Raw genomic sequence first — 288358 nt, forward strand, 5'->3', positions numbered from 1 at the left:
CTTGTTCTATTAAATCAAAGTTTAACCTATTTTAATATTACAAAATGTAATTAATTTTATCTAACAATGAAGGATCTTAATCTTAAATGCTTTATCTGTTTTGATATAACAATATATGATTTATTTTGATCTTACAATATATGATGTATTTTGATCTAACAATGTTTTATCTTTTTCATATAACAATTTATATTCTATTTTGATCAAAGTGTACTCTGTTTTCATCAAAGTATATTCTGTTTTCATCAAAGTGTAGTTATTTTTGATGTAGCAAAATGTGATATATTTTTATTTAACAATGTATGGTCTATTTGATATAACAATGGCTGATATGTACCAATTTGTGATTTATTTTGATTTAGCAATGAATGATCTATTTTGAACTAATGATGTCTGATTTCATTTGATAAAATAAAGTGTGATCTACATCTACTGGTCTTTTAATACCGCTAAGCCGTTGCAACAGTTTCATTAGTTACATTTGGCTCTTTGATAGAGGAAATTATTATCTATTTAGAGGTAAATTAGAATTCTATATTACCCGGAATACATTGATTTATGTTGCTATTAATATTATTTCGGTTTACACTTTTACACACATTGCTGGTTATTGCTTAAAATTTATTCCAAACAAACAAACTTGCAAATATTTTCAACCTCCTTGAATGTCCAAATACAAAAGTTAGTTCAATTAATTGAAGCCAGCACACAAAATAATCTAACGTTCTAATACTGATGCTCACAGGACTAAATTCTGTCAATTTTGTAACAAATGTATTAAAACTATCAACAGGCAAAAGCCTCATATATCAACAATCTTCGTATGGAACATTTTGGAAACCCTTTGATATCAGAGTGAAGTATTGGTGGAATAGAGTATACTTGTTATAATATTTTTTTTAATTCGGATACCATCACTACTGTACATGGACAATGTTGTTTAAGAGGATTTTAAGCTTTTTCAAATCTCAGTCAACTATTGATGATTCAAACGCTGTCCTTTCAAATGTTGACTAGGAATATAATCACATTATTTCTTTTATCCGTATACTTGCTGCAGATGTTAAAATGCTATACTATTTCTTAACTGTTCTAAACCCATCGGCCATGAACTTGTGAATCCTCGATTACGAAAATCTGTTGATATTTTATACAGACCCTTATGCATAGTCTTCGACAACTCCCTAACATCTGGTGTCTTTCCAACATATTGGAAGGATGTTAATGCTACAAAAGTGCACACAAAGATGAAAATAATTAACTATAGACATATTTTTGATAATCTATTGTTGGAAACTGATGGAAAGATTCATTGTTAAATACGTCTACATTTTTCACGCTCACTCATCTCACCGCCAATCGGAATTAAGACAGCGATTCATCTGCCAATCAACTAATTGCTATCGCCGATGATATTAACATTGCTTTCGACAATAATGACGCAATACGTATTTTTGCAATGCTATCAAAGTCTTTGATCGCGTTTGTTGTAAGGGACTTTAAATTAAATTTTCAAGTTTAGGAATTCAGGGTTTACTTTTAAAATGGTTCGAAATTTTTCGTCATAATTGCAAACAAGATGTTATTATCAACGGATGATTTTCTAATTGGTCGAATATTAAGATCGGGGTTCCTAAAGATTCAACATTGAGTTCCCTTTTGTTTCTTTGATAAACAACATTATGAATGACATTTGACCTTATATCAAATTCATAACTTTATCTTCATCTTTTTTTGTCTTTTACAATTTCCCTATAATCTTTATTCTTATCATAGCATTTAGCATGAACCAAGGCTTTAATTTTCATCGATTAGTGGTGAGGCACTATGTTAGAAAAAGTTACATTGCAAAGATCAAAAGCTACATCTGATAGTTTCAACAATAGTGATAATAATTGGCTATTTAATTCGAGGCCACATTGTCTTATATGCTCTGGAGTAGATATATGTTCATTTAGCTGTATGTTAGTAAAGGAGTTCATAGATATCTTTCTGTGTGTTTATCTTTTCTATGTTAAGTGATATATATTGGTCTAGTTCTTATCCCATTACTTATGCACAAGACGCCGTAATAAAGAATATGGACAATATTATTATCGGTTGAATGATACAAATCCGGCATTCTGAAATCAGTAAATAAAAAACTGGATTGTTTTTTAACAGATTTTTAGATATCAGATTTAGTTGCAGATCGAGAGTTTTCAGATCATTGACCATGACTTTTTCTTTGTTACTAAGTGATTTTTGCTGATATGTGTATAACGTAAAAACTTTATATATAAACCTCAATCATGTCTACTGTGTTGCTGGCAACTTTTAAGTAGAGTCTTTAGTTTTTCCTTTTTAACTTAAGTTAAATGTTCACTTATTTTGTTTTGACTCAATTTGCAATAAACACTTCTTGTCATTCCGACAACACGATGTGTTTGTGTTTTCTGTATCATGTCGGATCTATAAAACATTAGTTGCCTGTATCAGAAATATCGAACGTGGCTTCATTTATGAAAGTTTATCAAGATAAATTGCAATCTCTTTTTAATTATATTTGCCAACTATCTCGCAGAGACAAGTTAATATTACACTTGACCTATTGCTAATAAATCCGATCTGTCTTGACGAGAAGTGACCTCATAACTGAAATCATTTCAAGATACTTTTTGTAATCTTTTCAAAGTCAAAAAACAATTGTTTGGCAATACCTCAGGGATACGCGGGTGTATTTCTGGATATTTCTGAAAACAGCCTAGATGAATTGTTGGTAGCGATGTACCAGTAAGGATAGATTTTCTTCACTGACATAACCATTAAAAGGTTCCATCTAATAACCCTTTAATCAAATCGATTGTACAATCATCAATAGTTGGTGCTAAATGCATGCAATAGTGATTTTCCTCTTTCAGTACAAAACAGAGATATCTTAACAAAACCTACTATAACACTATCCATCCCCATGTCTCACTAAAGGTGTGGAGATTCTTGCTCCATGTGTTTATACATACATAACAGAATTTAAGCAACACCTACATGTAATTGTAATTAAGGCATGATATGGTATATATTTCCATGTTTACAGTTAGATGGATATGAGTTCCTGTTTGTTATTGTGAAGAAATATAGTCCTTCAAGTACCTTCTGATCTAGCAATAAAAATGTTTATCTTTGACAATGCAATGGAGTCCATAATTTTATAATCGTCAAGTAGGTTACAGAAAAGAGCTATTGTTTATAATATAAAATAGTGTCAAAACATGATGAAAGGACACGCGTACTTACGCTAATATCCAAAAAAGTTCCGATTGCTTTCAAATTTGGCATAGTTGTCGAACAAAGTGTCACCTGTTGGTTAACTGTATGCAAATTATTAGGGGTCATACTATAGCGGTCAAATTGCTGCAGAAATAATAACGCTTTAAAATCAGCTTCTAAGTAATTATTCACGTCATGTAATTCTGCACAGGGCCAAAGGGAGGTAACTCAACCAAACTATTAGCCGACCATTACCCATACGCACTAAAGACTGAATAATTGAGATTGTGAGAATGCTTAAAATGTTTATATGTTATATTAGTTTCCTAGCGTCAATCCAGATTGTACAAAACACATACTATTTAATTGCACATATCAATAATTTATTGTTATATACAGTAGAGTCTAACAATTATTTAAAGTGCATAATACAGCTGTTTCGTCCTTCGTCAGGGGTGTTGTTCACTGAAGCCTAGGAGGTCACTTTTTTTTCTTTGGTGGTAAAATATATCAGTCCTAACGTCCTGGTGTTAGCTACATTTAGAATTGAATAGAAAGTTGGCAGTAACGACACTTTTTATTGGAGAAATATACTCCAAGTAAGACAGTAAAAGGGACAAAATCAACATACATAATACCGACATGTTAACAGAATCTGAACTAAAATAAAGATTTATGTGGAAGTTCCTGAATAGAAAAGATACAACGAAAATATTATCAGGTGTTCAGGAATAGTAAGCGCTTTCTGCTTCATGGACGATACTCGCCATTTTGTAAACGAATTCGCCTCAAGTACATTTCGTCCTCTGAAAATTATGTAAAAGGGTACGTATTACATATTTTGGTTCCTACTTTGAATTCGCCCTACTTTTTCAAAGACGCAAAGGGCTTAGATATAACAGGGGCAATCATTTCCCGGTACACAGTACCTGAAAGTGAAAAGGATTGATTTTGATTAGCTCTTATATAAAATCAGTCTTCTATGAGAATAAAGAGTGTAAACCCAAATCAGATGCGAAATTTGTTCCAACATGTACGTCAATAATATGTTGGAAAATGTTACCAGTGAACCCAACGGAGATATTTATTTGGAGTTTTTGCGTGATAGTTCCGTATCCTTGGAAACATTGACACTGCACACAAACTTTTGATGGAAACCGTATTTCTCTGTCTATCAGTTAAGAGCAAAAGTAACAGTTCTTTTATATGCATCTTTGCACGGCATACTTCATAACAGAGATTGTACAAAAGACACACAAGTGAAAAGCACCTTATACATGTTCAAGATATGTGCAAGATACATATGTAGGTTCCTAGAATACCTACGGATGGCATAAGCAATCGAGGGTCACTATCTGCAAGACTTATTTACTCGGAACAGCACAATTCCAGAAAAAATAGTTTTATGATTGAAACCTGTGCGAAGAAAGTAGCTTTATCATTATAATGCGAAAAGTGAACAAGAATCGATGAAACTGAATCATGTCATATCTCTAAATTCAAAGAAGAACAAAATCACCATCGTTTATGTCCCCATGTGCGTTAATATAATTAATAATTGCAAAAAAAAAAAAAAAAAAAATCAATTGAAACTTCATCTCGGATGCCAAGCCAATGTGTCACGTCAATCTGCTGTTGATTTCGTCATTCAAAGCAGGTCTTCATGTGGACAAAATCAAAGTAGAAACCACAGAACTTCCTATACAATATTATAACTATTGTTTTCCAGTAACGGTAGTAAATAACAAAATTTATGAACTCTTACATACTATTTAACACATCAGACTTTTTAACAATATCTCTCACCAGGCACTCTTAACAAGCTTGTATTTCTCCTTTTGACCTAGTTTCAACTCTTAACAAGAATATATATGCATACTAAGTAAATATGTGTAAAATGCATAATTAATATGATTATTGTGTTGGTTAAATGGGATGCTCATGACGAAATATACTATATACTAAAATATACTCCACACTAAATTGCGCCTATTTCTAAAAACAACAAATTAGCGTTTTTCAAAAAGTGCTTTAAAAGTATGTGGTCCTTTCAACAAACAAACAAATATCTGTATCAACAAAATACAAAGGAGGTTAAAGCAAACAGCAAAATTGAAAAGGATCGATCACTGTAGTTCACTGTTGTTTTACAAAGTGATAAATAATTACTTGTAACATATTACTTACTGTTGATCCTGTTTTACTCTGCAACCAACCTGTTACAGCCATGTGTGATGTGCAGCTGCCTGAACCAATACATCGATATTCTATTTACTGTTAAATGGATTTTACATGTTTTCATCATTTCGATTCTGTTATTCAGATTGTCAAAACCTAAATTTCCTTTGACTTATAATGTATTCCCTTCCACAATAGAGCAATACTGACAGAGGTTTCGATCAATATAACAATAGAATCTCATTATGAAGACTAACGGTAATGACACAAATACAAGCCTTTCCAAGTCGGAACTCATCTGAAACTTCTTTTAAACATAAGTAAAGGTACCAGGTGCAGATGTAAATCACGTGTTCAACTAACCACAGATTATGTGTCACTGAACGGACCGTGCTTTTATCACAGAATAAAGAGAAAAGAAGCGTAATGTACAACACAGGGTCGGTATTATTAGGAATTTTACTGTATTGACATTAAGCAGATATCATATAAAACTTTTCCTTCAATGAGACAATTTTTTAACGTTAATGAAATTCATTCTTGATATTTCACGTTTTATAAAGGATCTGCATGTTTATAAAGCACCTTGTAACTTTTATTTTATGGTCTTGTAGCATTGCTTTAATATCATCATGCATGGGTTACCCCTAAGCTATCTAGAATCAAATTACTCAAATGGTATAGGAATAATAAGAAAGTTGATTATACAACATCTGATCGTGACACGATATTTATCGACCGTAATTCTGCTTACTAAGCATTTCCAATGACGATTTAAAGAAAATCAATTTGAGTTATATGCACTATATCCTATAGAAATGTAGTTCATACACATTATAAATTAACTGTGAGAATCAATGTCAGTATTATATGTGGATGACAATTGAGTTATAACACAAAGACTGAATGTAGGCATAAGCTTGATTATATACCTATATTTGTCTTATGGGTAATTTCAAAAAGTTATGTACCATTACGGATAAATGGACATATTTGTTTTTGATTTGTATGAAAATTTCCATCCAAACTGATTTTTCGTTTTGTAAAAATAAACGTTAATGCAGTAGTCAGTCTTCTGTAGACTCTCAATGCCTCTCAAATCACCATATCCGGTATGGTCCAGGCGCTGCATTATCCAAAAAATAAGAGAATGGCTAACATGAAACTATTTGCTTTATTTCATACCACCTTGAATCATATTCCAGAAGATTGCTTGCCATTTTAGAATGTCAAATGGGCTTGTGTATACTTTACAAGTACATGCACAGGTTGTTGTTGGTGAGAAAGCAAACATGTTTTGTAAGATTTCGGAGTACATTAGTAATAAGTAGCGCTATTGATCTGTATATCCCTGTTTTGCTTTTCCAATATGACGGAAAGATGCCAAATCCATTCTAAATGTGCAATTTGGAATCTCCAACTCCCCATAAAGATTCGGACCAAATTTGGTTGATATCCAGCAAATATTTTAAAAGTGAAAGCCGTTGTAGGAATGTAGCAAAACTTCCCCTGTTTGACTCCACTCTAAATCTCTTGGGGTCAGCACAATGATCTATATGATTGTGAATCCCCACTACCTAGGGATATTACAAGTCAAATTTTGTTAAATTCCAACCTGTGGTTAAGAATAAGTCGTTTGAAGAAATTGTTGGCGATCACATATTTCAGTTGTTGACGTCTAGTGTCAAATATGGGACAATATTGTAATTACACAATTCCATCAAGTAAAACTGAAATAACCCAGTAAATGGTATTGCCTTGTTATTAATAAGTACAGTAAACCAGGTAATGTAAATACTTTGTACTATATAAATGTTACCCTAACTAACGTAAGTACCATGTAACAACACGGGTATGAACTAGCAACATTGTACAGGTAAATACATTGTAACAACACAAGTAAAAACTAGCAACATTACACAGGTACGTACATTGTAACAACACGGGTATGGACTAGCAACATTGTACAGGTACGTACATTGTAACAACACAGGTATGAACTAGTAACATTGTACAGGTAAGTACATTGTAACAACACAGGTATGAACTAGTAACATTGTACAGGTAAGTACATTGTAACAACACAGGTATGAACTAGCAACATTGTACAGGTAAGTACATTGTAATGATATTAATATCTACTCACTATAAGATACCTATCAACCCACCTTAAAATACTTATCTATCCTTATGCAATATCACATCTACCATATGTATTAATTTCGAAAAATAACTACCTTTGAGTCCAATAAAAATCGATATCTGAAGTCTTATATTTACAATTGTTCCCTTCGAATTAGAATGTCGATTTTTTTTTTCAATTATTTATTTAAACAATTTATCTATTGGATTGATAAACATGTAGATGTTAGTGATTTACAAAAATTTGATGTTTCCATAAAGTAAATACAATGAAATAATAGGTTTGATAAGATTTGATACCTAAAATAGATATATAATAAATCTTTTAAGAGTACATCACATCACTGATCATAATGAATTACACACATTAATTGACCTCCTGAACTTGAAATATATCCTGCTGGTTAATATCGTTACATGCACATTACAAACAAACCAATTAGAAAATGTGTCTACGTTAAAGCAGGTTTCGTCAAGTATGTAAAATATGTCTTATTTCTTCATCTAAAAATCCACTTTTATTTGCTTTATTTGATTATTCATCATAGACATTTGATCATTCAAATTTTCAACATGAGGAGGTTGTGCATTTATAAGAAATTGTTTAGGATATTTAAATTCTATTAATGCAAACTAATTTAACAAATATATCTTATGTATTATGCAGATGGTTTTTAGCTCACCGTTATAGGCCTGTAAATCATACCTGCATACCTACATATATTAATGTTATTTGTTATAATTTTGGTAATAATGAGAATCGTATTAAACATGGTTCAAAAGTCCTGTATAACATAATTAGGCGCCTATTTTGTATAAGTGAACACAATACAGTTTGATAATTTAAATGATAGGACGTATTTACTAAGCAATTTTAATTAAGATTAACTATAGTCTCTCATGACTGGATTTCGTCGCTCTGTTTTATGCTATGTTCTTACTCGTTAGTTATATGCATATGCGAAAGTTGAGACTTCCACAAAATCCGTATCTGTACTTATGGTCAACTGTTGTTCACGTAGAGTTGATTACGGTAGCCCCAGGACCACATCCTACAAGTGTGACCCCTTGTGTACTAGCTTGGCTGATAAAAGAGACCAAAGTACAAAAGATTAGATGATTTTACATCTTTAGGGAGATCAATATTTCATTGCGAGATGATTGTTCTATGCATGAAATATATTTTACGGATGATAGAATTTTATATGACATGCAGTCTATTGACAAGTAAATGTAGCAAGTTTTTTTTATCTTACATAGCTGTATGATTGTTATATACCCCGTATTCATCCCCATATTCGGAAATACTTAAACATATACCCAGGAAAATCCAAAGTACAACGCACAGTGTATGTATTTTAAAAATGCATTCATGATTTTTCTATGTTATCTTGTAAATGTTCTTGGACATTCGATAATGTTAAGCATGTATACATAACGGTATTTTATTATACAAGAAACACTGTTAGCGTCGCACATTGTGGGTACGTTAATCCCTATCCTGAAACATTTCTGATTAACTATCATGTATTACAATTGATCGGTGTATTGATTTTTGTCCAATCTGAGGGCTAATTTTGAAGTTTGTATTCCACAGAAAAAGCTTGGTACAGACAGTTGACAAATTTAATTGACATTGATACAAGAAACAACTTAGTGTCGCGCAGTGTGGTTACGCTGATCGCTATCACAAAACCTCTCTGTTTAACTATCCAGTATTACAATGGATCAATGTATTGATTTTTGTACATTCTGAAGGCTTATTTCTTATTTAGTTCAAGTATTCCACAGAAAATACTAAGAGCAGCCAGTTAAAAAACGTAATGGGAGTTGGTCGCATGTTTTCACAACGTTACTTACTAATGTGTCATGGTGTTGTACACTAGTATGAGAAAACATTAAGAAGACTATTGTGAGTGAAGATGCCTGACATCGTCAACATACTGAAACAAGTTGCTCTGTATTTTTACGTTGTTTGTGCCTCAGGTATGGTCATTAATTGATTAATAATTGTTTATCTCAGCTTTAACAGAACGATTTTTTTCGTTTCGAAACCATTTCTTGGCCGTTTGCTACGTGACTCTGATAACTGACGTAGGATTGTGAAAGAATGATAAAGATTTATGTGATTTGATATATTAAGATATTGTTGTTATCTTTACTACTATAAATGTGTGTTAAGCTGTTTTATACATATATTCAGTGATCACATTACCTTGTTGATTAATCGTGTGGAATATTTTCTTTACATTACCAATATTATTTTATTCAAGGATACAGCGATGCCGTTACCATAGGTCAACATTGGAAATTGGGACCTCCTGATGTCTGTAAAACAGCGCCAGACCAAAGTTTGATATACAACCTCAACACATTCAACGCTGAAAATTTGATACAATGTTTATCATACATGCAGCCGAAGGATGGCAGTCTACGAACAGTTTCGTACAATAGTAACACGAAAGAATGTATTGTAGTGGATGACCCTAACACCTTTCTCGGCAACACATACACAACGAAGGAGCGTGCAGATCGGCTTCCCGTTGCAGATAATGCAGGTACATTATGAAGTCTTCAGGCTTAATTGACAAATATTAGCATATTCATTAATCTGATTAATATCAAGCATCATGTTTTACACTCGTTAGCACTTAACAAAATCTCATTACAAAAGACTAATATTCAGATTTTTTTTTTATTTTGTCGGAATGTCTATAATCGACATATAAAGTCATTTATATGAAAATTCATTTTTACAAAATATGCTTCTCGATGTAGTAAATAATTTCCTTGCCTAAAACATTCAGCGTGTACTTAGCACATATACAGCCATCAGTTAGTTTACAACAAATCAAGAAAATACCAACATGTCAACATAATGATAATCCAAACTCAAATTTCATATAACTAGGGCAAAATATGAACAAAACGAGGAGTACAAGAAGTACAAGGACAATACAATCAGGTGTTCCGGTAGAGTAAGCGTCTTCTGCTTCATTGAAGACACCCTCCATGTAAACGTTGGTCAATCCAAGTATGTGTAATGTCAGGTTTTCAAATGAAAACAAGGTATACAACGGAACCAACAAGCAAACTAACGAGGACCAAACTTGTTCAGCTTCATATCGCACAAAGAAATTGAAATTGAATTGAAATCATCACGTTTGTCATACAGCTTGGTGGAATGCTGTCCATGTTGATTTCGTTGTAAGTAAAGGTCGAGTTAAGCATCTGATGTAGAAGATGTAGTGATATATAATGGACGTGGTCAATAAACGTCATCAATATATGAAAATGAAATTAAACGACTTGGTAAGGTCTTTGTGGCCTGTTTTGATATGTCTATAAGTATGAAAACAAAAGCAAGTCAGCCAACAGAGGGGCGCAGTTAGTTCCCATAGGTATGACTTTTTGGAAGAACTTACCACCAAATTCGACGAAGATGTTGTCAACCAGAAACTCCATATATTTCTTCTTTGATTTCGACGTATTTTTAACGAAATACTTTTCAACGTAGTTCACAACCGAATAGTTATATCTGGAAATCAAGACATATTTATGTACGTCTATGTTCAGGTCAATCCATTTCTTCAGTAAAACTACATCGGTTTACATGTCAGTATGTCTTTCCTGATAGCTTCTAGTTTCACGGTATTTTCGACAAACCCCTTGTAACTTCATATTTTTTTTGTTGCTGAACTGTGTTACGCACACTATAGAAATGTTCCATAGCAACATATATCGGGGTTTTACGAAACAAACGGTAACATTTCTGAAAATATCCTATACTAAGTTGGACGATTTTCTGATAGCTTGAAAATTCAAGAATGGTCACATTTCAGAAAATGTATTATGACGAAACAGGAAAAAGTTAAGATGAGACCAGAAATTACAACCAGAGTTTAATGTTACGATAAATCGCTCCAGAATTTTCAGAGATGTTCTTGTAATGTACGGTATGTAAAAAGTCTAATCTAATGATCTGGACGATCATTATTTATCGGTGAAATGCCTGACCAATGTTTCTGTAATTGACACTGAAGTCGGTTTGGTACATTTATATGTATACTTATCTGGAAATTTAGGATGAAAAGACTTCCTAGAGCAGTAAGTCTAACAGACCAGTGACCTATATATGTTACATTGATTTATTTATCAGAAGACTAAATAATGTAACACCTCAACCGTTTTAGATATACCTGGTTCTCATCGTAAACAGCACACTTTATATACCATTAAACAACATCGGCTGTAATGATGTGTTTTATCTTGCTTTTAGCATTCATTATGCATGCCTGGTAGGTTATGTATGTCCCTTTCAAACTATCAGCATATTCTTTACGGGATACTTTCAATTAAGTGTGAAGTAGTATAAGGTCGCCAAGCCTAATAGGTATAAGCTATATTTCAGCTTCTTGTGCTTGCGCGTACTTCTAAATAATGTTCGATCGCTAGTATGCACTCAATAGTTGGTCGTCAATGTGAATAATCACTGCAGTGATCATGAAGCGTGTAGAATTGTGTTTAGCTTGTACATAAAATTAAAAGGTGGTTGTCAAGGTCTTTCCTATGATAAAACCTCACGATATTATGCATTCTAGAGTGATTGGTTATCCGACATTTGTACAGATGACTTAGTCATCCTGACTACATTTTTTATGTTTGAATACGTAATGTAATTATACAATTAACAGAGGGCAAAAAAAAAAAAAAAAAAAAACAACTGCAAATCGAGTAAGCCAGAACACTTGACATTTGAGTTTCTATCTCGATTTTTAACCTTACTTGGTTCCAATTTTCATACTTGCAGTTATTTCAATTGTTTTATTGTATCTCAGAGATAAAATTTATCTATTGTACGTAATACTGTAACCCTCATGATGAGATTGTAGTGTTTGTTATGGAAACATGACTTGAAGAAACATTGACTGTGCCGTAACACTATTGAAATATCCTATTTTCCTGTTTATTTGCGGAGGTTGTGATAAAGGATCTTGTTTCTGAAATGGGAAAATGTTTTTTTTTTTTTTTTTTGTCTTTAAGCAAGTGTAACTGCAGTAACATCGATATCAAAATTCCCTCTTTGATAACCATTGATTATACTTTATTACAGTAAATTGTGACACGCAGTGGACGAAAGCGTTTGAGGTAGCAGCTGACGGTAATGTGTTGTTTGGTGATATTGCTTCCATCACAGCCGAAGTAAAGAAGGGCGTGGAACTACGAATACAGATAGTACCAGATTTTTTCTTAGAAGTTGACAACTTAGCCATCAAATCAGGTGTCATTTGCACGTCATCTGTGTTTGTTTTGTCAAAGTCTGCCTGGGACATGTTTGAAGCGAGCATGTTTTGGCGTTATACCATGGTCTGTAGTGATGGCAAGGTTTACCAGGGCCGAACGTACCTCGGTAAAAATCAAGACCTATCGCCTCTGCAATCGTCAGAACATTCAATTTGGTACACCAGGTATGTGTATGTCTAACGTTTTTTTTATTCAAAAAGCATTGCAACTTGCTTTCTGTCGCTTCATTAGCTATGTATGAAGCATTCGACTTTAAGAACAATGATTGAATTTCAAAGTATGGGATAACATATTTGTGTGGATACGTAATTCTTTTATGAAAATATCAAAATTTAAACCGTAAGGTGATTGTTTAAAGGATTTTATTCGAGTAAAAACAATTGTATCCGCATTTATATTCGATAAGGTGAAATATCATCAACACACGTCCAATATAATCTTAGCAAGACAGACTTAATTTGAATAATCATTCGACCAGAGGTATCTTATTCAAATTCCACTGTGTGTACATGAAATTCCAGTCTCAAATAAAACCTTTTTTCATTGAAAAGTTTTGAAATTCATTTACTACACTTTCCGTCACTTTTCATGATTTTTCCTATTTTTATTTCCCCAGACACGTAAATATGGTAGATGCACGCACAAATCCCGCATACTGCACTGACAGTACATTTCAACCTGTCTGTGGAAGTGTCGCTGACGTCATATCTGCCGCTGAACAAGGGATGGCCATACGGCTAGCTTATGACTTCGGTACGTCCTCTTTCTTTCTGAACACTGTATTCCGTCTGGAAGTGGAACCTCACATGTGCGGAGTAGTTGGACAGATTCCTTGGAAACTTGGTAGGAAAGCATCGACCGGTAGGTACTCTGTTCCCTATTACTGGTACATAGCCCTATTTGATACATTTGCAGTGCGTGCAGTTTCTCGGTGGTATGTCGGGGATCACTCTTTCGATTCGGAATCATCAGGAACGATTCCGAACATGTACTGGTTTGTTGAATCTTGTTGGAATTTGGTGTATAAGCACAACGCAAATGGCGATCCTCTTATTGGTTCCAAGAAATCATTGATTAATAGCATTTTGATTGGCCGAAGAGTGAGAATTGTCTTCGATTCTTATACCATAGAGGCTGAAAATGTTGTTATTAGCAATGGCAGCGTAACGGCGCAACTTTTGAGTCAGATTCACACACCGACGGCGAACACTTTTGTTTCTGGAGATCTTGACTGGAAATGGGTCAGAATATCTTCAGATGGAACGTATGCCGTTGACTTATACGAAATTGGGTCGTCGAACATGAAAGGACAGACCATTTCAACTATTCAAGCTGGATGGGTAGTTGACAACCGGAGTTGGCGTCTGATGCTTCGCACGGATTCAAATGGTAACGAAATCCTCGGATCCAAATCGAACTTAAAGCAAGCAGTCCAGGCAGGGTCGAGATTACGATGTGTAGTAAAGGTTCAAACCACAACCACTCTCGCAGTCACAGCAGACAACACAGAAATAAACAATGATGAACATATTGCAGTACAAGTTTTTCGTCTCATAGAATTTGAAGCTAATGGTGATCCACAGTTCATCCCTTTTTGGAAAATTTTGTTAATCACGACAAAGGGAGAGATGAAGGAAACCCGTTGGACTGTTGGGAAGCATGAACACAGAGGAGATATTGTCAGTCATGTGTCTGTAGACTGGTTTGTTGACTAAATCAGAGAGAATACCCGCATGTTTCTGACTCGGTGAAAGAAAATCTTCATGTGCATGTATACTGACATGTCACTGCTAACTATATAGGAATCAAAATAATTCTTCTTATCGCGGGGGACTATTGACTTCCTGGACAGAATAGCATCATTATTGCAAATTTGGAATGAGGATCTCTCTTTTCACTTGCAAAAGTTCTACAATGTTGGTTACCACACTGGAGGAAGATTTATTATGATTATTAAGAAACATACATATCTGGGTTTAGGGGGTAACTATTTGATCTGTGATATACAAACATTTTTCGGTTTAACGGGAGAAATTAGTGAGTTAAACAGGCGAATTTAGAATGAATTGTGAATTATATACGTTATTGTGCTTAACAGGAGACACTGATAAGACGTAAACATTTGGCTGGTCATAATCCGCTGTTTATATGTAGGCAAAGACTTATCAAGTGCAATTAAAATTTTAACAGAAGATGTACACTACAAAATGAAACGCCAACGGAATAGTTTTGCTTTTAAAGAAAAAACAACTACGGATACTTGCTGTAATTTGTTAATATTTTTATCTTGTTGATGTTTAAAATGCTGAAGAGGTCCATAATTACGCATGAAAATCAACACTTGCTATACCGCTATGTAAAAGAAGATTCTAATGCGATGAAGTATTCACGTTTTCCTCCTGTCATTTTTATTTTTAATTTGTGAAGATATTACTTTTCTTTGTTTTCGAGGTGATATCCAAACATCTATATCATGTTAATTTCTGGAATCGATACATCACCAGCTGTCATTACACGATAATCAGTGTTTTGATATGGTGACGTTGTAGCATGTGAGTACAGTTTCCAACAGCTGAAAAGAAGATCTATGGAAATCAAACAGGATGATAAAAAAGGAAATATTCAACAGTATATATTTATCTTCTTCTACATTCTCCTAGTATCAAATATGTAAAACCACTGATCTATGTATTAAAGCTGTACATTACAAGATGGCAGGCTTCCTCCCAGCCATTTTACTTTTTCGGTTGTCCTAGAATTGGTCATGCAAAACCTTGGAACCAGGAGAAGCCTGCAATATCTTTTGAGAAAGATCCATTTAGTACTCCAAGAAATTAAAAAACGATAACAGACTTCAGCTGTCATAATTTGACATCACCAGACCAATCCAAAACATGCACGTGCACAATTGATGCCTAAGAGACTACATCGAGGTCTTGGTCATAACACTAGAGTTGTTCAGGAACTGATTGGCGGTACACGGACGAAAGGAATGTTCAACCAAGAATAAGATGATAATATTTTGGGCTAACATGAAATGTGATAGCTGTAATTGAACTTTCTGAAGATCTGCCACCTACGGGAATTCAAACAGTATATCATTTTTATTGATTTTGTTTTCTAGTTGATATGAAGATGTCATGATTATCTTCGGACGAATGATATCATCGTGCAAGTGCAAAACATGTGGAATGATGGTGAAAATCCAAGAATAGATACAGAAACGATTTGATATCATGTAGCTGTGAATTCGCACAGTGTTTCATGATGTGCGATGTGTGCATAATTTCTGCACGATGTGCGTACAATAGGAATACTGAACGAAATAAGCTGTTGCACATTTGTGCGGACATTCTGTGGTTCTACCGCAATGACATAGATACTAAATAGATTTCTAAATATGTAAGAGTATAACCAAGCATATTTCAATATTTAGTCATTAATATATAGGTTGGACACCTGTAGATCTATCAGATACGAGCTGATAATTATATATAAACAGAGCTAGTAATTTTATATCGTTTTTTTTTTGTGACCAGCCTCAGTGTACAGACACATATTATATATATTATAGATGTAAACATAAGATGGGCGTCTCTTTGCGTCTCATCAATGAATCATAAAAAATATCATACCGCCAGAAAGAAAATAGTATTTTCATTACTTCTGAGTAACTCATTTTTCAATCATTTTATTAACGAGAAATCTATACTCGAGTAAATCTTAAGTGTTGTTTTTATTACTCGTGCGACTTAGCCGGTACGGATCCGAAGGTAAATTTGTTGCCCGAGGCACACCACTCGCCACTCTCTGCGATGTAAAACTACATACAAAACTAAAAACCATCACGGAAATACCAACATGGTAACTTTATCGTAATCCTAACTCAAATTTCATAAAACTAGGGCAAAATATGAACAAAAGAATGATTACACAGAGACTTCAATGAGAATTAGACCAGGTGTTCTTCTGCTTCATCGACGACAACCGCCATGTGCACCTTGGTCAATCCAAGTAAATAATGTCACGTTTTCAAATGAGAACAAGGTATACAACAATGGAACCAACAGGCGAACTAATGAGCACCAAATAAGTCCAGCTTCGTGTCACACAAAGAACTAGAACATTTCTCAATAAGATCACTATGGCTACCATAAAACTTCCCCATAATTTTCATCAACCTGCATCTTTTGAATCCTTGTGTTGCGAGTTTGTCACTCAGTTGACGACTTCTTGCACGGAAATGGACTTTAAATTACGGAGGAGGTCCGTATCCTTATCATTAATAGGCAATCTATGTGATTGTAATACCGAAGCATGATTATTTAGTATTTCGTCTTTTGAAAGATTGCATAATACAGGTTTGGTTCCCTTCGTTATCAAACAAGCCCAGTTCTTTTTGTGTACAGGAAATGTAATCATGTTTGCAGACAAGGATGAAATTATTGGGCGCCTTAGCTGCAGGCACAGTAACATATATGTCATGTCAATCTTCGAAGTGTGGATTTAGCATTAGGAGTAAAGAAAGCTGTTTCCTTTGTTTTGTTTTCATTTTCGATTTCAACTTGTAATTGTTTTACGAATGCGAGAACGAATGGACTCGGAAAGTGAAATCAACGCAGCATGATCTCCTTAAGCCCATTCTCTGGCATAGTTTCCAACAGAATCCAAAAGTATGTTGAAATTCACATTCCAATTTACGGATGGGGTTTCACGATATTTAGGACCCTTCTAGCGTACCTTTTTGAATAATGCTTTTTTGTAGTTGAAATGTTTGGATGCAATTGGCACAAGTAACTGTAGGAAATTACAGGAGTGTTTCTATTTTGAAAGTATGGTGAAATGTTAGTCTGAACAGACTTCTGATGTTAAATATTGCTGATATTTATAGCATCCTGTCCCTTATTCACAAATTCAAGTTTCATAAATTGACGAGTTGTCGGAGGATCGTGACCATCTGTACGGACAGGTAATTAATGCAGTGTCTAGTGTTATTTCGAAAACTGTTGTATTAAAAATGATTTATTTAATCACCGACCAAATATGATATTCAGTAATCGCTATTTAGTCATATCTACAATACTTTCCCGCATAATTTTCAATCTGTAATATTAACTAACCATTTTCACCAAACCTCACAAAATGTGAGATTCTATCGCAAAGTTGTGCGCACGATACAGTATAGTGTGCGCGGACGATGTGCGCACGAAGATGTTTGTTGTTTTTTATATGTACTATGTATGTTTTTCAGTATTTTCAATATGTTGGTTTGAGCAAAGAAATGATTGTTTTCGTTTCCACTGACACTAATACAATCATAATAGAGTATGTCTCTTTAGTTTATTTATTTATTATATCATTAATATTTTTAACTTCTTAATTGTTGCATACCTACGGAGCCCGTTAACTGACATGCTCCATACTTATTTTATTTCGTTTTTTCGAAATAATATTTCGTTAAAACGAATTATTATTTCGAAAAAAAACGAAATAATATTTCGAAAAAACGAATTAATATTTCTAATAAACGAAATAATATTTCGAAGAAACGAAATAAAATAAGTATGGAGCATGTCAGTTAACGGGCTCCGTAGCATACCATAAGTTCATAAACGGAGGATTTAACCTTCTAGTGCGTTCGATGTTCTATCATGCTTTTCTGTCATATTCCTTCTTTTGTAGGTATAGGTAAAACACTTGTGAGATACAACACTACTGTTATTGCATTTACTTATTTTTCATTTTTTGCCTTTTCGTCAATTTCGGGACGAACTGAATTAAAATTAAACAACCATGGGTTTTACTACCTAAATAATAGAATTAATATGCTATTCGATTATAAATATCATGCACTTTTTATGTTTGAGAATATTTGAGTTGTGCTGGAAATATAATTAAGATATAATTATTAAACTTAGCGGTGCGTTTCATTGGTTTTGAATTTTCAATTAATTGTTTACTTGAATATGATATATAAATTACATTATATACATTTACTTCTATCCAGACAACACAGTAAAACATCAGAACTAAGAAAATCCACAATATTAAGATATTTTATTGATTATATTTCCATGAGAGATACAAATATATATACTCTGAAATGACAATAAAAGAACTAGACAACAAGTTTGATCAAAAGACGATGTCCAATCATAAGCAATACTAATACCTAGGTCATCTTTTGATGTGAAGGACATCTTTTTAATGTTTTTAGGTCATTTTTTAATGCTTTTAGAACATGTTATGATGATGCTTTCAGGACATCTTATGATGTTTTCAGGACATCTTATGATGCTTTTTAGGACATCTTATGATGCTTTTTAGGACATCTTATGATGTTTTCTGGACATCTTATGATGCTTTCAGGACATCTTATGATGTTTTCAGGACATATTTTGATGCTTGGGTACATGTCCCTGTAAATTATTAAAAGCACGTCGTAGTAAAATGTCAACGTCTTCTGACCAAAAGGAGTAGATGACCAACTGATCAGTAGGAAAGAGTTTGTAGTTGGGAAAGATAACACAAAGACATAGTTACTTGATGCTTGAAACGCTATAACGGTTGTAAAAGTATATTATTGTAAATACGACATGAAGTTATGTACATCACTAACCAGAATATGAAATTCAAAGTGTTAATATACAATGTTTGTCTCATCGATTACAATACACTTTTTCGAAACTTCTATTTCAATGGTTTGCAACTTTCAATAGAATTCAGGATCACCCATCTAACAAAAACAGAACCAGGTTTATTTCTAAACAATGCATCACATAGCATGAGAAAACTTTTGATGCACTCAGTAAATCAGACCAAATATATTTTTCACGTGTCCCCATGTTAGAAACCGTTCTTCAGTTTCACTGACATTTCCTCTGTAATGAGTTAATGAAAGTGTACAGATACTTCTCTTTCCTGATCCTAAGCAGACCAAACTTTTTTTTATCAAAGTAGAAATAATTGTTGTAATGTAACACTATCTCGAAACTCATTTCTATGATTAAATTCAAAGAATGGTACTCTTTCATTTCATGGGGAATGGATTAAACAATTTCAAAAATTATCAAACTTTTAGAAATCCAAATGCAAAAATTAATGAGCTTTTGATTATTCCTGAAGTCTGAGCCTTGAACAGCCAAAAAAGAACAAAGCAAAGATATTGCCTTTAGATAACCTCTTGATGAACTAATCTTAAATTGTAAAGATATAGATTTGGGTGTTCAGACCAACAAAATCAATGTAGCCAGAACTTGTAAAGTAATTCTAGTAACTCCTACCACCTTAAAGGAATTTGCAAAATGTATAGTAAAATATATCTTGAGTTTCGAAACAGCAACTTTGTTTACTCAGACATCGTACATTCCATACATACTGTGCAAGTATAACAATACAATTAACAACTATTCCATAATATTATACATAAATATAGTAACACATACATAATGTATTTATATATATTTTATACACAAATCACTCAAAATCCTAAATACATAGGAAAACAATACCAGGAAAAATTCTGGTTTGGTAGTAGTAATGAAACATCAAAATATCGACATAAACAGATAGAAGACCACTGGAAACATTAACATGCATGGCCTCAATATGTTTGGCACAGAACAAAAATGACCAACCATATTCTTTCTATAATGGAGGCAGTCTTTCAACCTGAGGAGAACAGTTGTACAAGAATTGTGAAATCATATAACCTAATATTTATATGCCTTATTAATTTAGGGATAAGAAAAACTGTTAAAACTCAGAATCACCAATAGCTTGAAAATTTTGAAATATTTAATATTTTTATCTGTTAAGAATCCATAAAGGTCTAAGAAAAAATCCGTGATTGGAGTGAAAAAAACTGTTTTTGCTCAACTATAGAAATGAATTGTCTGAAGACAAAATAATGCCCGACATATCACACAACCAACTATATCAGCACTTGGCATTTGCCTCACTTTTAGTGACAAACAGAATCATTCCTGAGCAGAAAACAGATTTTCTCAATTTTACATGGCAGTCTTTCTTCTTTTACAATAATCAGCTTTGAAAAATTAATTTATATGAGAAGCATGAATATTTTGATTTTTTTTCTTTATCAGAAAATGAAGCCCCAGCGAAAAAGTTATGTCATGCTCTCGCAATATATGTATTTAACGGACATAAATCAAATTAATATGAACATTAATTTTTCTTCATATCATGACTTTTATTGACACTGCAACAAATCACGCTAAAAATACCATTATTTCTACATTGCTTTGTTTCTATTATCGAAAATAGAAACTCATACCTTAAAGTGAAAAAAGACAAATTGAAAAAAAAAACCCAAAAAATAAACTATATTGGCTTTATCAGCAATTCAAATGTACTAACAATTATTTAGAAATACAGCACAGAAGGGAAAAGTAATGTAATTGTGATCACAGGAAACAATCTATAGTTCACTAAGAAAAAATACTTGTGCTTTGTTCACCTCAATTTAAAATAAACCTCCTTTTATCGCAACTCTGATTGGAACAAGGAAATATTTGACATGACACGCCCTTTCTCAAGCAGAATTATTAAGCAAGACCACATGACAAATATCAGAGACATGTCTGTAACAACCATCACCAACGGCTTCTTACCAACTTACAATGTTAGTTAGCTGCATCTCTTAAATCGGAGAACAGTAGAAGTACACATGTACATACAAATACAGGTGAGACTCAACAGCTACTTGTGAAGGCAAAGAGAAAATACACCATATATCACATTTAGACATTTCACTGACTAGTATACAAATACTTTGTCATGAAATGGATATTTTTCACATCAAGTATGATAAGTATTTAGTAGACTTCTTGTATTGTGATAAAACTGTAGTTGAAGTGTTTGGTGATTAAGTCTAATATCTTATGTGCAGTATATATATCATGTTAAACAACACAAGCTTGAAACTGCTACTATTTTGTACACTTGATACCTTAATAGTCGTCAAACTACAATGGGGCCATGCAAACTACAATAATTCTTGCCCTTATGTGCTCTCTTTCGATAATTATCTAAACATGTACAGTTGAAGAGCTTAATTGTAACGAGTACAAATTCATGCAAAATAAAAAGTATCTGTTGATTAATTATACTAAACACGGTAAGTTTTTCTCCAATTAGAAATATCCTAACGATTTTTTAAGAATTATAAGACAAATATTAAGGTCATTTAAAAGCAATTACATATAATAGAAATGTGGTAATATTCTGTAAAAAACATACTGAACATTAATGCATTTATATAAACTTTCTCAGTTGTGTTACTAACGCTGGTTTTCATCGGAGTACACAAGAAAATCAATTTCATTGGTATGTAAATGTAACAATAAAATAAAAACTATTTTAATTTTATTGAATGCAACTAGCCAAATAGAATCCAGAATGTACAAGTCAGGGGAATTGCAAAATTTGTGAAAACATGATATCACAGATGAGTCCAATATTGACACCTATAAATAAATTTTACATACTTAAAATTCATAATCCATGAATTCCATAAACAGATAAATATTGTCAAAACAAATTTATTGAGTTAAAAGATTTTGTTTAATATATGACCAAGTATATGCAAACAATATTTTTCTTTTAAATTGTATGGTCCACTGGAAAAAGAATAACATAATCTTACTTATATCAAATTTGATTAAAACGTAAGTGATTGTGAGATATATACAATAAATGTAATATGATAATAAAAGTGCAATTTTGATGATTAAAATTTTTCCCTACATCCATCACATTTAAAATGACTAGCATATCCCCTCCAAAGAATAATGATATCATAAAAACAAATATATGTACATCATAAGATTGCTCGTTCAACATTTAATTTCCTGTTTTCCAAAATTAAAAATATTGGTGATGATGGAAAATCCAAAAGAGATAGATATTCATAATCTGAAATGGTATGTGATCTTTTATTCGTATCTTAAGTAGATAATGAAGATGAATATTATCATATCTAGTGCAGCTTCTTTGACCATTTTGTCAGTAAAGCCAGCAAAGCTCCATAACACAAACATTTAAAACTACATGATCATACTACTTTTGCAATGCTGTATTATATGACACAATAAGGTTATCCTTTTCCATTGTAGATATTACAAGGTAGCTTTCTGACTTGTCAGACTGGTTACCATTCTCCATTTGAACTTTCAGCAAATAAAATATATCCAACTAAAATATGGCAAGCTACTGGCTGATGTATTTAGCATATCAGGCCCCACTTGTATAAAACATCTCAACTTGAGATTTCCTCAAGCCTAGATTTTCCTCAGCTAATATCTTCTTGAAAATATCTTGTATGAAAATTCCTCAAGGAATTTCAGGACATCCTAGCCAATGACTTCCTCCTGTTCCTTGAGAAAATTTTATACAAGCCGTTTTTGATGAATATCAGCTGAGGAAAATCTCGACTTGAGGAAATCTCAAGTTGAGATGTTTTATACAAGTGAGGCCTGATAATGCACTTATTCTGACATTTGTAACTAAATAGGGAGATGAAGTCAATGTTGACTTATAAATAAAACCCATCTACACTTTTGGTTAGATATGTTAGTGGATGTTGTCACCACAAAAATTAGTTCCACATCTTAATAGAAACACAAACATACTCATAAGGAAATCAGTCCAGATGGACTAGATTTCACAATCCTTTTTTTTTTTTTTTTTAATGTGAATGGCAATAAGATTTACCAATTCCAAGGAAAAGAAAACATAAAAACAAACTGTGTTTTTATGCAAGATACATTTAAAATGGATTTGACACATCAGTGTAAACATTATATAACAATGTATCGTAGCATGAATGAAGATTTTTATGAGACACAAACATTAGTCTTACAAAACACATACTCATCACAGGTCAACATAACAGGGGTCATCTGAATCTCACAAAACAAAAAGGAACATAAATGACATTAACAGGACACAAATTGACAAATGTTTTCTTTGGCATCGACGAATTTCCACCTTAGTAATGATATAGCAGCATTAAGCAAAACTAATGTCCTACCATTACTTGTGCATCTTTAAATCCAAGGGTTTTGCTCTCAGTACAGATTTTTTGCTGCTCAAAAAATGTTGAGAAAAAGAATGTTTATAATAACTGTACATTTCAAGAACAGAACATTTGGGTTTTAAAAGTGAACACAAAGGTGACTTATGTTGTGTCAATCCAAAGTCATCATCAACATATTTGAAGACAAAAAAAAAAATAAATAAATCACCACTAGAGTAGTTTTCTTCATGAAAACTGAACTAAATGAAATTTGTTGAAAAGATGTTTGAAGTTTCCAGTGCGACGGCCCCGACCAATCTGACATCTACATGTAAGTATTAAGGAGATCACATATCACTGACATGCCATCGTCACTGAAATCAATGATATATTTAATATTGATTCTATGCAACTTTCGGTGGTCAGTAGACATTTCCTTATAAGGCTTGTCATTCCAGTATATTAAGGTGTTCAAGTAAAGCTTAATTAAGGCACCGTTCAAAACTTTCGTGGTACCACTGAAGTTATAATTGTGTTTATGACAATGAGGTTTCGTTACGACTTCTTCAATGAAACTACTTTACATCGATAATGTAAAATAATAAAATATCACTTTGAACCTATATTTCCGTTATACATCTATCATGATTAATAATTAAAGGGCGATCCAACACTCCTCATGTGGAACTTTGCGGTACGTCCTCGGGTAGATCCGTAGAGGATTAAATAAAGTTTCACATGGTGTATGTATCATAATTGTATTTTTGATCTTTGGTGAGAAGAAAATCAGACATCATGTGATTGTGATGATGAAATTATGAATGTGATATTCTTACAATCAACAACACATTACTTAAGGTACAGATCAGTTTTTGTGTCAATAACATCCATTATGAAACATCACAAATGAAAAAGGAAACGGTTAGGATGACTTTGTTGCTATTTTAACTGTGTATTAGACTTGGATGAAAAAACCAAGTTGATGACAATGAATTCTTAGCTCACAAAGATTTTGAAATGTTAATGAAATCACAGGTTATAACACAATACAAAATTTCAACACTTTGGAGTTGTGATAGAAAAATCTTACCCTAAAGAAGGAAATTTTGAAATCTCCAAACACAAGATGTGCATTATTTTTTAACTGACCCTGTTGGATTTTTCATCTGCATATTTTCTTAATTAGAGAATCAATACATCATTTTAAATGACATTACTGCATTGTGAATTGAATATTTCATAAATAGTTATGACAGGTAAATCCAATCATCCCAAACCCACCATTAGACAAAGACAATATACACGTACATTTGTAAACGTAGCAAGCCTGGATTCACCTGTCCTGCATTAGAAGAAATTGAGTCATCAAGGATGGATATGAAATCCTCAAAATAATCTTTGACCTTGATGAAATTCTCTTTAGTAAGACATCATGGATCTAACATTGGTGTCAGAATATGTGCGTAAATTTCAACTCTGGAAAAGTGGCACATGTAAAAGTCAGTTGTTGGCCCAGAATCAATACCAATCATGAAAGAATTTTTTTCTACAAAACATTGCTTTTTTCAAAAGTAATATCCCCACCACGGAGAGCTCCAATCTCCAGACTTCTTTTAAAAGAGAGAAAGCCTGACAACCATTTGATCAGTCATAATATTTTAGATATCAATTTGTTTTCTGGAACTTTATAATTTATTTCAAAACTGTCTTAAAATGCCAAAAATAACCTACATCCTTTGTATGACTTTTCTTTCATTCATTTGTAAGTCAGTCAGATGCCCATGTTCAAAAATGTAAGTTTTCCAAAACAATGAAAAAAGAGTATTGTTTTTTACAATGTAACTATAGCATGTGGTATTAAGCAAACCTGTTATTATAAAAACACTTTTATCATGTTAGTATGTCCCAAGTTGTAATATGGCTATGAGAGAAACCTAATGTAAACAAGACACACATCTCAATTCTAGTTTGATTTTCCAAATAAGGAGAGAATGATGAGGAACAAGTACACGACATCAATGTAAAGCTGCAGGGCGCCGTAAATGTACTCCTCTGGACTCAGTTCATGCTTGCGGCCTCCTACAATCATCTGCGTGTCATATACCAGGAACTGTAGAGATACAAAAAACTTTGTGAACAAGGAACTCTAAAGATAAAACTGACAGTCAAATGAAAAAAGATACTGAAAAGATGACCAGACCCACGGTCATTAGTGGTCATCTAGCTATAAGATATACAATATAACTGCAGTTTTAGTAGGACCAGTCGTCAAGGAGACAAAAGAATTCTCCAACAATTAAATATTTTCAATAAATAAATCATTTATTGGTTTCTGATTGATATTTATACATCATAACAAATCTCAGAGTGAGTTTCTAGAACTTACCACGCAGAAAATGAGAGCAGCCACACCAGCATAAACACAATGGAGAATCTGAAAAACACAACATTTTACATCAGGGACTATCCAGTTTATAGATGACTACATCCAGTCCTGGGGTATTGTAATGACACATTACCACAGAAGTTTCTCTAAAGTTTTGAAGCTAAACTGTAGCACAAGTTTAATAAATATTTATCTCATCTTGTTATGATCCACCTCAGGGAGCTGTGATTGGCTGAAGGTCCTGTTTCAATTATGACATCATTATTTAATATGGTATGAGATGTATCGTAATTTCACCAAAGAAAAAGGTACTCAACACTTGTATCATCCAATTAATCAAGATGTAATTTTCATGAATGCTTGAAAAAATATCTTAATAACATGTTAAACAGAATTTGTCATTTCCATTTCAAATGACAATTATCAAACTCTTTACAATTTCTTTTTATTCTAATTCATCAATTACTCACTGGTGATGTATAATGGCTCTGGATTCATTTAAGTATCAACAATTATAGTAATGTTCATCTATGAAGATAAACTATAAATAGACGGAATACATCAATGACTAATGTTAATCCATGTTTGACTTCTAGTGTTTAATATCCTATCCACATCTAGGACCATTTAAGGACGGCCTTCAGGTGTATGCCAGGTAAGTGCATGTGTTGAATTTGTGTCCTTTTGGGAGGTTGCGATATGGTCATATAAACATCTATGTGCCTTGTGATAGTATTAAACCAAATCAATTAGAGGCATGTCTACAACCCTGAGACACTGAATAGTACACTCACATAGCTGAATCCAATTGTTAAGTACACAATCAGCACAGACCAACCGAAAAAGAAGAGGACCATGACAAGAACAAACAACAGTCCATGGCACATGGTGAAGTCAACCTGTGGAAAAAACATTCAAAGTTAACATTTGTTAATGCTGGTACAAGTTACTTATCACTGATAAAGCATCACCAAATTTTACATCACACAGTGTTTCATCTTTTACAAGATTAATATCCATTAATTATGAGCCAGAATTCTGTGATACAAAATATTTGTTATGTCTGTTCCAATTGAATATATCTCCGAATCTTGTTTGCTAAACAGAAATCAATAAAATCAATTGAAAGGTCCTCTTAAAAGGATAAAACTTCCAAAGCACTCAATAATATTGTGTCCATATCAGAGAGGTGTTTTCACAAGCAAAAATCAATGTAACATATTTGTTTTGTTCATATCACAAAGTGAATAAAATAAGATTGAACAGATCAATGAAATGCATTTAATTTTCAAAAATTGCATAAGTGGTTTGTGTCCTGATCATGGCAGATGTAGTAAAGAAATCATTTAGCTCTAGTGCATGTTACATCTCAGACATTAAAACTACACTGTTTCTTGTCTTTTATTTATTCTTTTTTATTTATTTATTTATGAGTATGTTGGTACAGATATTTTACAAAATCATGTTAGAGGAACATTTCACAGATTGTTTTCTGTCTATTTAATGCAAGATGACCTATATATACACGAGTGGCTGTGATACAAGTTCAATGACATGTCCCAGACATTAGATGAATATGCAGGCCAACCATTGGAAATGTTGTTTGAAATGAAAGAATTCATCGGTAACAAATCTAATATTATGAGTCAGTAAATACTTGATAAATTTTACTGGAAAATGACAACTGAAGATCAATCACTGACAAAATATTGTGCAGTAGTTGGACAATTTGTAGCCATGGTTTATTTGATTGATTGATGCAGTATAACAGTGTCTTTTATCACATTCCAGTGAATTACTCTTAAATGTGACAGATATGTTTGATTTTTAGCTGCAATTAAAAAAAAAAAAAAAACAAAATATTCAATAAAGACAATTTTAGATTAACATATGGTGGGTAAGAGGTAAGTGGTGAATTGTGTTGATAGTTATTCCTTCTTAACGTACTCCCTCAAGATGTATGTATGACGTTACAACGTTACATTGTCTTACCTTGGTCTGAATAGCAAACAAGGAGACAGACAGGCAGACAAGAGCAGTAATTCCTGCTGCAATCAGCACACTGTATGTATCGTAAAAGCTGGAACATATAAAATTGTAGTATATACAGCAGACGTACACACCACACACTGTATGTGTCATAAAAACTGGAACACACAGCAAATTCAGAACAAAGAGTTGCATTAAATGTAATGTCAATGTAGATGTAGCAGAAGGCAATACAATATCAGCACTCGTTTTATAAGCAGCAACACAGCATATCAGTCATAGCTAGAAAAATGTGTACTTTTATCAAACAACCCTATTCACCCTATGTATTTCAAATTAATCATTCAGTCTACGTTTTTTCTGACACAGGCAGAATTTGTTTTACTAAAACTCACCTGGAGATAGTGCCGACCATGTAAGAAAACACCAACGTCTGAAAAATATTGCAGAACAGGGAACTGAAGAAAATTTCAGAGTTACTATAACAGTAATATTTACTGAACAAGAGATCCCAGAAGAATCTTGGCACCCACCTTTATTCAATCTTTATTTGTTTTTTAAAAGTTGGATCTTTTCTCTTCTTTTCTCTTTTTCCTCTGTTTTGATTTTTATCTATATCAAATTTGAAAATTTTCTATGAAATAGATATGATAATCATCAAATGCAAAATACAAGATGGTTGCTTTTGGCCATTTCATTTTTCTAATCATTCCAAAAACATATGAAATTGGAGAAAGATCCATTATATGATTCTCAAGCAGTAGTGATGAAAATCTTTCATTGTCCAAATCCAAGATGGCTGCATGGCAAAAGGGAACCTATGTATGAAATCTGAGAAAGGTCCTGCAAGTACTTTACAAGAAATAGTGATAACAAGAACTGTTCACTGACAGACAAACGACAAACCACCGATGAAAGGTGATTTGAATAGAATCACTTCTATCTCCAACAAGATAAACTGAACAAATCATTGTGCTAGATGTTCTTTTTTTAGCTTCATATAGGAACTAAGCTTTATTCATTATCAGATACCTCTGTCTTTATTGGCCTACTCTAAAAAATTTGCAAGAGTTACTGCCCCTAGCTCAAGATTGCTCCCACTGCTTACAAAATCAATGTATTCTCTACTCTTAGTTTAACAACATGTACTGCAGTTACCATTCACTTAAGATGCAAAAGTTTTAAAAAAGCATCATAAATTATATATTATGTAAACTTTTTCATTCTTAGTACACCTATGTTATAAACATCCAATGATAAATGACCAATTTTAAATTCTTCTGAGGATAATTTCCACTGAAGCTAACGTTCCTTTAAAATACTTTCCTAATGCTGAGGTCTAGAGTAATTTTTTAATTCAAGTAGACTTACAAACACACACAGGCAGATGTAGTTCCCCGGGGTCTTCCTCCGCACAGATGGAATACAAACCAGGACAAAGTATGTCACAATGAACGTGGCACTGTAAAATAATGTCAGATAAGTTCAAAAACAAATCCTAATGCCAACAAATGATCTAACACCTCTTGTTTGGCCTGTATAAACCCTTTAAGACAATCCAGGAGTGTGGTATTATTTTGTTTACATGCAATTTGATAAAAAGAAGCAGAACTACCTACTATCTCCTATTTCATATGCAAAATTATACATCCCATCTTAAAAATTATATGTTCTTTTAATAACAGGAAACTTTCATCTCCTCCTGACTTTAATTTGAAAAATAATAAAGTTCTGATAATGAGTAATTACAGTATATCATATTCATAGGAAATCAATCAATTTGCCAGGGTCGGCATTACATATTACCTCCCACTCAGAGTTAGGATTTTCAAAGCAGAATGAAATAGAAAAAAATATCTAATTCTGCTGTCTAAGAAACACCATGAGTGGGCTTGTTACAATAAATGTGAAACTTGCAGGATAAATATGGAAATCAACTCAATCAATATAGAGTTTGGGTTTCTATTGTGATTTCATACATCATTAATCATACATCTTACTATGCTGCATAGCATGAGTTTTAAACATGAATTACAGCAATGTGACTAAATAGACTGTACTTACTAGGATACATAGTAAAATATGCGACCGTCTCCTTGGACCCAATGGCTAATTTCATCTCTGAAAAAAATAATGTGGATCATTGAAATACAAAGTCAAAGAAAATTGCATCCAGGTTCACAATCACCACTGATTTAACAAACTCCAAGACTGTTGGAAAATCTTTCTATTACACCTCTCAATTCATAATACTGATTATAAGATCACAGATATTGGTATATCTGTCTAGAATTCCTTACTAACCAGTGTTTTACCTAAAATATCTTCATATATGCATAAATATTTGTCTGCTTATGCTTCATCAATCATGACCTGTCTTCCTTAAATGTATTTCTTCAATATGTAACTGTTGATCATCATCTGAGTTCCATTGTAATAAATACTGTAAACGATTAATGTATAGAAGTTGAATGCAAACAAAACTTAAAAATCATGATATACTTACACGAGTGAAAACAGTGCAGCACATCCAAATGTAAAGAGAAGCTGGACCATGAGGATCAGGTAAACCTTCAATAAATCATACATCTCAGCAAGATAGGGAATGTGTAGGATTTGTAAAAAATTTTAAAGAAAGATGTTCTACCTGGTTGATTTAAGTTTTGCTTGTAAACTAATTTTTGCATCAACTCTGAAAAAATTAACACATAGAGCAAATGACACTGAAATAGCTATATTAGCTTCAATTGTGACAAAGAATCTGTAAAACTATATTGATGTAGAACCGTTGTCCAACTGCCAACTCATTATTCCTCCCCCCCCCACTCAGTATCAGTATTATATAGGAGTATAAAAATGTCAACAGGATCTCAGTTTTTGGTTTCCTTTATGGACCTATATAAAGGATAGGGTCGAGGCGGCTGAAATACAAATGTATAGCACACTGCACCCCACATGCAGGGAACTGCCGAGGATGGTGCAGTCATCAAGTTCCATGAAGACACTTATGTATCATGTAAATGTGAAGTGTCTATCCATATATTTTACCTTTTTGATAAAACTGCGTCTGATGTTCTTGTCAGAGAATGATGACATATCTCCCATTGGAAATGAATCATTAGGTGTGGCAACACGGCTTGTGTTGGAATGTTCGGCAGTTTGACCGCTCCAGTTTACGGAGCTTGCTACTGGTTGAGTCTGTTGAGGGTTGTATGATTGATTTGGATAGCTAGATGCAGGAGCTGCCATTCCTTCTTGTCCATATCCACCACCTGAAAAATATTAACTTTTCACACTAGCCAAAAATAGTCATCCAAAACATAACAATATTATTTTGAGACATTCCTCACAATCTATGGGTTAAAGGAACCCAATTCACTGTGAACAGTTTTATATACGATACTGCATGGACAACATCAAATTAAGAAAAAAGTGTTTCAAAGAATGTCACAGGTACCAAACATCAGGCCAGATTAAGCAGGTGTGCAGTATTAATCTTTAGGTCTTACTAACAAGATTGCTCGAATTAGGACGTTGGCATCCTCGATATTCCTGGGGTTACAATAACCACTACTGCCTGCACCCCTGAACCATGTCATGGCAAAACTGAAGACACAAGTGAAGAAATTTAATTGGTTCCAGGGGAGAAAAACTGACCAGTCGCAGGCTGATACGCTCCTTTTGAAGATTACAAAGGAAAAATGACCATCTTCAAAACCATTACAATACACCGTTATGCGTCCTTAAGATTCTTGATTCATTGATGTACATTAAACGATCAAACTAGTCTTTTTGTCATGTCCACAAGGAGAATCAAGGATGGGAGATTGGATCATTGAAATTTAGTAGGAAACCATACAGTCTGGCAACACTGGTCCGATTTGGTGATAGAACACTGACCTGTTTTGGAGAAACTGACAAATGTATATACTGTTCTTATATAACTAATGTATCTTACTGAGACGGGATTCATCACAACAGCAAACTAAACAGTCAGAGCTATAATTAGATGTCACCATGCCAACTGATTAAATTCCACACAGATCAGGTATCTGATGTTTGTTACACTGCTACATAATCTGTTCGACTCACGTTTAGTAAAGGTAGTTGTCTATGGAATGTCCTGGCCATATGAATTTTGACTTCAAGCTAGTTATAACATTACATTAAGAGAGTATCACGTTAACTTTCTGTTTCTTTTAGATACCAAAACTTTACAATTTGCCCACTGATATGACTGAGACAACTGAATCCAGATGATAATAAGTTACTAGAGATCACTAGGCTCTTTGTCTCTTGTTAATAATATGAACATATTTCCATAAAGAAAAGAGAAAATGTACGTTCAGCAACATAAGTATATTTTTATCACACAATGTAATTAATTTTTAATCAGATGATGAAACCATTGAACTAATTATATTATACAGGTTGTAAAGACTTCTTTCCCGAACAGAGAAATAAGCATGTAAGGGACTGACTTAGAAAAATAAGAAATTTAGATCAGACAGGAAATAGAAATAGTAATTAGAGTGGCATCAGTTTAGAGAGATCATTATGTGGTCTCCAGGTTTAATTTAGTAATGATAGAAAGCTAAGGGCTTGTAGTGATTTGTCTAATAGAATTCATTTCTTGGTTGTATAAAGGTGTGCACACATGAGTTGTTATAGAAACCTTACTTTTGGATATCTGACCTAAACTAGTTTTTGTTGGTACTGTTATATATATATTTATAACAAGAAGATGGACAAAATTTCACAATCCTTCCAATGATGATTTATCTTCTTTAAATTGTCTTGTGACTCGGAGCATCTACCAATTATGTCGAGAGACTTTTCCAATAGTTAACTACCAATTACAAGTATATACATATAGTTATAACCACTGTAATTTGTGAACATGATGGGTTCAAGTTCTATTCACATGTAAAACTTCACTTGAATTGCTGAGTTCAACAATCACTAACATTATTTTATTATTTTGGTGAGAATTGTATCCTAGCTTGCATCCCCCTCCTTTACTCCCACCCTCCCCTCCAAAACACAAAAAAAGAAGAAGGAAAAAAACAACTGAATCATGTGTTTATGAGTTACTGAGTTTGAAAAGACATGTCCATTTCACGAATGTTTAATAATTTTGTTAATCTGTCAGGTTTATGATCAGATTTCTGAAATTGCCAAATGTCAAGGTTAAAATGAATGCCCTGTGAAATGTATAGACAGGAAGCATCACACACAGCGCATCACAAGGAAAGCTACATTCAGTATATATGATATGTATGATCACAACACATACCATATGTATAACCCCCTTGTTTGTTGTCTTGGTGGCCAGTTGCCATGTTATAGGATGGAGGAGGTGCTGAAGGATAGCTTGTCATGATGGCGTCTAATGATCTGTAATAAAAATAAAACAGTCTATTTATGATTAAAGTACATCAATACAACATTGTTTCTATCATGAGCAGGCAAACTCGCAGGAGCATGAGTAACCATGTACAAATTGACAAGTACACACACTTTTTTTTACTTCTGCCAATTCACCAGTTTCTTCCAGTCAAATATGGTCATTTCATTCTCTAGACCCTACTGGCTAACAATTTTATTACTTCACCATTTGACAGTGTGAAACAAAGGGCAGTAACTCTGGGACATTAGAATAGGTCATTTAGGAAGAAGGATTGTCACCTTATGGTAGTTTTGAAATGAAGAGTTTTGGATATGGGTGAGAAAATCCTGTCTAGTCACATTTGGGATGTACAGGTTGGTTGTTTTAATGGACTGAAATGTAAGCCAAGTCTGATTTCCGAGTCATCAGGAAAAACAAAACAATATAATAATGATGAACACATTCTACAATGACGACATCCCATAACTTTAATGATTACCACCATGTTTTACTACTGATCTTGTCACTAAATCACATAGAAGCATCCCGCATCATGTGACAACTATGCAAGCAAACTACACCTACCACTGCACTTGAGAAAGTCTTCCACTTGCGGTCATCAGTCACACACTATCTAAACAAATGACTATGATTACCAAGGCACCTTTTCCTTGTTCTACACCCCCAGTCAATGTTTCTGCCCTAGCTTTCATCTTGTACTCAAAACAACTGTTGCCCTCTCCTACTTTTTGAATCCTCTCAACCATAATCCTTATATCAATTAGAAGACCCCAATCACAAATTCACTTTCATTCTGTCATGTATGTATGATGTGTGACAGTCTGACTACAACACATCCAGGCCATTATGATACTCTATATGATTTTTCAAATACATAATTCAACTGTTATGTTCATAGTGTGAAGTTCCATAGTTTCGAAAACATTTAATCACTCTAATTTGACGGAACAAACATCTAACCCTTCTCAAATTTGACTTTCATTAAATTATAGGATATCATGGTTTTGTTTGTCAAGTAGCGTATAGTAACACTTTCAGTGTATGTGCCTATTTCTGTGTGTCATTTTCAGACTGTGTTAGTTGTATGGTACAACTCCCAAATAAAGACATTTTGAGTAAAAATTCCCCATGATCATTACCAGTGGCGGCAAGGTGACAAGGAAATAAAATACGAAGGTTGCCTGTCGAAGACAAAGCATGCAGGGTAATAAATATTTACCCATTAAACTTACTGTTAGGCCTACAATCTTGATTTCAAAATAATCCTAATTATAAAATAGAAGTTCAATGAACTAACGTAAAATACATGGGTTTGTAACGACGTACTAATGGGTGTGAGGTTATAACGATTTCGTAATATTGTCAATAATGTGCCCCTGTGATCGATGTAAACAAACGCTCCAAGGTATAAAAGACAGCACATGCCTTATATTTATATCAATATTATAAGACACAACGCGTCCATCTCTTATCTTGGCCGTTTTTTTATCATTATCTACTTCAAATACAATGTTCTGAGGTTAATACATCAACAAGATGAAGGTGTCAGGTCAGGATGGATTGTTTACGTAATAAGATTACAGGTTTCACATTTTCGGAATATTTTTTGCTTCGTGAAGATTTCAATAATGTTTTACGATTTTGTCTTTTCGACTATCTACAACTGGGGAGTACTTACTGGACTATTTAAGCGCCTAAAACACTGACAGAAACCCGGAAGCGAAAGTAGGTTTGTAGTTGGTATGCTCGAATTTCCGTCGCGTGAGAGATGTCAGCGCCATGAGATGTGCCAGGGCGCATGCGCGTTACTGTGGAAATTAAAGGGACAATATCTGTTCCGTACAGCCGTCTACCTGGGTCGCTTTGAAAGAAAAGTATTTTTTCCCCACTAACACGCGATGACTGTGTCGTTACATGGCGTGAATTAAAAATAAAGCAAATTGATAACCTTTATATATCATTTTAACGCAGCAATTATCCCGTTACTGAAAGCGCGTTAATTACTTTAACGTGCTAGTTTTTTTATATTGCTTTCATTTGGTAGCGGTATGTATACTATCTTATCTTACTACTTGTGTCTACTTTTTTCTCATTAACCAATTTATTATTATTATTTGTTTTCTTTTAACTTATTCTATGTTTACATACATTCTGGTAATTGTTATTATTGTTTTTCGGTATATTAGGAATTCTCGCCATTTCACCCAATCTTATGTTGCATGCTATGATACATCGTTCTTGGTCTATTTGCTTACTGTGTGTTAGTGTGCAGATCCCAATTTGCTTTTATTGTACATGCTGTAAAATATATCGATACTTTTTCTTGCTAAAAAGATGATACAGCTGTTTTTGTTTTCGTAATTTCACCAATAATACTTTCAGATACTTTCATCTTGCAGGATGTGATTTATCATATACATATATATTTACACATATTTTTCAAATATAAAGGCTGAATTCACAGTGTCCGTTGAAACATATTAAAATAACTTCAAACAACACATCTCATTGAATTTAACATGAAAGCTTCCATTTCCGAATCTTCACGATGTTTAATATTTCCATATAAAGATTCAGAGATGAAAAATGCTAATGTTTATTTCGACATGTTGTATGAAGTTATTTTAACATACAGTTCCCAAATACAAGATTATTCACCCATGCTTAATATTTCTCTTATATTTCCTTTTGTCATTAAATAATTCCTTGTTTCGTCAGATACATTGATGTTTCCTTTCTTTCTTCTCTTCATTTCTGCTCACACTATACTCTACATGGCCTAGAGGTTACGATAAGAGAGGTCGTATTTCTGCCCTAATTGGTTTGGCTAGGCATCAGTATAAGGGGATATTTCCCCTCATTACAAATCAAACCCCGATAACATACGTCCGCTCTCAGCCAAACTCACGTCACACCTCGTGACATGGACGCTTTCTTGATTGTGACAAATGTTCTTATCATTCAACTTTCCTTGTCTATAAGAGTCTTGGGTAAGTAACTTTTCTTTTATGATCGAAAAATCAAAATATTCGCATTCAATTTTAATGGATGTAAACGATTTTATGAAGAACCTGACATGTTAAGTAGCTATAGCGGTCTCGATCGTAGTATATTGTAAGGTATAGATATACAAACGATAGAGACATAGTGTCAACTATAACTTGTCTATTTTGTAAAGGAATGTAGTCCCTGGTTATATTATGTATTTAATCAAAATAAAAATTCCCCTGAAACATGTCGAAAGCATATCATCCACGTATACATGTATATATATATATACAATAAGTTTACTACAAATCACAGCCATAATACTGAGTTAATAGTACAAACACATAAACTCTGGTTGACAAAAGTGAATGAATAGATATTGATATCACAGAAATAAGACATTGTTGCGATAGAATAAGCGTTTAACATGGAAACGCAAGACCTATTTCAATCATAAGGACTGTATGGACATAACTCAAATAAAAAGAGGTAGCCTTCAAAGAGAGACCCTTAAAAGTGCGAGCTCCTCTCTGACAATCATTGCGTCATCGTCATCTGTATCGTGAATGCTGAATCAATGCATGTCTACTCGGTGGAACAAATCACTATTTCTTACGATGTAACATAATTATACTTACATGGTAAAAAAAACAGTCACGAACCATTCCATACGTACATTGCGTGACTTTATTTACATATGTTTTACCCTGAACATAGTAAAAGAGTTAAAATAACTTATCTAATAATAAACTATTGATGTTCACCAACTACTGGCACTTAAATTATATATCCGTTGTAAAGAAATTACAAAGTCATCACTACCAACGGGAGCGTAAGAAATAACGCCCAATTAAAAAAGGAGAAAAAACATCTGTTTTATACGCCCATGAATGCCAACTGAAAGCAGTTCATTTATGCTAACCATGTTTACAGCTTAGTGGATGATAAGGTCTAAGTAATGAACGTTATATAATGTACGTAAACACATAAGAGAAAGTGCTGAGTATTAGACGTGGAGAACAATCCTTTAAGTTACTCTTTATTTACTCATATTTACTAAACGAAAACTATTTCATACACCGTTATTCTACACCCTAGTCCAAAAATAGACGTGCTATATATTGAGAATAAATTATATAAATGCTCATTTAGTTGCCGGATTAGATAAAGACAAAACATAAGTTTAAATGCACATATTTAGTGTGCATTGTATGATAGGACGATGTTTGACGCGATGGAATTTCACCGCTCGCGACGCTTTAATGAGGTGCCTGTGAGCGTTGACGACATGTTTACAGTCTACAATGGGATGAATGCCAGCTAGCTTGTTGATATTTGCCTACCTCATTATGTCTTTAGAGAAGATGGTACCAAGTCTTTAAATTGCATACGCATATATTCCTTGAGTCGTATCCAAGAGAGAATTTCAAACAGAATAAACGGAATCATGGGTCAAACATTCAAACAAATTCTTCGAAAGACGTATAAATTCCTAGAATAAACCAAATTACTTACGCGTTTATCTTACCCAAACGAATGAAAATCTCTTAACAAGTTTTGTAACAGAATGATTATGGTTAGTAATTGTTTGGATAATGTAATTTGCTGGAATGCATGACTCTCTCTTCCAAGGGGAGTAGATGGTTATATTATTTTGTAAAAAAGTGCACTTGTAAAGGCTTTGTAAACAGAGGTGTATCTGTTTGAGATATGTAAGTGTCTTCATATAGGAATAATACGTATACCATTAAGACCTATATGTTATATCCGTCGCTATTTATAGACAAACAATTGAGAACGTAAGTGCTTTACCTTTTCTTTATCATTAATGTCTGTATTCAAAGATTCTAACACAACTGCAATATTTATATTTAAATAAAGATTTTGCTGTGTTTGTTGAAAGTATTTTTGAAATTTCACGATGTTAAGTTTATATAAATAGGTGTTATTTTATCGCAGTTATAAATGAAAAACGAATTATGTTTAGATACTTTTGAGCTGTTTTTTTTTCAAAGAAAGCCTTTCCATTATGAAAGTTTTCAGAAACATACTTCGGGTTGCTTTTACTTCAACATTTATGTCTGTAAATAGAGTTATAAAAACACATAGAATAACATACGTTTGGTTTCAACACAATTAAAAGCTATTTGCCATTAAGAGCTGTTATCATGCCAGGGTCGACTAGGAAAATTTACAAGCTGGTGGAGGAGGCAAGGACGTGGTCGGAGGCCAGGGACTTCTGCAAGGCACAAGATGGGGACCTCGGTGTAGTCACCGACTTCTACTCAAGTCCGGGGCGATACCTTGCGCACGCTCTTGAGTCCACCCCTGACCTCAAGGCCTGGGTTGCAGGAAAAGGACATGATGATGGATGGGATTGGTACGATAAGCAACGAAAGCAAGGTAAATTTTTCTTTTTTTTTTTTTTTGAGAGAGAGAGAGAGAGAGAGAGAGAGAGACTCTGTACACCAAAAGTGACGCACTTGCTTCCGTATCGCGTGCATTCAGAGAAAATTTTGTGAGTTAGAGATTCAAAGTACAAGTATTACTGATAATTGTATTTCATTATAGTCCATATTCATTGGTAATTTGGATACATCTATGTCATTGTCAGATCCACGTTCTGTCCGACAAATGCATTGCAATCGGAATGTTATCAAAACCAAATTAAATCATTAATGTAACCCAATGATGTCGGAAGTCAAATAGGTTGTTTAAAACGTATCTAAACTATAGCTTAATAGTATTAAACAGGAATCAAACATACAACGAGGATATACAATATAAATCAGCAGAAAATGTCAGGTAATTCTTTTGTTATCAGATTCAGCAAAACAAGAGTTCCAGATAGTTACATGTGATACAGAATAGCTCTGTATCGCACTTTCTGAGAGATGGTATAAATGTTGATAGACCTTTCCTGAATTTCAGCTGGATCGGTCACTCCAATGTCACAGCTTATCGCATACAGAGGCTGCGTTAAGCCCGAATTCATTATGGGTGGAGTGCGAATGAAGAATAATAATGCTATGGATTGCTTTAAAAAATGTGAATGGAAAGGTGCTATTGCCCTTAAGGTAAGTATAAACTTACAAACAACACAACATGTAAGATTGGTGTCAAAGGTCATAGCAAATCATATACAAGCTATTCAGAAAGTTGTGAATATCCTTTTTTGATATATCTCGACCTGACTTAGGAGTGAAATGATACTCGGTTGCATTTAACATGTGTTATACCTTCCTTAGAGTTGGTATTGTATTTGTGAATGGCGTCTGCGAAATATCACGGTGACCGAAACTGACTACTGTGACATCACGTGTCCTGGACGAGAGGGCGAAAGGTGCGGGGGCATCCATGGCGTCTCCCTGTACCAAATGAGTAAGTTTTGTTGGAATATTTGTGTTTTATCTGTTTCTAGAATAAATACATTTTGTTGTAACATCCGTGGTGTGTTTCATATGAATGTTCATGAAGTGAAATTTTTGTGAGGATAACCTTTTGTGGAGATAAAATATCCCAACACCATGTTAATACCTCCAACCAGGTGGATGAGGGTTGTGGATGCATGTGCAAACTATGAAATATTTCTGCACAATCTAGTGGATATATATAAAACAATGATTTTAGATTTAGTAAATTTGTTAGACTGTCTATAGGTGCTTGTGGGTGTCAAAATTGAGCTAGTTTAAGAACTGTATGAGCCATATGAGATGCATTGGGTTTGTAAGGAGAGCTGCGAGGTATGTTTTTCTACACCTGCTGGTACTCAAGTTGAATTCACAGTTCTAGTCTTGGAATGGACTATAAAGTAAATATTGCGAGAATTTGTGGAGTAGTGCAGTTACAAGAAAAAAGACTGAAATCTTGTAGAGTTTGCACTCACGTTATCACTGGTACAGTAGGGTATTTTTATATTCTGTGTTTCTATGACAGATTAAAGCAATTTAAACGTTGTAACTACATTTCCTATCAGAATTGATCTTAAATGTTGTTTGTGGAATCGCAGATTCACGTGCCGTGCTGTGGGGGCAGGACGAACCCTTAGCAGCCAGGGGCTGTGTTTACGTGAACAGACCTTATGAGGACGAACCTTGGAGCTGGCACGCCTCGCACTGTCACATGATCAGGCGTTTTCTTTGTAAATACGGTAAGGAGGCCAATTATGTAAAAAAAAAAAAAAAAAAAAATCTATTGTGTTCGTTTATTTCATCAATGTTGAATATTTCTCATATACATATATATGTGAATAATTTGAATTTTAAACATGGTAGGTTGCCCTCTATTATCGCAATCTAGTGCCGAGGTAAATTCTCTACATAAGGAAGCAACTCCTTCTAGCCATGAAGTTGGCCCTATCAATTTAAATGTCCCAATGCTGCAGTTTTTATGATGCTTATGTGAATGATTCAATGGCGTATAGGACAGGTTGAACTTAAATTTAATGTTGCCCTCTCATTTTTTTGCGGATCAATCAAAGTATTGGAACCGAAATTAGCTAAACGAGTTAAGAATTTATACATCCTCTGCATTACACGTATTATTGAATGTTGATGTTAATCTATGTCCTTTGACCCAGTTAACATACATTACGTCTAGATGTGCCATACTCCATAGCCTGTGCTCCAATCTCCTATTCCTCTAGTCTTCAGTCAGTATCAAACGAACTCCATTGCTATACCCTCTCTGTATACGTTGCCCTTCATCCATTGCTTTTATAGCCTTCATGTTTCATATTTAACTGTAAAACTTCATTCCACTAATCGTCATGTCCAGATTATTATAAACATAAGAGTTTAGCAGTATTCGTATTTTAACGCCTTTAGAACTGAACGTATTATACTACAATACAATTCCGCCTACTGCAGTTTCTGCATGCTGATTATGTATCAAATTTTGAGGACTCATCATTGCGCTTATTAACCCTAACAAGATGAAAATGCGCTAAAATTTGATTACGCTAAATTAAGTTCGTTTACAATAACGACATTCCATTCCACGGTTCCTCAGGTTCGATTAACCATACACCATTACTCTACTCCTCATGTCTAGATTCACCGTACTCTAGTCCTTTTGTCTAGATTAATTCTTCTCTATTTCGTACTCCATTCCCGTAATCCTCACGCCCATATTAAGTGTACTCAATTCCTCTTTCCCTATCACCAGATTAAGCGTACTCCATAGGTCAATTTCTCATGTCCAGATTAAGAGTACTCCATAGGTCTGTTTTTCCTGTCCAGATTAAGCGTACTCCATACGACTATTTCTCATGTCCATATTAAGCGTACTCCATTTCGCCTTTCCTCAAGTCCACTTTGACAATACACTTTGCCTTTATGTCTGGTAACCAGATAATGCGTACTCTTTTATTCCTTATATCTCATTGTCCAGATTGACAATGCTCCAGAATCCTCTTTCCCTAATGTCCAGATTGGCTGTGCTCCAATCCTCTATTTCTAATGTCCAGATTGACTTTGCTCCAATCCTCTATTCCTAATGTCCAGATTGGCTGTGCTCCAATCCTCTATTCCTAACATCCAGATTGACTTTGCTCCAATCCTCTTCCCCTAATGTCCAGATTGGATGTGCTCTAATCCTCTATTTCTAATGTCCAGATTGACTTTGCTCCAATCCTCTATTCCTAATGTCCAGATTGGCTGTGCTCCAATCCTCTATTCCTAACATCCAGATTGACTGTGCTCCAATCCTCTATTCCTAACATCCAGATTGACTGTGCTCCAATCCTCTATTCCTAACATCCAGTTTGACTGTGCTCCAATCATCTATTCCTAGTGTCCAGATTGGTTATGTTCCAATCCTCTATTCTTAATGCCTAGATTGGCAATGCCCCATCCTCTATTCCTAATGTCCAGATGGACTGTACTCCAATCCTCTATTCCTAATGTCCAGATGGACTGTACTCCAATCCTCTATTCCAAATGTCCAGATTGGCTGTGTTCCAATCCTCTGTCCCTAATGTCCAGATGAACTGTGCCCCAATCCTCTATTCCTAATGCCTAGATTGACAATGCTCCAGTTCTCTATTCCTAATGTCCAGATTGACAATGCTCCAATCCTCTATTCCTAATGTCCAGATTGACTGTGTTCCAATCCTCTATTCCTAATGTCCAGATTGACTGTGCTCCAATCCTCTGTCGCTAATGTCCAGATGGACTGTACTCCAATCCTCTATTCCAAATGTCCAGATTGGCTGTGTTCCAATCCTCTGTCCCTAATGTCCAGATGAACTGTGCCCCAATCCTCTATTCCTAATGCCTAGATTGACAATGCTCCAGTTCTCTATTCCTAACATCCAGATTGACTGTTCTCCAGTCCTCTATTCCTAACGTCCAGATTGACTGCGTTCCAATCCTCTATTCCAAATGTCCAGATTGACTGTGCTCCAATCCTCTATTCCTAATGTCCAGATTGACTATGCTCCAATCCTCTGTCGCTAATGTCCAGATGGACTGTACTCCAATCCTCTATTCCTAATGTCCAGATTGACTGTGCCCCAATCCTTTGTTCCTAATGTCCAGATTGACTGTGCTCCAATCCTCTATTCCTAACATCCAGATTGACTGTGCTCCAATCCTCTATTCCTAATGTCCAGATTGACTGTGCTCCAATCCTCTGTCGCTAATGTCCAGATGGACTGTACTCCAATCCTCTATTCCTAATGTCCAGATGGACTGTACTCCAATCCTCTATTCCAAATGTCCAGATTGACTGTGCTCCAAATTCTCTAATGTCCAGATGGACTGTACTCCAATCCTCTATTCCTAATGTCCAGATTGACTGTGCTCCAATCCTCTATTCCTAAATCCAGATTGACTGTGCTCCAATCCTCTATTCCTAATGTCCAGATGGACTGTACTCCAATCCTGTGTTCCAATCCAGATGGACCTCCAATCCTCTATTCCTAATGTCCAGATTGACTGTACTCCAATCCTCTATTCCTAAAGTCCAGATGGACTGTACTCCAATCCTCTATTCCAAATGTCCAGATTGACTGCGTTCCAATCCTCTATTCCTAATGTCCAGATTGACTGTGCTCCAATCCTCTTTTCCTAATGTCCAGATGGACTGTACTCCAACCCTCTATTCCAAATGTCCAGATGGACTATGCTTCAATCCTCTATTCCTAATGTCCAGATTGACTGTGCTCCAATCCTCTATTCCTAATGTCCAGATTGACTGTGCTCCAATCCTCTATTCCTAATGTCCAGACTGTGCTCCAATCCTCTATTCCTAATGTCCTGTGTACTCCAATCCTCTATTCCTAATGTCCAGATTGACAATGCTCCAATCCTCTATTCCTAATGCCCAGATGGACTATGCTCCAATCCTCTATTCCTAATGTCCAGATTGACAATGCCCCAATCCTCTATTCCTAACATCCAGATTGACTGTGCTCCAATCCTCTATTCCTAATGTCCAGATGGACTGTACTCCAATCCTCTTTTCCTAATGTCCAGATGGACTGTACTCCAATCCTCTATTCCAAATGTCCAGATTGACTGCGTTCCAATCCTCTGTCGCTAATGTCCAGATGGACTGTACTCCAATCCTCTATTCCTAATGTCCAGATGGACTGTACTCCAATCCTCTATTCCAAATGTCCAGATTGACTGTGCTCCAATCCTCTATTCCTAATGTCCAGATTAGCTGTGTTCCAATAATGTCCAGATGGACTGTACTCCAATCCTCTATTCCTAATGTCCAGATTGACTGTGCTCCAATCCTCTATTCCTAATGTCCAGATTAGCTGTGTTCCAATCCCCCTGTCCCTAATGTCCAGATTGACTGTGCCCCAATCCTCTATTCCTAATGTCCAGATTGACAATGCTCCAATCCTCTATTCCTAATGTCCAGATTGACTGTGTTCCAATCCTCTATTCCTAATGTCCAGATTGACTGTGTTCCAATCCTCTGTCGCTAATGTCCAGATGGACTGCACTCCAATCCTCTATTCCTAATGTCCAGATGGACTGTACTCCAATCCTCTATTCCAAATGTCCAGATTGACTGCGTTCCAATCCTCTATTCCTAATGTCCAGATTGACTGTGCTCCAATCCTCTATTCCTAACATCCAGATTGACTGTGCTCCAATCCTCTATTCCTAATGTCCAGATTAGCTGTGTTCCAATCCCCCTGTCCCTAATGTCCAGATGAACTGTGCCCCAATCCTCTATTCCTAATGTCCAGATTGACAATGCTCCAATCCTCTATTCCTAATGTCCAGATCTATTCCTAATGTCCAGATGGACTGTACTCCAATCCTCTATTCCAAATGTCCAGATTGACTGTGCTCCAATCCTCTATTCCTAATGTCCAGATTGACTGTGCTCCAATCCTCTGTCGCTAATGTCCAGATGGACTGTACTCCAATCCTCTATTCCTAATGTCCAGATGGACTGTACTCCAATCCTCTATTCCAAATGTCCAGATTGACTGTGCTCCAATCCTCTATTCCTAATGTCCAGATTGACTGTGCTCCAATCCTCTGTCGCTAATGTCCAGATGGACTGCACTCCAATCCTCTATTCCTAATGTCCAGATGGACTGTACTCCAATCCTCTATTCCAAATGTCCAGATTGACTGCCTTCCAATCCTCTATTCCTAATGTCCAGATTGACTGTGCTCCAATTCTCTGTCGCTAATGTCCAGATGGACTGTACTCCAATCCTCTATTCCTAATGTCCAGATGGACTGTACTCCAATCCTCTATTCCAAATGTCCAGATTGACTGTGCTCCAATCCTCTATTCCTAACATCCAGATTGACTGTGCTCCAATCCTCTATTCCTAATGTCCAGATTGACTGTGCTCCAATCCTCTGTCGCTAATGTCCAGATGGACTGCACTCCAATCCTCTATTCCTAATGTCCAGATGGACTGTACTCCAATCCTCTATTCCAAATGTCCAGATTGACTGCGTTCCAATCCTCTATTCCTAATGTCCAGATTGACTGTGCTCCAATTCTCTGTCGCTAATGTCCAGATGGACTGTACTCCAATCCTCTATTCCTAATGTCCAGATGGACTGTACTCCAATCCTCTATTCCAAATGTCCAGATTGACTGTGCTCCAATCCTCTATTCCTAACATCCAGATTGACTTTGCTCCAATCCTCTATTCCTAACATCCAGATTGACAATGCCCCAATCCTCTATTCCTAATGTCCAGATTGACAGTGCTCCAATCCTCTATTCCTAATGCATAGATTCATCAAAATGGTGTTTTACATTCTCGATGGCCTTGCTTATAATTGTTCATATAAATATTTTTTCATTGTTGTACTCTGTCAGACGACCACCATATCTGCGGTGTCTACCCATCTTGTGTTCGGCCCTCCACCAAACCGGCGACGTGGGAGGACGCTGTAGATGAATGTCAGCTTAACAATGGAACCATTGCAACAGTTGACGTCACACACATGCATGAGAGTGATGAAATCATCACAGTTCCACCTGGTCAGTTCTGGATCGGTCTTAGTAAGCAAGAAAGCTGGAAATGGACAAATGGTAAATACAAAAATGTACTGTGGTTTTAATTCGATGAACATGTCTAAATGCTTTTCTTTCTTTCATCATCTTTTATTCCGATTTGTCTATTTCATATGTGGTGTAATATTCGGCGTCATTGCTAAAAATAAAAGTCTTATATGTCCCATCTTAACTTGATCAGATGTATGCACAATTTATGATTTCCTTGCCATACCTTAAGTTGGAGGCGATGAGGGGCTGTTTGTCTTCATGACAATTGTATTACGTCACATTAACAAGTGACGTCATGTCAATAATTCAATAACGTCACGTCAACAATGCTAAATACTGAGACAACAATAACATTATATACAATGAGGAAAAGCTTAAAAGTTAAGAAAAAAGTAAGCTTTCACCTTGTCGGTGAGATAGGGGGGATATCAACATCAGGAAGCAAATTTTCACCTTAGGCATATATCTCCCGCGGATTAAAAACCCTCCGTCTATTATCACGTAATAGAAGGAAATATTATATCAATCATAATGCTGAACCTATGGTTGATCAATACAATTATTAAACAATGTTTTATGAAGATGAGGTCCAGTGCTGACACTTTTGGTTAATTGATTGATACCAAGAATAATTCCTCGTTATGATATTGTGTCATCGGAACTATGAAAACTTTATTCCACATTGTATTCCAGGGGTACCTATTCCGGCTACATACTTCCATGCCGACCGGTATGATAAATGCACGAGCGACACGTGCGTCGTGTTACAAAAGAAAGGCGACCTCAAACTGGCCGGAGATTTGTGTGATAATAGGAGACCTTTCATATGTCAATTCTGTAGGTGTTCTCTACGATTACGTTGCCTTCTATATCATGACATATAACAGTTTATGTAAAAGTAGCACTTTAGTAGAAGGGATTAATATTATTAATGATTAAATGACGAATAACTTAAGGATGTGTTCTAGCGGATTTTCCCGTATTTTCTCTTTCCCAAAAAATATTGTCCTTGATATTTTTCTCTGGAAATATTTATCAGATTTGTGAAGTAACTCGGCAGGAATATAAAATATCAATCGTTGTACGTAAACTATACAGATATAATCCACGTACTGATTGCACCATTCATCAATATATTCGCCCAAACTGTAAGCATGTGGAGAGCAATGGTAGATCAATCGCTCTACACGCTGTACTCTAAATAAATTTTAGTGTCGGTAGGTAGCAATACCCTAGAATCAATTTAATCGCTCAAAAGAAATAAGTAAGCCACAGTTCGACGCAATAGATCACCCAGTTGATACCCCAATATGAACATAAGTATGAGGTAAATGTAGTTTATATGTTACATAGAAACACGCGGGTAAAATCAATATCCCTAATGTATTTCCGTATTGTTCCCTTCTCCTTAACGTGTCGTCATTGTCACTGTAAATTTCCATTTGAATGAAAAAAGAAATTTCAATGTGTTGAATTGCATCAACGCCACGCCCTACTAAAAAGGACAAATTATTGAAGACGTTTGGAAAACGATTTCGTTTGCATCGGTTCAAATGTTACGTATTAAAACAATAGCATTCAAATTGAGATGATTACTTTTGGTTTTTAATAACGATTTTCGGCATGATGCTGTTGTTTTTGTTTACGTTAATGTTTGATGATAAATGGACCCACATTCGTATATACATATCCACATTTCTTCGATAAATCACTTATCTTTATTGATTTCATAGATGTGGAGCACCATTCACCGGTCAAGAACCCACCCTTTGATCAGAAAGATGACCCCTCTGTAGGGGTTAAAGGTCGGAAAAACAATACCTCAACTGGGGACCCGGATGTTGAATCCAGAGAGGAGATGTACAAAACCGGTAAATATTGTGATCTGTAACAGACTTTCTGTGTGAACAAGATTATGATAAATTTTATAGAGTGCCTCGATACTATGAGTGATATTTTCATTGGCTACCGTAATTAATACAGTGTTTATGGTGGTTTCTGTTTGAAAAAGATTATCTCGTTGAAACGAGGGATAAGTTTTATCCGAAAAAAGTATACGGTAAACGTAAGTTAAAATTGCGCTGAATGCTGTTAACTGATTACTTGCTGATAGATAATACCATTGGTGATATTATCCGTTTTGTTTCAGTGATGTACCTGGCGATCGGAGTGGCCTCTGGGATGGCTTTCGTCTTCTCTATCTGTATCATAGCCTATGTGGCTAGACGGTAAATCTTTCCTTCTATATCAACATTATTAACATTTAAAACTAAACATGTTTTGTTTTGTTTTTGAGGCAAAAAAAAAAATCTGATTTTCATGTGTAATTTGATTTGTTTTTTGAGAAAATCGAACCATTTAGTAAACAAATTATTATTTCTAATAGTCTATCAGCAGTCTCTATAATCTGCAGTCTCGAAGATTGTACAAAAGACACAAAATGTATTGCACCATTGAATACAAATTTGGATAAGATAAAGTAGAGGCAAACAATGAAGTAAACTTCATCATACAGATGTTAAGTACTGGTTTTTGTCTAAGTATATAATAATTTTTGATATCTTGTAATACGCGGATGTCCCACAGGGTTAAGCTTGAATACGTACTGATATACTAGTTGTAAGACAGTACAGTTTAGTGTATAAAACTTGAAAGAAAGTTATGTTTTATAAATATGTTCGATATAGTTAGTCACATTTGGTCCGATTTGGTCACATTTTACATGTCACAGTTTACATGCAATTGCTTCGATATTCAAGGGCCTGATCCCATTACCACGATTTTCGTGCTGTAAGTCATCAACTGACTACCAAACTAGTAATACAAGAGTTCTAAAGATGCAGTGTGATGAACATTATGGGGAAGTTTTGTAGTCGCCATAGTGATCTCATTGAGAAATATTCTATTCCTTTGTATGAAATGAGACTTTGCCTGATGATTTCTTTCTTGTATACCTTGTTCTCATTTGAGAACGTGACATTACTTCCTTGAATTGACCAAGGTTTACATGGCGGTTGTCGTCGATGCAGCAGAAGACTCATTCAGATCACCGGGTTGTCCCTCTTGTCCTTTTTCTGGAGTTTCCTTTTAAACATTTCTTTTGTTCATACTTCGCCCTATTTTTATTGAATTTGAGTTTGGATTATGATTATGTTAACATGTTGGTATTTGCTTGATGTTTCTTGACGGAATTACTTTACACGTACATTTTTCATTTGCTTTTCGGCTTCAAACATCGTTGTCATTGAATCTGATGCATCTTTGTTTATCAATTTATATACTAACATACTTTGGAGATATCATTCAATGTGTCTTATTTGGCGCGATGTAGAACATATACAATTTTAATAAGTAATATAAAACACCAATATGCACGACTGTATTACATACATATGTAATCAATGCATAAGTAATTCTGTTACTTTCTTGATTATCAATTTACAGTTGCAGGCAGCGTTCCAAATGGAAAGCAAGGGGAGGATTCCGACATCGCAGAGTCAACAACAATGGAGGATTTGTAAACGAATCAATGCACGGGTCCTCATCAGCTCCGCACAAACAGGAAACGGATGTAATTCTTTACGACATTCCTTGTGATTCTCAAGCGTCGTCGGAGTCGCCTTTTCGGCGGACGCAGCGAGTCCTTCGCGAAGAATCGTTACGGGAAACACCATATACACACACTCGAAGAGGATCTGACGGGTACCGCAGTCTGTCCTGGAAACGAGTCCCTAGCGGCTCTAGAAAGGAAAAGGATACCAAGCCCAGGGAGCGACAATTCAGTCGCCCTGAGATTCGATCGGTGTACACGGGACCAGAGACGGAGAGGTCGTTCATGGATGCCAGTTACATGATCCATCAGGTACAGGCACAATGTCACAACGATCGTCAGGTTCCACGCAGCGAGTATGTAGATATTGAAACCACCGCCAGACAGCGCACTCGCAGATTCTCCGACTTGGAGAACGATGATGCTATTCACTTGGCAGACACGTATAGTCAACCAGTTCGAAATAGGAGACCAAGCGACAACGGAGCGTTATCATCAATGGACACCAGTGATTTGTATGCTTGTGTACATAAAGTCATGTCAAATCGAGACTGATTTTATTCATATTAAAACCACCGCCAGGCAAAGTACCCACAGATTCTCTGGAGGACGATGATGATATCGACTCGGTACACACGTATAGTCAACCAGTTCTAAACAGGAGGCCAAGCGACAACAGAGCTGTGGCATTAATGGACACCAATAATCTGTGTGCTTGTGTACATAAAGTCATGTCAAATCGAGACTGATCTCATTGAGAAAAGGGCGTTGTTGTTGGCTTGATATGCAACACAATACATAGCTTTAATGAAGTCAACCAGCTCAAAAGAGTATCTTCTATATATGCTTGACGTTATCTTTTTCCTAGATTTAAGGTACACTGCAAGTTATACTTCCGGTTTTAATATCTATGGTGAAAATTGAAGTCATGGATAGGTTACCTCGCGGTAGCTTTCAGATCTCCAGATTGAAAAAAGAGCACAAAGAGTATGTAATGATGAAAATGATTTTATTTATTTTAGCTGGTCTGTCTGTATGCTCCCCGATAATCATCGGCGGGATTGTATAGTCTCTGACTTGTCCGTCCATCCTAAGACGATTTGCGGTGTACCAAATTAACGACCCGCAACCCCTTAATCACAGAAATTAGGATAATGAAACTTGATGTATACGTTTATCATACAAATACCACAACTCCTTCATTACCGAGTTATTGCCCTTTGTTAAAAATATCTTTTCTGGAGCATAACTTTGTTTACTGTGTTGTGTACCAAATTCAGGGCCTTCAACTCCTCAATTACATATTATTTGCCCTTTTTAAAAAATATCTTGTCCCGAGCATAACTTGCATGCATTTCAGGTTCGATAATAAAACTTGGTGTGTACATTGCTTATACAAAGACAATGTGCAGTATACCAATGGGGCAGGAGAGATGGTGGCTGGAGTTATTGCCCTTTGTTCAAATTTGTGTCAAAGGAAGTCATGCTTTATAAAGTTGGAATTCTTTATATAGCAAATCATCTCTTGTTTTTATCTAAACATATATATATATATATCAATTTCCTATCCTCACTATGACTACATTCGGTATACTTTTATTACAGTAGAAATATTTTCATCGAATTCCATTTACTATTGTTTGCGCAAATATTTGATTATCGCCTTTCGTAATACTGTACACATCTGTCTTCTCGTTTTGTGAGTTGATTTCCGGTTATTACCGGTACATGTACATTTACAATTTATCAATTTGACTTGTGACTTTATTGGGTGTCGTTTCTACCGTTTACTTTTATGACTTTAACAGTACTTTAAAAGTTGTTCAGTCTTGTATCAGTTACGGTCAGACATGATCCAGAAACAAACATTCGGCGCTTGGAACGGTGCAGAATCAAATCATTTATCAACGTTTTTCGGGATTTAAGAATACAAATGGAAATCTTTCCGCAGTTATTCCAGTTTTCCTTCGTCTGTAATTTGTCCATGGCTCTCGCCCGCGATGGTGGAAATGACATACACTATACACAACGATGTGATCATAATATATTGACAGGGTGATAGGATACACTGTTATATACCTTTCGCCAAAAGTTCTAGCTCACTGACAACGAAGTCCAGGTCTGATTCTTGGAGAGCTGGATTCGAAATAGCCACACGGAAAAAGTTTGGCAAGTCAAGTAAAGGTTGATAAGCTAGCATCATCGAACCTTTCTCCATCATCGCAGCCTTCAGTCTAGGAGCAACCTTTAACATTTTAAAAATTTACTTTCATTAGTGCCGAACAAGGTCTGCCTAATTTGAAGCTATTGTATAAACGATATTATCTATACGTCATAGTAACTTATTGTCTGATTTTTAGACTTGTAGACTGATATATTAAATTTGCTTGCTATAATTATTTTTTTATTATTATTGCTTCATTTGTTATTTCATTTTACTTCATTTTCGCCATCTTTTATTCATTTCGCATTTCGCAGCCACACCTTGCTGTACTTACACCTATTCTGTCAAAACTGTATTAAAATAAACAAATATTTATGGTTTACATTTTGATTCGTATTTGTGACTTTACTAGGCGTCACTTTTAGTGTTTAGTTGTATGACTTTAAAATTAATTAATACCTTTCCTAGTTCAGTCTTGTATTTGTCAGGATCTTCAACACAGGCTACGCTATCAGGTATGAACCAGAAGCAAACATTTGGCGCCTGGAACTGTGCGAATATATACAAAATTAAATTATTCATCATCATATTTCGGAATTCAAGAAAACAAATGTTTTATATTTTTCACGTCTTTCTCATTCTGTAATTTGTCAATGTAATAGCGGAAATGATATTCAGTATAGACATTTTAGTGTTCCTTAGTTTGAACGCATTTTGATACGAATGCATAGTTCAAATACAAAGGCGATCGTGCATATAGCTTTTGCGTTCAGGAGAAAATAACATTGAAAAATATTTTAATGTTACCTCGTTATTGACAAGTTTGAAATTTGGTCTTTCATGAATTTTGTTCATCAAATACTTGGCAAGCCTGAAGTTTTTGTCAATTTGACTCTCGAAACCCTTGTCACCCTGAAAGATATAAACAAATATTTACTGAGAGATGGTTTGTTGTTATTTAGACTAAAAGGATGTATACATGGATAAAAAATGTGATAGAATAAATATATTAAAGAACAGCTACCAAATTCGAAATTATTTAAATCTAATGGATACCTTTGCTCTCCACATCAGCCACAGTTTAAATACGTCGTTATGACGTCCACATTGTATTGTTTTATCGCCAGTATCATACGTGACGTCATAATGTTTGTCGTTCTGGTATAAGTAGGAAGCGCCTAGTGCATTCACATCATGGAGAATACCCTTAAAACAAAGAGAGAGAGAGAAAAAAGCAAAGTAACGTCAAATTATATTTAATCAACATTGTTATTTTCGCTATATGCTGCAGAGATTTTTCTTAATATAAGTAGTATGTTCCTATACGCTGAGAACAATGCTAATTGCCGAAGGAACAATTTGGTCTTCACATATCTAGTGATCTTTAAGGTATTGAGAATGTTAAATATGAACAAGCAAAGACATGGGTTCAAGAACAAGATGTGTTCATTAATAGGAGTTATCGTTCATTCCTATTCCACTTCGAAAACAAGTCGATCTCGAAAAAGGAGCCTTGCACGAAAATAAGTCGAGTCTTTATGGTTTTCCACTTGAGATGTCATATTCCTTAGATTATCTTGGTGAGTTAAGTAGATCATAATATCGCATTATGTAACAATTTCGAAAGCAATTGAATAAATGCATTATGTGATAATCGACAAATTGGAAGAAGTGAAAACATATGTTAACTGATAACTTTGTCTCCGTCACAAGACTGTTAACTGCCAAAGATTTGTCCTCATCCTCCTACACAATGTTGGACAAACGTTACATAACGTTCATACCTTCTGACGGAGAAGGATCGCCGAACACTGTAGCGGTACTCCCATCATCTTGTGTGGATTCCATGTCATAGAGTTAGCACTGGTAAGGAGACAATTTGTGAAATACTCCTGTAAGTCGTTAGTGAATAATTTTCTATCCCGACTCATCAGATTTAAGCATGAAAGTAGATTATCAATATTGTTCATTAACATCATATCAATTAGGATTTTGTACAACAATCCTTATCTTCATCTTATCAATAATACAGTAATAGTAATAACAGTAAAACGTACTTGTATGGTTGCCTGTCCTATAAGACAGCACATTATAATTATAAAACGCTGAAATGATGGATTTGCCATACTGATGTATTAAGGATACAAACGAATATATCAACGTTGAAATCTACTACAATATGAAAAGGATAAGCAGCACACGTTCATACATAAACAGTTCAATGTACATTTATATAACATGGAGAACAAATGTGAGGACTATTCATTTTCTTCATAACACTCTCATTGTACTTATATCTGAAGGTGCTGGTCAAATAAAACATGTTCGAGGTTACTGCATTAAATCGCCTGTCTCACTGACAAATGAACTGATTCATATATCTTAGATTGCCAAGCAAAAAGTAAATAATACAGCAATGAGTCGTTACTGTTACATTTAGCTAGAAATATTTGCAAACAAATATCATTGTCTCTCATCAACACAGATCAGTACATCAAAATCACTGAGATAGCATGTTAAATACAATAAAAACCAACTTACCTAGATACGCCTGCTAACAAGTGTCTGTGTCTTTCAGACAGTAATACAGATCCTCCCCAAGCACCCTATGAATGTATGACAGACAAAGAGAAAGAAAAAAACCCATTAAAATTCGTGCATTTGATAGTTATATCTAACGTGATTCCATTTCAAACAAAACAAATTTGCATGCACTTATGTTCTTTGTATTGTTATTTCTCAGGAAACATTTCTGTAATATGTGGTTTGTATTCAGCGTGAAGTCACCAAATTAATTAAACAAACCAAAAGTGTATAATGCCTTACATCAACATGAAGCCATATATTGTATTTCTTGCAAATAGCGGATATGTCGTTGACTGGATCAAATGCACCAAACACTGTAGTACCGCACGTGACGTTAACCATGAGAGGCACTTCACCTCTTGTCAGACTTAGGTCAATTCGCCTTGTCAGGTCCTCGGGCAGCATGCGTCCACTGCAACCAAGATCAAGTATGATTTCAAAATGTAATAACTGAAACATCGTTAACCTTGTCCCTATATTCCTTCGATATGTGCTTTGCTGATTTATTCTGTTTATTACTGGTTGCTACTAAATGAAAGAAATAATTCAGTAATTATTTTGCCATGAAAGGTTCGTACATTGTATTCGTGAAGCATTTTCATGGGATCAAAGCTTTCTTTTTCTTTGATTCACTTAAATCTTACCACGCAATTGGATAATATATGACAGAAACCGTGTTGATCCTCACATATCTAATGTTCCTTAAGTTATTGATAATATTAAACAAGCAAAGACATGGACTCAAGACCAAGATGTGTTCATTAACAAAAACTATCGATAAGTCCTGTTCCATGGACATCCTAAAAGTGTGAAAATAGACCGATCACGAAAACAAGCCTATCATGAAAATAAGCCGGTAGTTTCTTTCATAAAATATTTGCAATTTGCACTCTATTAAAGAAAATAAGCCGAGTCGTTTTTCGAGTCTTAAGGTTTTTCCATTTGCGATGTCAGCGGTGCAGACATATCCTTCCGATTTATCCAGGTGAGTTTAGTAGGTCATAATATCACATTGTGTAATATATAAGTAAGCAGTTTAGTAAATGCATTTGCTTAGAAAATAGACGTATTGAACAATTTTTAGCTTTTGTGCCAGGGTTTACATATACAGTATATTAGAGCTTACCTGCTGTCACAATCAACATACACGACAGCATCCGTTCCCAGGCCAAGTAAACTGGCAGATTTCTTCATCGAGAAATGACTCTATACACGAAGACGAAAACAAAAGCATTTGGTGAACTTTTCCAAGGATCTGGGTAACTAATGACACTAAATTGCTTTGTTATATATTTCTTCTGATATATTAGTCCTTATGATAAATCATTCCTCGTACTAAAGATATAAATGTTTTTTTGTTTTTTTTTCGTAATGCCATACATTTGTATCAGTTGTATGGTAACAGCAGTGCTTGCATCAGTTGTATGGTAACAGCAGTGCCTTTTTAAAAACCGAATTCTGCACGAATATGATATATATCGCCTATACGTTGCTTTGCGAAACTTTCGTCGGAGGGTAAGCTCTTTCTCATTTTCTTCAAATGCTTGCGTTTAAAGGTTACGGGTTATACAATTCCCTAGTTAACACTTACATGAGAAGATGTAAACACGACCATCTGTGACTGACCAGCAAAACCTTTCCTTTTAATGTCGGGAAACTTTGAATGTCGAGCAGCCAACATACCGTAAAAGTTAGAAATCGCTCCACCTAGCAAGCACAAAAAGTAATTTCATATGCAGTACTATCAACAATAAGGTTCACAGCTAAATGAACAAAAGATGACATGTAATTTTCAACAGCAAGCAGGTGTTGGTTTTCCTTTCCTTTTCCGTAAATGTACAATCATAATTGAGAAGACAAGCATTATTCACAGGAAATGAAATAATGTAGATAATCTCCTTTTATGATACAACTTTATGGCATTGTGTGTTATCTGTGGGATCCGATGCAGTCATGCATGTCCCAATAAGCAAGACAAAGTTATATGCCGTACAGGTACATTTACATACTATTTAATTAAGAGTACTTTTCTAATGACAAATTCATCGATGTATTTAACACCAATAATCGTAGCATACCTGGTGCAAAGGTTCCGTCACCATCTTTCCAACCAACAAAGCTGAGCATTTTGCGTAGTAGGACTTCTTCCATAAGTGTGAATACCGGAGCAACTTCGTAAGTAAACCTGATATATAACAAAATGATACTATTACATTTTGTATGTATTATCGTCCTTAAAATGTCTCTGTATATCAAAATAAACAAATATTTCATGACAAATGTAACAGAAAAAAGAATAATAAAAATCACCTTGTCCCCGCTCGGGTACGAACTAGCGACCCTTCAGTTTAGCCGAACGCTCGACTAAAGGGAAGTTCCCCCTAGCTGAAGCTTCTACAAAATGATGCACTGATTAATACTCACATATTAGTATTGGCAACTGCAGTGAGCCACTCGCCTGCTATACCAATCATATCCATGCCTGTAGAGAGCTGGTTAAGAAATCTTGGGTGGCCTTCAGGAAAAGTTGATTAGACAACAAATTATTCATTACGTCAACGACACATTCTGAGTAGCTCCATATCTAATGTTAGATGTGTTTAATATAACTATTTTTTCTTGATATCATTTGAATTTGATACATGAACCTTCCATGTCAGTGCCGTTGCAATCTGTTTGTAACAACATTGTGCAGTTTCTAAAAGACGTAATTTAAGTCATATCGACCTCTAATAAATAAATCAACATAATAAATCAAGACCATAACAATAGGGTATTATCCTTTTACACTTTGGTTGATGTATAACATAAATTACTTTGGAAACATACAGGTCATTCAGAAAAAATGCTTGAAAAACTGCTTCTGTAATAAATAAATCAATTTGCATATTGGGTATATTACATCTAATTCATAACTTGTTTAAGAAAAAAGTAATATTTTCTTTTGTTCAGTTTCTTAAAATTATTTCTGTTGCGTTTTAAAAGAATATTCTTTTATAAATTTTATACTTAATGGTAACTAATGCAAGATCCCAGGCATGTTTCACGTATTTGTTTGACACAAACTTTAAATGTACATTATACATAATTTGTGCACTCAAATGTAAGCGCAATATCATATTTGGCAAAATGGCGAAATGATGAATTAGCACATGAGTAATAAATGCTCTTTGTAAACAAAAGTGACAATATCCCTAATCCTATATATTAGCACGATGCTTTCATCATGAAAAGCGCTGACATTTACGGTACGTTGCAATACTACAATATATCTAATATTATTATTGTTTTATTTAAAGGTCAATCTGTGTGTGTTGACATATTGTGCTTGGTTTATTTATTTGTCAAAAAAACTTAGAGTCAGTTAACCTTTAATGTGAATCGGGCAACGCGTTTTCAAGTTGCAGAGCAATCAAAGCACACGTCACCTGTATGAAATCAGCGGCTACCCAGAATTTTGACATTTGACCGTGTGGCTTCTTAGAAAGGACACCTCCGATCAGTCCAGTGTGTTTACATTGTATTTCTACCAAGAATGCGTGTGACATGCCATTATAAAATTATATTTCCAGTTTTTATCTTTCAAAACCAAATGTCACTTGTAGGCAAATGTAACTAAAACATGTGTTTCACAACAATATAGGTAATTTATCATATGCATCCGTTTATTCTGATTTTGATATATCACAAAATTAGACATGAAAGAAAAGTATGGCAAATCCTAAACTCGGGTAAAATATGCTGATAGCTGGTAATACGCAATGTCATCGGAAAGACGTTTATGGAATTGCCAGTTCTTCCAAGATGATAATCAATTAAACCGATATTCTGTCCCTACACGTAATCTACTTTTCTATCTATCCATCCATATTTTACCATGCATATATATGTATGAATATGACAGATAAAATATATTTCAATAATTGTAAATATTGAAATTTGAAAATATCTATAACCAAGGACTTCGATATAAGCCCGAGTTAATTTTGAAAGCGGTAAAATTACTCGAGATGAAATTAAAGGAGTCAGAAAATAGTTTTGAATATGAGTTTTAACCAAGACATCAAGCCCAACAAGTTATTTAAGCTGAACATAAACATTTTTGTATAACGAAAGAAAGTGGTTTTAAAATGTCTAAATATGACCGATTTTATTAGGTCTTTTTACAAAAACAACAAAAACAAAACAAAAACAAAAAATAATTGTGCATTGTAAAAAGATTTACCTTTTACATCGAAGAGAAATATCCAATCTTAGACTCTAATGACATCTAAAAGTAAGTTTGTAGCACCTTCGTATACTGATGGTACAGATAGTCATAAAACTATACCTGTTCGTATGCAGTATTTCAGTGTTTCTTTACAATCACTCAGAATCTGCTCCAGATCTCGCCCATTCTCGTCCAACTCGATACAATGTTCCATTATCTCGTGAAGTTGGTGAGGATGGTGAAAGTCTAGAACCTTGTGTCTGCGACTCTCCGATAAAGAAACGTGATGTAATGAAATATCCAACAACTCCATGAAGAAGCGCCTCTTCAGTTTTGTCTTACCGTCTACTGTTAGCATGTCTAAAAATGAAAATGAAAGGAAAATAATTATTCAAAGTGACTTGTGCGATTTATAATTAACAAGTGAACTTCAAAGTCACGTTTGTTTGTGAAGTATATGAGTTAGATTACTACAACTTGTCTGGTAGTAAGTTCAGTGGCTATTATTGAGATAAGGGTTCAAGACAGTTAATAACCTTATGATATAAAAGAAAAACAATTTAAGTTGTCAAAAAAGGTCGTGATAAGCTGAAATAAATTACAGGAGAGTTCAATAGACCTTCATTTTCTGTAAACTTTTTGTACTTACAAACCACAGGTCGATTATTGTCGAAAAAACCCGCAAGTTTATGGCATTATTCATGACCTCTCACCTCACTATTTGCAGTCAAATACAGAGTAATCTGTCGTACTAACCAGAAGCAAAGCATCCTTCAAATTCTGTCCAATCAGGTGTGTTTGGGGTAAAATTCTTAGAAGTTGATATTTTCCTATCTTCTGCTAGAGCTGCGTTTTCTTCACTGTGTTGATGTGGATTGCCGTCACCACTGAGCTGTTGTGTGTTTTCACCTTTCTGATGATGTTGTTTATCTCCTTTAAGCTCTTTTGGTAGTTCACAAGTCCGCTGGTGGTCAAGAGAAAGAATTCTCTCTAGACTATCGGAGCGACATCTATCGCGGATTTTCTGGAAGAGCTCGAAGGCCATGATTTGTTGGTAGATCTTGAGTGTATTCAGTATGTATAGCTAGGCAAACCTACCAGTTAAGATGGAGGAAAATGAAAACGGCATAAGACGGTCTCACAAGCCAAAATATAGAGAATGAGTTTACTAACCACTATTTAAGTCATTCTAGTTTGCTAAATTTACTCAGTTGTGACATATGGTCTCAAATTGTATATGTAAATATTTAAAAAAAGTGCCTGAAATGCCTAATACAATCGATACATGGTCTCGTTGGTAAATGTCTATAGATATCTAATTTATAACTTATTTTGAAAATATTTTTTAACACTTGTAACCAAATCTGTTGTTGAATATTAAGGTCAAATCTAAGATTATATATTTATATTTCAGATTATCTAAAACGAGAAAAAATATGAATATACATTTGGTATTCTATCCGCCTTTAATAGAAACAAAAAACGCGTAACACGTGTTGACAATGGAAAACTTTAACGAAAGGACGAATAATATATTTAATGCAACATGTGTTTTAAAAAGGTAGTGTCCGATTGTGTAATATAACCCTTTACCTGGAACAGGATTTAAGAACCTTAAAAATTTAGAAAATTAAATCCAATACATGTAAAATGAAGGTAAAATGTCAACAAAACACAGACACTCAATGTGAATTAGACCAGATGATTCGGAAGAGCAAGCGTCTTCTTCATTGATAATACATGCAATGTAAATCTTTGTTAATTCTAGTAACTAAAGTCACGATCTCAAATGAGAACAAGGTTTACAACAACGGAACCAGCAGGCAAACTAACGAGCATCAAGCATGTGCAGCATTATATCGCACAAAGTAGTATATTTCTCAATGAGCCACATAATTTTCATCAATCTGCATTTTTTGAAACACCGTATTTGCAATTTGTTCGTAATTTGACTTCTTGCACAAAACAACGTGGTATTGGGAACAGACAATTGAATATCAAATCAATTTGGACATGTAAACACCATAGATTGGGGATGCAGTGATGTTGCTATCCAGATGGACAATTGAAATTATTTCGCTTATCATACAATTTGGTAGAAAGCTGTCTATGTTGGCTTCGATGTAGTAAAATATCAGGATAAACATCAGATGTACATGTAGAAGAGTCTGATAGGTATACAGGAGGGAGGTGGTTAAAAAGGTATATGAAAGTTAAATAAATCGACTTTACAAGATCTATGTGATATGTTTCGGTAAACTCGGCCTCGTTTGAAATTCATATCAAATATATTTGTACTACCATTGACCTTTTTTGGAAAGTGGAAAAATCGAATGATCTTACGGAAGAAATGTTTTAGAAAAGGATGCTGATTGGTCAAAAGGTCGCTGGAGCTGTTTAAATTCTATATACTATAAATTCCACTTCTTCAGTAAAATGTATCAAAATACCATATGAAATAACGTCTTCAAACAATGAACAAGTTATTGGACGCCTTATCTGAAGGCATAATAACGTGAAGTGTGGATTTAACACGAGACTAGCGGCACGCTGACTCGTGCTTTGTTTTCATTTTAGATTTCAAGCTGCAAATTCCTTGAGAATGATGGCTCGAATAAAATTAACCCACTCAGAAAGTTCACATTTTACTATTTTATATATATATTATAGTATTTACGGTATGTATGTAAATGACACGATATATGATAACAAATGTAATATTGCACGAAATTAAAATGAATATCATAGGAAGGTTAACAAATTCAAACACGGAACGCTCGCCAGTTTTTGTTTTTTAGTGTTAAAATTACGTATCTTGTTTCTAAAACATTGTTTCTGGTGCTTTTTATTTTAAGCTATATTGTATTTTCATCAAAACATTATTTTTTCTCCGACACTAGAACTCAGTATAGATTTCTTACCCTGTTACACGAAGACAAAACCTGATACAAATTATATGCAACCAAAAGTCACGCCAGGCAGACACCTTGATAAACAAACTATCATTTCTTTGAAAATTGAGTTGGGACTTTGCTACTCTAATGACACTTATAGGTATATAATCTGAAAGTAAATACTGGCTCTAGGTAACACCTGTTTCCACTTGTACACGCGATGTGCGGTTGTGGGATATGATACTTAATGCGAGTGTTGTATTGTAATGTATGTTAGGACGTATGCCAGCATTCGTAATGGGATATGATGACGAAAAATGATTTTTGGTGTAAACGGATAAACTAATGAAAGTGGATCTCGAAATTAAAATTGTTGGAAAATTAGTTCTAAAAAACTTTAAGTCTACCCTATGCTGATGTAATAAAATATCAGAGAGAAAGAAAAGGTATGCAACGTTGGTTAAAATATCTCACGTTACGCTTTAATCACCTACATTTTTCTCCTCTTTTCTCAATATTTTGATGTTTTAATAAACAATCATTTCTCAATCCTACGACATTCAATTTCGTTCGTTATATTAATCGACATAAATTCACCTAAACGCCAATGAACGACATTGCAATGATTCTTGTGGCTCGTTTTGATAAGGTCTTAAATCAATTCAGCCTCGTGTGAAAACAAACGTTGAGATTTTTGTCATATAAATTTGATGCAGAAGGAATTTAAAACATCTATACCCAACGTTCGAATGTAACTTTGAGTGTAAGAAACGAGCAAGAAAGGATATTTTTACGCAAATATATTACAACACTTAGGTCAAATCGAAAAAGTTTTTTTAAAGAGAGAAAGTGTTGAAATAGGAATCTTAAGATTTAGAAAACATTTGACAATATTTTAAAATGTTGTCTTAAAGTTCATAGCCATGTGTCAAATAAGCCCCAGAATTAAATCAAAGAGTGTTATCACATAGGTCACCGTATTACACGCGTATAGATTGTACAGCCAGAATAGTGAATACTATCTCATAATCTTTCACATTTCTTCAAAATAAAGCAGATAGATTATGATCTATTTTCAACCATTTAACTTTGATGAATGAACTTAATAAAATGCAAGATCAGTATTTTGAAAAACAAAATTAACTTATATTAATTTTACAACATCGCGAGGACACCTTGTGTTAAGCTTTGTTCTCAGACAGCAAAACTTAAATTATTACATATAAAAATCATTTTTATATCCCTCAAATAGAAACTATTTTCTAGTTGTTTCAATACAACGCAAACTTAAAGAAAAATAAATGGAAAACAACGCTGCCCATTATCAATAGTGTTACATGTGGGAATATAGTGATGTCCAATACGAGCAGTACTAGTGTGGAATAACGCTATTTTCCAATAAGAACTGAAGTATTGTACAAGAGTGTCTACTTACCTTAACACGCCAAGCTCTACTGTAAATGTGTCGAAGAAGACGGGGCAATCTTCGAAGACAAAAATGGAAATGTGCCTGCTCAGTTTGTCAATAAATGCCAACACCATTTGGAAATAACAAATCTATAAGCAATTTTGTCCACATAGAATTATGAGCACTTGTCAAAGGCAAATACTGAGGCTCTAGAATGGCATTGCTACCATGTATCTGGTCGAAAAATATCAAATACTGACAATAGTTTATATGTACAGCATATTTCATATTTTCTGAAACGCCTTAAATTTCGTTATGACAAATCTTCATATTCAAACAACTCAAGTGCACAAGCAAACCACATAATGAAGAGCAATTGAGCAATTTTTGAAAATATCGAAAACGTCACGTGTCCCCTGAGCAATTTATGCGTATGTTATGTTTCAGATTTGCAATGTTTTGATAAAAAGAACACGTAAACAAATTAATAAAGTATGAACTGATAGCTGGTCTATAACACTTTTTGTGAAATAGAACACTATCCCTGTGCACCCTCAGTAAGGTATTAGCAGTTACTCTTTATTGCTGTAAATAAATCAATTCATATTGACAAAATCGACGTAGAAAGCAGTTACAGAAAGCCAAAATGAACCGATTTCGGTGCGGAATTAATTCGTTTCGACCCTTTTCTGTCAACACGATAAACTTATTGCAATAATGAAGTTGGAACAGCTGTTCATGACGTCACGGAATCAAACGGAGGGGAACATTGAATGTAACTCTTCAATTGAGAGACGACATCAATGGTACTCCCACGCACTCAGGAATACTTGAAAGCAAACCCGTTACGATTAGGTTTGGTTGATCAACTGAGTAAAAAATAAAGCAAATTATCAATTCCCTTTTGAATGAAATAATTTGCAGATTTGAAGTTTCCTCTTGCAAGAACACCCTCGACAATACGATTGTCGTTTGGAACCATTGCATTCAACGTCTTATCTCTTGTTTGGCTTTGTGTGGGTAGCAATGTAGTATGGTTTATCAAGACCGACAGATCTTTTCTCTCCGTTTGTCAATATCCTCAGAACATTATCTGGACTTAAAACCAGTTGTACACATTCCACGGTTTTTAGACATGGCATCTTTTGGATTTGCACCATGTTGTGTTTTGTTTCCAATTTTGAATCCGTTACTTTCTATACTTAAGGCAAATCTGTACTTCCAAAGCATGTTAATAAACAAATAGCTTCTTTGTTGGGGTGCCTTGGTACAACCTCATCGATCTCCAGTTCATAATTTAGTTGTTAACTAATAGAAAGTCGCTCTTTATAACCATAACGAGTCCTAGAAGGACGAAACATCTGCATGATGTAGTTTAATTAATTGTTTTGTTCTATTGTATCTAACTCTAAATTTGTATAAAAAGGTGCTATTCATTTGAATGTCTATTGTACAATTTTCCCAAATATCCGTTATCTATATTGTGACTTTGATTCCGGTTTACTTTTATTGCTTATGTTGTCACCACACCCCAACCAACCCTTTATCTATACTGAAGTGCAACAATAAGTATACAATGCTGAGGACAGCTTTGATTGACTAACGTAGTTTGTATCTTGAAAAATTCAATAAATCGGCTAATGACATTCTATGATACAAGGAAATAACTCTGTGAATAATAATTCTGTTCATTTACTCATTCAATTCGTTTTTCCCTCTATTTTTACTCAACACACCCCAATATATTCTGTAAGATTTCTTTCGGCAAATTTAGATTTATTCCTATATCTATATTGTAATATGAGGTTGCAACACCTCAAACACCCCTATATTCTTATGGTAATTTTGATTTCTTACCAAGTTGCCACACTAGTACTCCTGTATATATATCTACATTGCAACAATGATTATGACCTAGTTTTAATTCACTTACTCTCCTTACTTGAGGTCCTAACTGATTTCTGCATCTTTCGCTGTGTCTAAACTGTGTATATAATGTATCAATATTCATTGTTTTCCATGTTATCTAGTCACTGGAAAGTTCTACAATGTTATCGCAAAATGTTGTTAATGAAATGTTCCTAATTAGTGATTAATCAAATGTAAACACAGATATACAGTTTGTAACTTACCGATCCAAGGAGACGATTGTGTTCGTTCACCAAAGAAATTATGCATCATGGAGCAAGTATTTCAAATTAAATGAAGTCGGCAATGTATAGCTCTTACTATCCTATTACAATATCTAAACCCGGATTATATATCACTTAATTACCACTTTGGTAATGCGTAACCTACTTTGTGTCAGAGAAATGGTCCAGTCGATTACAATGGATCCTTAATAGAGATGATACAAAAGAAGTTCAACTTGCTATATGTGCATTGTACATTGTAAGTGGAGGAGGATGTAAGCCTATAATGTGACTAATTTGTTACGTCAGGTAGAGCGTGCAACTGTAGGAAATATGACTCTCATACTGGTGTGACAAGAGCACTCTGGAGAAAATATCCACAAGGCAACCCTGCTTTTGAGAGGTAGCGAATAGCTCGGCAAGCCAGATGTCGTAACGTAAGGTCCTTAAACACAGCATTAAAATTTACGAGAAGAGGAATTTTTGAGAGGTTAACAGTAAATTCTACTTACGCTACTATGTAGTAATAAAAACGTAATCAATCTGTATACTCAAATGAACAAGATAGTAGAATTAAGAAATCTTGCACCATGTCAACACAGTCTATATCTAATAATACTAGGGCAAAATATGAACAAAGGGAAAATTTAGATGTACATAGAACTATCGAAAAAGTACAAGAAGGAAAACAAGCAACAAACCTGCATCTTTTGAAACCATGTGTTACGAGTTTGTTAATTGATAACTTCTTGCACTAAACCATACAAATGGGAACAGGCCCTTGAATATCGAATCAATTGCGATAAGTAATCATTGTTGGTTGATGCAGGTATATTGCTATCCATAAACAGAAGCTTCACAACAGGGAAATTGAATCATCACGCTTATACTATGCTGGTTTTGTAGTACATTTGTACGCACATTTATTTTATTGTGGTTGATATAAATTAAGAATTGATGTATGATAGGGATTATTTATTTTCTAAATATGTAAGAACACAACTAAGTATATTTCCTAATTAAGTCATTAATATATAGATTGGACACTTGTAGATATATCATACTGTATCTATTTGCTGAAAGTCTTTTCAGCCGCGAAAGTCGGAAAATTAAATTTTATGAAACGATGCTAGTGTGTTCGATGCTCGTAAATATGATTTTATTACAAAAATCTCTTTTGAGATTGTGATATATTATCGACTGGCGTACTGTAACGTTGCTAGTATCGATGAAACAGAGGGCGCTAAACCTTCCGGTACACCTCGGCCTTTTTATTCTCTTTGTCGATTCTGTGTTAAGACATGTTTATATGTTACGGTTTTTTTCTCATATACTTAATGGTTTTCCAGGTAGGCACATTCAGCTTCCTTTATAGCGTTTAAAGTTTAGTCACCGAGTAATCGCCAACTTTTTCACGATCGCTCATCAAGGTCTTCTTGGTTTTCGAAAACGACAAAATACCTTGCGATACGTATTCGACTTGTATATTGTTTATTAATTAAATTTAGCAGACCTTTATAAACACATCTTGTAGTGATGCAAACCCTGTTTTATGTGCTTACTTTTTACATGTCATATGAATTAATTTCAGTCTATGTATTTACCATTAATTACACATCACTAGATGCATATGCATAGCTGCATTTGCATGGGCCAAAACGCAAATTTCATGCGAAAGATTGAATTTCTGCTTGAAAACATTTTCGTAGAGTTCGGAGGAGCGGATTATTGACCTAATGATCAAAATAATCCATACTACTCTTTTGACTTACCAAGCTGAAACGATTGAAAATTTTTCGGAACAGGTTACAAGGATCGGGCGCTTATGGAAATTTTACATTTTAATGCAATACAGATCTTTTAAGAAATAAAATGATAAACCGTATTGATAGTTTAAGAACCTTAAACCATGGACGCTGAATTGTATTACAACAGAAACGTTTATCCTTTATTTAGTGACGACATTACATTGTGTTTAGGCAGTGCTTGATAACTCTTTTATATGACACCATCTATCACAAAACACAACTGAATTGCCAATGTCCATGATTACATTTCATTTACACATTCAATTGTTTATCATCATATCCATTGTCAATATATGAATTCCCTCTTATCTTCTTAATCCACACAATTACATCATTGTTTCTAGTACTTTCCATCATACTGTCACGTGATGTCATGTGACAATATAAGACAATCGTCATGACGTAAATTGTCTATAATCATGTGACTGGTTGTCTTCTTCATCACTGCGCCATGTTTGGATAATGCTCTCCTCGTCTTCTGACATCTCATACCTGATGGAATTGAAAAACACATACAACAATTTCAAGTAGTTTGATTATATATATATATATATATATCTACAAGTGGTGCATAGCTGCAGAGCTCATTCAAATTGCGCATAGGATGTGAATGTATCCATGCCCTACACCGTATTGGTGACATAATATATATATTGATATATTAAGAATCTATGAAAGTCAGGTTTTACCGAAAGTAAATTTTATAAAACCTAATTCCAATATTCTTCCAGACGTTTTGCGTTGACAAGTTAAATTTCAGAACAACATAATTCTGAAATCAGTTTTCACAATATTCGTTTTTCGGTTGCTTGTTCAACAATTGAAAATTCAGAATTTTCACTGATAATTAAAATATCAGCCTATTGCATTTTGATGAAGGATGGAAATTCTTTGAAAAAATTACATATTCGATGTCTATCAAACAATCAATAAACCTACCAGGCCTTGTCATTTTCTCTTGCTTCATCTGCATCCTACAGGTAGTAAATCAAAATATTAAAATAAAAACGTCAAATAAATATTTCAAGAAAAAAACTGTGAACGGAAGTAAAGATATTTTTAAAATCATACTATCACAACAGTAATGAAAACATGGTTGCTTATGAAATGTACAACTTTAAATAACACGGTCACTTACTGTTAACGACACCTCGTCCCAACGTTTTTCCTGTGTATCTGTCGATCGTCCGAACTCTCCTGTTGATCGTCCGTAACTGTCTAGAAACTCTGACGATGTAAGTTCGCTTGGTCCTTGAATATCCTCCTCACTAAACAGTTTAATTTTCGATCTCTGGCGATCTTTTATCTTACGGTTGCTAAGAGTATCTGGTTTGGTGACTTGCTGCCTATACCGATGGTGACTGATGCGCGGGTCGGGATTGTGTATGTAGGAAGGGTCGGGTCTGGCCCGGCCTCCAAGCCTCCGTCCACTTGCCGTCACGACAGTCTCGACCAAGTCACTTCGTTCAGTATTAAACCGCTTCATGGCTTGAAGGTGTTGGGCAAGGCGGTGTTCTCGAAGCACTTCTTCGGGCGCATCTTCGTTTTCTAAGTTCAACACAACGTTGTTAGAAAAAGTATCATCGTCATCATAATAGTCATCTTCCTCCTCATTTGCTCTCCTGTGACGCCACCTAGAGGCATTGCGTCGTGTGTCTTCCCACCAATCAGATTCAGAATCACTCGAATCTGCACTAAGAGTATCAGCACGTGAAGTCCAATCCGATGTCCGTTCCGTTCCGGTTATACCAGAAGTTAGCGTAATTGTGTTTGAACAAACTGACACTTGGTCGACTGGAGGAAACATTCGGTTTTGTAGTTGCCGTGAAGTGTATCTATTCGCGTACATAGGAGCATCACGCACAATGAGCTGTCCATCCGGATGTTGGTCTGGTGGACGATTAGTGGGTAACACACTAGAGAATTTCACTTCCTTTTCTCTAGGTTTCACTGTTTCTGCTGGAATAACCTTTGCCACATCATTTTTATCTGTAGGATCAACACTAACTCCCTTGTCCGGCGCACACATGGGTTCTTGCCGCTCTTTCTGAACGTCTATATTAATATTTTGACTTAACAAAACTGTGTTGATGATGCTGTCAATGTCACCGGGAATATTTTTACTTGAAGGCAGAATTTTCTGTACCTCTTCAGCGACCTTCGATCTGGAAATCATAAGTAAACAGAGAATAACAAAGATATTTAAAATTTTCCTTCGATAAACAAATACAGTATATTTTACATATTCCTAAATCAATGTTACTCACATGAAGGATTTTGAAGAAGGTTCGAGGCAAACACTCTCATTTTCCCCCTCCGATCGATCGGAGTCTACCGTCAACGTGGAGAAATCCTTCAGCACTTTGGACAAGAGATCGCTTGTACTAGCTAGGGGAGAGAACTCGAACAGGTCCTGTAATCTCTCTCCTTCTGCCCGGATATTGTCCAGCTGTGTCCTATAATCATGGAATATCAATAAAATATAAAGACTTGTATCACAACTCTGCGTTCGACAAGTACGAATTGTAATAATTACAGATATCACAAAACAATCCTAACAGAAACCTTTCGGATGGCATTCCACTGCAGTCATTGTGCTCAAGTAGGAATTACATTTTACATCACTTGTTATTGCGTCAAATACCAAATTGAATGGTATCCGCAGGTAGTTCATTTCATTTTATGAATTGGTGATCCCTTATAGTCACGTTTATCTGTGCATTTTATGCTGAAAATATTGTAGTCAATTTCAGTGGTGGAAGAAAGCAATGAGAAAATTAATGATAACAAGATATGTTTCAATATTAAGGACATGATAACTTGCCTTCTCTTTTGTACAGTTGCGTATATGTAACCCATTTATGTATTGTCAGGATATAGCTGAGTCAGCATACATTATTATCGGATAAGCACGAGGAAGCTATTACAGAAGTTTCATTTTCGTACCGGGTCGTACAAACAGTAGTAGAAACAGCTGTTTATGTTCCTATCGAAGTAGGACAGTTTGAAAGCAAGGCGAAAAAATCTCTGGAAATACGCTTGAATAAACACTATCATATATCATCAGAACAGCACATTTGAAAAATAGATCTGCCGAACAGAAAGAGAGACATATCAAAATAAACAAGTCTTCATCATGCTATGAGTGTATTTTACCTAAGTTGCGTTTTCTTATCGGATTCTATTCCGTCCAGCAGTACCTCCACCTTGCCATAGAGATTGGTTAGACTCTCGGTAATAGTCAACTGTGTTTCTGCACTGCTTTTCAACGTGTCCAAGACATTCTTCTGATGACAAACAAGACGCTGCTCTAGCTGCAAGGACACCAACGTTATCATAAACATTACAACTGGACACATGGTTGTCGGGTATTTTGTGTGGATTAATTTGTACGAAATAGGGACTTCCAACAAATCCGATATTATGTCTAGGAACGGGTTCAAATCATTACCATTATCGGTATTTTGTCACAATTGTTCAACAACAATATCTTTCATCACTAGGACATATATTTTTCTATAGATTACTTCAAATGTGCCCTAAGCTACGTTCCATTTCAATCAAAGAATCTGCATCAACAGTCAACAGTTTCCTAAGTAATGCACAGAGTATGAATCACAATTGTCATCTTTGAAGTAGGTATGATACACCAAACTATTTGTAGTTTCCACCGCAATAAAAGATAGAACTGCGCCTCACAAGACAAGACCTAAAGAGACTTAGTTGAACAAACCGTTTCCTGTAATTTTACATTCTTCCTACTTATTTCAGTGATGTATCATACATTCCAGAGAGCATTTTCATTATAAACATAAGTACAAATAATGTCCTGGGCACAGTGTTGAATAATTAGTATCTATGGCTGATAATACGAAGAATGGTTACCTGTTCAATGGCACTTTGAGTGGTCATCCTGTTGGATCGAAGTCTAAAACAGACAATAAGAAACATTGAATGAAATCATTGAAAGCACTGAAATTCAGAAAACAACATTGTAGTTTAATTGGCCCATCCTTTCCTGAAATTGCCCGACTTGGAGATTGTGGTCTAAACAACATTCCATTTTGTCGTGTGACTTATACCCACCTCTTCACTGCAAGACTGTCCGACGTATGATCTCGCAACAAACATTTACAACACTGGTGGAGTAGCAAGAAATGGTAACACGCCATCTGGTTGTGATGCACAGCAACATGTAAGGGGTGTAAACCTTCAGCATTCTCTGTCCAACCTGAGTAACCCTGCTCTATCATCACCTATCATCAATAGAAGATATCTTCTTTCAAATTTTGGTCAGTCCTCAAAACATACTTTAAACTTCATGTACGTATCTTAACGCTGAACAGTAATAGGGCGATACTGAGATTTCATTATAGTTTTAATAGGTCACAAGTCTTCTTTCGTTCATTGGTTTTTGTGTTCTTATTTGATATATGCCATAATTTCATTGAAAACAACACGCAAAAACAACCATGTTTTGTTTACAATTCACGGCGAGACTCTTAGAATAAGACCTGATTTGTCGGCAATATTTCACAAATTATCAATATTGTTGATTCGGCATCATGCATTAGAGACAACAACTTACGTGTAGACATGTCACGTGACCATGGGCCGCTGCGATGTGTGCTGCAGTATCTCCCCTGCTATTCTTAGGTAACATCAATTGGCCTTCCTTTTCCTTGGAAAGGAAGCCGAGCAATTTCTCGAGGCATCCACACTGTACGTGACAAAATAACAGCATCAATTAATATGTTGCATTATGTTAATAACGTCAACTTGCAAGTATCTTTCATTTAAGAGGCTTTGTCATTATCGATTCTATCATCATATTATCATAATACATAAATTAAGTACCATGCGTTTGCTTACCTCCCCTTTCTTTGCCGCTACTTCTAGCAGTTTGCTAACTGTTCCTGGAGGTGGCGCCTCTTCACCGTACTGTAGCTTTAACAGAGCGTTCATAGCCATCTCCTTTCCATACTTGCAAAACAAAACACGGCGAATCAAGTTAAACATTTCATACATTCATTTCAACACTTTAGGATCCTGCGGAAGGTGATTGGAATCGACGAGTTAAAATGATCGTCATAACAGGCTTTTTCTATCACTGTTACAAGATCTAGTAGTATACAAGAGCTCCTTTTCTGACAGTTCATAGAGACATCCATACAAAAAACCTATTATAACCTACCTGAACAGATACATCTAAGGAAGACAGCCGATCATAATTGAGGTCATATGTCAATTCTGGAAACCGGGTTCCGAGCTCGATTATTACTTTAGTTTTGTCAACCATTGCCGCCTTGTGAAGTAGAGTGTTTCCTTGGCCATCTCTAAGCTTCCTAAGTCTCTCCTCTGGCCATGACGTCAACGTCTGGATCTGCAGAGGTAAAAATTCATACAATTTATATCGAATTTGAAATAGTAATTTGAACTTTGTATAAAATGAAAGTTGAAAGGAACAGTTGTGTGTGAAACGTTTGTACGGCATGGATAATTTATTCCTTGTTGAAACCAGCATATCTGCTTACTGGATTTTTACGTAATCATCTTATAACTGTGACATCATTTTTAATTGGTTATTAAGCAAGGATGGCAATTTCTCAAAAAAACAAAAAAAAAAGACGAAAACAGAGAACATTTGAAGAGATCGGAAATCTGGCATTGTGTTTAAGTTAAAAGTATCGACTTCAACAACTAGTTCGATGTTACAATCTAAAACCATATTTTTTTTGATATATACAGGAATGCGCTTTCATTAAGATGCAATGAGACGACCACAGACTTTGTCAGATAACACAATAACGTTAACTACACCGTCAATTAACAGACTGACAGATGAGGTATACTTTCCAAACATAATCCTTACAATCTTATCTTCATCGTCCTCTGCGTCGATGATGGTGAACCAGTATTTTATCTCCTGTTGAGACGATGACTTTGACCTGCGGGACTCAACTGATCCCTTTAAGGATCCGACTGAAGATCCTCCTTTTATCTTTGGTAGGGGAGGTAATTTGCGAGGAGAGCTCTGAGTTCGTGTTACCTCCTCTCTGTTCGCCTTGACACCTACTGCTGTTTCGCCACCTTGAACCTCGTTTTGACTGTCTACGTTATGCACGTTCTTTTGTTGACCTTTGACTTTTGGTTTACGGTGGAAAAGGTTACCAAGTTTTGACTTCTTTGAGTCGCTCGATTTTGAATCGTCATCACTCAGTATGTGGTTGTCATGGATACCATTAGGTATGTGTTTCTTTTTTAGTTTATTAGGTCGTGGATGAGAATCTCTATAGTTAGAGTTCTGTAAAAAAAAATAACGACAATAAAGATATTACATTTGGACTCTTAACACACACGAAACACCAAAAGAATGAATACTGAAAGCGGGGAGTAACAAAGTGCATAAGATCAATGGGTCAACAGCGTGCACAACTAAAGAACATATGAATTTATGTAAAAAATAAACATGAAATTGTCATAGTAAACTGTTAATTTCTTACAACAGTGATTTGCATTGTGTGAACATCTTTTAACCAGCAGCGGCAAACGCAAAAAAGAAGATAAATATAGCATCATTCAAAAATACTTACAATTGAAGTAGGTGCGCCATTTAAGTTGTTGGCGGCGAAACACTCGGAAATACTATCATCGATTGGAAATTCTCGCACAAAATTCTCAAAATCCTTGTCAGTCACTAATGCGACATCTACAAAACTTTCATTACTCACTTCAGTCTTTTCAGAATCAGAGTAACGTTCATGCATAGACTGTATGGTGAGAATATCTGTAAAAATAAGTAAGGGCATGAGAGTATGAGAAAAAGAGGAGAACGAAATGTAGGGTGTTATAGGAGGAAGTGTAACACTCGTGGAAGGCAGTAGGCGGAAATATGTATTGGAAGTTAAGTGACCGTTATAATGTATATTGTTTTCCATATGTATTGATGATGTATTTATAACGTAAGCTGATGATGTTTGTAATGTGTGCTTACGATTTAAGTAATTAAATATATATTTTCGTCTGTACAGTAATGTAGTGATGAACGCTGTTTAAAGTCATACGTTCAAAGACCAGATACATTTTAGCTGAATATATATATATGTTTGGTACTTACCGAATAAAGCCTCTGGATTATCGTCCAAAGTGTCCACGTACGGGTCCATGGTCCCACAGGTGTGGGACTTGAGGAAGGCCTCAAAGCTTGTGTCAGGACTTAATGAGCTTCTGCTGCTGGACGACGTGTGCAGGAGGCTGTGGAAGATGATAATAGTGTTGGATAAACAATTATAGTAACACTGAACATGTATGGTATCGACATCAATTAAATAGATAATGAAATAGTTGTCAATTATATTTACTTTATATGGCTTTATATCTATAAAATATCCATTGTCAGAGTGCAGTTTATCAACATCCTAGTGTACTGAGGACGGGTAATCGTACTTAGTTAATCATTTTACTGACCGTTTTTGTGTGTGATATTGCCATTGTTTTTTCCTTTTTTTTTTTACTTTTTTTTTTTTGGTTTTTTTTTTTTGTTTGTTTTTTTTTTTACTTTTTTTTTTTTTTTTAGTTTTTTTTATTATCTTTTTATTATTATTATTATCATTTTTTTTTTTTAAATTATTTTTTTTTTAATTTTCTTTCTTTTTTTAACGTTATCTAATAATTCAGACTTGTTGGAGTGGAAGTAAACGATTATCTACAATAGTTAACTTTTTTCAACATATCGTATCATATTTCTAAATAACATTTTATAATCAATGGTTTTCAGAGCTTTTACGTTTCGCTGTGACATTATTTCATAATCGATGAGGGTTGAGATTGTTTACAAAATGTGTGTATTGTTATGGTTTTGCCATATCAGAAAGGTGTTCATATAAATCCCTACCTATATTGTGAGAATGCCATTATCATATTAATTCTCGAGGAACAGTGATAAATAGCTGTCCCCTTTGACAAAGTGTCTTGTATATACCGTAATATCAAACATTGAAAATCAATGCTGAGGTAGCGGCCCTAAGGTCGATGTTTGTTGAGGGACGAGCTATTCAACACTAGAACGCCCCGCGCGTATTGTTAATCCTGATGTCTTATTGTGAAAACGATATCGGAATGTTAAGAATTCAAATCAATGAAATAGATGACATAGAACGGTTTCATATAGGCGATATACATCTCGTCAGAATAGTATATGTACACCATACAGTCAACCGACTCGTATTAAAATTGATAAAATCACTTCAGAGACTGGTGTTATTATTTATTTACAATTTCTGGGGGGTTTTCTCATATGTTCGATACATCTTTAATGGTGCGTTTTAATGAGAATATAGGCGTGGAGGATACAGTCGAGACGGTGTGAATTGATTTTTATGGTTTACAATCTGTAGCCTGTGGCTATATAGCATACTAAAGTATTTCTAGACGATCTAGCATCAACTCAATATAATTCATCAAAGTGATTTGTTTCAGTAGTAAGTTTGAAGGGTGACTATTTCTTTGATCAAAGTACACGAAAACACACATAAATCAGATCTTACAGACAGACAAACATATACCGGCCTATTATAATCTATTAGTATTTTGGTTTTCTTTATGGATGTTATAGAACAGTTCACAATTACAAGGTGTTCAAAGCTGGGAAATAAGATAACCAATCCATTTATTCTTCAGGAACTTTGCTTAAAATATACTGATTTTTGAACTTTGTGTCAGTTAGGAAGAACTACCAGCCATAACATCGTATTTCGTCATATTTGGTACTGCATTGTCCGTACTCATTTAACATAAACAGCGGAGACAAAATAATTCTTCGTTTATAGAAACACATAGGTCAACAGAAACCGGACGTATCAACAGGCAGTCCAGGGAGAAAACCAAGAAACATATCTACTTAACAATGCTCTATGGATTGAACTGAAGTAATATACATCATAAATTCACTCTGGATATCCCGAAAAATCAACAACTTCATTTGTCCTTAAAGTTAAAGACCTCCGAATGTAGTTTGTCCTTCTTCCGCCGTAGAAACTATTTGATTCACCATGCTTTTCAAAAGATGTGCTCATCTTTTGACAAAATCTCAAACCTCTAGAACACTTTTGAAATTACAACCCTTATATATATAATATATAATACAAACAAAAAACAAAGTAACACACAAAACAGGTGTTCGCAATCGATATTATTAATAAGACTTTAGCATGACAGTGAAACAGTCGATTTTAGTCATTTCGTAGTGACAGAATGGCAGGGACAATAGCATACAGTTCAAGTCATACAAATCACGAATGCCAGCGCGGAATTTTTCCTGTTGACAAGAGTCTTTCAATAACACCCAGATCTCGACGCCCATGTCCTACAGCGTTCACTCACAACATATCTAAAGCTGTGTTACACCCCTACTTCAGACACGAGATAACATCTGAGGAAGTACTGTGGATTGTTCAGTGGAGAAATGAATAGGTTATCTACTCACAGTCACACAGTCAGTTACAGTCATATACCCAGAACAAATTATGTGATACTCATCCCTCTGCATATCGGCGTCATATCTTAAAATGAAAATGATTCATCGAAAAAGTATTTTTAAGGAAAAGAATGCAGTGTTCCCATGCACAGTATGACAGGTATTTTCTCAAATATTTTAAATTTTAGTAACATCGGAATATCTTTTAAACAATAAAACAAGTAATGTTAATTTGCAAGAAAAAATATATGTTTGTGAATACTAGAACCAACTTCTTCATTGAAAAAAAAAGATATTTATATGCCTAACAGGTGAACGAAAAAACAAAAAGCACATCTTTTTGTTCAAACTCATTAAAGAAAAATGAGTTTTTTCCCAAATTTCCATGAGGAACCTGTTTGGATTGCATTCTTTTTATGATTGAGTCTGTTCTCTCTAGGTGTAACCTACCTGTCTTTGAAATTGACTTATACAGAACATTAGTGTCCAAGCTCAAGAGAGTTTGTTTAAAAGATTTTTTTTATTTGATATGGAGCTTTATATACATGTCACATCAAATCAGTAGATAAGTTTTATTAATTCAATATTGAAATGAAAATATTTGTTTTAAAAAATTCTTTTTTCGATAATTCCTAATTTATTTATTTGGACAAAGTTATCTCTAAAAAGTTTATTTGTGAGGTTTAAGTCTTAACCAGCATCAGTGTGACAATTTCTACACATGTACTTACACATGTGGTTGGAATTTGGCGATATTCAACATTTAGCTCATTTTTTTTATTGTTGTGAAAAGATGCATTTTGACCTCTACATTTACGACAAAAAATGTCAATTTCAACTTCTTGGTAGCTCCTTAGGGGCCAGTTATATATATTTCACTGATAGTGGAGGGGCAATTTTCCCCGTTTGTGGGCCCTATGTCGTTTTTTTTAAATTGTTATCATTTCTGTTAAAATCATTCGAACTCTAATTGAGAAATTTCCGTCATATTTGTTGGCACCATGCCACGAAGGATCTGTGCATGGAATATAGTGTAGTTTTCTATGGAAACGTATTGGTATAACAACAGGTTTGGATTGCAGGTCCTTCTTAACGATATAACATTCGGAAAGAATTGTTCGAAAATCACATGAGTAAATAACAGCTTTTCGTACAAATTAATAATATGATACAGCATCGCCAAACAATCAACCGAACCAGACTTTGCAGCTTAATAAAACAAACCCAGAATAGAGAAGAGCTTATACTTAATATCTCAATATCGATCAGCCTTTTCAGCTTCAGTTTTGTACTGGAAGGTTGGTCGTAACATATCAGAATTGCTGAAATGTCAACACAACAAACTCCAATCGTTGAAATGTTGTTAATTTAGTTTAAACTAAAGACAATATAACTCTGATACTGCTTTAATGCACAGAATTCATTTTAACTGGTATTGAAATACAGCCAGGTGAACTCCGGTCGAAAATTAAAAGTTGGTCAAAAATTTCGTTGCGTATTCAATGATCCATGTGTTTTATGAAGAAATACACTAATGCCTTGATCAATCAAAAATAGAGAACTTGTACAGTTAAGGTTTAAAGCCTGGTCACTTTGTTAGCGGAATTAATTACAGTAACGTTAGCTCTCAATGTCAAAGATTGAAATAATATAGCGTTTGTTCCTTGTACTTAAAATAGATTTTTTAATGGGAATATAAAGTTGACATGCCAGGAAGGGTATATATCTCCTGTCATAGCATGAGGGGTACATATCTGTCATACCAGGAGGGGTACAAACCTCCTGTCACACTAGGAGGGTTACAAACCTTCTGTCAAACCAGGAGGGTACAGACGCCTCTTGTCATACCAGGAAGGGTACTTACCTTAAGTCTAACGGAGAGGGATATAACCCTGCAGTCATATAAGAATTGTAACAATTGCTGTTGTCATAAGGAGAGGGTAAAAACCTGCTGTTAAACTGGGAGGATATAAACCTGCTGTCATACGGGGAGGGTACCCATCTGCTGTCATAAAAGGAGGTGGTTACAAACCTCCTGTCATATGGAGAGGGAACAAATCTGCCGTCACATGGGGAAGGTACAAACCTGCTGTTACACGAGGAGAGCGCAAATCTGCAGTCATATGGATAAAGGTACTGACAAAGAATAATACAAACCTGCTATCCGTAGATTTTGTTATGTGCCTTTTGTATTTGGGTCCAAATCGTGCATATTCCTCGTTCTCCACCATGCACGTGTATCGAAGGTACCTCATTATAGATTGCATTTTAGTTCAATGTCGTGTACACAAATATCCAATGGTTTCTTTAAAATGCCATCAAAATCATGAGATACGGAGATAAAATATCTGGGATAAGAATCAAAGTAACTTCTAAGCCATCCTGGTAATACGTTTTCCGTCTTGTGTCAGTCCTCTCGGTTTGTCGGTATCATAAATAATGTATACATACGGATGGCTGCGTGTATATTACCCGTGTATACGGGGTACAGTGCTTCCTTTGTGTGACCTTGGTAATAGCTAAATTCATATTTTGTATTGTATAAATGTAACTAATCCAACGTTTTCTCATATAATAGCGTGACTGTTCTTATGATGAATTTATATCCACACTACATGGCAGCCATACTAGTACATAAACCGATGTCACTAACATAATTTACTGATGCGGCACAATTTCAATTAACAGTTCATCGCCAGTAAAAAACTGAAAGTAATGTCATGTTTGTAACCAATCACGTTTGTTCTTCATTTGCCTGTTAATGAGCCAGTCGACTAGAAGCTCTACGCCATGATCCAAATCAGTGTCAAACATTATACCAGTAACGCCCCCAAAATGTCCTCCTCCCCCAGTAGGTACATTGTGTCCAAGGCCTCGTGTCGCCGAGGTGACCTCTGAAGTGTTTGCTAACTAAGAGATTTTCAAACAAACACATCCACGTTGTAGAAGCTATGTGTCCACAGAAAACGAATTTTTATGCCGCTATCACATGTCAACAAGTGTGAATTAACAGCTTAATTCCCACGTCAAACATGTCCAGTGAACTCTCCTTTTCATCCCGATCGTCAAACTGTCATACAATGTAGCTGTAGATAGCCAGTTGAATAGAATGACGAGCTAAGAGTCAAACCGACTAGCAAACCGGACTAATCCTTACCGAGTAGTTAAATGACCACGAATTTCAATGTTCCCGTGTATGATGTTACTCGCAAAATGTTTTGTTGTCGAATTCGCACAAATACCTCATGATTCTACTATGATTTTGCAGGTTTATTATACCCGCAGGTCTCTATCCTCGCAGTAAATAGTCCGCGTATTTAATCCGCCTGTGTGAGAGTACAAACAAATCAAACCGAGTGTTGTCCTCGTCAAGTAGTCTTTTATATCTATCAAAATATCTCATAATCCAATATCACAAAGTGTATCATACTCTTTGCCACGACCCCAGGTCAAGCACGCCATTTAAATCCATAGTTATACTTCCGCTTGTGTTAGTACAAAATGGAGACCGTCTCCTAGATTTATATCTTGTCTGTCAAATGACGTAGTTACACCGATGAAGATGACGGTTAATATGACCTACCTACTGACACAATAAGGAAAGTTCACTGGATTTAATTGTTCGCAATTATCTGGGAGTGAAGATTTTATAATACGCCAGATTGAATTTCTTCAACACAGTATATGCATTTTATTTATAACACGCCTCAGAACGGCACGCTGTTCCGAACACGAAGATCGCTCTTAACTATATGTAGTCTTTATATTGAAAGTTAACTGTAGGTAAAAGATGAAATGCTCCTACCTATAGGGTTAATACATCATGTGTCCTTCCAGTCAAATTTTATACTTAATAATCAGCATACATCAATCATCCATCATTTTGAAATAGAGGGCAATGGATAACATAACCTTTGAACTTCTAGTTTAAGTATATAATACATATATACTAGTGAATGTCAAACAAGTGGAAAAGTTACAAGATTATAAAGAAAACCAAATCTTTTTCTAGATCGTGTTACAACGGCCCAAGGGACAAAAAGCACCCCGAGAGAAACCTGGCGGTGAATTTCGTAAATGGATACCCACCGCGTTACTGTACCCTTGCCATACCTAACTGTATATCTCAGTAGTGCATCTACACAGGTCCACAATGATGTCAATGGGAGTCTACTATAGAAAAAACACTGACCTTTGGCCTAACACATACCTTACACTCCGTTTCAGATGTTCGTGGGTTCAGATATCACATTTAAAGCTTTGACGTATTGTTGTCCCAAGCAACACGCTTTACTGGGTTTGACACGATAACAATATCGTGAAACTCACTAAAATCCATTAGAGAAAGCGAGTGAAAGTGTTGGACAAAGTCGTATTTTACTTAATAACACATAATGATTCGACACCAATATGGCATACTTAGGTATATAACGCTCCATTAGGTGACTGCTGAGGACACGAAAGGAAACTGCGAAGACTCGATTTGCGGGAACGGATATTCTCGCGTTCGTTCCGGGAAACCAACGTTTTGGAGCTCGAGAAATGAAATTCCAACTCAAAATTGTATGCATGATTCTCCTACATGCCGTTTGAAACAAGGAGAATAATGATAGAGAGTGATTTTATGGAGAATAAAAATACGGTGTCTTCATGACAACATTGCAATGCTTTTTTGTACGTGTTTTCAAGAAAGGAAAAAGGCGCACTGGTTAAAGTAATTTTTTACTCCACAAACATATTGACAAGTTTGTCATATTCATTTCAATTTTTCTTCGTGTAATCAAACAACTATACTGGTGCCGAGAGTAAATAAAAAGGAAATTGCAATGGTCTTATACCAGTAGACCTTGATCACGCCTCCATCTTCTAGTTTGATATCTAAACATTGAGAATCACAGTCACCTTACTAGCCTGGACTAATGGGAATTTCCCTTAAGGAAAACGGTATAGTGTCCGACTGGTTTTGAACCTCAGTCGAGGCGGAGTGTTTTTCTTTACTTCTGTCCATTGGAGATTTCTATCCACTTATAAAAAGGTATGACATAAGATTGTACAAAAGTCACACAAGTTAATAGCATCTTTAACTAAACATTTGAATTAGATATAGCACAGCCAAACAATGCATTTGATGAATTTTGGTTTCTACTGACGTCTTATCATTTACTGAGAGTTGATAGGATATACATATCAGAGATACTTGGGGTCGACTGTTTGGAAGCTGAAGTTGCAGATGTGTTTTTTTCAGTTCCACTGTAAAGCCAGCACTGGTAAAGTAATAGGAGGGGAGCCCGATAGCCCATTAAGTAACGCATATAACTAATGGTGAAAATCCGGGGTGTGTGGTTCGACCCTGAATTGGGACGGTTTGTGTTTCTTGGGTGAAGATCTGAGGTGTGTGGTTCGACTCTCAGCTGGGCCTGTGTGTCTTTCACAAGTAGCTGAGATCACGGACAGTCTCATGTTGGCGTGTCCTTGAGCATGGGGTTTAACCTAATTTTCTCTGGATAGCAAGCGACACGACTCCTACCTACTCCGCTGTTTTAGTGTAGTTAGGCGACAGGGCGGCGAGAACCCGGAAATAAGGAGACGGCAACTAGGATTCAAAGGGGTGGCAACCGGGAGTCAAAGGGGTGGCAACCGGAAGTCAACGGGCGGAAACAGGGAGGGAGTTAAGGCCTCTGGAATCAGGAATATGTTCCAAGTTTCACACCAATTATGAGACTGCCAACAATTCAAGAATTGTTACCGTCACTAAATTAGACCCCGAAATATACTTCCAGTTTACCCAGTTGTTCTTGTTTAATTTTCAGGATAATCAAAAGAACAAAGTACAGGTATCGGCATATTTTGTTAACGTGTCAACATCTTATTCATAGAACCAATAAAGATCTTTCAATGGTGGACACCCAATATCCATCATGGATCCTCTGTTTAATGGCGAGATAACCTTACAACCTTATATTCTGCAAACTATAATTTAGCTTGAACGCGAATTATTATTTAAATAAATCCAAGTATATATTCTTGTATCAATTAAGTAAAAAGCGGGATACTGTGTGCACCACACAGCACAGTTCGTGGTACGTTCATATAAGGGAGGTAACTCGTATCACGGTCTCTTAGTAAAGATTTAAGAGATGGTAGAGCGAAACTATTTCACCTTTATACTATTGTATCAGGGAATGAATATATAAAGATAGAAAGAGTGCAGCTGTTCTTGTCTATTTTGTAGGAAATTGGTCAAACTTTAGAGCTACGTTATGGCCGAACTTTTCCTGCGCAAGCGACAGACCTTTGCTGCTTAGAATTTCGTGTTTTGATATCCGCATGTTGAGGCACTGACTATCAAATTATATCTCCCTCACATACTATTAGCTACTACAACTTCTACATACCCAACTACCTCAAGATTTACTCTAACCTCTAACTAATCAAATTGGAAAGTTAATACTTATATTTATAACACTGATTCTTCAAAACTTTGTCATGTTAAATACCGATTCTATTAAAAACATTCAAAGTGATGATAACTAGTCTGTCTTGTACGAGTTACTTCCCTTGAAAATAAATGTAAAACCCGACTAATAAATACGAAGTGCCAAGCTGCAGTTTCGTCGTTATATTTGTATACGTAGAGTATATTGTGTACGCGTCAGACGATACAAATAAATGTGACAGCAATCTTAAAGTGCCCATTTTAGTGGTAATTTATGGATCCGATCTTTTGGAATGAGGGCACTTTAATCCCTTTAAATCTTTTGTTCTCAACAAGAGGAGTGTTGAATAGCTTTAAATGTGTCAAAGTATTGTACAGTACATTATATACCCTGAATCTACATACCCAACTACAAGGCCGCTATAAGACGGCAAACATTACATTTTCTTAAAGAAATGTATCTGTCGATGGCAATTTGTGTAGCCACATAGTTGTTACATAAACACTGTGCGTATACAATGACAATGGTTTTAACTGATAATTTGATTTTATTCAACAAAGAGACGCGCTTTTTTAATCAGCAATCCGTGAAAAACCCCTTTAGGCTTTGAATTTAGTTGTTTATGGTGTAAAATGCGAGTCACTCTGAAGGTTTCATGATTTGACATCACTAGCAAGTCGCGTGAGGTTTTAATTAAAACTGGTTTTATTTGATTTGTAATTTACCGTTAGGGAATACACACTACCTGTTAACAGTATATGTACTAAATATATACATGTATATGCCTCTTTTAATTATCATTCATCTCGTCACATCTATCAATCTCGTATAGTTTAAACCGTGTACGATTGTTGCGACAATGTCATATATGGAACGAACCGGTGTTTTTTTCTACAGCAGGTAAGAGAATCTCGAGGTCATATTCAGATTTTAAAAGGATTTTTTTTTCGTGCTAAACAGTCGCTAGTTCCAGCTGTAGTTCCCGCCGTGTCTGACCTGAATGATACAGACAATGAACACAGTTCTTTAATGTCGGACAGGGTATATAAATGTCACATTAAGCAGTAAGAATTGGTTTTAACTAAGTTTGCGTGCCATCTTCTTTCCAACAACTAATAAACACAACTACAGTATTCAATTGCAGTATGTAGTGACAAGTCACGTTAACACACGTACAGCTATTGTACATAACATAAATGCCAATAAAGAGTAGAAGTGAATATTAATTAGAGTTTGACAGGTTTTTGACGCATTCAAATTCTATTTCTATCTCACAGCCACTTGATAATTTGTTCACTCATTTTATTGTCTTCAAGTCCGAATTATTCACCGAAGCAAAAGTTACGCCTTTAGTATGCACCTGTGGATCAATAATCATATATATGAACTAGAATACATTGCTTAGCGTCATTAAACCGTGAACATGTAAAAGTATTAGTCATTAAAACTAAATAAACCGTGACGAAAGTTTACCTTAATGCGTTTCCTTGTAGCAATAATTGTAATTCATGAGCTAAAATGAAACAAATTCGTCTAAAAATAACCTGATACATCCCCTCTTACAGGTGGAGTCAAATCTAACACCTTCCGTCCCTCTTTATGTCCCTCCGTCCTTCATTATGACCAAAGTCTGAATTAGTTTAATACAATTTTACCCTATATGAATTTTCGAGAAAAGTTGAGCACACTTCTATTTAAATGACACGTCAAAGTTCTGTTCAGGTGTGCACCATAGAATTAAGAGATAAAATGTCTCCCTGTACTCACATTTTGCTGAGGTCGGATGAACTGTCACTGCTGACACTTGACATGGCGCCCTATATCACTGGACTATCGATTTGACGCTTAAATCCACTGTCAAATATCCGTATCACCGATGCTAGATTACATATATATCTACAGATATACACAGGACCTGTCCCGAGTTCCTTACCCGACAACACATTCCGGGTAAATACTCTACAAACATACTCTACTACACAACAGAAGATTGTGGTACACTAGAGTTATCTCCCATCGCTTGATCGATTACCTTCTCATCTTAACAAAGCGATTGTAGATCGAACTGATTGTCTATTGAAACGTATGATATAAAGATAACGTGTCTCACGGCATCTAAACCAAACAGCACTGGTCTTTCTAAATGAGCAGGGACGCGCCATACACAATGCTGATTGTTTAATATGATGAAAAATGTCGAAAGGAAATAACGAAAAAAGTAGGGACGATATCAACCTCAAAAAATGCAACAACAAACAGAAATCAAACATGTATCAAAAGAAAAGATATGCCTTCATTTTCAATACCAGGCTGTGGGCCGTAATGAATGTAAAATTGCGATGTCAGTATACATCCGGTTTGCATATACATTTTTTAAATTGATATATACAATCATTGAGGTATTTTGTAGTTACGTAAAATGTTTGTCATTTCTATATACCATACTCTCACACAGATCGATGTGTAAACCGAATCTCACACAGGTCGACGCGTATTCCGTACTTCACACAAGTCGGGGTGTATACCGTACCTCGCACAGGTCGACGCGTATACTGTATCTCACACAGGTCGACCTGTATCCCGTACCTCACACAGGTCGGCGTATATACCGTACCTCACACAGGTCGGCGTATATACCGTACCTCACACAGGTCAGCGTGAATACCGTACCTCACACACCTCGGCGTGAATACCGTACCTCACACAGGTCGACGTGTACACCGTACCTCACACAGGTCGACGCGTATACCGTACCTCACACAAGTCGGGGTGTATACCGTACCTCACACAGGTCGGCGTGTATACTGTACCTCACACAGGTCGGCGTGTATACTGTACCTCACACAGGTCAGTGTGTATACCGTACCTCGCACAGGGCGGCGTGTATACCGTACCTCGCACAGGTCGGCGTGAATACCGTACTATAAACAGGTCGATGTGAATACCGTACCTCACACAGTTCGGCGTGAATACCGTACCTAACACAGACCGGCGTGAATACCGTTCCTCACACAGGTCGGCGTATATACCGTACCTCACACAGGTCAGCGTGAATACCGTACCTCACACACCTCGGCGTGAATACCGTACCTCACACAGGTCAACGTGTACACCGTACCTCACACAGGTCGACGCGTATACCGTACCTCACACAAGTCGGGGTGTATACCGTACCTCACACAGGTCGACGTGTATACCGTACCTCAAACAGGTCGGCGTGTATACCGTACCTCACACAGGTCGACGTGTACACCGTACCTCACACAGGTCGACGCGTATACCGTACCTCACACAAGTCGGGGTGTATACCGTACCTCACACAGGTCGGCGTGTATACCGTACCTCACACAGTTCGGCGTGAATACCGTACCTAACACAGACCGGCGTGAATACCGTTCCTCACACAGGTCGGCGTGTATACCTCACACAGGTCGGCGTGAATACAGTACCTCACACAGGTCGGCGTGTATACCATACCTCACACAGGTAGGCGTGTATACCGTACCTTACACAGGTCGACATGTATACCGTACCTCACACAGGTCGACGTGTATACCGTACCTCAAACAGGTCGGCGTGTATACCGTACCTTACACAGGTCGACGTGTATACCGTACCTTACACAGGTCGACATGTATACCGTACCTCACACAGGTCGACGTGTATACCGTACCTCACACAGGTCGGCGTATATACCGTACCTCACACAGGTCGACGTGTATATCGTACCTCACACAGGTCGGCGTGAATACCGTACCTCACACAGGTCGGCGGGTATACCGTACTTCACACAGGTCGACGTGCATACTGAACCTCACACAGGTCGGCGTGTTTACCGTACCTCACACAGGTCGGCGTGTATACCGTACCTCACACAGGTCGGCGTGTATACCGTACCTCACACAGGTCGGCGTGTATACTGTACCTTACACAGATCGGCCTGAATACCGTACCTCACACAGGTCGGCGTGTATACCTTACCTCACACAGGTCGGCGTGAATACCGTACCTCACACAGGTCGGCATGTATACTGTACCTCACACAGGTCGACCTGTATGCCGTACCTCACACAGGTCGGCGTGTATACTGTACCTCACACAGGTCGGCGTGTATACTGTACCTCACACAGGTCGACGTGTATACCATACCTCACACAGGTCGACGTGTATACCGTACCTCACACAGGGCGGCGTGTATACCGTACCTCACAGAGGTCGACGTGTATACCGTACCTCACACAGGTCGGCGTGTATACTGTACCTCACACAGGTCGGCGTGAATACCGTACCTCACACAAGTCGGCCTGTATACTGTACTTCACACAGGTCGACGTGTATACCGTACCTCGCACAGGGCGGCGTGTATACCGTACCCCACACAGGTCGGCGTGTATACTGTACCTCACACAGGTCGGCGTGTATACCGTACCTCACACAGGTCGGCGTGTATACTGTACCTCACACAGGTCGGCGTGAATACCGTACCTCACACAGGTCGGCCTGTATACCGTACCTCACACAGGTCGACGTGTATACCGTACCTCGCACAGGGCGGCGTGTATACCGTACCTCACACAGGTCGGCGTGTATACTGTACCTCACACAGGTCGGCGTGTATACTGTACCTCACACAGGTCAGTGTGTATACCGTACCTCGCACAGGGCGGCGTGTATACCGTACCTCGCACAGGTCGGCGTGAATACCGTACTATAAACAGGTCGATGTGAATACCGTACCTCACACAGATCGGCGTGAATACTGTACCTCACACAGGTCGGCGTGTATACCGTACTCTCATAAAGGTCAACATTTATATTGTACCGTCACAATAGTTGACGTGTATAACGTACCTCACACAGGTTGAAGTGTACAAAACATTAAAATACAAGTGGACGCAAATACATTGTTAACTATACCCTCTCAAAAGTCAACGTATATCCTTTCACTCACATTGGTAGACATATATACCGTGTATTCATGTGAACGAGTATCCCGTACCATCATGAAGTCGACATGTTTACCATATTCATCTACAGGTCGATATGTCTAATGTTCTCTCGCGCAGATCGACGTACATAAATAAAATGTACCTTAATCTCGTACAGGTCGACGTGAATACCTTGACCTCGTTCAGGTTGGCGTATATAATGTATTCACACGCAGGTCGACGTGAACAACATATCAACACAAATGTCGACGTGTAAACCCTAATCTAACACAGGTCGACGTGTACACCGTGCCCTCACAAAGGTCGACGTGAATACCTTAACCTCATACAGATTGACGTGTATAATGTATTCACATACAGGTCGATGATTATACCGTTCTCTTACATAGGCCGACGTGTGTATAGTAAACATGTATACCGAGCGTGTAGGTGTATTAACAGACAAACAGGCCGACGTGACCATAACCTTGTTCAGGTCGGCGTAAATATCGTAACCTCGTATAGGCGGACGTGTACACCCTATTCACATGTCGACATGTACACCTTCTCGCACACAGGTCGACCTGCACACACATGCGAGGATATTACCAAACTAATACGTGTTACGTTTCCCACGTCCCTATGACGTGAGCGTGTAGCCAGAACACGTGTGTTGCTACGGGTATTACAATTTAGAGGGTAAGCTAAAGATACGTCGGATAGCTGCCGTTATAGACTGCGTCGTGATATTGGGTAAGTAACATACACATCACATACAGTAAAAGTTGTATCTCTAAATAGGCCACACAGTAGTTGTTCCATATTATTACACATCATGTAGATTTGGTGCACCGTACACCGGTCTCAGTATAAACAGAAAACACATGTATACCTGGCCACACATATACGCTGTCATTACAGAGTGATGTGTTGACATCTCGTCTGAATATAATTGTTTCAATATTTTGTACGATGTAGTGTAGGCTGTCTTACCTGGTAGTAGTCAGCGTGGTGAAGAGGGTTGTCTTGTCTCAGTCACAAACATGGCTACCTGTGTCCTTACCTTCTGTTTACAGTACCATCCATTACGTAGTCTGACAGAGGAAGTCACAGTATGGTAGAGGCCCGCCATGGGAAACCCGTAAGCTCAAACTGGGTTTAGTCGATAATTGACATACCCAGAATCAGGGCCCATTGTACATCGTAACAAAAGCTTACTATAGTATGTAGACCAGATCTATTATAAACATCGCCCGAGTCATTACTCACGGCGGCTGTGGCTAAACTAGTTCTTTTTTTACTGAAATACAGGTACATGTGCTTTATCCCTATTTGATGTTTTGTATCGTGATTTGAACGTAATGCTGTTCATTGTTATTGCATTGGACACGAACTTACATGCATATAAGGCATTTGTGTGCGTGCTGTACAGTACTATACACATTGCATTGTTGTCGTGCTTGAATATCTAAACCTCCCGAGGGACCCCAATAGAAATTTAATTCGTAAATTGAAATTGTCCACATCATTTATATTGAAGCGCCGATCGAGTTCCGGGTGGGTGACTTTGTGTGACTAATCTGGTCGATTGTCAGCGCTAATGTGTATAGAAGGGCATCGCTCCAATGAGCTTTAATTGTACAAGCGTTATAAGTAAATATAGATCACGCTGTTAGCTTAACTGTCTTATTGGTATTATATATTTAGCACTTGTATGCAAATTGCTTTCATTCTATTTCAATTTTACCACAACACAAGTCTTTGATGTGTTTCACATTCTTTTGCCGGTGAATGTGAAATTCTAGCGAAAAACATGTATGTAGTTTTGAGGTTATAAGGAGACGTAGTCACCGTTTGGAACCTCAGAGTTGACAACCCGACTGTTATGTTCTGCCGCCCGTCTTACAATACGGAACGTGTCTGAAAGTGATGAAGTACTACATGACAGCGAAAGTGTTTAGCTTTATAAATTAAGTTTTAGGGGTTTATCGTCCTCAGGGGTGAGGACAGGTGTCAGAAGGGACACCAAAATAAAACACAGAAAGAAACTAAAAGCACACAGAAAAGAATGAAAACATCGATCAAGACCCCAAGCGATGTAACAGGGACAGTAGATTTATTCTGATATCGTCAATATTTATTAATAGTTTGGAAAGATTTAGATTGGACTCGTAACATTCGTAAGATTCTTTACATATTAATTATCAATCTACTTAATTATTTGTATGATAAAATTGCCTTGCAGTTATTGATACCAGTACTCCAGAACTATGACTTTTTATAGGTATGAGTGTGACATGCGTGTAAAACACTTTGGCCGGGTTTTAACTAAACCATGTTACAGGTCCATGTGTGTCATTCTCTGCCCGATCGACTGTAATGCTCACAGTGAAACGAGGTTAAGTAAAGTTATACCTCTGTGTGATCAGAATGGCGTGCGTGCCTAAATAGCGCGCTCTAAAGAATCGATCATTTTTCTTTTTGAGAGCACACACGTACCTTAGCTTGTTTATGTACCCTGGAGTTTTCATAGCGTTTTGTTTTTCTTTTTCTTGTATGACAACATGATTTGATATATATATATATATATTCGAAAAACAATAAAAAAAATATAATCGCACGGCGACATGTCTTATGTCTGCAAATGACTGTTTGCGAGTTACCTCCCCTACAATATGAAGCACAAGGGTATTATGCTATATATATATGTTTACTGTCATAATGTTTGGTTCCCAATGAATATATTGAAAATCATTAGAAAATAACGTTTCATTATTGGCCTATTTGGGCCTTCAGTTATCGCTTTCTGTCCGTTTTTTACCTAGGGACTATTTTTTGTTGTTTGCAGGAACAGTTGTTTAATCTGTACTAAGTCAAGGGTCATCTCTTGAAACAGTCCTGGGGTAATATTAGTGTTTTTAAACGCGAAATATTAACAGGTCATAATGTATATCAGCAATTGAATTGATTAACCTTGTACTTTACAACAAAACATTTTATATGGATTGAACTACGAAAGCTGGTTGGGGACCCATTTTCGTGATTTATCTGGCGCCATAATGCACAAGATTTTTTTTGTGACGAATTTGAAAAAAAAAACAAAACAACAACAAACAAACAAAAAACAAAAAGCAAAAACAAAAACAAAACAAAACAAAACAAAAACAAACCCACGACATCTATAAACTACCAAGTCCTTAATCAAGATGTTATTTTGAAATAGTTTGTAACCGAAGAACACTTTAATATTACCTTTAGTATGTAACAGCTTCCGGGGAGATAGGCGGAATATGTACAGTACTTCTATTTGCCAAATATAAAACCTTGTTTCATTTGTCTTCAGTTATCAAAGGAAACTTACATGTATTTCTTTTCAGTAGACAATCATCTTGTTGTAACATGGGACATTTGTTCAGTTTTTTTTTTTTTTTTTTCTTTAGATTGAAAATCTTGACCTATATGAGTAAATAACATAGCATACTAATGCCTAGGATACTATATCAGGCACATTAAGTATCTGTTACATTAATGAAACTATATCGAGACCCTCCATTAGCAGATAATTTGTCGCGGACCTTGGCCACGCACCGAGGAAATACAACGATAATCTAGTGAAAAACACGAAATGCTAGTATGTATTTCATCTTAAAAGTGAGATATTCTCCTCTGTGTTGATAAGCTTTTGGTAAAAAATATTGATAAATATTCACGGCAAATTTAAATGACTTTTATTTATCACAAATAACGAAGCAGTTTATAATAACGATCTTAAATTAACGCTTTAAAGGAGAATATTACTTCTTTAACAAGAAAATCTGATGACGAATCCAAGAATTAAAGAAAAAATGAAAAATGTCTGATACATATATAAATTCCATCGTCGCCATGACCTTGACCTTGGACCACTGAAAAAACAGAGTAAAAAGTATATTCATACTTGATGTTAGTGTAGCAGTGTTGAAATTTGTAGAATAATACAAACAACACACTTTTGAAAGTTTTTCCGATTTATTATCCTAAGTGGATTTTCCCTGCAATTATACAACAGTACAATTCTATAAATGAGTTACATACAAATACCGCACTTATCCGGTACAATATTTATATACAAAATGTACAACTAGTCACGTTACATTTACATTAAACAATTGAAATAAGAATTCCTTAAAAATTTAATTTACATGAAACCGATAATATATGTATACTTGATATTTAAGATATTCATGCAAATTCTATCGTTTTAAATATATATATATATATATGCATACACAGTGAATACAATAAATAAATTATAAGGAATATTGGAAAATGAAAATAATCGTACCTATTTCTGGAACAGGGGCCATTAAGTAGGGAGCGAACTCTCGTTAGTACTGATGTGTCTATTCTGTTTAACAGATAAGTACATACTCTGACTCAACCAACCATCAATATCTTTTATGTGGCGAGGACAAAGAATAACATATGGGTCCCAAACCAGTAGATGTAATATTCCAGAGTTTCTGATATTGAACCGATCCGGATTTCTCTTCCCCGTACTAGCGTTCAGACCTAATTTTACGTTACTACTTTCCGCTGTGACTCGCTAGGTACACGTCTTTCACGTCAATATAGTTTGTGTATTATGTCAACAGCACTATAAACCTACCGTGGGAGCTACACGCAGGTAGGTCACATTACTATCATCACTCTGTAATAACGTTGGACGCAGCATTTTGTAGCTATGTTACATTCCCAATATTTTACAAAATGATATGGATGCTTATCTGCCTCAAACAGCTCGCTGCATCTATCGCAGACCTGGCAAGGTTTACATACGGAAGCCCATACCGGCCTGACGTATTTCGGTTCGAACAGTTTAACAAGAAAGATCCAATCGTGCTGAACCATGTAGTACAGGACTCCGTTTGTAGACTGACCTTGTGTCAGGCTATTCTTTTCTTAAATAATGTTATAGATGTGTCACATGCTCATTTTTATTACGAATTTGGCAATGTCATCTGCAGTGTGTCATTGACGAACTTGAATTCTAATGCATGTTTTATGTTAAAAGTTAACAATCACATAACAGAAATACACACATTTATGAACATTGATGTTACACATGTTCGCTGAATAAAAGCCACAAAATTTGTAAATAATCAATTCCTATTCCAGTCTATTTTTATAGGTATAATTCACTGTTAAACACCTCACTGAAGTAGTTTCTAAATCGACAATAGGCAATAGCCTTTTTGAGCAACTCTGTCATAGTTTTATTTATGACCACTGAATCGATAAAAAGGAGTGCAAACTGCGGTAATACAGAGAGATCCCACGGCAACTGGTTGTTTATGTGATATTTCTTTCACTCCAGTTATTTTTCAAAAGTTGTAATATGCAATAACACTATAACGGTATAATATTTTACAAATTACAACAAAATTATCAAGTTTATCGTTTTCAAAGCAGGTAGTGGATAGAAATTCATATAACGCGAACTACGTTTTGAACTTCCGTGTGTGTGTGTGTGTGTGTGTACACGTGTGCGTGTGTGTGTATATGTGTGTGTGAAGCGCCCTTACAGCCATATTATTCATTCATTCACAGTTTACAGAAGGAGTAGTGTGGTCAGAATTGTCGTTATGCTAAATGTGCCAATATAAAGAGTCCTTAAAAAAATGCAGATAAAATCAAATGTGTGTCAGCTGTCGCTCTCAGTGTGAGCGTTCGAAGTGATAACGTCAACGAGCATGGAGTTGACCCGGTCAAAGTTCAAAGGGTCAGCTAATCAAAATGTCTTGAAATTTTATTCCACGTATGGATTAAAAGTGTTCGATAAACAATTTTGGTGATTAATTGATGTCTTGAGAATTGCTAAATGCCCACATATTGTAGTACAAATATTGTTTAAACCGTACATATTTTAGGAAAATATGGCAAATAAATGATACAAATATGATAAGCTATTATGGACAGGTTTGAACCGTTTTTTTAGGTCATCTGAGACAAGGTCTCATGGTGACGTAATCTAATACCCTTCATCCGGCGTCGTGGGTCGTGCGTCCGTAAACAATTTAACTCTTTCGACTTCTTCTCAAAAACCCATGATCCATTTTGAAAGAAACTTTGCAGAAACTTCTCTGACCTAAAATGAACCAAAACCTGAGGGGCGGGTCAGAAGGAGTCAAATTAACTCAGATTTAAAAAAAAATTTTCTCAAGATCCAGACATGGTAGAATCAAATACTCTTCTTGAATGGAAACATCTTAAGGTGCTTTACCGAAATTGTTAATTTCATGGCCCCAGGGTCTCACATTTTCCCCCGGGGGGAAGGGGACAAGTTTACTATAGTTTATATAGGAAAACTATATTTTTGAGCTTAATTTATTTAATGAGCACACTCATTCATAGATCTAAATAAAGACATTTGTATACCAGATATCTCGTATCAAACATTTCATACATATCATATATTCCTAATTCCTGTTTTCAAATACACCGTGTGTTCATGTAAAACATATCAAACATTTCATGCACAACGCCATATATCTGTAATAGAAACATTCATAATTAAAGATTTAATATTTCATACACATCAGATCTGTTCACTGAAATATTCACCTCTATACACGATGTAAAGAAGTGTTTATACATGCATATAAATAGCTCTCACATTATCAATCAATTTATTATACACAAACAAATACTTAAATATGATGCATCAGATTTCAATCGATCCAAGATGTCAGTTAAGAACATTGAACATATAACTAGCCATAATAGTCACGTGTTGTGTTTATCTTTTTTAAAGAATGAGAATAGAGATAGACTGGTCATTACAAAGACAGACAAACACAAACAAATCACGTGCACACAGAGGCAAGAAATGTTAGATAGAGTAAGACGTACAGACAGACGAACATAAAGACATACAAGCACAAATACATTCACACAGGATCGAGTGTCGACAGATTAGAGAGAGACAGGCCTTTCAAAAGTATGAAATTAAATAAACAATTGCTTTATTGCAAACATTTGCTCTAAACCAACTATCAGAGTTTAAAGACCGTTAATAGCTAAGAATAGATATAGACAGAAATGACAGAAAACTAAACAATATAAGTCTAAATAAGTAAAAAAAAATTCTCCATTTTCTTCACTCTCTGTTGAAACTTTCAAAAGAAACATCACACTTAGCCGTTTTTATGTATTTTTATACATTGTGATGGTCTTATGATAAACTGATCAGATAATTTATGTTTTAAGTCTTATCAACAACACTACTCATTTAAACCTAGGTCAGATCCTTGTAAACGGCATTTTTAATGTAAATTTAGATAGCGTACTTGCACATGTAAGGTTATATTTATTGACGATCACGAAATTGTCCCATGTTTATTATGTCGTCCATTCCAATAAAAAAGGTAATTTCTTAATCACCATATCAAACAATGACGTGACATCGTTTACTTGAATTAAATTCAGTCGGAATTTTTATTAGACTTTATACCGACTCTTCTTTATCAGGGTGAAGTTTAGCCTACACAATTGATACATGCACATCGTGGACAGAAGGTATGATAACACGCTGATAATGAGTAGCAATAGTCACGTTGCTATATAACGTTTCTGACAACAGACTTTTGACATTTCAAAATGAACATGGTCACAATTTGGGACATTATTTCAAATTCTTGTTCTTTTTCAAGCAGACTTATATCTGGTTCCCATCAACGAACATATTTTTACATATTATATTTTCTAATCACATGCGTTCCTGTCAAAAGCTTTGCTTTTATCACGAAAAGCCATTCTCAAGTCAATTTAAGACTACTACCCTGAATACAGTAAGACCCTAAAATTCCGAAGTAGAAGAGAACTGATTTCAGAAGTGATATTGTATCTCGAAAAGTAAATAAACATATAATAAACGAGACCTTTTGAAATCAATATACAATAAGCATCTCGGATTTGTCTACAGCTGGACAGATCAACTCTTTCACCACTTATGGCCACGGATGTTCAGGTTTTCTTTTAACATAACCAACTGCCATCCGAACAAACAAACATGGTTTAAATGATATATAATTTATATAATTTGTTTTACAATTAATTATTTTACAAACAAACCCCTGTATTTTAACGGTGTTTTGTATGGTAAGAATTTGAACTAAGATTTATGTATCTGTGGAAATATATCTTACAATAATTTAACTATGAAAATGTAAAATACGATCAACATAGCACTAAACTTGTATATTTGTTGTGCCTTGTAACCTGAATCTGAACCTCATTTGATGTAGCTGAATGGCAATCACTGCCATTGTAAAATCTAGGACTTTTTCTAGCATTGCTTTGCTTGGCTTTTATTTTATATTGAAAACAGATATTGCCATTTAAGGTTGTACATGTAAGTGCTAGCTTCCTTTGTACTATTACGAAGCTGATGCCGACTTCATGGAGGTACCATAATAAAGTACAGGTATACAGTCGAAGGCGCCTCTCATACAGGACACCCTACCATGTAATATACTGTCAGTAGGAAAACCAGTAGTTACACTATCACAGTGCTGGTTTTTAATCAGGGACTGGAAACCAAAACTTTGAAAAAACATTCTGGCATGTCTCTGTCAGAGACAGAACTCAAAGCCTGTGCCAAAATTAAAGAAAACTAACTGTTTAGAATTTTGTCACCTTTTACCCTTATAAAATTAGGGACAGATAGTACAATTACAGGACAATATATAAAAATAAGGTGTTGCTACAAAGTGAAACAATATGATCAGTGTTCAAATGAGTTTCTGAAAAAAACAATGTAAATATCACAGAAAAATCAATTTATTTATGATATAAATGTGAGAACCAGAACGAATGATTTCACGCAGTATCAACATGCAGGTTGGTCAAAAACATTCATAGATGAATTCAGGAACATGTCATAATTCCAGAATGTTTGATGTCTTACCTAAATGTCTTTTAAATCTGCACCCTAGACGGAGATCAGGACATAAAAAACTTTGTAAACAAGACTGACGCTTAATATATAATGAAAAATAAAACATGGCTTGCCTGCGGGAACAAAATAAAAATTACTTTCCTCCCTGTCAATGGCAAGAATAACATTTTTCAGTTGGTTATTGCAGACTGGAATTTTGCATAATGTCTGACACTATGTACAGCACAACGTAAAATCAATTTCATTCATTATAATTTGTAGTAAATAAAGATGATAAACGGAAAATGTTTGGGGTGGAAATAGTGAAATATGGAATACTAAATATTTAAGTTATGAAAGCAGGTTTTCCCAAAAACAAATGTTTGTGTTTAGATATCAAACTGGCGGTTTGTGTGGTAGTGCAAACACTGTCCTTGTCAACACAGGTGTGTATGCTTTTGGTAACCTATTTCCTTATTCCACACAGAGGCTTAACACAGCGACTATATACGCTACGTCATGGAGTCACGAGACGCACTCATCTTCTTTGTCAACGGTAAAAAGGTAGGACATCCACGGGATTCACCTTGATCAAATGATACTATTGCAAAACAATCCTTGGTCATCTTTGTAGCCGTTTTGACAGCATGATAAAAAACCTCTTTTGACAAAACACAAATCAGTGAAATTTTTATCTTCAAGTAACAAAATATTAACACAGATGAATCATTCATCTCAAAGTGCTCAGTTGATGCATGACACATCTTCATGATCAAAGCTGTAAGTTTTTAACACCACGGCATTCCAAGGCCTTAGTTCCCGTAATATAGGTTATCCTAATTTCCATTTGTATGCGTTTTGTGTATTTATGTTTCTGACGCAATTCAAGAAATCTGTCCGATTTGCAACCACTTCTACCTAAAATTTTGTACCAGTATGTAGTATTTTCAGCTCCAGAAATCCAGTGTAACAGTTATTAAGCTATTTGAATACTTCGTAATTAGATATTTAGTAAGACATTGGTATGTTTGTTTTAAGTGATATCTCCCTTTGTTCCGGACCGATGTTAGATTTAACGGAACATATTAGTAATGGTATTATAATGTAAATGTCTTTATGTCCATGTAGCCTATATTTCCTACACTTGCGTTTTAGTTGGTTCCTCAATATAACGGGTTGTTGTATTTGTATTTATTATTTTGAATAAAGGGTTTAGTATTGGTATTAGGTGGACGTTTCTGGTACAATTCCGTTCACATGATAACTCGTAAATGCACGAGGAGCTTTCTGTAGCTGTATCAAGTGTCTGTAGTATGTAGTATCCATATATTAACTATGCATAATTCCTTTTGATTCAGGTTGAAGTGGGAAGCCCAAATCCGGAGACAACTTTGTTACAATATCTTCGCCAGACCTGTATCCTTACATCTGTACCGTTAAATCTCAATATAGTTATATGGTTCCATATTGCACAAAAACATATACCGGCTCTGGTAACATATTCCAGTTTGTATCAACAATCTTTATGGGTGATCGAATCTTTCGAAGTATGTTTCATAAAAATTGAAAATATGACCAATAAATCGTGGGTTAAACTTATTGTTTATTGTCATGGATGACATGGATTTGTTATTGGATGAAGTTTCTGTAAGTTGGTTTTCACCATCAATAAGACAACAGATCTAAGGCCCCAGACTGTGATGTGTATGTCCATTATAGATATATTTGAGATAATCACCGATTGTATAGTTGTATCACCGAATAACATTTTGGAGTGTATGAAATTAAAAGGCATCCTCCACATCGGAATGAAAACATGGCAAAAATAGGAATTAATCTTCTGAAAGATTGTACAAAAGACTCACAAGTGAATGTAATCATTTATTACAAATTTTAAAGTTAGATACAGTAGAGGCAAACAATGAAATCAACTGCATCAAACAGCTGTTTCGACATTCTAGGGAGTCGTCAGTCATATTAAGGCCTGAAGTAAAAGGCCAAGGAAGCGACTGGAGTAAATCCAAAATGATTGAAAAAATGTCAAAATCAAGGCGGGGAAGTGCACTAGCCCCATAATTTAATTATTTTCGTAATTTCTGCATATCGGATGATTTTAGAACAATGTTAGGTGCATATGTATATTCTGAACCCTGCCATGAATTTATATGTGGCATGCAGGCTACCCCAAACCTCAAGGACCATCAGTGTCCGCTACCCGCTATTGTACAAATATTGCACAACAGACACACGTGAATGGCAACTTTTAATACAAATTTAGAGTTTGATTCATTAGAGCCAAAAAATAATTAAACTGCATCATACAGTTGTTACGTCCTTCTAGGACTCGTCAGTGATGCTACATCATACCGTTGTTTCGTCCTTCTAGGACTCATCAGTGATGCTACATCATACCGTTGTTTTGTCCTTCTAGGACTCGTCAGTGATGCTACATCATACCGTTGTTTTGTCCTTCTAGGACTTGTCAGTGATGCTACATCATACAGCTGTTTCGTCCTTCTAGGACTCGTCAGTGATGCTACATCATACCGTTGTTTTGTCCTTCTAGGACTTGTCAGTGATGCTATCATAAGTTGTTACGACTCATCAGTTGCTACATCATATTCATTAGAGCCAAAAACATATATTAAATGCTACATCATTCTTGTTGTGCATCATACCAGTGATGCTACATCATATTGTTTTGTCCTTCTAGGACTCGTCAGTTATGCTAAGGGCTTTATTTTGAAACTTTTAATAGTACTAACGCTTAATTGTTATTATTAGTTTAGATATATCTGTATTAAGTTGTAAGACATAGATAATTCATTCTTGTTGTGTCATATCTATATGTATGATTGTCCTTATCGTCGTCACAGTATATCTTACAGGAACAAAATCAGCATGTGGTCAGGGTGCGTGCGGTGCATGCACCGTCATGATCTCCTCATATGACGTCACCAATAAATCGATAACGTAGGTAAAACAATCATTAATTTCAATAATTTCCATTATTATGGCCATTTCCAACTTTAAAAAGTCCAAAAACAAGCAGATTTTATCAGCCTTATTTGTATGGTGATTTTTTAGTTAGCGAATCGATCATATTGGTAATTTTGGTTAAGGACAGAGATGAAGGTAATCATTTGCGATTGTCTCAAAGTAGAGAATGTTAGAAATTGTTAAAAAATGTTAATCAACGATGACTCGATGTCGGAGGTTTGATTGCGGTGCTGTACTCCCGATTTATGTTATATTTTGTGGCAGCTGTCAGATCTAGTATCTTGTTGGATACCATGGGACAACATGGGAAGAACGATATTATTAGATTCATGTTGGGTACTGGATCTCTACTCCTGAGGCTGCATCGCTATAACAAGGGAGAAATTAGCGTATGCTGAGAATGTCAGTTGAACCTTTGACTGTCTCGAGACAAAGCTCGTTGGCGAAGGGAGTAAAGTTGCAGTTCACGGAAAAAGCTAGTGTTTCTAGCTGTGTCATCTTCTTGGCCACTCAATTGTAGCCCCTGTGCAAAGTAACAATGGCAGTGTCATAAATACAGAGTTTAATGACCAGTTCGTTTTTCTGTTTGATTATATGTGTATGCAACTTACCACTGCCACTTGAATTTTACCTACTGTATCTGTAGCTCATTGTTTGAACGATATAAATTGATAATTATAACATAATGCAAAGAGGGAAATGAAAGTCTACCAGCATGGTGTCATTTTTTTGCCTTCAGACATGTATCTGCAAACGCCTGTCTGGTGCCTTTGTGTTACCTTCACGGACGAGCAGTCACTACCGTGGAGGGCGTAGGCAGCTCCCAGACTGGACTGCATGGAGTACAGGTTAGTTTATACGCTTACTTTGCATTACGTAAGAAATAAAACAGAAGTTCGGTATAAAGAGCACTTGACTTGATCAACATGTCGAATTACTAGATACTCTCTGAAATTGGTATAGAGTTAAATGATATTATAAATGATTCCTATCATAACCATGGCAAGCTTGTTAGACTTATACATCAAAGTAAACAACAAACACAAAATCTGAATTGAAATATGGCCGTTTATTAAACGACGTATGTACATATACAACTAACAAAAATAGTACATATCTAAAACCTTTTTAGATAATCACTCAATTCAAGTTGTACATGTATAAAACTAAAGATTTAAGTCTAAGATGAGGGTATAAAAAACGCCCCACTATACAACCATCTTTTAAAATGTTGTAAATGTAGGGTTATAAAACCATCTTTTAAAGTATGGGACATCTCAAACAGTATGGGACATCCCAAACAGAAATTAAGTATCTGCTAGAACCCAAAAGCCAGCAGGCAAATAAACTCATAGTACAACGGATGATTGAAGGGGAGGTGGTGGGTAAAGAGATAAACTTTCAGCGTAGCTATTAAACAGCAAAACTAATAATTATGTAACATGTACAGACCTTGCTCATCCATCTTATCAGCAGCCTCTGACCTCTGAGTCCAGTGAACCTGTACTTATATAGTGAGCTAAAAATAGATACGAAACTGTGCTCCCTCAACCAATCACCTCCTCTCAATCTGTTTTATGTAATAATAATCATTTCCGTAACATTCTTATATAATTAATTTTAATTAAAAATAAAAATCTCTTGCGGAACATTCATAAATTACATTAAACAAAGTTTAATTTGTATTTATAAATGATTCCTATCATAACTATGGCAAGCTTGTTAGACTTATACATCAAAGTAAACAACAAACACAAAATCTGAATTGAAATATGGCCGTTTTATTAAACGACGTATGTACATATACAACTAACAAAAATAGTAAAATCTAAAACTTTTTAGATAATCACTCAATTCAAGTTGTAAATGTATAAAACTAAAGATTTAAGTCTAAGGTGGGGGTATGAAAAACGCCACAGAGATAAACTATCCATGGGTAATATAACCCAAGGATTTGTTTATCTCTCCCCATCCGCAGCCATGTAGAGTGCCAAATTAAGGATTATAACTGCATGAAAAGGAACATGCAAAGCGAAATACAAGCATAGCAGGTAAAACTGATATCATATATGGGTATAACAAGGAAAACGATTAAGACTAGAAACTCCCAACTTAATGCCCGAAGGCAGGAGTGTCACGCAATATAGGCATACACAGAACTTCAAGGCCAAAAGCCCACTGGTAAATGGAATGGCGTGTAAATGTACACGGCAGTATCATAACTAAGTAATGAATTAAATGTATGAAAATATATTTCACCAATGCAAATAACACAAAGCCAGTATCAAATCACTGTTGTGATATTATATAAACGATATCTGATAACTGGTTTGTAAGCATAACTACCATACATGGTTGAAACAAGATAAAATTCAAGAAAATATACACGACTTCCCGACCCAATGCCCGGAAGTAGTATCCTCAAACAATATATATACATAGAACGTTATGGCATATAGCACAAAAGTAATAGTTTGTAAAGCAACACAGCACAATATTGTCAGGAGTATGTATCCAAGTCTATGAGGAATTGTCCAGATGGTTACCTCCTTGACGTCATAATAGCTGATGAGACCCCACAATTGATATACATAATTCATGTGATAATCAAAAGGAAGAAAATTTTTTAGACCTATCGACCATAGGCCCATAGGCCCAATAAACACGACGACAAAAACAGCTTTAAAACAACATATTTGTACAATGTAATGTATAATGTCAATTATTGACCGGTAGACCCCATGACTAAAGGTCACACAGATGTTGCAGCAGGGTTACACTGACAGTATTTCTATAACATATCAAAAACAGTATTTCTATTACATATCAAAAATCGAAGGTAACCTTATATATCGTTTAAATGCCATAGACTGCCACCTTCCCATCTGCTGAATTTCATCATCTGGGATACCACGAGCTGCCGCAGAACTGGCAGCACCTATACGAAAGCTATGAGTCAAACGAAGATGCGAGAGTCCAGCCCAACATAGCGAATGTTTAAGGCAAGCACTAAAATAAGCATATGAAACAGCCTGCAGATTAGGAAAACAAAACAATGGTCCAGGATGCAGACCCCGTAACAGCAAATACTGCTGCATGGCAAAAACAGGACAACAATCACTAGGTTTTCGAGGGCAGACATGGCCAAAGTTATTGGTCTGATGTTATAGTGTGCTTTGAATGAATGGAACGTTAATTCCAAAGTACACAGGGCCCCTGACAAATTGGTGATAATCCTAATATCTTTAAACTGTAAGCAATTGCCAGCAGATCGGCTGTGTGTCATTTCACCTACACGCAAAAATGCATGAAAAGCTAACAGATACATGGCTTTCAGCAGATGGTATTGATAAGGTGATGAGGTGGTAAATTTTAAAGATGTCACAAGTTTCGCAAGGATCTCCGGCGTAATCGGCAGACGGCTGTCTACGTGCTAAGTACCACGCTGAATGGAATTTAATAATTTCTTCATCAGGAAGGATTGTGTGGGATCACGATAACCACAAATCTTATTTATGTAACCTATAGCTGCAACATATGTGGAAATAGTGGCGGATGCTAAGTGGTGGTCAAACAAATGTGCAATGAAAAATGCAAGTACAGGATATGAGGTTGGCAAGACTGGAGTACCCGAAAAAACTGAGGTAACAAAATGGCAAAGGAGAGAATATGCTCTCTCATAAACACGAGAAGTTTGCATTGATGTAGCTTTCACCAGCAACGAATGGATGGTACTAGTCAAACGTACATGAACTGGGGTGGAATGGAAGTTGGATGTGCCTCCATATGTGGGGCCAGTTGACGAAAGGAGTCCACCTGTAAACGAGACAGATGGTCACTTAAGGTATTGCACTTACCAGGTATATGTTGCGAAGTAAATAAAATATTCAGTTTTAATGCGGTCACTACAAAACGCCGAACTAGTCTCATGAGGTCTTTACTGGTTTGTTTGTTGATAATGTCTACCACAGCATGATTATCACAATGAAAGATGATACAGCGGTTCAAGAGGACTACAGCAAAAAATTCTTTAACAGTTATGTGGAAAGATTCCCATTCAGATGGCCATTTCCCATACATCCAGGCTGTTTGAAAAAATCCGCCAAAACCCACATTACTCGCATCAGTGTAAAACTGTAAATGTGCTGATGTTTCCCACTTATCAGATAAAAACATGGATGTGCCGTTAAAATAGTCCAAAAATAGTCCCCAAGCGGCTAAATCAGCCCGAGCCTCTTTGTTCAGCCTCCTGTGATGATGTGGTTTTGTTAAGCCACAAGTTAGATCAATCAATCGACGCAAAAAGGGCGACCTGGCAAAACAACCCTACAAGCAAAGTTAAGCAAGCCTATCATTTAGATAATGTCGATCTGACTTTATCCGCAGTCTTTCTATGATACATCCATGATTATCTTTGAATTCAAATAATATATAATGACCTTTCGCAAATTATACAAATCAATGAAAGAAAAATTATTCTTTTCAATCACAGAAAGGTATGATTGAGTCACAGGGTTTCCAGTGTGGATTCTGTACCCCCGGAATGGTAATGACGATGTACACGCTGTTAAGGAACAACCCTACTGCAGCAAAGGAACAGATGGAGAGAGTTCTTGAAGGTACCGAGCACCTCATATTGGATATATTCTGACATCCTACTCTAAGAGACATTTTTGATTGAAAAAGGGCTATATATATTTATATTATCGTCAAATGACAGTCAACTGGATAACAAAAAAACCAAAAAAAAAACAAAAAAAAAACAAAAAAAACACCAGCTTTGATAAATATGGTATAAAAAATGTCATACTTAGTTGTTGTCTTTGGTGATCACTATTTGTCACATTCCAAACTCTGCTTGCCCAAAATTCCAGGAGTTTGGTGTGAGGATTTAAGTATTGAGTGACGTTTATATTTGTTTGCCATAGGAAACTTATGTCGATGTACCGGCTACCGCCCTATAGTTGATGCATTCGTGGAGGCCAAAAAGGTAAGTATGCATAATTCTTTGTAATTTCTGCGCGTGTAAATGTTTTAATGCCATATGACTACCAAGGTCCGATATCTGACTGAAATTTATTTCGTTATATTTAATCGAATATTTGCCTCCTTGAATCACCTATATGAATTTAAAACACATCAACGTTTCTTTTTCGATAGACTCTTTACCATCACATATCCAATAAACCAAGAGTCTATTTAGAAAACTAGTTTCTCCTTTGTCCCTAAAAAGAAAGTCCGCAAGAAAATCAATATTTTAAATAATTCAAGATCATAACTTAAAATGCCTCTAACTAATTAGTGTATAGATTGTACAAAAGATATAGAAATCAATAGCGCCTTGCAATCCAAAATTATATACAGCTGTGCTAGATTATGAACTAAACTGCATCAACAGCTGTTTCTACGACTCATCATTGATCTGAATTAGTGGGTGCACTAGTGTATATATAGATTTTTCCAGGCCTTTACATATAATGCCGATTGTATATAAGTCCTGTTTGCATCATTAGCAACATGGTCAACTAACTGATAAGAATTTTGGTTTCAGAACTGTCCATGTGGACTAGGCCTGTGTCAACAAACAACAGAGACGCCAGTAAGCACTGTGGAATCTACTTACCAGAAAGATTCTTCTTCTCAAGATGTCATATTTCCACCGGAATTACAGGTAAAAACATAGATGTTTGGGGTGTGATGGTTGCTCAATCATTGCAAAACTGTAACAAGTAAAAATATTAAAATACTGTGTTTAAAACTAAAAAACATATCTATACAACAATTAGTTTTAATGAAAACTCGCCACATTAACTGTTGTCTAGACGCAACTGCAATATACTATAATATACAAGGTAGGCCTTTATGCCAATTAGTGCTATCACCTCATTGCAGCTCACAGAATCTTACCACACAAAGAATGTTGTCTTCAGTGGAGACCGCTATACCTGGTACCGCCCCACATCCCTGTCTGAAATACTGCGACTGAAGGCAGAACATCCAGACGCACCTGTGGTCATGGGCTGTAATAGTATAGGTAATATCATACGTATAAGTACCATATGATCACCATGAACTTATGACATCTTCAAAAATGAACTTCTTTTTGTATGCTGTAACAAATTCATGACAAAAGATATTCGTAGCAGAAAAGCATAATGATATTGTTACTCCAGATTTGTATTTTTAGATAATAAACACCACAGTTAAAGGTGTATGTCCCTAACACTATGTTGTTCTTTGTTTTACCGCTTGTATCAAGCTATGTTATTTATGAAATGTATTTCCCGATAAAGGACAGATATATTCAAATTTTAAGTGCGTGCGTGTGGCTTTTCTCGATCATTGCAGATGGATCAACAAATATGCATTCTGTTTGTCACGTGCCTGCTTCATACTAGAATTTAAAATAAGGTCGTTTTCGTAAACATTTTTTATTGTATGAGTATCTTTAACAATTACATTAGTCCCAAGTCTCAAACACACATAGTATACTTAAAAGCTTGTATTGTTACATGTTGCAGTATTTTTATCTTTTCATGTTCCTGTTTTTTATGGAACTTTATTATTCTTATCATCAAACTATGTGACGTCTTCCAGAACCCTCATATTTGCTGTAGGAGTGTTAAAGTGCGTAAAAAACATGTATATTGTATATTGTTCTGATGACAGGGTATCTGCTGCGGAAGGGAAAACTGACCTCTGATGTGATTATTTGTGGAACCAATGTTCGGGAGTTAGTTGTTGTTGAGACGACTACGTCTGGGATTCGAGTCGGAGCTGGGGTTACAATGGCTTCATTAGAGCACTCTCTGAATGAATTATTGGGCAAAACCAAAGGTGAATTATCTTGCTCGAGAACGATCGAAAAAAAAATTGTAAAATGTACCAGTAACTACCATTGGGATTACCAAAATGCCTGGGCCGGAACAAATGTACACTCGCTATATTTGCCTGTAAGAAATACTATTAAGATGTTGATATTTTGAAACATGTCGCAACTATAAATGTTCTTTATGTCTTATACTACGGTTATACTACGCCGTAAGGAATCTTTATATCAATTTGTGGGACAATGACAAAGTCCATGATTATATATGTGAACATGTTAGCTTAAAATGACATTGAATCCTACTTATTCAGTTCATGTTTTGACATAGATCCTGCAAACAGATGTATGAAAGCAGCCCTGGACGTTCTACGCTGGATAGGTGTGGACCAGATTCGGAACACGGCGGTAAGAAGTCCTCTGTAAACATGTACATTATTCATAACCATATATACTTATTTTGATATTCAAGAATAACTATTTTCGTAGATTCTGCTGTTATTTATGTATTTATTTATTTCTCTTTTCATTTTTTACGTCGGAAGTTTCCAAAGCATGTTTACAAATAAAAAGTATCGATGAACAAGAATTCAGAACCTCTTTTGTTTCCAGTATGAAAATATTAAACTGCCTTGTTTTATCATCGTTGGTCAAGAAATAATCATCGCTCATAATATTCACATTCTCACATATTTACTTACTACCTGGGTTCAAAAATCCAGGTTCGGATGGATTTTAGAGTAAAAAGAAAACGTTAATTTTGTCATGGAGTAAGTTTTAAGGAAATGATTATTTTCATATGAAAATTCCGTTATTCTTTGTGTGAGGGATTTCACTTACTGTCGGGTCGTTTGATTATGAACAATGTATATTATTATATTATTATGTTATTGTTAAAAATTAGTATAATTATCTTTGGACGATATAGTTTTGATAAAGACCTAAATTCATAGCCATTGCTAGTTTGAAGACAAATATATTTCTTCCTTTCAGACTATTGGGGGTCACGTGATGAGTCATGCGCCCAATCTGGATCTGCAGGCGTTCCTATTGGCTGCCGGAGCAGAGCTAAACTTCGTATCAGAAGGTTCCGAATTTTTTTACAACAACACTATCGATTAAAGCAATCTGTTTATTTTGAATATATCGGTTTACATCGTGCTTGGCGCTTGGAATACCTACATAATAAATTCAGAGACTGGATTCTTTTCGTCTTTCAATATTGTACTTGGATACGGCTACTGTATTTGTATAGTCAAAAATGTATATATAACTAATATTTTGCATTGTAGGAAAAGAAGTGCGTCTATGTAAGATGGATGGAGACTTCATCAGTAATGGATATGGTCACATTGGTGGAAGCGAAATCCTTGTCTCCATCTCTATACCATATACAAGCGATGTATGCAGTTTTCTCAAATCTTGTATTTATGTGATTCGTTTTTGATCTTTTATATCACTTTGTAATATAAGAAACAAACTCTCGTATCATAATGCGTTTACCTGACCATGGTTGATATCATGTGCCTCTAATGAAGCTCGCTTCAATATTTAGTGGGAAAGCACATTTATGCGTTATAGTACTTTCATTCCGCACCGACCATTTCACGCAAGAACAACCAAGGTGAATATGCCAACAGGATTTGATCAAAGCAATAATATCAAATAGCCTCATTTTCTGCATGATTTTTATTTTCAGAACGAGTTTATAGTTGGCATGAAGCAGCCTCACCGTCGCGGGTTCGACTATGGTATAGTTACATGCGGACTGTTTGTAGAACTGGACACTTCTCGAGAAGCTGTTCGGGGGATGCGACTAGCTTTCGGTGGCGTTGACAAGAAACCTGTTTTGGCACTATCAGCTGCTAAAAGTTCTATTGGAAAGTATGTTTGATCAAATTCAATATAGTACTAAAATTCGATGTTCGTGATCACCCTAACTCGGTACATAGGTTTGTATTAAACAAAGTATGATATTTTCCCTCTTTCTAATGCTGGTATAATTCAACTCGACAAATATATTTAATAAGGTCAATTATTTAATGTTTCTCACGACTGATTTCACACTGCATTCCGGAGAATAATGTCCAAAAATAGTCATATATGCATATTTGATTATTATAGTACCCATGTCATTCAGTCAGATTCCATCTTGCTGATGATTGCCGCACTTTGTTGTAATACATAATGTAAAAAAGAATTGTAAAACCGATGTACAAGAACTAGCTTTTAAAATCTAACAAAGATACATGACGATGATGGATGACGACGTAGGAAATTCCATTAAAGCTCGCTTAAGGTTTCTGATTTAATCTTATCTTTAGTATCGTTAATTTTATGTTGCTCTGAACATTCAATGTACGTCTTGTGTTTTATTAAACATACAGAACGTGGTCTGAAGATTTAGTCGCAGCGGTGTGTGGTGACCTGATAACGGAGCTTAACAACAGTCATTACGATAATTCCAAATTCAGGCTTACTCTCGCCTGCAGCTTTTTCTACAAGTTTTTCCTGTTTGTACAAGACCAGTTGAAGGTATGTAGAATTTCGTTGTATCCTTTCTATGCTTCATTCACACACCCTTAATTACTAAGGTTATTAACCGCGGCAAAGCAATACAAGTGTTTCCTGTTTGTTCAAGACCAATGGAAGGTATGAAGAATTTCGTTGTGTCCTATTCTATGTTTCATTCACACACCCTTGATTACTAAGGGTATTGAACGCGGCAAAACAATACTTTTGGAAGAATATCAAATGTAAGACAAGCAAACAAAACTGAAATACCGTTCGTATTAACGCATAACTCGGATCATCTTAATACGGTTGAAGTTGCAAAGTATTCTATAAATACATTGCATAAAAGCGGGAAAATGTGCCATCGCATTAAGCCATCGGACATTCTGCAAAGTAAAGAGCATCCCAACAACTTGAAGAGAATGTTTACCCGAGCTAAATGGGATGTCGGCGACCAACGCAACTATGTGGTTTCGAAGTGCAAAGATACCAGATGCGGGATATGTCGATACATAAAAGAGGTCCATTCGTTAATAGTGAAAACGGAAAAGTTATAAAACCTATCACTGACTTAAAATGTAAAAGCAGGAAGCTTTTTACTGCATTACCTGTCCGACTATATTGGACATCCGCGAAATGTCCTGTTCGATATTCCAGCAGATTCTCTCCCCAGAAACACAAAATATCCCGTTGGTATTTATTATCTGATTGCAAAATTACCAAATTTTGTCAGTTAATAACCTAAATGGAACACGAACAAGAATTAAATTACTTGTTTATTTATCAAATGGAATTTCATCTATGATATACTTGACTCTGTTTGCTTATATGTGTTAATTCATCTTAGTAATCAGAATTATCTGTTTGAATACTTTGTAATCATTACTTCACACCAGCATTTAACGTTTTTTCATATCGGATTTATATATATGCATATCGATATTCTGATTTCGAAGTCTCCTCCATTTTATTTTTCTGTAACTATTGAGGCTCCGATCTGTTCTGTAGTACATTTTTAGATAATCATTTGATAAATAATCATTCTTTTAGAATGTGAATTCGTCCAGCCAGTATAGTGTGACAGGGCTACCCTTAACAACTGTTTCCGGTACACAAGTTTACGACGTCCCAAGCGATGACGGTAACAGGATTGTATGGAAACCTGTGCCTAACGTCTCCTCCGAATACGTCACATCTGGAGAGGCACAGTTTGTGGACGACATACCTTCATTTCAAAGTACTTAACGCTTCCAACCGCTGCACGTGTATAATCTTGATTTATTTGTATAATCAATGAGATATAGAAACACTTAATATAATATAAAGTATAAAACTGCACATTTAGGATGAAATATCAATGAAGACGTATCATGAAAATTACGACTACAGTAGTTTCCTGTCATTAAGTGCGTTTGACAGGGCCTCTTTGAAATTTTAAATAACCTCTTTTTCTAAGGTTAAGTTTTAACTTGTGTCACAGGTGAACTCTGTGCTGTTCCTGTTACCAGTAAGCATGCACATGCTCGGATCATATCTGTTGACCCGACGCATGCGCTTGAACTCCCTGGGGTGGTGGACTATATCAATAGCTCTGACGTACCTGGTAGCAACAGATTCGGGGAAATAGTGCCAGACGGCACACTGTTTGCCGAAGATGAAGTAAGGAAACCGTATGAATTCATTACTAGATACGAATGAAAATTATTGCACTTTGATAAATGTAATATATTCAGGCGATAAAATTACTGGTAAGATGGTGCAGTAAAGAGGGAAGACATCTCTTATGTGGAAGTTTATGATGAAACTTGTTACTATTGTGACAATGAAATTTGATATTAGACTGATTCAGAGTGAATCTGTAATTCTGTTTGATGTTCGAAGTTATATTTTTTTCTCCCCTAATATTGAACACATGTACTTGAATGGACGTCTTCGGAAATGTCGATCATGATTCATTAATTCTGATTGTTGATTTTCCCAGGTGTTCTGTTGCGGCCAGGTGATCGGTGCAGTCTTAGCCGAGAGCCGAGCTGTGGGTGAGAAGGCGGCAGAACTGGTTATCGTCACGTACGAAAAGATGGATACTACCTTTACCATTGAGGTATCTAATAATGTTTGTAAATGATTTTATGCTTGAATATGACCCACTAGATACGTGGTAAGTTATTCTGCCCTGTCTCCAAATACTAACTGGTCAAATGCATACTCTTTCATTAAACCATACTATTGATGATGTTATTGTCACAATAATATTTCGGCCTTATTTCAACTTATGTTGCAAAACTTTCAATTATATCTTTTTGGAAGATATGTTCGGAAGTTGTCGACAATGAAAAGCGAGATTTTGATTATAAAGGAATAATTATGTTCTATGGAAGGACTTTCTGCTCAGGTTTAAAGATATTTTTTGGCTGATCATTCATTCCCCCAATCGTAGCTACCTGTAATTTATTTGTTTTAAGGATTGTGCAAAAGGCACATAACTAAATTACACGCTTTTAAAACAAATCTACTGCCGTTTGGCTGTCTGAACTGAGGGTATTCACACACAGTGATTTTGATAAGGTGCTTCAAATTAAATCGCTATACTTTTTTCTGTAATGATATAAGATAGTGTCCTCTTTTCGGTAATAAACATGAATTGCTTGTTATTCGATCCAACCTGCATTTCCTTTGACTCTTGACTGCTAATGAGAAGTTAAATATCATGGGGCATGTAAAACGCTAAATTACATATATGTTACTAAAATCTCTTTATTGTATTATTTTTTGTTCCTTTTATAACTTATCTTCTTAATGTATTCTACGTAATAACTATTGTTCAATATATTCTATTCTGTGTTTGCTAGTCTCATCATTATTGTTTTGTATTATCGGTCCAATCCAAACATTCTGAAGTATGACATGACATACAATAACAATTGTTTAGATAACAAGAAAAAGGAATATGGATAATACTAACTAAAAGTTTGACATTTAATATGAATATAAGCGTATCAACATAGCGGAATTTCCAACGTATGGCAAGACAAGTATTGCAGTATATGAACACCATCGTGGATAAAATTCATTTCACCACTTTGACATGTTTTCAGTGTCAGTAGGTGATTTTATCCACATGCGCGATTTGAATTTTTAAATGAAATCTGTGATAGCTTTTTCTGACTTTTGATATCTGTTTCCAAATGATAGTAGCATTAACCAGCAACTGTCATAAAGGGTTTTGCCAACAGTACAATATCCGTGATTCAAACACTCGATACGTGAGGTCCATATTTGGTTTACGTGGTTATTGTAGGAGGCAATTGAGAAGAATGAAATGTTTGATGGAGTACATAAGATTGATGTCGGTGATCTAGAGAGTATCCGAGGGACAGCCAGTCAATGTGTAGAGGGCACATGTTCTACAGGTGTACAGGAACACATGTACTTAGAAACTCAGTCCGCGCTTGCAGTACCAAAGCTGGAGCAACACGAACTGGAAGTATTTACATCCACACAGATTTTAACATCAACACAGGTCTGTGGAAATATCGTCAATTATATCTTTGATCCTCAAAAATACTTCCATCACTTGTTTACTTTTTCATGGTCCATTTTTTGTTAAATGAAAAAGTCGTCATCGATTGTTTTCTGTTATTAATATTTTAACAGTTATGTGGATAATACATGTTGGCGGAGTATATAGCATCTCACTGTTTAAGATCAGGAAATTAATGAAATTTCATTTACAAAACAGCACATCCTATCTCAATTCCTGAAAATACCTCGGAACAGATTAACGGTGAAGATAAAACGAGTCGGTAAGTTGACAATATACTGTTATATGTATATAAATATATTAAATGCATGACACAAGCTTAATCAATAACACTAATCAATCGCGAAACCAATTGGATAGGATGTACGAAATTGGCTTTCTATATTATTTATAGATTGAACATCCAAGAGTGTTGAATGACAACATTATAACATAAGAAGTACTGCCAGCGATGTTTTCTAGATTCATTTTAAGTCAATAAATATAGTATCGATTTTTGGATAGCAACATCGCTGCTTTCCCATCGTATGGTATTGAAATATCGAAGTTGATTCAATATTCACGAGTCCGTTCCAATTATCACGATTTTCGTGCAAGATGTCGTCAACTGATGGGCAATCTCTTAACGCAGTGTTTCAAAAGAAATTGATAAAAATTATGTTTTACGGTCGTCATAGTGACCTTATTGAGAATATACGATGTTTGATGCTCGTTATTTTGTCTGTTGGTTCTGCTGTTGTATATCATGCTCTCATTTGAGAATGTGACATGTAAATCTCTCCTGTTTTGCCGTAGTTTTATTGAATTTGAGTTTGGATTATGATTAAGTTGACATGTTGGTATGTTCTTGATTAATTTTGTGGACGTTAATTGTAACTGATTTAATATGGTTATGTAGGTGGAGGATTTGGTGGAAAACAGGGGGACGCTGTAGCTGTAGCCGGAATAGCAGCTGTCGGGGCATGGAAGTAGGTCTCTTAGGTCAATGAAATAACTTCAAATGGTTTGTCATTGTCAGATGAACTTCATTTCCCATTTCGATTCTAAGTACGTTGTGTTTTGTTTGAAGATTCTTTTAACAGGAACTTTGTTTAGTGCCATATATTTCATGCTGTTCAAAGCTTAAGTTGCAAAAACTGGAAATTTATGTTGTAATTGCAAACATTTTAGATATGTTTTCTATGAGTATATAATGTTATGTACATTGCCGAGATTTGTATTGCAGCACCGGCCATAATTTGTAAAGCTATATTCGTTATATCTTTAATGCGTGAGGACTTGCCAATTTATTTGTTTTAATTTGATAGATGTTACACATGCAAAATTCATTTTTCCTCTTGCATTATCACCGAAGTATATTTAGTTTGCCCTCACCCAACGACACTGAATGATCGGCACTAGCTAATTGGCATTGTAATATCAATGAACCTAAATTTGACATATTTCTGAGTATAAACAATAGAAATGTTTTCATGTGTTTTCAATGTTTAATATTTCAATTTTTACCCAAATCAGACTCAATAAAACTACTAAATGTGATCTGTTTCATTTACCAATGAATTTGACCAGATTAACGTTGCCAGTGCGTATGAATACAAATATTCGGTAAGGGGAGAAAACTCCTCAACTTCTACTAGACTGGCAATAGACCACAAGTATGGGATTTAAAAACATCAAAATAAAAACTTAACATTTAATAACTGTAGCTGTACGTTTCAAAAGATGTGAAGCGATTGAAGCCTGATATTTCTTGCTCTCAGCTTCGGTGCCTGTAAAAAAATGGCCGCTACCGCTTCGTTTACGAACAGGCGCACCAGTTCTAGACGATGATCCTCCGCGGGGAAAAATGCATACTGTCTTTGTTGCACACTTTTGTTTAAATTTTCATTAAGTTGTCGAAAAATATATTAAATTTTGTTCTTATTAAAGTTTCAATGGATATTAAGTGACAACGCTGAAATATATTTCAACCTGTCACAATAGTCTTCAAACGACGGATTATTTGCTTGTATGACGTCAGACGATATGATGACAAGAAACGAAAGTAGAGGATAAATTGCGTCAGTTCCCATGCTATAGAAAAAAGAAGCATGAATTGAAATATAAGGATTGAATCTTGCTTCGCAGTTCATTAAATTTGTCTCAAGACCAACTCAATTCATCATCCCATGAAATCGACATAAGCCAGATTCATTCCTGAAATGAATAAACTGTCTGTTTCTAGGACGAAACGACCAGTGCGATGCGTATGGGATAGGACAACAGATGTAAGGATCACCGGGAAGAGACACCCTTCGAAATCGGTGTACAAGGTAATTTAGACAAATAATTGGAAAGACACAACCTTCTAAAATCAGTGGTGTAGTCTGATAATTAGGAAGAGACCTTTCAATTAAGTATACGAGAAAAACAGAAAAAAAGTGAACAGACATCTTTCAAAATAATACACCAGGACACAAATCTCCTTACACTTAAATTTGTGAAGAAACATCCTTCGAAAACTTTTTACAATATAAACCAAGACATCTGATAATATACTTTGATGATTCACCAAAAAGTGGTAAAGTTTTCTTTTGCATTGTGCAGGGATAACCATTCCAAAGTAATTTATATATCCTCTTGTTTCACTGTTCTAACAGGTATACTTTAATGACGACGGCAAAATTCTGGGGTTGGACTTGAAGTTTTACATCAACGCAGGATACACTCAGGACTGCAGTCCTTATGTAACTAATCATAGATTACAACAAACTGTTTCATTCTTATTATACTAAAGCCATTTTTTTTATAAATGTTTGTGACGCTGTCATCTACGATTATAAGGATGTTTTTAAGATTTTTGAAATTCTGTTATATCATAAATGAGTAACAGAAGATTTAAATTTCTTAAATTTGAAATTTTTAAAATTATATTTACGTGCTTTTGTTCTCAGCATTTCCATGGATTAATTTTGCAGGTAGTAAAAATTGGCATGTGGTTCCTAAATGGCTGTTACAACATACAAAACATAAAGAGTGAAGGATACATGTGTAAAACAAATCTACCTTCAAATACGGCCTTCCGAGGCTTTGGAGCGCCACAGATGATGTTTGCTATAGAGTCTGTATTGCAGCATGTCGCTACACAACTCAAAATGGCACCTGAACAGGTAGCATATCATATGAAGATTGGGGCTGAGTATCTGACATGTTACTCAATATATTATCTGAACTTGTTACCAAAAACCAACACTGACTTTGTAACACGAAATAAATGCGTATTGTCCTAAACTTTTAACAAACAGGCATTATCGCAGCACAGATATTAAAATTAACCTCCAAACTGTCACCAGAATGTTTACATCGAATACATCACCAAAATATCAAATCTAAGTAAGACTTTTGATTATACTGATTTTTTTTTAATTTTCCGTAGGTGCGACAGATCAATATGGTGAAGCAGGGTGATATAACTGCCTCCCGACAGATCATGCCAGACAACAACATGCTCCGTTGTTGGACAGAGTGTCGGACTGACAGCCGGTATGACCAAAGACGACAGGAGATAGTAACATTTAACAGGTAAGAGTAACAAGGGAATAACAATGATATGTTTCTGACAGGAAGTCGGGTATTGCTTGCTTTATTGATGTAGTGTTGAATTGTAAAGGTTAAACTAGATTTGGTTTACAAATATGGCACCAAACTTAGCACTAATGCGTTTGCTTAGTGTTATGTGTATATATAGTTATCATCAACGTATAAACAAACTTAAAATCATATGTATTATTGCACCACAAGCCTTAACAGCTATAAATTCAGTTACACATATCTACCCTTTAATTTCAGTACTAACCGATGGAGAAAGCGAGGTATCGCTTTAATACCAATCATGTTCGGTATTGGATACGCCCCCCTTGTCGCAAACCAGGTGAGCCATCAACTTGTATACATTATGGTTACGATATGGTTCTGTCGCTGATGAGATGAAATTCATTGAATAAACACATGTCTCTTCCATTGTAAAACATGATTGATAAAGAGCTTTGTACGAGAAAAATTCTAATTTCGACTTCTTTAGGCACATACGTTGATACAGCTTGCATGTAAGAAGGCACCATCCCAATTATTGCAACTGATAGACTTAATTTTTAGATATTAATATTTTAAACTGACTTGATTTTTTCACAATTTTCCTTGTAATGGAGTGCGTTGAGATCAACATTGAAATCTCAAAGCTAGGAAGGAAAAACACATTAAAGATGTTTCAAATCGTATCCTATATTAAATACTGGCAATTCGTGTATGTTTTTTCCATCCAATTAAGTTTTTTCAGCTGAATGATATTTGGTATGTTTTCCAAAAAACAGTGCATTTTTTCTAACAAATACTGTACGTATTGAGAAATGAAGGGAAAAAGTCATAACTATCTCATGTTTCAGGCGGGAGCATTAGTATTGGTATACCTTGACGGGTCCGTCTTATTGACCCATGGTGGCGTGGAAATGGGTCAGGGTATTCACACCAAGATGATTCAGGTATATACTTTATCTATATCCCATCACATTATTGATACAGTGGAATTTCTCCAAACCGACCAAGCATGGGACATGAATGTATGGCCGTTTTAGGGAGGGTTCGGTTTGTAGAAGAGAAGCAAGTTGACCGGTACGGACTCGCAAATAATTGAACCGATACCATTTTGTACATTACCAATTCCGTTCGCTTTCAGCATTTCCGATGCACACGTTCAATTGAAACAGCAGAAAAAAACATAAAATATTTCGGAAAAGTGAAAAAATAGTGATACATGTATGCTTTATATGGCTGTAGTCGAACTTATGAATCTGCGCATTGCCCGGCGATCTCGGAAGTTCATACTGCCCGATGTAGACCCGGTCGGCTTCTCGGCTTGTCCGAATGTGTTACCAGCCATTTGATAAATATGTGTTTGTGTAGATCAGTATAATAACTTACAGTTGTTGGATCGCACAACGTTACACGATGTGCAGTGTCTGCATGATATGCGCACGATATATGCAAGATGTGCGTACAATAGGAAAATTGGACGAAATAAGATGTGATGATGTGCGCACGTTGTGTGGTTCTATTGCACAAATGTGCGCTTCTATCGTGGTTGATATACATATAAAAATGATTTATGAATAAGTGTGGGATAGGATTTATTTATTTTCTAAATTTGTTAGTATACATCAAAGTATATTTGCTAATTAAGCCATTAAGGTATAGGTTGGACACTTGCTGATAAATCAGATACACACTGAATAGTTAGATACGCTCGTAATTTTAAGTGCTTTGTTTACAAGGAGCCACACGTGACCTGTCTTAATGTATAAACACACATTATATATATGATATGGATACAGGTAAATTGTGTTGCTCGATGCACCACTACTATACACGATAAGATTAATAAATGCAGGTCCAGTGTTATTTTTCGAAAACTGCCGAATTAAAAACGACTTTCATAATCACCGATCAATTTCATTGTCCATGCGATCGCTTTTAAGTAATAACTTCACGAATTTCCGTTTAATTTTCAGTTCGTTATAACATCCAACCGTTTTTACCACACCACACAACTGTACGATCCTTTCGCACAATTGTGCGCACGATACTGTATCGTACATATGCCCGCACGATGTATGCACGATGTGCGCACGTGTTTGATGCATTGTGCGTTACCACAACTGTATCTTCTAAAATAACACTTGATTAATATTTCCGTTAAGTGTGCGTTGAAATAATTTTATTTAATCAACCACTATTTAGATGCGGAATTACAGCTTTCCTAATATACACCAGTAATTATTTTCACGTTCTCGCTTTTGTTGAACTGTGGCATTCGTTCGATATGGCTTCAATTGTCACTGCAGGTATCATCACATTATGTTTATCATAATCCTTCTGATCAAGGAAGGTATTGTGTACAAAGCCTACCCATGACAAGCGTATGCGCAGAATGCAAAGCTTATGCAACTTGTCACACGGGTATTGATTTCACGGTCTGCAGGTCTGAATTCAAGTCTTGATCGTTATGGAAAGGCTGATTATCAGAAGTGTTTTTCAGTACATTAAATCATTTCGGTCACAAAATCGGTTCAGTGATAGGAATTGGAAGGAATCGGTATTGGAATTGTTTTATCACTATAATAAAGATGACGTCATTCCGTACATTGCCATTTCGCTCGGTTTCGAGAGGTGATTGGTTTTGAAAAGGATCGGTTTGGGAAAGTTGCACTGTATAATTTGGCTGTTGTTTGAGTTCAGTAGATATTTCGTCAACATTTGTGTGTTAATGTATCATTTTCTAATTTAGGTCGCCTCTACTGAGCTGGACATACCACTGGAAAAGATTATCATCAGTGAAGTCAGCACATCAACTGTCCCAAACACAACGGAGTCCGGGGGTTCACAGGTGGCCGACCTTAACGCCGGGGCAGTCAGGGTAAATCAAGCGTTTACTGATCCCATCTAAGAGACACTGCCTTAAATATCATAAAGCATATACATACTAAACAAATTCAATACTTTTTCTCAACGGGTATCATTTCCGGTACCAAAGATCGCACTGAGACTAGGAAACTCGCAATTAAAGATGCCTTGACCATCGAAATTTGCCAATATACTTCCATGATAGATTTGTCTGTTTAGTCATCATTGGTGTATCAAGTAATGTAAGATGCATACTTTCTGTTTAGAACGCTTGTATCAAAATCCGAGACCGCCTTGAACCGTTCAGGAAAGCCAAACCTGAAGACACATGGGAAAATTGGGTGAGTCTTTGTGACATTATGTACAACTGGTGGTCGTTGAAGTAAAATATTTTCCTTCAGGTATTAATTTGTGACTTCTGGAATTGAAAACTGGCCAAACGTCAAACTGTTTTTAATTGACGATGATGTCGTTTTGAAACCTGCCATATTTTTATATGATTTACCTCTATTTCCCTGTCTGCGTTAGACATACCCATATGTGTTGTTACTCCTGTAGAGAGAATCATTCTCAAATAGATAGGCTTTTTTTTTTAAATTATCAACCAATTGTCTTCACTTAAGCGAAATGAAGCTTGATTTTTAATTTTGCTATACTGTATCGTATCATAAAGAATTAATGCCAGTTTCCGCCTTCTGGTGGCTATCACCGATCAGTCTTATTTTCGTGTATGTTTACCTTGAAGTTTGGTTGTCTTGATATAACATGAAATTAAGGTCAGGTTCAGGTTGGTGTTAAATGGGGAGTCGAATTCATAATTGGTCTCAGTTTAACAAAACTATATGATATTTTTTTAACCATTCTTCAAAATGTTGATGTATAATGCAATTTCAAATTTGTACAATCGATATATAGAATTAGTCCATAGTTGGACATAAGTCATGGTGATCCACGATAAAAATAAAACTTATCGAAGATAGCCACCAGAAGACCCAAACTGGCATTCATTCTTTGTATTGTAATTCAAATTATGTTGTCTTTTGTACAATATATCAAATGTTGTTTCAGGTAAATGCAGCTTATCAAGAGCGTGTTAGTCTCGCAGCTACAGGTATTTTCAAGTAAGTCATACGTTTACAAATGAAAACTGATTTTCTCCGTTTTTGTTTTGATTATGTTTTATACATTATATGATTTTTGCAACAGATGGGCAGTTTGCTTGCTTTGCTTGACATTATCTGTTTTTTTTCTTTCTGATACTTGTTGAATCGGTATTTGTATCTGATGTTTGAATGTGTTCATATATAGGTCCAGAGAAGAAGGTTATGATTTTGATACCAACACTGGAGTACACGCTAACTACTATACTTACGGTACAGCCTGTACTGAGGTCGAGATTGACTGTCTCACTGGCGAGCACCAGGTAGATATCAACTACCCTTCAGTTTCTTGTTTTAGAAAACCTGTCTGCCTTTTTTGTATACAATTTAAGTTAAAATCCTATAACTTAATAAATACAAAAATAAGGTGTTCTCTGTATTTCTCACTGTACTAGGTGCGACGTGTAGACATTGTAATGGACGTCGGAAAGAGTCTAAATCCTGCCATAGATGTAGGGCAGATCGAGGGAGGATTTGTCATGGTAAATCGCACTTATATATCTGACATAATGCCTTATTAGCAAGTTGACTTTTTCCTATTAATGTAAGTTTCGATGCATATTTAGTTCTATAAAGTGTTATTTCTATAAGAGCAAAGAAAATCTTTAGTTGTATATCATTCTTTAAAATCTTCGAATGTTGTTGAAGAACACGTATATGCGATTGGTGATTTATTTTTTGTGATGTCATATTTTATTGAATAAGGACGACTGTTAAACACAACTTTTGTGAATTGGTGATGATAAAACGAGTAAAGTTACCTGGGATTTGTTTGATGGCTAATGTTGTATTACAATTACTGTATTGACGTAGGGTTACGGGTTGATGACTATGGAAGAGATCAAACTAACAGCAGATGGTCGAATGAAAGCCTCTGGGCCACTGGAGTACAAAATACCATGTGTGAGGAATATTCCACGAGAGTTCAAGGTCAAACTCCTTCAGAATAGTGAAACTGTCAAAACTGTATATTCCTCTAAGGTAAGTCGGACATTTAAAGGCGTCTTGATAGTAATAGTGAATCTTAGTGAATCAACTTTAAATAGCATGAAGTGTCCTTATCGGGATGCGTGTTGTATTTACTAATACATGTATGTTCCTATCTTCTATAGGGGGTAGGCGAGCCACCTTTACTGCTCGCATCGTCAGTTTTCTTTGCACTTAAGGAGGCAGTACTGGCGGCGCGCGCGGACTTCGGGTTGACAGACGACTACCCATTGAAATGTCCAGCCACCACAGAAAGGATCCGAATGGCCTGTCAGGACAAGATTATAGACAGAGTAAGTGTCGATTTATCGTACAGGATAACGTAAATACAAACTGAACATCTTAACATCTTATAATAAATCTAAATATATTCAAGGGATTAAGAAACGCATGGTGACATTTTTTACAATATCTTGCGAACGCAGCTCTCTAGGTTACAGTGCCCATGGTCCTGTATTGAATGTTGCATTATTGGATTGCGTTACGATATCTTCCGAGGAAAGTACAAAACGGGGAAATCTCATGCACATAAGTGTTGGGACATTGAGTTACACTGCTCGTCATACCATTAGGTCGTCTTCACAGAGACACATTATTTTCCGACATTTTGATTAATTTGTGATAGAATTCGTGATAGGTCAGACCATTGCGATGTTTATGCAAAATAAAGGCAAATAAAGGTTGTCACACATTTCGGTGTACTTTTTTGCACCATTGAACGTATTCTTAGACGTCTAAGGGCGGGTTGCTGACAGACATAGGTCTGGGCGTCCGCGCGTGATTTCACAACGTCAGGACAGGTTTATACGTCTCGCGCCACTGCCACTGAATCTGTCCTTCACACTATAGGTATTCACAACCGTCCATCCATGCAAAACCTGAAATTAAACGATTGCGGGACGTTGGTCTGCGGGCACGTCACCCTTTTATCTGCCCCTTACCGGTGCTTGTCGCCAGCGTCGTATGACTTATGTGGCGGCACATGCCCCCAGAATATTCCAATGGAGGCATTGAGGCGGGTCTTGTTCACTGACGAGTTCCGGTTCACCCTGTTTCGAGCAGCCGTTCGACGTCGTGTATACTTACGTTGTGGAGAACGTGTTGCCGACTGTATGGTAGTAGAGATGGATAGGTTTAGGGGTGGATAAGTTATGACGTGGGAAGGAATCTCACATGGAGTTAAATTACCACTGGTATTGAAAGCGGGTAATTTAACTGCCGCTTGGTATTTAGATGAAATCCTTCGACCCCATGGTGTCCCATTATTGCAGAAACATAACCTCACATTCAAGCAGGATAATGCTCGGCCCCATGTAGCAATATCCACCCACTGGACTGGCCGCTATACAGCCCCGACCTATCCCCTATTGATCACTTGTGGGACCAGCTGGATAGACAGGTTCGACGACGCCAGCCTCCCCTGTCCCCTGAACAGCCCTCTTGGAAGAATGGGCCAACATTCCAATGAGTAGGATAAACTCACTCATGAATTCTATGCCTGTGAAGGACATACGCGGTATTGACTAGCCAGCTCCCACAATCGGTCCATTTCGATCTCAGATTACAGAATTCTCTTTCAATTCCCTTCAATTACTCCAAAATCGTTTACCAGATACAAATAGTTGATTTTGCAGTTTGCTCTGTATTGATTAATCTGCATTCTTACTTTAAAATATTGAACAGTCTTGCCTAGAATCATCTTCAAAGTCTACCCTGCGTTTCGTTATCCCTTGAGTATGCATAGTAGTATTGTGGTGGATTCGGTTAAAATGATTGTTTCAATCTGTTATTACCAGAGAAACTTTTTTTTAAAACTTTTACATTCGAATTATAAGCCCCTTTTAAAACTGTTATAGAAACTTTACATCATCTGAAAATGAACGAATTTGTCAATGCCACTGCTTAAAGATAGAAGATGAGGTGCAAAAACGGTCAAGGGAGAAACCGAATTTCATAAATATTCATAATTTCGTAGAAACTTATTTTTATGTTTTAAGCTTGCTCTATTAAATAATATTTATAAACATTCTCTCCAAACGTTATTTTCTTCTATGATTGACTCTTAAATTTAATGCAAATATTTTGTGCATGACTGGTGTATTTTCAACATTTCAATCTTTCAATAATCTGTATGCAAACTGGTATTCTCACATCATCATATCGTATCAGGAATGCAATATTCGACTTCGAGATAAGTTTGATTTGTTTTAGTATCAGAAGTGTCAAGGTGCTTTGAAGGCCAGGGTATTTCCTTCATTATATAGAAAATGCGTTCATGTTGTATATTTCTTGTTTATTGTAGTGCCAGCAAGCTGAAACGAAAACCAGTAGCAATCTTCTTGTTACCATTTGATGATGTACATCTGTCATGGAGCTTCACAATCATTCATTAATGATCGCAACAAGAAAACTGAATTATTTATATATCCTAGACCTCAGATCCTATCTCAGCCTTGTCACGTCAAGGAAGTGACCGAATGACTGCACATGTAATTGGACGCAATACCTCCATTAACCAAACTCCATTCGCATTGATAATGAAAGCGGTTTTGAAACCAAACACGAAGTATTCCTAATTCATGTATGCGTTATTATATTTTATGCATCGGTCAAACAAATGTACATCCTACTTAAATCAACACAATTGTAGGAAGGATGTGTAACAATAATTTTTCATTAATAATGTTTTGATGATTAAACCTGGAATTAAAATTTCAATCTAGAGTGTCTGATAAATGTCAGTTTAACCTTTGACATTTCCTACCAACAAATCGTTAAAAAGATGAATAAGAAATTATTGAAACGATCTCTCAAAGCTCACAGTTTAGCAAAGTTAAGTAAAAAAAAATGGCAACTGGGTAATATAATGTATGAAAATGTGGAGGTCACCGTACATCAAGCTGTTCCGTAGCCTGTAATGGAGAGGATTTGGACTTTGGTACAACTGAAACTGGAGAACAAAGTGGATACATATGTATCCTGAAAAATGATCTATGAAACGTGTTTGTTGAACTGGACACCTTAAGAAACGTTAACACCCACACAAATGATAATAGATGATCTGAAGAGTAAAGAAACAACGAACATTGCAAGGATGACAAAATGTGTGGATGTGTTTTCAATTGAAAAGAGCTAAATATTGATAATTGATATACTCTGTTATTTAAATAATTAGTTGTATTATGATTGCCACATGCATTTATATTAAATTGATTCTTTGATTGTTTCAATGTTTTAATTTTTGTTAATTATTTCCATTGCCTGTGTCATTTTGTAAATTTCATTCATTTAAAAACAAGTTCACTTGATTGAAATCTTGATAATTTCGCTAGCGATGTAAATACTGCCCCATGCCTAGGACACGTGACCCATCGGAAGGAACGGTAACTGCGTTATGCAATGTATACAGGTTTACAACGACCATGTATCATGGTAGGTTACGCAAAATATAATTATTTGAAGATATAAAATCTTGGTTCAACCTCGGTCTGCGTTGCTCCGACTTGGAACATGCCAATAGCCATTTCTCTTCTTTGGACAGACGTGGTATTGCGTTAATCTATACAGTTGAAATCCAAATGATTATTTCCAACTGATAAAGCGTTTTACAAAAATCAACTGAACAAACATCAAGTATGAAGAAGGAATATGTTTTGTTCTATGAGACAATCTTTGAATTTCACACCTGACTGAATTCCATCAACTGACACAACTAATCCAGAGATACCTACAAAAGACATCATTTACTGTAAAATAACTGTATAATCAAGCAACGTTTGGTTTATGACAAGGTAACTTGATCAAATGTTTTTGTATATAAGTACATATAGATAAGTTTTTTTATAACATCAACAATCTAAATTTTGGTCACTTCCTGGTATATTTTTTTCAAATGTCAGTTTAGATAACTCGACATGTACACGAGCAGCGATCATGTACACATAATATCATATTGACGGCCACAATTTTTTGTCATTTCTATTAACATCTACATTTAAATGAAATAATATCGTTGTTATTATTAGATCATATTATCACGTAATAGCTTTTTACCTCGAATTAGGTTGATCTTAGCCTTCAAATGATTAAATGCACATGGTGTATTGGAGGTCTAGGAAAGCGTTGTTACACGTGTTGAGAATATAAAATCACACAACTTTAATAACGCTTATTAGACTACATTTTTTAGTTTGATTGTGACGAATATGTATTTTCACACGAGAAGAAATTGGAAGTTGCTTCCAAAATCCTATCAATTTGGAACATGTTTGCCGTTAAGCATATTTGACCAAAGATGAGCACAATCGGATATGTGGTCAGAAGTGTTTGATAATTTTGGAAAATTATTCTTACCATCTTTAGAGTGATCAGGAGATGACGTGTCGCACATTATTATGAACACGATAGACGTTCTTTGCTGTCATCACAATATCTCAGTCAGCGATATAGAAAATGATTTTCCTATAAATGGCGTTTACACGTCACAGCTGGTTCAATTTTCTAGGGTTCAAAATCATTTCATCTCATTGCACGACATTTAATTATATGAGTTAGATTGCTCGTGAGTACTTCGCTGTTATAAACCTGGTTCCCATTTGTTAATGCCATATTAATTACTCTGATTGATCTTAATTTAGATTGCGGATATTGTTGATGAAGCATAGGACCAATACCCTTCCAGAACACATGGTTTTCTTTTTCTTGAACGGTTTCAAGAGGATTGTGTGTGTAAATGTTTCTATTTTTTCTATTCTGCCCTTGTTGAATTGATTGTGAGTTTGAATTCCTACTTGCTTAACATGTCACTACTCTCTTGTTGTTAGATTCTTTAAATTATATGATCGCCACCATAGCCAACCAAATGTCGCATGGTTAAATTTTGTGGACCAGTTCACGATTTTAGATGACATTCGGAACAGTTTTGTAATTTATAAAACATCATTTTGATGATTGAGCTACATTTGAGATTTCCACTTACATCGATCCGGATTTCTACTCATTGGATTAGGAATCACGTCTAATGTTAGATTTCATCGACTTTCTGCTCTACCTCACTCAGTGGTCATTATTCACTACTGTAGCTTGTGTCCTAAAACAACGCCACTATAGACTTACTATTAGAGTAACATAGGTCTTTCCTTTCCATAATGCTTTGCACGTAAGGCTCTTCTATGTGAGTCATCTTGGGAAGGCCAGAACCAGGTTACATATAGGTAAGGACAACCATCACTTTGAACTAATGCCATTCGAATCATATGTTAGCTATGCTACAATATCGATATTGTATAAATGATGGCAAAGTTAATGTGCCCTGATGACGACGGACTGTTACATCTATGGCAGGCATGCCAGATTACCCCATGCTGACCGGATATGTTTCGATTTCAACATTTAAATAAGGTAGATCCGATCTAATTGGGCTATGTAGTATCGACTTCGTTTGTAGACTGACAGTCTACCACGTTCTATTTTACATTACATCATGTTATAGTTGTATTACATTTCATATATGAATTTGAAAATATAGACTCAATATATGTAGTGTGGCCTTCAATACCTTGGATAGTTAACCAACCTTTGAATTACGATAAAGTAACTTGATAAACATATTTTTTAATATAAGTACATATAGATAAGTTTTTTTGATAACATCAACAATCTAAATTTAGGTCACTTCATGGTACATTTTTTTTTCAAATGTAAGTTTAGATAACCCGACTTGTTCACAAGCATCGATCATGTGCACATAAGATCACATTGACGGCCACAATTTTTGTCATTTCTTTTAACATCGTGCATTTAAATGAAATAATCTCGTTGTTATTATTAGATCATATTATCACGTAATAGCTTTTTACCTCGAATTAGGTTGATCTTAGCCTTCAAATGATTAAATGCACATGGTGTATTGGAGGTCTAGGAAAGCGTTGTTACACGTGTTGAGAATATAAAATCACACAACTTTAATAACGCTTATTAGACTACATTACTTAGTTTGGTTGTGACGAATATGTATTTTCACACGAGAAGAAATTGGAAGTTGCTTCCAAAATCCTATCAATTTGGAACATGTTTGCCGTTAAGCATATTTGACCAAAGATGAGCACAATCGGATATGTGGTCAGAAGTGTTTGATAATTTTGGAAAATTATTCTTACCATCTTTAGAGTGATCAGGAGATGACGTGTCGCACATTATTATGAACACGATAGACATCTACATCACTCGTTCTTTGCTGTCATCACAATATCTCAGTCAGCGATATAGAAAATGATTTTCCTATAAATGGCGTTTACACGTCACAGCTGGTTCAATTTTCAAGGGTTCAAAATCATTTCATCTCATTGCACGACATTTAATTATATGAGTTAGTTTGCTCGTGAGTACTTCGCTGTTATAAACCTGGTTCCCATTTGTTAATGCCATATTAATGACTCTGATTGATCTTAATTTAGATTGCGGATATTGTTGATGAAGCATAGGACCAATACCCTTCCAGAACACATGGTTTTATTTTTCTTGAACGGTTTCAAGAGAATTGCGTGTGTAAATGTTTCGATTTTTTCTATGTTTTGTCCTTGCTGAATTCATTGTGAGTTTGAATTCCTACATGCTTAACATGTCACTGCTCTCTTGTTGTTAGATTCTTTAGATTATGTAATGGCCACCATAGCCATTGGGTAGTCTCAACCAAATGTCGCATGGTTAAATTTTGTGGACCAGTTCACGATTTTAGACAACATTCGGAACGGTTTTGGAATTTACTGTGAAATTTTGAATTTCTTCACATCACCGAGATATGAGAGAGAGTATCAATATTCTTGATGTTATATAATGTCTTCGACAAGAAGTTATTTATATTTCAATAAAAGAGTGCATAGCCTGGGAATTATTTCAAATTATTGTTTTTTTCCAACTACACTTATACTTATACATCTACCAGCATACCTTGTTATCTATAAAACTCGTAACACAGGGGATCAAAAGATGCGGGTTAATGAAAATTATTGGAAAGTTTTATGGCCACCATAGTGATCTCATTGAGAAATATTCTGTTTCTTTATGTTATGATGCTGGACGTGTTTGGTGCTAGTTAAATTGACTTTTGATTCCGTTGTTGTATACATTGTTCTATTTTGTGAACGTGACATTACTTACTTGGATTGACCACGATTTGCATGGCGGATGAAAACGCTTACTCTTCCAGATCACCTGGTCTTCTTCTCCCTATATTTTCTATATTTTGAACAAGTTTTAAGGATTATGAGTTTGGATTATGATTATGTTGGTAATTTCTTGATGTTAACTGTGTTAACATTTTTTTTAAATTTTACTTTTCATTAGTAATCATCTCATATACAGGTTAAACATACAGCTAAGTAATGAATCTAACGGAATATCATGTAAGACGTATAACATCATTCGTATGTAAGATAAAGTTCTGTTCAAATAGCATGCACCTACTTGTACATAGGTACGTAGTATGGTCCCTTACAGGTAATACCAAGTAGTGAATAAAGATGGCTGAAAATAGTTTAAGCTGGGTCAAGCGCCATCTCTTCAACCTATTCAGGGTTTTTTTTATTGGTATTTTGAACTGAAACATTAAGGATCATAATGTGCATGTATAATTCATTTCAACTTTATTGGACTTTATTTATAAAACTTCATTTTGATGATTGAACTACATTTAAGATTTCCAGTTACATCGATCCGGATTTCTACTCATTGGATTAGGAATCACGTCTAATGTTAGATTTCATCGACTTTCCGCACTACCTCACTCAGTGGTCATTATTCACTACTGTAGCTTGTGTCCTAAAACAACGCCACTATAGACTTAATATTAGAGTAACATAGGTCTTTCCTTCCCATAATGCTTTGCACGTAAGGCTCTTCTATGTGAGTCATCTTCGGAAGGCCAGAACCAGGTTACTGTGACAGCTACATATAGGTAAGGACAACTTTAATATCATCACTTTGAAATAATGTCGTTCGAATCATATGCTAGCTTTGCTACAATATTGTATAAGATGATGACATAGTTTATGTGCCCTGATGAAGACGGACTGTTACATCTATGGCAGGCAAGCCAGATTGCCCCATGCTGGCCGGATGTATTTTGATTTCAACGATTACATAAGGGAGATCTGATCTAATTGGGCTTTATAGTGTCGACTTCGTTTGTAGACTGACAGTCTACCACTTTCTATTTTACCTTACTTTAAGTCATGTTATAGCTGTATTACATTTCATATATGAATTTGTATAATATCGACTCAATATATGTAGTGTGACCTTCATGACTTTGGATAGTTAACCAACGTTTGAATTACGATAAAGCAACTTGATAAACGTTTTTTTACTAGGTTAGTATTTACAGATACGATGAGATGGGTCAAAACCCTCTGTACCATCACCCCAACTATTTAGATAAGGTCACCGTCCTGTACGTTATATTTCATGTACATCAGCAGTGAACATGTTCACATAAGATCATATTGACGATCACAATTTTAATAGTTTTTAACATGCATTTAAATGAAGAGATCATCTGATTATTACCATATAACTATATCATATGATACCTTGAATTAGGTTGAATTTAGCCTTCAAAATGATAAAAAGCACCTGATGTGTTGGAAGTGTAGGAAAACTGATGTAGTATATTGAATCACACAACTTTAAAAATGCTTATTAGACTATACTATTTGGTTTGATTGTGACGAAAATGTATTTTCACAAGAAAAGAAATTGGAAGTAGCCTTTAAAATCATACACATTTGTTACATATTTACCGTTAAGCATCTTTGACGAAAGATGAGCTAATTAGTCATCAAGGACACGACAGACATCTACTGACATATTTTTTATTGTAAACACAACCTCTCACTAAACTCAATCAGCGATATAGAAAATTGATGTTCGTAAGTGCTTTTCGTAAACCTAGTTATCGTTTGTTAAAGGTTCATTAATTGCTCCTGATGTTGTTGATGAAGAGTAAGACGCTTACCCTTCTAGAGCACATGATTTTATGATACTTGTACGGTTTCAAGAGGAGTGCTTGTGTACAAGTCTTGTTTAATTGACTGGAGCTATGTACACTGTCTTCAGAACACTGACACTATGTACAACACTACATAAAAATAAAATTTATTCATAATCAGTTATAGTAAATATATATACATTAACTGCTTTGTTTTGAAAAATTAAAATATTTCAATTAAAGGACAATATACTGCTGTAGAAGCTTATTCATGAGTTTCGCTTTAAAAGCAGATTTTAACAAAATATCATTTGTCTTAAGATGTCTATAAGATGTTGACGCTTTCTGTGAAATACTGTCCTTAACAATTTGTCATTTAATAGAATTGGAAATCTTTATGGTATTTCTTCGCCTATCTTTTTCTTTACTACAGATGCTTAACTTGGCGACCATATGCGATACGCTATGGAGCCACGAGACACACTCATCTTCTTCGTCAACGGTAGGAAGGTAAGATACCCATGGATTCATCTGGATCAAGTGATATAATTTTAGGACAACCCTAGCTAAGCTTTGTAGTTGTTTTGACAGCTTAAAAAACTTCTATTGACAAAACACAGATTTTTTAGCTCCAGAAATCCAGTATAATGGTTGGATAACAGAATTTTCGTCTCCGTGACTCTTCCCGTGTTCGGGTATCCTGCGAACGTCAGTGTTCTGGCGACGTGAGGGGCGACCTGCATCATCCTCATTGTAGCTGTGATCATTTGATAATGCTAGTCTTAGAGGACAACTCCAGGAAGAGTTGGGGGCCTATCTATATTTGGTTTGTGTTAGGGTAATTTTGAAGTCCGTCTAAAATCTTAATCTTAAAAATAATTATATCGTCTGAGGCTACCCTAAGATCCCTCGATTGGCATTATCACGCCTACACTTTTTTACGGACAGTCTCAGAGGGATTCTGACAATTTCAGAAGATAGCCTAACTAGTGAATCAAGGGTGGATCTATGATTCCGCAAACCGCTTTAATTTTGACTTTTTATGTTACTGGTAATTAGATAGTGCTTTAATCGGTTATCTATTATTGTTTCTACGGTTTTACACAAGGGATTATTAAGGATATTGGTCTATATGATGCCGGATCTTCTTTATCCTTACCTTATTTCAGTATCGGAAAACAGCAGCCCTATTTCAAGATACTGGGTAACTTTCTATCTCCCACATAGTCCTAATTAAATCCAAAATAATGTGGTTTAAGTTAATGGGACCTTATTTTAGTACGGCATACGATAGTTTGTCTACACCGGGAGATGTAATTTTTTAGTTACGTGGGATTTTTTATCACATGTCTGCCCATCTACGTTTTATTCTTTTGGTTACTAAACATTCCTGTGGGTAATGTTTTCTATTTTAAGGTTTTCCTCAAGTTTATGGGATGCATTATGTTGCATCTATCTACGATTGTTTTTGTAGGTGTTGTTGTACATGTATCTACATTATGGTATGTTTATTCATATCGAAAATCCATTTACAGGGAATAGTCTTGTGTTTCTGATTGGTTTTTAAGTTAAATTTGACAAAAGTAGGGTAGTGATCTGATCCTAATATGCTTTTGCTAGTAGTCCATGTGATGAGGTTGGTAGCTATTTCCGGTGACGCTAATTTGAGATCTAGATGTGATGTTATTCCAGTTATCATATCGACCCTTGTTGCCAATTCAGGGTCGTTAAGCACAATTATGTCGTTATCTGATATCCAATGTTCAATAAGATTTCCTATTTTCTTTGTTTTATCACTACCCCATAATGTGCTTGATGCATTAAAGTCTCAAGATATAATGATATTTATTAATGATTTCTGTTATTTTCTCTTTGTCTGAATTTAACAATGTGATACTGGAGCTGATGTAGATATTAAAACGTGCTGTAACTTTGTCATCACTGTGAATTTCAGTACCTAAGAGTTCTATTTTGGGGGGTAATTCTGATATTTTTATTGTTTTATCTGCAATATCATTTTTAATATATACTGCTTAACCTGTAATTTTATTACCTAACGTCAGGAGCTCATGATAAACTTGTAGTTTAGGCATTTTCCTATTTTGGTTGAATTTAGTTTCCTGTATTTCAATTATGTCTATGTCTGTATGGTGTGTTAGAAGGTATTTTAAGTCTGTGAGATTAGATTTCAGACTGCGGGCATTCCAGCTGGGAAACAGACAGAGCATCCGCTGAGCTTTTGACTGTTCCGCCATTGTCTAAGTCTTAGTTATAAATGTTTTATGGTATCCTTTTACCTTTTTTCTTGTGAGATGTCCGTTATAAAAGGTTCTTTTTAGCTTTGCTGTGTGCTTGACTACTTCTTAGTATGTATGGTGATTTTGCATCTGTTTTTTTTAAGTTTTCATTGTCTTTTTTTGAGTGCCTTTGGTGTTCTGGGTGTGTCAGGTATATTGTTTTGTTCTATTTTCTTGATTGTATCAGGGGTTGTCTCCTCTTGTGTCATGTCTGATAGTCTTTGGGTGTTTTCTAAGCAGGAGGTGCTACTAGTTGTAGATAATGTTGGGAATGGTGGTATGCATCGAAGCTCTGTTTTCCTTAGTAGTTGTGTTTGTTGGGGTCTCTATGCGCACATCTTTTGTGTCTGTTTCATGTGTTGTATTTTCAACCTCGATGTCTTACCCTATACCTAGTTCTTGTTTTAGTGTGTTTTGGAATGTTTCAAATAAATGTATAGGGCTTTATTGTAAATTATCTAACTCTACAAATAGCTATCATAGTGTTTTAATGTATTGCATGGTTTTGTTGTTTTTGATAATTACGTAAATCCAATTCCAATTTATATATGTAGATAAAATTTAGGTTACAAACACTGGAGATGTATGGGTATATGGCTGGAATCCTCAGATCTGTAATCCTAAATATCACTCAGTGATATATATCCTGATAAATTAGATTATCAGAAATTTTGTTACACCGATATACAATAGCTTGAGAAGTAGGCTATGAAATGGGTCTTGACTCATAATCTCGGGTAAGCTGGTCTGAAGAGGCGTTCTGAGGAATCAATGTGTTGACGGCATGGGGGCCAGATCCACACTGATTCAGTATAACATTTTTAAGCGTTATATATACTATATTGATTCTGTGTTAGAAAAGACATTGCTATGTTTCTTTTAAGTGATTATCTACGTGTTATTGCTTCTGGACCATATTGGCATTATTTGTCTTTTAAACTTTTATATAGTAACTCAAGTGTCATTCGTATTAGGAGATTATTTGTTAAATGTACGAAATGCTTTCTGTAGCTACATCAAGTGTCTGTAGTATGCAGTACCCCTTATATCAATTGTCTATTATTGCTTTTGATGCAGGTCAAAGTGGAAAGTCCAAGTCCGGAGACAACCTTGTTACAATATCTCCGCAAGTCCTGTATCCTTACATATTTACCGTTGATCTCAATAATATATTTATCGTGTTCCAATTTGCATTAAAACCATATATCGGTACTGGTAACATATGACGTTTTGGATCAACAAATTTTAGGGGTTATTATTTCATTAAAATTGAAAATTTGACCTATAAACTGTGGTCGTATGTACTTCCTTTATGACATATATGTGAGGTAAACATCGATTGTAGAGTAGTATCACCGAACTAATATTTTGGCACGTATGAAATATAAAGACACTTCTGCACATCTGATGAATTAAAACATAGGAATTAATCCCCTAAAGTTTTTCAGTGGTATCTATACTTGATCATTATTAAAATTACTTAATCATGTATGTATTCAGGTTTAAGTAAAAGATTTATTTATGTATTATCATATCTAGAAGTATAATTGTCCTTATCGTCGTCACAGTATATCTTACGGGGACGAAATCAGCATGTGGTCAGGGTGCCTGCGGTGCGTGCACCATCATGATCTCCTCATACGACGTCACCAATAAAGCGATAACGTAAGTCAAAAGAAACACAAATTGCAACGGTTTTCGTTCTTATGGTATTTGTCAAGTTCATAAGTCAAAATAAGCATAGATTTCATCAGCCTTTGTTGGTATGATGATTGTTTAGTTAATGAATAAACCAGATTGATAGCGTTGATCACTGATGGAGTTGAAAGTCATCAGTGGCGATTTGCTCAAAGTTGAGAATATTAGACATCGTGTATTAAATTCCGAGGTTAAGCAACATTGAAAGCAGTCGTATGGGGAGGAGTGATCGCTGCGTTGTACTCCTAATGCATGTTATGTTTGGTGCCAGCGTTCAGACCTAGTATCTCGTTGGATACTTTGGGACAGCAGTGAAAGAACGATATTACTTGAGACATTTTGTATGCTGGTTCTCTACTCCTGACTCAGCACCATTGTAACAAGGTAGAATTTAAGTATGTTGTGAAGGCCACGTTAAACCAATGACAGTTCCGGAACTAAGCTCATCGGCCGTAGAGGGTAAAATGGGTTCATGGATTGTTGTTTTTCAAACTAGCATTTCTAGCTATGTCGTGTTAGTGTTCGAATGTCAGATTATGTCAAATGTGATCATCTGTTGGATGGATGACCTATCCAATGTAGGCGCTGTTTAAGTTACAATAGCAATATCATAAATACAAAATTTAATAACCAGAAATGTTATCTTATGTATGCAACGTGAACTTCACTCTGCCATTTGAATAGTCATATTTTAACTACTGGATCTGCAGTTCATTGTTTGAACTATACATTGATTACTACAAAATTAGGTGAATTGGTAGGAGGAAAAAGAAAGTCTACCAGTATGGTGTCATTTTCTTGCCTTCAGACATGTATCTGCAAACGCCTGCCTGGTGCCGTTGTGTTACCTTCACGGACGAGCAGTCACTACCGTGGAGGGCGTAGGCAGCTCCCGGACCGGAATGCATGCAATACAGGTTAGCATTTGCATTTCGTAAGAAATAAAAAGCATAAGCTCAGCAGTTTACAAAAATGTCGAATTCTGATATACGCTCTGAAATTTGTTTAGAATAAAATGTTATTAGATTATGTTTATTGAATTTTATCTTAAACATTTTTATTATGCAATCCTGATTCCTGGTTCTTGCAAATTATTCAAATCACTGAAAAATTCTTTTCAATCACAGAAAGGTATAATGGAATCACAAGGTTTCCAGTGTGGGTTCTGCACTCCCGGAATGGTAATGACAATGTACACACTGTTAAGAAACAACCCTAATGCAACACAAGAAGAGATGGAGAGAGTTCTTGAGGGTATAGTTCATCTTACATTAAATGTATTCTGACGTTCCACTCCTAGCGACAATTTGAATGTGACTCTTACGCTATTATATTGAATTTTATCGTATTACAACAAGTCTATAAAAAAGTTAGCTTTGACAAATATGTTACCAAAGATGGTACAGTCATTAATTGTCTTTGGTGAACACATATGTAAGATTCCTAACTCTGCTTGTTTCATTGATGACCCTTTATATTCATAGTGTCATTGGTCTTGTCACTGGTCTAAAGGTCCTAAGTATTGGGTGACGTGAATGATTTTATTTTCATAGGAAACTTGTGTCGATGTACCGGGTACCGCCCTATAGTTGATGCATTCAACGAGGCCATAAAGGTAAGTATGCACAGTTCTTCCGTACTCCTAGTGTGTTCAATTGTTTGTATAAACATTATTTCTATATTACCAATAAGGTTTAATTCGTAATGTTTAGCGTTAATTTGCATTTCAATCGATAATGGTTCCAGACACGAAACCAAAAGGCATCGCCATTTTTCAGTACACATCAATTAGTCTTGACCATTGTGTATCTGATTTTTATGTCTGTTTGGAGTGAAAATACTAGATATCGCAAGACTGCATGGTTTTAGCAGTATAATAAATGCTTCTGTTCAGAAGCAGAGGGCGCGTACGAATATCATCCTAATTGTGGAGTAGCACTTTAAACGCCTCTTAACATTGATTGTATATAGTGTACAAAAGTCAAATAAGTAAAAAGCACCTTGCAACACAAACGTAGAATTAGATACAGTAGTGTCAGATTATGGACTATACTATATCACACATCTGTTCTGTCCATCTAAGACTCGTCAATGAAGCTAAGGACAAAATTTTGAAACCTATGAGTGTCAAAGTCTAGATGAGGAAGTGCATTGCAGAATAGAAAGAGCTATGTTTTGTTGTTACCCTTACACATGTAACCGATTACACAAGTCCTGTTTGTGTATCATAAGCAATTTAGTTCTAATAACAGGTACTTTGAATTACAGAACTGTCCTTGTGTACTAGACCTGTGTCAACAAACGACAGAGACTTCAAGAAGCAATGTTGAATCTACAAACCAGAAAGTGCCCCCCTCTCAAGATGTCATATTTCCGCCGGAATTACAGGTAAAAACAGATTTTCGAAGTTTAAATTTTTTGAAACTATAAATGACAATTAAAAGTATTAAGATACCGTGTTTACCACCTTAAAATATCTATAAAACAAATAATTTGATTGAAAACTCTGCACTTTACCTATTGTTTAGACACAACTGCAGTATATTGTATGTCTGGATGACAAATAGTACTGTTGTTTAAATTTCAGCTGACAGAATCTTACCACACAAAGAATGTTGTCTTCAGTGGAGACCGCTATTCCTGGTACCGCCCCACATCCCTGTCGGAAATACTGCGACTGAAAGAAGAACATCCAGACGCTCCTGTGGTCATGGGGTGTAATAGTATTGGTAATTTCATAAGTGTCATGACAACTTCGAATGAAATCCATTATGATGAGACATCCGTAGCAGAAAAGCGTTATGATTTTGTAAATCCAATGTGTGTGTGTGTGTGTGTGTGTGTGTGTGTGTGTGTGTGTGTGTGTGTGTGTGTGTGTGTGTGTGTGTGTGTGTGTGTGTGTGTGTGTGTGTGTGTGTGGTGGGTGGGTGGGTGTGTGTGTGTGTGTGTGTGTGAGAGCGATTGTGTGTCTGTGTGAGGGTGTGTGCGAGGGTGTGTGTGTGTGCGCGCGCACGCTTCATGCTTATTAATGATGAGAGTTTCTATCTTTTACAATTACATTTACTTCTTAGATTTATAGTGAGGTTAAAACTTCTTATTGGTTGTGAAGCTACATATATTTTTTCATGCGTAATATCATTCCATATTGCATCGAAAAATTCAAGATTCACAGCATTTTTAGCTTTTCACTTTTCTGTTTTGATGAAATCTGATATTGCTAATTTTGATATGAATTATTACAGAACTTCATGTTTCGTTTACGAGTGTTAAGGTGCGTAAACATGTATTGTTCTGATGACAGGGAATCTGCTGCGGAAGGGGAAACTGACATCTCATGTGATTATTTGTGGAACTAATGTTCGGGAGTTAGTTGTTGTTGAGACGACTACGTCTGGGATTCGAGTCGGAGCCGGGGTTACTATGGCTTCATTAGAACGCTCATTCAAGGAATTATTGGGCAAAAGCAAAGGTGAAATAAGAAAATATAATGCATTTTGTATATCAGAACGAACAAAAAGCAAATGCTTTGAAAGTTGTAAACCGTACCTGGAACTACTATTTCATTAGTGACTGGGATTATCGAAGTCGATTAGTTCGCATATGTTGCAAATATATTTTTACACACAATAAGTAATAATTATATCAATTTCAGGACATTAATAAATTTCCTGTATATATATGAATATATGAACATAGTGCACTGCTGATTTAGTCCACGTTTTGACATAGATCCTTTAAACAGAAGTATGAAAGCAGCCTTGGACGTTCTACAATGGATAGGTGTGGACCAAATTCGGAACACAGCGGTAACTACTCTTCTATAAACATGTACAGCATTCAGAACCATATATACTTATTATTTTTATGAATAACTATCTTCGTGCAATGTGTTGTTATTTATTTATTACGATGTTTGTGAAGCATACCTTTGAAGTTTTCAAAACATACTCTACAAATAAAAACCTGTCGATGTACAAGACACTATTATCTTCAGTGTGGTTACATAAAATCTCCTAGTCCTATCATCGTTGGTGAACAAATGATCATCGCTCATAAAATTCACATTTACATACTCATACGAAAATCTTGGTTCAGAGGGATTGTAGAGAAAAACGAAAACGTTAATTTTGTCATGGAGTAAGTTTTAAGCAAATGATTAGTTACGTATGTAAATTGCATTAGTCTTTGTGTGAGGGATTTCACTTACTGTCGGGTCGTTTGATCCTGAACAATGTATTTTATAAGTATGTTATTATTAAAAAATAGTATAATTATCTTTGCGCAATATAGTTTAAATATAGACCTAAATTCATAACCATTAATAGTTTGAAGACAAATATATTTCTCCCTTCTAGACAATTGGAGGTCACGTGATGAGTCATGCACCCAATCTAGACCTGCAGGTGTTCCTATTGGCTGCAAGAGCGGAGCTGAACTTCTTATCACAAGGTTCAGAATATGTTAAGAACGACACGATTTACATATTGTTTTGAGCGTGGAATATCTACATAATTATTCAGAATTTCACATTGTGTTTCACAAATTGCACTAAGAGACGGATAAATGCATGTGTATATACTTAAAATTGTAAAGTATAACCAATATTTTGCGTTGCAGGAAAGGGAGTGCGTCAATGTAAAATGGATGGAGACTTTATTAACAATGGATATAGACTAGTTGATGGAAACGAAATTCTTGTCGCCATCACTATACCGTATACAAGCGAGGTACGTGGCATTCTTAAGTAATGTAATGATGTGATTCGTTCGTGATAGTTCAACGTCTTCGCTTATAATGAAGTTCGTGTCCATATTGGATGTAAAATGTCTTTTATACATTATACTTGTACGTGTTTATATCAGTTCGTTCATAACACATTATACCTTACAAGCAAGAACCACCAACATGAATATGCCTGCCTGATTTAATTAAAATTGTAATATTAAATAGTCTCATTTTTACCATGATTTTTTTCAGAACGAGTTTATAGTTGGCATGAAGCAGTCTCACCGTCGCGGGTTCGACTATGGTATAGTTACATGTGGACTGTTTGTAGAACTGGACACTTCTCGAGAAGATGTTCGGGGGATGCGACTGGCTTTCGGTGGCGTTGACAAGAAACCTGTTTTGGCACTCTCAACCGCTGCAAGTTCTATTGGAAAGTATGTTTTATGAAATTCTGTATTGGATCCAACTATATATAGTGCTAAAATTCGATGTGGTTGATTACCCTTTATACACAATAAAGTATGACGTTTCTCTTCCTTGTAATGTAGGAAACTGGAATAGCATTGTACCCGACCAATACATTTTATATGGTTACGCGTTATTGTTCCTTTATGTTAATTCATCAGTTAGTAGTGTATGCATATTTGATTATTTAGCTGACACTCGGTCAACTCCGTTCTGCTAAATAATTGTTCAGCCTTTAGTTATATGTTATAATGATATATAAAGAAATGTTAAAACGATGAAAAGGAAAATTGTACAAAAGTGATACATTTTTTAATCGAGCTAGATGGCGATAGATGGCGACGTTAGAAGCTGCATTAGGGATCGTTACTGGTTTTTACTTTAATATCATCTCTAGCATCGTTCATTTTATATTGCTCTGAACATTTAAACATACAGAACGTGGTCTGAAGAGTTAGTCACAGCGGTGTGTGGTAACCTGATAATGGAGCTAAACAACAGTCATCACGATAACTCCAACTTCAGGCTTACTCTTGCATGCAGCTTTTTCTTCAAATTTTTCCTGTTTGTTCAAGACCAATTGAAGGTATGAAGAATTTTTGATGTCGGAACATTTTGGGTTGCATTTTTCTGTTTGTCAATTTATTTTGTTTGTGCTATTTGTATTCTACGTGCTTGATCCATAATTTCAATCCAATCTTTATCCTGTATATAAACCACTTACTTAACACCACTCCAAAGATCGATGATTGAATTCTGTGAAATGCCGTCCTACCTACGTTAATTGTTATTAATCCTCACATTAAAAATTATAATCTAGTAGGTTAATGTTTCCACTACCATACTCGACTTAATGTGTGATGAACGTCCGGAAAATTCAGCTGGTCTTAAAGCACTATTTAGCCAATTGCCTGTCATTATTTTGATATCTAAATTATTTGTATGTTGCATCATGTCTTTTAAATTTCTAGGGTCCTTTAATTGAAATTGATATGGTTTTTTTATACATAGGCACACATGTAGTCAACTTTTTATATTGCTTTGCTCTATATTTTATGTGCTTGCTTCTATATTTATATAGGAATATTTACATGTGCCAGTTTATCCTTCAGAGAAGCTTCAAGTAAATATTATATGAATTTGGTTGTAAGGCCATTGATAAAATGAAAACGTATTAAGTAGTATTGAACATCAATTAGGATTGATTGCACAGAATTTTCTTCAATTTCAACATTGCAACAGATGCCTCAAATAATTTCATTTACGTATTATAAAATTCGAGGGGGGGGGGCTATTAGTTTAATCGCATCTTTTCAAGCTGGTTCCTTTGAAATCGTTTTACGTACCATTATGCATGTTAAGGACTTAATGGAACACGAACGAAACTTATATTTCTTGTTTATCTATCCAATGGAACTTTACCTCTGACATATTTTATTTTGTATTTTTATTTATTTAATTAATCTCAATTAACTGTCGAGAAAACATTGTCATCATTATTTCTATGCGCACATTTAACGTCTTACAATCTAACGATTTATATCTACTTATATTTTGATATGCTTATTTATATAAGAACCAGTTCTATTTGTCAAATGGCAAGTTTATTTCACAACACGTTTACAATTACCACAGTCATCTGTTAATAAAACAAAGATACAATTACTTTCAGGTAAACAATAGACATTATTGTGTACTTGAAACATAAAAATAAACAAAAACTGATATAACTGTAATGTACTTATCAGGCCATCGAGCTGTATAAATGATAGTGCATGCCCTAGTGACGATTAGACAACGTTCAGATCGAAAATGCGGATGTTGTAAATGATTCTATACGCGGAAACATTACTTGCGCAATCCGGAATAGTGACATTCTTCGGGCAAAGGGCGATAATCCTCTCCATAATAAAGTATCTACTACATTTTCTTTTCCAGCAACTATTGATTTTTTCAGTTCTGTTATACAGTATTGAATAATCATGTATTATATAACCTTATTCTTATTCAGAATGTTAATTCGTCCAGCCAGTATAGTGTGACAGGGCTACCCTTAACAACTGTTTCCGGTACACAAGTTTACGACGTCCCAAGCGATGGCGGCAACAGGATTGTATGGAAACCTGTGCCTAACGTTTCCTCCGAATACCTTGCGTCTGGAGAAGCACAGTTTGTGGACGACATACCTACATTTCAAAGTACAAAGATAAACTTATCAAAGACGAAGCAGTTGTAGAAGTATTTTAGTAAACTTGAATACAGTAGCATTCTAACAGTAATCAAATGCGTTTAACAGTTCTTCTTTGAAATTCTAAATAAGCTTTTTTTCTAAGGTTAAAATTTGACATATGCCACAGGTGAACTCTGTGCTGTTCCTGTCATCAGTAAGCAAGCACATGCTCGGATCACATCTGTTGACCCGACGCATGCGCTTGAACTCCCTGGTGTGGTGGACTATATCAATTACTCTGACGTACCTGGTAACAACAGATTCAAGGAAGCATTGTCAGACGGCACACTGTTTGCCGAAGATGAAGTAAGAAACTGTATGAATTCATTCTAAATACGAAATGCTTAATGAGTGTGCTTTGACAAATGAAATAGTTTCAGACGGTACAATTACTGTTAAGATGGTAGAGTGAAAAGGAATGACATCTCTTTTGAAGTCTCTGGCGTTGAATCTTCAGAAATCTGTTACTATTGTGACAATGAAAATTAGTATTAGATTGTGTAATTGTGTTGGTTGTTTCAAAGCTATGTTTTTTCTTCTCTCCCGGATATCGAACATATGTACTCGAATGAACGTCTTCGGAAATGTCGATCATGATGCATTTATTCTGCATTTTGATTTTCCCAGGTGTTCTGTTGCGGCCAGGTGATCGGTGCAGTCTTAGCCGAGAACCAAACTGTGGCTGAGAAGGCGGCTAAACTGGTTATCATTACGTACGAAAAGATGGATACAACATTTACCATTGAGGTATGTAAATAAAGTTTGTCAATGGTATTATGCGTGAATATGAGCCACCAGATAAATAGTAAGTTATCCAGCCATGTCTCCAAACACTAAGTAATCAAATGCGTACTCTTTCAATGAACCAAACTTTTCTGGAAGATGTGTTCGAAAGTCTTCGACAATGAAAAGCGGGATTCTAATCATAAAGGAATAATTATGTTCTATCAAATGACATCCTTCTCAGGTTTAGTGATGTCTTTAGACGGATCGGTCATTCATCCTTCCTTCGTAGCTACCTGTAATTTGACTGTTATAAGGACTGTGAAAAAGGCACATAAATGAACTAAACGCCTTTATACAAACAAATATACTGCCGTTCGGTCATCTGTACAGACGTTATTCCCACGATATGATTTAGATACTCCATATCAATTGATATACATTTTGCTATTATGATATGAAATAATGTCCTCATTTCGATAAAAAAATTTTTTTTTTTTTTTTTTTTTTTTTTTTTTTGCTATTCGATCCACTCTGCATTTCTGTTGACTCTAGACTGCTATTAAAAAGTTAAATATCATGCTCTTAGATATGAATAATAAAAAAAGCATTTAAAATTAAATTTAAAATTACATATTTGTTACCAAAATATCGTTATTGTATTACTTATGTTGTATTATGCTATATTTCATCTCTAACATTTCGTCAAATGGTATATTGCATGATAACTATTGTTCAATATATTATATTCTGCGTTTGTTATTATTTTGTATTATCTATCCAAAAGTTTGGCATTTAATATGAATATATGCATAAAAATATAATATATTTTTCAACGTTTGGCAAGACAAGTATTACAGTATATGAACACCACCGTGGAAATATTTTCAACAGCCAGTTAAAATTCATTTCACCATTTTGACAACAACCTGTTTTCACTGGGAATAAGTGATTTTATCCACGTGCGCGATTTGAAATTTGTAATGAAATGTATAATAACCATAAATCCTATAACTTTTCTGACGTTTAAGATATGTTTCCATATGATAGTGGCATTAACCAGCAACTGTCATAAAATATTTTGCCAACAGTACAATATGCGTGGTTCAAACACGTGATACGTGACGTACATATTTGTTTTACATGGTCATTGTAGGAGGCAATTGAGAAGAATGAAATGTTTGATGGAGCACATGAGATTGATGTCGGTGATCTAGAGAGTATCCGAGGGACAGCCAGTCAATGTGTAGAAGGCACATGTTCTACAGGTGTACAGGAACACATGTACTTAGAAACTCAGTCCGCGCTTGCAGTACCAAAGCTGGAGCAACACGAACTGGAAGTATTCACATCCACACAGATTTTAACGATAACACAGGTCTGTGGAAAGTTTTATGTTAAATGTAATTTTTGTATACATTTTTATGGATTATGTTCGTTGAATGAAACATATTTTATGCGTGGATTTTTTATGCTATGATTATTTTAACAGCCATCCATGTCTATTACATTGATAACATAACCCTGTTTATGATTATGAAATTTTTTTTATTTACAAAATAGCAAATACTTTCTCAGTTCCTGAGAATACCTCGGAACAGATTAACAGTGAAGGTGAAACGGGTCGGTAAGTGGATCATACACATTATAACGGTTTATTTTCTGTACATATATCTTTTTAAAGCATAAAAAAACAAATATCAAAATATTCTTCCGAGAAAGAATTGGATAGGATATGTGAAATTGGTTTTCTATAACATTGATAGAATGATAAGCAAAGGATATTGTAAGGATAGAGTGACATAACATTGAAATATTCGAGGAAGCAGTAGTAAGCTGTTATAAATTATCAATTTATTATTAGTCATTGGATAGAATACGATTGTTGTAAATGACTTGGTTGATTATGAAGGTGGAGGATTTGGTGGAAAACAGATGGACGCTGTGCCTGTAGCCGGAATAGCAGCTGTCGGAGCCTGGAAGTAGGTCCATTAGGTTATTGAAAAAAAAATTATTTGTCTGATAATATTTTTCACATTTATATACTAAGCACTTTTTTCTTTTTCTATATATTTTTAACCGGAATTTTGTTAACTGTCATATGAGTCTTACGCAGGTGAACAATAAATGTCAGGGTTGTTCATTTGAGGTGTTATCATTCAATAATCTATGTATTATAACTTGCATATTGTATTGTTTTAATTCGCTGTTGTCATCACGAAGAATGATAATTCTTATTTAGGATAAATTATTCCAAGCTTGGACTCGTACTTTCTTAGTGTATGTTCTTATATTTGCAAATTTATTTCTCCTGATTTAATCGAAGAATTTTTACCATTTGCCTTCATTAAGTGATGGAATCCTGACATACAAATATCATGGCAATAGCTAATTGGTGTCTTGTAATATTAGTGCGACTATATTTGACATCCTGTTCTGTGTTACAGCAGAAATGTGTCCGTGTGTTTCAATGTTTTATAAATAATCCGTTTGTGTAACTAGGACGAAACGACCAGTACGATGTATCTGGGACAGGGAAACAGATATGAAGATAACGGGGAAGAGACATCCTTCGAAAACGGTGTACATGGTACAGAATTAAAAAAATAACGGTGTATAAGGGAACTTAGTATGAGTATTGGGAAGAGACATCTAAAAATAGTATACGAGAAAACCCAGACAGATTAGGATAAAGTGACAGAAGATCCAGATTTAATTCTCTGAAAAAAAATCCATCGATTAAAATTTCTCAAGAAACAACCTCCGAAAACAGTGAACAAGGTTAACAAAAACAACTAATATAATGCTACAGAGATTTTCTAAAATAGTTTTTGCATTGTGCAGAGATAATCATTCCGAAGTTATTTTCATATCGTCCTTTTTCACTTTTCTTACAGGTATACTTTAATGACGACGGCAAAATTCTGGGGTTGGACTTGAAGTTTTACATCAACGCAGGATACACTCGGGATTGCAGCTCTTGTGTAAATAGTCTTAGATTAACTAAATGTGCCTTGTAGAAAAGTAACAAAAATCAGCTTGTTGTTTCATACATCAAGGTTTGTCTATTAAAAGTTTGATCAATTTCAGGCGGTAGATCATCCGTTGAGTGCAAGACAGTTTCTATTTGTTATGTAAATCATCATTCAGTTTGCCCATTTTGATTCCTTTAATTTCAAATTTCAGAAATATATTTACGATTCTCAACATACAAATGGGTTACTTTTGAAGGTATTGAAAGTTGGCATGTGGTACCTAAACGGCTGCTACAACATACAAAACATTAAGTGTCAAGGATACAAATGTAAAACCAATCTACCTTCAAATACGGCCTTCCGAGGCTTCGGAGCACCACAGGTGATGTTTGCTGTAGAGTCCATATTGCAACATGTCGCTACACAACTCAAAATGTCACATGAACAGGTAACATATCACCTGAAAATGTAACTTGAGTATGTGCCATGTTATCTGAACTTGTTATCCAAATCCCACACTAACTTTGCATAACGAGATACATGTGTACTTTAAACTTTTAATAATACTGCATTATCTCGGCACAATACTATAGTACTTTCTAGTTGCCACCAGACCATAAAATACAACATAAAAAGGTCGCATCTAAATATATATAATCATACAGCAAATGTACGCTTTCGAATAAATTGAAGTTATTTTCCGTAGGTGCGGCAGATAAATATCGTAAGACAAGGTGATGTTACCGCCTCACGACAGATCGTGCCAGATGACAACATGTTCCGTTGCTGGACAGAATGTCGAACCGACAGCCAATATGACCAGCGGCGACATGAAATAGTGACATTTAATAGGTGAGAGTGAAAAAAATAGAATTACAATATGTAAAATATAGGAAGTCATATATTGTTGGCGTTATTGACAGTATCAGTAATTTGTACAATCATGTTTAGTAGAAAAGGTTTAACAAGATTTTTAGCAAAGGCGATGCTGAACATTTCATGTACAGACTATATCTATTTGTTGTTTACGTGTAAACATACCATAAATCATACACTTGTGCATCATTGCAGAGATACATCAAAAGCCATAATAATGATAAATCTATGAACGTGAAATCCACCCTTTAATTTCAGTACTAACCGATGGAGAAAGCGAGGTATCGCTATAATACCTATCATGTTTGGTATTGGGTACGCCCCCCTTGTCGCAAACCAGGTGAGCCATCACAGTGTGTAAAGTACAGCCAAGGTCAGGATATGGCATTGTTGTTTACGAAGTAAAATTTAGTTGAAAAATAAGAATATCTCCCGTACTGTAAAACATTATTATCAGTTTTACATGAGAAATTTTAAAAACACTGATTTTTTGTTTGATGGACATGCGTATATGCAACATGCATATAGGAAGGTTCCCTTGCAATTTTTTCTTTCGGCTGAAAGATAAGATATTTATCAAAACCAGATGTCGACTTTGATTGTCTATACTGTAAATGATAATCTCATAATTATTTCATGTTTCAGGCGGGAGCATTAGTATTGGTATACCTTGACGGGTCCGTCTTACTGACCCATGGTGGCGTGGAAATGGGTCAGGGTATTCACACCAAAATGATTCAGGTTTGTACACTTCACGTCTAACCTGACACATTGTAGATATACGTTGGCTGATGTTTTAATGTTAGAGTTCAGTCGATATTTCGTCAACATTTTTATGTTAGTGTATCATTTTCGTTATCAAGGCGAACCTTTTTTTCTAATTTAGGTCGCCTCTACTGAGCTGGACATACCACTGGAAAAGATCATCATCAGTGAAGTCAGCACAGCAACTGTCCCCAACACAACGGAGTCCGGGGGTTCACAGGTGGCCGACCTTAACGCCGGGGCCGTCAGGGTAAATCAAGCGTTTTCTGATCTCATTTTTGACACTGCCTCAAAACTGCTAGACACATACATACTACAATTTCAATATCTTATGAGCGGGATCATTTCCTACCTCCGAAATATACCAATACTTGTTAAAGACTTATATCAATATATAACTGATCTTCAGAACGCATGTATTAAAATCCGAGACCGCCTGGAACCGTTCAGGAAAGTCAAACCAGAAGGTACTTGGGAAGATTGGGTGAGTCTTTGTGGCATTAACTGAGATAAAATATTTTCTTTTAGATATTAATTTGTGTCCTCTTGAATTCAAAACAATCCAAACATGTAGCTATTTTTGATATGATAGACAATGATCCGTTTCAAAACCTGCTATGTTTTTATCTGATTGACTTCTATTTCCCTGTCGGATGTTAGACATATCCTTGTGTGCTGTTAATCCTGAAGACAGAATCATTGTGATCTGATCGTTCTTTGATAGATGGAAAAATGAAAAGAAAAGGATGGAATCAATTGATAATGCTGCTATGGGAAGAAGCTGAATTTAGTATCTGACTACACTGTTTCTTATTGTAAAGGATGCTTGCCAATTTGAGCTTTCCGATGGCTACCATCGATGTTTTATTTTTGTAAAGAAATACCTTGGTGTTAGGCCGTCATAATATGACATGAAATTAAGGTCAGGTCAAAGACCAGTTCTAAACCTAGGATGGGAGGGGCAGCAAATTCATAATTAGTTGACAAAATTACTACATATCTTTCTAATTTTTCTTTGTAATTTAAAAGTAAAGTAAGTAATAAAGGATACATTTTTGACACAAAAAACATATACCTAAATTATACATTTTTGCGAAAGTAAATACTGATGTTGTCACAAAAAACATAATTATGAGGCAAAGTGCACATCACAAGTTTTATACCATGCATGATTTATGTATTTTTCTTTTGTATATTAATGAACAAAATATAGTTCATCTTTGATATAATTAAGCACATAAAAAACTGCCCTGGAATCCTAGACCTACTTTTCGACATTGGACTAGTTGTTTAAATCAGTTTCATCTTTTACGCTTTCAAATCCATACTCCCTAAATATTCATATAAAGAAATAAAATTTATCGGTGATACCAACCAGGAGGTCCAAATTTGCACACATCCTTTATAATGAAAGAGCACGTCGTGTTTTTTGTAAAATGCATTGAAATTTCAGGTAAATGCAGCCTATAATGAGCGTGTTAGTCTCGCAGCTACGGGTATTTTCAAGTAAGTTGTTTGTCTAAATCAAAACAAACAAATGACGCCTATGTTGGTAGCAATATTCATTTTTATGGTTTTTATTTATTATGAAGATTTTCAACAAATAAACAGTTTCTTTACTTTTACACTATTCTCATTTTTTAAGCAAACATACTTATCATATCGGTTTATATATAGTTTAAAATGTGTTCCTATATAGGTCCAGAGAAGAAGGTTTTGATTTTGATACCAACACTGGGGTACACGCTAACTACTATACTTACGGTACAGCCTGTACTGAGGTCGAGATTGACTGTCTCACTGGCGAGCACCAGGTAGATATCAACTACCCTTCAGTTTCCTGTTTTAAAGAACATATCTGACTTTTTGTATACAAATTGAGATTAAAATCCTATAGTTTAATAAACACAAAAATTAGATGTTCTCTGTATTTCTCACTATACTAGGTGCGACGTGTAGACATTGTAATGGACGTCGGAAAGAGTCTTAATCCTGCCATAGATGTAGGCCAGATCGAAGGAGGATTCGTCATGGTAAATCACACTCATCTGGGTGCTATATCTTCATTTATGTCAACATGTACTCACAGCCATTCGCACTTTCTGTCAAACATCTAATGCTGTCGTATTAGTACCATGTAAATACAACATCCCATGAAGATTCCGTTTTCCTTTGAAGTGCTATTTGTTTAAGTGGTTGAGACAAATCTCTGCATTCTAAAGCATTGTGTGAAATTTTCGACAAAAGTCAATGAAGAAATGTATAGGCGATCTTCTTTTTATTTCATTACTTTTTTAAGAGGAGGAATATGGAATAAGGATGACTGTTAAAACACAACTTTTGTACATTGGTAATGATAAAGCGAGTAAAGTTACCTGGGACTTGGTTGATGGATAATCTTGTATTACAATGACTGTATTGACGTAGGGTTACGGGTTGATGACTATGGAAGAGATACAACTTACAGCAGACGGTCGAATGAAAGCGTCTGGGCCACTGGAGTACAAAATACCATGTGTGAGAAATATTCCACGAGAGTTCAATATCAAACTTCTCCAGAATAGTGGAACTGTCAAAACTGTATATTCATCAAAGGTATGTTGGCCATGGTACCAGAATGGAAAACATAGCAAGACTTTTTGATCAAGACGTTGAATCAACATCAAATGACATGAAGCTTCCTCATCCAGATTCTTGTTGTATATACTAATATGTTCCTATCTTCTACAGGGAGTAGGCGAACCACCTCTTCTGCTTGCATCGTCAGTTTTCTTTGCGCTTAAGGAGGCAGTACTTGCGGCGCGCGCGGACGTCGGGTTGACAGACGACTACCCATTGAAGTGTCCGGCAACCACAGAAAGGATCCGAATGGCCTGTCAAGACAAGATTATAGACAGAGTAAGTGTCGATTTACCCTTTACATCTTACAATGAACTCTTCATACATATATTGTAGTAGTGTTGTAAAATTCTCATTTGAAAAATGAAACAAATAACACAATAATAATGTTGCCATCATCTGGATGTAAATGAATGTGTCACAGCTTGTAGCAAATACTTAAAGAGGTACAGAAAATGGTAAAGGGAGGGACCTAATATCATAACTCTTAATTTGTGCCATGAAATTATACTGGTAGGACCCTTCCATTCAAAACTTATGTTGTCTCTTTGTATAATTATTTTTTCATATTGTGTTTTATTGTAGTGCCAGCAAGTCGAAATGAAAGCCAGCAGCAATCCTCTTGTAACTATTTGAAGACGTACCCCTGCCCTCTGGCTTTAAATGGTTTTATGTTTTTTGGGTTTTTTTTGTTTTTGTTTTTAGTTTTTTTTTTACTTTCTTCAATAGTATTAATAACTGCGATAAGCAAGATAAATTATATATAAATTAGAAATCTGATTCTACCAAAACCTAGTCTCCTCTCGGAAGAGACTGGGCGATTAAACATGTAATAGGAATACTTCCAACCCCTTCCCCATTTGTAATGGAAGCTGTCGGGAAACCAAGCGCTATGTACATTTTATGTTTATCCCACTCATATCTATTGTATGTTTTATATCTGTCATATAGATGAACATCCTAATTGTAAAACAAAACACTTGCTTGAGGTCGGTGTGACAATATTTTAAACTTGTATCCTCAGTATAAATAACCCACAATTAAAAATACAATAGAGAGTGTCTGGTAAGTGACGGTAAAGTCACTGAAATTTCCTACCAACAAATTAATGAAAGTTTTTATAAGAAAGTATTTAAATTCAAATTTCTAAGCTCTACAGTTTGGCCCAGATAACTAACCTATAAGGAACATTATACGTAATGAAAGTACCAGAACCGTTCATAGATCAAATTTAGTGATGAAAATGGTAACTGGATAATATAATGCTTGAAAATATGGGGGTCACCGTACATCAAATTGAAGCGACGTCTGTCATTAAGAGGATTTGAACGTTTCTATAGTAGATAAAGGGAGACAAAGTTTTTACATGTGTGCCCTGAAAAGAAGAAGCTGAAAACACCTTAAGTAATGTAAATTCCAAATATTTAAACAGTAAAGAAACAATTTATATTTGGGACTTCAAGTGGTCAATCGTAAATTGTATAAGAAAACATTACCAGTGTGACTAAAAATGTTATGGTGATGCAAAATGATGTAAACATGTGGTCAGTGATAACAATTTGTCTCCACATTTTTTAATGGTCGCAGTCGTCAAAATGGCAAATGTCCGACTTTAGGTCTGAAGAATGCTTCGGATGCATCTCTTTCGTGGAACTACCGACTTTCATCAGCAGACTTGTCAAAACCAAACGATGTTGGCATTCAGTTTGAAAACTCCCTCCAACACATTTACTGAAATCAAAGCAAATATTGTATGATGATTATTAAAAAAAAACTGTTACAACACAGGTATGAAATTTGTCGACACGTCCGTCTGCCCAGTATCATTGGTTATACACGAAGGTCATCATGGCAAATTATTAATAGTCTGTCGTCGAGAAAAAGATAGCAGTGTTTGCGATAGATACATATATCTTTTACCTGCTGTGTGTTTTGTGCTTCCAAAAGTGCAGAAGATTGATAATCTTATTTTATGTACTGTACTTTAAGTACTCGATTGTACGAAAGCCTAGAAAGGTCAAATTTCGAAGGGAAAAAATACAAAATCGCGTTATTACGCGCATAAAAGCGTAATAACGCCTTTCAAAAGTCGTAATTACGCGAATAAAGTCGTAATAACGCCTTTCAAAAGCTTTTGATAGGCGTTATTACGACTTTATTCGCGTAATTACGACTTTTGAAAGGCATTATTACTACTGTTTTCGCGTTATTACGACTTTTGAAAGGCATTATTACTACTGTTTTCGCGTTATTACGACTTTTGAAAGGCATTATTACTACTGTTTTCGCGTTATTACGACTTTTGAAAGGCGTTATTACGCTTCTATTCGCGTAATAACGCGATTTTATATTTTTTCCTTTCGAAATTTGACTTTTCTCGGCTTTCGTACGATTGAATTATGATTGTTCCATGCATTTTTTTTATTAAATGGAATCCTCGATTGTTTCTATGAATTCGGTGTCTTTTTTTCATTATTTATATAGCAAACTTACGTATATGGCTTACCAGAATTGAAGCATGGCCAAGTACGTTCATGTGATATCAATATTCAACTGCAGATACGTGTATATGTGTAAAAACACATTCACGCAGCACGTGAAGGATTTGCTAAAAGCATACTCTAAAGAACACTCATTACTTGAATGACCTCCTCTTTAAGGAAATTCGTGAGATTAACAAACACTTCCATGTTTTATGTGTGACCATTACGTTATCAATTCTATAGTCACTGTACTGCATCTTCTTGTTTTCCATCACTCAAAAATTGACCAAAAGATATATACTTATAATGGTGTGTGTATCATATTTATGGTAATTGTAAAAAAAGATATACTCCTTTGTTACCTGGTGTGAATTTTGTAAATTGACGAGGTATATATTGGTCTGGTTTTTAAAACCATCAACACTCCCAACATTTAAAAGCATCGACACTCCCAACATTCAAAACCATCGACACTCCCAACATTCAAAACCATCGACACTCCCAACATTCAAAACCATCGACACTCCCAACATTCAAAACCATCGACACTCCCAACATTCAAAACCATCGACACTCCCAAAATAGGCTAGTTCCACTTTAGGAGTCTGTGCCGGCATGTTACGGTTCTGTTGCCTTGAGTTTGGCGGCTTCGTCCTGTAGTATTGTCTCTGTTTTATACGTCTGGATTAATTTCGCACGGATGTGTTTTAAGATCCTCTATTGAAATCTGTGTATGAGGAAATCTATGAGGTACTTTCTTAAATTTGTCAAGATTTGTCACGACACCAACTCTCCCAGTAACATCAAATCGTCTTATATAACTGTAATGATGATAAATACATTTATATCATCTTTTTTATTTTTCCTTTTTCCCGTTGGCAAGCTATATTGTACCTATCATGACATATCTTAGATCAATCTTATAGCTGTAGACACCTAGAGCAGGCTAATTTCACAATTTAATGACACGAGAGGTTGACGACTACTAATATACCTGCTCTTTGCGTGATTACAAAAAGTATTTGTGCCAGAATCTCACATATTTAGTAAAGACAATGAATGTCATAAACAGAAAACAGAAATGATTTCAAACCGCAGAGGTTAAATAGATATAAATAGGTATACCGAAGCTGTGAACAAAAATACGTCTTTGACGCTTGTACATATTAACAAGCTATACACCTTCGCAATGAATTCTGATGAAACTTGGCACAACATATCTAAACTTTGTCAATCATCATGAAGAATGCAGTAACTTAATAATGTATTTAGTCCAAATCCGTTTTCCAATTTTTCGGCATCAGTGCATACCTGTAAGACCTTCTGAGGGAAGGATTTAATTCCTTTCTGATGAAAAAATAAGTTCAGGAATCTGTAAGTTGATAGGCACTTGTGTAAGTTCAGAAAAGCTTAATATCTTGTTTATTTTTAGATGTACCAACTTTTAACATGTGAAAAAAGAACTTGACGAAACGTATAATCTTTGTGGCTGTTAGTTCGTGTTAGGCCTCTCTTAGAATTGAAGATTTCTTGTAATCCTTTTGCCTTTTAGTCATAACTAGGTTACATCTGCTCGCCATACCTGTTTAGAACAAGTATATCAGAGTGTTCTTTGTTAGTCAACGAAAAATAACTTTTCACAAGTAGAACACATTAGAACTGTCTTTGTACCTCCGTGACTGAAATTAGCTTTTCATGATGAATTGGCTATAACAAATATGTATATATTTTCAATGTTTGTATTTTTTTCTTCTCTGTGAGAGTACACCTATTGATCTAGACGTGGTGAGTCGGACCATTATGCGCCATTCACAACGTGATATGACATACCTTGGTTAATAAAACTGGACTCAGCAGACAATATCTACGTATCTATTAATGTTACGGCGATATACAAAGTATTACAAGATACTACCAACATATAAGTAGATCTAATATCATAATCCAAACTCAAATTTAAAAACAAACAAGGCAAAATATGAACAAACAAAAAAATATTTAGATAGAGACTCCTGACAAAGCACAAAGATAATGAGATCAAACGATATGACGGCATCTCCTGCTTTATAATTTTTGTCAGCTTGCGTCTCTAGAAAACCTGTGTTGTAAGTTTGTAAATACATAAACATAAAATTCGACCAAGCGTTTGCACAAGAATCTAAACTCTTTCAATAGATAAGAAATTCTAATCCCAGTGGTGGATGCTTATAAGTTTAATATAAGTCTTGATGATGAATGTCAAATATTACGGGGTACGAAACCCAGTCAAAATTGATTTTTTTTTTTTTTTATAAGTTATGGGTTGGAAATGAAACCATTCGTGTTTCATAAAAAAATAAAGGGGAGGGGGGGGGGGGTAAAAAATACCTTGATTAGCGCATGTCGGGTTTTTAATGTGAGAAACGGAAATGTTACTTGTACAGTGTTATAGTGACGTCACCACAGTGTAATTTATACTCTGCAAGCTTTATTAACTGAAACAACACGTGGAATATCATCTGAAAAGAGAATGAAATGTTCGTCAACGAGAGAACAAGATAATGCCCTTTATCTCCTCTCCTGAATTAGGTGCGCCGTCAACACTGATCGCCAGACGGGTACGAAATTAAAAAAAAACCAACGAATTATTATACATACAAGCTTTAACAAAATGAATAAGTCGCACAAGCGAGATAAGAAAATCGTTCGAATGAGTTATAAAAAACGGTACGAGTTTTTGTCTTCATAGTCGTTAGGGTTTTTTGCCTTGATGTTTTTTCGTTAAAACACAACATGAAAATGATATTATGTTAACAATTTTACTTATTCAATTCAATTACCTGCTATTATTTGAGTCCCTGATTTATTTATTTAGTCTCTAGCTTTACAGTGTCCCAATTGCTACTCGTGGGTGTATATATAATACGTCCCTATGATACTGTATCTTCCTTATGGTACATGTATGTTATGTACTGTGTGCATGGAAATCGTTTATGATATGGAAATTGTTTTTTTTTTTTTTAATATGGTTTTAAATACTTTTTATATATAAAAAAAATCATGATCTACTCCGACATTATCATTTTTACCTTCATAATTTGAATAACTATCCCAATTTGAAGTATTACTTACAAATTCCGGTCCGGATTTTGTCAGACTGTTTTTATATTAGTGTGAATCTAAATTGACCTTTGACCCTTTATGGCATGATACTTCGGCCGGGTTTGTAACTCTTCAGTGTTTAACTAGCGACATGGCAGAAAAACAGCGACTAAATGTAATCAAACGACACATCAAATCCGACACACGTGCACCTGCTCGGACAGACGAGACGCAGTTGTTCTGCGCAGACTGCAGTTCCTCAGATGACGCCAAAATTACGTTCCAGTCGGAGGCACCGACTATTCCGAAACGCCGGTAACGTGTTCAGGTGTTCGCTTCTCCATTGATGAGATATTGAAAGTGATTGACATAATCTGACAACAACGATAATATTTACTGTCCGTTCAAGCTTCATCTTTCGCGATTTTTATAACTTTTTATTTAAAATAGTTTTAAAGCACTTGCACTCAAATCTGGTTTGAAATTGATGGTTTATAGTCGATAAGGATTTTTGTTTGCGTAACACAAGATTAATATATAACTATAAGCAAGGATACTGTACTTATTTGTGATAATTATAAATATATATATATACTGTATTTACAGTTAGCTTCTTCTGTCAGATCACTGACTCTTTCCTCCAATTTTGTATATGAATTGGGCCTAAGTGATACAAATTGCCACGTATATATTTGCATTGACATCAAGAACTAAAACGATTATTGATGCTTGATTGAACATATTGCCTGTCCACCTTATTGTTACATATTTATGCTATAAAAAGGCCATGCTGAAAACTTTTTAATCAGTATTCTGGTCGAAGCTGATGCTACTCTAATTCCAATACCCTGTACCATGTAAGGGATATAAACAAAGACATACTTTTGAAAGAACCGAAAGTACCCGACATTTTTAATAACCTTTTATGTAAATGTCGTAAAACATATTGCGTCAAACAGCCACACTCTCGATGATAAGTACTTGAGTCTACAGGGAACAAACAACCAGATAGACACTTCATATTAAAGACTTCAACCTGTAGATGAATATTTCATAAACAAAAAGTAGGTAAGACAGCAGGAAAAGAAAAAAAAGATACCTTTTCTAATAGGTAACAACAATAAGTATATTCAAATCAAAAGGAAAATCTCTAAAGGTTCAAATGAATTTCAATACACATGTATCTAACCTAAGCAGAAAAAGCATCCAAACAACTTTACACACTTAAACATATAGGAAAACTCCGATACAGCAGACTAGGCAAACTCATTGTATATCATTCATTTATTCTTTTAAATTTGAATTTCTGCCCTCATACTTGGCACTTTCATGATAAAACAAATACACATTAAAAAAGATTGAAAATAGATCACGAAAGTGCACCAAAATTTATTCATATTGAACATAAAGATATAGGTGAAAATTTACTACCTCATAAAAAATGATCGTCATGCAAAATCGGGCAACTCAGAAAGTTTGCTATAGAAGTATTCATCATCACCAATAAACATACATAACATACCTACATGATCTTATGAACATCATAGAAAGTAAGCATAGGTAATATTTTGGCCATTTTATGGAATCTGTAATTATAGTCTTTTTAGGACATGGTTATGAAACTTATTCTGAGGGTATTTCATGTGCATGATCAATAGTCTAGAGAATTACTGAGAACAAATTTATATAAATATTTCTCTAACATCCAATTTCAGTAAGTATTACAACTGATCTCTGTTTTTGTTCACGATATGTTACAGACAAGAACTATTGAAGTGGAATGGTTGGGGCTACAAAGATTCAAAGTTCAACCTTAACAAGGACGGTCAAGTAGAGTTTAGTGGAGAAAGGTAATTCCATTATTTAAGTCATTATGTAACTTAAATGAAACAATATAGACATGATGTTCTAAGCTGATTGACTTGTATATGTGGTGTACCTTTGATGCTTTGATGATAAACAATTCCATTTATATAAATAATAAGCATGTACAATGAAGTATGTCAACAAACCAAATGATGCTCTGGTCTTGTGTTTAACCTTTGAATTGTCTATGCATTTTATTGCTATAAAAGAAAGATTACCAGTCTTAATTTCTGTAGAGGCAAGATGACAAAGTTGTTGCACTTGATAAGTAATATCTATGCTTAGTGAAATGGTTTGTTACCTAGCTGTTTTCTTATATCATAAAAGATACAGAAAACTGAAAAATAAAACGTTCATTCATATGATTATAAGTGGTGTACAGACCACTCTTGTATACTACAAATGAAGGAACAATCACATCTTAAGTCAGTGTTTACACAATGTATGATACTGTTATACCTGTCATGTCTGGGTGGTCAATATTTACTTATGTTATTGCTAGGTATCGACTTAGTGGACAGGTAATGCCACAGCTGCGAGATTGGATGATGGCCACAGTTGGCATCAGTCTGGACCATAAAACACCAGCTCAGGTAATTATAAGTTACAGACAGGACATGTATGTTCAAGTTCAAGTAGTCACATGCAGAGCAACTTCTCAGATACATCATCTGTAGGACAACTGCTCAGGTACATCATATGTAGGGTTACTGCTAAGATATATCAAATTCATGGTAACTGCTCAGATATATCACATACAGGGTAACTGTTTAGGATTATCACCTGTATGACAACTGCACAGGTGCATCACCTGTAAGACAACTGCTCAGCTACACTACCTGTAAGGAAGACAGATGTATCATAGATTACTTTTACAAGATGTATACCATTCACTAGCATTGTTTGAAAAATGAGTAGTAATTGAGGTATGTTGTCCAAAAAGAATGTGAATTTTTTTATTTTTTGTTTTTTGGTTTTTTTTTTACATATTATGATTCATTTTTACTTTTATATGATTATTGTTAGTTGATTTACGTGTATAAACGTAAATGTCAGTAATGGCAAATTTTGTTGGTGATTGCAGCCAGAACTTACAGCAAAAGACATTCCAGCACCAGTAAGGAATGAAGAGTTCATATCAGATCTTCGTAAGAAAGGAATAGCCTTCACAGATGACTGTCAGGACCGACTTTTCCGAGCTCATGGTAAATATGTTATATATCTATTCATGCCTTTTTTGTAAACTATAGTTGTTCATATACATATCAGTGAGGAGTACAAGATTATTTGCTTGAATATGGCAGAGATCAATCTACAATTTGATATTTATTACTTTTTTTTCAACTTTATTGCTAAAATCAGTGTTTCCCACAATGTAAAATTAAAATATTTTCAGAAATATTATGAGTCCCATCAGAATTCTATCACATGCAGGTTTATCACTGATATGGTAGCCATCTTTTTAAGATCAACAATGGAATGCTTTTGTCCCTTAAGACTGTAGTCCATTTGTTACGAAGAATTGAAACTTCCATGTTATTTTCTCAGAAGGGAGATAATCAAAACTTGTGGCTTATGGCAATTTGAAATATTTTTCATAAATAGAAGACCAAACCATCTTAGATTTTTAAAAAATTCCAAACATACCAATGCAATTAAAACAAGAGCTAATAATGTTTACTTACGCAAAATTGAAGTCCAGAGGTATCAAAATTTTGAATTTAAATGCTTGTCTGGTTAACCAAACACTTATAGCAATGTTGTCCACACATGATTTCATGATAAATCAAATGTTATCCAGATTCTGAATATAGCATACTTTTCTCAAAAAAAAAAAAAGAAACCAATTATCAATAAAAATATTTCTTACCAGTAAGTAAAAGAAAATTACATCAAGTTCTAAGAGCTGTAGTAATCCTTCATGCAAAACTCTAAATGATTTGACTCACTCTTAAATCATGTGTGGGTCACAGTCAAACCAGGCTTATGTCCAAGCCAAGGATCAGAATATATACATTGATATTTAAGATGCTATTTGATCTGTTTCAATAGTATGAAAATTGCAGCATTATGTAGTACTCTGTATCAGTATACTACCTGCATTATTGAAAATTTATCATGATGGTTTAAAGTGTTATATTCTAATGTACAGTTACTATGTGTATGTTTTCCAGCTCTGATCAATGTTTATAATCTCCAGACCACATAATATAACAGTATTTTGTCACTCATGTCATACCTTTTTAACCAAATGTGTAAACTGATTCTTTGCAGGTCATACATTACATGAAGTGTTTGTCCTTCGGGAAGGTACATTCAAACGCATTCCAGACCTTGTTGTGTGGCCTAGTAAGTAGACTGTATATCAAATAAAATATGTTTATTTTATTCTTGTACAGGAAGTTGTGATGATTTCAAAGTTTTATAGCCTGTAACTGAAGACTGGCACTATGTAATTTATTATTATATTTTATTTGTCTTCCTGTCACAAGCATGCTGAAGTGATTAATATGATTTTCCTCAATATTTTTTCTCAAATTTCAAATCATACACTAAGCCCATACTATTGAAAGCTATCATGAAATATAGAAATTATTGAAAATTTAAGGTATCTGTCAAGGTTTCCACTTAGGGTGTATCTTTTAAGGACAGTAATATCTAACTCTTACATTTTCTGTGTAGGTTCCCACAATGACTGTGTGAAAATCGTAAACTTGGCCTGTCAGCATAATGTTGTGTTGATCCCATTTGGTGGTAAGTTACTGGTTTATTATTACACATCAGAAAATTTTTTACTATTTTTAAAAAACTGATATTGTGACTTTTTTATATATCAAAACAGATATATTATTGTTTCACTGAGTTTTTCAATAAGGAGGAGTAAGTTTACAATTTTGATGGAAATTGCAGCATATTTCGATATCATTGATTCCATTGTATTCTTTTTTAGTTTTATATCATATTCTTATACATGTAAAGAACTGAGAAGTTAGCATGTTTTAGAAGTGCATGGCTTTTAACCAGAGTTCATGTTATCACACATACAGACACATAAAAGACATAGAGATGATGATATACACAGTGTATTACAGACTCTCATCACGTCATGCTTTTTCTGTATATGTATAAAAGTATGTATGAAAAAAAATCTATCACAACTTTTGAATTGTGGTTTGACTTCAAGGAGGCACCACTGTTTCTGGAGCTGTAGAATGTCCAGAGGGAGAGACTAGGATGATTGTGTCCTTGGATACCTCACAGATGGTAGGTTCACGTTGATAGTCAATCATAACAACAATTTACCTATATATCCTAGGGAATTATTATATTTCTTCTCTTACTGCAAGTATACCTCATACTAAGTCATAAGTATTACATGTACCTCCTTAAAGGACAATTAGTCTTCAAATCTCAACACTTCTCCTTTGTTGAACTGACACACGTTTTTTTTTTTTTTTTTTGTCTTAAGAATTTTTTTCTCTCTTTAATTTTTAATGTTTTAACTATTTTATCATTGATTTTTGTTATAGAACAAAATTTTGTGGGTTGATGAGAAGAACCTGATAGCCAAATGTGAGGCTGGCATCATTGGTCAGGACCTGGAACGTCGTGTAAGTCAACATTTGATTAACATTATCATAAAAAAATTCTTTCTTGATACAGTTAGCACACTTGGCCCATAGGGTCCAATAATTATAGGCTTTGCAGGGGCAACTTTAATCATTATCTGTCAATTTTTTTCTTTAAACAACTTCTTCTTTAAACAACTTCTTCTTTAGAACAATTTATTGTTATAGGATGATTTCACAAGTTCTGTAACATCCTTGTATGAATGTAGCTAGAAAATGTTTTGGGTCATAACACATATAGTAAAAACGTTCTTAGCAACATCTGATGACACACCAAAGACCTAAGATCATGGTATTTAATCATTAATTTTCTCGCAATGAATAAGTAAGTGTGTGTGAAAGGTCAAAAGGTTGGATTGCTCCAATAATTTTAGACATCAAAGTCGTGATATCTTTGTGAACTTCCTGTTATAAATTTCAAAATTGTTCAGGACATTTAATTTTGATCGATTTTAATGGCCAGTTACCATATACTGGTATGTAGAAAATCATATTAGCTTTGCATGCAGGTTCATTTTTTTTTAAGGCAAAATGGTAATTTTCCATAGTTCAGGGAATCCTTTAATAACTAGTTGATATTGTTTGACTGTGTACCTGTATATATACTAACATTGTGACATTGCTGCATTTCATATAAATAGTCAATATCAACTTTTCTACTAGCATTAGTAAGCTATCTTTAATGATTATCAAGTTACTGTTCTATAATAGATCTGTTTGTTTTGTTGACTTGTAGTTAGCCGAGAAAGGGTTCTGTACAGGTCATGAACCAGATTCCATGGAGTTCAGCTCCCTTGGGGGCTGGGTAGCCACTCGAGCTTCTGGCATGAAGAAGAACATTTATGGAAACATAGAGGACTTAGTAAGTATCCCAAATCTCCTGTGTATAGTTATGGACATTTCAAATACTATGTAGAGATGTAGTATAATTATAGAAACAGACATTTCCAAATACTATGTGGAGATGTAGTCTAGTTATAGAAACAGACATTTCCAAATACTATGTAGAGATGTAGTATAATTATAGAAACAGACATTTCCAAATACTATGTAGAGATGTAGTATAATTATAGAAACAGACATTTCCGAAAACTGTATTTTATGATATTTTATCAGAATGTAAATGGTTCATCCTGATATTAATGTGGATTGAATTCACCAATGCTTTGATGACTCAATTTGAGACACCTACTTCAATCTTTATCAACCAACTATCAATAATCATAGACATCATCTATGCACTGGTTTGGGTTGACAGGTTGTACACATCAAGTTTGTGACTCCTAAGGGTGTCATGGAGAAAAGTTGTCAGGTGCCTCGTATATCATCAGGTTTGGACATCCATCACTTCATAATGGGATCAGAAGGTGAGGATGAAGTTCTTATATGGTACAAACAGAAATAATTGATATGGGATAAAGACAGATATGATAGGTGTTGTGATGGGGACAACAAATTGTATTTGGTCTATTCTATATTCCTTAAAACTTTTTATTGAAAAAGATAACTCTTTGGCTGAATTATATATATATTATTAGTGAGCTGTGATATATAGGTGGTCCTTCAGTTTGAAAAAATTAATTATATTTTGATCATCAAATTTTGAATGTTTTTAGAAATTAAATCTGGATATAACACATGAATTAATTAATATCTTTGTTATCTTTCATACCCCAGTGTTGACAGCTATTACTTACGATGTACCTCAAAATCTGTAATTTTGCTACCTTAGTTGTTTTTGTGTTCTGTTACACAGGTACTCTAGGTTTAGTAACAGAGGTAGCTATCAAAGTGCGACCACTTCCAGACTGTAAAAAGTATGGGTCTATCGTGTTTCCAGAGTTTGAGAATGGAGTCGCATGTCTAAGAGAGGTCGCTAAACAGGTAGTGTACTACATAGTCATGTGTTACAGTACTACCAGAAGAAATGATAAAATCATTTCTATTTTTTCATATAAATTCTATAAAGACTAACAGTATAATTGGGGATACATTGTATTTTATATACGAAGTTTTTAAGGTGATTTTAAGGTAATCAAATAGTAGTTTAAGAGTCTTGATTATAACGACATTGTTTATTTTCTACACAGAGATGTGCCCCAGCCTCTATCAGACTCATGGACAATCAACAGTTCCAGTTTGGTTTGTGACTTGTATAAATTCTTCTTCTTTCTCAGTTTAAATGTCATTTATTTTCCCCTGATTTTGAAAACATATGAACTCTTTATACTTTCTTTCACGTCCAAACTGCAGTGTGATGTATAACAAATAAAGGGTTTTATCATAGCTTATCTATACTGATTTTACAATCATGAATAAATGTGGGATTTTTTTATAACCAAATGATTTGATGGAAACTAATTCATATGTTGACTGCCATTCAAAAGTATTCTCGTTACCATAGGCTCTGCACTCAAGCCCGAGAGTGGATCGATGCTGACAAGCTTTGTCGATGGAATCAAGAAATTTTACATTACTAAGCTGAAAGGATTTGATCCAAAGAAACTCAGTGTGGCCACTCTATTGTTTGAAGGTACCCAGCAGGTATGGTTAAAATAATGTTGATTTACTTTTAAAATCATTGATCAGCATATTAATTGCCAGTTCTGTCAAGCGGAAACTCTGTGCTTTAGACAGGAAGGTAGATAAGAATCCAGATAATTACTTCAGTGAACAAGATTTCTCAGACTCTGTGATATTAGATGCTGCTTTCATTTTTTTTTTCTACAATTGTATAAAGAATGGATATGAAGCTGATTATGTATGTTCGGTATTGTTGTATCTTTGCAGGAAGTGGCTGCACAAGAAAAGAAAGTCTATGAAATTGCTTCAAAATTTGGGTAAGTTTCATTTAGACACAATTTCATAGCATTTAAGAAAATTCTGCCAGTAAGCCACTCTGCATATCAAGATATAACATATATATGACACTGTGATTTCATAGTTAACTTTCAGAGACCTTTACTAAAAAAAAAATAGTGGAGTTTTAAATGGTTCACTATTTCAGTGAAATGACAGCAGATTTTCAAAATTCTATATTTCATAATACATTTCTTTCTATTCAAACCTCTGCAAGTACCACTGATTACAAGAAAAAACATGTACTTGTGATATAACCCTATGTTTATTGTCCATAAATACAGAATGTCGCCAAATAGAAGTGTTATGAGTCATATTCATCGGTTCCTATCTGAATATTCAATTTGACAAGTTTAGATCCGGTTAAGCATTTAGTTCTCCTATAGTTAAACATTGAGTTCTCTATAAAGGTTCCTGTAATAACATATACACCGGGGTAAGGGAAACCTTTCTTTTTGTATCACTTATGTACATACACTGTAAAACATCAGTTTTATAGTAAACAGCATGAGTCATTCCAGTCAATGGGATTTTCCAATTATTTTTAACATTAATATCCTTGACAAAAAATATCTAGAATAGAGGAATGAACTTTAATTGTGAATTACAATTGCTATGTTTCAGAGGTCTAGCAGCAGGAGCAGACAATGGAGAGCGTGGCTATATGTTGACATTTGTGATAGCGTACCTCAGAGTAAGAATACAATTCATTAATAACAACATTCTTTTTTTCACTTTTTGTAAAGTTACAGCTGTTTTGCTTTTTGATTTTTTCAGCAACTACTACATATTTAAGGGGTTATGTGACAATCAGTAATTAGAAGGTGACCTTATATAATTCAAATAAGAGAAACGTTTGGTGTATCGTATATATAAATTTTAAAACGCAATATTAACATGTCAACTAAAAAATTGGTGATTGTGATTTGAAATTTTAGTTGCCATGTTATATTCTGTTGTATATATATATATATATATATATATATATACAGGTCATTAAAGTAGTGCATACACTTGTTAAAGGCTGTTGTTAAGATTGAAGTGAGATCATGACCTTGGTTTAAAAAGATAAACCTTCATCACTTTACATGACGTATATGAAAGTGCCACAAAAAAAAAACAATTAAATAATGCTGCCTAAAACATCAAATTCAAACCTGAAATTGATTGTGAAATATAGAAAAGGGAAAGATTTACATGGAGTCCTATGAAGCTGTATAGGAAAACTTGTTCAAAGAATGCCCTCAGCTATATTGTCAACTCCTGACATGTAAATCTAGGTTCATCCAAGTATTTATATCCAAAAGGTGACAAAGCAACCTTCAGGCATTTTAGTCAGCATCATACATATTTCAAATTTATATTTTCATTGCTCAAGGAACACTGTTTGAACAAAATTGAATTAGAAAGACAGCAATATAAAACAACTTTTATTGCCTATAGATCTTCTATTTGCTTTTTCCCTGCTCCGTATTGTATTAGTGTTAGATGTTGGTGATGTTGATACAAACATTTTATTAACTTTAAAGTTTACTTTTAGTGTGTTTTGTTACATTTTTGTTTTGGCATTGAACATTGCCTTATACACTAAGGCAGCTCTGATGAAGATATCTTACAACTACATAATTTCCACAAATACTATGAGAATACCTGCTTTGTTTCAGGACCTAGGGTTTGAGTACTACATTGTTGCAGAATCGTTTGAAACATCAGTTCCATGGGACAGGTTTGTTGTTTTATTGGTTACATATTGATAAAAAGGAAATAAGAGTAATGCCCTTGTGGTACTGATGTTAATGCTAAAGATTTTTTATTACATTGATTGACATCTCTCTATAAATTATAGGTTACTGATACTGCTTTGACGTAAACTTTGTATCTGATTTTTCCTACTGTGATCAAAATGTATAATAACATGTAAATTGATATTGTAGATGTTTGGACCTGTGCAACAATGTTAAGGATCGACTAGAAAGAGAATGTAAAAAGCGAGCAATCCAGTTTCCTCCATATATCACCTGTCGAGTCACACAGACGTATGATGCTGGAGCCTGCGTCTACTTTTACTTCGGTTTTAATTACCGAGGTCTCTCTAACCCCGTACAGATATATGAAGATATTGAGGTAGGCATTGATTGTGTAATTAACATCTTAAATCAATATTTCTCTAAGTCAGATGATAAAATAAATTCAGCTATAAGAAACTACTGAAAAGATACTTCAGAAAATGACAATGTATACGGACAAAGTTGAAATCCTTCATTGTGTTTACAGAACTGTGCTAGAGAAGAAATCCTTGCCAATGGTGGAAGCATATCTCATCACCATGGAGGTATGTCAGAAGTATATGTTGCAGTAGTAAGGATTATGTATGGGGTGGTGGGAGGGGGGGAATAAAAAAAAATCTTGTAATAAAATTAGTTGTCACGGATTGTAACACTTTGGGAGGGGGTTAGTGGGGGTGATGTATGATTTAAATTTGTTACCATAGAAATGTGACAAATCGAAATGTGGTTTCTTGGCTAAGGGTTTTGGCAATGTTGAAATTTATTTCATAACTTGTTGTCATCAAGGAAATGTGACAGTTGTAGGCATAACACCTAAGAGTTGACTTACTGGTAAAGGTCAGGATAAGACATTTCCCTAATCTTAATATTTTTTTTATCATCCTTCTCATAGAAAACAGTATTTGGGGCTCCCTTGAGCAGAATGCCTGATACACGACCCTTGTGATATTGGCTGTTAAGAATAGGAAATTCAGAAATATAACTTACTGTATAAGATTTTAACACCATATTCTCAAACATTAATTTATGGGATACAATATTAAATATTAGTTGTTTGTTTTATGCAAGTTTCAGCAGACTGTGTAAAGTGAGAAAGAAATTTTGAGGATATCATCACGATAATGCAGATGCTTTTTTTTTTTTTTTATCAAATGAATCACAACTATTGTCAACTCTTCTGCTGAAAATGTTATTTTTGTTCCATGCAACACATTATTAATTGTCTCAGTGAGGTTGGATATCTTGTGTATGTCATCATACTTAGAAGAAAGCTCTCCCTGTACAGACAGTTTGTGCTTTGTTTCTTTGAAGATATTAAAGCTCGGTTCCTGTTTCTATTTTAGTCGGAAAGTTGCGGAAACGCTACCTGAAGCAGACAGTTGGGGAGATAGGCCTCGGGACAATGCGTGCTGTCAAGAATTTCATTGATCCGGACAATATCTTTGGTAGTAACAACCTGATGGTTGGAGAACCCAAGTTATAGAATACTGGTTTTATTAGGACATGGTACAATAAAGCATTTTTTTGGAACATTCAGCAAAATCAATAGAATAATATGATGTCACTTTGTCATCCCAATGAACATCATTCTGGCATCCCAATCGATGGTTTTTGTAAAGCCGGTAACTTTCAGGAGGAATTGTGGTACAGAACATCTTGTTATCAAATGCATTTCATTTCAGTTTTTCTGTAGAACATGTCATGTTGTGATAGAAATACAATTGTAATTTTACCTTTTTATTGAGAAATAATACACTCTATTTTCAGAGGAAGTTAATTGAACAAGATATGACAAGCACTGTGAGGCATATATTTATATATATATACACAGTAGCAATAATAGATTTGTTGTGAACTGATCAAAAATATTATGACAAAAATTATAAGGGGTTATAAAAATCACCTTAGTTATTGTTATTAACCAAAATTAGGAATATCATGTTTCACTCTGCCTGGTTTGACTGCTTGCAGATCCAAACCAAGGTTTTGTCTTTATTTTGTACAGAAAAAATGCTCGTAAATTAAGGAAGAAGAAAAAATGGAGTGCGAAACATTTGTGCTACGAAGCTTGTCACTTTGTCCTATAAATGGAACTCAAAGTTTTATTGTCTGTTAAGTTGATCCATGAAGAATTGGAATCGGTTTTCATTCAATACATTCTGTAAAATCTATTGATATCACATATATCTATAACTACTGATCAAAGTTCAACAAGGATAATCAATGACCATTCAGACTATAAATTTTGATTATTAATATAAGAAGCGAATGTGATTTTTTTTTTGAGTGAGTAGTCCGTTCACTGGTAGGAATTTTTCCCATTTCCCATACCCTCAACTATTTAAGTTTCATCCAGAAAATATAAATATATGTGACATGAGATAAATCAGTAGCTTCTTCACTAGGTCATTAAAGAGGATAGTACCTATAAGAATGCCCTTGAATTCTAGACCAATAGCATTTGTTTACGCTCTGATAATTGCCATTTAATTGATCATTGGGCAAGTAATTAAACAATTGATTTAACAGCATCACACAGTTTTGTGCAATATTGTTTAATCAAATAATGTTTTTAGTGAGACATTTATTTAAGTCCAGTGTTTAATACTGCAGAACTGTTAGTTACTTATACATATGTAGGTAGTACAGTAACCATGCATGATCAGGACTTATGTATTATCAACCAAGTCTAATATCATTAAAAATTGGGGTTAATTGGTAAGAATTGAACCAACCAATCCTTATATCATTAAAAATTAGGGTTAATTGGTAAGAATTGAACCAACCAATCCTTATATCATTAAAAATTAGGGTTAATTGGTAAGAATTGAACCAACCAAGCCTAATATCATTAAAAATTAGGGTTAATTGGTAAGAATTGAACCAACCAAGTCTAATATCATTAAAAATTGGGGTTAATTGGTAAGAATTGAACCAACCAAGTCTAATATCATTAAAAATTAGGGTTAATTGGTAAGAATTGAACCAACCAAGTCTAATATCATTAAAAATTGGGGTTAATTGGTAAGAATTGAACCAACCAATCCTTATATCATTAAAAATTAGGGTTAATTGGTAAGAATTGAACCAACCAATCCTTATATCATTAAAAATTAGGGTTAATTGGTAAGAATTGAACCACCCAAGCCTAATATCATTAAAAATTAGGGTTAATTGGTAAGAATTGAACCACCCAATCCTAATATCATTAAAAATTAGGGTTAATTGGTAAGAATTGAACCAACCAAGCCTAATATCATTAAAAATTAGGGTTAATTGGTAAGAATTGAACCACCCAATCCTTATATCATTAAAAATTAGGGTTAATTGGCAAGAATTGAACCACCCAAGCCTAATATCATTAAAAATTAGGGTTAATTGGTAAGAATTGAACCACCCAATCCTTATATCATTAAAAATTAGGGTTAACTGGTAAGAATTGAACCAACCAAGCCTAATATCATTAAAAATTAGGGTTAATTGGTAAGAATTTAACAAGAATTCTGTAATGTCTGAAATAAAGTTTAAACATAAACTGACGAGGTATAAGACATTAAAGTTGCCTCGAGTGGGTAGTTATATATTGGTTTATTTTTGAAGTAAATATTTTTATTTTCTAAGTAGTAGCATGTCCTGGTATTGTGGTAATTCACATGTATATATGATTAAATTATTTCTCAATGGCGTTGTTATATGTACCTTTTAATTATGTAATTTAAATTATTTAGACAGTTAATTTGTTGCCATAAAGTACAAGTGGAAACATTCCCTGGAATGATGTATTATCATATATTGCATAATATGATTATAATAACAATAAGTTAACCTACCAGGAAAATATACATGTATGTTTCAGTTTCACAAAACATGTACATTTAGATTATACTAGGATGTATTTTAATCATGGAGGACTGTAATTCATTGCTATCGATGTATTTCATTTTGAAAAGAATTTTGTCTTAAAAACCAGCCACTGCTAGCAAACCAGTCACCACTGTTGCAATTGTCAGCTGTTAATCTTGAAATCTAGTTTTGCTGTTGCAAATGTTGGCTGCTAGACTTGATAACCAGTCACCACTATTGCGATTGTCGGCTTTAAGTCTTAAAATCCAGTCAATGCTGTTGCAATGGTCGACTAACAGCCACTGTTGTTACCATTGTCAGCTGCTAGTCTTGAAAACAGCCACTGCTGATGCAATTGTAGACTTTAAGTCTTGAAAACCAGCATAGGCTGTTGAGATTGTCAGCTGTTAGACTAGGAAACCAGCCATCACAAATTGTTGCGACTTTCGACTGCTAGTGTTGAAAACAGCCACTGTTGTTGAGATTGACAGTCTTTAGTCTTAAAACCAAGCAACCAGTGTTGTGTTTGTCAGTTGTTAGTCAGTGGTGTGGAAATCACTTTCTTTTATTATTTGTCTCTGATGAAAGATAAAATGATGAACCAACATAGCTCTCAAGCTAGATCGGGATAACTTACAAGATATATCAACCATTTTTCAATTTTATGTGGTTGATGAAAAAAATTTAAGACAAGCTTTGTAAGAAAACAATTTCACTTCTTCAGTCCTAAGCCAAGATCAATATATAAAAATGTTTTGTCGTACAAATATGCTCAATCAATGACAAAACAATCATCCATTGATATCGTTGCTGTCAGATAATGAAACAATTTCAATTTTGTGACCAAGAAAGATGGTAATGGTAGGTGCTATTCATTTGTGCGTCTTTAGTACAAACTTCCTTATATGGCAGAACCGTGTGTCTTTAGTACAATCTTCCTTATATGGCAGAACCGTGTGTCTTTAGTACAATCTGCCTAATATGGCAGAACCTAAGTCACTCCTGGTACATTTGTGATACCTCATTTCCCTATCACAACCACAACACTGGAGGCATTGAAATTACTGATGTTATGTGCAATGCTTGATAGACAAGGTCTTTGTCTTAATAGAACTGTACTTGTTGTGATATGCAGTAGAAGGATAGGTTACTGTCAAGGTACGTCACCCGTATGTCGTTATGTGTGAAAGGTGATTGAGGGAATGGAGAATACTAGTTCCAGTGTGTTGTTTATGGCAAGTTGTGCCTTCCAATTAGTTGGAAGTTATGCACGGGTGTCTCTAAAAAGAAGTTTTCTCCTCGTTCCTGTCTATTCCATGCAGAATCTTGTTGTGACATAATTCATGTAGGACATGTTACTGAATGTTTGTATTTTGTGATTATTTGACAAAACACTAAATAATTAGATGTGTATTAATGATGCGTAATTTTGATCTTTCATTCTTGGAATTGTCTTAATCAAGTTATGTTGTTGATTGTCATTGATTTTTATGAGATGGTTGCCATATGTGTGTACATCAGGAATGTCACCATAAGCATCGCATTTTCACATACTTTTTGCGTATTTACTAAGCTTATTTTGCATTTTGTTGCACAGTTTCCTCATATATCAACAAGGTATTGTTGAAGAATTATTAAACACATGTATATCATTCTTTTCTTTCTATGAGATATTTCAATTATCGTTGTCGTGCAACATACTCCTGCCTAAGAATGAATCAGCTGAAAGTACCTATATGGCAGGGAATCAGTTCCCTTTGTTTTAAGACAGTATCAATGGGTATAAGTTTATTTCATTCAGTCACATTTTTCCCATACCATTAACATCAGTATAAAGAATTCAATACTTCTAGTCACTTTCCATGACAATAAATTTGAAATGAACAGCAAGCTTACATTTGAATATACAGATTCACATTTCCTTGTTTGGAAAATGGTAAAGAAGGTGTCTTGGTAAGATACAGGCAATACGTCTCGCAATGAAGCAACTGAACCATGATTAGGCTCTAGTACACGATATGGGAAATGATAATGTTAATTATATTTTTAATTTAGTTACAAATTAGTACATTGTTTAGAGTACTAGGTAAGCAATGTTATCCAAGTAGGGAATAAAACGTTCGATGCTATGAAGTGTATTTACAATTTATATTGTACAATTTTAGCTTTAACATCGACTGGCTAAAGTTTCAAGTGTTGCCTTGGTTTAGGTATAACCAGCAGCTTATCATTTAGAATTGCGTTAAAGGCACGATAAAGGTTACGAAAAAATCCACATACTTTCTTGACTCAAATGATATGACCAGTGATATCTATATATGATATATGTAGCACAGTGTTTACTTGTTTTTGGTAGTTTTGATGTATATCCTAATAATGACGATGATTTTTAAGTAATTTAAGACAAAGTCTCAGGGTGACCAAATGCATTACCCTTGTCCAGTGTTGTGTGTTGTGTAAACATTTAACATTTTCTACTTCTTCTGGAAAACTCCTGAACAGATTTCAATAAATTTTACAAAAACCTTCCAAGGCTAAAAGTTTACCAAAATTGTAAATTATATGGTCCCCAACACTCTGAGGTCAAAAAGGGTCAAATTAATTGAAATTTAAAAAACATTCTTCTCAAATCCCAGGTATGGTAAAATCAAATACTCCTTATGGATAGAAAGAATTTCAGAGGCTTAACCAAAATTCTTATGTTCCATGACCTCAGGGTCTCACATTTCCTCCTGGGGAGCGAGCAAAGTTTACTATAGCTTATAAAGCAAAATTACATTTTTGAGCATAATTTGTTTATTTTCTGTTAGAAATAGTTCAAGCTTGGTTAGAATTATCAGTATAAGCTGTCAGTTTATTGAAATGCACATACTGACCTCTGCTGACCCCAGGGGACTTATGGCTGAGGCCAAAAATGACTCAAATTGACAATTTCTAAGATGTTCTACTGTATATAAAAGGAAGATTTTATATATAAAAATTCAATTTTTGGGTTTAATTTCTTTTAATTCAAACTTAGTTAGAAGCCTTTACATCAGACAGCAGTTAATGTTATGCACGGTTTACATTTGCACAACGTGTACAATGTAGTTGAGTTACCTTACTTACAAAATCATTTCTATGACATGTTACAGAAAGCATTGTAACTCAGGTGAACAATAAGGCCCTGGAGTTTTTTGTTAACTATGTTACATAAACTTAGTTTGTGGTTACCTTTACTTTAAACTATGAATTTTGTAACTACTACAATCAATCTATATATATATTGTCTTGAAATCCATTTTTTCCTAGTAGTGGTATGGTTTATTTATGTTTGCTTTCATAACCACTTACCTTGATGATTTAGTTCGGGCATGGAACAAAAAGTGTGATCTAGGTGTTTAGAAATTAGATTTTATTTACTTTTTACTTTCATTTTTTTTATTTTAGAAAAAAAACTGAATTCGTAGCATACTGCACAAGGTTTTATTAGTTAAACTTTAGCCTAATGACTGTCCTACTAGCTTACTGTCTGTATACAAGTGCTAACTGACAGATAGGACAAGATTGTGGCATAAAGTACTCTTTATTTTTCAATATCCTGAATGTATACATTATGTATACCTTATTTTCAGTCAGAAAAATGCAATGATAAAATGTATACCTTAAAATAGTATGAAGTAGTGTGAAATAGTATGAAATCATCATTGATTTGAAATATTCAGTACTCCTATCACTAAGAAATGTGTGTATGTCCTCTCCGATACGAATGCATTTTTTTCTTCAGGAAAGTGTGTAGCAGACATTTTGACTTTTTTTTTTTTTTACATCTATTACCTATTAGTAGATTCGTTTTCCAACAGATTTATAATTAATGACATGTACAATGTATGTTTCAGACATGATTTATTGACAATAAATAGGCAGAATAAACTCACAGAATTTGACTTTTCACTGGTCCACGATTCTAAATAGTGTACCCATCTTACACAAGGTTGTTAGCTGGCGAAGTCTCCATCATATTCTTTAGGAATATTTAGCCTATAACCTGAGCCGTTTCGCTAGATCTGAAAAAGAAACTCAAATTATGGTTAAATGAAAAAGAAGTCCTTTGGCTGAGGTTGTATTTTAAAGATCTCTTGTTATTTCACTGGAAAATTGATAACAGAGACTGACATTTAATCAGGAAAGTCCTTTTCGGGAAACGTTTGTTTTACACAAGAGAACTAAATAGAAAGCAGAAACAACTAGGAATACAAACATCTCGGACATATGTAAAACGTATGTATGAGTTTTAAGCAAGTTGAATTAGGCAAGATTTAACCTAATCAAATATCTTCATCAAGCATGGAGTAAATTACATCATTGGTTTACACATCCCTCAAATTGAGACTTGGGTCAGTGACCTTCAAACTGCTATGAAATTCAACATTTCCAGAGATCGCCGATGCTCATAGAAAATTTCACTATATTCTTATCAAAATGTATTTGTCTTTTAATTCAATGATTGTCCGTCCGTAGCTTACATCACTGGCAATTGTTTGTTAAGTGCAGAAACAAGCCTATGGATTTGACAGAAGAAGTGATAAGACCATCAGTAGAGAAACGAATTGCTTTTTTATTCCTCATCTTCGGGGTGTGGGGAAGTGGCCATTACTCCGATGTTACACAATAAAATAGTTTACCAATTTCTCTAAAGTTACAGGGAATCTTCACTAGAAAGAAGTGCGAATCGAACGTTACTAGACAGTAAAGATGGACGCTAGCTTTAATTTGGACGAGGCGTTTGGAGGGAATGTTCACACGAATGGAGGCTTGCCGAACGCTACCAGACAATTGAGATAGACACGAGCGTCAGTTTGGGTTATGAGTAAAAATAACATGCGAGCTCTGAACCTGTTGATGAAGTTGTTCGTGATAATATAATGCTTGAGAATGGCTTACTGCTCTGCTCGGCAGATGAAGTGGTTCGGAAGGTTGCAGGGTTCATCGTTCCATTGGAAGTTGTGATGTCCGTATAAACATAGACAGTTTTCCAAACCGCCGTTGTAATTGTTGTTAGGCTCGCCGGGAAACCAGTCCGTGAAGGTAAATCTCTGACCAAGGTTCGCCCATTCCCAATTACCCTCTACATGTGTGTCTGTTCCACTGGTCAGGTAGCATACGCTATTTTTGTGTGGGTCTAAAACAAACGTATCTGGGATTCGCTCACAAAGTATTAGCATAAGAGTACTTGTATATTGTGTATGACGACGCAAATCACTATCAATCTAGTATGATCAAGTGTTGTTCGAAAGAATATGGGAGAATCGATACTGAATAACATGTTTTAGAACATTAACACTGCGGTGGTTAGAATCATATACTTATCAATGTTGTCAGCATATTTACGTTTCTATATTTGTATTATTTAAACCATCACAAATACCATACCGTTCTGATGAAGATGCATGAGTTCCGATTTCAGAAATTTGTTTTCTTCTTCATCAGTAATAGATATTAACTCGCTGTGGAATATTTGACAGTTGAACTGAAAAAAGTAGTACCATTCATTAAGAGCGATTTGGAGTCTTTGTAGTGATAAATCCGCCCAAAAAAGCAACAGTAGACATGTTTCGCTGAAGTTGACCACAGTTGTACCTCGTCATTAATGTGGGAGTAATGACCTTTGATGTTCATGTCACTAGTTTTGAAATGACGTAAAATTATTTTTAAAGTTATTTTCAGGTTAAAATGCGTTGTACAATATGCCTACTTTAGTTATACACAGATACTCAAACACTCACGTTCGCCTCAGCCCAATTGTCCACCTCCCTCGAGAGAAGATAACAGGATTCCCTGAAGGTTAGCCAGCCATCATGACAGGCACCAGCTGTGGCTGCTGTTGTCAGAAATACTTAATATGTAATGATTTTGCTTTGGTTTTTCTTATTTTTTTCCGTATCTATAATTCTCGTAATACTGATAACACGTCTACCTTGATGGTTTTTACTGTGCCATGAATATTGATTTGGAGTACATATTGGTAAAACGTCCTCTAAAAGATTTAATAAGAAACGACTGTATAACACTATCATTGCCGTGCTTAAAATACACACGCTGGACCTATTTGGTTACTAACCTGATACCAATGATAGAAGTAACAAGCATACACTGGTGGCAGACATATTCGTCCTTGACCTACGCTTATCTAAATATGTGACAAATAGATCGCTATTTCGCTAGAGCCGATCTTTGATAAGATATAGTTATACATAAGACAACGATTAGTAAATGTCAAACTGCATCTCCATACTGTTTATATGGATCTAGTATTGCCTTTGACAAATGCTGTGTAGCAATTTAGATTTAAACACCGTGCCAAGACATATCAATATTTCCCCGTCTGGTTTTCAGAATTGAATCACTTAAGCTATTTATAACATGCGACATCCTTTTCATCTGTCCCCGGAACTGTATTCATTTCTACTGTATACTACCATCTGATAACAATTCAATGCTTATATCTTCAGGTATAAACCTTTTACATTCTTCGTTTACCCGAATACTGACGTCAGCATGTCCAGTTCCTCGTGCCATAAAACATGGATGGGAAAGTGAACTGTGACAGATAACATAAGACGTGTATTCATGTTAGTCAAGCTTTGCAGTTTCCAACGTTTTATTTCAAATCAATCCTTTCTTGCCACCACATATTTTTGATCAACAATCTGTATTGTAATTTAAGGTACATTTAACATTCAGCAACTGACGTGTAACCAGTCTCATGATCGTAATAACAGTTGCACGACTGTTGTTTTGATCTTACTATTTTAATGGAGTGGTTAGAGATGGATTAAAATTTACCAAGGAGAGTAACCTGAATACCACTCTGAACACTGTAATCTATTTTCACCATTTAACATTGCGATTTTGGTACATAGCTCCCAGTTTCAGGTTCAGCCTCTGTTCTTATCACTTATTTCGGCGATTCTTAGACCAATCAGGATTGTCGCTGTCACCATATGACCGCAAAATAGCGCCGTAAATGAAATTGTCATGGTAACCATCAAGATAGGTTATAAAGGTCATTTGCAGTTTGACAACTCCGACAAGTCATATTTTTTCATGCTGATACGGATATATGTACAAGATCGCTTATATGTGCTCGTAGGACTAAAACAACCTTGGTTATCAGACTGCTACATTCCATCCGTGTTGTACAACCGATTCGTACAGTCACAAACCATAAAAGTTCAGTATCAAGTTAAAAAAAAAAAAAGTCATATTCCATCATTTGGTGAGCTGATTTGCCTAACAAAATTTTCTAAGATGTCGTTTCCGGCAACGAACACGCTCAGGATGTTTCGGTCATCACCTGTGAAAAAAACAAGTTGTTGAATTTTAAACAAATGCAGCATATTCAGTAAAATTGGGTAAAGTTATATTATAATCAGTTGTACATATTGTTAGGAAATGTTTACTACGGGTATGTGAAAAATATTTACCGAGAAATATAAATTTCTGAATGATGTCTTCCATGGTGTCCTCTCTAAAAACATCGATTGGTCCTCCGTCAACACATGGATCAACAAGTAGGGCGTCAAACGCCTTCCCGACCTCAAAGTTACCTATGTGATCTTCCATATCTAAAACTAGCAAAAAAGGACTACTTGAAAAAATTAAAAAAAAAAAAAAAAAAAAAAATTCATCACGACATGCATCGATTTCACAATCAACAATTGCCTTACAAAATCGTGAATATTAGCATGGCATTTATGCAAACTTGTAGAAGGTGTTAATCGATCGAGAACTGCGTAGGAAAACTACAATTCATTACGACGAAACCATTTGCTCCTCGCATTCCAATACTTTTACAAAAGACACAAGTGAAAAAGTAAATGTTGTTTGTAAAATATATAAGGTAAAGTTCATTGTTCACTTAACAGTGATTACCTTTGGCACCTCCTAAAGTTGCAAGTCGAAAAACGTCCTGATAATCAAGCGGCTTATAGTTAGGACCCTTATGCAAAGCGATCGTGTTTGAGGTAAAAATGGCCGTCCTCATTGCATCCAATATTGATGGACTGTAACCTCCAGAAATGTCTAGTAAAAGTTTTATAAACAAACAAGATAAAAGTGAAAGGTTATCCAGTGGAAAACGAAATCAGTTCTGAAGAATGAGGAATGTCGTCTTGTGATTTCATCTACCAACTGAACATCAACAATGATATGTGATGAAGTTCGGTGGTACCAAATGATAATACATTAATGATAAGCGACCGGACTTGCATTTTGAAAGAATATGCGGTCGATTACCTTTGTAAAGGTAATATTGTATATCTTTACATTAGAATTCATATCTGATATTAACGAACAAATGCGCTGATATCAAATGTGTCGATTGATAACGTCAAGATCTAACCACAAATATTCTTTATATTAAGGGTTAAGGGTTCAAGCCAGGCTGCTGCTTACGAAACATTGATACGAATCAAATACAAGACACCTTCCTTCATTTCAATTGTTTCAAAAAGATAGAAATGCCTCAAATATCCCCAAGGATTATTTCTAAATATTATTGGCTGTTAGGAGGGTTCCAACAAAACTGTACACATTTAGATGTGGATTAACAAGACAACATATGGATATCTGAAAGCTTAGTTGTATTACAAAACCTACCAGTGCCCAAACCAACACTTATATTGTCATCGAGACATGCCCTCACATCAAGCATACCGCTGCGTATTCTGTGAAAATAAAGCAGCGGCTGATCAGTTTTAGTATTTAATCAAAATGTTAAAATTGTAACGATTTCAAAAATGATTTAGGGGAAGAATAACGCCATTTTCAAGTAAGGAATTTTGAAAATGCACATTAACTTACGATATGTTGGAATTTGGACAGTGTGATATGCCACAGTTCCGCTCCCTGATTAGTTTGCGATCTTCTGGCGTCAGATATATCCCATGCGCGAGAACTGTCTGTTTAAGGTAAGTTTGGATGAATGTCAATTAGGAAACTAACCAAATTAATGTGAAACTTGCAACAAAAGCAATAACATTCAAGTCGCCGTGGACATATACATACAGTAAGGAAATCGCGTAGATGTTTATACAAGAATAAATATAATAATCCAATGACCTAACATATTTATGTTCATGTCTGCTTGTGCTTTGTACCTTCCGAGTAAGCAAACCAGCCTCGTTGTAAATATCTAGATAGGACTCATTTTCTGGGAAATGCTTCCTGACCATGTCGCACTCCTCTGTCGTCTCAGCTATGTGGGTCTGTTTTTAATAAGATGGAATATATTCTATTGTATAAAAGAACACAAGAATATGGTGTCACCTTTAATTGGGTTAAGTGTATTGAGAGAAGAGAAAATAAACGGAGACATGGAAGGTAAATTCTAGGCTTATTGAACACAACTCAAAAGCTAAGCAGCAAAAACTACGATCAATCATTGAGGTATCCATATGTATGTAGACTATATTCACTAACAATTAATGTATTTGGCATCAGTAATGTGTATTTACAAAGTGATAATTTCTGTTTAAGCCGGACATAGAAAAAATATCGCGTCTAACACTTGACCAGTAACTCTACATAAAGGTTTAATATAATCAATATCGTAACGGCATGATTGTACATCACGATATCCATGGCTTCATTAAGTATAGATTTAATTTCAATTTTTTTTATTGAAAGGTGCTATTTACTTTTGTCTTCTGTATGAACCTTCATCGTGATGGGGTCAGTGATTTGTTTCAGCGAAAAGAAAAGAAAAAAACACACAAAAAAACAAAACTCTGGCTTAACCAAAACCATGTCGACAAGTAAATGAAGACGACTATATACACCTTCTGATGTACCTATATCACATATCAGTGCAGTAACAAGAGGCCCAATGGGCATGCAGGGCTCACTGCCCGATATACATACACCAGCAAAATATTATGCCTCTCAGCCATTTAGTTCATGAGAAAAAGTAATTGAAATGGTTTTTTAATGACCCCTGTGACCTTGAACATAGGTCATGGTAATTTATTTTTCCGAACTTTGTCGGGAATCATCCTAGGAACATGCCAACCAAATTTCATGTCTCTGAGCCTATGAGTTCACGAGAAAAAAATGTTTAAATATTTTAACAAATTCGACCCCTGTGACCTTGAATATAAGCCAAGGTCATTTCTTTTTTACAAACTTCGGGCCAGGTGAGCTCATCACAAAGCATTGTAAAAAAAGAAAAAACACACTGCTATTACCTGTACGTGAATTTCATTACTTCGGGCAATTTGTCCGAGTTGCTTCATTAAACCCATACAGCAGTTTCCAGCATATCTCGGGGTGATACATGGTCTGATGAGTGTATACTAGAAAGTAAATAGATGACATACAGCGGTTTCCCGGTAAATCTTGTAGGGATGAATGGTCTGACACGTGTGAACTATAAAGTGAATAGATGTCGTAAAGAAGATATGGTCTTTGGGTTATTGTTTTAATCGAAATATGTCGAAAAATATCACAGTACGCTAACCAGTCTACACAAATATATATGTATGTAATTAGATACAAACCTTTCTCATGACAACCTCTTGTACGTATCTGAAAAAGTAGCATATTGTTTAACTACCAATTTACTGTATTTGATGAGAGTCCAAAAGTCTGTTTCGTTTTGTTCATTTCTGATAATCTTGACATTATTTAATTTGATAACAAAAATCAAAATAGTTTACACTTTATATAATGATATATATTATTAGTAACTATGAATACTAAATCGAACCGCTTGGTTTCCTGGACAGATATTGTAGTGTTTTCTTTATAATAGTCAGGTGAGTTCCGGTTCATGTTGACTTTGCCGACAATGCCTCTCTGTCCAATACTTTCTATAAGATAAAAGCACGTACATTTAATACTGATCATAGCAATATCAAGCGCCAGGGAAAAGTGTGTCAACTAACGACATATCATTTAACCTACAACTGTAACACTAACCTATTTACAAAATGTGAGATGATACTAGTACCAAAATCAAGAGTGAGCCAACGAAAAGCAAATAATTCATTATGTGCAATTACTGTTACGATGAAACTTAACAAACATTTATCTTTGTTTATATTCAACATTTGATATTCAAATGAGGACGCGTACGACAAAACGACAAAACGACAAAAAAGGTGCAAAACATATTCACAATTATCAAATGTAAACACAGCCTATTTACAACAATATAAAAAATATTATCCAGCATGCTGATGTAATGATCTTAACCATGACAGGAAGAAGGATAAATATTATCACTCACGTATGACGTCACAGAGTTTCAACGTAGAGTTTGTGTGAATCGTTCCAAAGTAACTAGCAGTGGTTGTTCCATTTTTAACCACTCGAGACTACAACATAATACCTTAACACGTTTACAGTTTTCAGAATATTCTGAACAATCATTAACTTTTATCTCATTATCATTTGCGTATAACAAAACCATCAGTCATGAATGGGCAGTTATAAAATTCATTTAACAAGCAGATCTATTTTCAATTCAGGTTAAGAACTATTGAAAATGTTTCTGGGGGGGGAGTTACCTATGTTATCTGGGGGCAATTCACTTAAAAACATATCATTACGTCCCAACTGATAACTTATACAAAATTCACGTGGATGTAGAACATGTCAATGCAACCATGAATAGGTTTTCTCGTTAGTAATTTAACAAAATAACGCTCGTGTATTAGTAACTCTTGAAAACTTAGCTCGAGTGAATGAAATAACATATACCACGACCACTTGTTGTGTAGCCTCTATTTATCCCCCATCCCCTATGTGTTCATGTGATCATTACAAACGTTACATAACAGATCGGTATCTACTCGTCAGGTGGCGTGCTTTCACTCAAATATCAGATAAATTAGAATTAGGTATATATTGAAGTACTTACCACGACCTTCCAGTATTGTTTCGTGGCAAAATCAAGATCGGCGAATTTTGCTTCAGTGGGAAATGTGTATTTGTGAAGCCATGACAGCATGTCTTCATCCAGACATTTGCCACAGTTTGAGTACTGAGGTGCGTGGATGTGAGTATCGACGAATCCAGGGATCACGAACTGTCTGAAGATATGTTAAATAGATTGTTACTGATTGTGTGCCATTTATAATGATGATTTCATGCGTTCACCAGAGATTCATTTAATTTGACAAGAGTCTTAGAAACAATTCAAAATTGGTAGCCAGCAATATAACTGAGGAAATGAAATAAAGCACAACACTGTTATAGGAGCTTCCGAAACAAACCAATTAGTAGAATACCAACAAGTGGACAAAACTCTCAACATACTCACAATTCTTATGTATTAGTAGTCCTGTCAGTTATATATACTCACAATATACTCACAATTCTAATGTATTAGTAGTCCTGTCAGTTATATATACTCACAATTCTAATGTATTAGTAGTCCTGTCAGTTATGTATACTCACAATTCTTATGAAGTAGCAGTTCTGACATTTTTGTATACTCACAATTCCTATGTATAAGTAGTCCTGCCAATTATATATACTCAAAATACTTATGTTATAGTAGTTCTGACCGTTATTATACTCACAATCCTTTTAGGCATATTATGTTACCCACGTCAATGTTATATTTCTCCAATACGTCATTTATTTTGTTGTCATTCTTCTGTATAAAAACTATCTGTAAGAAAGCGAGGGTGTTAGTCTGCGCTATCTTCAAGTAATACATTGCCACAGATGTATCAATTCACTCACACATCATCTATCATAACGATAAAAAACGGCAATTGTTAACATAGGCATAACAGCTTACAATGTGAAAGGATATTTAGTAAATGAAACCTCGAAGATCTAAACAGGTAAAGATTTGTTAAGCATTAATGTTTAAATATTTGTAAATGTTAGTACATATAGTTTGCGTAAATTCAGCTGTATGTCGAATAACCGTTCAAAATTCATCATTGATGCATGAACATATTTTATAAATATTCTGTACAATTACAGCTGATGTTGAAATTCATATCCCAAAAGATAAATATATTCCAAGAGATCAGCATATTTCATATCCTACCTTTCCCGATATCACTCCGATGCAATGATCACTTAAAATCACCAGAGGCGAGGTTATCGTTGAGTGGATAAATGTTCCGCTGATAGCAAACGAAGATTCTAACAAAGTTTCGGACATATTTTAAAATCTCCTTCAATCCCCGAAATAAGCTTGAACTTGGACGAGGGTCGTCTATATAACGGATGTAGCACACTTGTACTAAACTTGACATTTAAGTCGTACATCAATGTGGAACACGTGCAACCTGCATACTCTCAATCGTTCAACGAGTACTAACTGTACGGGACTCGTTACATATGTCCCAATACATTACCCAGTCGTAATTGATGTACGTAGTGTCAAAAAATAAAGAACAATATTTAAATTTCGCCACCTTCATTATATCGGTATGGCAAGCATTTTGTCCAAAAAGACAAAGAACATCATCGGTGTGTTTGTTGTGTCTGACAAAAGCTATGTACCAAAATCGGACAATATGTCAATTTCAACCAATCAGATCAGAGTCTCCTTTCGGCGGCCATCTTGTAAAATCAGCAAGTAGATTTAATAACTTTGTTCCTGATATCAGACAATACCTATACACCATTTGTTTTGAGTTCTGACATCTAAACTTCCAAAAATCAGACAGAAGTCGTTATGTGGCGGCCATCTTGTCTAATTAGAAAACAAATGTCAACATTTAGTTTTTTATGTGAAAGCATACTTACATATCAATTACCATTAGAATCGGACGATATCTATATATTTTGGCCAAATTTTGACCAAACGACACAGAAGTTTCAGTTTTTGGTTTACAATTGAAAACACCAGAGCTTATCGAATATTTTTTTCTTTAAGTAGCAAGCTACATGTACATACACAATAAATAAGGTTAGTTGCTTATGTACTGTTGAGAAAACAGTCGATAAATTCATGATGACGTAGCTGTATACAGTTTGTGTTTTGCGACATGCATGTCAATGCTGCTGCATCTACATCCTACGTTGAACATTCCGGCTAGCAATGATTTTTATTTATTTAAAAACACAGATTGCATATTTTATACACTAAATGCATAATCTTATACATACTTATTACCGGTTAGCTTAGAAGAGAAGCGTTTGTGATGTAAATTTTAAATGACTTGAATCTGTGTAGAAAATGAAGTACACTTTATCTCATAGGGGATTCAAGACCTTTTTTGTAGATTTATAAAAATGCAAAAATGTTTGACGATAGTTTCCACTGGTATATATGTATATCCATGACGATTTATGGTTATCACGCGTACAAATGCTGCATTTGGTTGGATACCCATAGCAAGTAGTTATAATGTCGAGAATAATGATAAACACTACATAGTGTAACCTTTGACCTGTAAACCAAGCGCTGATCCTGTGCAGCTATGTCCAGTTTGCAGCAACCACTTAATATATCGATGAAATTTGTGTTACACGATTACGATTCAGTTCGACATCCAATTCCTAGAAGATACCGAACGGGATGGAGCAGCTCATTCTGGACATCGGAGAGGGACCATTCCCAGCACAACAGTTGTACAATCATGATTGATGTTATAGAAGCTCGCCATTAGCACTGCTTGGATACTCTTTTGTGTTTGCTGCCTTGTATTTACGCATGGATGCGGCAATGATGTACAGAAATACAGCCACGCCATGACAGGCTGCAACGCCGTAAAACGAAGCCATGTAAGATCCCGTGATGTCGAACAACCCACCTGAAACGTAATTGATAATGAGAATTTACCACAAAACAAGAACAGGTACACCCACGACTGGTCAGTTATGGCTGACTATTGTTTCTGATTTCACTTTTCATGTCGCTTTTATGAAAATCGTAAAATAAACACGCAGCTTTTTAAAGAAACGCGTTGGTATTTCTATGAGCAAAATTAGTTCAATATCATAAAATATAACAGTTTGTACAAGTCTATACAAAATAAGCCTACGAGTTCAAACGAAATCCGAAGAGAAATTGTAAATGCTTATTTTATTGTTTGCTTAATCAAGTAATTAATTGCGTGCTTACTTCATCAATGTGTGTGATCACGTACCTGAAATGGCTCCAGAACACATGCAACAAAGACCAACAAGGGTCATCAGAATCCCAACACCGACGGAATAATTTGCGAGTCCCACAAGTTTCATGGTGGTCATAGACAACACCGTCACATTTCCTCCCATCGACACTCCGAAACAGCACATAAGAAGTACGTGTTGATAGTAGGAAGATGCCTCTAAGAGACCGACGACTGACAAACAACTGAGACTAGTAAACAGCGCGGGTATGATCAGAGCACCCATGTGCGGTATGTGCTTACACAGTCCGGGAACTAGTCTACCCGTCGTGTTGCCTACATTCATGAAGAAATATAACAACAAAGCGTCTTTGTCAGCAAAGGATTTCGTTTTCAGGAATTCTATCAAATAAATCAAAGTAGCATCGTATGCCGGAAGTGTACAACACACTGCAACAATAAATAGAATAAAAGTGTAGTTTCCTGTCAATACTTTTAACTTGGCTATAAAGGAATGTTCTTGATTAGGCGTAACATAGCTTGTGTTGTTTACAGTAAAAGTCTTGTTTTCATAACTGCATACGATTTGTTGATTGTGTGGCGTTTGTTGACTGGAGTTTATATCATCATTAACCAATAATCTGGGGAAATTTTGTTGTATGCTAGGTGATGGTGGTTTACAAATAGCGGTGAAGCAAATCATGTTTGCCATAAGTCCTCCCACAATGAGAAGACACCCCCTCCATCCATACATCTTAATTAAATAATCCAACAGGAAAGGGAATACCATTGCACCACAGCCGGAACCGGAACTCACAAACGACAAGGCCACAAATCTTGCTTTTCCATGAAAATGTTCACCAACAGATGTCGTTATGGATACAAATCCAAGAGAAAGTCCAAATCCTGTTGAATATAATATCATAAATGAAGTATTAATGTAGAATGATAACATTAACAGCGGTGATCCTGTAGAATATAATATCATAAATGTAGTATTAATGTAGAATGATAACATTAACAGCGGTGATCCTGTAGAATATAATATCATAAATGTAGTATTAATGTAGAATGATAACATTAACAGCGGTGATCCTGTAGAATATAATAACATTAACAGCGGTAATTCTGTAGAATGATAACATTAACAGCGGTAATTCTGTAGAATATATTAACATTAACAGCGGTAATTCTGTAGAAGATAATACCATTAACAGAGGTATTCCAGTGAATATAATAACATTAACAGAGATAAACCTGTAGAATATAATACCATTAACAGGGATGATCCTATAGAATATAATACCATTAACAGAGATAATACTGTAGAAGATAATACCATTAACAGAGATAATCCTGTAGAATATAATATCATTAACAGAGATAATCCTGTAGAAGATAATACCATTAACAGAGGTAATCCTGTAGAAGATAATACCATTAACAGAGACAATCCCGTAGAATATGATACCATTAACAGAGATAATCCTGTAAGAGATAATACCATTAACAGAGATAATCCTATAGAATATAATACCATTAACAGAGATAATACTGTAGAAGATAATACCATTAACAGAGATAAACCTGTAGAATATGATACCATTAACAGAGATAATCCTGTAGGAGATAATACCATTAACAGAGGTATACTTACAAGCATATATTCAAGTTTGTATGAGACCAAAAATAAATATTTTCTATTAGTATAGCAAAGCTGAAAGAGTACGATGTCATCATTATGTATTTTTGAATGCATACAGAAATAAACGTGTGAGGCTGTTAGTACATACGTATACACCTGTGTTGGCATAAAAGCATCAACAAAGCAAAGTAATTTTCAAGCTTGGTATCGTTCATCTTCAGGCGATTTTCGCTAACTTTTTCAAGCTTGGTATCGTCCATCTTCAGGCGATTTTCGCTAACTTTTTCAAGCTGGGTATCGTCCATCTTCAGGCGATTTTTGCTAAAGTTCTTAAGCTGGGTGTCGGTTATTATTGGTAAAGTTTTCATGTCGTCTGTCGGCTATCTTAAGGCGATAACCTCTGTTTTTCACGCTGTGTATTGACTTTTTTCAGTTGGTTTTCGCTGACGTACTCGTGCTGAGGATCAGCTATTTTCAGACGATTTTTGGTAACGCTTTCAAGCCGTGTATCGGCTCTCTTCAGTCTATTTTTGGTTACGTTTCAAGCCGAGTATCGGCTATCTTCAGTTAATTTTTGGTTACGTTTCAAGCCGTGTATCGGCTTTCTTCAGTCGGTTTTTGGTTACGTTTCAAGCCGTGTATCGGCTATCTTTAGTCGGCTTTTGGTAACGTTTCAAGCCGTGTATCTCCTACCTATAGTCGACTTTTGGTTACGTTTCAAGCCGTTTATCGGCTTTCTTCAGTCTATTTTTTGATAACGTTTCAAGCCGTGTATCTCCTACCTATAGTCGACTTTTGATAACGTATCAAGCCGTGTATCTGCTATCTTCAGTCTATTTTTGGTAACGTTTCAAGCCGTGTATCTGCTATCTTCAGTCTATTGTTGGTTACGTTTCAAGCCGTGTATCGGCTATCTTCAGTCTATTTTTGGTAACGTTTCAAGCCGTGTATCTGCTATCTTCAGTCTATTTTTGGTAACGTTTCAAGCCGTGTATCTGCTATCTTCAGTCTATTTTTGGTAACGTTTCAAGTCGTGTATCGGCTACCTTCAGTCTATTTTTGGTAACGTTTCAAGCCGTGTATCGGCTTTCTTCAGTCTATTTTTAGTAACGTTTCAAGTCGTGTATCGGCTATTTTTAGTCTATTTTTGGTTACGTTTCAAGCCTTGTATTGGCTATTTCAAGCCGACTTCTGGTTATGTTTCAAGTCGTGTATCGGCTTTCTTCAGTCTATTTTTGGTAACGTTTCAAGTCGTGTATCTGCTATTCAGTCTGTTTTTGGTTACGTTTCAAGCCATGTATCGCTTTCATCAGACGATTTTGGTAACGTTTTCAAGGCGAGTATCGGCTATTTTCAGTCGATTATCGCAAATGTTTTCAAGTCAAATATAGGCTATCTCTATCCGAGTGCTTTGTAATACATAATAAAAATTATTATAACTTAACTCGACTTGGTGACTGTTTATGTTTACATATCTAGATGATAAATAATGTTTTCGTCAAATTAAACTATAAACATATATATATATTATATATATATATATACGAAATTTATAAGACATTTAATCTAAGTCAAACATATTTGCGTACATAGTAACACCCATACTTGATATCAGTACTATTATAAAGAAGTAATTAAATCTGCTAAAACTGACATCAATGGACAACCACAATCATTAAATGTGAACTAGATTTCAGCTATGTTTAGAAAACGAGCTATTCATTTCTATTTTCACACCTACTCAGTGCTGAATCAGGTCCTTGGTAAATTATACTTCGATTTGGGGAACCGCGATACCGTAGTCGATAAAACATCAGGCTTTGAACATCAGGTGAGATTATAGATCGTCCTATACTATTATGAAAGGGTCATTGGACAAGACTCTTTACCTTAATTACTTTGTTGAGTATGCGGCGGACCTCTCGCATGTTTTTCAATGAGGTATCCGCCAGCTACTACAATAGATCTTGTCCTGACTGTTCACGGCACGACCAGCAATGATTTGTAAATGTACATAAAATATGGAAGAACTGTTTTTTATACTTACCTGTAACAACTCCAACAGAGGTAATTAGATACGGAATGCTTGTTGCTAAGAATGAAAGGATCAGGCCAATTGAAGCCAGGAAACCAGCACATATACCCATTTTTCGAACTCCAAATTTGTTGACAAACTGTCCACATGGAAATCCTGAAATAACACGCAAAGCACGTATGTGCACGTAAAATATGTGTAGATATATTTAGATTTATTAAGATTTGTTTTCCATTAAAATTAGGAGAAATAGTTCACTTGTCTGTTTGTTTGTTTGTTTGTTTGTTTTAAACTGATGATGAGTTTCATAACCATTTTATCAATTCCTCATTACATCCGCATTAAACAGTACGTGACCGTAAACCTAGCATTTTCTCAGTTAGACATCACAAAATCAACAGAGTCAAAAGTGCAGTTAATATATCAAGCACATATAGGTCACACGTGCTGAAAGCGTGTATGGACAAGCTGTCTGTGGGACTGTAAAAATTACTTGTACAGAGTGAAATTGTTTAAAGTTTGCTGTAGCATAAAAATGTTGATAATTTCCGTTGATCTACATGTGACTGAGGTAACTAACGGTGACCTCCGTATTTGCACAAATCAAACAGACAATATGACTGTACTGACCCTGTTTTGGTGAAGTACACTCCTCATACTACGCTCAGTGTAAGCTGATTAAAATATAGACATTAGTGTCTTCTACAAACGTAACCCCTAACCTACAAATGTTGCTGATCTCGTTAGTACTAATTGATCAATGTTTAAGCATTTTAAAAAATGAATGGATTTCAACATGTCCAAAGTGAACGTATTACCAGACGATATTTGTACTAACGGAAATCAATGTTTCAAAATCAGCACTATATCACTTCCAACACTTGAGGTAAATGTTTTGGTTTGGGCTAGTGTTCATTGTGTCCCAGTTAAGGTTTAGCATGTACTACAAAAGATATTCAAATATCAGCTTATGTTAATATGAATCAGGCTAACCTTATTTTCGTCTCAGTATTATGTCGATATAATATTGTCTTAAAATCGTGAAAATAAGAAACTGTAAGATATAAGTAATCCGCTGACCTTGTAAAACACGTGTTATTTGGAGTATTTTTTTTAAAGACTTGATGTCGTCCATTGTGAGATTACGTGATCATGCATAACATAGCTTGTCTATCAATGTACATGATCGCGACAAATACAAAGTTCAAAGCACCAGTGACTTAAAATATCCTTTTGTTCTTTTTGACATGATTAATGGTGTTTCAGTAACTCAATACATTTAAATTCTTTAACGTGTAAATTGTAACACTTGATAGTTCAACTGTTTATTTCTTTAGTCAGGTCATATTTTTTTTATACTACTATAAGTACATAAGTATTGATGTGTTTGACCTTCTTGTGTAATGACCTTCACTTCCACACTTAACCCTACACTGTACCTGCATTTAGTAGCATCCCTGCTGTAACGGACTGTACGAGTGCTGTCTCAGCTTTGCTTTTTCCAAATGCTCGTAGAAATTCTGTATTCAACACCGACATGTTGTACGGGAAACCAGAACATAAAAACATGTTTAAAAAACACGCAATCAAAACAACCCATCTTCTCCTCGATGTGTTCTGCATTGGAGCCATATGTTCCGTGAATGCGTCATCCAGCTACACAATACCTCTGGTTACCTCCCTTCTTTGGCAAATTGCCATTCACGCAATCTAGGACTAGTATTTATGGTGTCCCAATGATTATAGTGCCGTTTGATTTGCACAAAGTTGGCAAATGAAAATGTATGTCTTTATAAGATCTGAAGAAGTCTTTATATTCATTTTTTTGTGTCTGTTACATAAATATATTGGTGTTCCTGTCAGTTTTGATTATTGATTTTATGAAGTTCGTGTTATCGTGTGACAGCAGTGATAAGCAGACAAACTACTTTAAATGTGTTGTCAAGGAATTGATTATTCTGCAAGACAGATCAGCATTGTCTCTTTAATACGATCTATTTTAATCTACCTTTTTTTGTACAATACTAAATGGCTGCTGGCATCAGCTAGTATTTTAATGACGAATCATACTTATAATGAGGGAGTTCATTAAACGTCCTGTCTCGTTATTCCTAACGGATTCAGTATACAGTTACATATACCATTAAGTAGGGATTTAGTCAGCAGATATACATATATATGTACATATGGTGCCGTAGATCGTAAGCACGAGGCCCGGACAGGGCACGAGTCAAAAACTGTCTTCCTCCATTAATTGTTCAACAATGTCCTAACAATTAACACAGTGCATCATATACACTAATATTTTTTATCCTAAAGTTCCAGATTTGAATAACCTGTCTTAATTATACCCGAATTTTATATATAAATGTATATATAAATGTATATGTGTGTGTGTGTGTGCGTGTGTGTGTGTGTGTGTGTGTGTGTGTGTGTGTGTGTGTGTGTGTGAGGGTGTGTGTGTGTGTGTGTGTGTGTGTGTGTGTGTGGTGTGTGTGTGTGTGGGTGGGTGGGTGGGTGGGTGTGTGTGTGTGTGTGTGTGTGTGTGTGATAGGGTGTGTGTGTGTGGGTGGGTGGGCGGGGGTGTGTGTGTTTGTGTTTGTGTGAATATAGTAAAATAAAACAATCCAAGAAAGAAATAACGTGTTCCCAAAAGAGGACAAGGTATACAACAAAGGAACCAACAGGCAAACTAACGAGTACCAAACACGTCCAGCTTCCCACCACACAAGGAACTAATATGTTCTTGATGAGATCCGTCAATACATTAATACATCTGAAAGTGAAATTGAAGGACTTTGCAAAATCTGTGACAAGTATCGATAAGCTCTTTGATAAATTCAACCACATATGTAAACAAAAACAAGTCAGCCAACAAAAGGACACGTGTTTCCATAGGGCTGTGTCCCGATTTGTCCTTTTTTAAAAATAACATGGACAGAGGAATACCGTGAAAAGGGTTATAGTTAATTTCAAATGAATTTACCTGTATTTACCTCTGGTTTTACCTGTGACTACCTGTGTTTTAGCCAATGTCGGAAGTTGATATCTTATGAAATTACCATAATTCTAAAGAGCTATTGAAAGTTCAACTAATGTTTCAATTTTACATTTCTTTATATTTCTGAACATCACCTGGAAACCCCTTCCGTGTTTTTTTTTTTTTTTTCTCCAGTGGTTGGTTAATTTCTGTATTCTAATTGAATGGTGATCACATGTTATTTTCTTTCGTCATTTGAGAAACATTCGCGTGTTAGCTGAAAACAAATACTGTCATGATCGCCAATTTCTTCATGTTAGGTTAACTATGTCTATCTAAACCAAGGTGAATGACGTAATCCTGACATTTATTCTCAGTGTCCCTAGATAATGCAACATATCGACAGAATGCAATTTACGCTAACTCAGCAGACCGAAAACGGACTTGGCACGTCCGCATTCTTAAAAGAGATTAGGAATATAGAGATACACAAACAGAGAACGTTATTTTCGGAAGCTTTGTTCATGTACAACCTAGGCTTGCCAGGAACATCACACTTGGCTTCTATTTGAGGAAGTGCTGAAATCATGTTTTTGTATTATATATATACAATAAGGAAAACCTGAACTAAAGCGTTTCAAATTCATTCATTTCAAAATACACTAATTTAAGAATACCAACGAAATCAGACAGCGAATAATATCGGGGATTACATTTTGTAATTTGTGACAATTAAATTCGGTTTTCACATCCGTTTGACTAATTGTGTTTAATTATTTTAAAAGTACATCATTGTGTATCGAGAGACAGGTAACGTATATTGAACGTATGTATAACAGATCCGCTACACAAGAACCCATTAGCTTCAAAATCTCAGCATATTTCTGTGGGGTATTTTCTGTCCTTTTTTCGAAAATATTGCTACGAAGCTGGTCATTTTAAACATGATTACCATATATGCTAATGACACTACACTCAAATACACGATTTAATGAAATCAATATGAGAAATACACTTAAGGGATGACGGTGGGCGAGTCTTTGTCTCAAAAGGGCATTTTTAAAACATTACTGTGTCCAAATTTGAGAACATATTTAAATGAGTTATTTAAATATGCAAATTGGATTTTACCCGATATATTTTTAAAGATAACTACAGATATATAGGTAATCCTATGTACAAACCTATACTCAGACAGTAAATAATTATATTAGAATAAAATCGACGGTCATTCGAGATGGGGCATATTTTTGAAATGAATCAATACTTCTGAATCCTAGCTTTCCCAGGTTCAAAAAAAAAAAGTGGGAAAGGAGAGAAATCCATTATTAAGTACAAATGTCCTTGGAGCAAAGAGTCAGCTCTTCATATAAACTACCAATGTCATATCATATTTGGATCCGCCATCAGAAAATGATCCCCCTATAGTATTTTGATCCCCCTTAACAGAAGTTATATTAACAATGCATGTATGCATATGTTTAAGCGGGAGTACACCATTCCGATATGTAGGATATTCCTCATTCCGTCCGGCTGGCGTTTTTCGGATAACGAATTTCGTCATCGGACAAGCTATATTTGGAAATTGTTTCTTTCACTTGACCAATTATTGATTTATAACCAAGATCAATAAATCAGGTATTTGAAATATGTGTACACTGCAGTTTTAACATATTCTAGGCAGTTTTAAGGTGCGCCGTCATCTATCAAGTTTAAACATATTTCTTGGTATCGTGAAGGAATTTTGTGTAATTCTCCAGCCGATGCTTAATTGAATTGGGCTACATAATTACATAACATTTATTTTTCTATTTGGAGAGGATCCACACAAGGTTACGTTCTGATATATTTAGTTACATGGCGTCAGCAAGGTTTGATCATCTGGAATGTTCCCCACTAAAATACTGCAGCCAATTTCGTTAATGGATTATCTGAAGCAAGAAGCAATGTCTATTTTTTTCTATAATGTGGAAACCTTTGTGCATTAAGCTTTATTTATTTTTTATGGCGTAGATGGTAAATTTGATAATGAAAGAAAGGACACAAAATGTCTTCTGTGCCACATATGAATTCAATAAAGATACTTTTTCCGCATGAAGCAGACGTGAGTGTGTCGCCAGGAGTTCCGAGTGGAAAGCATGCTGCCATTCAATCTCAGCAAATAATTTTGTGCTATTTTACTGTCTCATCACCTCATCATGCGCACTTATTTACTATCTAAACTGAGGAACTGTATTATCAAGTGATGTATGCAGACAATAGTCTTGGTTCAGACACAGGACTGCTAAAAAGCACACCTGAATCTAATGCTCAGTTGTCAATATTTGGATGTCGTGAAAATGTAATGGTTAGGCAGTCATAGACATTCTTGGCTAGTTGATTCAGTGGCTTAGATCTCGGGTTCAAGGCCCAAAAAGGACATGAGTCATAAATTGCCCAGCTTTGCTAATTGTGTTACCATTTTCTAAAATTGTCTTCCTTCCTTTTGTCAAATGTTTAAATATATACATTACAGACTGTAAAGTACAAAATATAGTCTCAGTCAGAATGTATCTATGGCCAGTCACAGTGGAAACAAGTCAGATAGCATAGTGATTGATGTTCATAATTTATTAATGAGTATCCACAAATCTTCAATATGTTATGTCAGTAACAAATTATACATAGTTGTAGAAAAGAAATACATGCAACAGAATGTAAGTGACATCAGATCTAGTTCAAAGATTTATATTCCTTGTTTCTCATTTGAGAATATGACATTACATTGGATTGACAAAGATTTACAAGATAGGTGTCTTCACTGAAGCTGAAGATGCTTACTCTTCTGAAACATCTGGTTTTACTCTCCTTGTACCTTTTCAGGAGTCTCTGTGTAAATCTTTCTTTTGGTCATATTTTGCCCTAGATTTACCGAATTTGAGTTTGGGTTCTGATTATGTTTACATGTTGGTAGCTTTTATTTTATTATCTCTTTATTTTTCAGGGGGGATAAGATTTTATTAATTATCCATAAAAATTGAATTTCAAAGAGTGTTACAAGCTGAATATGGCTGTGCATAACCCATCTGTACTGAATTTCAATATATGTTATTGTATTTGTAATGTGGAACGTTATTGAAAAAAAACTGTGTTGTATCGTAGTGTAGTGTAGTGTAGTGTAGTGTAGCATATTGTATTGTAGTGTAGCGTACTGTAGTATAGTGTATTGTAGTATAGTGTATTGTATTGTAGTGTATTGTATTGTAGTGTAGTGTATTGTAGTGTAGCATATTGTATTGTAGTGTATTGTATTGTATAGTAATGTATTGTAGTGTAGTGTGTGTATTGTAGTGTAGTGTAGTGTATTATAGTGAATTGTAGTGTAGTGTATTGTAGTGTATTGTATTATAGTGTATTGTATTGTAGTGTAGTGTATTGTAGTGTAGCGTATTGTATTGTTATGTATTGTTGTGAACTGTGTGTATTGTAGTGTATTGTATTATAGTGAATTGTAGTGTATTGTATTGTAGTGTAGTGTATTGTAGTGTAGTGTGTAGTGTATTGTATTGTATAGTAATGTATTGTAGTGTAGTGAAGTGTAGTGTATCGTATTGTAGTGTAATGTATTGTATTGTAGTGTAGTGTATTGTAGTGTAGTGAAGTGTAGTGTATTGTATTGTAGTGTATTGTAGTGTATTGTAGTGTATCGTATTGTAGTGTAATGTATTGTATTGTAGTGTAGTGTATTGTACTGAAGTGCAGTGTATAGTGTAGTGTAGAGCATTGTATTGTAGTGTATTGTACTGTATTGTATTGTAGTGTAGTGTAGTGTAGTGTGGTGTAGTGTAGTGTAGTGTGGTGTAGTGTAGTGTAGTGTGGTGTAGTGTATGGTAGTGTATTGTAGTGCAGTGTATTGTAGTGTAGTGTAGTGTAGTGTAGTGTAGTGTAGTGTATTGATATAAACTACATAAAAAGAAAACTACAAAAAAATGTAGGATACAAATGTTTAATGTACTTTTGATAAAAATTCTATTAACTGCCACAACAAAATATGGAGTGATAGTTTGATTAGCAAGAAATTTAGTTCTATATCACCATTGACTTCAATACCATCAGAACAATTATGTCATAGTGACTGATTCCCAAACTCTGAAACAACTTGTTCTTGTTTTTAGATATTTGGTAACATAATGATAATTTACATGTTTAGACTTCATTACTGTGTAAAAATGTGCTCGTGACCTGTGAACAATAACATTATAACAAAAATTAAGCATTTAGTGTGAGATCACAGAAGAAATAAATTTGTTTCAAAAGGACATGCATGGTATCCATGAAGTTCACCAAGAGGAATGAATTTTGAAACATTGGCTGAGAATGGCAATACATACACTATTTAAGATATTTTTATTTCTCTCAACCAATTGAAAATAATCAATTAGTTCTAGATAGAAAATTCATTTGATTAAAAACATAAATATAGGTCATCAATATAAACAGACAAACAAGTTACACAAATACTAATTGGTCACTTTGAAATCACATCATGTCTCAATTAGGCAAGATCACACTGGTTTCAATTGTGCACATTTGTCTGGGAGACTACAGTGCCACTATGGTCAATCTAACAGACCTTACATAAGTATTTTGATAACATTAAAGTACATAACTGCATTGTCATGCCTAACTTCATCATGTCCACTGTGCCCTAATGATGGCCTGCCCAGCAGGTTGAAATGTGTCAGCAATAAGCACTTTATACAGAAGTGGAATATATTTTTTCCTTCAAATGACACAAAGACTATATGCAAAATATTTTGTGTGAAAAAAGTCAAACTAACAGCCATTACTGACTAGTTAAAAAAGTCTTACCAGATTTGTCTGAACTTGAAATAAATAAATAACTTAAGTCAGCTTACACAACATATAATTACTATCAATCTATAGAAAGATAAAATAAACATACAATGTTTCAATGGACCTTAACTTATAAATATTAATCTAATAGGTGTAATTTAAATCCCAAGGCATCAATTAATCATTGAAAAAATTGTGTAAACAAAACAAATAACCCACACATGTATTAAACTCTAAACCCATTTTGATTGGCTGAAGCAGTGAACTTTGACCACCGCTATTTTCTAACCCCTATCTTCATGCTCAACATCATCTTGCTGAACGCTTAATTTTTGTAATAGTTGGTGTTATGATTTATGTCTGGTTTAAAAATCTTGTAGATCAATCTATTGCTTTGAAAACAATAAACCAATTAATTATTTGTCATAACTTGTGATAAATCAATTCCGCATTCATGTATTTCTGAAATTGTCAGTTTTGCATATTAATTAATCAGCATTTTAGGTAATATTATTACACCCAAACTGATAATCTGATAATTTAAACAATACACACATTGTACACGGGTCAGAACAGGTCGTCGTCGGTTAGGATCTTGTTTGTGGTATGTGGTATCATACACAAATAAGTGGTTGTTGTATATAGTATTTTTTCACTCTTGTTAGTTATTTCTATTCAAACGTTACAAAAATGAGTACCTAAAGCTCTTTTGAAAAATTACTACTTCAAAAGAAACACTATATAAAACAATCACCTGTTATGTAAATAAACAATTTATTTACACAAGGATTAATTACACAAACTATGCCTAAATGAAACATTAATTTTGGACAAATAAACACAAAAGTAAACATAAAATAACAATATAAAATTAATCATATGTTCAGTTTGATTATATACCTAACTATTACCTGTACTTTAAAATAAAACAATATTTGAGGACGGAATTAAATGGTTCAAACTTTAACTACATCTATAAGGTAATATGGCTTTAAATTGTTTTCCATTCTTCATTCTATTGACCTACTTCTTAGAATTAGATTTAAACTATTACCTGAGAGGAACTGGATTTCCACATCAATTAGAGGCGTGGGAGAGTGTCAATATACCACTAGCAATAAAATCATTAATTACAACCATCGTTAAAAATATGAAAGTCTAAAGAAAAATTTTGGTAATGAAACCATATAAATTTAATTGGTACAACAGTGTCTACAGCTACCTTTTGAATAAATAACTTTTTTTACTTCAAAACATTATGTTACACTGAGACTAGATGCTTAGGGGTGGTGAGTATGATGTATCTAATGATTGGGGAATAACCTCCAGGGGTGGTAAGGATTGGGGAATAATCTTCAGGGGTGTTAAGGATTGGGGAATAGTCTTCAGGGGTGTTAAGGATTGGGGAATAATCTTCAGGGGTGGTAAGGATCAGGGAATAGTCTCCAGGGGTGTTAAGGTTTGGGGAATAATCTTCAGGGGTGGTAAGGATCAGGGAATAGTCTTCAGGGGTGGTAAGGATCAGGGAATAATTTTCAGGGGTGGTAAGGATTGGGGAATAATCTTCAGGGGTGGTAAGGATCAGGGAATAGTCTCCAGGGGTGTTAAGGTTTGGGGAATAATTTTCAGGGGTGGTAAGGATTGGGGAATAATCTTCAGGGGTGTTAAGGATTGGGGAATAATCTTCAGAGGTGGTAAGGATTGGGGAATATTTCTGGGTGGTATCAGAGAACGTTTGTCCTACAAGGTCATGGGAAGTAAATTATAATTCATTTTAACCAGTGGCTCCAGAATTGGTACTATCATTGAATCTGTATGAAAAGGTATGGGTCAACAAGAGTCTTCAGACTGGGTACTATGACAGAAATTATACCAACAGAAGACACTCAACAGGGGTCTATAGACTGGGTACTGTTAAAGGGATTCTTCCAACAGGAGACACTCAACAGGGGTCTATAGACTGGGTACTGTTAAAGGGATTCTTCCAACAGGAGACACTCAACAGGGGTCTATAGACTGGGTACTGTTATAGGGATTCTTCCAACAGGAGAAAGTCAAGAAGAGTCTCTAGATTAGGTACAGTTACAAGATTTAGACCAACAGCATAGGGTCAACAAGGGGCTATTATCAGGGAGTTGATACAGGCTTTAGACCAACAGCATAGGGTCAACAAGGGGCTAGCGTCAGGGAGTTGATACAGGCTTTAGACCAACTGGAGGGGGTCAACAAGGGGCTAGCGTCAGGGAGTTGATACAGGCTTTAGACCAACTGGAGGGGGTCAACAAGGGGCTATTATCAGGGAGTTGATACAGGTTTAGACCAACTGGAGGGGGTCAACAAGGGGCTATTATCAGGGAGTTGATACAGGCTTTAGACCAACTGGAGGGGGTCAACAAGGGGCTAGCATCAGGGACTTAATACAGGCTTTAGACCAACATGAGGGTCAACAAGGGGCTATTGCATGGAGTAGATAAAATTTGAGATAAACATGGGGGTCAACAGGGAGCTCTAATCTGGAAGCTGCTACATGCTTTACAGGAACAAAAATGCCTTCAATTATAACGAAATTGCTATTAATATATTTACAAATATTTCATAATATATACAGTCAAAAAATATCACAGATCTAAAGTTTTTTTCTGCTTTCTTGTTAACACCAAGGTAAAGGTAGATAACCCACTGGCTCAATATACAGTCATTTAGGCCACAGCAGTCTGCTCATGAAATTCTTTAAAATAAAATCTCCAAGAAAAAAATAGCAATGTCATGTTTATAAATAAAAATGATACACCTTCTTACACGAAACTATTGTTTCTAACAAATAATCTCAGTAAAATGAAAATGTACTTAATTGATGTGCTGAACATCAAACATAAAACTGAATGAGTTTTTGAAAAATCATTCTAAGTAAGTTATAAATTATATATATATGATCATCTTAACATTTTGGCAGAATGCATACACATGTAAATGCATAGTTATATACAAAGTACAAGTTCTAAAAATTACAAATATCTAAGGGTATATATCCTTGATATGATAACAAGAGGCCCATGGAGCCTGTATGTCTATGAAGTAGTCAAAAACATGTTTCTATTTCATAAAGTAAAAGCATAATGAACAGAATAGACTCATTCATTCTCTGTTATGACATAGAAATTAGACTATACACAAGTATTTTGTTGGGAGTTACATTGTACTTTCACTTTCCATATGTCAAGTATGTGACATTATTGATGTTTTCTCTGGATATGAAAATTGGGGTTCACCAATTATTTTGTCAATAAATAGTGACTTATGCAAAACTCATTTTAACATGTTAATCTACTCAAGATGTGTGTAGATATATTATACACAACATATCCCTGCACTGAAAACAGCGTAAACAAAAAATTTCTAAATTTTAAACAGGCCTTAACATTATATAGGACACCATTTCTCAAATAAACAGCTAGTATGTTAACAATATGTGTCACACAAAGTAGTGCTATCTTCCCAACAACTTTGACCTTACAGGTTAAATCAGACCAACAGGTAATAGCAAACATTCCTATTAATAAATCCACTTGTTTAGTAATGCATGTATAGATAATGGTTTAGACATATATCTGGTGATAAAAATCTCCGAGATCAATCCTTATGAAAAAGATAATGAAAGTGTATAATGAATTACTTATATAACCATTGTACAAACAGTGACAAAATATCCAGCTGTTTTAATACCAAATTTCAATATCAACCTCATTTAACACCTTGATTTATCAACAAGAAGAAAAACTTCCAAGGAACGAAATCCCAAACCTCTGTTAACAAAGACAAGTTACATCATTCCACCACTGATAAAGCTTATCTACCCAAGGAATGTAATGTTTGAGTGTTGATATTGATGGCATCCATTATATTCATTAAAAGCATATGTGTAGTGTTGTTTATTTTTTTCATTTGAGGAAGAAAAGGAAAGAATGAGATTTTGGAGGAGATTTTTGGAACTCATGGTCTTAATCTGGAGATGGAATCATTTCTATTGTAAGACTGTTTAATTGTCTTGGCATTGTGAAAAATTATTTCCTAAACTTTCAAAATTGTATTACTCCTCCTAATAATCATTACCTAGAACTACAATTGTTTACTCAGATATATGTTGTTACAAATACATAACTGCATTACATTTTTTTTCTCATGATCAAATGTTATGTCACATACATTTGCCAGTAATATGTATTCCTAAAACTAAACTCCATTTTCAATGGTACTTTATAGCTCTGGAGACACCAGCAATTTCTCAGTAATATCAGTTTGATTTATCTGTGAACGGAGGTTCAATACACAACAAGGTACATAAACATTCCAATACAACAGCTTCATCATCTCCATTAAATAAGAAAATGTCACTTTAATCTTCTTTCCATCAGTGAATCCACAGTGTTACATTTTGAAGCATTAGAATGCAGCATTCAGTTTCTCCACCACCTTCTTTAGATAGAACAGGTGGGCTCCATGTAGCTGAAGAGCCGAGGAGGCTATGCTCCATGTTGCCTTTTCTACTGTATCTCCAGCCTGTAACACAGCAACACAACGTACCATTAATGTAATGATGGAACGTTTCAAGTGCTTATCAGATATATGTCAAGAAACATGATATAAAAAATATATGTATGTGGTTGCTGAGGTAAAATCTTCAATCTAAATACTTGTAAGTTTTATTTCTAAACTGAAAATAATTAATTGCAGATATCACTTATCACATCAATGATATGACCTGTCTAATCTTGGCTTCTACATGTTACCAAATACCATTTGGCCCACTGATAAAGTTTTAAACATTAATTTGAAAATAGATACAAAGTGAGCAGCTGGCAGGGCTTATACCTACACTTGTACCAAGATAAGTAACTCATACATAAGTATATACATACATGTGTATGTGATTTCATGAGATATTTGTATCTTTTACTTCAAAAGTTGTCAAGTGTAACCTTTGAACTTTACAAACAAAGTTTAATCTGGTGTAGAAGCAGAACCTGATGTTATGAAAATTTACGGATTGTGAATCATAAACTTGCTCTGATGGGGTGTTCATGAAATATGAGGAGATATCAAACCATTTTGAGCCCCACACATTTTTCCTGTAGATGGTAAAATGATCAACCCCTTATATACATCCTCGTCCTAGCTACTGATGTCAAATAAAACTGATTACAGAACAGTGATGAATTTCTAGAATACATGGTGAGGACCATCTCAGAATCATTTGTTAAGGGAAACCACCCTGCACTAGCATGTTATAAAATGGCCTCCTTGCCTACCATAATGAAATTTTGACATGGCTGGAAAATAACAACACTTTGAAGTCTTCTTTTCTCTCACATTCCAACTAATTTTCAGCCCATTGAAACCAGTGGAACTTGAACAGAAGTTTAAAATGTGTTTTCACAATGGAAGCCATAAAGGAGTTTAGACCAACCAAAAATATATCAACACTTGGTCAGTACCATCTCAGGAACTTAAGAACTTCAGAAGTTTAAAATGTAAAAAGTTTACACATGGTAGATGGTACACAGCCTATGGCACACAAAAACAGAAAAAACACAAAGACCTAAAAACACAATGTTACAGACTGATGAGTGTGTTCATCAGCTTCTTGTACAATAATATACAGTACTAGCTAAGGCATACCCTGAGGATGAAGTTATTGAGAATTGATCCATCATCGTCATGGTAATGGAAGACTGTGGTTTCTACCCAGGCATTGTCTGTATTCCTAGGATCATCAGCATACCCACGCCACACCTGAAGAAATCAAGCCATACCATGCATCAATACTGATGACAGTAATAATGAAACAGAGATACGTATATATGTATAGAAACATATAGAAATATATACCAGTAAGTATCTATACTAATGATCCTGTGATCAAACTACTGTTGTTGTTTATATCCGTACACACAACTACTACACAAATACACTACTGACAAAATGTTAGAATCTGATTCAGTCATTGAATTACGGGATCAAGATATACACTTTCCAGAACACTAGACTTAGGTCAATTCAGCTACAAGTATCTGACATACCTGCATTGTATATTTAAGAATATTGTAAACAAAAATATCAGAATATTGTAGACAAAAGTATCAGAATATTGTTGACAAAAATATTAACAGATACAGGAAACGTTAAGATATATTTACATAATTCTCAATATCATCGATAACCTACCTCTTTGCCAATTTTAAACATCCAATCTAATTTCTTATTTAGCTCTTTTTTATGGTCTTCATCAGTAATGAGTGATCCGAGAGCTTCTTCAGAGAATTCAGCCTTCAGACACTCGTAGATCTGCTGTCCAGGTTCACACATCCCCTAAAACACAAACAGAGATTCAGTCTTTATACACTTTGACTTTGTGTTCAGGTTCACATATCCCCTAGAATACATAAAGAAACATCAGGGACTGTATTCATGAAACTGTGTCCATGCTCAAACTCAACTTTTGTGCCCATGCTCAAGTCTGTGCTCCAGTGAGAACATACTCAAAATTTGTATTCATCAAACTTTCTGAGAACGTGCTCTGCTGAGCATGGTAACTAAGAGAGCTCTCTCATGTTTGGAAATTATTTTGTATGTTGCGCAATTTTTGTGGAGTACAGCAGAAGAAGGCTCCTTGATCCAAGCAGTACATGCCAATGAGCATGAGAATAAAACAGGTGAGCACAAAACCTTGAGTTTGAGCATGAGTATGGTTTTGTGAATATAGGCCCAGACGAAAATAATCAGATTTCAGGTCTTCATAGAGGGACCACAGCTGATAATTAAGACAGGACACTTATTCTCAAACCTGGTAGGGACCACAGCTGATTATTAAGACTAGACACTTATACTCAAACTTGGTAGGGACCACAGCTGTTGATTAAGACAGGGCACTTTTACCCAAACCTGGTAGGAACCACAGCTGTTGATTAAGACAGGACACTATACTCAAACCTGGTAGGAACCACAGCTTTCGAACTGGACACCGATACTCACACAAGGTTGGGACAACAGCTGCTTATTAAGATTGGATACTGATACTTACATTTGAAATTATGACATGGCACAGAGCTGGTGTCTGATACTCAAATTGGTTATTATGACATGGCACGGAGCAGGTGTCTGATACTCACATTTGATCCTATGACATGGCACTGAGCAGGTGTCTGATACTCATGCCTGGGAGAGACCATAGCTATCATTCAGATAGAACACTGATACCTGTGCCTTGTTTAGAATGCAGTCTTTCATTCACATAGTACACAGATACTCACCCCTGGTAGAGACCACAATTGATTGTCTGTTCTCTGTATGCTGACAAATTCTAACAATGGCTTGCCTCCACTCTTTACCATTTGTCCCTTGTTGTCACGTTTCCATCTAAAACACATGAAATTTGAAACAATTTTGGTAAACGTAGCCTAGACAATAAATTGAGCAGTCAATTGATAGATCCATTACAGAAACCTCACCCTAAAACAAGTGGCCCATTTGGTCTGTATTGCTCACTTGGTTTTGTGCGGCTCTACCCTCAGTCCTAAGGAGGTCAGCCAAACAAGCCTTGCTTCATACCCCATTGGGATAGAATCCTCTGATTCCAACAGAAAAATTTGAAAGAATTTGCTCTAATTCCCCTTGAACAGGTCCTGCTCCTCCCATCCCAAGGGGCTAAGACCATCCATTTATACAAAGCTGATTTCAATTTGCTCAAGTATGCCTCAGACTGAATTGGGGCAAAATTTTATTATTCCTACAGAAAAAGCTGTATTTTAAAGAATTTGCTCTATTTCCCCATTAGACCCCTCCTATCCCAGGTGACCGAAACCCGCTGTTTATATATTCATTCCCTTTCACCCGAGAATGCTTCATTTCCCCTATTGGGCGACACCTCCAACCCCAGGGAGCTAAGATCCACCATCTATACAAAATTGATTCCCCCGTATCCAATAATGTCTCAGAATAAAATGGGACAACATTCAATCATTCTGACAAATCCCCTGTTGGGCCCCAGAGAATGCCCAAGAATGCTTCAAACCAAATTTGGTCGAAATCTGCGCAGCCCTTCATGATTACTAGCGTTTTTAAGGTAAAAAGTTGACAAACTTTGAGTATTTGACAACACTGATGATACTGACAGAAAAGTGTCAAGAACATCAAAAACTTCTGAGACAGACTCTGATCTGTGACAAAGTCAGATTGATGACCACAAACTACTGAGACAGACTCTGATCTGTGACAAAGTCAGATTGATGGCCACAAACTACTGAGACAGACTCTGATCTATGACAGAGTCAGATTGATGACCACAAACTACTGAGACAGACTCTGATCTGTGATAAAGTCAGATTGATGACCACAAACTACTGAGACAGACTCTGATCTGTGATAAAGTCAGATTGATGACAACAAACTACTGAGACAGACTCTGATCTGTGACAAAGTCAGATTGATGACCACAAACTACTGAGACAGACTCTGATCTGTGACAGAGTCAGACTGGTGCTGACATACTGATCAATATCTACTCTTACAGTTATATAGTGGTATATGATGTAAAATTTACCTTGTCACAATAGGGTCACCAGCATGGTTTGGGCCCCATCTCCCAAGCAAGCCCCGACCAATGATACCAGTCCGACCAAAGGGGTTTTGAGGCAAGCCATCAACAATTTTATAATCACCAAGATGGCTGGTTCGGTCAACCTTGCAGCCATAATCAAACGTGTTGAACTTGATCTTTCCCTCTCTCTTGTTTGGCGGCCTGCAATAATAAGATAACAATAACATAGGAGAATCTCCTTAAGTAAAAATGTTATATCATTTAGGAATATTACAACAACACTGTGGATAGGTATATTGTATTTATACTACAGGGTGTCACCCACTTAATTTTCCTTAATGGCTTTTTTTTTTTTTTTTAATTTTGTTTTTGTTTTTGAATTGTTGTTGTTGTTGTTGTTGTCGTTGTTGTTGTTGTTTTATTTTATCTCTATCTCCAAAAACTTCATTCCGAATAATAATTCATCCATTTGTAGATATTCACTTTTCATTTGAGTCGATTAATGTATGTCCTTGTAGACTTTACATAACCAAAAAATTACTAAGACTGTACCTAGCTTGATAGTTTCAGTTTTACTATGATGTTTTTAACAACTTACAATTCTATGAGGTCCTCCTTGTCTGCCCAGTAGGGATTGGCCTTGACCTCTGGTGACAGATATTTCACTGGACTGTATTCTGGGAATGGTGTCTGAAAGTGTCGCATGACTTTAAGTATCTTGGTTTCGGCAGACATAATATATATGATTGTCAACAATTAAGTTTAACAAGTGCGACACAATATATGGTAGATGAGGTACTCTCCTATTTATCTGTTAGATTATTTCCATAAGAAAGTTGTGGAAGATTCCTGCTACAACCCACAAGTAGGGAAAATATTTTGCCTGGATTCCTCAACTTTTCTCAAATAAATATCAAAATAACAGAACCAATACTGTGTATTTATCATCATGATGGTAATTCCAATAAGATTTATTATCTGTACAGTGTTTGATGATAACATAGTTCATACACCTTAAAGATCATTTTCACGAGACAATAAAAACACAATTCCAGAAAAATCTTTGATGCTTGGCAATGAAATCAGAGTCTTGTCCTACTATTGTCTTCAGTCTGATGGTAACCTTCAATTTTTTTTCTTTTTTAGAAACAAACCATACTATGATTATCACCTACTCTGAATCTCTGAATATATGGTTTTGATTATAACGAATCAAAATGCTGCCATTTTTACAACAAGAAAGATGACTGAGGGCAGAAACTAGACTTTTCCCAGTCAAACATCATTGGATGAAACTTTTATCGCATGGTTGATTTTAGTAACTCAAATTAAATGAATTTCCATTTTATACACAACATAAGAAATGCCATAGATAAGGTTTACATACTATTTATTATTTAAAACACTACATAACAAGATTTGTCATTAGAAATACATTTGGCTCTTCTTTGGGGCTACTCACCATGTGTATACCTTATAAAAACATTCACATATCACCTTAACTTCCTAGTAATTTGTACAGCAACAATGAGTGAGAGCCCCAAGAAGCAACTGCTCTCATTGGTGGATTCTGAGCAAGCGAACCTATACGTCATACTAAATTTAGACACCCTACATAAATGTAAACAAACCAATATCTACCATGAGTAATTAGCCTGTACTAAGGTACCTACATCAAAATATAACCTATACGCCCATGCTTACACACACCAGCCAGCAAACAAAGGACGACGATATGTTGTGTATAAAAAGCTAGCTAACATAGGATTTAATACAAAATAGTTCCAACCTCAGTAAAACTGATATAAGATAACTAACACATCAGATTAAATTATGTAATTATTGGATTAAGAATTAATCAAAGGCCTGGATAATCTGGTTAATGATGATGAATGATGATGATGTATGGTATCTATATTTCCAACCTACCTCCCAGAACACTATGTCGTCTGGCACAAAGAAGCGTGTCTCCGAGCTGCCTGGGTAAGGACTCGACCGTGATCTGTAATGAAGCTCTCTCTGTTTCTCGATGGTTGTAAGGGCTAGGTCTTGAACCTTTTTCTTCTTTTTTATTTCTGTAGTTAACGAGACAGTAACAGGTTAACTTTTTACATACTTTTAGCATTATATTTAAAGATGAAAAGATATCAACACATCCGATAATTAAACAAAGTTGTCTACGATTTGTAACAATGAAGTGAAAGGCTTTCACTTAAGAGTTCTAGAAAGGGAGGGATTTCTGACATAGGAAATGTGTGAGAATGATTGACATTTAAAGATCTAAAATAAATTGATGAAAATAAAAGAAAAACTTCTGAACAATTTCATATGTGAAAAGTTGTCTTCACTTATATACAATACTATATCAAATTAGCATCAATATGGGACTGAACATGATAAGGCTAAAACTTGAACTGACTATACGGTTAAAAGCTGATTACCTCTATCACCATGAGTCTGTAGGTCTGGTAATTTTGGCGGTGATCTGCCGGCAGCCATATCATTTTCCTGTAGAGCTTGGACAATCCAGGACAGTGCTTTGCAGTTTATGGTCATCTAGAAGAGAAAATATTTGGTTACCAAACTCTATATGTCCACACTCTCAGCTCATCACCATCAAAACACAGCTTATTTAGCTAAATACTACAAAAGCTGTATGTACATGTACATATAATCCGTACCTAGACCATGAGTATATCAATTATAGTAAAAACAGACCTGTCAACTCAGTTATAGAAATATTAAAATTTCTCCTCATACCATCAAGTATTTTCTTCAACATAAATTAAACGTTTATATATTAGAGAGAAATGAACAGTTAACAGTAAGTATACTCTGTGTTTAGTATCTCAGTTACCTGCGAAACACAGCTTATAATTACCTGATCTTCTAGTGAGCAGATTCTCTTCTCCAGCTGCGGGGGCATTTTTGCTGTGATTGTCTGTTGACTCGGTGGCCTAGGGGCCACAGGTTGTGCCACAGGCAGTGCCACTCTACCTGTTGATTGTTGGATAGCTACAACATTCTGCTGGTCATCCTGAATATCGTCCACTTTCGACAACAACATATCCATCCTGAAGAATTGTTTAAGACAAAACCAAATTGAAATTAACTTTCTTATAAATTTTATATCGAAAAATTTCATATTTCAGAATACATATAACAAAAATACCTGCATTGTGTTTTAAATAATGCAGACATCATGGCATACAACATACAACATTCATATTTGTGACCAACAAAGTCAAATACTTTTCGTTTAAAGAACAAGTACAGCCCCATACTCGATATTCAGGGGTTAGAATCACTTTCACTCATTTCACCCCTGGAACAAGTCATGGCAAAATTGAATGTTCCATGTGCATCTCCTTGTTGACAAGTTGAAAGACTAGTTTGATCTTTCAATGTACATCAAACAAATCTCAAGGTTACATATCAGTGTATTGTAATGGCTTTGAAGTTGGATGTAGCTCCTTTGTAATCTTCAAAAGAAGCATATAAAAGCCTATGATTGGTCAGTTTTTTCTCCTTCATTTTTGCCATGACACGTTCCAGGGGTGCGGAGAGGAAAATCACTTTCATTCTCTGCACGCCTGGAGTTTCAAGGATGGGAACTACAATGTATGCCTTTTTTGTCATATCTGGTATGTTTTGAGCTAAATTTTTTATATCTATTACAAATTATCTGGACCAGACATCATCAGATTATACACAAAGACATATTTTATATAATTATTCTCACCGTTGTTGCATGATGTTAATTCTATGATCAATGTTATCTGCCTCAGAGAGCTCCTTTCGTGTCAAGTAGGCATCTGCTATTACATTCTCCCACTGAATTATCTCCCTTTCATTTGGAATTTTTTTGACTACAAAAAAGTCATTGGAATCAAATCAAATTTGATCAAGTCTGAGATAATGAGAGATTTTCAAATGAAAAACCTACTCATGCTGCATTGTAAACCAGGGTAAATGCATTACTGGTTTATTAAATACAATTTTGTTTATGAGATAACATATGTATTAACTCACCAGCATATAAATTGATTATCAGAATATGAATAATCCTATTCTAAATGAAATACACTGTATAAATGTATTAAATAACAAAATTTAATTGATACATGATTAATGTTAACAGACAATCTTTAACATCTACATCTTATAAACAAACATTTCTACAGAAAACAATTTTTGACCAATCTAAATTTTAATATGGTAGGGTAAGTACATATACTACAATATCTACAATATCTACAAAAAGTAAAAAAAAAAATGATTTACAAAATTCAAAAGAGAAAAAAATTATCTAAAACAAAGACATGACATATTTGATCTACTCATGCAAGGCAGTACAAAGAAATTAACATTTAGTCATTTGAGATTTCTTGAACCTGTTCAGTTCTACAGATATGATATACTACATATATACATGTACATTGTACGTTTATAATAAAAACAAAGCAACATGCAGATTTCAGATATCATTCCATAACTACTGATAATTACCAATCAATGACCTAGAAAATTACCAGTTACTAAAAACAGCAAAATGGGAGATAGGACAACAAATAAAAACATGCCAACTGATAAGCACTCTCATATTGAGTCTCATTAGTTCTTTGTCAGTCACTAGCTGATTTGGCTTTACTTAAGAAAGGGAAGTAACTTGTTTTTAAGGGAGATAATTTGTACAATGAGGCTGATTAATTTCGGGGTTTTTTTCTAGCATGTTGTTACAAATTTATATGTTAAATTGACCTTTTCTCATTTTTTATTTATTCATTTATTCTTTTTGTTTCAAAATCTCATTTGTGCAGATAGAATAAATAGTCACCAGTCCTAAACTAAACAATCTATTTTCTTGGTTGGGAAACATCTTTTTTAATGCAAAATGTAAATTGGGAATACTTTGATCTGTATTCAATAATTCTATAGGTACCTAGCTAGATAATACCAGATACTCTACCTACAATTATCAATTAACAGACTTACTTAGGTCAGAATCCTCTTTCTGCACACATTTTTTACAGCACTTTGTAAACATCCATTTAAATATCAAATAAAGATGACTTATAAGGACGAAGGGCGGGAAGAGTGTTGGTCTAGAGTAGTACTCATATATCAGGAAGTAGCGCTGGAAACACCAATGTAGGTCAGTGTTGTCTTGGATCTTCTGGAATGTGAAGCTGTAGAAACCAACCAATTTAAAGTAGTGACAACAAGAAATTAATAAAATAAAAAGTAAACAAAGAAATGAGAAACACAAAAGATAACATTCTCGTCCCTGAAATCAAAGAATGCTTTCCGCAATCTTATTGAATTGAATTAAAGTAGATAAGCCCTTTTTTATTTTTATGACTGCATATCAAGCATGTGGTAAAAGGAACAGTCTTGTACTTTGTATATATAATGTGAATGCAATACATAATGTATTGTAATTAGCAAATACTTGTAAGTAGTGTTAAATTTGTGTTCTACCTGTATATTGTTCTGATTTCCTGTAAACTGTTATATCAGTGTTCTGATTTCCTGTAAACTGTTATATCAGTGTTCTGATTTCCTGTAAACTGTTATAACATTGTTTTGATTTCCTGTAAACTGTTATATCAGTGTTCTGATTTCCTGTAAACTGTAATATCAGTGTTCTGATTTCCTGTAAACTGTTATAACGTTGTTTTGATTTCCTGTAAACTGTTATATCAGTGTTCTGATTTCCTGTAAACTGTTATATCAGTGTTCTGATTTCCTGTAAACTGTTATAATGTTGTTTCGATTTCCTGTAAACTGTTATAAAAGTGATCTGCTTTCCTGTAAACTGTTATAAAAGTGTTTTGATTTCCTGTAAACTGTTATAAAAGTGTTTTGATTTCCTGTAAACTGTTATAAAAGTGTTTTGATTTCCTGTAAACTGTTATAAAAGTGATCTGCTTTCCTGTAAACTGTCTTCTGATAAAATGAAAAGGCTACAGGTTAAGAAACAAACACTAAATTAGAAACAGTATCATAGTTATATAGGATTTCTGTAACATAGGATCCTAATCTTATAGATAATCAACAGATTTTATTTTTATCTCTCCTCACCAAGTATGGTAAGTTATTTGAAATACATAAAATGTAAATTAATAGGATCAATATTACAAAAATCTTTGTACATATCTAAACTACTGTAACAGTGCTCTGTAAAACTATTTACAACAGAAGGAAAGACAACAAAACAAAACAGATGAGCTGACTAAATATGTGATAGGTCTTATCATATACCAAAATTATCTATTATCACTATTATTATCATTTATTTTTTCATTTATTTTCCTTTTATAAATAATCAAATTGAACGTTTCATAACTCTATGTTCATGTAAATTGTTACCTCAAGTTGACATCATATATCGTAAACAGAAAAAAAAGCTCTGATGATCCAAACATTTCATTTATTATGTGCAGATGTATCTGTATGGATATTGCAAAACATTAAAAAAATGACTAAACTCTTTGTTCAAAAGGTTCAAGACATTTTTGTTGAAATAATATGATTTTCTCGTCACCAATTAAATCATATCCGATTTGGAAAAAAGTCACACAAATATCTATAAAACTAGACATGCATATGAACAGACACTCTAATCCAGAAATTAAGCAAGACATGCAAGGAAAGATGTGCATATAAAATACAAATCTATATAGCAAAAAGTGCTCAAAATAAACTGCGTAAGTGATTGACTTGGTTGTCTCCCTTTAATCATTTAGTTTTTAAAGTTTTAAACAAAATCATCCCATACATTATTCTGTTTAATTAATGGTCTTCAATGTTTATTTTATATTCATTTGACATGATTAAATATTTACCAAATTAAACAAAAAACAGGTTTCACACACAATAGTACTGTACCATTTTATATCTGATTTGATCATACCTAAAGCAGAGTGTCTCAAAGCTGATACTTATCATGCAGCTAAGACATACAATGACAATTAAAAATAATTATGAAAATAAAGAAGAAAAATAATCAGATGAATGTTCTTACTCTTCAATACCCCCCTTACGCCATATTCATCTGCTAATTCAAAGAAAACACTTCATAATCATCATCGTTTTTCATATTCAATCAATTTACTTGATATATATTTTTTCATATCTGGTAGGGATCAAGAATGTTTCAGGCTGTTTCATCGAGATTTTTTCAACAAATGAATCAAAAAGCAAAATGATAACACAATATTAATCTTTATACCATGTCATAATTACAATAAAAATCCTAAATGTGTTAAGATAACAAACATTTAAAAGAAATTTGATATTTCCTAATAAAATAACAAGTTATATATCTCCAGAACATGTTACTTATCAAGTTTACATCTCAATAAGAACTTGATTTCTAATTTATTCAGAGGAGAAAGAGGATTGAAAGTTTTGGTTTTTTTTCAGAAGAAAAATTTTAATGATCTTTCAAAACCAAAATAACATACAGGTGAAATCCAAACAAAATTACAGATGACTACACTAAATCAAAATTCTGACAAAAAAAACATAAAGGAAGGACCGTGGGATTCAAGGGAGATAACACCTAACACAACAGTAACATCAAAGGAAACGCTTGCAGTTGGGGACTTACTGAAGCCTCGCTCTTGGTCTTGTGGGCGACAACAGCGTAGACAACAAAACTTGAGGAGGAGGAAGAGGTGGCTGATGAGGATGAGAGGGGCAGGAAGGGATGGGCGTTCACAGTATTCACTAATGGTTTGAAACCTCAGTGACTTCCATATACTATCTGTCTCCATCTGGGTTAACTCAAATGTGTAACTGTAAAATGTAAGATGTTAGTGGAGCAGAAGGTTAGACAGGCAGATGAGTGAGGCCAGGTACAAACTGAGTGTGCAGGGAGGTCTCTGTCAGGTATTTAGTAGGTGTGTGGGGAGGTCTCTGTCAGGTATATAGTGGGTGTGTGGAGAGGTCTCTGTCAGGTATATAGTGGGTGTGTGGAGAGGTCTCTGTCAGGTATGTAGTGGGTGTGTGGGGAGGTCTCTGTCAGGTATATAGTGGGTGTGTAGGGAGGTCTCTGTCAGGTATATAGTGGGTGTGTAAGGAGGTCTCTGTCAGGTATATAGTGGGTGTGTGGAGAGGTCTCTGTCAGGTATATAGTGGGTGTTCGAGGAGGTCTCTGTTAGGTATATAGTTGGTGTGTGGGAAGGTCTCTGTCAGGTATATAGTGGGTGTGTGGGGAGGTCTCCATCAGGTATATAGTGGGTGTGTAGGGAGGTCTCTGTCAGGTATATAGTGGGTGTGTAGGGAGGTCTCTGTCAGGTATGTAGTGGGTGTGTGGGGAGGTCTGTCAGGTATATAGTGGGTGTGTAGGGAGGTCTCTGTCAGGTATTTAGTGGGAGTGTGGAGAGGTCTCTGTCAGGTATATAGTGGGTGTGTAGGGAGGTCTCTGTCAGGTATATAGTGGGTGTGTAGGGAGGTCTCTTTCAGGTATGTAGTGGGTGTGTGGAGAGGTCTCTGTCAGGTATATAGTGGGTGTTTGAAGAGGTCTCTGTTAGGTATATAGTGGGTATGTAGGGAGGTCTCTGTCAGGTATATAGTGGGTGTGTAGGGAGGTCTCTGTCAGGTATAGAGTGGGTGTTTGAAGAGGTCTCTGTTAGGTATATAGTGGGTATGTAGGGAGGTCTCTGTCAGGTATATAGTGGGTGTGTAGGGAGGTCTCTGTCAGGTATATAGTGGGTGTTCGAGGAGGTCTCTGTTAGGTATATAGTGGGTATGTAGGGAGGTCTCTGTCAGGTATATAGTGGGTGTGTAGGGAGGTCTCTGTCAGGTATATAGTGGGTGTGTGGGGAGGTCTCTGTCAGGTATATAGTGGGTGTGTAGGGAGGTCTCTGTCAGGTATATAGTGGGTGTGTAGGGAGGTCTCTGTCAGATACAGAGTGAGAGTGTGAAGAGGTCTCTGTTAGGTAAGTCAGAGTATCATCCATACAATTCATCTGTACATATTTCTCACAACATTCGATTTACAAATGAGAAATAAATCAGTGTTACCTTTTATCACTTGATAATTATTAGAAAACCATTAATTCAAATTGTTAAGATGATATTCACCCATAAGAAATGGAACAGGTTTTAATTAACTACCATGTAAAGCAGACAATTTATTGAAATGATGTGAAACCAAAAATTTAACATGTTGGCTATATTGTCAGGTTTCAGATGAAGTTTCATCAAGTTTCATAAAAATAATATGAAATAAATGAAATTAGAATAGAAATCAGTAAATAATTATCACTATTCTCAAACTTTAAACATAAAGGGTTATAATGATTCAGACTGAAGTGTTCTCATTAACGCTAGTCGCTGACAAAATCTATATATCAGTCATAATTTTTACCATTATGATTATTTCCATATTTATATACATATATGTTGATATAACCAAACTTTAATTGGCTATTTTCTACCTATTTTGAATTTTTATCTGAACAAAGATATATGAACCACCATCCAAACAAATGTGAAGAACTGTACATGTTTCGAGAATTTGGCGTGGAGAAAAGCCTTTTTTTTTTTAGCCGTTTTTTTTTTTTTTTTTGCCAGCTGGTGAAGTACAGATCAATGATACAGTGGTTGGTAAGTACATTTTTGTACTAATAGTCCTGCACTACACCTAGCTACATGTGTATAATCAGTGTCCTATCTAAATATAACTGTAGGATGGTGATTTAGTACATAGTGGTCAGTCTATACATGTTAATACGGTGTTATTAACACTGTGAATTCTACAATCTCGTGTCACATTTAGTGGTGAACACAGAATACATGTGGATATAATTCTAGTAAGCATAATCCATGATTATAACTGTTAATTTATCTCATGTGGATAAATCAGAGGGCTTGTCTGATGAACGGTAAGTTCTGGAGTTTTCTTTTTTTATGCTTTTGTTTTCTCGTGGTTTTTTTTTTTTTAATCGTTAGATTTTTTTTCATATCTGCAAAAGTTAACAAAAAGGTGTTGGAGTTTATTTTCTTAATTCTATGTCTCAGAGTATTTCATCCACAACAAATACAATTTGTGAAAGTTGTAATCTATGACTAAACTTCTACAAGTTTGTAGAATAAGGAGTTTATAATTATATGTTCTGTAGATAGAGGATGTTTTACACAAGTTTCCATGTTATCTAGAACTGTTTAAATTCATCACAACTTTTTTGTGTCGATTTTGTGAGCATCTGGCAAGTAAGAATGAAAAGCTTAGGAAGAATTTCGCAAATCTCACACATCGAAACAACATTAATTTTTTCACATTAACAAGATTTTCTCGCAAATATTTATGAAAACAGCCTGCTGATATGAAATTATGACATCAGAATATGACATTGTCATATTTATAAAATGATGAAGTTATGACATTAGAAAATGATATCATATATTGATACTAGGTGACAGGGAGGGGGATGTTGTGTTGTGATACATACATTACAGACAGGAACATTTCAGTATACAAAGTCATAGTGATGAGCAACGATTGCTTAATCTACACAATGTATATTGAATGTCTTACAAATACTATATATGATTACATTGAGCGTTGAATATATACAATCATAACTATATAAGTGTGGGGTGAGATATTGATTGACTGTGTCAGAGTGACAATCTATGTTTATCATATCTTTCTCATACATAATCTACATGATGCATGAGGTATAGATTAATGTACTTTGACATCACACACCTGATACTGTCAATATCTTTTACATCTTATATAACATATCACAAGTTATGGTTAGTGTTAATCTGGAAATCACAAATGACAATATTTTGCTGAAAATTAATTTTCTATTAATGCATGCATGGTTATTTTTCCAATACATAATGTTCCAACTTATATCTGCTGACTACCCTGTTCGAGCTGTATAACAGAGGTGGAACGTACCTGAACATAGCGATGAGGAGGTTAAGCAGTAGGATGTTGGAGAAGAGTACGTAGAGACCCATGAGCCAGGGTACAACATAGCTACCAAACTGTGTTGGACAGCGAGGCAGTGTATCATTATTGTACAGTAGAGGATCAAATGTACACTCTGGCTCCTTTCCTGGATAAAAAAAGTAACAGTCTAGTATTACAGATAGAATTTTGGTCAGAGTCAGTTATTTGTTTTCATCCAAATTCTTTACCTTTAGGTGGAATACATGTATAATGTTACATGTTGAATTTTTTTCTCCTGATCCTTACCAAAAGTATGTCACAGCATTACAAGACTATGCAAATGCAACAATCATAACAGCATTTTATAGATTTACTAAAACTTTCACATATTTGTACCTTTCAACACATATTGTGTAAAGTAACACAATGCTTAAAACCATGTCAACCAACAAGGGAGATAATTCTATCAAGTCTTTTGAAAATAAAATCATTAGATGGCTTACTCTGTTGTTTGATTTGAAATTTCATAACAGTTATGTTATTAAAGGACAACTTAACTATCCTTTCCTGTTGCCTTTAAATAATGGCAGCTAACATTATAGGACAACTTTATTATTATAAAAATTTTGGCAAAATAATGGCAGTAAAAATAACAATATATCACACTTTTCCATTTCTTGTATCTGAATTCTGTGATTCTGTTTGTTCAGTAGATAGATCTTACGTTCTAACTCATCAAGGAAGAGCTCCCCATACAAGTTCCAATAGGCAGTCCTCAATACAGCAATGACAAGGTCAAAACTGAGTTCAGAGTTGGGGTAGAGGATAGCGTAGGCAGCAATAGCATACGCCACAACGAACACCATCAGAATGATGACAAAGTAGAGCAGGTCAAAAAACTACAATACAACATTAAATAATGTAATTACTTATAGTCAATGAAATGTATATGATGTTAGTAAATTATCTTAATAAAAGGTGTACAATGATACCAAAAAACCAATAAAAAAGTCACCAAATTGTCAATATAATGTTGCCAACTGTCAATATAATGTTGCCAACTGTCAATATAAGGTTAGCAAACTGCCTATACAATGTTGTCAACTGTCAATATAATGTTGTCAACTGTCAATATAATGTTGTCAACTGTCAATATAATGTTGTCAACTGTCAATATAATGTTGTCAAACTGTCAATATAATGTTGTCAACTGTCAATATAATGTTGTCAACTGTCAATATAATGTTACCAAACTGTCAATATAATGTTACCAAACTGTCAATATAATGTTACCAAACTGTCAATATAATGTTACCAAACTGTCAATATAATGTCACCAAACTGTCAATATAATGTCACCAAACTGGCAATATAATGTCACCAAACTGTCAATATAATGTCACCAAACTGTCAATATAATGTTACCAAACTGTCAATATAATGTTACCAAACTGTCAATATAATGTTACCAAACTGTCAATATAATGTTACCAAACTGTCAATATAATGTTACCAAACTGGCAATATAATGTCACCAAACTGGCAATATAATATTGTCAACTGTCAATATAATGTTGTCAACTGTCAATAAATGTTGTCAACTGTCAATATAATGTTGTCAACTGTCAGTATAATGTTACCAAACTGGCAATATAATTTTACCAAACTGTCAATATAATGTTACCAAACTGGCAATATTATGTCACCAAACTGTCAATATAATATTGTCAACTGTCAATATAATGTTGTCAACTGTCAATAAATGTTGTCAACTGTCAATATAATGTTACCAAACTGTCAATATAATGTTACCAAACTGTCAATATAATGTTACCAAACTGGCAATATAATGTCACCAAACTGTCAATATAATATTGTCAACTGTCAATATAATGTTGTCAACTGTCAATAAATGTTGTCAACTGGCAATATAATGTTACCAAACTGTCAATATAAGGTTACCAAACTGTCAATATAATGTCACCAAACTGTCAATATAATGTTACCAAACTGTCAATATAATGTTGCCAAACTGTCAATATAATGTTACCAAACTGTCAATATAATGTTACCAAACTGTCAATATAATGTTACCAAACTGTCAATATAATGTTACCAAACTGGCAATATAATGTTACCAAACTGTCAATATAATGTTGTCAACTGTCAATATAATGTTGTCAACTGTCAATATAATGTTGTCAACTGTCAATATTATGTTGTCAACTGTCAATATAATGTTGTCAATTGTCAATATAATGTTACAAAACTGTCAATATATGTTACCAAACTGGCAATATTATGTCACCAAACTGTCAATATAATATTGTCAACTGTCAATATAATGTTGTCAACTGTCAATAAATGTTGTCAACTGTCAATATAATGTTACCAAACTGTCAATATAATGTTACCAAACTGTCAATATAATGTCACCAAACTGTCAATATAATATTGTCAACTGTCAATATAATGTTGTCAACTGTCAATAAATGTTGTCAACTGGCAATATAATGTTACCAAACTGTCAATATAAGGTTACCAAACTGTCAATATAATATTGTCAACTGTTAATATAATGTTGTCAAACTGTCAATATAATGTTGTCAACTGTCAATATCATGTTGTCAACTATCAATATATTGTTACCAAACTGTCAATATAATGTTGTCAAACTGTCAAAATAATGTAAACTATGTTCCATATAATACAGAAATGAAAGTGACAAATACTTAAATCAGAATCACTAATGCTCTTGTAACCTACCATTCTTGCTATCATCACAAGCTTTGGTCCAAGCTCTTTGTGAACAGAGAAGATGTGTAAAATACGGAAAAAGAATGTGATGAGGTTCAGAGCCAGAACCACCCGTGCTACCTCTAAGGTCCGGTCATACGGTAGGAAGCGTAGGATCGTTCCACAAACAAAGAGAAGTATCGTAAACACATCCACCACATTCCATTTGTCTGTGATGTAACTCTGTAGTTTTGTTTGAAATGTCTTTGACGCTGATGACATAATCTTGAAAAAAAAAATTTCAGGTTTACTACAAAGAAATATTAAATTTTCTTCCTAAATTATCTTTAGTATAAAAAAAAAAATAATGCAATTTTGTATAACTTAACAATTTACTACAGAAGCAGGCTACCCTTACTGCAGTCCAATCAACATGCAAGCATATTAGAGTAAGCATTTTATCAATTTTACAGTCAGCTATATTAATGATTTTATTTTTATTTTGAATACAAGATGAAATCTCTTCTGGACTGGCAGTCCTTCATTTCTTAGGTTGTCATTAAATATATTACCATTATCTGAATCAATACCAGGATATACAAAAATTAAATTTATCGTTATATTGTGAAGCAAACACATTGTGAAACAGCAAAATTCAAAATAAATACATGTTAGTAACAAGTATTATTTCAAACCTATAAAACATGGATTAAATGCTTTTAGAATGCTTACTAACCAATGAGTTTTTCTTTTAATTCTTTACACTTTCTTGACAAGAAGAAATAACGTGTCAAATTTAATTTAAGTATGCAAAGTATTTCTTAAACAAACTCCAAAACTGAAACAAAGAAAATCAAAGTCATGTACAGAGAACCACCGTTCCCGCATTACAGAAATAACTTTAACTTAATAGCCAGCCATCTCTTTTTTCTCTTTGGTCAGCAAAAATTATTTCTTCAAATATCAATTAAACAGCAAAATATTTCTATATTTTAATACAGGAAAAATATCTCTTTGACACAAAATTGCACAAGTTACAGAAATATGAATGAGAAGAAATTTGAAACTTCAGAAGTTTTAAGTTACATGTATATTTGTACAATTCTTACTATTTACCTCCCTCTGAGGTAAAATATGACTTTAATCAGAAATCACACCATAGAACTTGTTTGTATTTAGTAGAGTGTAGCTGAAACGTCATCAAGCATGTCTAGCAACTAGGGAAATTTTCAACAGGAGTGAAAGAAATGCCTTAGGAATATATACTGCGTTCTGCTGATATAAAAGATGAAGAGTGTTACAATAGTTATAACATTGTAGCACAGATCACAACTGATTATTTTCTTATCTAAATTTTTTTTACATTTATTTATTTTTCTATCTGACAAAACCCTCCTAACCCTAATACTGAAAAGTCAGAAAATGAAAACAAATCAGTACAGCTAGAGAATTTAACTTTTTGAAGAAAGCTAAGTCGACACATCAAGGACTATTAAATTTAACTCTGAGACAGGTTGACTGACCCTCAAAAGCACATTGAACTCTGTATCAGAAAAGTTCTTTAGGAGACTCAAGGAACAGATTTCTACGTAAATGACGTAGATTTTGCATACCAAAGCAAAAATTTGAAAAGGAGTCCTTGAAAGTTATTTTATGCAGCGATCATGTCTGTGGTAAAAATGTGTCATTCATTTTAGCATTACTCTTGATGATTAGTGAGTTATGCACAAATTACAAAATAAGTTAATAAGCTTTTATCATATTAATGAATTAGTTTGTGAGCTCTACAAAATGTCTTCAGTCAATATGTAAGCTCTTTTACACAAGCATTCAGTTAGTGAGTGAGCTCTACAAAAACTTATCAAACTGCACTGGTAGTGATTGTATTAATACCACAGATATGAAAACACACATTATTTTCAGAAAAAGTCACTTTACAGTTACAGAGACTGTTTGAATTCTAAGTTCATATTTGCTTAGTACTTTATCAATTAATCCCAGGCGGGTAAAATTGTACATGTGAAATTTTTGAGTGTAAGATATATCCATTGGGAGACTTGACACTTAGAAACTTGTGCACAGATAGGAACTTATTTAAATATTTAACAATAAATACTACCATTGCCCATAAATCAGGGTTTTTTTATTGACTACGAAAGTAGAAATATATTGTTTATTTAAACTTTAAATTTGCTCAAGAATCTGATTCTTGCTATGTAAATCAATCACATCTACCTTGTACACCATTTTAATTTTACATGTTACCAGGTATATTTGAATGGTTACATGCTGACAACTTTACTGAGAATGATCTGACACTATATTTATCTCAGTCTAAAATTCACAAGATATATTAAGGATAGACAACCGTTTATCCAGTAATATATATATAAACAGTCCATTCAATCTCTCTATAAACTTTATAGGCCAAGCAACTGAAAATATATGTTTATGGAACAATGTATTGAGCTCATTCTTTGTAGAAACATATAATGTCTTAAGATAACGTCATAATGTGGTGGATTGAATTTGATAAATTAGCAGTTTTTTAAGAATTTAATAAGTAAATTTTCTGAATGTTCCTTTTTCAATTTTATTTATAAATGTAAGTTTGATAAATCAATGGGACATCTCAAGCTGTTATGTAGAAACATATTTCTTTTTATTGGAAAAAGCTTTACCTTTGACCCGCAAAGCTAACCAATGATAGCAAGCTGTATGTTTGACATTCAGAAAGCCAGCATGAAGCTTAGATTAAGCTGGCCAATAGTAAGGGTGAGTTTCCTTTTGTGTGGAAGCTGGGATCAGAGAAAGAAAGACAAATAATGGTGTTGTCATACCTTCCACTCTCTAACTATACGGTTATGTACAGCTTACAGTGTTGTACCCTACAGACTCTCTAATTGGACAGTTATGTACAGCTCACAGAGATACATTTGTGTTTAGACTGCAGTATAGTACCCTACAGACTCTCTAATTGGACAGTTATGTACAGCTCACAGAGATACATTTGTGTTTAGACTGCAGTATAGTACCCTACAGACTCTCTAATTGAGTACCCTACAGACTCTCTAGTTGGACAGTTATGTACAGCTCACAGAGATACATTTGTGTTTAGACTGCAGTATAGTACCCTACAGACTCTCTAGTTGGACAGTTATGTACAGCTCACAGAGATACATTTGTGTTTAGACTGCAGTATAGTACCCTACAGACTCTCTAATTGGACAGTTATGTGCAGCTTACAGAGATACATTTGTGTTTAGACTGCAGTATAGTACCCTACAGACTCTCTAATTGGACAGTTATGTACAGCTCACAGAGATACATTTGTGTTTAGACTGCAGTATAGTACCCTACAGACTCTCTAATTGAGTACCCTACAGACTCTCTAATTGAGTACCCTACAGACTCTCTAGTTGGACAGTTATGTACAGCTCACAGAGATACATTTGTGTTTAGACTGCAGTATAGTACCCTACAGACTCTCTAATTGGACAGTTATGTACAACTTACAGAGATACATTTGTGTTACCACTGCAGTAAAACTTTAACTCCTGCCTGGTCCAACAGCCTACAACCCTTTAACCAGTAAATCTCTAAAACTACAAAATATAACAACCAAATTTCAAATAAGACCAAAAAAAAGAATGATTTTCATTTCCCAGGTTTTGCTGAATTCAGTAAGTGAATATCCTGTAATAAGCCCACGTTCCAACACCCTAATTTAGTCTGACTCATTGCCAGTGGATGTACTAAGTGTTACATAAATAATGAAATAGTATTGGTTTAACTGAACAGCAATATAGATACTGGGTCGTTGGGCTTAATTTCTGATTTAGCTTATTACAAGATCAACGTAATATAATAAAATAAATTTTTGATCACCGAACATAAGAATGTAGAGTTTTCAGACTAACAAGGTTCTAATTGTACTGTACAAGGAAGAGCATTCTAATTTTAAAAGAGTGAATTTTAAACACTATACCTAATTGAGCCAAAATAAAGCACACCATTACAGTCAGTGTAAACCCAATGTTTGTAAAAATTGAACACAAATCTAACCAAGGTTCATTCAACAGCATGCTGTTATCTACTGAATGTTAAATATCAGTAGGACACCAATGTTTGGATTGTGAAAGAACCAAATTAAGCCACAGCAAACATTTTCAGACTTTCAAGTGTTTCAGACTGTCAGTAAGAAATGCCTTATTGTATGTTTAATAAAAATAATCTCGAAACAGTAACTTTTGGTGTCCTTTTATATATACATTATATTTTTATAAACAATATGTGCCATAATGGAGTGTGGCTTTATTTGGGTTCCAACTCATGAAGGAATTGTGATGTTATTTCTGTGAATGACCTCTCCATCTCCAGTCAACCTTCAGTAATAAGGTTTAGGAGAGAAATTTTATGAATAGATATATGTGACTATATGTATATATATATATAAGTCAGTAAACTGGAGATGAAGAAGTGTCACGTTGTTTTAAATCATACTAGATTTTCACCCCAATCTTATAACTTACACTCTTAACAGACTGTAATAAATAGCAACACATTCATCGTAAGAGTTATATAAACAATGTAGGTACAAGACTGCATGGTATAAATTAAAACAACCTTACAGCAGTTCGCACTATCCCTAATAAGAACTTTGTCAGAATATAAATTTTTACATACATAAGTACCAGTGACTTTCAGGTCATCAGTCATGTTATATATTGCAGAGGTGTATGTATCAGGTGTTAGGAAGTTAATGGTAATTAATGTAATTTCAAACACCAGTAGGTGTAATGAATATGAATGTTGTTGGTGTCCGTTGTCATACTTTCAATATCTATGCTTTAAAAAAATTAATCATCAGTCATATTAAATTTTGTTTAGTTTTAATCACATTTCAGATAAAAAAAATAAGAAAAATAAATATTAATTAAAATTTGTAGATGAAGGAAAGGTAATGATAATGGTATTACAGTGTGTTATTCTTAGTGATATTTTTATCTCAGATCTAAAGTTTTACTAAATGTTTGAAGCTGTAAAGCAGTAATGGGGTCATTATAGTGAAGACATTGGCAACAGAAAATGTTGCATTAAAGTGAAAGTGTAAAATGTATCTTCAACATGAAAGCATTTTTTGATAGTGTTATATATCTTTAAGAAATTATAAATGTGAGGCATGTTGCAAAGGAAAGACTAAGTGGAGTCTGGCTTGGAAAATATACTGCATAAAGCCCCCACTCACCAAATACTGTGACTGTGTGATTACAAAATCAGGAGTATTAAACACATAATCACCATCCTTAACATATACAGGTAATGACATCACAAGCCTTATGTTAGGTTTTGTAGAATTACATCCTACATACGGTATATACAGGTTTTTTTTTCTATATTTTGACCTACATTGCAAAATTAGATACGTTGTATCAGAAAGCAGATTTTTTGTTGCAGTAATGTTTACTAGTATACATGTACATTTCTTTATTTCCACCTAAATTTGTGTACTTTATTGCAAACTCATTTGTCAGTGTTCGTTACTATGGACATCACAATCACAGACAATTTTAATTCTAGAGTTTCAGGGTTAACAAGATCTCTGTATAAGACCAAAATTTAGATATTCTGAAATTAAAGCAATTTAAAAACATTCATTAGCTGTAAGTATATTACTTTTATTAATTTAGTTTATTAACAAAATCAAAATTCCAGCTTGAATTACTTTTCCTGTTTCTATAATCAAATCTTCAGAGTAGTTCTTCCTCATGTATCAATATATATTATGTATTAGTTACATTTCCATAAAACTGGAGGAATCACTTATTATAAACTGTAAATATGACATGATAATTCACGATAATTTACCATAGCAAACCCATGTTAACAAAAATCTCTTAGCTAAAGGAAAAAATCTAATTTTTTCTTCAAACAATTTCGGTAAGAAACAGGTCAGTTTATTGCATCTGAAAGTTCACTTCTGGGTTTAGAGGTCAATAAGCCATATAAACTGTTAATGTCATGTTCTGCTTATTATCACAAATTTTTCCTGAAAAATGCAACATGATATTAAGCAGTATTCACTGTACAGTTATGTGTTTAGAGCTTTAATATAGATGGTAAGTTATATTCCTCAACCTCAGTCAAAAACAATACTTTTTATCATTTCATTGGTGCACATTCAGGTTAATCTTGAGTTAACAAGCGTTCCTATAGTGAATATGATGTCCCTTCGCTCTACACTGTCCAACAGTCAGCTAAGTGATCCTAATTAATTATATGAAAGCATTAGAAGCAATCCCTGTAATTTCTACCTATAGTTAAGTTATACACACAAACGTGAACTAAAACTATACACCCAAACAAGAGAAATGTAAAAGATGACAAATTTCACTTACAGTAAATAGTTTTAATAGAACAGTCTACTTAACAGTACAGATATTATTAAGTCACATTATTTCAACACGGTTGATGTCAATTATCTTATATTCACATATTTTTTTTTCAAAAACTATCACATAATTGTTGTCATAAACATGGATAATTACAGAAATAAGCATTCTATCCCCTTATTTATGGGAATAGTAAATAATACAGTGATATCTACCTGTCTGATCTCCTCAGCAAATATACTAAACACCCACACCATCAGGACAATCTCCTGAACTGATACAGTGCTCGACATTTTGATCAGTAGGACGTAGCTGAACAGTCCCAGGAAAAGTAGGTAAGACAGCTGTAACATAACAAACCACAGTTAGGCAACAAAACATTGTATTCTTTTTACTCTGTTTAAGGAAGTTATTATATACTGAACAGGTTCAAATATAATTATCTGTGTCAGAAAGACAATATTCCTCTAACGAGAAGACAAAACTGTTTTCACCTATATACCTATATATTGTACCCAGGAAAAGACAACTCACATGTGCCTTATCATTCTGCACATGTTACTGCCCTCATCAGATAGGATAACACACATTTGGGAATTGAGTGGTAGAAACATCAATTACACCGGTGACCAGGAAATGATTTTCAAAGTGAGAGAAACCACTTGCTAAACTTTAAAAAATCCTTTCCCTGAGGATGAGATATCATTACTAACTTGCTGAGTATCACATCAATGTCACACATATAAATTGGAAAATATTTCTTTGACATTGGAAAAAGGCACATCACACTTACAACATAATGTACATCAAAATTATATACATTATGAACATCATACATACAAAATTATATACATTACGCTTACAACATTATGTATATCATACTTACAACATTATGTATATCATACTTACAACATTATGTACATCATACTTACAACATTATGTATATTATACTAACAACATTATGTACATCATACTTACAACATTATGTACATCATACTTACAACATTATGTATATCATACTTGAGACATTATGTACATCACACTTACAATATCATGTACATTATATGTACAACATTATGTATATCATACTTACAACATTATGTATATCATACTTACAACAGTATGTAAATCATAGTTACAAAAGTATGTATATTATACTTACAACATTATGTACATTATATGTACAACATTATGTATATCATACTTACAACATTATATATACTTCACAACATTATGTACATTATATGTACAACATTATGTATATCATACTTACAACTTTATGTATATTATACTTACAACATTATGTACATCATACTTACAACATTATGTACATCATACTTACAACATTATACATACTTACAACATTATGTACATTATATGTACAACATTATGTATATCATACTTACAACTTTATGTATATTATACTTACAACATTATGTATATCATACTTACAACATTATGTACAAATATGATGACGGGTGACGAGTAAAAAAGATATATCTTTTGTATTGGATTGTACTGCTGTTGTTGATTTCTGACGTTGATTTCTGCCTCTGCTCTGTAAACATCAAGTTTATGCATTAAAATCCATCATATATGGAAAAGGACAGAAATTCTGTAAAAAAAAATATTCCTACATTTCTTCATTGGCTTTAATGACAATTTTGTAAAGAAACAACTTTTTTTAAATACTACAAAGAATGCATGCCTTAATCTTTATATGACTGATTTAAACTGATTTTTAATTTTGTACCTCAGAAGATAAGTTGATGGTATGAAACTGATATTACTTCACAGAATAATACCAATATGAAGGTGATCATTAACACTTATCTTCGGTCAAACTTTGAATATAGAAGGACCAGTGTTTAAGTCATCTCAAACTGCTCAGTAATAGTGATACAAGGGGAGGTTATGAGGAAATTATTTACTTAGCAGCTTCTGCTGATTTGATGTTGAGCATAGTCTGCCCTCGTGTAAACATAGCTACAGTTGGTCGACGAACCAGCGGTGCTTTTTCTCCATCCTAGAAAATTCAGGAACAAAACACTATCAAACATGCAATACTATTTCAATAAAACAATGTGAACAGAATATTAACTGATAATTTGAAATATAAATATCTAGTTTTTCTTAAGGAGACCTTTTTTCTATCTGGTAAACCATTAAGTTATAATGATAAATCTACCCGAGGGACATTTTTCATCCTTTAACCTTTTTTCATTTAATTTTTAGAGAAAACATTAAATGTTGATTTTTTTTTTCATTCCATCTCTAAATGCTTTTCTCATTACTACAAAAGTAAATTGATGGTCCTTCCACCAGAGGCTAGAGAGGACATTGAACTAAAAATGTCTTCTCTAAAGATCATCAAATTGGAGCACCCGAATATATTGACGGTTATAATGATTGTGAATCTGGCAAATTGGTATTACAAATTGGATTTTGTTGTGATATATTCGGAATTTCAACAAAGAAGATGGCACATACATGTATTAAAATTCATGAAGTTTAAGAAAATTTTGTATAGATATCCTTTTGACAAACTAAACTATTATTTTGTTTTAACATTGAAAACAACAAAAAAACTAAAACCATTGAGTGAAGTAAACAAAAAACTTCCTGTTATAATTTAATATCAATACAAACAGAAAACTGGGCCAAGGAAAATCTGACCCCTGTAAAAAATTGACCATTGACCAACTACAGGACACCAACCTTTGTAAATGTGTCAGTTTGGCTGATGTTGGCAGACTGAATCTCTGAGTTGTCTATCTCTTTATACTTCATCAGGAGAAACAGCAATGGTGGACATAGCACACAGGTCAGCATCTGTACCAAATGGATCTTATCATCACATACGTTATCATCACATCAACACCGATTTAAATAAAGCTCTTAAGCAACACAAATACATATTTTTGATGTTACTTTTAACACAAATAAAGGACCATAATAATGTTTTGATTATCTAGTCTAGATTTCTAGAAGTCTAGTATTACAGTAAGTGACAACGTCAACTCTGTCTGATGACAGGGTCTACATACGCTGATGGTGCCATTATCCGGAGACAGCTTCCCCATCCATACACTATTGAGTAGGGATTGACAGGCAGTCTGAGAAATAAACTGTTTGTTGTCAGTTTCCACTGCGATCAGGACACATGTGGCACTTCCCCAGTGATCCAGTTCCCGAACAAGGAGGTCCTGGGCCTTATGTTCATCTAACTCATAGCACTCATTGAGCACACTCACAGACAGATCACAAAACTCACTACAGCAGAAGAAACAGGAATAACAGTTTTATCTTCTGATAAAATCAAGACGCACCATTTATAGTATTACACTCAATAGCAATTCTCGCTTCAAGAAAATAAACATTCAAAGTTGTCTTAGAGGCACCCTTCATACAAGGCATCCTGACAAGGAATCCTGTCTGTAAAGGTTGCTTTTTAACTTATATAATGCAATTCATTGCAATTGAACCTCTATACAAAGGCCACCTGTGTATAAAGGCCACTTTTCGCTGCTTTTGAGTGGCCTTTATACACAGGCTTGATAGTATACATTTTATTTTTCTAGGGTCATCTAGGAGCTTAAGTAACAATCAAACATGAATAGATATGATTTGAGCACAAATTTATTTTCTGAGTAATAAGTAAAATTTGCACATACCTATAAAAAACATTTAATACCAGTTATTCTATAGGTAATTTCCAACATTTAATCTATGTTATACTTTATACTTACTCTGCATTGACTCGAAATTTCTTAGCAAGTTCACAGTCATCAGTCTTCTTTGCCATTGCTGTCATCAGCCCAAACGCCACTAGAGCTGCTGCCGTTGGTTCCTGGGATAACGAGGTCCTCAGATTTAGATAATGCTTTTCTTACTCTAAAAGGTGATTCAATTTGTTGACTCAAAACAAAAGGAATGTATTTTTCACCAAAATCAAGAAATGAACCACATGGATCTATTTTTGAGGTACATATACATATATGTAGATACATTTGAAATCTGTCTCGACATTGCTGGAGTTGAAATTCCATTTGGGTCGAAATAATTTCCAAGTCTCAATTTTTATCCTCCTTCTTCAAAATTATTAATTGAAGGGGCTGAAAAATCACTTTGACTCAAAATAAATTTCTTTGTATTTTCAGTTTGGATGCCTTGAATTTCATTGAGTCAAAGTAATTTCAGGTAATTCGTTTTTGTCAAAACATTGGCATGTCCTCTGATGAAATCTGTCAATACACACACAGGGTAGATATTCACTTGTGTGTATCACATGGCCAATTATGGCGTATTGGTCCATCATTCACACAACAATGACGATGAACAACCAGTTTAATTATCTAATTAAAATTTGGCTTCTTAATTAGTGTCACTATCCTATAGCAGCAAGTAATATTAATATGATCTGAAGCTTCATACATCTTTTATAGTAGCGTTTTAAAAGCAAATTTTATTTTCGTTTTATTGTCACGTGTGCAGGACAGAACGACTTGAGTGCAAATTCAGTTGATTGAAGTTGTTATTACATGTTTTGTTGTTTGGATCAATAAACAATAAACGGAGAAAGTAGAAATTTATTTGTTTATTTACTGACATTTTAAATAATAGATTAAATTACGTTGTTTGTACCACGATACACTGTGCTATAGTAGCCTCATTCAACCGTAATCAACACCAGGAAACTGATACCATTAACCTTAAGTTGAAATTTTTTCCACGTTCCCTTAAATTTCGAGATAACAAGTTTTGACTGTATTTGATTCCTATATTGAGACAGTAAAATGTTCCTATATCCTTGTGATCTTGGTATTTCTGTAGATCAGCTTACCTTGCCTTGTTTCCAAAACAGCTTGGCCATGTCTTGTCTGTTTTGCAGTACTGCCCATGTAAACAACTCTTGGTATGGGTTCTCGAAGTCCTGTCTGTATTCCTCTGAGAAAAAAATACATTTAGTCAAGATTGGAAATTGTGTTTGAACTGGCCGTGGTCAAACAACAGTTTTATTTTGAGTTCCTTACGTTCATCAGTGAGGTGTAAATATTATTTGGAAGTAAACGGATTGAATTTTTTCTGATCCACCGATGGAAAATTCATGACACTTACCTACTGGGCCAGTCATGGTCCATGTCACTTACCTACTTAGCCAGTCATGGTCCATGTCACTTACCTACTGGGCCAACCATGGTATATGTCACTTACGTACTGGGCTAGCCATGGTCCATGTCACTTACCTACTGGGCCAGCCATGGTCCAGGTCACTTACCTACTGGGCTAGCCATGGTCCATGTCACTTACCTACTGGGCCAGTCATGGTCCATGTCACTTACCTACTGGGCCAGTCATGGTCCATGTCACTTACCTACTGGGCCAGTCATGGTCCATGTCACTTACCTACTGGGCCAGTCATGGTCCATGTCATTTACCTATTGGGCCAGCCATGGTCCAGGTCACTTACCTACTGGGCTAGCCATGGTCCATGTCACTTACCTACTGGGCCAGTCATGGTCCATGTCATTTACCTATTGGGCCAGCCATGGTCCATGTCACCTACCTACTGGGCCAGCCATGGTCCATGTCACTTACCTACTGGGCTAGCCATGGTCCAGGTCACTTACCTACTGGGCTAGCCATGGTATATGTCACTTACCTACTGGGCTAGCCATGGTCCATGTCACTTACCTACTTAGCCAGTCATGGTCCATGTCACTTACCTACTGGGCCAGTCATGGTCCATGTCACCTACCTACTGGGCCAGCCATGGCCCATGTCACTTACCTACTGGGCCAGCCATGGTCCATGTCACTTACCTACTGGGCCAGCCATGGTCCATGTCACTTACCTACTGGGCCAGCCATGGTCCATGTCACTTACCTACTGGGCTAGCCATGGTCCATGTCATTTACCTACTGGGCCAGTCATGGTCCATGTCACTTACCTACTGGGCCAACCATGGTATATGTCACTTACCTACTGGGCTAGCCATGGTCCATGTCACTTACCTATTGGGCCAGTCATGGTCCATGTCACTAACCTACTGGGCCAGTCATGGTCCATGTCACTTACCTACTGGGCCAGCCATGGTCCATGACACTTACCTACTGGGCCAACCATGGTCCATGTCACTTACCTACTTGGCCAGTCATGGTCCATGACACTTACCTATTGGGCCAACCATGGTCCATGACACTTACCAACTGGGCCAGCCATGGTCCATGTCACTTACCTACTGGGCCAACCATGGTCCATGTCACCTACCTACTGGGCCAGTCATGGTCCATGTCACTTACCTACTGGGCCAACCATGGTCCATGTCACTTACATCCTGGGCCAACCATGTCCATTTCACTACCTACTGGGCCAGTCATGTTCCATGTCACTTACCTACTAGGCCAGTCATGGTCCATGTCACTTACCTACTGGGCCAGCCATGGTCCATGACACTTACCTACTGGGCCAACCATGGTCCATGTCACATGGTCCATGACACTTACCTATTGGGCCAACCATGGTCCATGACACTTACCAACTGGGCCAGCCATGGTCCATGTCACTTACCTACTGGGCCAACCATGGTCCATGTCACTTACCTACTGGGCCAGCCATGGTCCATGTCACTTACCTACTGGGCCAACCATGGTCCATGTCACTTACCTACTGGGCCAACCATGGTCCATGTCACCTACCTACTGGGCCAACCATGGTCCATGACACTTACCGACTGGGCCAGCCATGGTCCGTGTCACTTACCTACTGGGCCAGCCATGGTCCATGTCACCTACCTACTGGGCCAGCCATGGTCCATGTCACTTACCTACTGGGCTAGCCATGGTATATGTCACTTAACTACTGGGCCAACCATGGTCCATGTCACCTACATCGATGCGTGAAAAATACTCTTCTTTCAGGTAGACAGGTATATAGAAATCACCAAGCAAGTCCAGTTCAAGTTCTGCAGTGAAAAATACTCTTCTTTCAGGTAGACAGGTATATAGAAATCACCAAGCAAGTACTGCAGTAACATGCCAACTTCTATCAGACCAACATATTTGTCTTTCTGAAAACAAAACAAAAATATTTTAAATATTCAAAATAAGTTTTAGGTTAGTCGACAGTGTTAAAGTGAAATGTCAGACAACATTACATCCCAATAACATATCACTATGCTCATCATACAGGATACCTTATTTATCCCCAATAAGCCCATGTCCTGTAAATTACTAGCCAAAATATCTCCCATTTTTATCACAAAAGTCTGAATCCCTACCCCTAATGAAACTTCCTGATGTTAAATGTTGCTCCCTTCCCTCCCTAGGGTTATCAAAGGATAAAAAAAATGTTTATGTAGAACTGCACATAAAATTATGTTTGTTACTTAAACGGACGTTGGTATGTCAGATTATTCACAGCTGCAGTTGTTCAATATGAAATGCATTGAATTGTGAACTGTCATCAAGACTCTGTCATCTACACTCTTCATTTGATTTTTCAAAAGCTCATAAAATACTGTTACAGTTTTCAGTCCCTGTTTGTGTAAAACATAAACCTCTTCTCCAAACCCAGCTGCAGATGTTCCAATAAAGAATATCACATCTAAGGACATGTAAATATATAATACTTACATTGTCACTCTTCTTCTTCATCTTCTGCAGTAATGTGTACAACAGCGAGTTTTTCTGAACCTGTCCATAACAAAAGTGTACATGAACACAAACAATTTCTGAATTCTGATTTCCAAATTCTAAAACAGCACTGCTGTGTAATCTGTAAACCTGTGAAAACTGTAAACCTGTTTAAACTGTAAACTTGTATAAACTTTAAACCTGTGTATCTTTCTATCTTTTTAATCTGTATAACTAATCCTTAAGTTATTCTGTGTAGTACATACCGAGTTATACAGCTGCAGCAGGACTCTGACTGACAGAAATTCCTTCAGACTCACACCATTATCTAGGAACATTTCCACAAAATCCACACGGTTCAGGTTTATAGCTAACAGCATGATTTCATCAAGACTGCCAGACTGAAACACAAACATTTGATATCCCTAAATCATCTGTCCATCATGTACTGTAGATTACAATTAGAATAGACAAGAATTAATAAGGTTTTCATTTTTGTTATTCCTACATTGAGTAAATGCATGAGCTGTTCTTAATGCCTTTGACCAGTTGCAAAACAAGAGTCCTACACAATCAAGGCTTCAGCAAAATAAACTTTCAATTAATCCTTAGTTTACGTACTTTAATTTGTATCAACCAAACAAACTAGTCAACATTAGCCACAGGTTCGTCTGTTTTAATAAAACAAAGCACAACATGTTTTCTTACAGGCCACAATTTGTCGTCTGTGAAGATTTCACTTTTGGCGATATCAATCCTGTTCCAGGCCAGAGCTAGTCGGAGCTGATGGAAGTCCTGGCCTTTGTTTGCTTCAAATTCAAATTTCATGATTAGTGACATCAAACATTTAAGTTTAAGAATTTAAAAACTAGTAATCATACATCATCGTACTACAAAGTGTAACAGGTAAAACATGAGTCTTCTTCTGGCAGATGTCTATCACGGACTTTTTGGTGTAGAGAACTATTGCAAACTTACTTTCCCATCTTTACATGTATAAGATAGAACAAGGAATTTTGGCCTCATAATTATTGTAAAGGAAACATATTACTAAATCGTTAGATCCCTAAGTCTTATCACATTCATTCGATTAGACCCCTATCTAGCCTGAGGTTTAGAAAACAGACAGTGTGACTATAAACTTTTCTCTTAATGTGGTATAACTAAAAACAGGAGGAAGGAGCCAACGCTGGTCCAGTAGATAGGTAGATAGATAGATAGGTAGGGTCCTTAGACAGCTCCATCGCTGGAAGATGGATACCCACAGGTATTCACAGTTACTCAATAAAATTGATAAGACATCATAAGTAGGAGTGTTCAACATCAAACAGCTTTAACAAGTTAAGTAATAGGTATAATATATTACTTTGCCGACCGGTTTCACCATTTACGGATTGTCAGGGTCCTGACGAGGTGTAACCTGTTGATGTTTGATAGCACTCCAACTTATGATGACTTCATAATAAAGAAGTGACCTCTAAGTTGGCCGGGAAGGTTGCAGGATTACCATGACAATAAAATGTTAACTAGGATCCATACAATTCTTATAAAATTCTGAATTCAATATATATCCATGTAAACTAGTGACAAAATGAATTCTTCCCGGAAACCAATACAAATCCTCCTTTATATATAGTTCTACTGCACACCACCAGCCTCTTTCTGACTGTTGCTATGGTGATACCCACCTTTAAGTAGGGCATGTAAAATAGGAACATCAATATCTTTCTGAGAGCCAATGGATGTGCCAAGTTTGAACACGTTGATGAGGTCGCGTTTCTCCAAACAGTCCTTCACTACACCACAGTTGTTAACAAGATTCTTAGTTCCGTACGCCTCTTGTACCATCTCCTGCACTTGGGCACTCAAGGCATCATCGAACAGCGTCCGCATTCTGACAACCACAATAATAAAAGATATTGTCCTCTTTTGATCATATAGTGATTACACTTAACTGACTAGAGTAGAAAAGTGTCTAGCTGCCCTGAAGTTTTTTTTATGTAAAATGTTTACAAATGCTTACCTGCTCATTTCTTTCTAAAAGTTTAGCCTAACCAATGTTGTTTTTCAATTCTATCTATTTTGAAAGCCAGCAGGATAGCATAATATATTATGAAGATAAGTAAATTTTAGTTTAGTTTATATTTTGGTATCTATAATATAATATATAAATGGTTTCTATAGACCAGCTGTAAAGACTGATAACTTACTGGGTTAGGATATTACCATCCTGATCTGTCACTTCAATTTCTTCTTCAGCAGAATTGTTGTAAGCATAAGCCAAGATGTCGGCCGCCTTACCCGATCCCTGAAACATGTGATTTAATACTCTAATACCGCTTAAATATACATAAAAATTATGATATCTATAACAAATCTGTAACAATCCAGAAAATAGTTCACTACAGGAAAACTTTCAGCCTTGTTTGTTGTTGATGAGAATATGGCTTTGACAATCAAACATTATGTATATTATTCACTAATATGCATATTACATTACTTTTTGACTTCCTTCTGGTCTTTAGATTTGATATTATATAAATTAAAATCCTTCCTGGTGTTTTGTCATGCTCTCCTCAAAATTTGTTAGTATTAGTTGTCTATATTGACAGGTGGATAGACAACATCCTTATGCGTACCTCGACCACTACAATAGGTGTATTGTTTGCAACAGCCTGTTTTACAGTCTGCAGTGTGTTTGGACCACCTTGAAGCACCAGTAGTACAAGAGGAACTGACACAGCATCTGTACACAAAACAAACAGACAACATTCAGTAGCAAGAAAACAAAGTGAGCAAGGGTTCTCATAGATAAAAGGTGAGCAAAGGTGATCTTTAATCAAACTGAGCAAGGTTGATCTGTGATCTGTGATCTTTGATCTGTGATCTTTGATCTTTGCCATTTAACCTTGACCATTGACCAATAAAATCTAATCAGGCATAAACCATGGTGCTGTGATGCTATGGTGTGGATATGAAATTTGTTCAAAGGTTCATGAGATATCTTGTACAAAAGCATTTTATTTACAAAGAAGTGAAGGGTTGACCTTTAACCTTAATAATAACTACTAAGCACCAAAATCTACTCAGGTGTAGACCTTGCTAACATGATGCTATGGTGTTTATCTGAACCAAATCTGTCCAAGAATTCATGAGGTAACTTGTACACAAAATAATCAATGTCACATAAGCACAGAAAAACTGATTCATGTATATACACCCATTCCTCCTTTCCTAAGTTTGGGGTACAAAAAACTTCCTATGTCTACATGATGGCTTAAGTGTTAGACAGCAGAAGAATTCCTTGGCCAGGTGATTTGGTGCTGTAGATCATAAGGTTGAGGCCTGGACAGGCCACAAGCCAAAAATTATCTCCCTTTATCAGTGATGTTACAAAGTTCAATAAATGTACATAGTGATTATAAATCCATGTTTATCAGCTGAAACTAATGTGTTCACACAACACTCCACATCACTCAATATCATCTTACCTTTACTTGCATCAGTCTTCATGTTGGCAACAGTCTGTTCGAGTTCAGCACGGAAAGGGATCTCCACCCCAAAACTGTGCTGGGTCCCATCATCCACTAGAATGAAATGTGTGTGATTAGGATCCAAGGAGCTCTCTCGGACCTTTGATTCTTTTTCAATCCTATATCGGGCTGGCCACTTCCCGTTACCCTGTGGTAAATAAAAAGCAACTTACAAAGGTGGACATCATAACCTTATCATATATACTGTGTCAGTTGTATGACTACCAAACTCCTTCATGTTAACCTTTCAATGTCTTTATGCGGTGAAATCTTGAAGCATTTAAGTAATACTTCAAAAGAGATATATATGCTGAAATAGTATTGTAAAATATCATACAAGATGGAGATGTTAATATTTGTTTTCTGCTGATCATCGTCAGCATGAAAAAAATAAATGTATTTGATTGGAACTTTTCAGAACTTAAAAATAAAGATTAAAAATTGAAAGTCATGAAGTTATCTCCAAAATAGACTTAAAAGGTAAGCTTATATTATAAGTATAAGTTAACACTGAAAAACCTTACACAAACCAGACATAATAAAGCATACATTAAGACAAGTCTATATTAATGCTGCAAAACACTTACATCTTTACTGATGAGCTCTTGCTTGTTCTGGACGACACCCCAGGTAGCTATGCCAATAGCAACGACCGGCGTGGACGATGCAGATGTGAGACCATAATCCCGAACAGACTCTCCCACATGTTTCATCACTCCAGTGTTGGTCCCTCCAGTGATAATCCAAGCACCTAGAACACACCATCAGGTAAAACATTAACCATATCTACTACTAGTGAATCATCTAAACCTCCCAAAGATTCAGTTTTAGTGAAGACTTAGCAGAGATAAAATAAGACCAAAAATGTGCAAATAGACAATGGTACAGGGAAAATAAGACCATGTGTTCCACATGGAGAAGCTTCTGCTACTTGATTGACAATATTGATATTTATCATGTAAATCTAGGCCAAGTACTTTCTCATGACAAGTTAATAAAACTTGCCTAGATACATCCTAATTTAAACTCCGGCCCACAACCAACAATGGTTGAGGATATTACCTTGAAAATTTCAGGAGTGATCAATTGAGATTTTTGGCCATTAATCTTGACAGATAACAAAAAAAAAGGTTAAGGGTTAAAGGTTAAAGGTGTGTATCTTGTGTATCTTTAGTGTATATTTCACACCAAAATGTCCTTATTTCCTCGTGACATCAATAAGACACACACAATAATTTTTTTCCCCTCTTTTTATATATTTTATAATACAAATACATCCCATAATTGAAAGCCTTATATGGCTATGGTAAATGACCTGACACATACCATATTTTCTGGATTCTAAGCCACACCTTTTTTTCAACAATGAATCATCCTGAATCTTATCTGTCTCTCAAGGAAAGGTGGGGGGGGGGGGTGCATTTGTTAAATCAGGATATTAAGGCAAGCAGTACCACGGACTGTTTTTATTATAACTATCATGGACTTCACCTTATGATGCAGATTCTGACTAAGATTCATTAAATTTCTGTTAGTATTAAAGACGTTATCCTGTAGAGAATAGAAAATATTCAAAGAATAGATGAAGAGACTATTTATCAAAACACCAACTTTTTTTTCACTATGTGTGAAATCCTAATCTATACGACATCATCAACATCCTGATCAACCTTAATCAATAACCAGTACACAGTCTGTTACCTTCACAAATGGAAAATTGTAAATATTTTGATAATCCATTTCCATATTAACACATATACTGTAGCTATATATTTCATCTTATAAACTAATAACATTCTACATCACAAAAATAATCGGGATCATTCATCCTGCCAAATTGAAATAATAAACGGTAGAATTCAACACAAAGATTGATTTCGCTCGGAATAATTCATGAATTACTATCATTAACATGACAACAGGAACCAATTTTGACAGCTGCCTAAAGCTTGGTTAAAGCTAGTTAAATATTCATTCAGCAGTCACAGACTGATGACATATTTACCACAATACAATAATGAAGAACTGTTTTCTTTAATTCAAGCAGTTTTTGTTTGTTTGTTTGTTTGATTGACAACAGCCTATAAGTCCATACAACTCATTCTTTGGTGTTGCAGGAGGTAATTACCTTATTTCAAAAATTAATAATTGATACATAAACTCAATGTAAGAAGAAATTTTCAGACATTGTATAGGTCTATCTAAAGTAATTAAGACTACTTGTAGCTTTTTCTGTTAAGAGAAAAATTGTTTTCACTTTATATTACTGCAAATGGGAAATAACTGATCAAAATTCAATAAATTCAGACAGGACCGATGCACTTGATATTGGGAAACCACGAAGTCAAGGATCAGTGGAAATTCATGCTTTGACCAATTGTTATGGTTTACTTTAGCATTCTGTTTTCAAAAAACACTGTCTTAATTTTTCAAGAAGTTTCATATATATATATAACGCCGTCAAATCTTACCTGTGCTTTTAGCTACTTTCATCAAGCCCCTTCGAAATACTTCCTTTAGCCTCTCTTTCATGTGGAAGTTTTTAGCACCACCAGTGACAGAAATAAGAAGATTTGGTTTGTCAAGGCCCCACACATCCATCATCAACTTTAGCATGTCATTTGTCTTTGTTTTAACATCTACTCGCACATACTGCAATCAATGAGAGACAATTACAGTGAAATTTGCCAAAAAATTGTTTAAGCTAAACAAGTCAGTTATTTCATTAAAAGGGGTTCCATTTTTGTCTTTTTGGAGCATTGAATAAAACAGCAAAAAACCAGTAACAATGAAAATAATTTCATAGAGACAAATTTTTAATGACATTTGTAAAAAAAAAAAAATCTTTTGGTTTTAAGTTATTGCAAAATTTTACTTAAACTACCAGTAAGTATGTGCCATATCCATATCTATCATTACCACAACTGTTTTAATTTGACAATAATCATAAGTTCATAAGTAACTAGAGACTTGTTTTAGTAAACAAAAACATGTCTCCCTTTAACAGCATGTACCAGCTCTATTTGCTGACTTTGTAGTACACTGGGTGTGGAAAAATAAAAATTCCAAAATGAAAGAGTTCTTCATAATGTAGGTAAATTTTGGCAGTTATGTTAGGCAAGTACATGTACTACATATAGTGATTGTTACAAATTGAAATAAATCAAACAAGTCAAATAACTGTGCATCTACAGAGCAGTGCACTTCATCAGTGGGTATTATAGAGCAATATACTGCAACTTTTTATAGGTTATATCTAATGGTTTAAATGTCATCATCCAGACAAGAAAATATTGGAAATATTTGCACTACTTGAACTTTGACCTTAAGATCAAAGTTACAATAATGCAATGACAAGTGCTGCACTTTGTCAGTGTGTGATATACAGGAAGGGGTACAGTTACTAATATAAGGAAATCTTAACAGTTTCACTCAGACTGGAAAATAAAGGAAAAACTCACACTTATTCCATCTTTGACCTTTTAAGTACATAGTGATTTGACAGCACCCTGATCTCATTGTAGGATAGATACAAAAACATTACTCTCAGCTTTAAACATTCAAGGGAGACAATCATTATGCTAATCTATCACAAATACTCCAATATATGGGAGGCTACTGATTACATAAACAAGCGATGAAGCGTGATGATTCATCACTGTAAGATTTCAGTAGTATTAATATCTTACCTTTCTCTCTGTCTGCCCATACCCTACAAACTCCACCTCTCCGAATGTGTCTGTGGGTAGGGAGTAAGTGTTTGTGTCCACCTTCCAGTTGGTCGAAGGGTAGCCATCATGTGGGCGTGTGTGAGGGTGGGCAGAAAAGGGGTACCCACACTGACACAAACCATCACTAGTCCCAGGTGCCCTGAAACAACACAGATAAATCATGTAGGCAGGTGTATAATTCTTTATAATAAGCTACTGTACACAAGATATACACCATGTACATATGGTGTACACAAGATATACACCATGTACATATGGTGTACACAAGATATACACCAGGTATATATGGTGTACACAAGATATACACCAGGTATATATGGTGTACACAAGATATACACCAGGTATATATGGTGTACACAAGATATACACCAGGTACATATGGTGTACACAAGATATACACCATGTACATATGGTGTACACAAGATATACACCAGGTACATATGGTGTACACAAGATAAACACCAGGTACATATGGTGTACACAAGACATACACCATGTACATAGGTGTACACAAGATATACACCATGTACATATGGTATACACAAGATATACACCATGTACATATGGTGTACACAAGATATACACCAGGTACATATGGTGTACACAAGATATACACCAGGTACATATGGTGTACACAAGATATACAGCAGGTACATATGGTGTACACAAGATATACACCAGGTATATATGGTGTACACAAGATATACACCAGGTATATATGGTGTACACAAGATATACACCAGGTACATATGGTGTACACAAGATATACACCATGTACATATGGTGTACACAAGATATACACCAGGTACATATGGTGTACACAAGATAAACACCAGGTACATATGGTGTACACAAGATATACACCAGGTACATATGGTGTACACAAGATATACACCAGGTACATATGGTGTACACAAGATATACACCATGTACATATGGTGTACACAAGATATACACCATGTACATATGGTATACACAAGATATACACCATGTACATATGGTGTACACAAGATATACACCATGTACATATGGTGTACACAAGATATACACCAGGTACATATGGTGTACACAAGATATACACCATGTACATATGGTATACACAAGATATACACCATGTACATATGGTGTACATATGATAAGGATTTATAAGTGACATTAGTATCTGCTATATGCGAAACCTCGCTGAAATTCAGATTCCTTTTCTGATCAACTTAAAAACAAAATATATCATATAAAGTGAAAGTAAACACAATGTTGCCATGAAAATCATTTATAAAAAATTACATTTATATTTTCATATCAGGCCGTCAACCTTTAACAGATATATAATATGTTGTACATATGTTATTTACTCCTTTGTTCTCATTACCCACACTGGGCCATCTACCCACCTTAATTCCCCAACCCTATACAAGGTACTCAATAGAACATCACACAGAAATACTCTCACCTGTACATTAATTAATAACTGTATTCATTAAAACATTTTCAATTTTACCTTCACTTGCACATTGAGTGCATAAGCACCAAACAATGTTTATAAATGTTTATGCCCTGAGTTGACCTGGAATCTTTTATGTTGAATTGATGAGATCAGAACCCCTTTGTTCACACTATAGCAGTTATTTCAAAATCAATTAAAAAAAAAAATCTGATTTCCTCAAGTTAGCTGTACCTTTCTGCTCCTATTCAGATGAAAGGCTATGTTTACATAATCCTGATTCCTTCATGAAAGATCCCCGAGATGTGTACAACATTTGTCTGATGAAGGATTTTGAAGAGAGAATTGTATTTATACATTTTCTTTATATATATATGAAGCCACAATTCCTTATGCCTATGACCCAGGGGTTTCTTTTTTTGTATCATCCATTTGTGTTATCCTTAATATCATTTTTTGGGGGGTGGGGGAGGACTGAGGAGGATGGGGGTTTCAACATTTCTTTGTGCAAGAATTACTCATATGTAATACAAAGTATTAAGCAACATATTGCCGTATGGAAAGAAGACAAAAAAATTGGATTAAGGTTTTTAATATAAACTTATTCCAAGAATGAAGGACCCTTCTCTTTTTATTTGCTCTTGCAGGGCTTCATGTCACATCAAGTATTGGTGCCCGAAAGCAAATTTTGTGAAAATTCTTTGAACCAATCTTCACTGTATTTAAAAAAAGAGAAATTGATAGATTGTGGCTGAACAACAGACATAACAAACCAAACTATGGTACAATGACACATAACCACCCTTCAGCGACAGGCGAGCTATTAAAATTATGTCCATAGTCTTATCCACTGAGTAAACATTAATTACATGTATGATACTGAAGTGTGATAATGATAAAAATATATAGCCCGGTATAAAAAGCCCACAGATTTCCTGAGACAAAGAAATAGAGAAAACTTCTCATTTGCATTCATCTATAAATTCCACTATAATATATTCCATAAACACCCAGACCAAACAAATAACATTGATTGTGAAATGGTTATCTACCAGCAGGCTCTTGTATGAATGTGAGATATCCTTCTGGACTTGAAACTTTTATAAATTTGATATTTATCCAGAGAAGGATAGGTAGTATACAGTTACAACTGTGGGATACAAACTCTAACACTAATAGTGACCTATAATTGATTCACTATACTTGTAAATATTAATGTTTTTTAACTATAATACAGTCTCAGAACACTGATTATTTCCAGGTCTCATCCTAAAGGGAGTAAAAATTAAGAATTGTCTGTTTTTGATCCCTGTTTACATTTCATCTAACAAATGATCTGCCTCTCCAACATTCAAGTTAAGTATAACATTACATGTATTACAAAATATTGCCTTTTTCATCAACTATCTGCAGTAAATCACACTTCATAAAATGATGTATCCCTGAACTCTCTAAGATCAAATAATATCTACATCACCAAATTGATCTCAGCTTCCAAAGCATGACGACTAAGTCTATCAAAAGGCCCATTAGGCCTGTATGGTTTATCTGCTTTGGTTTAGTCAAAATTGCTTCATGCACATTGAATGGAATATATTTTACCCCTATTTCCTTCCCACCCTTCTGACCCCAAAAAGGTTCTGACTCACAGTGTAAACAATATAAAGATACACAGGGATTCTCCAGACCACATTTTAGTAAACTTTAGTTATTCCTACTAAAGAAGGAAGATTTTAAAGTGATAATTTTATTTCCCATCTTGGGCCCCATCTCTCAGGCTCCAGGGTGGTTCGGATTACATTTATACAAAACTAAGTCCACTTCATCCAAGGATACTCAAAACAGATTGTTTAAACTTCTTTCATCCTGTCAGAATAAGGATTTAAGATTTGCCTTTAATATCTAACCTTTTGGGTCCTCTGCTCTTATCATGTCCACTCAGACCCTCTATTAAACAACACTGAGTGCCCTTCACCATGGATGCCTCAACTAAATTTTGTGAAAATACTTTCACTCCTATCAAAGGACTAATTTTTAAGTGTTTCCTCTGTGTTCCCCATTTGACCCTGCCAGTCTTTCCCCAGTGAGATCAGACCTATCACAAAAAACTAAGTATCCTTCACCCAAAGATGCTGTAGATCAAATTTGGTCAGATAAGACAGAAGAAGGAATTTTAAAAGTTTTCTCTTTTTCTTCCATCAGTATTTGACACCTATCTGTCTTGTAAGATTCAGAGCAACTATACTTATATGAAATTGAGCTCTGATCACCAAGATTGCTTCAGACTAAATGGGTATAAAATCATATTATTCAGAGGAAGAAGAAATATTTTGAAGACTTCTTAAGTTTCTCCTATAAAGCTTCACTGCTCAGACCCCTAGGGGTCAAAATCCATCATTCTGATAAAAGTTAATCTTCTTCCCCAAACAAAATTGGGCAAAATACATTAATCCCAACAGAAGAAGGATTTTAAAGTATCATTTTTTTATTTCCCCTATTGGGCCCCACCCAGCTGGTGTCAGGGAGATGCTAAGATCAGATCTATGAGGCGCCATCACCCAGTTAAGGATGTCTCACACAAAATATGGACAAAATATATTCAAATAGGCAAAGCTAGGGACCAAGTTCTCAAGAAATTGCAATCTTTACTTAATGAGATCCAAGATGGCCATCTGTTGGCCATTTTTTTTTTTTTTTCATCAGTCTCAAAATCAAATGGGCACGACTATGGACCAAGAGGAACCTACAAATGAATCAGAGATAGATTTATGGAGTAGTTCTCAAGAAGTAGTGATAACCATGTTTACTTGGCGATTACAGCCATCTGTCAGTCATTTTTTAAATTTCTTTTCTGATCAGTCTAAAAATCAATCAGGCACAACTTTGAATAAAGGGGAACCTACATAATAAAGGTGAGAACAATCATTCCAGTTTTCCTTCAGAAACAGCAAAAACAAATTTCACTGTAAAAATCCAAAATGGCCACTTGATCAGACCGAAAATGAATAGGCAAAACTAGCTATAGGGAACAAGAAAAACATATATATGAAATACAAGACAAAAACAAGCTATTAAATAGCCATTTGATGTTACTGATATGAAGATAAAATGTACATGTAATAACATAAAAGATGCTATCGCAGTGGCCATGGAAACTAACTTTTATCCCTGAGTACCTGTCTGTCAGTAAATAACAGGATCTGTTATCCCTGAGTACCTGTCTGTCAGTAAATAACAGGATCTGTTATCCCTGAGTACCTGTCTGTCAGTAATAACAGGATCTGTTATCCCTGAGTACCTGTCTGTCAGTAATAACAGGATCTGTTATCCCTGAGTACCTGTCTGTCAGTAATAACAGGGTCTGTATCCCTGAGTACCTGTCTGTCAGTAATAACAGGATCTGTTATCCCTGAGTACCTGTCTGTCAGTAAAAACAGGATCTGTTATCCCTGAGTACCTGTCTGTCAGTAATAACAGGATGTGTTATCCTTGAGTGTATGTCAGTAATAACAGGATCTGTATCCCTGAGTACCTGTCTGTCAGTAAATAACAGGATTGTATCCCTGAGTACCTGTCTGTCAGTAAAAACAGGATCTGTTATCCCTGAGTACATGTCTGTCAGTAATAACAATATCTGTTATCCCTGAGTACATGTCTGTCAGTAATGACAGGATTTGTAACTCTGAGTACCTGTCTGTCAGTAATAACAATATCTGTTATCCTTGAGTACATGTCTGTCAGTAATAACAGGATTTGTAACCCTGAGTACCTGTCTGTCAGTAATAACAGGATGTGTTATCCTTGAGTGTCTGTCAGTAATAACAGGATTTGTAACCCTGAGTACCTGTCTGTCAGTAATAACAGGATGTGTTATCCTTGAGTGTCTGTCAGTAATAACAGGATCTGTAACCCTGAGTACCTGTCTGTCAGTAATAACAGGATCTGTAACCCTGAGTACCTGTCTGTCAGTAATAACAGGATCTGTAACCCTGAGTACCTGTCTGTCAGTGATAACAGCATCTGTATCCCTGAGTGTCTGTCAGTAATAACAGGATCTGTAACCCTGAGTACCTGTCATTAATAACAGTATTGGCCATCTCTGAGGACATACCTGTACTATTTAATAATAATTGGATGTTTATGATAGAATTAGAGCGTGATGACTCTATGAATAAATGATGAAGTAAATTGAATCTGGAATATCCTTACATATTGATAGAGCTACGGAGCAAGATACAGACAACACAACAATTATTCCAGACACAAGAATATTCCATGTCCTAGAACAAATATTGGGATAGGTCTAGAGCTACGGAGCAGGATACAGACAACACAACAATTATTCCAGACACAAGAATATTCCATGTCCTAGAACAAATATTGGGATAGGTCTAATGCCAGTAGATATACAAACCTTCATATACTTCAAATAGAATAATTCAGTTGATCAACAGTACACTCTTCATTAACACTTAAGTACTATATTTAGTGGGTAGATATGTTCCACACCAATACTCTGGTATTAATTAGGGACTAGAACTAATATCAGTTACTAGGAGCCTAAATAAATCATGTTGAGTAATGTGTGTTTTCTCAAAGTTCCTAACATTTTTTCTAGTCTAGCCTTGTATTATTTAATATCACGTGTCCCAGCTAGATAAAGGAAATTATATACATACACAGTGCGAGGACACTTATTACACTGCCTTGTAGTTAATACTGACACACACTCATTACATCACCTAGTATCTAACACTGACAAACACTCATTACATCACCTAGTATCTAACACTGACACTCATTACATCACCTAGTATCTAACACACACTCATTACATCACCTTGTATCTAACACTGGCACACACTCATTACATCACCTAGTATCTAACACTGACACACACTCATTACATCACCTAGTATCTAACACTGACACACACTCATTACATCACCTAGTATCTAACACTGACACTCATTACATCACCTAGTATCTAACACACACTCATAACATCACCTGGTATCTAACACACACTCATTACATCACCTAGTATCTAACAATGACACACACTCATTACATCACCTAGTATCTAACACACACTCATTACATCACCTAGGACACACACCATCACCTAGTATCTAACACACATCTAACACTGACACACACTCATTACATCACCTAGTATCTAACAATGACACACACTCATTACATCACCTAGTATCTAACAATGACACACACTCATTACATCACCTAGTATCTAACACTGACACACACTCATTACATCACCTAGTATCTAACAATGACACACACTCATTACATCACCTAGTATCTAACACACACTCATTACATCACCTAGTATCTAACACACACTCATTACATCACCTAGTATCTAACAATGACACACACTCATTACATCACCTAGTATCTAACACTGACACACACTCATTACATCACCTAGTATCTAACACTGACACACACTCATTACATCACCTAGTATCTAACACTGACACTCATTACATCACCTAGTATCTAACACACACTCATTACATCACCTGGTATCTAACACACACTCATTACATCACCTAGTATCTAACACTAACACACACTCATTACATCACCTAGTATCTAACACACACACTCATTACATCACCTAGTATCTAACACACACTCATTACATCACCTAGTATCTAACAATGACACACACTCATTACATCACCTAGTATCTAACACACACTCATTACATCACCTAGTATCTAACACTGACACACACTCATTACATCACCTAGTATCTAACAATGACACACACTCATTACATCACCTGGCTGACCCAATGGGTTTCCTGAGTACTCTTGTTTCCAGTAGAACCCCTCACACCCTTCCCTCTGATCAAACACGATCATTTAGTATAAGCTGATCACTTGTTTCTGAATTGTTTTAAAATAAAAAGTTTCTTCAAAGATAGTTTTTTTCAAACAACTTGCATTATAATGTGCTACAAGCACAAAATCTTTTTTTTTAACCCTAAGATCTGTAATCAATAGACTCCCAGAGGAAAATGTATCATATAATTAAACAGTACCTCTGTAAAAAACTCAGCTTACAAATCGTGAAAAAAGACAGAACATAAAACACACACATGAGCCACATATATGTCCATACAATGCTTTATTATACTGCGTTTGTATATATAAATGGAAGCTGTGCTTAAATAATATATCTATATTTAGTACATTGTTATTGAGTCATTTACTTACTGTGTATATGGTACCTGGCATAAGTATCTTGTAATCAATTTAGCATAACTTATAATCATCTATAATTACATGTATATATTATTCCGTTAGCACAACCTTCCTTAAGGAGGAAATATAAAGAGCACGAAAAGCCTAGTCATTTATGATTGTGTAATAACATGCTATTGATAACCTAATAAAGGTTATCATGGTCTACAAGTTTTAAGTATGGCAGTGAGCGGAGCTATAAAATCCTGTGTGATCACTGACACCCTAAACTATAGACAAACTGCCTAACTATGGATCTCACACTAGCCACAAGCTGTGGCCGACCTGTATTTACAAAACAAGGCATCCAAACTGAACTTCAATATTATGCAAGGGAATCTACAATAAAAACCTGTTTCACCATATTCTTCCTCATTTTCTTTCAAAACCAAGAAGCTTCTGTTTGACCAACATAACTCATCATTTGATGTCTAGCTGTTCTCTGCCTGCCCATAGATCTAAAATTAATTGGATTCATAGCCTTCCTGTCCTGATGACTTTGAGGCAGCACTTGTTGAGATTCTCGCTGCTCCACAGAAGATTCATCTGCCAGCTTTGGCCTTGGAAGGGACTTCTGAAATTCCTATCAGAGTCCCCTGTCTTCATGTCCTTGCTGTCGGAAGTCCCTACCGACTCAAACACACCAACAAGTATTTAATTTCTACGTCTCGTAAGCCATAGTGGAAATTTGTGATCCCTGTACAGTTTCAGGCAGTTGTCATGGACTATAGTCTTCCTCTACTCTTCTTGTCCACTTTCTGATATAAAACTGGTGACTAAACACCATTGACTTCATAGGCTCTATTTCACTTTGGTCGCCAAGTCCACTCTGAATAAAAAGTCCCAAACTTCGTGAAGCCTTTGAGATCATCATAGAAGTGCTTCTGTCGGTCCTGCACCAGAAACAGGTTCTCACACACTGTTCAGTGTGTTCCTTATAAAGCATCCGGAAGAGAGTGTACATACTTGGCCGCTCCTTCCTCCCTGGTCCAGCAATATGGTACCCTTGAAAATATCCAAAGGTTGGCACACTTCTCTCAGTTTGAAGCTAATTCAGTCTATCAGTGATGTGTGGCAGGAATAGCTCCTACCAGTTTCTGCAAATGAAGGTCCCATGCACTTTGTCTGCCCTTTGAGAAACAGCATATGACTTGGTAGATGGTATGGCCAAGTATGCCTTTTTGAAACCTGTTGCAGACACCACAATTACATATTTTTGCCCTGGTCAGTATGGACTTCAGTAAGATACCCTAATCTCATAAAGAATCTACAGACAGCTATATTCACAACTGTCTCAACATTCTTACGTCGCAGATGATGACATTTATTAACCATTTACTAAGGTGGACAAAAAGTATGAGAGTGAACTAGTTTCCCTCCAGTGCCTGTTATCTTCACACAGAGAGATCAATACTATTCAGTATATCATGTACTATATAATGTGAAATGTAAAAAGGTTTTCTTTTTTGCATGTTTTAAACAAAAATTAAAACTAATGTAATTCATACTTACATATAGAATGAAAGGAAGGTTAGTACCATAAATGACCTAAATACCAGGATAATGAACCCTAATAAAAGCCCAGGCACACTACCTTAAAGGCCCAGGGTTACCAAGGATATATAGTGATACTACCCGGTATATACCAACATACTGTACTCTAATAGGTAACCAAGGCAAGTTACCTATAGACCTAGGGTTACCAAGGATATATAGTGATACTACCAGGTATATACCAAATGTACTCTAATAGGTAACCAAGGCAACTTACCTATAGACCTAGGGTTACCAAGGATATAAAGTGATACTACCAGGTATATACCAAGATACTGTACTCTAATAGGTAACCAAGGCAAGTTACCTATAGACCTAGGGTTACCAAGGATATAAAGTGATACTACCAGGTATATACCAACATACTGTACTCTAATAGGTAACCAAGGCAAGTTACCTATAGACCTAGGGTTACCAAGGATATATAGTGATACTACCAGGTATATACCAAGATACTGTACTCTAATAGGTAACCAAGGCAAGTTACCTATAGACCTAGGGTTACCAAGGATATATAGTGATACTACCAGGTATATACCAAGATACTGTACTCTAATAGGTAACCAAGGCAAGTTACCTATAGACCTAGTGTTACCAAGGATATAAAGTGATACTACCAGGTATATACCAAGATACTGTACTCTAACAGGTAACCAAGGCAAGTTACCTATAGACCCAGGGTTACCAAGGATATATAGTGATACTACCAGGTATATACCAAATGTACTCTAATAGGTAACCAAGACAAGTTACCTATAGACCTAGGGTTACCAAGGATATATAGTGATACTACCAGGTATATACCAAATGTACTTTAATATATACCTATAGACCTAGGGTTACCAAGGATATATAGTGATACTACCAGGTATATACCAAATGTACTTTAATAGGTAACCAAGGCAACTTACCTATAGACCTAGGGTTACCAAGGACAATCATGATACTACCAGGTATATACCAAGATAATGTACTTTAATAGGTAACCAAGACAAGTTACCTATAGACCTAGTGTTACCAAGGATATAAAGTGATACTACCAGGTATATACCAAGATAATGTACTTTAATAGGTAACCAAGGCAAGTTACCTATAGACCTAGGGTTACCAAGGATATAAAGTGATACTACCAGGTATATACCAAGATAATGTACTTTGATAGGTAACCAAGGCAAGTTACCTATAGACCTAGGGTTACCAAGAATGAATAGTGTTACTATACACCAGGATGATAAACCTGAATAAGAAACCCAGACAAGCTTAGGGTTAAAAAGGTTTTACTTTGTACAGGCCTATCATTTAATTCACTAAGACAATGTACTTATAGAGAACCAAGAGAGTTATGCATGGTCTTACCAGGAAAATGTACTGATAAGGTAACCAGGAAAATGTACTGATAAGGTAACCAGGAAAATGTACCTTTAGAGAACTTGTATAGCTAATGCACTGATAAGGTAACCAGGAAAATGTACTGATAAGGTAACCAGGCTAATGTACCTTTAGAGAACTTGTATGGCTAATGCACTGATAAGGTAACCCGGAAAATGTACAGATAAGGTAACCAGGAAAATGTACTGATAAGGTAACCAGGCTAATGTACATATAGGGAACCTGTATGGATAATGCACTGATTGGGTAACCAGGATAAAATACCTCTAGGGTTATACCAGGATAATGTACTGATTGGGTAACCAGGATAAAATACCTATAGGGTTATACCAGGATAATGCACTGATTGGGTAACCAGGATAAAATACCTATAGGGTTATACCAGGATAAACTGAAACAAGGATAGTTTATATAGTTAACCAGGATAATATTCTTATAGAGAGCCAGTGTAAGGTTCCAGGTGCTTCACTCAAGTGGAATATTTGAGAGTAACATATGAGAGATCACTTCACCAAGGACTTAGCGAGGGAAGAAAATTCAATCTGCACTCACACTCTTTACATATTTAAGAGACTATAGGGTTTCTCAACATTTACCTTCTTCGTCTTCTTGCACTAAAAGGACTGGTGATATTTATTAAAGATGTATACTCATTAAAAACAAACAAAATAAAAGTCAGAAGCCAGGAATTAAAAAGTTTGTAAACTAGACTTGTGACATTCATCAAAGATATATTTTCATTAAAAGGAAACTAGCAGAGAGCAAGTCATCATTCACATATATATATTATCAATATCAGTTTAAATCTACTACAGTTCAATTTATTTGCTGACTTTGTTGAATAGCTATCTGTCAAGTTAACCATTAAGTTTTATGATTAGTTCCAACCTCTGGAAATTATGTTAGCCGTATCCTCTTCCCAAATATAGTGTCTGTTTATTCTATATAGACATCTTAAAACAGTTTGTATGTATAAAAAGCATGTCAGACTGTTATAACTGAATCTTGACCAGACAAACCCCCAAGGTGACAGACTATCTTGTAACACTAAAAAAAGATCTGAGAAAGTTTTTTTTCCACCTTGGAATATTAGGGGTTTGAAACAAAAGAAACTTACTATTGATATCTGATGGCATTTTTTCTCTTTATTTCCATTGTTACAGATTCTACTCACAGTAAAATACTGTGATGATACCTGAAATTCCCCCGCTACTAACTATCGATTGCTGAACGTAATGCTTAAGGCTAACACAACTGTAAAATTACATAACTGGAGTGATTAAATAACGAGAAAACTTTCATTTTGATCCAATTTAAGGCAGCTTTTCGACATGACGGTGATTGATCACGACATTTATTAGTGCACAGCATTAATTATAGTCTCTTATCTGTCAACAGTTAAATCACAGTAAAATCACACAGGACTAATTCCTTATAAATTGCACTCTGAAAAAAGTAAAGTGTCGATTTCTCATGTGGCAAGCTTTCTGACGGGTCTTGTATTAAATGACATCTATGACAATGTAACACAGCGACAAGCACCTTAAACAAGATCTCAGATGTTAATTAACGAGGCTCTAAATATACGACTTACTGATCTGTTTTTGGTGGTTTCTCCACGATGCGACGACATTGACGCTTCCTTATATTGCTTTTTATCCATTTCACCTCTTTGCTGATGACATTCTGTGAAAAATCATAATTTCCAAATTTCTAAAGTGCTTCATTGTTACAGTAACAAAAACATTGTGTTAGCAAAAGCCGGAGCTTTCTGCAATGGAATCTCATTGATTGGTTTGAAACTCATTTACTGAATCAATTCAGTATTTCACTGTAACGTTTTTGCTTGTATAGTTATATAATTATAACAGATGTTCATTGTTGTTTTTTTAATACATACATTAAGTATTGAAACAAAAATAGACGATAAATATTTTTGTGCTATCTATTAGCACTGGTATCATTATTCGTATTTACTCAACAATATTGACATTTCATGAAATTTGATCGCGACAAAACTTGTGTCAACATAAATAATTCACTTGATTGACATCAGTACAAAATTTATTTTAACTTAAAAATAAAAGGTCTTGATTATCTAAACAAACATAACAGTATATTTTACCATAGGTGGCACAGCCCCGACATTTTCGACACTGACTGCCTGTTCATTGTAATGTAGGCTCTGCTGACTGGAGCCGATGGCTTCATTTGGCTGTCCGCCAACTGTCATCTCGATATCTTGACCAGAGGGACTGATACGGGCCATGGTCAGCCTGCAGTCAGTCACTGTCCTTCATCACACTTCACCTAAAACCAACATTTAACCATCAAACTTTATGTATTTTATTTAAAATCTGTTCATATGATATTCAAACCTGAATCATTATACACATTTATAGTCAAGCTTGTAATAACATTGTTTCTTTATTCTGTTTGAATATAGTTCCTATGATATCACTTCTTAAAAGACTAAATATTCAGTTAGTGCTTTAAACCAGCAAATAATGCTGATATCGCATGAAAAGGCGACCAAAATTATGGGATTACCAATTAGTTATATATATAAGAATACACACACATACAACACCCCTCAGACGATTTTATCAAAACAGTTACCGATCATTATCAGTCTAATATACACACTGCTGACTGGTCATGTATGTATATATAGATACAAATAATCTTTACTAATTGGCTAAGCTTAATTGCTCAATTACATAAAGTCTCATGGAGTCTCTGATGAAGAATATAGGATCAATTTTAAACTTTATGACTGAGCACGGAGGTCACAGTAAATAATTGATATTTTTGGCAATTTTGTTTAAAGATACAACAAGCTTGCTCCTATATATGTGCATTGAAACATATAATTATTGCATTTCTTTAAATTCTTCTTTTTGAAATTATTAGACAATTTTATAAATTGGCAGGAATTTGTCACCACCAAAATTTTCAGGTTTTTTTTCCAAGAAATTTTGTCTTCTTTGCAGGAGCATTTTAAGGCTTTTGTGTTGTTGGCATGGCGAGATCATTACAGGCTATGAACTGCAAACTGTGGCTGATATAACAAGATGTTTCATCTGATCAAAATAATACTAAAATTTGGCTTACAGCCTGAAAGTCCTTAGAGTGGTGAATACTCTCTAACAGGAATACTCTATCCAATATTTTATAAACCTAAACATATCATCCCAGGTATGGGGTACCTCTCTGCTCTCTCAGCTCAGTCACAAACATGTGTGTATCTATCTTATGGAACATATTCTATATAATTCAAAAATCAAATCGGTTTCATATCTAATTTCTGCATCAGAATTTTGAAATTTATACACAGCTTTGACAGTATATTGAAGAATTTTATTATCTTGTACATTTATGCACATTGGAATCGGTTAAAATTTAAAAAAAAAAAAAAAAGGGACAGATATGAGACAATTTATATGGAGAAAAAAATATACAACAATTCTTATATAATTCAGTATTTTTTAAATATATCTTGAAGAAAATTAATTGGAAGGCAACACATTACCACATCAGATATGAAAGTTTGTTTTCTGTAACTGGAAGATAACATAATTAATATTGTATAATATGCATTATAACCAGGGACATTACAACCCATCAGATAGTGTTACGAAAAAACTCGATATCAATTTAACACTACACCAGGACTTTTAATTCCCTACGGACATATATGATATGCTTCACCTCACAGTCAATAGCGTATTCTATTTAGCTGATCAATAGCTCGCTATCCAACCAATATAAACATGTCACTGTTGACACAACATTTACACAAGATCTTTAATTGTATCTCATGATTAGTGTAAGTCTCGTGAAGAAATTCTAATCGGGTAGACAGATTTCAATGTTTGAATGCTGTTATTGTTAATCCAGGCATATCATTCTTGCAGTTCTGACTCATTGTATTTAATGCTGATTGCATGGTTACCTGAAGTATCTAGGATCCTGACAACAACTGTCATCCTGAGGATGACTATTATCCCTGCATGTGTCAAGTAGGTCTCCTAACAGGGCAACATTTAGTCAAAATTTAGCCAAACTTAACCAACATTTCGGAAAATAGCATCATTTTGTCATAAAAACCACACTTCTGGAAACAACTGATGTGCAAAATTATAGACTTTGATAAGATACACAGTTCAACCACGTTTTAATGCAAGCAAAGAGAACCAATGTTTTTGAAAATAGTACCAAAAACGTCTTTGCTATCAAAACATGACCGTTGTCATTAATTTATTAAGATGTGAAATGGTATTGAATATTCTTACATGTTTTCAAACTTACATAGTTCTTGTTAGCACAACAGGAATCAGGTGTTTGATCTAAACACATTTTAATTGTATGTAAATATGATTCTGTTTTTCACGTATCCTATTTTAAATTTTACAATTTACAACTTGTAATTTTTGACTTATTCAGAAACTATATCGATTTTGACCAATCAAGTGTCTCCAGAATGTTTCAATTTTATTAGCAATTCTAGAGACATCTGATGTGTTTAATCAAAAAGTTTTTGATAAGTTATACAATTGAACAAGGTCTGAATAAAATTGTTCCAAGGACTTTTTAATGACCCACAGGCCATTACACAAATGCATTATATGTGACTCAAGGCAACCACAGCAGGGGTCACACCAGCTTTCAAAATTTTTGCACCAAAATTTTGCCAAACATAATATTTTTTTCACCAAATCATAAATTTAGGAGCCAAATATAATTGGGTCAAAATAAATGCTTAAATAGATAATTACACGAAAACCTGTGTATAATGACCAGATTATTGTGACAAATGTTAAGCTTTTAAAACCTGCATGCACATCTACATATGGTCTAGGGCATTCCTATGTAGTTTTATTGAAATTGTTTCACAAGTTTAGGAGGAATTTAACAGACAAGATTTGTGAATGACAGACGAACATGGTGATTCCAGTATCCTCCTCCAATTTCAATGTAGATAATGTAAAATTAATTACAATCACAAGGTTGGGCACTACACTGCATAATGCTGTAGATAGGATTTATATGTACTGGTTTCTGGTAGATGAGCACTATAGGTACAGCATCCGACGATATGTACAATGTATAACTTGTAGGTGCAAATATTAATCTGCCTCAATACATATTTTCTCAGTCCAGATAATTAAAATTCAATCAAAATTATTAAAATCATTTCTTCTGAAACATTTATCCCTGGCAAGACATAATCACATCATAACATAACATATTGTAGCGTAAGGTTAAATGACATAAATTACAGTACATATTTTAACAATATCCCAGACAACACATGGTCACATGACATAAATTGCTATAAATATTGTAACAGAATCTCAGAAAATACTTGTCACATGACATAAATTGCTTTACATATATGTATTGTAACAGTACCCCAAATACACAAGATCACATGCCGTTAATTATTTTTCATATAGTACAGTCCTTTTATCAAAGCTGTTATCTTCCAAAGATGTTTTTTGTCGTTACTTGTCCTAAAATAGCATTAATTATCAATCCATGCATGTGAATATTTTAGGATAAGTAACTTTTGGGATCTTTATATCAAAATCAGTGATATAGGAATCCATGATCAATAATGAAACAAAGGCATTACACATACATAAACTCATAAAACATATTGAAAGCATTTTGAAATTATACTTATATGTCAAATCTTCCAATAATACCATCTTTGGTTTTATTTTGACATTTTGAAGTCATCATCTTTTCGACTAAAAAGAGACCAAAATTCTCAATATACAAAGTTCATGAAAACTTTTGTAAAACAATCTTTGGCAATAGTGCAATTTGACTTTTTAGTATTTATCTAATGTCATTTTAATACAAACATTTTATTAAGAATATTAATTCAAACATTTCAATTCTTATTGCTATTTTAACATTAATGATAAGATTAAGATTAAATAAGATTCTTTAATTATTTAAATCTATTACAAATACACGATCTTTAAAAGTTCCTATACATAATAACCAACTACCAAGCTTGACGATCATCTGTAACAGTACCGTCACTGGTTACGACATTACTGAAACGTGTAAGCCAATAACAGGCTTATAGTAATTATATGTGATACACAATATTGGAACTATATAAAGTTGATAGCTGTCTGGACCTGATATATCACAACGGACACAGTCTAACTTTTGTCAGATGACATCTTGTTAGAAATTCTATCCCCTAGTTGAACTAGCTGAATACGATTCTGTTTTATATCCTGGTGGTGTTTTAACAGTCCAGACGGGCACGCGAAAGGTATGCATCTCAACAGAGGCAGGTTATGTAGAATCTATAGACTTAAAGAGTAATGTAGGATCTAGATGATAAAAAGGAGAAAGACATTATTGCCACACATAACATAAATACGTACCTAAGTCAGAAGAACAACAAAATTGTTGATAATCCATTTTACTCCAAAACCAATTCTATCTACGGTCTATCACTATGCACAGGGTTTTAACACAGTAGCTCATTACTAAATTCAGGATAAAACGCCCGGAGTAAACATTAACTAAGTAAGAATTAAATGGATTTTTGTAAAACTAAATATTTACTCTTATAATTAGTATTATCGGTTTTTGCAAGGTAAAAGTAATTTAGACATTCTTCTGTATCAAAACAGTATACATGTAATTAAGTTTTAAGATGAATTGACACCAACTCTCTCACAATTGTTTTTTGTTGTTTTTTTCTTTCAATTTCAATATAGATACATAGAAGTTTAGCCCTCAATCTAATGTACATTATGTAGGCCTAGCCTTTACCACTGACAATAATTACAGTATCAAACAATGGAAATATAAACCAGTCAGGTATCATTTAAAGATATAAGATAAAGAAACATGTGGACGATACTCAATTTTTAAGTGTGACCACTGTCACATGGGTAAAATGTTTGATCGTTAAAATATCGGTAGGCGTTTCTTTGGACGCGTAGTAAACCCAATAAAACTGCAAAGAATAAATTATCCCCAAAGATGCATTCCTTGTCAAATGCAATGTACAAATATTGTGAACGAGTACAAGAAAAAACAGTCATACCTATCCGTCATTTAGGCCCTACCACCAAATAGTAGTTTGGATCGTGATTTTGTTGACATGTTGCTATTTTCTTGATGTTCCTTGAACAGAAACATTTCATTGTTGTACGAGAAATATCACAAATGAAAATGACATATCAAATGTAAACATGTTTTCACTTCTGCTCTTCGCTTGTTCTCAGTAAATTGAAAGCTGCTACCATAGCAACCAGATAAACAAGCAGGTGCTCGCTAAAGACTGAAAGAGTTATCTACCTTTAGTTGCAGCTTTAATTGGCATTTTTATCATTATCATTTTTTATTTTCATCATGATTGTTTTTTAATTACATTGCTAGAGATACCTTAATATAATGGCATCTAATTAAAAAAGTATAAGAAAGCCAGACTTCGGGAAACTATTTAAAAAACATAATTTAAAATTAATTGTTTACTGGGCCCACCTTGAAGTTAAGATAACAGCATTTTAAGACAAATACAATACATAATGTCAAAAGTAGTAATAAGCAAATAAATAAATAGGAAATGCTGATTTGAAAAGTTATTGCGCCATGAATATTACTAAAAATAGTAACCAAATGTCACATGAATTCGTACCCTATATTTTGTAGCGTTGTAGGACTTGAATATAAGATTTGTAAATGTGCTGTCCTACCATTAATGCATTAAAACGTGGAAAATTATTGTGCCGTTTTGAGTGATTTGATGTATACAGCTGTGACATCTATCCCTTGTGAGGGCCCTGTTGGGTGATTTGATGTAAACAGCTGTGATATCTATCCCTTGAGAGGGCCGTGTTGGGTTATTTGATGTATACAGCTGTGATATCTATCCCTTGAGAGGGTCCTGTTGGTTGATTTGATGTATACAGCTGTGATAACTATCCCTTGAGAGGGCCGTGTTGGGTGATTTGATGTATACAGCTGTGATATCTATCCCTTGAGAGGGCCGTGTTGGGTTATTTGATGTATACAGCTGTGATATATATCCCTTGAGAGGGCCGTGTTGGGTGATTTGATGTATACAGCTGTGATATCTATCCCTTGAGAGGGTCCTGTTGGTTGATTTGATGTATACAGCTGTGATAACTATCCCTTGAGAGGGCCGTGTTGGGTGATTTGATGTATACAGCTGTTATCTATCCCTTGAGAGGGCCGTGTTGGGTGATTTGATGTATACAGCTGTGATATCTATCCCTTTAATTGTTAGTTTTGAGGTCCTGTATAGTTAAACATTTGTCCTATCGAATAATATTTGTTATTTCTGAATATGCAAAAACAAGAGCCTGACCCTCTGCTTGGGAAACATCAGTAACTCGATAACCATCCATATATACAGATATCAACCTAATTTGTCACGAGAAATCTTCATCGGTTTGGTATTAAGCAGTGTACCAAGAAAGAGTGAGGGTTATCGAAGATGTGAGGAAATCAGTCTAATAAAGCCTTTAAAACTATCAAGGTTCCGAACAAAATGCATCTAACAAAGAATTCGTTTGATTATAACGACTTCACAATAGGCGGCAACCCCTTATATGTTGTATAAAAGTTGTCAAGAGTGATACTAGACCATCAATATAAAGTTATAAGGAAAACACAACAAATATATCTAGTACAGCAACAGGAAACTAGGAACATTGAACAATACTGAAGGTCACAGAATTCGTACCTGTCTAACATAGGACTGTGTCGCTTGCTGTATCTTAACAGAGCAATCTCAGTCCAAATAAAAATTATTTCTGACATATTGTATAAAAAGTTGTCACCGACATTTAAAAAAAAGTATACTTGTCTGAAATTAGAAATTACCCTTGTGTCTTATGCATTGAATTACCGCGAAGTAAAATTAATTGTGTATATTTATGAATAATATGCAATTCGAAACACCATATGGTCAGCAACATGGGTTTCTTCATACTAACTAAGTCCCGTTACACTTTTGATTAAGGAAATATGTTGCATGCATTTGTAATGTAGCTTAAATGAAAATTATGTGACTGGTATCATGTTATGGTTGATTTAGATGAAACAAATAGCAATACATTGTATATTTGTCAAATTATTCAAATAAGAGTTTGTAAACACTGGCCCAACCACACAACCATCAAGATATTATTAATGTTGCTGGAAAATCGTTTCCAAACGAAATTCTAACTCATATTTTGTAAAATAAAGATAAACTTTGAAAACAATCTTTATTAATGTATCCCTTAAAAGTAACATATTATTGAATGGTGAACCAAGTACTGATGACTACTTTACAATTCATCTTTTATCAATATTTCGCTGAAGCTAAATCTATTTAAACTCATTTGTTGACATTTTTTGTGACTGCTATACAACAAAAACTTCCTGGTCAACAGAAGAGACATATCAGAAAACTCCGATGACTTGTAACGTTTGAGTGGTTTTCGACGAAAGGAAACCGGAACTTAGTAATGTACTTCAGTACCTTTAAGATGTAGATAGAGCGACAACAATGACACACAGCGTTTAGTATGTGTATATTTGCAATGAGTAAAACCCGGGTTAGGAATGTTTACAAGTAAAAACGCTTCTATACATTTTGAATTAGTTAGAAATTGAACCAAAAGAATAAAAGTATTTTTAGTGCGTTTATCAAAATGAAATGCAGATCAAATGCTTGAGGTTTAGAGGGCCTACTTGCGATGAGGAAGAACATCATGTTTCAGTGAAATGCTATCTGCTACAGGCAATAAGTACACACATCACGTGTCTCACTCTAAATAAAATCACATGCAGTCATTGTTTCCTTGTTTGCCATGCACACACGCTGGACTTTTAACCTTATCATATCAATTTGATAGGATGATGTGTTTGAATGCTGCGCCGGAAGTTCAACAAACCATACTGCAAAAGTGTTGTTTCTGAACAATATTGTTTTTGTCCTTTCCATTCAGCTCGTAAAATAATTCATATTCGTGGTGGTATGAAAGCTGCTCTGTGTTAATTTGAAAACCTATTGAGAGTGTTTCAGCACATGTGTATCCAAACTTGAGTTAATTAGCTTCCGGGACCCGGATGAGGGCTTGCTATATTCGGAGTTCTAAGCATACGCGGTTTTTCAGTGTTACACAGAATTAAGATAACACTAGCGACCTTTCTATGAAGTCAAAAATTATAGCAGTGGAGACAAAGCATACACAGCTCATAATGGATATCAGTATTATTCTGAGGGACTAGGAGGAGAGATTTTCTTTTTAAATTTCATGCTAGATGTTACTAGTGAAAAATCCTTCTAAACATTAAGAGCGGTAAGTTACAACAAGAGTAGTGGGACAAATCATGTTATCATTTATAGAGAAACTATGTCGAGATAAATGATATCTGTTACGTTGTGTGGATCATACAGTTAAAATTGATAGAATCTGTTATGATGGCTTGAATTGAAGATTTATTTTTTCACGTTTAAATTTCTTTTAATCTACTTTATCTCCTTACGATGTCAAGAATGCATTAATTTCGGATGTGTAATGTGAAATTATCTTACCTTTTCTTGTATTTCAAGTTATCATTGTGGAAAGTGGCACATCAATATCATAACACTTCAACGGGAAAATTCTGTAATTTATTACATTAATTCTGTTATGTACAATGTACACCAGTGTAGTATAATAGGACAACATACAAAAATATCAACACGTATGAACGAATCAACGCACAACAACCACCTCCAGATGTTGTCAACACACGAGCTCTTTACCAACAATATCCGTAAAGTACAGGAAAGAAACGTTCATTTCACCAACATTCAAACACAAAAAAGGAACCACAGCGTCAATTCACAAGAAAAAACATTTACACGGGCCAATGTACCATACCAAAATTATATAACAGTCTTCACACGCAAAAACAGCAGGTAGTGTTTAATTATAAAAAATTTCATTTTTCAGATATTTTCATCTAAAAGAAAAACTACCAAATGTCATCATTCGAAGGTAAGTAATATGATATAGTGTTGCTTTTAAATTTCTGACAGTTCGATATAGAATTATCATTCCCATCGGTTTGCTATTCTATGAGGGTGACTGCTTATTTCAATTATTCCACAGTCTTAGTAAACCCAAAGTTCCGTTATTGTTTATACGAGAACAGTTTAATACATACATCCATTAAAATGACAACCCTGGACAGGAATATTTGAATATCTAATTATTTTAAAGTAAATAAGATATGTACCGAAATGATTTCATCAGTTGCTTTCTAAGTATTGTTTATTGGCTATCAAATATATATATATATATATATATTACATCATGATACAAATAATAGACAATTCTTCTCTTAAGAAGGAAAAGATGGGAAATCAGTACACAGATAAGAATAGCAAAGGGAGACAACAAATTGGCTTGTCAGCAGAATCTTAATTCAAACTCGAATTCAATAAGATTAAGGTAAAATACGAACATTCACGCGGAGACTCCTTAAAAAGTATAAGGAGAATAAGACCAGGGCCCATATTCATGAAACCGTTCTCATGCTCAAGTATGAATTTTGTGCTCAACCCTCATGTCTTGTTTAAGTTAAAAACCAATAAATAAGGCTGATTTTGCCAATGAATTAAAAACAATTTTGGAAGGATTTCAAGTCAAAGCTGTATTCAAGATTTAAATTTGAAATTTGTATTATTTTGTATGATTTAGGTGAATTATAAAAAAATTGCTTGAGCACAAAATCTTTGCTTTAGCATGAGAATGGTTTCATGAATACGGGCACAGGTGTTCCTTAAGAGTAAATGTCTTCAATAAGTCGACGACAATTCATAGAATGCTGTGTTGCGTAAAAATAAAGTAATGAAGAAGAAAAGAGGATACTTGTAATAATTAAAAATGGTTTTTGAAATCGTTGTATAAATTGGAACATTCTCTTGGATATCGAGTAAATTGTACAATGTGACAACGCTAAATTCTACAATTGACCATCAGGAGATTGAAAGTTTCGCGTTTTTTATATAGCCGAGTGACGATATGTCCTTGTTGATTTCACATTTTCAGATAAAATATTCAAATTAAATAAAAGTGTAATTTAAGGACTTCACAAGGTATTGTTGCATGATCCGATAAGTATTGCATGATTTGAAATGAAAATCCATTTTCTAAGAAAGGACCGAAATCGCTATTTCTAATTCATTAAGATGCGAAATAGTATAAAGTATTCTTACACGTTTTCAAATAAGATTAGTTCTTGTTAGCACAACAGGAATAAGGTGTTTGACTTAAACACTTTTTAACTATAAGTAGATGGAATTTTATGTTTTTATTTACCCTATTTTAAAGTTTCCTTTTTCTAGTGGTAACGATCCTGATGACCCAACCAAGTGTTTAAACATACATCAGTTGACTTGATATTCTAGGTTTTGGTCCGAATATCATGATTGCAGTGATAGATGTCAAAGCTGGTAAAATACAAAATGCAACACGTAATTTTGAATTTTATTTAATTTGAGTTTGGATCATGATTATGACATGTTGGAATTTCTGTTCAATGCAAGTCAGTTTGCCTAGTGAGCTTGTTATATTATAGCACCAATGACAAGTTCGAGAAGAACGAAATAGCCGCAGAATGCAGTTAAGTTCGTTGTTTAGCTATGCTGTATCTTACTCTTAATTTCGCCTGAAAGTTGATACTGACTTTGTACCTATAGTACAGTTTCATTAACCCGATTATGTTTTTGAGAACGTGACATTACATGGATTGGTATAGATTTACGTGCTGGATGTCGTCGATGAAGCAGAAGATGTTTACCATTCTTTGATACACAGTCCTGTCAGTCTTCATGTCAATGTGTCTGAGTGTGAACTGCCATTTTTTTTTTTTTTTTTTTTTAATTTTTTTTTTACATATTTGCATTCTCTTCATGATATTTGTTAATCAAAGATAAAAATCTGACAGTCTGTCTCTTGTAATTTATATACGCTAGTTTTACATGAGACTTATGACTAGCTTCCCATGCATTTTACTTCCCCACTTTTTATTCTACCTGATTTAAAACGAATGAGTAAGTAATCAGACAACATTTGATAGTCCTGATGAAATAAAGTTCTATCGAGATGCCTATTTCTAAAACACATACAGACAGTGTCTTCTACAGATAGTGAATTTTACACAGTTTGAGCCAAGTTGAAGTTACTTAAGTTCAATGTGGACGTGTATAGGTACATCGTACTACACACAGCTCTACACTCTATAAATCCACATCATTGCTTTAATCTAAAAGCCGGATGTTGTGACAAAGTCCGCGTTTAAATTTTTTTTTTCAGGAAGGTCATTTTCAGGAAGTTTCAATGTGATAAGGTTTTCCCATTATGGGTTTACATTTCGCACATACCAGAGTCACAAAATTGTTCACAAAGTCGTTTCCACCATAGTCACATAGTTACTAACAACGTCGTTCATATCTTAGTCGCAAAATTCCTGTACACATTTAATCGTGAAATGAAAGAAGAAATGTATCAAAAGGAAAGTTTATGATTTTTTTTCGAAGTGATTTGTTAGAAGTTTATCTTCCTTATATACGTATACCATATATTATCATGTTTGAGGCATACAAAAAGGGTTTTCCTTAATTTTAAATTTGCTTAAACAAATCTACAAGTTTTTACTCGGGAGCATTAAAATCCATATACTGAAAAAAATCCGTCTTATATCAATTATCTTTTTGAACATTATAGCTAGGACAGAGAAAAACAAGAGAATACCAACATGTCAACTCAATCACAATCCAAAATCAAGTTCAATAAAACTGGGGCAAAACTAAGAATAAAAGAAAGATTTACAATGAAACTCCTGAACAAGTACAAGGAGAATAAGACCAGTTGTTTCGCAACAGTAAGCGTCCTCTGCTTCATCTTCAACACACCACATCCAATTTGATTGATCTTTTGAAATTTCCATTTAAATATCAAACAAGTAAGCTTCCGAATCGAGAAGAATGTCATTTTCACAATGTAAGTTTTGAAATAAAACATTTACAACACAGCAAGTCTACGAAGAATATTTTTCTAAATATTCATGGAATGTAATGATGGTGATTTTTCAATTGTCTTCTCTGTTTAGAAAACCACCTCCCAAATGTTGCAGTCAATGACTTGGGAAAACCTTCTGCGGATGGATATTTGGAGAAAAAACGGAAAGGTTAGTATGTCGGATAATGGTGTACCTGATTAGTAACGATTATCAGTGTACATTCATATGTCGTACCATTGGGAAATACAAAAGTTTGGTATGTCCATGTCATCAATTAGATTATCATTCATGAAGTCCAATCTCCTTACAGCAAACATCTTCAAGATATTACATATCTATAGAATAGGAACACACGCACCTTGGAGAACAAATCTATACATATGCTTAAACGACCTACACAAATGTTTCTGCTGAAACCAATCCGAATTGGCTTTACTTCTTTGAGGGAAATATATAAATAACGATATTATTTCTCATTTGTTTCTACACTGCGTCTCTGTTACGGTGAAAGGCCGTTAATGTTTATGATGTTTGGATGGCCTACTTCCTATAAGTTGAACTTCATTAGTTTTAGTATAGCCAGTGGTGCCTTCCCTGTCACCAACGTATGCTAGCATGATGGCAAATCTTTAGAACGTTATTAGAACTAAATCATTGTCGACAAACTCTCAGTATCATTTACTGTTTTTGACGACGGAAAATGTTCTATTCACGAAAAACATCAAAATTATGATAGAATCAGTTAATATATCTGCTGCAGGAAGTTGAGGGAGTTCTGCTACATAGTGTAAACTGGTCCTAGATCTGACAGCACTTCCTTACAAGGACCGACTGCCGGTCGAGAGATCCCATCTATTTCACAGCTACAGGCTGTTCATTTGTCCTGTTTTTTAACCTTTTCCTTCCTAGCTCTCATACGATACAAGTAAAAGTCCTAAACCTTAAATGTATGCATGTGTATAGAATTAATTTACTGTACATGTATCTACATAAATAGATAATTATGGTAAAACATTAAAAACATTATAAAACCAAAGCTGAAATAAATGTTCGATTATTAAGTGATTTCCAAAATTTAACTTCCAGAGTTAAGATATGAATGAAATTTACAATAGAATTGGAACTATGTGTATGTCACGTACATATTTTGAAAAAAATATAACTGTCTATTCATTGGCGATCGACGAAGGCATCATGCTACACGTGCATTACATTTGCCTTGTTTTTCCACACAGAAAAAAAGTTTCGGAGTGAGAAACTGCAGAAGAGATGGTGTGTGATTCAAGATGATAACTTTTATTACTTCATCAAACCCACTGACCCAAAGCAGAAAGGAGGATTCAACCTGAAAGGTAGTTACATAGATGTAATATGTTAAGTACAGGGAGGATTCAACCAGAAAGGTAGTTCCATTTGTCGCATGTTAAGTACAGGGAGAATTCAACCTGAAAGGTAATTACATACAGTTGTTACATGTTACGTACAGGGAGGATTCAACCAGAAAGGTAATTACATACAGTTGTAGCATGTTACGTACAGGGAGGATTCAACCAGAAAGGTAATTACATACAGTTGTAGCATGTTACGTACAGGGAGGATTCAACCAGAAAGGTAATTACATACAGTTGTTATATGTTAAGTACACAGAGAATTCAACCTGAAAGGTAGTTACATACAGTTGTAGCATGTTACGTACACGGAGAATTCAACCTGAAAGGTAGTTACATACAGTTGTAGCATGTTACGTACACGGAAAATTCAACCTGAAAGGTAGTTACATACAGTTGTAGCATGTTACGTACAGGGAGGATTCAACCAGAAAGGTAGTTAAATGTATATTTACTATGCTTAGTGCGTACCGAATGTCACTTTTCCAGAGTAGTATCATTGTGCTACGACCTTAATTCAATTAAATATATGTATGTGTTGTTTAAGCCAAATCCTTGCAAGTGAATGCTATCCATGAACACAATATACTGCAGTATACAATGTGCATGACAAGGAAGATATATTATTTCATGGAGAAACACTACCGTAACTTTATTAGGGAAAACAATTCTACAGTCCCTTAATAGCACGTTCATAAAAAGGATGAATGAGTATTCTGAGTAGTGATTTAGAGTTGTCATTTATTTTTTTTTTTTTTTTAGGTTACTCATTCCAAAAGCTGGGTGATTTATCATTTTCCATTAAATGTGAAGGAAAGAGGCATTATGAGGTATGTATATGTTAATGGCAATATGGCATGCTCTAACGTTTCCAGTAATATTATCTGCGAGTATGCAGTAAACATACGTGTCATTTTAGCTGAGAAGGTGACTATACAGAACATTGTTATCATACGTTCTGTAAGACTTCCTACTTATTGATAGCTTATAAAAATGCTACTAACACATTTTACAAGAAATGACGAATACATGGTCTTTGACTTTGAGCAATTGAATTAAGCATATACTCTCTTGGTGTAAAGAGGATGCGATTTTGTATATTTGAGTTTGTATCAGTACTTGTCTGTTTCTGATTGATTGTTGATGGGCATTATTTTGATCAAACATATATTACAATTTCAGTTTGTTGCACCGTCGAAAGAGGAAGCGGCAAAATGGAGGAAGGCTATTATGAAAGGCAGTTGTAAGTTACTCTTAGGGTTTCTAAACATTACATGAAAAGATACATGGTTAACGTTGCACGTAAGCTGTTTGCTTTGAGCATACGACTGCGACATTGACCCGTCAACATTCATGTTTACACAACTCACGTCAGTTAATAAAGACAGAGAACGAAACAGAGAAATCAATAGCTTTTATATTTACAGAATCATCACCATAATAAATATTATTCATGTCAACTCACCAAACTAGAATTGTATGTATGCTTAATTAAACATACCTAAAGTACTACATGATTTCGTCTTAGCCCTATAATTCTGTAATGTTTCTAAGAGAGTATTTATATGTTACAGCAGTAAAGAAAAAGTTAAGAAAAAGCGACAGTTTTCCTGGCGGTGAGTCCATACCTCCTGCCTCTCCAACACGGGATCGTTCGGTCAGCATTCCTGCAGATGCAAAAGACAGGGCTAGTCAATCAAAGCTGAAGTATCGATCACATACTCCTGATCCGTTCGAGAGGAGTCCAAACATCAGTTCACGAGACAGATCAAACACGCTTGGGAGAGATTTTGGAAAAGCTAAACAGAAAACAGAGCCTTCCGTTAAAAAGCCACCTAGTTATAAATCAAAACCACAGCTAAACGCTGTAAAGAATCAGAGTATAGATGACCATGGTTATGCGACAGTTATTCCCAGATTGGACAAGAATGAACATGGATCTAGCAGCAGTGATAACAGTGATTCTGATTATGATATCGTTGACCCTGTTCGTCAGATACCGACGCCACGACCTACACCTGTTCAAAAAGCAGCTTCGGGATCGGAAATAGTGGAGGAAAGAAACTTGTCTCAGAAAAGGCACCAGATGCCAATACCGACTTTACCTTCACAAAACCCTGTTTCTAGTGATGATGAGGAAGATTATGACGTTCCTGACGAACCGTTTTCCCGTCCTGAGTCAGATTATGATATTGCTGGTAATTTCCTTCGCAAAGTGGAGAAAAGTTGTGCTACAACAAACGTTGAGGAAGATGATAACTATATTGATGCAGCCAAATTAGACTCGATGCCAAATACGAACAGAAGAAAAACACCAATTATTCCTGCTCCAATGAAATGTCAGCTTGATACTGAACAGGATGAAGAAGACCTTTACTTTGAACCTATATCCGGTCCACTTTACAATGATAAAAAATCATGTACGCAAACACAAAATATATTGGATTGTGAGAATGAAGATCCTTACTTTATACCGGTAGAGGAGTCGGCACCTTCGGAGGAAGAAGATCCATACTTTGAACCTATCTCCGACTATGATAAGCCAGACGCCACAGTGTTGAGGTCAAATCAAACCCCGCAGTCACAAATGTTTACAACAGATCCCGGACAAGAGCAGTATATAAGACAAAATCGCAAACCTACGCTGACTCGAAACTCCAGTCGAAGCAGTGATGGTTATTCCAAACCCGAGGAGGTAATACTGTATAAGCGCAAACAGCCAACAGAGGCCACCAAAAAGAGCAATAACTATACTGACGACTCGAATATATATGTGAATCTTCCATTTTTTAAAAACCAGCAGATAAAAGAGGAGGCCCAACTCGATAATACACAGTCTAAAAACACCATGAAATTACAAAATGTGAAACTGAAAGACAGTGTAGAGGACAACAGTTATTCTGACTCTGATGACTACGATTACACCATGTATTGAGTATCACGATCTACGTTTGTGCGTAAGCATCTCAAATGTCTTAACAATAAGAAAGTATATTCATTTCATTGTGATGTGATTTTAGTTAAGGTGAAGACAATTTGTGAGAAGTTATGATAGTGACATCCCGATTAAGTTAAAGGAATATGATACGTTTTACAACTACGATGACTCCGAAAAAAAAGATTTTATGCATGCTGACCATGAACCATATATCAGATTTTCAATTCCACCGCAATGTATGGTACAATTTACTTCTACAAATGCATAGATTAATGTAGGTTATCATTTCTTCGGTTACTACTTGATAAGGAAACCTCGGTATTGCGACTACTGTGCAAACCAACTTTCTACTAATTTTCACAATTTTAAACTAAAACAAGTTGGCGATGATTGATCCTCGCTGTAGAGACTATATTTAGCTATACTCTAATTATCTGTAATCGCCTTTTCAATACGCAGCGATCGCAATTCACATGTATGCTTCTATAACGAAATTCGCGAAAAATTGTAAACAGTATTAAAATATTTTGTGCAGAAGTTTATACACATATTCAAACTGTACGTCAATTCAAGATATGATGCACGATGATTTAAAACGTGTGTAATAACATATTAAAGTTGCCCATTGTATAACCTGTTTTATTTGTCTTATGAAAGGGGAATAAACATCACCATGGCAATGTCATTGAACTTCCCTTTCTTTCCGTCATAATTCAATATCTTACCTATTTTACCAACTCAACACCCCCCCCCTCTCTCTCTCTCTCTCTCTCTCTCTCTCTCTCTCTCTCTCTCTCTCTCTCTCTCTCTCTCTCTATTTGTTCCGCGAATTGCGTCATCTTTTTAAATCAGCGTATTTCCTCTTTTTTTGATAAAAGCCAGAAAAACGAGATATATTTACCATAAGATTTTTTTGAGAGATATTTTATCTGAAAATCAATATGAAACTATTTTGATGGATATTATATAGCAGCGATATAAAAAAAAACATGCCTTGAATTAGTTCCTTGTTCCTTATCGTTTAAGGGTTCGCTACAACATTAGATATTTATTCAACAAGCCGTCTGATTGAGTACGTTATTTAAATTATGCATGCCTAATGTCCATAAACTACAACTTACATTAAGTCGATTTCTCATAAGTCCTAGTGTTTGTAGCAAACACTTTTTTCATTCAGAATGCATGGTAACTTCTGTTGTTTGTTCCGTTTGAGCTTAATAGGAGATTTTATTAATGTGTCGGTCGACATTTTCACCCGTGGAGAACATGACTAAGGCGTTTGAAAGGATGTGCTTCTTCTTCTTAGTCTAGGTCAATCCAAGTAATACCGCGTACCAAAATCCGGACGTTTAGGAATGAAATCACCATGTACGCTCAGGAAGAACGAACACATCGAACTTTTACAAATAAATAAATCATTTCTCAATAAGCTCTTGATTCATTGCGACCAAAAACCCTGTGTCATCATTCCTCATGTTGATTTAATGTCACATGTAGTTATGTGAGACTGCATGGTTGGAAGATGTATTTTCATATTAGAGTTTATGTAGGGAAACTGCTCTGTATATTGATCTAAAACATTCTCAGTAATTTGAAACACCGTAAGAAATCATTTGTCGTATTAACAAAATACCCGATTGCGATTACTTTTTATACACTCTAATGAGAGGATCTATTTAATAATTTTAATTTTCTGGCTCAAACCACTCTTTTTCGTGGTAACTTAAGATCGAATTAAAGTTTTCTCCGCCATATCATAAGCTGCTTAAATACGTTTTTCACGTTTTCCATTGCTAATGTACCTCCACGTGTAGATTTGATTTTGACTTAACTTACTTGGATTGACCTTTACATGGTTTCATGGTGAATGTCGTAGATGAAGCAGAATACGCTTACTCCTACGGAACACCTGAACTTATTCTCCAGGAGTCTCAGTGTAAGTCCTTATTTTGTTCATATTTTGCCTTAGTTTTATATAATTTTGGTTCAAATTATGATTATGTTGACATGTTGATATTTTCTTGGTTTTTTTTATCACTTTAGATTTCTCAGTCGCCTCCTAGGCTTCAAATATAGGCCTTTAGCGTCACTGACGAATTCTAAGAGGACGAAATAGCTGTGTGACTCAGTTTTATTCATTGCTTGGCTCTAATGTATCTAATGTATCAAAAAGGTTTTCACTTAGGTACAATTTAACAGAAGACTAATATTCACTTTTCTGCTATCTTTTTCATTTGGTATGTCAATAAATGTGTTTATAATTTTGTATTCGGTCTTATCCAGCTCGCATCTATTAATTTTTTATGTAACAATTCATTTTTACCATTTTATCAATGTTCAAGGCGTTACGACCAAGACCTTGGGCACTGGAGTTACTCCGACATAACAGAATGCAGAATGTAGAGAGGCATTCCTGTCTAAAAATAGAAGATATAGAATAAGGAAATTTGAGTCACCAGGCCTATACAGCTTCAAGCGGAAAGTACATTGACGTCACAAAGATACATACAAAAACACTTTATTAGTCAGAGTAATAGATGCCGATAAACATGAAATTGTAATAGATATTAAAAAAAAATTCATAAGCAGGTACTACTCATCGTGTTTTTATTATCTTTCATTCATTGTTTTAGATGTGTTTATTTCATGTAGTCAGTTAAGAATCTGTGTTCATATCGAGTAGAAATTTACCTTTACCTATTCGGTATGAGGTAGACATGTTCATGTAATGGATAACAAAAGAAAATTTGTCAAAAGTCAATAACTAACCGGAAACCAAAACAGAGATATCACAATCCGATCCATCCGACAACAAACACAAAACAAAAACAGTCTCAAGAGTGAAACGGTTTTCTATATCACGTTTATTTTTTCTTCGTAATTTCCTCTGGCACATTAGCGGCTGATTGCATAACATCTCTAACCATGTCAATCGGAAATCAAATATAGAACATAGTTGTACAAAGTTGGAAATTTCAGATTATGAAGATATCTTGAAATAGCCAGCATAGAAAATTTGATATTCGGCAAACTGTATAGTAACTCCCATATTTACCGAACCTTCTTATACACACACTAGTCATTTATCATATCGTTCGATGCTGATGATGTCTGTTATTATTATCATAGGTCAAGATGTAGTTTCAAAGAAAAGAAGAATCAAGAGTTACAACTACCTTACTCTCTAAGTATAGTGCCTAAATCTCCAACACCAACAAATAGTTTTATAACATAGCATATATGTTAAGAAACATGTACTTAATTGCATGTTTGTTCTCTTAATTACTTTGAGAGAATTCTCATCGAATGGCATGCTGGTTCATAATTATTAGTTCTTATTTCTTATAGAGACCAGGAAGTTATATCTGGGTAATCACTGCGCTTTAGACAATACATTCCGAAATTATGTTTTAACCCACGACGTCTTTTATCATTCTATCAGTAATATTCTAAATAAATATGCTGAATTAGCAAAGTTCTGTATAAACTGATCGTAAAGGTTGGCACGCTTTGCCTTTTTTTAAGGGAATGATTCCCTACATGATATACCACGCACGTTTTACTAGTGCATGGAAAGGAAGACAACTCGATGTTAATTTTTTGTCATATCAAATCAAACGTAAATTATTAGTCAAACTATCAAATATTATTAGATAAATGTTAACTTTACTCAAAATTTGAACAGTATGCTTTTATTGCCTTTACGTGACACCACTTTTCATCTTCTTTCCATAAAGTGCGCGGTATAAATTCAGGATTACAATTAAAATTTAACTTAATGATTATACATAAGCACAGGTGACATCCATAGAGCTATTAATTGAATCAAACAGAAGTTATCTAGAGGCACATTACCACGAAAAAAGAAACACTAACAGAACAAGTATTGTTTTCATTGTGTTTTATTATGCATAACAGTTATAGCAATTTGCCGTAACAACAAAATACAAAAAAGCATTAAATATTGCAATAAACCAAAATGTTGTATACCAACAAAAAAAACAACAAAAAAACAAGTTTCAATAATTAGAATTGGTCACGTAATATAACTGACAAATGAAATGAAAATACATAAAGTTCATTGCTTTACTCTGTGCAGTGATGACAATTACGTCAATACTGACAGACAGGTGCGTTGACGTCATCAAATGATGTCCTTTACTGGTTTGCGACGTTTCTGGGATTCAATGAGGCATGCTATGATGATTATAAAAAGTATTACGGACAACATGGCAGCCAGTCGGATAAACACCACCTCTGCTTCTTCTGAAATATAGAACACTATGATAAATCATTTGACAGAAAACATAAAAAGCAATGTTAATTTTAAAATTTAATAAATGTACAGGAGCTTTGGCGGGTGACAATATTTTTATAATATATGCTATGGTTTTATGCTTAGCGAAAACGTATATGGATTTAGAAGTAATAATGCAATTTAAAATATAAGCAGGAAAGAAAGATTGCTTTTTCCAAATTCAATATGAACACCTGCTGGTTTTCTTTCTGTCATTTTTAAAATCAGAAACATTTAAGGGAACCAAAAAAATCTTACACACCTAAATTTAGACAGAGAAATTTGGCATTCACAAACCAAACTTTAACATCTGAGAATCTACCATTCTGAAAATCAGCATGTTTCAGACATCCATCATCTTATATCGTTACAATTTATTATACAAATATTGATCAACTTCATGACGTCATGTTTTGATCAATTTTATAACATCATGTATTGATAAACTTCATAACGTCATGTTTTGATCAATTTTATAACATCATGTATTGATAAACTTCATGACGTCATGTTTTGATCAACTTTATAACATCATGTATTGATACACTTCATGTCATTTGGTATTTACCATTCGTTATGTCTTCGGATGAAGCTTGGGTTGTACTGTTGCTCATAACGGTTGTAGCGAGGGACACTTCCTAAAGTGGAGATATGGAAAGTAAAAGGCATTGTGTCCACAACAATAAATATGGTAATTACATTTGATAGCTCATGATACACAAATAGATTTTGCAAAATCCATATGGAGAAAGTAATAGTGTAAATCAGAATCGTGTTGATAATCTCGTCAAAAGGTTGAAAAGCTACTGATATACATGTAATACTTAAGTTTAATCAATTTAGAATCAGGCTTAGTCTGATAACTTGAACAGCTGCTCCGTTAATTCCAGGATAGTTTTAAACATTATTAAATGAACATAACTTTTCCTGATTTTACCATTCTAAATTTTACCGAGAGCTAAAAATATGAACCAGTTGCTCTGTATAGTAAATTTACTTCTAAGACCAAATGATTACGAAAAACTGACTTTTTAATAGTAAAAACAACATATTCTAGTAAACAAATTGATACACTAAGACGTGTTTGAAATGTATCACTTTGAAGTTCTACTTTGTCTGACAAAGCCTAATACAGCTGATTGTCTTCAACAAACCATACATAATAGAACTGGCTATTTACACATTAAAAGCCATTCATGCTTGTCTTGTGAATAAGATAATATTACGCCTAAGGAGTACTCCACACATATGGGTAATTCAAAACTTTGTGCTGTTATGGTGCCACGTAAACAATAACTACACATGAGCTGTTTAAGTAGAAAATTACCATATTGTAGGAATGGATTATCTTTTTCGTACTTTTTACACTCTCCAGGCCATTAGACATCCGATATTTGTGAAATGATTACCTAAAACAATCAAATAATGTTTCCTGTATTTTTAAACATGATTGTGAATATAATATCAGGCAAATAACATCAAATCCACTTAATAGATTAAGTGTGACTACAGATACACTATATATTATTCATATTAAGGGTGTTCCTTTTTTTTCCAAAAATGGGACATGGATTAGGAACGAGCATATATAATTACATTCGAGAAATCGCGTACAAGTCATTTCTAGACAGGAATTCTTTTTTATATATTATATGTCTATGTTGTAGCTATCATATGTCTATGCTGTGATAGTCAGTTATATTATCTCTAATTTTCTGTGACAAATACAACACATAAATGAATCGAATTATTGATTACTCACACTGTCTCCATCCCACGTCTGATAAGTATCCCGGTTGTTACACTTAAGATATTGTACATGAGTGAAACAGGCCGGTTAAATCATCTGTTAATTTTCAGTGGTTATATATTTAGATATCGAAAAGAGAAAAACGCTAATGAAAGTGAATTTTCCTTTAACAATGATCGACTGTTATGTTGTCGTTTTTACCTGGACGTATATTTTATTATATACTGTTTTGTTATTATCAATTATATTAAATTGGTATCTTACATTTGTTTAGTTTCTCAAGGGGATTTCCCAATTTTATGACCTGGTTCTATTTTTATCTCATGGAAATTTCTACGTCTCTATAACGAGAAGCTTGCATCATAAACATTCATTTCAGCTATTCAGTGGTGCGGAATATTTGGCGGGAATCAGGTAAGAATTTGTTATACTATTTGATAGTTTTCAGTTAGTTTTATTTTTCTATTATCAAATAAACTTTTAGATCAGTTTACCCGAATCTCACTTACACATCGATAAGTGTTGTTTGTTATTACCGTGTAATCGACACATGTCAGCGTGAAAGTGGAATTTTATAGCGTAGCTGTGATGAAGCTTAAAAACAAATGATTGATAACATATTAACAGCCGAGTGTTTATTCGTACTATTATGGGCGTCATCTTTATAATCAATATGCGAAATAAGCGAGAGGGAAAATATTTCGTCACGGGAAAGAACATTGTTATCCAATTAACCTTACCATGTTTTGGAATTGTTATCCCATTAACCTTACTACGTTTTGGAATTGTTATCCCATTGACCTTACTACGTTTTGGAATTGTTATCCCATTAACCTTACCATGTTTTGGAATTGTTATCCCATTAACCTTACTACGTTTTGGAATTGTTATCCCATTAACCTTACTACGTTTTGGAATTGTTATCCCATTAACCTTACTACGTTTTGGAATTGTTATCCCATTAACCTTACCATGTTTTGGAATTGTTATCCCATTAACCTTACCATGTTTTGGAATTGTTATCCCATTAACCTTACTACGTTTTGGAATTGTTATCCCATTAACCTTACTACGTTTTGGAATTGTTATCCCATTAACCTTACTACGTTTTGGAATTGTTATCCCATTAACCTTACTACGTTTTGGAATTGTTATCCCATTAACCTTACTACGTTTTGGAATTGTTATCCCATTAACCTTACTACGTTTTGGAATTGTTATCCCATTAACCTTACTACGTTTTGGAATTGTTATCCCATTAACCTTACCATGTTTTGGAATTGTTATCCCATTAACCTTACCATGTTTTGGAATTGTTATCCCATTAACCTTACCATGTTTTGGAATTGTTATCCCATTAACCTTACCATGTTTTGGAATTGTTATCCCATTAACCTTACTACGTTTTGGAATTGTTATCCCATTAACCTTACTACGTTTTGGAATTGTTATCCCATTAACCTTACTACGTTTTGGAATTGTTATCCCATTAACCTTACCATGTTTTGGAATTGTTATCCCATTAACCTTACCATGTTTTGGAATTGTTATCCCATTAACCTTACTACGTTTTGGAATTGTTATCCCATTAACCTTACTACGTTTTGGAATTGTTATCCCATTAACCTTACTACGTTTTGGAATTGTTATCCCATTAACCTTACTACGTTTTGGAATTGTTATCCCATTAACCTTACCATGTTTTGGAATTGTTATCCCATTAACCTTACCATGTTTTGGAATTGTTATCCCATTAACCTTACCATGTTTTGGAATTGTTATCCCATTAACCTTACCATGTTTTGGAATTGTTATCCCATTAACCTTACCATGTTTTGGAATTGTTATCCCATTAACCTTACTACGTTTTGGAATTTGCTTTTATACATAGTGATCACTCTGTTATAAATCTCAGTTTTACTTTCTTCGTACCATTCACATAAATATAAACAAGCAAAACATGATATTCATTGCCCTGTTGGGTATAATTTCCGAAAAGGCGACTTTTTGAAGTCACGTCATTGTTCCTGACGTCATTTTCATTGGGTTTATGACGTCATAACCAATGGTCATTTAGTCTAAGTATAATAAATAGGAATTGGCGGACGATATTGATATCCCGTTACAATGAATTAGAATAAGTAGTATACTTAAAAACACATGATCACCTGGAAATGTATCCTGCACGATCAGTGTATACCTTAGTTACAGAAATAAAGTGTACCCTACAGATGTTTCTGTTTCGGAATTATCAACGAAAACACAAAATCGGATTATTATGTATAAGGAATTATACTTAGAATAAGACAACGATTACTTTTTAATTATACAAGAAAATGGTGGAGATGACTGTTGTTAGCTTCCTGGTGACTGTATACTTCGTTGTTGCCACGATGGTCGCAGCAAAACATATCACACACATAGAGAGGATATCATCGCTTCCCCATCACTCCCTCCCTGCATCACTTGTGCTGTCGGCCAACATTTCCAGTGCAAAGGAAGCGGATATCGCCATCATCCAAACCGATATGGTATGTGAGACAATTCTATCTGAAAATACGTATTGTAATCTTCTTGTGAGCTATTAGTGGCAAATATCATCTTCATTTGAAGGTTAACAAACAGCACCGTAATTCAGAAATTATATCGCATACATATTGGATATTTTAATGTCGTACAAACGTATTTCAAGGATCTCGTCTCGTAAAATCAATCTTGTATCACGGAGAGTACAAATATATTTTTTCAGACGGAAGCAACACTCAATTGCACGAACACCGAAACAACTGCAGAAGTTTTTAGTGAGTATATCTACAACACTATCGATTCCAATCACCATTTAAATATTTGACATTTTGGATTCCGCCTACTTTTATCGACACTAAACCTGCTTTCACATTTCAAAGTATTTCTATAGAGGCTATTGTTGCTGAAACTAAATCCGGTGCCATGCGATTTATTGGCGGCTATTAATTACGCATTCAACAGCAGATATTTAATAGGAATTATATGCGTTACGCCTTTCAGTTAATTCAATGACTAAAAGTAGTATCGCGTTGTTATTATTTCTACCTATTATAGCTCCCCATCTCCACAGCCATAAAGAATCTCTTTTAAGCTAACATCACACAAACTACATACATCTGTATATTGTTAAATTTCCATGCCTTTTTATTAATGAAACCATAACATTTAATTAACATGATGTTACATCATCTATATATTAGCATTGTTATTAATTTATATACAAAGTCCAAAAGACTCTGCTTTTTACACCTAGATTATTGTTGTAATAAACGTTTTAATTTGTCTTTATTAGACTGTTTCCTTGCGGGAATATTAAGCACACCAGTCATCGTTGGAGCCGTAATCTGCCTGGTTTTTGTGCTGTCCATTCTTGTATACATGGCATGGAACAAGATAACCAAAAAGGGAATAAAATTTGTTCTAAAGCAGCACGAGAAAGAGAAGATGATGACGTAATACAAAAAAATCACACAGAGGTCCAGGGTTTATAAGAAGTAGATACTCAATTAAACATGTTTTGCACAAAGCGTTTGACTTCAACTTGGAAATGTTTCAGCTTTTGGTGTAAGGTATGATATAACCAACATTGTGCCTCTGTATGGCTTCGACTTGTATATATTTCCAAGCAAGGGAAAAACATTTGTCTTCTGCAGTTTCATTCCAATGACTTAATTATTTCACGTAATAGGATACTACATGGTAAAATTTCGGAATAGAACTTTGAGAATTCAATATTCCGGAAAGAGTTTATCCCAGATATACCTGTTTGTTTCCATGTTCTGATAGATATTGTTTTATATTTTAGATGGATGTTTACGGATTGCATTTTATCGAACGTTTTTGACGTGATTCGATTTGATCGGGAAAACTTGTAGTCGGATATTACGCATACGCTTTTAGTGTGTTGTGCAATAGATAAGAAATAAGGTAATGTTATTTATGTTCCCATTCATTCATGTTCATTGAGAATTAAATCAATGTATTTAGATATGTTGATATGACCATTAATATATATCGATATTGACATATTTCATCGACAAGCTGTGATATTATCTTTAAATAATATTTTAATCAGACAAAAATTGTGTTGCCAGATTTATGGTAAATGTAATGTATAGTTAGAAAGTATCTATTTTTATCAAACATTGTATCTAGAGATCGCATTTTGTCAACTTATATCATTTTTTACTGTACCATCTGTTGTTATGCCCGATGCTTACCCACACTCTACTCAGTTGCAGTTTTTAGAATTATCGATAACTCACCTGCCCATTTTCATTCATGCTGTCTATGTATTTAAGGTTGATATTTTTATGATAAAAACTCGGATTTTGAAACCGAAATAATACACAGTTTTTCTATGTCAAGTTAGAAGAATTAAAAAAAAATATGGCTTCGCATGATAATCCCAACATAACTTACAATACAGTCCTCTAGTTAAGAAACACTAATTTGCTATTGCAACTTAATATGAAAACATTATCCATAATATTCACATGCATTGGACAAATAGTCATTTCTTACATAGCAGTGCTTGCATGTTTTCTGTTACAAGAGAAGAACGTTATATGGTAAGTCAAGTTAACACTTGTTCAGATGACACACATGGAAAAAGATTTTGCTGTTTTCAAATAGCACAAATCATCTTGGGCACTTGCAGTTCAAATACCATTACCTTGAAGAACTTCTATTCTTTGCTAATAGGATCTGGACTAGTTGTCTCAATAGATCTTGCAGATGCATGCCATCCAATCCTCACACGTAGTAAGCAAGGCTTCAGATTTAGACCCTTAACATCACTGACGAGTCCTAAATGGATTCAAGAGTTGTTTTGTGCAGTTAAATTCATTGCTAGTCTCAACTCTATGTAACTCTAAAGTCATATTCAAATGTGTCTTTAACTGATGTGAATGATGTACAATATGTGCAAAAGATATCCGAAAGGAAATACCTGTATACCAGAATTTTCTTATTTAACGTTGTTGTTCTTTAAAAATGCTTTGCAACTGGTAGCAAAGAAAGTATTTTATTTCGTTGAACTGTTTTTAGTGAATGAATTTGTTATTTCCAATTTTGTTATTTTACTTCGTATTTTCCATGGTTTACAGTTTTGGCTTATTGTTAAAAGAATCTCGATTCCTGGTAGTGATCTTCTGTGATAAATAATAAGCATTAGATAGTATACTATTGCTTCAGGGTTTTTTTATCATTTATTAATGTTAGTATATTGAGAAAGATTGTTATCACGTGATGTATGTATATATATAGCAATGATGTATACGTATCTGGGTTTTTTAATCAGCGATATTACTTTTCGTGTTCTGTATGAATTAAATCGTTATTGGTATCTAAAGTGTTGTTTTTGTGTAACTACAATCTGCTGTCATAGGCTATTTTGGAAGAAAAACAATAATTTAGATATATAGCAATGAAATGAGAGTGTTGTAGTTTGATGTGATATGACCGGAAAGTGTCCTCTTTTCAATTTGACATTTATTTTGGACAGAACGTAAGACAAGCCTGGCAAATTAATATATCGTGTTTCTAGCCGTGTTAAATGTTACAGATAAATATACATTAGAATATTCCATCAACGATACTGATTTACTAACTACATGACTGTTCCCGTGGTCTAACATATTATTCAAATTAAACCACCAAATACAGAAATCAGAATATTAATATTAACAGAGAGACAGACAACAGCAAGGAAAGAGAATAAAATAAGAAGGAGACGCTATGGTAACTTCCGATACTACAATATAAAGCTGATGAAGGAGACACTATGGTAACTTTAGATGTTACAGTATAAAGGTGATGAACGAGACACTATGGTAACTTTAGATGTTACAATATAAAGGTGATGAAGGAGACACTAAGGTAACTTTAGATGTTACAATATAAAGGTGATGAAGGAGACACTAAGGTAACTTTAGATGTTACAATATAAAGGTGATGAACGAGACACTATGGTAACTTTAGATGTTACAATATAAAGGTGATGAACGAGACACCATGGTAACTTTAGATACTACAATATAAAGCTGATGAAGGAGACACTGGTAACTTTAGGTACTACAATATAAAAGTGATGAACGAGACACCATGGTAATTTTAGATGTTACAATATAAAGGTGATGAACGAGACACTATGGTAACTTTAGATGTTACAATATAAAGGTGATGAATGAGACACTATGGTAACTTTAGATACTACAATATAAAGGTGAAGGAGACGCTATGGTAACTTTCGATACTACAATATAAAGCTGATGAATGAGACACTATGGTAACTTTAGATGTTACAATATAAAGGTGATGAAGGAGACACTATGGTAACTTTAGATGTTACAATATAAAGGTGATGAACGAGACACTATGGTAACTTTAGATGTTACAATATAAAGGTGATGAACGAGACACCATGGTAACTTTAGATGTTACAATATAAAGGTGATGAACGAGACACCATGGTAACTTTAGATGTTACAATATAAAGGTGATGAAGGAGACACTATGGTAACTTTAGGTACTACAATATAAAGGTGATGAAGGAGACACTGTGTTTGTAACTGTGGAACGAGCGACACAGATTTGTTCAGCAAAGAAAACACGATGATACACTCTTTACAATATATACATTTATTTACATACATGTACAAAGATATGATACAAATTAGCTAATTACATCACACCCACACACAAGCACACTCGCTCTTAAACACACTGTTACACATAAAGTGTCTCTATGATTTCCACTCCGTCCTCCAACTTTCCTCGATGAACTCCTCCGGATCGTTTACCACACGCCAGCTATGAGTACATGAGTCTGTCAAGTAACCAAATAACGCCACATACTACGGCTAGCCCAGGCAAAATCAAGTGAAGCCCTGAATTGCTCAAACAAGGCAACACACCATCAACTGGTGACACCAAACACATCGGTGTATATGGAGCGATCTCTTCAACACATACATGTAGAATACGTCAACTTAGTTGGCCTGATCTCCGAGTGACAGCTTTGGAGGATGGGGAAACATCCGCCACAGAACTACACGCCAATGACTCTGTCGTGGTCATAGCAATATCGTGCAATGGCGGGTCTGGTTACACCCTCTCAAATCCAGGGGTAAAATAATAAAAAGACGAAAACACGACGTAAGATATAGAATTCCTGACGAAAATACCACAACTGGGACTAAAACTACTATACTCCCATTTCACTCAAGCGCTTCCATACTTTATAACCTAGTCAAACTGAGGTTTAGAATTTAATAACAATACATATTATTTAGCATAAACAGGTAATCTAGGACATAAAGTAGTTACTAAGGACAATATAGACAGCAATATAATTTAACGAAATAGCAAATAAGAAGTCTTGTGGTCTACAATATCCAAACAACCCCTGCATGTGCAACCTACGGGCCTCCATACCTGCTGATAAATTACATATTAAACAACACTAGACAAATGCTAAATATAGGTGTAAGATCATTAATACAATGCAGTTATACTATTATTTTACTCATAACACCAATGCATAACGCTTACAGCACGCCTAAATCAACCATATACGAAATATACACATGCACAATGCACAATTACAACTCAGTTACGCTTGAGTGTACTGCACTATCTGGGAAAGTTCCGATAATCATCAGGTCAATACAGGTAAAAACCAGTCAACAAATTTGGACAATGTTCAAATATGGTTTCAATACTCACCACAGTCAGCTATCTGTGTTTCTTATACATGTGTGGCCTACGGAGACTGTACATAACTCCATACCGAAAACAATCACTGCATTGACGCCATGTTTCAAATGTATTCTCCCCTCGGAACCTCTCTCGTATTATAGAACTTACCTGAACAATCGGCACGTACTACTCATAGAAAACGACAAAATACTAATAAAATACATGAAGTTACATATGCGACCGTGACAGTGTTAACTTTAGATACGGCAATATAAAGGTTGTGAGGGGGACACCATGGTAACTTTAGATACTGCAATATAAAGGTGATGAAGGAGACACTGTGGTAACTTTAGATACTGCAATATAAAGTCAATGAAAGAAACCCTATGGTAACTTTAGATACTGCAATATAAAGGTGATGAAGGAGACACTATGGTAACTTTCGATACTACATTATAAAGGTGATGAGGAAGACACCATGGTAATTTTAGATACCACAATATAAAGCTGATGAACGAGACACTATGGTAACGTTCGGAACTACAATATATAGGTGATGAAGGAGACAATATGGTAACTTTAGGTACTACAATGTAAAGATGATGAAGGATACAATATGGTAATTTTAGATACTACAATATAAAGGTGATGAAGGAGACACTATGATAACTTTAGATACTACAATATAAATGTGATGAAGGAGACAATATGGTAATTTTAAATACTGCATATAAAATTGACGAAGGAGACAATATGGTAACTTTCGATACTAGAATATAAATGTGATGAATGAGGCACTATGGTAACTTTAGATATTATGATATAGAGGTGAAGAAGGAGACACCATGGTAACTTTAGATGTTACAATATAAAGGTGATGAAGGAGACACTATGGTAACTTTAGATGTTACAATATAAAGGTGATGAAGGAGACACTTTAAAACTAGATATATTATAATATCAATGTGACGAAGGGAATACTATGATATTTTTCAAGCATTTAGATGAAGGAAATATATATAGTTTTTTCTCTTCGATACTGAAAATCCTTTCCTTGTCCTTATCCTTTGCTTTTGTAACATGCTACTCTCGATGTCTATATAGATCTACAGCTATATCACTACACGTGTCTATATTTAGTATGGATTTCCATTTTCTTTAATACGACCACGTCACACTACTTAAAACCTATTTTTGGATGTTAGTCAGGTTCAAAGTATTGCGTTTGCTTGTATAGACATTATTCAAATTACATCGCCATATTTTATGTATGCTACCATGTAAGATGTACATGTAGTCCATGCACCTGTCAATGCAAATGTTATACATAGCAAAGAATGTGGGTCATAATGTTCTTGTGTCCATTTTTAATGTTAAATACAGAACCTGGACCATTATTTATGATATAGCAAGGAGTTTGCGCTATTACGTTCTGGGATCCCTTTTTTATGTTGAATGTAGAACCGAGTTTTTATACTTTTTGTATGTTCTATAACAAAGGAATATCTGTTTTAATGTTTCTGGGTCCGTCTTTTACGTTGAATATGGAACCAGGGTCATTTTTGATATGACAAGAAATATGTGTTATATTGTTCCGAGGTCCTTTTCCAGGATGAAATATGAAGCCATGTTTGTTTGTCTCCATACTACCAAAAAATGTATATCTAGTTACAGGGTCGGGATCTTGGCAGTTTTAACCCCCGGGCTAAGAGCCCAGGGACTAGGGCTGGTCCCAGGATAAAATCTAAAGTCATACGTGTTTGTCTCCCCATTACCCACAAATGCATATCTAGTTAGAGGGTCGGGATCTAAACAGTTTTAACCCCCGGGCTAAGAGCCCAGGGAATAGGGACAGCCAATTAATTCACATATTATTTTAACAATCTGTGATAATTATATATAATATAAACTTCAGGATAATCATACAGTTTCTATCATGTAATACAATATTTTACTTGGAACCTATTAAATGCAAAAATCGATCTAGTCATGCTGCACATAAAGAATAACAGTAAGACATTAAATGTCATGCGATATCAACACGGTGTGCGCTTTCACCACCACGTCTATATGTACGAGGCTGATTCCCTGAACGCCAACATTTTAAAACAACAAAGTGTCCAGGGCAATTATAGTCTATTTCCTTGAAGTAAGGCTAAGTTACCTGAGTTTTTTTACCTGTATTCTACCGGTACAGGTACCCATTTTAGATAGTAATAAATAAATAAAAATTTGCTATATATATATGTATATGTAGATTTTTTTCAAAATTAACAAAATATTAATGAAAACTAAAAATTATAAAGAAATAAAGATTATATAGAAAAGTGTTGTTTGCCTCCGTGATATTTATTGGAATTTTTAAAATCTATTTAAATTACAATATCATTATATACATTATTAAAGAGAATTAAATTATTGTAAATCACATAGTGCTAATGTGAACTGTTATCCAAAGATGTGAACACTATACTATTACAATTAACCATATGCCTCATCTAATTGAAATGCAGCGACAAAAACTGTTAATTATGGCAAGCTATTCCTGCTTGGCAGATAGAGGTGAGTATCCAAGCTGACACAAAATTGTATAAATGTTCGCAAATATCCTGCTTTACATCACAACTCATTTTCTTCTGCTACTATTCAAATGGCTAATGCTCAGTTGGATTTTAGATTTGTTAGAAGCAGAGTAGGAGGTCAAAACTTGACTTATCAAGGCTATATTTATAGAGTAAAATTTTCTCGAGGGGAAAGGTAATGAAAATATGTATAATATCATAATATTTTATAATGTTGCACTTTAAAATTTGTGAACAATTTGAAACTTATTAATAAATTCCCAGTAAAATATATATTGTAAAAATAATTTGTTAAAGGTAATAATAATTTATAACATGTATGGAAATAATGATTACAAAAATGTACTCATTATATTTTTTTTTCTTTTATTAAGGACTTACTGGAGGTGCACCATCGCCAACTGCCCAGCTACTATCGCTACCAGGAACAACATCATCGTAAGACATGGACAACATCAACACACCCACCCAGGAGACCACGCCACCGTCGTTGCCAGAGAGATAATGTCCAGCATCACTACCCGTTGCCAGAAAGAGGTCAGACCCATCCCAAGCATTTACCAAAAGGAACTCAACAGCCTACGTGACACCGAAAACTGCTACCGGAGACAGCTTCCTTTTCATTGATGATGGAGACATATCCCGGATCCTAGCCTTTGCGACCACAGACAACCTGACCAACCTAGCAACTGCCGACAGGATTTTCTGCGACGGGACCTTCTACACTTGCCCAAGCCTTTTCCACCAAATATACAGCATCCACATCGAGATTGACGGATCCATGTTCCCAGTAATCTACGCCCTCTTACCCGGAAGAAGTCAGACGATCTACACAAGATTCTTCACGTTACTAAAGACAGCTATGGCAGACCTCCACCTTCCAATGACACCAGCTACCGTCTTCGTCGACTTTGAGACAGCCGTCCACAATGCCATCCGCACCGTCTTTCCTGGAACCGAAATCAAGGGCTGCTTCTTTCACTTTACCCAGTGTATATGGAGAAAGGCACAGACTACCGGACTACAACTTCCTTACCGAGACAACGACGACACCAGGAGACTTGTTCGCCGTGCAGCAGTGTTGCCCCTAGTTCCCCGACAGAAGATAGAGGATGTGTGGTTCAACGCATTAGAGGACATTGAGGACGCCGACCTACCAGCAGATGTGACACCCTTTACAGACTACGTCGTGGACCAGTGGATAGATGGAGACCGTACAATTTGGAATCACTACGAGACAGAAGGACCCAGCACCACCAACCACTTAGAGGCCTGGCATGGGAAGCTGAAGAGAATGGTGCAACACGCCCGTTCAAATATCTATGCCATCATCCAGATTTTCAAGGACATCCAAACAGCCAACGACATCACAAGACTACAACGCCAAGCAGCAGGAACCCAAAGACCTCGTTCCAGGAAATATCAGAACATCGAAATACGAGAACAACATAATCGACATCATGACCTACGCCGACGCTGCATCAGAGTTACTGCATCTTGGATAGTTTATGAACAGTGATTGTAACTAATTGTGTATTACCGATAAACATATATGAAATATGTATGTATAAAAGTACTGTAGTGTTTGTGTGAAAAAATCATGTGTGAATGTAAATTGAAATATTTGTATATTTGTATATTACTGAGATAGTATTCATAGCTACAAGTACTTGAAACTTCATTTATCTCAAATAAAAGCCATAAAATAGGTACGTAAAAAATAATGTGTGAATGTAAATATTTGTAAAATTATGTAAGTTTATAAATTGTTTGTACAAAATATATAAGTATGAAACTAGTGCTTCATACTTATATATAGTATGAAAATAGTGTTTGTGTAAAATAAATGGAGTAAAATTATGTAAGTTTATATAAATATATATGTAAAAATAAATAATAATAATAATAAAAGTAATGAAATGTTTCTAAGACTTGTTTATATACTATATACTATATATTCTATACTTGTTATACTAGACTATAGAAGTTTTACAGGTAAAACACAGGTAAAAATATCAGGTAAAACAAGGTTTCAAGGTTTCTTTATTCACTCAGACACATGTATGTGTAACAATATATATATACCAAGTATGCTTAATATTACTTAATTTTTACAGAACGAAATCATAACAGGTTTGGTAATTTTCGGACAAATAGGCTTACATAAATTAACAACTGTTTGTTAAATATTGTAAACATTCTATTCATTTTATAATAGTTTGGATTCGTATAGAAGTAGGGCGGGATGAATTTACGTCTTAACTGTAGTACATTATCATTATTACAAATAAACAAAAAATGGAATTCATCACCTATACCAGTGTCACATAATGGACAAATTCTGTTCTCTCGCTGGACTCCTGTCCATCTTCCTGTTTCAACAGGAAGTTTTATATTGGAAGTTCTGAATTTACATATTACTTTCCACTCTTTCTCATTTAGACGTTTTAAATAATCTTCAATTCCGAAATGATTTTAAATATACTGTATGTTTGTCCTCGTGTTGAAGTTTCCAACTGCTGAAACCAATTTTGAATAAACTGATCGTGTAATGTTTGTTTCACTTTATTTTTTAAATAGTTAACATTGGGTATGCATGATTTCTGATGTACCCAGACAAAACGAAGTCCGACACTGTCTAAAATACCTTTAACATAATTGATCCATTTGAACTGAATTTGTCCAGCTTCATGAAGAGAATACATTAGTCTGTACATATGACTAGATAACAAGATGTTTATAATGATAGAGACTATAATTGCTGTCCCTTTGATCTCTGAACCTATTGTTTTAGAAATGTTGGCGTTCAGGGGACACACCGTGTACACACCTGTTGTACATTGCCAAGGTACATACAGGTAAATAATTTACAGGTATTCAATTCAATTCTTTTATTACCTTAGTCCTTCGGCCTATAAATAATGTTGTAATAACTTGTGCCCGATCCGTTTGCTGGTTTGCTGACAATAAAATATGTTTATCAAACTTAAACTATCATACATACATATATATAGAGAATGACATATAATATCCCTGTATTTCATACTTAATATTTTATGTTACTATTACTTAATATCTAATTATGTATGATTTCTTAACTTAGTTGCCTCATATATAAACTTTCCTCGAGAACACAATTCCTTAATACTTTCAACTCTCAATAAATGAATTAATTTAAAAACAGATGGCCTATTCCAGTAATAACGTTTGATATACTTTTCCCTTAAATCTCTATACCTGTTGCATCCAAAAAATAAGTTCTAGATTTGTTTGGAATATATTTAGTAAGATCAAAAGGTAAGATGACACTATCCACAAGATGTTTATATGGCTCATTCCCCGAACACCAACTCTGCCAACTTGAAAGGAGGGTGTTTATGAAAGGAATCCTCTGATGTCAAAGTTATAGTCTGTTTCAACTAAGAATGTCAACTTGTTCATCGACAAGCTGTGATATTATCTTTAAATAATATTTTAATCAGACAAAAATTGTGTTGCCAGATTGATGGTAAATGTAATGTATAGTTAGAAAGTATCTATTTTTATCAAACATTGTATCTAGAGATCGCATTTTGTCAATTTATATAATTTTTTACTGTACCATCTGTTGTTATGCCCGATGCTTACCCACACTCTACTCAGTTGCAGTTTTTAGAATTATCGATAATTCACCTGCCCATTTTCATTCATGCTGTCTATGTATTTAAGGTTGATATTTTTATGATAAAAACTCGGATTTTGAAACCGAAATAATACACAGTTTTTCTATGTCAAGTTAGAAGAATTT

The 288358-nt window shown here is 34.9% G+C and overlaps 12 protein-coding genes and 1 pseudogene across 15 annotated transcripts; 6 read left to right on the top strand and 7 right to left on the bottom strand.

Moving 5' to 3' along the window:
• Window positions 1–22471: 22471 nt before the first annotated feature.
• Window positions 22472–35461, bottom strand: LOC132546294 (protein lifeguard 2-like). Its single transcript, XM_060210014.1, has 11 exons — window positions 35372–35461; window positions 33580–33680; window positions 31332–31555; window positions 30790–30854; window positions 30348–30404; window positions 29655–29745; window positions 28679–28716; window positions 28287–28374; window positions 27089–27193; window positions 26295–26342; window positions 22472–26018 (listed from the first exon to the last, which is right to left on the bottom strand). The coding sequence occupies exons 2-11, from the start codon at window positions 33662–33664 to the stop codon at window positions 25872–25874; spliced, it is 948 nt and encodes a 315-aa protein (XP_060065997.1). The 5' UTR covers window positions 33665–33680; window positions 35372–35461; the 3' UTR covers window positions 22472–25871.
• Window positions 35462–36599: 1138 nt separating this feature from the next.
• On the top strand, window positions 36600–52128 carry LOC132546285 (uncharacterized). Its single transcript, XM_060209995.1, has 10 exons — window positions 36600–36683; window positions 38857–39084; window positions 39613–39758; window positions 39930–40062; window positions 40691–40831; window positions 45994–46209; window positions 46876–47019; window positions 47916–48053; window positions 48332–48410; window positions 49627–52128. The coding sequence occupies exons 1-10, from the start codon at window positions 36617–36619 to the stop codon at window positions 50285–50287; spliced, it is 1953 nt and encodes a 650-aa protein (XP_060065978.1). The 5' UTR covers window positions 36600–36616; the 3' UTR covers window positions 50288–52128.
• LOC132546272 (glutamate decarboxylase 1-like) lies at window positions 51708–59737 on the bottom strand. The gene is made up of 13 exons (XM_060209984.1): window positions 59449–59737; window positions 58813–59052; window positions 56907–56997; window positions 56561–56667; window positions 56074–56189; window positions 55609–55688; window positions 54723–54894; window positions 54438–54502; window positions 53681–53759; window positions 52953–53102; window positions 52704–52808; window positions 52356–52445; window positions 51708–51977 (listed from the first exon to the last, which is right to left on the bottom strand). The coding sequence occupies exons 1-13, from the start codon at window positions 59735–59737 to the stop codon at window positions 51804–51806; spliced, it is 1758 nt and encodes a 585-aa protein (XP_060065967.1). The 3' UTR covers window positions 51708–51803.
• Window positions 59738–67047: 7310 nt separating this feature from the next.
• LOC132546254 (uncharacterized) lies at window positions 67048–88847 on the bottom strand. The gene is made up of 14 exons (XM_060209965.1): window positions 88768–88847; window positions 74052–74188; window positions 73528–73721; window positions 72807–73238; window positions 72129–72317; window positions 71807–71917; window positions 71523–71654; window positions 71021–71190; window positions 70820–70862; window positions 70091–70248; window positions 69202–69390; window positions 68073–69099; window positions 67874–67908; window positions 67048–67426 (listed from the first exon to the last, which is right to left on the bottom strand). Exons 2-14 carry the CDS (start codon window positions 74098–74100, stop codon window positions 67330–67332), a joined length of 2826 nt encoding a protein of 941 aa, XP_060065948.1. The 5' UTR covers window positions 74101–74188; window positions 88768–88847; the 3' UTR covers window positions 67048–67329.
• On the top strand, window positions 88491–124380 carry LOC132546252 (xanthine dehydrogenase/oxidase-like). 2 transcript variants are annotated; one of them, XM_060209963.1, is made up of 35 exons: window positions 88491–88527; window positions 97179–97255; window positions 98050–98107; window positions 99568–99664; window positions 100431–100539; window positions 104184–104310; window positions 104620–104681; window positions 105243–105362; window positions 105584–105725; window positions 106361–106528; window positions 106849–106925; window positions 107511–107604; window positions 107810–107919; window positions 108217–108401; window positions 108905–109052; window positions 110082–110268; window positions 110512–110690; window positions 111013–111132; window positions 112330–112551; window positions 112771–112834; window positions 113471–113540; window positions 114797–114884; window positions 115212–115298; window positions 115530–115721; window positions 115988–116133; window positions 116401–116482; window positions 116994–117089; window positions 118892–119020; window positions 119274–119348; window positions 120076–120128; window positions 120316–120430; window positions 120563–120649; window positions 120981–121148; window positions 121280–121447; window positions 123457–124380. In XM_060209963.1, the coding sequence occupies exons 2-35, from the start codon at window positions 97211–97213 to the stop codon at window positions 123505–123507; spliced, it is 3921 nt and encodes a 1306-aa protein (XP_060065946.1). In that variant the 5' UTR covers window positions 88491–88527; window positions 97179–97210; the 3' UTR covers window positions 123508–124380. The 2 variants fall into 2 exon arrangements, with proteins under 2 accessions (XP_060065946.1, XP_060065945.1); XM_060209962.1 differs by lacking the exon at window positions 88491–88527 and adding an exon at window positions 92357–92440.
• A 6225-nt stretch (window positions 124381–130605) lies between these two features.
• LOC132546253 (xanthine dehydrogenase/oxidase-like) lies at window positions 130606–150152 on the top strand. Its single transcript, XM_060209964.1, has 34 exons — window positions 130606–130650; window positions 133515–133572; window positions 134006–134102; window positions 134944–135052; window positions 135263–135389; window positions 135689–135750; window positions 136404–136523; window positions 136723–136864; window positions 137437–137604; window positions 137865–137941; window positions 138491–138584; window positions 138753–138862; window positions 139113–139297; window positions 139767–139914; window positions 141340–141526; window positions 141686–141864; window positions 142186–142305; window positions 143438–143659; window positions 143845–143908; window positions 144194–144263; window positions 144784–144871; window positions 145179–145265; window positions 145513–145704; window positions 145963–146108; window positions 146391–146472; window positions 146778–146873; window positions 147019–147147; window positions 147307–147381; window positions 148351–148403; window positions 148597–148711; window positions 148844–148930; window positions 149325–149492; window positions 149628–149795; window positions 150102–150152. Exons 1-34 carry the CDS (start codon window positions 130606–130608, stop codon window positions 150150–150152), a joined length of 3921 nt encoding a protein of 1306 aa, XP_060065947.1.
• Window positions 150153–155231: 5079 nt separating this feature from the next.
• LOC132546297 (alkyldihydroxyacetonephosphate synthase, peroxisomal-like) lies at window positions 155232–168201 on the top strand. The gene is made up of 19 exons (XM_060210020.1): window positions 155232–155395; window positions 156841–156930; window positions 157449–157539; window positions 158031–158151; window positions 159221–159295; window positions 159629–159700; window positions 160131–160210; window positions 160477–160557; window positions 161312–161437; window positions 161834–161942; window positions 162332–162459; window positions 162666–162717; window positions 162980–163119; window positions 163366–163415; window positions 164059–164128; window positions 165099–165160; window positions 165369–165558; window positions 165709–165766; window positions 166565–168201. The coding sequence occupies exons 1-19, from the start codon at window positions 155232–155234 to the stop codon at window positions 166702–166704; spliced, it is 1899 nt and encodes a 632-aa protein (XP_060066003.1). The 3' UTR covers window positions 166705–168201.
• Window positions 168202–172952: 4751 nt separating this feature from the next.
• LOC132546273 (perlucin-like) lies at window positions 172953–174903 on the bottom strand (annotated as a pseudogene).
• Window positions 174904–175670: 767 nt separating this feature from the next.
• On the bottom strand, window positions 175671–189436 carry LOC132546300 (guanine deaminase-like). 2 transcript variants are annotated; one of them, XM_060210023.1, is made up of 16 exons: window positions 189249–189436; window positions 187822–187965; window positions 184166–185035; window positions 182113–183829; window positions 181631–181722; window positions 180967–181138; window positions 180334–180421; window positions 179812–179914; window positions 179603–179630; window positions 179291–179398; window positions 178205–178312; window positions 177909–178006; window positions 177705–177772; window positions 176979–177128; window positions 176531–176677; window positions 175671–176400 (listed from the first exon to the last, which is right to left on the bottom strand). In XM_060210023.1, the coding sequence occupies exons 4-16, from the start codon at window positions 182227–182229 to the stop codon at window positions 176306–176308; spliced, it is 1374 nt and encodes a 457-aa protein (XP_060066006.1). In that variant the 5' UTR covers window positions 182230–183829; window positions 184166–185035; window positions 187822–187965; window positions 189249–189436; the 3' UTR covers window positions 175671–176305. The 2 variants fall into 2 exon arrangements, with proteins under 2 accessions (XP_060066006.1, XP_060066008.1); XM_060210025.1 differs by lacking the exon at window positions 178205–178312.
• Window positions 183666–189348, bottom strand: LOC132546274 (monocarboxylate transporter 9-like). Its single transcript, XM_060209985.1, has 4 exons — window positions 189249–189348; window positions 187822–187965; window positions 184166–185035; window positions 183666–183829 (listed from the first exon to the last, which is right to left on the bottom strand). Exons 1-4 carry the CDS (start codon window positions 189346–189348, stop codon window positions 183666–183668), a joined length of 1278 nt encoding a protein of 425 aa, XP_060065968.1.
• A 10629-nt stretch (window positions 189437–200065) lies between the features above and the next one.
• Window positions 200066–256916, bottom strand: LOC132546275 (transient receptor potential cation channel subfamily M member-like 2). The gene is made up of 38 exons (XM_060209986.1): window positions 256906–256916; window positions 251947–252097; window positions 251416–251507; window positions 239121–239301; window positions 237903–238083; window positions 236019–236182; window positions 235390–235579; window positions 234538–234644; window positions 234109–234206; window positions 233587–233792; window positions 232607–232707; window positions 232165–232299; window positions 231899–231958; window positions 231208–231333; window positions 230725–230770; window positions 230023–230049; window positions 229108–229211; window positions 228014–228114; window positions 227312–227537; window positions 226983–227096; window positions 226196–226290; window positions 225717–225822; window positions 224480–224608; window positions 222405–222416; window positions 217903–218157; window positions 215861–216035; window positions 215143–215302; window positions 209214–209407; window positions 207961–208087; window positions 207100–207292; window positions 206660–206774; window positions 206148–206293; window positions 204817–204908; window positions 204222–204419; window positions 202933–203038; window positions 201848–201991; window positions 201302–201415; window positions 200066–200182 (listed from the first exon to the last, which is right to left on the bottom strand). Exons 1-38 carry the CDS (start codon window positions 256914–256916, stop codon window positions 200066–200068), a joined length of 4899 nt encoding a protein of 1632 aa, XP_060065969.1.
• Window positions 256917–259768: 2852 nt separating this feature from the next.
• On the top strand, window positions 259769–269099 carry LOC132546296 (uncharacterized). 2 transcript variants are annotated; one of them, XM_060210018.1, is made up of 7 exons: window positions 259769–260176; window positions 260816–260860; window positions 263979–264056; window positions 265124–265240; window positions 266039–266106; window positions 266459–266519; window positions 266851–269099. In XM_060210018.1, exons 2-7 carry the CDS (start codon window positions 260845–260847, stop codon window positions 268209–268211), a joined length of 1701 nt encoding a protein of 566 aa, XP_060066001.1. In that variant the 5' UTR covers window positions 259769–260176; window positions 260816–260844; the 3' UTR covers window positions 268212–269099. The 2 variants fall into 2 exon arrangements, with proteins under 2 accessions (XP_060066001.1, XP_060066002.1); XM_060210019.1 differs by having other exon boundaries at window positions 266854–269099.
• A 15421-nt stretch (window positions 269100–284520) lies between these two features.
• Window positions 284521–286090, top strand: LOC132546276 (uncharacterized). Its single transcript, XM_060209987.1, has 3 exons — window positions 284521–284551; window positions 284946–285009; window positions 285103–286090. The coding sequence occupies exons 1-3, from the start codon at window positions 284521–284523 to the stop codon at window positions 286088–286090; spliced, it is 1083 nt and encodes a 360-aa protein (XP_060065970.1).
• Window positions 286091–288358: the final 2268 nt, after the last annotated feature.

Source organism: Ylistrum balloti, unplaced genomic scaffold (genome assembly GCF_031769215.1).
Source record: "Ylistrum balloti isolate Yb309-2 unplaced genomic scaffold, AGI_CSIRO_Ybal_v1 Utg369882, whole genome shotgun sequence".
Classification (NCBI taxonomy): Eukaryota; Metazoa; Mollusca; class Bivalvia; order Pectinida; family Pectinidae; genus Ylistrum; species Ylistrum balloti.

Coding starts and splice junctions, on each gene's coding strand:
- LOC132546294 (XM_060210014.1), bottom strand. CDS start 33,664: ATGACAAGCTATCCTTCAGCACCTCCTCCATCCTATAACATGGCAACT. Junction 31,556..33,579: donor ACAAGGGGGTTATACATATG/GTATGTGTTGTG, acceptor AATATTTTTCAG/GTGGTGGATATGGACAAGAA. Junction 30,855..31,331: donor GACGCAGTTTTATCAAAAAG/GTAAAATATATG, acceptor GATTTATTGAAG/GTTTACCTGATCCTCATGGT.
- LOC132546285 (XM_060209995.1), top strand. CDS start 36,617: ATGGACGCTTTCTTGATTGTGACAAATGTTCTTATCATTCAACTTTCC. Junction 40,063..40,690: donor CGTCTCCCTGTACCAAATGA/GTAAGTTTTGTT, acceptor GTGGAATCGCAG/ATTCACGTGCCGTGCTGTGG. Junction 40,832..45,993: donor GCGTTTTCTTTGTAAATACG/GTAAGGAGGCCA, acceptor GTACTCTGTCAG/ACGACCACCATATCTGCGGT.
- LOC132546272 (XM_060209984.1), bottom strand. CDS start 59,737: ATGGCCTTCGAGCTCTTCCAGAAAATCCGCGATAGATGTCGCTCCGAT. Junction 56,998..58,812: donor GAAATACTGCATACGAACAG/GTATAGTTTTAT, acceptor CTTTTCCTGAAG/GCCACCCAAGATTTCTTAAC. Junction 54,503..54,722: donor ATATATGGCTTCATGTTGAT/GTAAGGCATTAT, acceptor ATACATTCATAG/GGTGCTTGGGGAGGATCTGT.
- LOC132546254 (XM_060209965.1), bottom strand. CDS start 74,100: ATGGACCCGTACGTGGACACTTTGGACGATAATCCAGAGGCTTTATTC. Junction 71,191..71,522: donor GTCACGTGACATGTCTACAC/GTAAGTTGTTGT, acceptor TATTGATGATAG/GTGATGATAGAGCAGGGTTA. Junction 70,249..70,819: donor CTCAAAGTGCCATTGAACAG/GTAACCATTCTT, acceptor GTGTCCTTGCAG/CTAGAGCAGCGTCTTGTTTG.
- LOC132546252 (XM_060209963.1), top strand. CDS start 97,211: ATGGAGTCACGAGACGCACTCATCTTCTTTGTCAACGGTAAAAAG. Junction 108,402..108,904: donor GCTAAAAGTTCTATTGGAAA/GTATGTTTGATC, acceptor TTAAACATACAG/AACGTGGTCTGAAGATTTAG. Junction 120,431..120,562: donor GTCTCACTGGCGAGCACCAG/GTAGATATCAAC, acceptor TCACTGTACTAG/GTGCGACGTGTAGACATTGT.
- LOC132546253 (XM_060209964.1), top strand. CDS start 130,606: ATGGAGCCACGAGACACACTCATCTTCTTCGTCAACGGTAGGAAG. Junction 133,573..134,005: donor ACAATATCTCCGCAAGTCCT/GTATCCTTACAT, acceptor TCGTCGTCACAG/TATATCTTACGGGGACGAAA. Junction 137,605..137,864: donor ATTATTGGGCAAAAGCAAAG/GTGAAATAAGAA, acceptor GTTTTGACATAG/ATCCTTTAAACAGAAGTATG.
- LOC132546297 (XM_060210020.1), top strand. CDS start 155,232: ATGGCAGAAAAACAGCGACTAAATGTAATCAAACGACACATCAAATCC. Junction 155,396..156,840: donor CCGACTATTCCGAAACGCCG/GTAACGTGTTCA, acceptor GATATGTTACAG/ACAAGAACTATTGAAGTGGA. Junction 160,211..160,476: donor CCTTGGATACCTCACAGATG/GTAGGTTCACGT, acceptor TTTTTGTTATAG/AACAAAATTTTGTGGGTTGA.
- LOC132546300 (XM_060210023.1), bottom strand. CDS start 182,229: ATGTCCGAAACTTTGTTAGAATCTTCGTTTGCTATCAGCGGAACATTT. Junction 178,007..178,204: donor CTGGTTTGCTTACTCGGAAG/GTACAAAGCACA, acceptor TACCTTAAACAG/ACAGTTCTCGCGCATGGGAT. Junction 176,678..176,978: donor AACTTTAGGAGGTGCCAAAG/GTAATCACTGTT, acceptor CTTTTTTGCTAG/TTTTAGATATGGAAGATCAC.
- LOC132546274 (XM_060209985.1), bottom strand. CDS start 189,348: ATGTCGGTGTTGAATACAGAATTTCTACGAGCATTTGGAAAAAGCAAA. Junction 187,966..189,248: donor AGGGATGCTACTAAATGCAG/GTACAGTGTAGG, acceptor GTGTTATTTCAG/GATTTCCATGTGGACAGTTT. Junction 183,830..184,165: donor GTGTTCTGGAGCCATTTCAG/GTACGTGATCAC, acceptor ATTACGTTTCAG/GTGGGTTGTTCGACATCACG.
- LOC132546275 (XM_060209986.1), bottom strand. Junction 225,823..226,195: donor AAATCAGCAGAAGCTGCTAA/GTAAATAATTTC, acceptor TGATGTTTACAG/AGCAGAGGCAGAAATCAACG. Junction 206,294..206,659: donor ACAGACTCATGGTGATAGAG/GTAATCAGCTTT, acceptor CGTTAACTACAG/AAATAAAAAAGAAGAAAAAG.
- LOC132546296 (XM_060210018.1), top strand. Junction 265,241..266,038: donor AGGAGGATTCAACCTGAAAG/GTAGTTACATAG, acceptor TTTTTTTTTTAG/GTTACTCATTCCAAAAGCTG. Junction 266,107..266,458: donor AAGGAAAGAGGCATTATGAG/GTATGTATATGT, acceptor TTACAATTTCAG/TTTGTTGCACCGTCGAAAGA.
- LOC132546276 (XM_060209987.1), top strand. CDS start 284,521: ATGGCAAGCTATTCCTGCTTGGCAGATAGAG. Junction 284,552..284,945: donor TTCCTGCTTGGCAGATAGAG/GTGAGTATCCAA, acceptor TCTTTTATTAAG/GACTTACTGGAGGTGCACCA. Junction 285,010..285,102: donor CTACCAGGAACAACATCATC/GTAAGACATGGA, acceptor ACCCGTTGCCAG/AAAGAGGTCAGACCCATCCC.